Consider the following 283,138-nt stretch of genomic DNA (forward strand, 5'->3'; position numbering starts at 1 on the left):
AAGAATATGTTCTTGGCTCGTCTGTGGAATCAAGCCTGGGTCCTGCGTCTCGTCGTCTCCGGGTCTCCGTCTCGAGTTAACTCGCTACTCACATCGTGAGCCACATCGCCTGCTATAGAACCAGAGTTACGTTCAGTGTTACCCGCTAGGGAAGATGTTAATACAAGTGCTGCCTCCCAGTCCAGAGTATGTGCCTCTGTGTTGAACACTACACTTGTACAAGTTTGCGTCGTGACTAAAATCGATAGCTAACATTGATGGTCCTTGCCAATAAACATCTTGCAGTTCACCAGGGCTCGCTCAAGCGAGCCTGACTCTGCTGATGATCAGCAGTCAACGATGAGACACTGTCAAAACTATTCCAGACGATTTGCTTGTTTTGAACCAACGTTGGCATGTATAAAACAATATAACTATTTTTGTTTCATGTGGAAGGGCAGATATGTGAAAGAGGCGTGTTTGTTGTCTGCTTAAGTTATTTGTAGTGTGTGTGCTGTAATCAAATAAACGATGTTGTTCGTCACTGTACAGTTAGGGCTTAATTTCTCATCTTGGAATAGTGGTGGTGTACCGTAACGTTGCACCCAGGCCAATGCTCTCTCCGCTTACAACCCCACACTGACGGCCGTGGTGAATGGAGGTGACGGCTCAGATAACACCCCCAGCCCCCCCACCCCCCGAGACCCGCCTGGGCGTGCGGAGGGGGTGGTGCCGGTCACCAGCCAGTGGAGCGGCAAGAGTCGAGCAAATCGACTCAAGCCACGCACGCCGCGGAACACAAATCTACAGCCGATAACGCGACGGGATACGCAAATTAGATTTATTTGTATACTCAGGTGGGATTTACAGACAGGTGTGCGCTTGGATATATATATTCATAGATAGCAGCCCCATTGCCCCCCAAAACAAGACAATTACGCTCAAGGAGAAAGTATAACAATATGACATCTTCCTTTCGTTCCGATTCAGCCCATTACAGACGCAAATATGACCCGTGTAGCCTTAACAGACTCTTGAGGCAAGTGCTGTTAGTGAGCACCTATGAAGGCCGGCGCGGCACACGAGGGTGGGTGGCCAGCACCACGCACGGCCGCCTTTGTCTCCCTCGTGGCGATGTTTACACACCGCACCAGGTGCTCATGTGAGGCTGAGCTGACCTCGGGAAGGAGGAGGGGTTAGGACCGGTTCAGATAATCGTCGCTGGTGTTGGTCGTGAGCTGGAACCGGATTCTCGTGGCCGGGTTCCTTGTGGAGCGTGCTAACCACCGTACGACCGCTCCCCAAATGACACAAGAGACACCTCTCCAGAGGCACATTGTACACAGTGCACGATCGCGAGCAGCTGGGATCAGTGCAGCGGGCGCCTTCGATTGTGAGACGAGAGCACGTGACACAAACGTACGGCCGACTGCACTAGCAACTAGTATAGCCCGTGGCGGCGCACTACGAGAAGTCGAGGACGCAATGAATGGGTAAAGAGAACGTCACGGGCAGCGAGTAGACCAAGAATGTGACATGAGTGTGGAAAGGATGGGAAAGGAACTGAGAAACGAAAGAAAAGTGTCAGGAGCGCAACGACGATTTATTAAGAGGCTGCACGTGGGCCTCGACGCTGCTGCACCGGAGGAGCGGCGTCTGTTTTCAGAGGGGGCGGGGTAGAGGAGTTCAGAGGGGGCGTGGCCACACACAAGCCACGTGGTTTACAGGAGTTGAGCTGATTCAGATGCCGTGGCTATAGTGTGCAGTACCCAATAAGCCGCCAGCGTTAACGATACAATAAAAATAATAGGGCTATGATTTTTTACAGACGTCACGCTTTTGTGGAGTTATGTTTTTTGGCGGTGGGTTTAAGCGGGGAATTTAAACGATCCATTTCAGCCATAATTGTAATTTCAATACACGGTTTACACGTGACAAGGTGCTGCGAGCTGAAATTGGTGGTGAAGGACGAACGTAAGTGAAGCCTTATTCTTAAGTCGGGGCTTTCAAACAAAACCTCCGGGCTTGCAATCTAAATATCTTGTTAACGAGACTCTTTGGCTGGTTAGAAGGGTTTTATAAACATTTGCTGCTTCGGTACAGCAGCAAGTACCTTGAACACAAATATATATTTCGGTAAACCCAAGAAAGCTAGTGCTGTTCCTTCTGGACGATTACTGGTCACGTGGTGATAATATAATCATACAACGGCTGACTCAACCCATCGTCTATAGTAATGAGACTCTGCAGGATATAAACCGAGTACCAGGAGCTTTCACATGGAATTAACCGTCTCAGCCATGGGAATGTGGAATTTCCATCACTGGTTCAAGGCCGCCAATAAATATGAGAGGCCGCCGATGCTCGTTTGAGTGGGGAGATCCACAGAACTCAGCCCGCCCCCCTTTGGAGTTATTTATTTACATTTTGACCCCGCGGCTTTCTGAGTGTGGCCCCCTTCTGCCAGAGCCATCACGCGGCCATCCCACGGCGACTTTACACAGCATCGGGCGGCTCGCTCTGCTCGACAAACCCAAAAGGTGAAGAGGGAACTTCCCCTCGGCCGAGATTCCGCGATGACGTTCGCGCTCGGCGCTCCGCACCCTGCCACGGTCACGTGTCCGCATCAACCCAAAGTGTGCACGTCTCTCACTCGGAGGTGGAGGTCGCTCGTCGCACGACGGGGGCACCCTGGATCGAGACGTTTCAAGGAAGATGACAAATCATCGGTTCTCGATTGACGGAGGCAAGCACTCGTTTGTTACGCGCAGACAATAAGTATCGAACCCTAATACAGTATTCGTGTTTTTATCCATTGGATCACGTAAATAGAAATTCGTAGTTAAACCCGCCACCACCCGACAGTCAATTCGTAAGGTTTGTCACGTAAACAAAACTTGCCAAATCGTTACGAGTTCAGCACACCGCTTGTGTGTTGCACCGCGGTTTTACTGAAGTAGAAACGCATTGGCACACGTTGTGTTTACGTGACAAACCTTACGAACTGGCTGTGTCTGGTGGTGGCGAGTTGAACGACACGTTTTTATTTACGCGATCTAAAACCCCCCAAAAAACTCGACTATGGATAATATTGGTCGCGAAAGCATACTACTACTGCGTGTCCATTGTTTTTTTGTATCAATGAGGAAAAGTGCTGAGACAGTGGTTAGCCCTCTGAACTTGTGACCCAAGCGTTGATGTTCAGCTGCGGCGAACATGAGTGGCGAGCCATGTCTGAACCGGAACCCACCCACCCGCCTTCCCCCAACCCTGCAGTGAGTAAGCAGCGTGGTGAAGTGTGGTCAAACAATCCCGATGGCCGGCGCGGCCCCGCGGAGACCTTCATCAGCAGTGGCGTTGACAAAAGGATGTTACATTTCATTTTAAAAAGTAAAACATTTCCCCACCCGAGAAAGGTGCCATCTCTCAACTGCAGTCAGCCGATGCCTTTTTCTCTCTCTCTCTCTCTCTATGCTCTGAAGTAGGTCCATTGCCTCAAACGTCAGCCTGCTCGATATATCTTCTTCATTATACGACAGTGTTAATGACAAATTGTGGCGTTTGCCCCACAAATGCAAAGGCAGTCCTTACCATTTATTGTCCGCTATTTTTTACTTGAGACAGCTGGACAGAGAGCGCAGTGGCGTATAACCACCCCGAGCACCTGGACTACACGCCTTGCACTTAACTTAACACAGCCTAATATCCTAGTACGATGCCATACAGGGTGTCATTATTATTATTATACACCATATAACACTAATACGGCATACGGTGTTGGTGTGTGGGGGGGGGGTGTGAGAACGGTTGAGATGAATATTCACAAAAGCATCACTGGAATGTCAAATATAGTCCGGCAAATCCGACCTTGAATTCACCGATGAACCAACATACGTTACAAAAATGGGCTCGTAATAACAATACCAATCACTTGTTTATCCCGGGATATTTGAGGTGCTTTCAGCCAATCCACGAGCGATGATACGTGCGGGAGGGATACCGCAGCACCCAAAAGAAACGCACGCGTGCGAGGGGGCAACGCTCTATCCCGTCGAGATGAGTCTACATTCTGCTGGGCTGCCTTCTCCTGGCGAGCCAGGGGTAAGGCACTTTCCTCGATGCACGCGGGGGAGCGAGTCTCACAACATCCGCTTGCGACCCACCAAGCCCCTCGCTGCTGTCCCCAGTGCCGGATTTCCAGGCCGCCACGTGCATCGCAGCCACCACCTAACTCGTGAATCGGGGCTTCCACGTGGGGAGCTTCGCAACCAGCCTCGCGGTTCCCTGGCGCAACGTGCATCGCGGACATCGATCCCAGTCGGTTTTTTTTTAATCGCCAATCCGCTGAGATGCATGAATTCAAATTCAATGTCACTTACTCTGCCCGACTGGACCCCAAAAGATAGGGAGATGTATTATTATTATTATTATTTTTTACTGTCACCGAGTCGCCAACTGGCCATCTTCAATATGAACGTCTCCTGGGCTGGCTACTGCAGGAACCTCACACGAGGCTTGTGAACAATGCAATAGAATGGGAACCGCCAGGAGGGATCCCAAGGAAGGGGGCTAACTTGGGGGGTGGGGGACTTTGCTTGGAGAGACCCTAGGGGGGTATGCGGCGGAGGCTGTGTGTGTGTGCTCCCACACTTGGCGACTGACCCTCAAGCTGACCGCGCGTTCATCGTGCACTGGAATCTGAGTCACGCGGGAGGAGCTCCCGCCGTGATCCCCACGACCGCTCGCGACCACCGCAATGTCCGAATCCTCGGCTCCCCCTCACCACCCAGCTGTTGTTACGTCACCATGTCTGCTGTCAGTCACGTGCATAGCAGCAGCAGCAGGGTGTGAGTTTCCACACGGACTGTAAAATAATCTTTTTTTTCCAAACGATGCAGGAACACAAATGATAAGCAATTTTTTTTTTAAATCAACAAATCATTGGGGGGGGGGGGGGGGCATCGATGGCGGCGTTGGCGCCGGGCGCTCTCCCGGGGCAGCTTCCCCCGGAGCGAGCGTCGGGCGCGTGGCGAGATTTGGCGTCAGCCCCCCCCCCCCCACCACGACCGCGGGGGGGGGGGGGGTCCGCGTGAACTGCGCTACCGTGGTCAGCACGGAGCACAGGGAGCGGGAGTTGAAATCATCTTTGCTATAAAATGTTATTATTTCTGTATTAAATTAAATGAGTCATAATCAAGAACGAGAGAGAAATCGCAAGGCCCCAGGCAAGCAGGGCACGTGGTCGACTCGGGAGCCCAAAGGATCCCCGGGCTCGCCGGTCACATCCGTCTCTCGTGGGCCCTCTCGTTGAGAGATTTTTTTTTTCAACAAATTCCAACCCGCTCGGGTCCGCGGATGTCGTCGGTCTCCCACGCGCCCTGCCCTTTGAGGCGTGGGGATCTCTCCCCGAGTGCGGCACGCTCCAAGAGCTGCAGCGGGACGGGACTGGCTCGGTTTGGATGCAAAATCTGGTGGGCGAATGGTTTTGTTGTGCTTGGCCAAGCCCTCGTCAGTCAGAGCCACCCGCCACCTACGACGGTGAGTATCCCAGGAGAAGTAAACAAACCAAACGAAACACAATAAAGTGAGCAGGCTGCTTGGCAACGTGCGGTAGAATTTAACGAAAATAAAAAATCACGGAAACCCCCTTCCCCCTCCTCCTCATCATGGCCAGCTCAACTCCGGCGTGAAATCCAATCGTGCCAAGCGGCCGCACATTCGCTGAGAGGGCCGCGCGCATTGCTGTTTGTGCGCCTGGCGGGTGTAGCGAGGGGGACATCCCGGGCCACGCGGAGTGGCAGCACGCACAACGGCAGCGTTCATCACCTCGCAAACCTGCGAGTTGCACACACGCAGAGTGAACGGGTCACTTGGCCGTGGTCAGCCATGCAGGTCAGTGTCCGGGAGGAGCCTTTGTCGACACGGAGCCTGCTCCTGTGAGAACAGGAGTCCACTACTATCGCGTGCCGTCCTCTATACATCAGTTGTACACGCTGCAAACAAAGGTCGCGGTTTCACAATGGTTATAGGTAGCATCCTGCCATTATAACACGATTACAATATAAAGAACAGACCTTTTATGGCAAATGCAATTAAAGTAATGCTTGTTTAAATTATGGCATTTGTTATATATTTGAGCGGAACGCTGAGATTGCACCACGCGGGCGGGCGGATTGCGTCACCCACCCAGAATGAGTAAACTGGCCTCTAGAACCCGAAGCTCACAAGCAACGGAATACAGCATCCACGTTCAGCATTGCCACTCCGCGGCTCTCGGCCGTCATAATAATAACAACACAACACTTGACGGAACAAAAAAACTCAACGACAATTAAGACATCGAAAGTGAAGGAATGGCAGGCGATTCACTGCGCGGACGACAAGACCGGCCGAGGGAACGGCCCCCCGGGGCCGCGTCTGGAGCGACGCGCGCGTGGGCGCGGCGTTTCCAGATCGCGATCAAGGAAATAAAAGTGACGCTCGGCAAGCGGCGGACAAGGCGCCGGCTCTGCGTGTAAACGTCGGCGCGTTCCTCACACCCGGGGTAGCGCACGTGGCACGAGGTCGGTACACCAGCCGCCCTGCGGACGAGAACCGAGAGGATTGCCTTCCTCGTCGAGGCGTTTGTGACAATCGGGGTTGTTTCTGTGCAAGGTCGTGGTCGAAAACGCCGACGCTTCGGACTAAAAGAGATACCCCCTTCGCCTCCGGTCGAACGACTCGAGAATCATGCGATGATTTTTATTGGGGCATGTTAAAAAATACATTTTGCGAGGCTAAAAACTAAATAAATAACTGGATTTGCGAATGCGCGCGGAAACCGATGGCCGTCGCCCTGTTCAGGCGTTGTGCAAAAATTGGCAAAAAAACCCCATGTGTCACGTTTCATTAATTCAACACTCGGGTAAGTCGTGTTTTGTTCAAACCAAACGGGTCGCTTGCATTACTCATCAGCAGCGCCAGGCAGAAATAAAAACGACTAATCGTCTTGCCAAAGCGGCGCGGTAGACCTATCCGGTGTTCTCAGCGGGTTCAGGTTTTTTGGCAAAAATGTATCGGTCTCCAACACGGCCATTGCACAGAGCCCTTCCAGTCCCAGCGCCGCACTTTGCGCGTGCGCCAAGTTGACAATGGGAGAGCGACGCGCGCATCCGCGGCTTGGTCCGTTCGTCCATGCGGGAGTCGGGCGCGCCGCGGAGGCGTCGCCGCCCGCAGCCCGGCCGGGCTCCTCCCGCACACGAACGGAGCCGGTCAAAGCAGCACATTCAAGCACCAAGGCAAGAAAATACGATTCGTCTACAAACTACTTCGAGCAGCCGGTGGGCACAAACAGACCCCGAGGGAAGATTTCCCGTACTCGATAATGCCTTGGGAGGAGCAGCAGCGGCGGCTAGCGGATTAGCGCGCCGCACCCGTCGTTCTCAGCCGTGGCCGACAGCGGTGCCGAGTGACATCCGGAACCGCTCAAGGGCCCCACGCCCTTCACCGACCCGCATCAACCAGCGTGGCGACGGTCACGGCCCCCCGTTACCCACACGGTGTGGGGGGAGATGCCGTCATCCAGCACAGCTGCCAAAAAATTACCGATATAATGCCTTAGGAGGAAAGTCGGGAAAGGCTCGTTCAAGTTCCATGATGCGACCTCGGGCTCTGCGGCCTAGCCTGTCCCGCCACGATCATGCGTTCAGATTCAAAAGTCATCTCCCACCAACGCAGACAAGAACACCCGAGTGACGCAGAAGCGATGGCGAGAACCGATGCCCCATCAGCCAAACACAACAACAATGGCACAAAGTTTTACGAGCCCGCGGCCAATAGCGATCGAGCGTTTGAGGTCACGGCATCGCTTTAAAGCGATATTTAACCTCACGACATGTTGCTGTAAAGGGCAGACCGGTCTTCGACTAAACGCCGTCGTTGTTCGTTTACAGCGGCCGTGCGACGCGCCAGAGCCTCTCGCGCGTGTTCCGTCACCCTCACGCAGTACCAAAGGAACACGATGGCCAGCGCCAGCTGCGCACACGCAAATATGGGAGTGTTGCAACAATCCGGTCTGATCAGCAATTCTCCTTTGTGACCTCCGCAGCTTAATAACAAAATAGGAAAAACGTTAAAAGCAATAATAATTACAATCATGATCCAAAGTGACACCACCCTTACCCCCGAACAAGGCATCAGGCTGAGAGAGACTGCACCCGATCACGTGCACTGTACGAGCATTTCGCGCTCGCGAACCCGCAGCGCCTACACACGACCATTGGCGAAGACGAGGTCACAACGGGCACTGCGCATCGTCCTTCCCCCGCACCTCAGGTTAACACGGTCGGCTAGCCACGTACGGCGGTGCGAAAACAAGTTCAACGTACGTAGGTACGCGCGTTGCATGCAGCTCTCTCGACAGCGACGAGCGGTGCGCGCCCAACCTGAATCACGGCGATCATGCCCTGTACCCGTCAAACGCTTTGCACAAAAACGCAACGAAATTTACAAACGCCCCCGCCCCTCACTCCCTTCTGCAAAACAAAATCACATTTCCGCCCGGATTACCCGCGGCCGCAGCACGGCACCGCCTTTGCCCACAAAAACGGGCGAAAAGAATGTCCGGGAGCATGGCCACTCGATGCAAACCAACAACGGCGATGCTCCGACCCATCCCCTCCCGTCGGTTCAAGTTTACGCCTTCAAAGTGGAATCATTTACAAACAGCCAGAGCAATATACACATATTTATATTTTATTTTACATCTCTGTAAATGTCTCCTCATATATATTTTGTTTATCCCAGCTTGCGACCGTCACAACAACAAGAAAATAATACCCTAACGAGGCCTTTGAGGTGAGGGGTGTGCTTACACGTAGGCTCAAGCTATAGGTTGTACGAGATGTCCCCCCCGAAGCTCGTCTCACACACACGTTTGCGGTTTTCACACACGATTGCCGTACTTGCGTTTGTTCGTCAAACGCCCTTAAAACCCTCGTTTCGTCGTCGCGTACACGCCATATTTATATTTTACAAGCGATAAAACATCACGAGGAGGCTGGTAAAGTGACGGGGGCGCGAACCCTGCTCATCGACTCTCTCGGGCTCTCCCTCCCGCGCGGAACCCATCAATATCCCCCTCGAGGAGGGATGAAGCATCCGTCACTGGCGGCGGCGGAAAGTCCGCTTGCACAAAAAAACCAACAACAAAAACTACTTCGAAACAGAGGAAAAACAAACCGCGTAGCTGCGTTCGGGGAATTTTTTTGTTGTTGTTCCCGCTGTTCTCCAGTTATTATATCCAGCCTATGAAGAGTGCGCGCACAGTCAAGACGGGAAGACGCCTTACACGCAGCGCATGCCGTGCTTTTACCGGGGCCGCAGCCGGGCGCACGCGTAGGCGCTGCGGTTGGCCGAGGCTCGGTAGGACGCTTCGGGGCACAAGAGGGGTGCCTGCCCTCCCCGCCAACCACGCTTCAGATCGGCCGGCACCCGGCGGTAACACCGACCCAGTGTCGGCCGAGCCCGTCCCCTGTAGTGCAGGGGGCCCTGACCCTGCACAGTGCCCCTTCGTGCTTTACTCCGGCACGAGTGGCCGCGTTGTGGGTGTGATGCGTGGGTGGGATGGGGTTATAGTTGGGCAGGCGGGCGGGCGGGCTGGCGGGCGAGCGTGGCGGTGGTCACCAGCCGCCCGAGTGCTGCAGCAGCACGCGCGTCTTGATGGTGCCGTCGGCGCCACAGGAGAAGACGTGGCGGCCCGGCCCCGTCTCGATCTGCATCACGCCGGCGCCCAGGTGCCGGAAGATGGACTGGCGGGCGTGCTCGTTGGCGTAGGTGCTGATCAGCGTGGGCGCCGGCAGGGACCACACCTGGCACCGTGGGCGGAGATTTTCAGAGTTTAGAGAAATTGGCTGCGATAAATTTACACGTGATAAGCCCACTTCGTTGAGCTATCATTTGCGAAAGCCAGGTCGTTTCTGAAAAAGAGCGATATAGCTCAGCGGGCCTTACCTGGCAAAAAATATAAATAGTTAATAGTTTAGTTTATAGTTTATCCATGAGCACTATAAAAAAACAAAGCGCCCTCCCATTTGTCGTCATAGACTGCAGGGTGTGGGGGTTAGGAGTCAGCATGAAGGTCAGGATTAGAGGTTGGCGTAAAGGTTATGGTTTGGGGTCAGCGTAAAGGTCATGGTTTGGGTTAGGGGTCAGCGTGAAGGTCAGGGTTGGGTTGGGGGTCGGCGTGAAGGTCAGGGTTGGGTTAGGGGTCGGCGTGAAGGTCAATGCTCGCCCTGGCCACGGGACTTCGGCCGACGGGCCCCTCACCTTGATGTTGCCCTCGGCGGAGCCGGTGAGGAAGAAGCCCTCGCCGGGGTGCACCGCGATGGCCTTCACGGCCGACTCGTGGGCCTGCACCGTGTGGCGGGCCACGCGCTGCCGCAGGTCCAGCAGCGTCACGTGGCCCTTGCGGCCGCCCACGATGAGCGTCTGGCTGCGGGGCGCGTAGCCCAGCACCGTGGCGCCCGCCTCCAGGCACTGGAAGCCTGCGCCGGCGGCGAGGGAAGTAACATCAGCGACCACCGACCCCCCCCCACCCCCCATACCCCCCCCACCCCCCCTACCCCCACACTGCGCCGATCACTACGTCGCTGCTCCGATACCCGGCCAAGTATCTGGCCGGGCCCTCCTGTTGTTATTATTATTATTCAGGTTAACGTAAAGATTTCCAGTTAGTGCAAGGTGGCCCTCATCTCATGCTTATAAGCCCTCAGCTAGTGGTGGAAATTCCTCGTTCCCATGGCGAGGACGAGTCTATTTACTGCTGCCGACTGTCCGATTACTTCACAAGTGGAAGATCAGAGATCAATGTGACCGGGGGGAGACGGAGCAACGCTTCGCAGGAGACCTCTTTACGAAATCACCGGCCGAAGCCTTTATCCAGAAAACACATGCAACGTTGGCATGTGGGTAGAACCGTTGGGTCAATGTTGCCTCAACGTTACCCCAAAGTTCCACGTTTACTGGGTACGTGGCTCACATCTCCTCGATGTAGCGCTTCACGCAGACTCTCGCGGCAGGGCAGCAGGAGAGACCGTGCGAGTGAGCGGGCACACACACACAACAAAGACCCCCCGTATAGCCTTAACAGACTGTAGGGGCAAGTGCTGTTAGCGAGCACCTATGAAGGCCGGAACGGTACACGAGGGGGTGGGTGGCCAGCACCACGCCCGACCGCCTTTGTCTCCCCAGTGGCGATGTTTACACACCGCACCAGGTACTCATTTAAGGCTGAGTCGACCTAGGGGAGGCCCAGGACCGGTTCAGATAATCGTCACTGGTGTTAGCCGTGAGCGGGAATCGAACCCGGGTCGCCAGGTTCATAGCGCAGCGCGCTAACCGCTACACTACCGCTCCCCACACACACACACACAGACACACACACACTAGGTATCGCGGGAGTGTGACGAGGCGTACCGTGCACCAGGCTGCTCCTGTGCGGCACCAGGGTGTCCCACAGGCGAACGTTCCTACGCAGGAAAAACGCACAACGCAGTTATATCCATTTGCTACCATGGTGACCGCGTAGAATCAACGTCACTACACAGGTCTGATAAACAAATTCACGGACTAATGACCGAACGAAAGTACAAACGATCCCGGTCGTAACGGTTAGCGATGGTCGCTCACCGGCCGTCGGACGACTGTCCGGCGGTTGCCACGACGCTGGAGGAGCCCAGAAAAGTGAAGTCAAAGGTGTCGCGGCTGTGGCATTTGAGGGTCTGTCGCACACGCACAGGTCACCCGCACATCACTCGGAAAACCACGGGGGCAACGCCGCCCCGCCGATTGGCAGGCTCTATGCCCGCTTGCAGGTCGGTGCTGCGTACAGCTTGTGCCGTCTGTGCAGAGATGGTTGCCACTGAAGGTGCCCCCCCTCCCCCGGGGCTATAGCCAGCCGCAGGGCATTGGAACGGTGTTGATATTTGACGCAAGGTGCTTTTGAGTAGCCGCGGCATTGAAACAAGTGCCAGGTATTTATGAACACGCAAAGACAAAGATCTCGTGTAGCCTTAACAAACTGTAAGAGCAAGTGCTGTTAGCGAGCACCTATAAAGGCCGGCACAGCACATGAGGGGGAGGGTGTCGAGCACCACGCCCAGCCGCCTTTGTCTCCTTACTGGCGATGGTTACTACACACCGCACCGGATACTCATCTGAAGCCGAGTCAACCTCGGGGAAGCCCAGGAACTGTTCGTTTAATCGTCACTGCTTTGGCCGTGAGCGGGAATCGACCTCGGGTTATCAGGTTCGTAGCACAACGCGCTAACTGCTACACAGCAACAGTACACCACCGTATTTGTTGTTGTTGTTTTTGTTGTGGGGCACGCACCAGGTAGGGCTTGGGGTTCTTGTTGGTGAGGTCGAGCTGCCACAGACTGAGGAAGCCATCACCATCCGTCACCCCAAACTTCTGCTCACGCACGCTCGCACATACACGCACGCGCACACGCGCACACACGCACGCACACACGCGCACACACAAGCACGGGAGCATCGTTAGGCCGAGCGGCGGCTTGAGGCGAGAATTGGAGGGGACTGCGATCTCGCAGCGAGTGTCACAGCGGGCGAGTTCGAAGATCAGCGGGAGGTGGAGGGAGGAGGACCGTGGAGGGAGAGAGGGAGGCAGGAAAGCCACAGCAATGGACGCGGTGGCAACGGGCAGGCCAGTAATGGTTCCATCAATTACAATCCCCTCCTCCAGCCCACGATCCAGGCATCGAATCGCGCGTGCGCGAACAAACCAAGTGAGATTTACCCGGTTGCTCTGGGCGCAGAAACGCAAGCGGGTGACGCGGGGCGCGGGCGGAGGCCTCATGACCTGAAGCTGCTCCGCGTGACCCCACTCGAACACGCGCACGCTGCCGTCCTGCCCGCCCGTCACATCTGCAAAGACACGCAGCCGGCCGTGAGGATCACACAGCACGTCGGGGCGAGCGTCGTCAGCGAGCGGCCCATTGAGGCCGGCGCGGCACACGGGAGCATTGTTACAACAAGCGGCGGCGCGGGGGGCAACAACAAACACGACCGATTCTGTTCAACGAGTCGGCAGCGCAACAACAATACGAGTGTACATGTGGAAACTAATTTCAATCGCATCTCAAGACGCTTTGTAAAATTAAAGAACACTAAAACTACATTCAAGGTGAAGGGGGTTGGGTGAGAGGCACTCAAGGCAGGGGAAAGTGGGGAGAGGGCAATGCCGAGGCATAGCCTGGAACGACACGAGCCCGGCACCATCAACAACGAGCGCCGGGGACAACCGGGCAGCCAGGGCAGCAATGCGCGGGTGGCCGCTCGGTTAACCCGTGGGCACGCGGCTTTGCGCAGTGCAGTGCGGTGCAGTGCGTGGTGGCGCCCACTCACAGTACGGCAATATCGGGTGGCTCGCCATCCTCCGCACGTTGCTCAGGTTCCGCCGCAGGAGCTGTCGGAAGGGAGAAGGGGGGCAGCGACGACAACAACGACAGTGAGGAGGCGGCGACGTCACGGCACCCACACATCACCAAGACGGCCCGAGCGCGCGTTACCCTTGCCCCACACACCACAACTCACCGGCCGCAGACTCAAGGGGCGCATACGCAGTGGACTGCACGACCCTCGTCCCCCACCTCTTAGGTAGTGCAATGAGATTTATCGAGGTGGGTGATGCCGTCGAGGACCAGAATGCAGCTCACACCGTACAGCGTCCCCTCGTCTGACCTCTAGAATTCAGATCGTACCGTAGACGGCTGCCTTGCCTCTATTATCCACGTCGTAACATAGTGGTAGAATGTCTGGCTTGTCTAGAGTAGGACCGTACCATGGTGGGCCCTCTGCCCGTTTGTCCGCCGACTGAGCTGGTGGTGCCCGTGCTGCTCGGCGTGTAGGGGCTGCTCGTGTGGAAGCTGCCGATGCTGGGGCTGCGGAAAGCGTCGTCCTTCGTGTAGACCACCAGGAAGTCTTCGTTACTGCGGGGTCACCGTGACAACAACGCTGATGTCAATGAGTTTATCCCGCGGAGGTGGCGCCGGGTGGGGCTCAGAGGTCAGAGCGCCGACCCTGGGTTCAAAAGTGCAATTGTAGCCGCCCGTGATTAAACCAGGGTTCGAGTGCACCGAGTTGATGACTTTAGGCCGTAAATTCAAACACGGCATCAAATTAGGCCTACGCTTAATGTGGATCAGTCAGAATCTTCAGACTGGAGGAATCTAATGAACTATGAAGCACTTGTTCCATAAGATACATTCCTGCTTTTATATTATTTTTCATTACCAAATTTAAGTGTTATTTCATCGCAATCCACTTTTTTTATGCAGCAGATGCGCAAAAGAATGTGTATGTCCCTAGTGTGTCGATAAAAAAAGGTCACTTTAAGCGATCTCAGAAGCAGTTTGGCATTATCTCCTGCGGAACTCTTCGAGCAGTGGATTTACGGGAACAAAGCCCAGCAGGTCTTACCGACGTGTCAGTGAAGCCGAGTGCCATTAACTTTACCACGGTCATAGCTACAACTCATTTGGAGCGTTCTGGTCGAGGTTGGCACCGTTCGGGCAATGCCGACGGGCGTTGGACAGGCGTTCGCGGGTCAACACGACAGGCGGTATCGTCACACGCGCCACTCGATTGGTTGGGGGGTGGCTGGGTCAAAGGTCACCTGCTGCCCTCCGACTCGGACTCCTCCTCCACCCAAGCCTGGCAGCTCGACGACAAGATGGACGACAGGTCCAGCTCCAGCACCTCGTGGGCCGAGGCTGCGGCCAGGCAAGACGGATTCGCCTGCCCGAGCACGATCAGACAGCGTTAGACACACGTTGACGCGTGGGCAATCCGCTGGGTCGCTTCGCAACAAACACCACTTGGGGGGGGGGGGGGGGAGCGTTAACCTACGTGCAATCGGCCAGATGAGTGCGGGCCAGGGTGCCATTGGTTTGATAAAGATAATCCCGGCTTCAACTTCACGTGGCCTCTTCAGCAAAGCGTTGTTTACGTTTTAAGGCCCACATGGTAGAAACAAGGGCATGTAGCAGCGACGCATTGATTCGCATCTAATTCTGATTCTCACGATATGTTTCATAATTGATCATCTATAATTTATGCAAATTATGCGCTAATGTTATATTTATGCTCACGGAGGGCACAACGTTCAACGCCAAGTCATGAAAGAATCAAACGGCTTCTTGTTTTGAATTGAGGGTGGAGACTGCACGATTATTTATGTTTAAACTTTATTTGTACAACACGGTCAAGAGCTTGCGGCAGCTTGGGGAGGCCTTCATCCAGCAGTGGATTGACGTTGGCCAATGATGACGAAAGTAGGATACTGAATAATTTACAGCTGACACGACCACACAATCACGGAACGTGATGTTGGAGGCCATATGTATTCCGAGAGACACGAAGGGTGGGGTCAGGCTCGGGGTACCCGGTTGATGGCGAAGGCGGTGATGATGTCAGTCTCCTTGTGCACGATCCGCGCTCGCGTGATGGGGGAGCCGGCGCTCAGCTCCGTCTGAAATCACGGAGACGACCACGGCGGCGTGAGACTCGCCACGCAACTGCACGTACGACGAGCTCCGCCAACCCCAAAGGTTGAGAACGAAACCACGCGGCTCTCGTCATTGTTGTACTGCACTACGCCCACACGCCTGTGCTCCCCGCATTAACAAACCTGCGTTTGCCAGCGAGTCGAATTACAGTCAAACAACCCCCGCGACCCGCACGGGGTGGGGAGCGGCCCTCGTCCTCCAGCAGTGGATTGGCACAAGGCTGTACACGTGCATTTACAAACCAGCCCAGTCGCAATACCGACGCACTCAAACCACTCCGCTGCACTCTCAATAACAGTCTCACGAAACCGCACGGCTCTCAGTGCTGGGTTTGGGAAACCGTACGAGCAGAACATCGAGATCACTGTGGCATCGTGGCAGTGCTGCCATCGGACAACTCACCCTGTTGCTTCCGTGGTCTTCGGTCACGTAGTTGAGGTTCCCGGATGAGGAGGACTCCTCCTCCTGTCGAGGGGAGCGGTGTTCCGGGGAAGAACGAGTCAGGGAATTGCTTGTCACGCGAATTCACCCCTACCACGATGGCTCACGATGTCGTGGCGGTGAGTTAATCTACAACTTTGGTGGTTCCCTCTCTGCGGCGGCTATTACATTTGGAGAATAAGGCGTTAAGAATATCAACCCGGGCGTCTCAACTCAAAGAACAACTGCCCAAACACGACTCGCCAACCCTTGGCCTGCTACCCACGGTACAGGTGGTGTTGGGTATGCCCTGCTGCTGGTAGTGACCTGTTGTTGATTCAGACCTCCGGTTACTGCTGTTGCTGATGGTGTTGTTGGTGGTGGAGTTTTTGATGGTGTTGATGGGCGTCAGTGGTGGTGTTCACGTTAGTGTTTGTGTTGGTGCTGTTGGTGTCCGTGCTGTTGCTGGTGGATTTCTTGCTGTGGGTGGTAGCGGGGAGGTAGTGTAGTGGTTGTACACAGCTGCTGCTGGTGGCAGTGGTGGTGGTGTCGGTGGTGGAAGTATTATTGTACGGGTTAGTGGGGATGCAGTACAGCGGGAGTGCTGCTGCTGCTAGCGGTGATGCTGGTGCCATTGTTGGTATAGGAGGTTGTGGGGAAGCGGTGCAATAGTTGTACAAACCTGCTGCTGCTGCTGGTGGCGGTGGTGCGCGCGAGTGAAGATGTGCCTGATGAAGGTCTCCTGCATTGACTCGTGCCGCACCAGGAATTGCCACAAGCGTTTGGCTGCCAGTGCCGAGCGGCGATGCGAACTGCGGGCACACAAAGACAAAGACCCCCCCTCCTTATAGCCTTCACAGACTATTGGGGCAAGTGCTGTTAGCGAGCACCTATGAAGGCTGGCACGACACATGCGTGGATGGTGTGGCCAGCACAACACCTGGCCGCCTTTGTCTCCCCAGTGCTGACGTTCACACAATGCACAAGGTACACATTTGAGGCCGAGTCAACCTAGAGAAGCCCCAGGACCGATTCAGATAATCGTCAGTTATTGGTCGAGGGAATCCAACTCGGGTCAGCGGGTTCATAGCGCAGCACGCTAACCACTGCGCCGCCGCTCCCCACCCAAACTACACACACACCAAACTACACACACACATACACACGACCATCACCACCACCACATGCAGAATAATCTCTCCCACGCTCCCGCCTGTGAGGACTCATGGCACTCGCAGCCCTCACGGCCCACCTGAAGGGCGTGTTGCCTGGCTCCAGCATGGCCTTGTAGCGCAGGATGGCCGGTCCGGCAGGCCCGTCGCCCGTGTGAGCCCCCAGCGTGGGGATGTAGTCGTCGGGAGGGCCCGGCGTGGCCTCGAGGCGCGCGCACAGCGCCTGCTCCCACTGGCTCAGCGTGCACAGCGCCATGTGGCACAGCGGGGAGCACGACGGCAGGTCTGCGGGACGGCACGGGGAGGGGGTCAAGGGTCGAGGGGCGGCACCGATGAAAGAGTGGGGACGGTGGGTTTACTTGACAACCGTAAGTTGATAACGACTCAAGCTGGGATGATTGGTCAATAGTGATAAAAATAAAATCGGCAAAGATTAAAATTAATACTTTTTGCAATCGGTTGCTCAAACACCTTTAAAAATGCGACAGGGTCGGTTCAGCTAATCGTCACCATTATTGGTCAAGGGAATCGAACTCGGGTCGGCGGGTTCGTAGCGCAGCACGCCAACCGCTGCACTACCGCATCACCACCAACACTACAAGCACCCGCACCACACCACCAGCACGGACAGGCAATGAGCCGCTCACCTGACATCTCGAGTCCGGCCATGGGGAAGAAGCCGCGCATGTTTGTGATGGCCAGCCGCACCACCACCAGCCTCATGAGGCACCAGCTGTGGCACACGGCAGCAGCCAAGTCAAGGGAGACGATTTGCAAAAAATCCGGCACGCGCACGGATTACGATACGCGTTCTGACACGCGTTTGTCTTTGGAAGCTTTGAACCAGCGGTACGAAATTTGACGGCTAACTTTGGTCGAGGGAATCCAACTCGGGTCGGCGGGTTTGCTCCGGTTTTGTGTGTCCCAAGTTTTTGGGTCGTGGTTTTACCTGTGTATCTGATTTTGTCCAGGGTGAGTCCCGAAAAGCAACACAACTTTACGCGACAGTTTCGTTCAGATTGGGTTATCACACAGGACCTTACCCCTGCTAGGGAAGGCCAGATGGACAGAACAAATGCACGAACGTATTCAACTTAAGTTGTAAAATGTTAAAAGACAGACATGTGTGGTGCAAAACAAAAGAAAAACATCTCTCGTGTAGCCTTAACAGACTGTAAGAGCAAGTGCTGTTAGCGAGTAGCACCTGTGACGGCCGGCACGGCACACGAGAGGGTGGGTGGGTGGCCGGCACCACACACAAACAAAGCGAGACGCATGACACATAACCTGTGCGCTAGCTAGGGGGGGTAACGATTCCCGACCTCTGCGATTCCACAAATTCGTCGCGATTCAGCGTCGCCATTCCATAAAAAAATTGGTGGCGAAAGTAGCGGCCACTAGTGGCTGCAGTGGTCACGTAAACCCATAACACGCGCAATCCTTTTCATGCTTTGCGAGTTTCACCACATGGTGAACCATGTTTCACAGGTCTTGCAATAGAACATTAAAGCACTGCTGCTCATCTCCTGTTTACAACGAGGGTCGGTCCATGAAGTGTTACTTAACCACCTCCTCCCTCTGGTCTTTGTACCCGATTGGCTCACAAATGATGACATCACATTTTATCCCTCTATTTAAGGCCCGAAATAGGATTTCTCCACAATTCTGTCGCCTGATGATGCTACTTGTAATTACCGGTTAAACGTCGTACTCGAATTGTAAATGTTGTGGGTTCATTCTCCGACACACCGGTGTGCTGTACCAGGAACGAACTACATGTTGTGTTTACGTGACAAACATTACTAATTGGCTGTGTCAGGCAGTGGGCGGGTTTAACGACACATCTATATTTACGCGATAGAACCAAAACATCCTTATTACGGTACTGGTTTCATTGACTCCAGAGGAATTATGGCCTCAGCCAACCCCCAACGAGAAATGTAAATGATTGAGACCATTTGACTCAACCCGTGAATCTATGATGGAAATTCCACATTCCTATGGCGCAGGTGGCGGTGGGGGGAGCAAGGGGGGGGGGCGAGTCTATCTATACGACAACCGCTGTTGACACCTCCACACTGCGGTACTCCACGGTGATGCCCCCAACACACCGACAGTAATGTTGTTGACGTCGCACTCGCACGGGCGCCAGGGTTGTTATTCCACGTTTCTTCGCTCGTGCAAATGGCCCTCATGCCACCGGTGCTGCCGGTACCTGTAGGAGTTGGGGTCCGAGTGCTCGCGCTCGCGGGAGCGGCGCCGCGACGCCCTCTCGTCGTCCTTGTCGAGGATCGGGTCGTAGTCGGCCTCCTCGTCTCCCTCGTCCTCCTCCTCTTCCTCCTCCTCGCTCTCCTCGCTCTCGTCAGAGTCGTAGCCCAAGCCGTCGTCGGACGCCACAAATGGCTGGACGCCCACCGAGAGGCGAGGGACGGGAGACGGGTCATGTGACGCAGGCACGGCAACACCCTACCCCCCCCTTGTACACTCTTTAGCATCGTAGTAGGAATAATAACTACAACTTGTAACGTCGCCGCCGCTCTCGCAGAGAGATGACGACTTAGAGAAAGAACCACAGACGAGCAGGAATAGAGCAGCCAGGCAGAGAGCCGCCTGGCACATGCCCGAGCACCTTCTGTTCATCATAACTGCTGTTAGCGAGCAGCTATGAAGGCCGGCACGGCACACGAGGGAGTTGGTGCCCAGCACCACAACTGGTTGCCTTTGTCTCCCCAGTGGCGATGTTTACACACTGCACCAGGTACCCATTCGAGGCTGTGACAACCGAAGGAAGGCCCAGGACCGTTTCAGATAATCGTCACCGGTGTTGGGCGTGAGCAGGGAATGGAACTCGGGTCGCCGGGTTCGTAGCGCGGCTCGCCAACCGCTACACCACCGCTCGCCACGGACACATGCTCTCGTGCGAACACACACACAGATTAATTCCTCCACAGCCTCACCTTGGCCATGTAGTAGTCCCAGATGCTGAGCTCGGGTGGCACAAACACCTCACGGAAGTTGGCGCACGGCGTGAGCGGCGACTGCGCCCACGAGCCGCCCAGCTCCACGCTACCGCCGGCGCCGCCGCTGCCGCCGCCACTGCTGCCGGACACGGTGCTTACGACCGCGCGCTGCGTGGGTGCGGCCGTGCTTGGCGGCGACGGCGACGTCACCAGGATGCGCATGTTGAGCCGGTGCCGGTGCTTGCTGGCCTCGTCTGCCCGGACCCGGCCACCTGCACGAGCAGTAGCCGTCACACATCGATCAGGACCGGCTGACTACGTACAGTGCAAAAGAAGTTCGGCATACACACATTCACACGTGACCTTTGTGTAAAATCAATGATTATTATTAAGACTTCTGATAAGCCATCTTCTATGTCGAAAGAGGATAAATGTCCGCTCATGTAATCAGTCTCCAAAATCGTTTTCGCGTTCACGTGTTGTCTCTGTCCGTCTGGCCATCGGTAACGGTGGGGGTGGGGAGGTGGGCACAGTAACTCTTGTAAAGATGATGACACAATTTGCATGAAACTTTAGAATGAAGTTGTGTTGCTATTAGGGACTCACCCTAGACAAAGGTGGCCACACCGACTGGACGAACTCACATCCGCATGTGTTTTACTGCCACCTCCTTCCTGGGGGAGCCACGTTGGGGCCTACACGTTTGGGCGCTTTGCAAATTTGTGCGATCCACCAACCCTTTCCCATACGTCCGCCTTGCCTACATTACTTGGCACAGATCGCAAACAACCAACTACGCTCTCAATCCCACGGTACGGTGGATTGCGCCACAAGCGTAGGAACGAACCGATTTTACTCGAATAGCCGACACATTTTAGAACAATCTGTTTGCTCGCTCTCCTCCCCCCACATCCACCCCACGACGCTGCCGGCTCCCTCCGCTCAAACGTCACCCACCAGAGGACGACGTCTCCGACTGCTGCTGCGCACGGTTGCGCGTGCTGCCCTGCTGCGTCTTCACCGCCTCCGCCGTTGAATTCCCTTTGGAGGACGACGACGACGGCGCCTGCTGCTGCGGCGGCGCCAGCGTCTGCGCCGGTGAGGGCGTGGCGCACTGGGGCACGCGGGCGGCGCCGCCGAACAGCGACGCCCACGAGCGTGCATCCAGCGGGCGCGCCGACAGGCGGTAGAGGCGGCCGGCGGCGTTGGTGGCGAGGGCGCGCGCCAGCATCCCCAGGAAGACGGCGAGCAGCGCCTCGCACAGCAGCATGCGCAGCGGCGGCTGCTCCTCGTCGCGGCACGCGTGCAGCTGGGACAGCAGCTGCGTCACGCCTGCCGACAGGAAGAGGAGGGGGAAGATGAGGAGGGGAGGAGGGCGGGAGAGGGGGTGGAGCAGTTGGAGGAGGGACACCACCTGTTGTATTAACTAGGCGAAGCCCACTGAGCTATGAGCTATCTTTCAGAGGCGACCTGGCCACACGTGATCACGCTGGCTGACATCATCATGCGTGGCGATTTATAGTAGCAGCCAAATAATCTGCACGTGTGTTTTTTAATGAAACGAATTTAGGACTTTTTTAAAAGTCTACAGTTCATTGAGGATTTGAGGTGATCCCACAGGAACAATAAATATATACTGATAATAATAATAACATATTTACTTAAAGAATAAACAATTGAAATGTTCAAATAAATTAATTAACCCGATGTGCCCTGACTTGTTGGACCACCCAGCATACATGCACTTTGTGCCATGCGGCACTGCCACGTCACCCTCCACCCCCCCCCCCTCCGTGCGTGCGTGCGCGTGTGTGTGCCCGCGCCGCGAGGTACCCGGCCACTGGGAGGGCAGGGAGGTGGACTGCAGGTTGCTGGTGCTCTCATGGCGCTGGCGCAGGCGCTCGCGGAGCAGGCAGCTCTTGTAGGAGAGCCCCGTGAAGGGGCAGCTCGCAACCTCGCTGCTAATCTCCGCGCACGCACACACGCACACACACGGACACACACGCACACATGCGGACACGCGCACACACATGCGCGCACGCACCGGCATGCACACACACACGCACACACACAAACACAGAGACGACGTCCGCCCATTGTGTGACCTCTTTCGACGAGACGCACTGTGTTTTCGCAGCCAATGTCATGATTCATGATCGATTTTTTTTTTTTTAGGCCGGGCCTTGTAACGATCTGATCTGTCAATATAACACGTAGTCGGCTTTCTGACTTCCTGGATCTCGTCCCGACGACGCCTGACGTCGTCTCAATCAAAAAGTCGTTGATCTAACCGACCTAAGTTTTGGTCGCGGGGATTGTTCTTCACTGGTGAGTGGATGCACTGCTCCGCCCGCTGCACGAGTTGCAACGATGACCGACGCACTGAGGTTTAAATGAAGGGCAGCGCTTACCTGAAGCTGTGGCTGTCGCAGAGGGACTGGTAAACGCACGCGGAGAGCGACGCGGCCAGCACATAGATCATGTGAACCTGTCGGGCAGGGGATGAGACGAAGGGATAGATTTACACATCACAACAGACCTAATTTAATGCCGAGTCTACCTAGAAGAGGTCCAGGACAGGATCTGGTAGCCTCGTCACTGACAAACCACGAAGAAATCTCGAATCCAGGCTGCGGGAATCGTAGTGCCGTGAGCGGAGTGTTTGTTTAAACTCCGCCCTGAAGTTGTCTTCAGCGAGAGACGTGACAACGCTCCCCCGTGCATTCGCCCTGCGACATTACAACCGGTTCCGTGGGTGGCCAGGCTAAGAAGCGCGCAACTCTCTCATGATCAAGAGCAAGGTGGCCCCACTACATTCAAGCCATATGGGCCGGTCGATGCTCGTTTGGCCCAGCACGTCGACTAATGTGGGCCGCAGTATTGCTCGCCGGGGTCGGCTCGCTTCCCAGCGGTCACGGGAACCGTGGTATAAGGCTATGGCCACGCACCAAGCTGGCATCGCCACCAACACCGTCGCCATCACTACCACCACTGTCCCACCCCCCACCACCCCCACCACCCACACCCCAGCTTGCCTGCGGGTTGTCCTTGGGTGGCTCGGGGGGCGCCGGCATGTCGCTGACGGTGCGCAGGATGTCGTGCGCAAGATTGGCGACATGCAGCACCGGGTTGGAAATGACAGTCTTGAGAGTGGCGAGCGACGCCGAGATGAGTGGCAGCACGGTCGGTAGCGGCAGCCGCGAGTGCAGCTGCTTCAGCACCGCCTCCTGGTCGCAACGTAAAGACAACACGTGGTTGCCCTGGTCACTGCACTGCTGGATGAAGGCCTCCCTAGTCGACCTAGGAGGCGGCCCAGAACCGGTTTAAATATTCACCACTTTTATTGGTCGCGAGCGAGAATCGAACTCAGGTGGCCGGGTTCGTAGCGCAGTGCAAACGCTAACCACGGCGCCACCTCTCCACGCACACGTGTTCACACACGCACGTACACACACGTACACACACGTGTTCACACACACACGCACGCACACACACATACACGCACGTACGGGCCACGCGCTTCACCTGCTGCGACTCCTGTATGAGGAAGAGCAGCTCGACGCGCACGGAGGCCAGGCCGCCGCCCTGTGCGCCGTGCAGGCTGCAGTAACCCAGGAACATGTGCAGCAGCGGCAGGTTGGCGCACAGCCACTGGCGCCGGCGCGCCGCGTGCAGCTGCCTGGCACGTAGGCTGTGCTGCTCGCGCCAAGCCTCCGTGTCGTCCGGCGTCACCCCGCCGCTCCCACCACCGCCAATAAAGGGACAAGCGTCCGTGGCGCCGGACAACTTTGATCCGGCGTCCTCGGCAACCGTATCCAGCGAGCCGGCGGCGGTGCCGTGCAGGTCGCCGGGGTAACCGCACACCTCCTGCAGCGTGGCTACCTCGCGCTCCAGCCAGTGGCACAGCTGCACGTGCAGCTTGCCTCTGTCCACCTGGGGGCACAGGCAAGTCGGTGTGTACAGGTGAGTTGTGAGCTCGGCTACGTTGCATGCTAGGACGAGTTGCGTGCTCGGGCGAGTTGCACGTTTGGGTGAGCGAACGAGTCAGGCAGGAGACCGCGGACGGCACTCGACGCGGCCCCGGGGGCTGCCCGCACCTCATATCCTGTCGCCAGCGTGCGCAGCTCGTCCACGAGCAGCTTGAGGCACGCGCGGAACTTCATCTGCTCCGCCATCACGTCCACGTAGCCGTCCGTGCCGGACGGCGCAGGCGGCAGAGACTCTGGCCTGCCAAGAGAAAGAGAGAGCAGTTGCTCAGTGGCGGGTTTGCCTATCAAGTATGGTTATTGTGTCAGTGTTGTAGCCAAAAATAAATGCCACGTATTGATTTTTGGGTGAGGCCATGTAATGCAGCCTCTGCCAAATATCGCTTCTGAGCCATGATGTTGGCTGCTAAAGCCTACTACGTGTTTGGTTAGTGCTCAGGAAGTCTGCAATTCAAGCGTCGCACAACACACTCCTGCAGGAGTGAGGGTGACTGCAGCATTTAAACCTGGGTCAGCTGAAAAACCTGGGCGTGGGCCCTCAACGAAATGGTTTTGCACCCCACCACGAGTTATCTGCTCATATCCGTGATGAGTAATTTCATGAAAGAGTGCTGGAACAACCCTAGCCCGCTGGGTTGGAGGTTAGGGAACGTAACCTGACAGCCAAGCGGAGCACTCTCTCCCAACGGCAACAAACGAACGAGCGAGCGAGCCCGCTGGGAGCGTCCCTAACAAAACGCTGACATCACCTCTTCTCCACGTCGCCCTCCACGACGTCGGCGGTGCCCTTCTTGAACGCTCTCGTCTTCTTCATGGTGATCCCCTGGTCTTCGTCGTCGTCGTCTTCCTCGTCCTCCTCCTCCTCCTCGTCCTCCTCGCTGTCCCAGCTCAGCTCCAGGGGCTCGTCCGCCACCGTCATGGCCGAGCTGGCCCAGTCGGCGCTCTCCGCCGTGTGGTGCCCACTCGACGGGTGGGCGCCCGCCGTGCCCCACGCGCTGCCGCCACCGTGCTGGGGGGGGGGGGGGGAGGGGTCGCAGGTCAAACTTAAGGGGCCTACGGCATTGAGGCATCTCGTTGATTGTCTACGAGCGATCAAGGTCAAGATACGATCGTGGCCAACGCCGCTCAAGGCCACCACACGTCGCCAACGCTTTGTGCCCTCTGCCAGATCCCGCAGCTGCTGCACAGCAGACGTGCAAATGCCGTCGCCGAGAACGACGTGGCAAGGAGGTGAGTCGTCACTAGTGGGCTACCCGCTAGTGACCCTAGCCACTCGCCAGTCACCAATCACCCGACTCTCACCGGTTAGACAACACAGGAGGAAACCAGTCGCAGGAAGTAAGTTGGGATGGTGGAGCGGATAAGCGATATCTCGAATTCCACACCTCTCACAATAATATAGGTCTATGGGATAATAATACTCTTTCATCACAACGAACAACGGCCATCCCACGCAGTGTCAGTCCTGCGGCTCGTCTGACCAAACTTCACCGTGCTGGTCAGCAGAGCGGGAGTAGAGGCGAGCAGTCCTACCCCATTTCTACCAACCTATGGACCCTCCCCTCCATCTATCAGTCCAACTCTTGAACTATCTAGCCTTTAATCTCAAAACATACATACATAGCGACCTATCTAGCTATGCATCATTGATCGACCTGCCTGGCCACCCTACCCATGAATCTCCAACCCTAACCCCCGAGTGCAAGGGGAGTGGGGGAAGGGGCGGCGTTGGGGCGCGCTCACCACGTGTCCATTTTCCAATGGCAATCTCCCGCCACCCCTGGCGCTGGCGACGGTCACCACCTCCTTCTCGGCATGCGGCATCCGCCGGAGCACGTCAAGCGCCAGCAGCGGGCAGCCCGACTTGAGGTGGGTGCTCGCCGTCGCGAAGAACAGCCGGCGCTCGCGCAGGCTGATGGTATCGGCGGGCCGCTGGCCGGCGCCGCCGTGGGAGAGCATGTGGTGGCGCACGATGAGCGGGTGGCTGCGCAGGAAGTTGTAGAAGTTGAAGACACCCGGGCTGCACAGGCCTGGCGAGGCGCTGCCGCCGCCGCTACCGCCGCTACCACCATCATCGTCTGTGCAGAGAAATCGAACCATGGAGTTTAATTTGACATGGGTTCAGTCATTGACCCAATCCCAATCCTCTAAATCGCGTGAGCCCACATACCATGTACAGGAAATAATGGTGATTTTGGGGGAAATTTTTTTTAATGAAAATATAAACAAAACATTTTATTGGTCTCCCGAAATATTATAAGCAGTGCGTGGGTTTTCTAGAGAAAACATCGCTCCTCCCACACAACAAACATCCTCCAAACAGGAAACCGGCCAAACGCTCATCAAGTGGGACACTCTCCAAGACAAGTCTTGAGATTCATTAAGAGCGTAGAGCTGGCAAAACTTCGCACCGCTATCTTAGTCGACTCATTTACCGGTGTCGCAAGCAGAATCCGGCTGCTCCAGCAGCGCGTCCAGGGCTCCAGAGTAGTCGCTTTTTACCCAGCATGCAATGCTGCGTAGAAAGGGATCGCGGTCCTTGCGCAGCTCGCAGGCCCTCGTCAGCTCAGCGAGCTCCGGCGTCGCGGCGGCATCGGCCCCCGACACCTCGTTTCGGCCCAAAACGCGGCACCCCAGGATGGACCGGTAGGTGGCTGGTGCGTCCGTGTTGGCCTCCTGCAGTCGCGCGACTACCAACGCCAGCTGGATGTCGTTCAGCTTCTCCAGGCACACCTGCGTGGGATTTAGGGAGAGGGTTAGGCGGCCGACTTAGGCAGGTGAAGAAATGTGCGAGTGCGTTCTCCGCTGTGCCAGTCCACGCCGAGCTGAGGATTCCGATTTGCTATGGCAGTGGTTCCCGGGTCTGTGCTCTGCAAGGCCGTGGGAAGTGGCCTGCGGAACTCGTTGCACGTTTTATTTATTTGACAATACACCAGATATGTCACTGCACGATGGTCCACGAAAATGTACTAATAACAATGAATCATTTCGACTTGGCACGGTGTTCGCTCACTCTCAACAAGGGATAGAATGACTCGGACGTGCGACAAATCACAAGCACGCTTTCTATTAACTCACTTTGTCTGTTGTTGTTGTTGTTGTCATATCCTCAAATCTTGTAACTCAATTTTAACTCACTTCCCAATATGAAATCGACTGCAAACTTGATATACTGATGACAAAACTATATTCTATCATTAAAAAAAAAAAATTTCAATCATCTTTTTTACATGTTATGTTTCGCCTTGGGTCTAATTGTCCACACTCAATTCACGTTGGCTGTAAATCACCATGGTCCCTTACGTTATGGCAAGCCTCGGGACCACTTCCTGGAGTCGTAGACTTCTGCCATTACTCGTACGGTACATTTCATTAAAGCGTGTTTTTTAAAAAGTTTTTTAAAATATTACTTATTATTGTACCAGTTAAGGCCCACTCAGCACTATAGCTCCTTTTCTAAAACGACCTGGACAAATGATAATCAGTGAAGTAGCTGATGATGTGGACATTTATAGCAGCCAAATACTCTAAACTCGTGGTGATTATAAATGCGGAGGGAAAAACTGGGGGACCCGGAGAAAAATCTACGCGATCATAGGGAGATCATGCAAACTACAAATATACACACGTCAGGGTCGGGATTAAACCCACGACCTCCTGTATACCAGGCGAGGTGGCTAACATCTCGCCACCGTGACGCCCATATATAAATATAGATGCCGTGGCATCTATATTTATATTTTCAAGGTATCGTGGATTTGTAATCATGTTTTGCGGTAAAATTTTACTTGGGATTTGAGTTAAGACACCGTCACACAACAGCCTGCTACCCACCAAAAAGGATGACACAATGTGATGTTTAAACTTCTGCTGTTAAAAACTGCCAGACATCCCTACAGTCGGTGGGTGAAGCGAACATTAACTATCGAGGTGTCAAGATCTCCCTAGAGGCGGGAGATCTTGACACCTCGGCGTCTCCCGCCAGTCGCTGGCCACACGTTCCCACTGCCCGGCGGCGGAGCCGAAGGGGCGGCCGTGTGCGGTGCACCACGTGCCTCGATGGCGTCCCTCAGCGCCCCGGCCAGGAGGAAGAAGGCGGCCGCCTGCTCGAAGCGCCGCTTGCCGAGCAGCGCGAAGGCGTTCTTGAGCGCGGCGCTGCGCCACCGCTCCTCCGTGAAGTTGTTGCTGAAGAACTGGGTCATTTTCGAGTCGCCCTTCGACCTGCGACACGCCGAGCCGGAGCACGCGCAGCCCCACGGAAGCACCAAGAGACAACGGCAGGCCGACGGTCAGTGCTTGTGGTCACCAGGGGACAGGCGGACGGTCAGAGGAGACGTGCGGATGCGGGGGTGGGGGGTCCCTCACCTGAACAGACCCCACAGGACCCCCTTTTTGCCCATCGCCAGGTAGTAGAGGGCGGCATCCAGGGGATCGTTGTTGCGTTGAAACGCCACCTTCGCCAGCTGCCCAAGGGAGGATAAACCACGTTATCGATCGTCGCGCTATCATTCGCCACTGAGCCAGCCCAGGAGAGGCCCACCAACCCAGAAAATAACTTTGGGGTTTGTAGGAGGTTGTGGGAGAGGGAACAAAACGCACGGCCTGCTTGGCCTGATTGCCCTGATCCTCCCAGTGGCGGCGGGGTGCAGCGTAGCAAGTGAGGCAGGAATTAACGCTCAGTCAACCCGGGGGAGTCCCACGTCAAGCACAGCCAGCATGTGTGATGACATGTGCTCATCAGCAAGGAGTCCCCCACCGTTCCAGGACACGTTCCGTTTAGAGACATTACTGCCCATCTCCATGTGTAATCATCATCAGAGTGATGATGATTGTAGCAACAAAAGTTGACGCTCCTCTCCTTCACCAACCCGCACTGACTACGGTAAAATAATGCCCACGACTCACAGGGCCTCTTCCAGCAGTGGATGGACAATTTAGGCCATCCCCCGTATAGCCTTAACAGACTTTTGCTGTTAGCGAGCACCTATGAAGGCCGTAACGGCACACGAGGGGGTGGGTGGCCAGCACCACATTGTCTCCCTAGTGGCAATGTTTGTACACTGCACCAGGTACTAATATAAGGCCGAGTCGACCTAGAGGAGGCCCAATACCGGTTCAGATAATCACTGGTATTGACCGTGAGCGGAAATCGAACTCGGGTTGCCGGTTTAGTAGCGCATCGCGCTAAACACTGCGCCACCGCTCCCCTGACACGCACCCTCACACACACGCGGGTGCCAAACCTTCTCCATGCAGAGGCGCAGGGCGGCACGTCCCCTGAGCCACCAGCCCACGCCCATGGCGCGCAGCTCTGCCCACGTGGGGCCGTCTGCCCTCTGCATCGTGGGCAGCAGGCCCAGCAGGTCCTCCTGCGACGTGGAGTGGAACGCCCACGCAAAGTGGCACGTCGACAGGCCTGCGGGAGGATGGCGACGACAGAGGGCGCCGGCGCTGTCTGTTAACAGCTCGTCCTTGTAGAGCGTTGCGGGTGCATGGTCAGGAGGTGGGAGGAGTGGGGGGGGTTTGCATCGGGGGGTGGGGGGAATTGTGTTGCCGGAGTTTTGGTCGGGACCAATTCGATTTCATTCATGCGTGCGATGGCAGTGCGGTTCAGGAGCTAAATGTCAATGTCGAGGTCTGCTGCTGGCCATGACGAGAGGGGCTTTAGGAGAGAGTTCGTGTAGTTTTACTATTCCTCCTACGTTGAAAGAGCGCAGACGAGAGCAATTTGCTATACGGTCCATAGTCTGGGTTGTATGGCCGCAATCGCACCGCTGTGGCTTTGTCTTGAATTTTCTATTGATGACGTTCTAATGGGGTTGATGGGTTGCACGAGTGTCTCCGAGGAGGAATGTCAAAGCCAGAAGTTGTGCAATGTTTGGCGGTAATTACATTGATTGAGTTGCTGTTGTTTGATGTTTACCATATGTGGAGTTTCCATTGGTGTGGAATGAATTGTTGAGGGAATGGTGTTGGTGGGCAATGAATCTACGAGGTTGGCGCTGGATAATTTTTTTTGCAGGAGAGGTTTTCGTCGGGGAGGTTGCGTGTCGCAGAGGGTTGAGGAGTCTGTTGGGTTGATCGGGTTGTGACCTTGGTGGGATTAGCGTTGTTAAAATTTGTGTTGTCTGCATGAGTGTGCATTGTGTTGGTGGGGCTTATGTTGATAAAGTCTGCATTGCTGGGGATTGTGTTGGTGGAGATTGTGTTGGTGGAGATTGTGTTGGTGGGATTCGGGTTGGTGTGGTTGGGGTTTGGGTTGGTGGGGTCGGTGTTCTCACCCTGGTGCTGAAGCTGAGCTCGGTGCAGGGGCGGCAGGGAGGAGAGCAGGAAGGAGTGCAGCCTCACGGCGAGCAGGAAGCGCAGGCCGCACGCGTCCACGCTCTCTGCGCGGCCCACAGAGAAATGCCGCACGATCGGCATTTCAGCGAGCGATGCAATTCAGGGCACGTAAAGTGACGTTGGCCGTGGTCGTGAATTAGCACGGCGAGTGGGAACCGAACTCGGGTGTGTACTGGTTTGCACGCGAACCACTACACGACCGCTCCCCACATACACACACGGCAAGCACCGACGCCGCTCACCCATGCTGCCCTGGCTGGCGGTGGTAGCCACTGTGTCGGCGAGCGCCATCAGGTGCATCTGCTCGAGGCGCGACAGGCCCGGCAGGCTGGCCTGCACCAGGTGTCCCGCCAGCACCTGCGCCTGCTCGGGCCCGAAGTAGGTGGCGCCGAAGCGCGACAGGTCCACTACGCGGTTGGCGCCCGCCAGCTCGTCGCCCTCCGTCTCCCCGTCCACCGTCGCGTCCAGGTCGTCAGCGGTGGTGAGCGACGGGACCTCGAAGAGGTCGCCGTACTGGTCGGTGTCGGCCGAGCCACCCACGCGCCTCCCTTCCTTCTCCGGCACCTAGGGGTGAAGAAATTCAGAGCAAAAACAATTTAAATGAGTAATGACGACAAAACACAACGGTGCGGCAGCCGCGGGGGTTGACGCCCAACGGAACATCCCGCTGCAGAGATGGAAGGACGAAATCGGCTCGGGTGAAGGTTGCAAGGTGAAGCGTCAACCTCGCGAGAGGCGGCGAAGGCTTCGGGAAGCCAAACAGTGGATGGACCAATGGCTGCTGACGACGACGAAAATAATTAGGAGAGGCGAGGAAAAGCAGGCAATGTGGTACGAGGAGGTGGGAGAGCGCGCACAGGGGAGCCTGCTACAGCTCGCGGAGAGGGAGAGAGCGGAGCACGGCGGGGAACGTCACGTGCAGGGTTACCACCCACCTGCCCGGGGTTGTGCTGCGTTGGTCCCATCGAGCCGGCGCCGTCGGCCGCCAGGAGGCTGAAGAGGGGCAGCGGCGGCACGGCGTCGATCTGCGGGTAGTCTCCCGCCTCCTCCCGCCCGGCGAGCATGCCGCTACTCGTGCTGGGCACCACGAGCAAGGCGGACAGACGGACATGCGAGATTTGGCGACACGGGGGTCGAGGGTGAACGCTCAACCGTCTGAACGGATGGATTCACGAACCCATCCGGTGCGTTGCCATCTCCTGCCAAACTCACCTTGCGAAAAATCGATTTTTACGCACGTAACTGAATGCCGCACGGCACATCACGACGTTCACACGTTTACGTGCGTGCACACAAAGACAATGATTCCCTGTATAGTCGCCTTTATCTCCCCAGTGCTGATGTTTACACACCAGACCAGGTACTCTTTTCAGGGTGAGTCAACCTAAAGGAGGCCCAGGACTGGTTCAAATATTTGCCACTGTTATTAATCGAACTCGGGTCGCCGGGTGGTTCGTAGCGTAGTGCGCGAACCACTGCACTACCGCTCCACCTGCGCAAACACTTAAACACACACACACGACACACACACGACACACACACGTACATACACACCTGCCGGCGCGCGAGTGCTTGCGTTCCCGAGTGCTCAGCTCCGCGCCCGCCTCCGCCACGTAGGCCAGGTCCCCGGCAACGCAGCGCACCAGGTGAGCAAGCACCGCCCTCACCTGCAGCAGCAACAGCAGCACACAAAAAAGACAAAGATTCCCCGTATAGCCTTCACAAACTTTTTCAGGGAAAGTGCTTTTAGCGAGCACCTACGAAGGCCGCCAAGGTATACGAGTGGGTGGGTGGTCATCGCCACACCTGGCTGCTTTGTTTCACTGGTGGCGATGTTTACACATCGAACCAAGTACCAGGTTTGTCCGAGGGGAGGCCTGGGACTGGTTTGAAATTTTAGTCACCGCACACACACACACACACAAGAAACAGACAAAGACGCACACACACCCTAACGACAACGATGCCCCATATGGCCTTAAAAGGCTGTTGGGGCAAGTGCTGTTAGCGAGCAGTGGCAATGAAGGCTGGCACGGCACACGAGGGGGTTAGTGGCCAACGCCACCCCTGGCTGCCTTTGTCTCCCCAGTGGCGATGTTTACACACCGCACCAGGTACTCATGTGAGTCGACCTAGAGGAGGCCCAGGTCCCATTCCGATAATCGTCACTGGTGTTGATCGTGAGTGGGAATTGAACTCGGGTGGCCAGGTTTGCAGCGCAGCACGCCAACCACACACTCACCTGACGCACTCTGCCCAGGTCAAGCAGCCCGGACAGCTGCAGGGGGTGGTACTGCGGCAGCGTGGGAGACAGCACCTCGGCCGCCTCAAACAGCCCGCACCCCCGCACCGCCTCGGGCAGCACCAGCGCCGGGTTCTGCTCGTGCAGCAGCGGACGCAGCGCCGTCGGGCACTTGGACAGGCTCTTCCGCGACGGCAGCGGCTGCTTCTTGGCGCCGCCAAATTGCGCCGCCTGCCGGAGGTTGCCGGCGCTCACGCTGTGGCGGGGAGCGCGCGACGCGACCGACGAGGAGATCTTGTCGAACTCGCGCGTCAGCAGCAGTGCCTGCTCGTCCGCGACGGAGACGGCTGCGGAGGCGGCGGCGGCCGGGTCCTGCCACTGCGAGTAGACGTGCATCTCGCAGTCCATGCCGGCCACCAGCACGCCGTCGCGCACCCACGACAGCTCGACGGGCAGCGCCGGCGAGCCGTCGAACGCCGACACGAGCCCCACGCAGCGCAGCGGCACCCAGCGCGTCTTGGCCGGGCGGTACGACGCGGGCAGGGCGCCGTGCGACGACACCGCCGGCGCCCCGCCGCCCGCCGCGCCCCTCGACAACGGCTCCCCCGCCGTCCAGGAGAGGCGGCCGTAGATGACGACGCGGGCCCCGACGGCCACCGTGAGCATGTGGGAGCCGTCCTCCTTGGACACCCAGTCGATGTGCAGCAGGTGCTTGGCGTGGTCGTGGTGGTGGCGCAGGAGGGCGCGCTCGGTGGGGCCGTGCGGGTGCCGGTGGTGGACGGAGGCGGCGGCGCCGTCGCCGCCCGGCGGGTGGCTGTACACCATGAGGTTGCTGTCCACGGCGTGGTGCGGGTGCAGGCGGCGCCCGACGCCGCCCAGCGGCAGCGTCTCCTCGAGCAGCCACGACGACCCGCCGCTCGACTCGCACTCGAACACCGACACGTAGAGGCTCGAGTCGCGCGCGCTGCTCGCGTTGTGCTCCTCACGGCTGGCGAGGGAGGGGGAACGGAGGGAGGGCGAGGGATGGTGAGGGTGGGTTCACGAGTGTGTTGTGAGTGTGTTGCGAATGTACCTATGTATATATGTTGAACTTCTTTCGCACCGTACGTCGGCAACCGTGCTAATCGGAGTGTTTTGCAAGTGTGACGCTGGATTCATGAGCGTATTTCAATTTGTGGACGCCAACTTGGTGAGCGCGATGCGGGAGCGCACGGCGCGTCACGGCGCATCACGGAGCGCCGCTCACCGGTAGGCGACGGCCACGCAGCCCGGGTAGGAGCAGCTGACGGCGACGGGCCGGCCCGGCACGCTGATGGCGCTGGGAGCCGCCTCGTCGCACTGCAGGGGCCACTCCTCCCACGAGTAGCTGGCGTCCTGCAGGGCGGCGCACACGCACACCAGCTCCTTTCACCATCCTCGTCTCCGATTCGCGCGGATTGGCTACTTACGGTGCTAAAGACGTTCAATGTACATACGTACGTACAGACACTCACTCGCACATCCACTCAAATCACTTAATCGGGATTGTACATAATCATCGCCCCCTACTTGGCCAGCCAATGCCGCAGGACATTCTTGTAAGTGAGACTCTATCCTGGCTTTGTGCGAGTTCTCACTTAGTTACATTATTTGCCTGCTCTACCACTCAATCACTCGCCTTAATCGTACACCCGCTCATTCACTCCTAAACCCACGCATTCACTCATCTCAATCGTACACTCACTCCTTTATTTCATCCAAAAAAATGTGCTCCTACGGTGAATCCGGCGCAATTGTGACGCGCCATATTTTAAACGCGGGCACAAGGTGGCACCGAACCTGCGGTCCATTGCTGCCCGGCTGCTGCTGCTGCTGCGAGGCTTTGGCATCGGCGACGGAGCAGCGCCAGAAGCGGACGGTGCCGTCGGAGCAGGAGGTGGCGATGAGGTAGGGAGCGAGGCACACGGGGTAGATGGACGAGGAGCTCAGGTGGCCTGCAGAGGCGGCCCAACAACAAATCGCTGTTCACGAGACGAACGCAGCCAGAGAACTACAGGCGCAGCAACGAGACTTCGCTCGATTCGTGCCAGGTGGCCCTTTATCCTTTCCGTCAGACTTTTGCCAACGTCTTCGTCACCATTATCATCAGCCATAATCAATCCGCTGCTGGATGAAGGCCTCCCCAAATCATCACCGGCTCTCATGAACATCACCAACAAGAAGGGGGGGTGCGGGGTTTCAGCCATTTAATAAGAATGTGGAATAGGGCCCAAAATTTAATCCTTTCTGTGGGGAGCGAGTACGGGCGCCGCCCCCGCACCGGAACCCGGCGGCACAAACACCACGCCTGCGAACACGGCGCGTTACCTGCGGCGGGCGTGGCGTGAATGATTTCGACGCCGAGCTGCAGCGGGAGCGGCTGCGAGTGGAGGAGGCGCGAGGCGAGGGTGAGCCGGCTCGCCGTCTGCAAGTTGGCGCTGGAGGCCGTGCGGGGCAGCGTGGTGCTGCCGCCACTGCCGCCGCCGCCACTGCCAAAGGGCGGCCGGGATTCGGCGGACGACGACGTTGACGAGGAGGAGGAAGCTCCGCTGCCAGTGCCGGTGCCCGATGACTGTGGCGTGCCGGGCGAGTTCTGCCATGCCGGCATCTCGGCTGAGTGCGGCAGCGCGGTGGAAGAAGGGGGGGAGGGGGGGGAGGAGGCGAGAGTGAGTGTGGTGTGGTGGGCAGGCTGGTGGGGAGAAGTGTGGAGATACCCAGTTCTTGTGCGGCGAGTATCCGCACAGACTTGCTTGATCGACCGTGCGACCTGTGGAGGCGCGTACCGGCGAGTGCCTGCACGGAGGTCAGGTGGAGGCTCCACATCTTGAGCAGCGACTGCCCTCCCTCGGCTCTCTCGATGGACACCAGGAAGAACCTCTCGGAAAACTGCGGAGCCCGGCCGGGACCTGCATATGGCATGGCACGAACGCGAACGCACGCGTTGATTATGACGCGGGTGAGGAGGAGGAGGCGTCGCGCGGCCCCTGACAAAAGGGCGCCGTCGCGACGATGGGAGCTTCGCCCAATTGTTGTTTTTGTTTGGCGGCGAGGCGGCGTTTTTTGGCGGCTCACCGGCACCGCTCGCCGGGTTGGATCCGTCTCCCTCCTCCGTGTCCTTGGAGCGCCGACCGAGGATGAGCTCCTCCGAGAAGACGTGCAGGAACTGCGTGCTGGATGGGCACTGGACACGGCGCATGGCACAGGGAAGCGGCGGTTAATCCAAGCACTTCGGCTCGGTCACAATCACAACAACACAAATGATGTCGGTGATGCTGCTTCCGCTGCCTGTATTGGCAGGCAGCTTACGATATGGGTCGTAGATGGGTAAAGCCCTTCAAGTGTTGCTATTCGCTCCGCCGTACACAACAATAAGTGATGGGTGGCGAGGAGGGAAAGGGGGGCGGGCGAGGGGGGGGGGCGGCACCTGTTCAGTGATGACGTCCAGCTCGATGATGCAGCCGGGCCGAGCTGTCGACTGCTGGCTCACGATGCTGAACACGTCGCCCACCAGACGCTGCACGCGGCGGAGGCGGAAAACATGCAGCGCAAGCACGGCAGCAGCACAGCGAGCCAGTGAGTGGCAATCAAAGGAATAATAATAACAATAAACAATAATAAACAATATAATGTTAGTGTGGTTTTCCGAGTTGGGTCTGCGTGTTGAACACCAGGCCGTCTATAACTGGTTGTGATCAATGAGCGTTTGGCTTCGCGTTGGAGGAAACCAGAGTGTCCAGAGAGCAGCCTTGGGACGCACAGCCGAGGTGCGTGTTTACACATTCAGGGTCAATTTGTTAATTGGGCCGCATCTATCTTCATGAATAATTATTGCAGAGGTGGCTGGGTGGCTCATGGAAATGAACCAGCACGGCTGAGATTCTGGCTTCAAATCTGGGTGTCAGCCTCCCGTTTTTAAACCAGGTTCTCAAGTTTAGAGAGTCGATGGTGCCAGTCCCAATGATGCGCAGATAAAAACTAATATGGTTGATAAATTAAAAGCTCTGAGAACAAAAAATATCTGTCCAACCCGCAAACTTCTGTATCGCGGGTCACATGAGAAGGTGGCTTCAACCCTATCGAGGATAAGGTGTCACTTGAAGGAATATCAAAAGTAGTTCTACGACATCTCCTTCTGTGAGCAGTATGTCAACGTGGGGCTGCGGCACTGCCGTACGGGGGGAGCTCAGAATGATTCGACGCCAATTAGCACGATTGGAGTAAAACCGGAGAACGGACCAAAAACAAATAAAAACAACGGCAGAATGAGACGTGGGCACGCTCACCGACAGCTGCGGCTTGGAGAGCTCGTCGAGCAGCTTGCGGGCGTCGATCACGGCCTGGTACAGGCGCAGATTCCAGCCATCTGACGCCACGAAGCACGAGCTCGGGGAGTTGCAGTACGTCCCTGTGCGAGCGCAAAGCACGCACAGATAGATCCCCCGTGTAACCTTAACAGACTGCTGGGGCAAGTGCTGTTAGCGAGCACTGATGAAGGCCGGCACGGCACACGAGGGCCGGCACGGCACACCACGCACGGCCGCCTTTGTCTCCCCAGTGGTGATGTTTAAATATCACAGCAAGTGCTTATTTGAGGCCGAGTTGACCTAGGGGAGACCCATGACCGGTTCAGATAATCGTCACTGGTGTTGGCCGCGACCAGGAATCAAACTCAGGTCGCTGGGTTCGTAGCGAAGCATGCTAACCGCTACGCCCGCATTTACACATTAACACGAGCACATTAACACTAGCACATTTACACTAGCACATTACCACAACCACATTAAAACTACGACATTGAGGCTACTACATGAATACCATTATATCAACACTGTCACATTAACATAACCACATTAAATCCAACACCACCAGATTAACACACAAACAACATGCAAGCAACACCCCTTATATTTAAATTTCCTAACTTAATTCCCGGTGTGCTCACTTAAAATAAAATATTAGGACAAAGATCCGCCCGTATAGCCTTAACAGACTGTTCTGTTTGCGAGCACACGAGTGGTGCGTGGGTAACACGATAGCCTTTGTCTCCCCAATGCTGATGGTTATACACAATAGCAGGTCATCATTTGAGGCTGAGTTGACACAATAACAAACACACACATACAGACACACACACACACACGTCAGCTGCCCCGATTGTTACGAGCCTCCCAGCCGCGTCAGCTGGAGAGCCGGCACCCTCTCTCCCGTCTCTCAAGAAGGGAGAATAATTCACACTCATGACATGCACCGAAGAGAGGCACTGCGGGTAGGTGGCGAGGAGGAGGTAAGTGGCATGGGCAGCCCCACACCGTGGCTCCAACGGGAATTGCTAAAGGTGTAAAGTCCTGCGGATGCCAACACCGACGAATATTGAACACACACGCACCGCGGCCTACACTGCCTTGCCGGCGCCGCACTCACCGAGGCAGTACCCCGGCACGGTGGTGGGCAGCCACGCCATGTGCGCAAAAGCGTCCTCGCTGGCACAGTTGATGCGCGCCAGCTCCAGCACGCCACCCGTGTGGGACAGCGGCCCCACGGGGTCCACGCGCCACAGGATGAGCTCGCTGCGCACCGCCAGCACGTCGCAGTCGCTCATCAACCGCCGCAGCTGCCGGCCGGGCGGTCCGCAGGTGCCGCCGCCGCCTTCGCCGCGCAGGCTCCTCCGCGTCATCGCCGGGCCGGCGAACGTGTCGCCCGGCGACCCGCCAGACGACCCGCCCGACGCCCCGCCTGCCTCCCTTCGCACGAAGCGACCGCTCGGTCGCTTCCGAGCGATGTCGTCCGTAGGCGACGGTCGCGGGGAAGAGCGGCCGTCGGGCGGCGCGTCATCGCGCGGGGCGTGGTGCGCCGTGGTGAGCAGCAGCGGCAGCACGGCGTGGCACGCCTGCCCCGTGAGGCGGAAGCGGTGGCCGCAGTAGCGCGACTGGTGCGAGATGCCCAGCACGGTGCGGAAGGCGGCGTCCTCGCCGAAGCAGACGGCCCACTGGTTGAGCGAGCCGTCGGCGTGCTTCGTCACCAGCTTCACCGAGGGCGGCACCAGCAGCGCGCCGAAGGGCCCGCCCATGCCGCCGCCGATGCTGCCGATGCTGCCGCAGCTGCCGAGGTTGCGGCCGAGGCTGGAGGAGATGAGGTGGCCGGAGGAGCTGCGAGGCACGGAGGAGAACGAGGAGGAGGAGGAGTAGTAGCGCGGGTGGTGAGGGCTGGTGCCGGCGGTGGGGTCTCCGGCGTGCCGGGCGCCGCTGGGACACGCGTACAGGTACATGTGCTTGCCCATGGAGTGAGCGTCGCCAGCGGGGAAGGCGACGGGGATGCGCGAGGAGAAGCAGACCTGGGGCCAGGGACAGCGATACCAATGAAATATCAGCAAGAGCACATAAACACCGCCACACCGAGACCCAATAACAATACCCGCCATTCGCCACAGAGTGACGGTGACGTCAACACACGCGCATTAACACATTAACACCACCACGCTGATACTCTACCACATTAACACACCCGCATGAACACATTAACACGACCACAATCACAACCACATTAAAACTACGACATTGAGACTACAACACCAGATTGAGAACCACGACATCAACATAATTATAGCACCACCAGATTCACACCAACAAATCAACAGCACCGCTCGGTATGTCTAGGTATGTTTACCAGACTCTGTCAAAGAAAAAAAATCAAGAGTATCCTATAATCAAAGAAAATGTATCGTGCAATGTTTTTGGGCAAGGACACATTGCAAAGCACAGTGAGTTGGTTTGTGCCCGATCAAGGAAGGGTACGATTACGATTCCTTTACGTGCACGGGTGACAAAGCGGCACTCACCGAGGCAACAGAATTTGTTTAAGGATTATATAAACTCCATGCAAACGTTACATTCATGGTGAACAGAGCAGACACAGGGCAAACGAGAAACCATTCAAAGAAAACCTTACAAAATACATCGATTTCTGCCTCAAATCAAGACCCCCCACCACACAACTTGACAATTCATGGAATGACAGCAGGATGAGGAGGTAGGCGACTCATTACGTGCCAATAAGAACGCAAACAGGAGGAGCATTTTGTGTAATTGCTGGAAACAGAAATGACTGTTCACTTAAGAAAAGTAGTTGGGCAGGATACACCGCTGGAGGGGATGACGGCCGGCGGTGGAATCGAATTGTTGAAAATGGCAACCCAAGGATGGAAGACAGCCGAGAGGTTGAGACGGAGCGGTGAAATCAGCTTTTGCTGGGCAGCGCGAGACGGACCGTCGCACTGCGCGACCGCGTAAAGCCACGGCGGTGGCTCGCCAAAGCCTTCGCCCGCCAGCGGACTGATCGCGGCTGACGACGACGCCGACGACGACCGGTGACCGTATAGGCGATGCGCGGCCGCGGTGTCGGCGTGTACGCTGGCGGCAACCTCACCTGCACCTGCTTGAAGACGCCGGGCTGGCTCTCGTCGAGCCAGTCGACGTGCCACACGAGGAAGGACCCGTCCAGCGCGTGCACGCTGTACAGCATGTCGGGCGCGCTCTGCCAGTCCCTCACCAGCCAGTCAAGTCCATTCTCCACCTGCCACGCCGCCCCGGCCGCGCCCGCGTGCTTGGGCCTCCCGGTGCCGCCCGGCGGCCCCGAGCCGTCTGCCGGGGTGGAAGCCGCCACCGCCGCGGTGGCGGTGAGGGTGGTGTTGGTGGTGGTACTGATGCCTGGGGGCCGGCGCGGCGCCGTGCCGGTAGGGGTGTCGCTCTCCTTCTCAGAGCCGTCGTCCAGCGAGCAGATGCCGTCCTCGGATTCTGCGCGGTCATACAAAGGTGGCGGAGGGGTGGCTTGGTAGTTAGCACGCTGCGCTGCAAACCCAGCGACTCGTGATCGGTGAGAGACAATGGCTACCGTCAGCGTTGAGTGATATCTAAACCTGTCTTGAGCCACCCCACCACTCCCAAACCCATCGCTGTCGTCATCAAGAACAGGCGCAATTCCTGAATGCAGCCGGTCCCACATATCATAAACGACTCCTACTCTCCTCCGACTGTCATTCCGTCACAAGGTAAATTCCAATGGCCATCATCACCCCAAACTTATCTTAATAGTCTACGACAACGTCACCAATTTTTGCATCCGTCGTTCGATACGCACCGCGGGACGAGCTGTGGTTGTCGCTGTTGCCGTCCGGGGCGTCGCGGCCGCCGACCTCTCCGCCGGCCTCCTCCTGCGACCCCCGTGACCCCCGTGACCCAGCGTCGGCCGCCCTGCCGCTGCCGCCCCTGCTGCCCCCCGGCGGTGCCGGCGGTTGCAGCTGCTGCAGGAGGCACTCGAGCGAGAGCGTGAACTGCAGGTACTTGTTGTTCAGCCAGTGCACGACGAACGGGGGCCCGTCGCCGTCCACTCCCGGGCAGCCCATTGCCGGCATCAGCGGGATGTCTGCGTCGGCACAAGAGGTTCGGGAGGTTAAACACGGAGAACGAGCGGCGTTGGGCGTGCTCACGGCGCCGCGATGCAGAGCACGGGCAATTGTTACTACCGCCGGCTCCACCGCCTTCCTGCTGCCTGCCAACTAGTCTGTGGTTCCTCAGCGACTGTGAGATGCAATTTACAGGACTACACTATATGTACAGGGACTCCTCTACTTACAAACATTCGACTTACGATCTTTGAGAGGTACGAACAAATCTGTCCGAATGTCCAGTTGCTTGTTCGGACCAAGAGTCGTAAGTTTAACCGCCGCGCAATAGATGGTGGTGGTGGCATCTACATCTTCAGAACATGGAGAACCAGTGGCATCTAAAGGAGATTATACAATCTTGATTTGAAGTTTTCGTGACTACAGGAATCCATACTCTTTGGTTCTTTCGGTAAAGTCATGTGACTTTACCGAAAGGACCAAAGAGTCGAGATTATACAACTTTTAAAGCCATTCACCGTGTTTAGTGTACACGCCGTCCATGTTTGCAATCGACAGGAATAAAGTTGCCCTCACGGATAAATCGACTTACGAACAGACCTCTGGAACCTAACTCGTTCGTAAGTAGAGGAGTCTTGTATATAAAACGAAACATTATTAATAGCCCTTCGCCGTGAGTCACCCACCTGTTTTGGGGTTGATGCTGGCGGCGATGTGGAAGTGGGCGAGGATGCGCGGTTGCCGTGGTAACGCGGGCGACCCTGGCAGGGCCTCGGCCAGGACTGACCCGAGGCCGTCTCTCTGCAGCGTGCGCTTCCTGCGCTTCAGCATCTTGAGCTGCTGGAACGACTGCGCCCGAACGTGCACACACGCGTCACACGAGCATGCACTCATCCACAAAGCACGCACCTCCACCATTCACAGCTCACCCACCCTTACGCAGCCAATCGCATTCCTTATTTAGATTCGTGGTCAACAGCCCAATTTCAATTTGTGCCATCTGGGTTGTAATAATTTTGCCCACGATCGTCCTGTTTGTGTAGTTTTGTTTGCTCCATCATGCGCCACCCACCCCGAGCACGTGATGCATGCGCTCCCGCTGGGCCTTCCCGCGCGGCCCCGCGGCGGCAGCCAGCCGCACGGACGGCGGCGGCTCCCCACGGGCGCCGTGCCCGCTCACGGCGGGGCACTCCTGCAGGCAGTCCTCGGGCAGCACCGTCTCCAGCCACACGCGGCAGATGCCGTCGCGACACGACGTGAGCAGCGTGTTGCAGGCGGCGCCCCTGCGCGCGCGACGCACACAACATATGGGACGGTTGTAATTACCGGCGAGACCTCGTACTTGAATTGTAAATGTGGTGGGTTAAGTCTCCAACACACGGGTGTGCTGAACTAATAACTAATTGGCATGTTTTGTTTACGTGACGAACCTTACTAATTGGCTGTGTCAGGTGATGGCGGGTTTAACAACACATTTATATTTTCGCGATAAAGCCCCCCAAAAAAACCTCTATTATAGATGGAACGTAGGTTGCAAAAGAGCCGGTACAAACGATCTGCGTTTGTTTTTAGGTTCGGCCACGTGGTAGTTTTATACCAAAAATGTCGTCGTTAATGGTGACGGAATAATTACTAGAATTCTTGCACCAAGCTTGGCCTTGCCCAAAAACAAATATGGACAAAACATAAAGGATACTTAGTGTAGGTTTTTCAAGTTGTTGGGGCCAGTGCAGCTGGTGGATAAGGCGAGTCACGCGCGTTACCGCTGAGCCACGAGGCCGTATTGTTTACCTTAGGGGCAAGACAAAATTGAGGGATGAAAAAAATATTTTATTTGAATCACTGGAGCATCGGGAATTTTCTGAAATACTCGGAATTACGTCAGGGGCTGCAAGGGATCCACAACGGCAGCAGAGCCGGTTCACGCCGTTCCCAACGGCACCTGGAGACCACAAGGCGTTACTCGCGCGCGCACCTGGGGAGGTACGTGCTGGTCTTCCTCCAGGAGAGGCTGGTGACGGCACGCGGGTGCGCCAGGTACGCAAACGAGAACGCCGGCCGTTCCGTCGGCATCACCGCGGGGTCCGTACAGCTGCCACCGCCGGAGACGCCCACCACCCGGCACGCGTGCCACCCATCCGTGCGGTACCACACCTTCACCAGGCAGTCATTCTGGTGACGTGGCACACGTACCAAAATACACACGGAGACCACATGCGTTAAGATGGCAGGACACGCTCTCGGTGAAAACGAAACAAAAAAATACAGCCCGGCGGTGGTGCGTTCACCGCTTCAGAGATTTGCAGTTCGAGCCCGGCGGCTGTCTTGGTTATCGCTGTGGTGTAAATAAACCATAAAACACGACACGCCGCCCGCTTCCAATTGGACATTAGAGATTCCCCAATGTCAATCGAAATGAGGGGCTATTGTGTGCCAGCATTACGGTTTCAATATGGCAAATTCGAAACATTAACCACAAATATTATTAATTCAAGGTGCCACATAGCAATTAGGATTCAGAAAGACAAGGATCCCCCCCTTAACAGACTGTTGGGGCAAGTGCTGCTCACCACAACACACACGCACAAGCAGCCTCGCTCTTCAGCCCAGTTGTAGAATTTATCAGCCCCGAGAAATGGACAAATTTGGGACAAGACAATTTTTACAAAAAAACATTTTCTAGCAGAATTTCTGTAGCTCACCTTGCCCGTGGTAGCGAAAAAATATCCATCCGGAGAGAATTTGATTTGCGTGACAGGAAGCGCGGTCCTGCCAGAGAGAGAGAGACAGAGAGAATCAGAGCAATGAGTGCATGAGGAAGCCGTGGCTTACCGGGGCGGAGTCAAACACCCAGGGGACGTGGGATCAGAGGATAGGAGATCAAGGAGGCAGCATCAGTGGGAAGGAGTAGCAATCCAGTGAGATTCAGTGATTAAAGCTTTACGTGTGTGTGTGGTGCACGGCTTTCAGTATATGTTTGACACTCTCCCTTGAATATGGGTAACTACAAACTCTTGGCCGTAGGTTTGACGCGCTCCCTTGAGCACACGTTTATCACACTTCACCGAGAGCGTGGTTTTGCCGCGCTGCTGCGGGTATGCACTTAGCACCCTTAAACAAGCGCGGCTTTTTTTACGCGCTCCCCTGAAGAATGTGCTGGGCGAAACCGTGCTCCCCCAAACCTGCACGTCCAGACGGCCGCCCAGACGCAGCCCGTGAGCGCCGACTCGCTCGTGGGGCTGTCCACTGCGACCTCCGACCCCGGGGAGCACGACCACAGCTGCAGAGAGCTGGAGGCGGTGAGCAGAGAATCGGCTGTGCAAGCACACACACAAAGACAGAGATTCCCCCCCCCGTATAGCCGTTAACAGACTGTTGGGGCAAGGGCTGTTAGCGAGTTGCACCTATGAAAGCCGGCACGGCACACGCAAGGGTGGGCAGCTATCACCATGACAAGCAACCTTTGTCTCCCCCGTGCTAATGTTTACACACCCTCACCAAGTACTCATTTAAGGTGGAGTTGACCGAGCGGAGGCCGAGGACCGGTTCAAATATTTGCTACTTTTATTTGACGTGAGCGGGAATCCAACTTGGGTCACGGGGGTTTGTAGCCACCACTCCCCTTACACGTGATACACATACATACACTGACACGCGCGCACACACACCACTACCCAGACACAATGTGTTACAAGCTCCTCCTCGCTCACGCACCTGAGCATGCACCAGTTCACCAAAGAATATTTCGCCCCCTTCGCAAGTTTATTAATTGTCACTATTGGAGCTCACGTTTGAAATTACAGTTGATTATTTTAATCTTGTTTGCACCGTCCCATTCTAACAGTCTCATACGCACCGTCCTGTCTGAATTGTCCATCCCGTTTAGTACCGCACGAAAGCGCAAGTTGTTTCCATCGTACCAAGGCATCTTCCCGTGTACTGTTTGTGTCTGGTCTGTTCCGTCTTGTTTGTGCCGTCTCGTCTGTTGTCTGCCTTGCGTGTCCGGAGTTAACCTGTCCCCAACGTCGTCAATACCGCCTGTATAGTTTGCTGTACCGTCTCCCTAATTCGTTGCCCAGTTCGTTACGAACAAAAGCCCCATGGTTTCACATTTTTCACAAACTCTTCACCAATCGAGCATAATCAATGACCGCAAGCACAGGCGTAACTTGGCTCCATGCCATCCCCACCATCCCTTAGCATGCGTGGCCACCGCGCCACCCGCCAAACCACATGATTGCTCTCTCACCCTGAGGGTCCCATGCCAGATCCAGGACCGCGGATGGGACCTTGAGCTGCCCTGTCTTGTGCCACTGCAAGCCGAGCTGGGTGGGCACACGCACACACGGAGCACGTTTTTATTACCAACATTTTTACCTGGGGAATGAAGGATAATCCCTTGAGAAGGAATAATATTTGGATTTGCCGAGACCAGCGGTCTGGGAGAGAGCGTTCCTTGCTAAAGCAGCTGTATGTTTGAGCAAGAGTGTGCCTGTATGGGTTTCTACTCTAGGGGAGGATGGTTACATTGTTGACTTCGATGTAATGCATCACATAAACAACAAAATGGATGAACCATTCACAGTCACCAAAGTCTGCAAAATGCACGCTCATTCACTTTAGTGCCCAGATATAACATTGGCCAAATCACCTGGCATACCGCAGAACTCGTCACATGTCATAAGCTAAGCGTAGTGGAGCCTGTATAGTGCTTGAATAAGTACCCACCATGCATGTTGTAGGCTGTTATGGGGCTGCGTTGTGAACATAGGGAGGTTGGCATGCGTTGCTGAGAAGCTCATAATTACTGGCGAACAGTGGACGTGTCGTTAATTTTCAAATTACGAGTCGGCTCTTCGCATATGTGAACAGCGCATCACGTACGGGGTTGCTTGCTTTGTTGATGAGCGGGAAAGGCTCAAAGATGGAAACGGTGTCTCCGTAAGATGCTGCAATCTGGAAGGCAAGCGCACACAACACACAAATGGAGAAGATCTCATGATACGGAATCTGGACGTCACACATTGTATGTAACGTCAGCACGGCTCAGTTTGGGTAGTGGAAAAGCAACCCGTGCTTCCTAAGCTGCTTCACGTTGGCTCGGCATGGCTCCAGCACGGCTCAGATGTGCGAGTGGAAAAGAGGCATAAAAGTGCCTAGCTGGCAGTCCTGCATCAAGACAGAGATCCGATGCCACCACACGTAGCAAAAGCTTTCTACCCTCCACACGGTCCCGCAGTGTGGACACACAGCGACCTCCAATATCTGCCTCACAGTCTCCCACTCGGTCGCCCAACCCACGGAGACCACTCCAACGCCTGTCTCTGCAATGAGCCCTTGCCCACCCTGCACACAATTCAACGACAATTCCTCAATGCTCTCATTTTGCTCTGCTCCCCTTTATGCATTCCCCACTCCATCCACCAAGGCCTTCTGTCAAAACTCTCAAACTTTGCTAGAAGCAAGGCCGTTCCGAGCTTGCTTCTACTCTGCCACTCCCATTGTCTGGAATTCCTCTCCTGTGGCCGTAGGCACTGCCGAGAACCATGCCCCGTTCCAGGCTCCAAACCTCCCTCTTCTCTTCTGCCAATGACCCTCTCGCACAGTCAAGTGCCTTAACTCACACGTCCAGTATAACGTCACTCCGATGTCTGTCTTAGCAATCGGCTGCCCCCCATCTGCAGTGCGATTCAGAATCTCCTCCTCCTCCTCTCGACACCAAGGACAGGGACCATGGTCACTGCCGGGAGTCGTTTCTCCGTGGCAATCCCTGCCATGTGGAATGTGGTTATCATCGTCCCTGTTGCCCAGCGTTCAATTCACACCGACTTTCAAGAGACACTTAGGGGGGCACTATCTCTCTCTTCAAGGCCCCCCACCTCTCCCGCCCGGCTTTTGAGTGACACTCAGCTTGGTTCCGCACCTCAGTCACCGTAAATCATGATGTCTGCAAAATATCACGCGCGTTTCAAGTTGCACTATTATTATTATTACTATCCTGCGCACGCATCGCCACTCGGCGCACGACAAGGGTTACCGCTGCGCTGTTCCCGCAGGGCGAGGCTCACCTTGCCGAGGCGCGCGGAGCAGCTGAGGCAGCCGACCTGGATGTTCCCATGCTTGGAGCCCGGGATGATCTGCACGCGCTCAAAGTTGCTGCCGAGGATCACTATGTCACAGCCAGACGCGTAGGCCTGAAACGCGACCGCGGGAGCGACAAAACGCAATTAATAAACAATTAATATTAGTTTCTTTCTGGTAAGATCGTGTAGTTGCAAACGAGCGACTTTTTTTTTTACCCGTCACACACCAACGGAAGGGGTGCAAGAGTCTAGGACGTTGATGTATGCAAACGGAGAGAGGAATGGGAAAGGGAAGATAATGCATGGGGATGAAGAGGGAAAGTATGGAGAAGAACAGAGGAACGGGAGCACAATGGTCAGAAGACATGAGGAGAGGGAGAGGCTGCATGAGGGCCTCAACGCTGCTGCTGCTGCATGAGGAGCGGTGTCTGTTTTCACAGTGGGTGGCAACGGGGAGAGGGAAGGGGTTCAAAGAGGGGTGGCCACGCTGAAGTCACGTGATTTGCAGGAGACTTGAGCTGGTCTAGACGGAGAGAATTCAGTTAGTCCTAGAATCCTCCACCACCCGACATGGACAAACGAATCAAGTTGTCCCGTGGACAAATGTGCCGAGTGATTGTGATACAAATTTGCTGTTTGCGCCGTTCTTTTAGTGGGCAAAGCCATCACCGCCAAGGAAAGCACCCCAGTGTTTCTCTGACACAATACGTGGTCGTTTTACAGCAGCAGCAAGGGGACGAGATTGCTGTGTGATCCCTATTGAGTCATTTTAAATGATCAACAAGATAAATATTGAATCCGTAACAGAAGAGATATTTACGTACAAGCCGTTTAATCTATGCACAAGATAATATCTATTTGTTTTGCGAGTTGTAACTCTTTTTTGGATTAAAGAATAATCCAATTATATTTTAAATATGGTATAAAGGTATCGGGAGAGCTTAGCTCCTATTAATGCCTGATGATGCCAAATGTAATCTCCCAGCGAAATGTCAGACAAAACAGTCAAAATTATGCTTGGGTTTCTCAACATCACTTCCCTCTCTGGTTTGCTGATGAACCAAATCGATCAGCACGTTTGCCCATGGCGTGACAACTCGATTTGATTGGCTCTGTTGGGTGGTGGAGGGTTATCATCAACACATTTACATGATCTTGACTTAAAGCTTTCGTGACTGCAGAAATGCATATTCTTTGGGTCTTTGGTATGTTGGGTCAATCCTACATGATCTACCCCAAATTAAACTAAGTAGGAATCGACGTACGATCCGTAGCATCAGTAAGCTAGTGCCATGAGAGGTTACTTAAGCACGCCAACAGCAGAGAAGTAACTAGGACCGTCAGTTTAAACAGGAGAACCCTTATTGCTTTCAATTAACCGGGCACTCTGGGTAAAAACCGTAACTGTGCCCGTTTACCACTGTAAGACGATCGTGTGGCGCAATGCGTGACCAAAAACAGAAACAAGACCAAAATAAGAGGCAAGCGGAGCTCTCCAAACAGGATCGCGCCGGGCGGCAGGCAAGAACCGGCAGGGACCGGCGGCGGGTCTCTTCGGCCGGTCGTTTGTTCCGACGGTCGGCGACAACGTGCCGCCCCCCCACCTACTGATTGAATGTGGCGGGCTCAGGATAGTCGTCACCATACAGTACACAGCGGGGACGATGATCTGATTATGTAAATTAATCGACTAAACATAATAACTGTATACGTATTTTTGGGGTCGATTACTGTGGCCCTTTAAAGAACGGTGGCCGCCTCCGCATCCTGCCTGTGACGCAGCTGAAGATCTTTTTTTTTTCCATGAAATACTCACCGAGTCTCACCTCTCTTTCAGCAGTCCCACATTAGTATTTGGGTCAATCCCATTGATCACAGTTTTGATTTCCAGCTTATTAAAGTTTTAGTTCATTTACTAAATTATTTCATGAGACCTCCTTTGCCAGTACCAAAATATAAGAATAGGTTTTTCCCCTTTTTTCTGGCAACAAAACTGAAACCTTTTTTCAAGGAATCATGTCTGCATTAACCACAATATTTGTGGTCAGAATGCAAACAAAAAACACACTCTGATAATATATGCATTGTCCTTGAAACTGATTGGTCCACACCAGAGACGGCTTTCTTTTGAGCCTCGTCTCAAATGGTGCTAGACCACAAGTATTGTGGTTAATGCAGACATGATTCCTTGAAAAAAGGTTTCAGTTTTGTTGCCAGAAAAAAGGGGAAAAACCTATTCTTAGTAAATTATTCTTAAAATGTATTTATAATATAATTTTTATGCCGAGTGCCTGTTGCTGCTGTGTCCTGTACGGCGCTTTAAGATCCTTGATGAAAAGCCACTATATACATGTAATTATTATCATAACACTCAAACGTGCCGCAAGGAGAGATTATACAATCCACATAACACAATCAATCCGGTAGGTGGCCAAATTGACAGCACCCATTGCTGTACCGCCATCTCACCCTCAATGCCATAAAACACCTGCTATGGACCAACCGGGATCCGATGAGATTGGGCAAGTCCAGATGATTTGGTCATTGACAAATCACAATGAATGATGTTTCGACCACTGTACATGTACACAGTGTTGGCAAAGGTACTCTTGGTCTCAACGGGCTCTAATATATAATTACAATAAAGTTGACAAAAGGTCGTGGTGCATAGGGATCTATTGATTAGTCATTCCCCCCCCCCCGCTCCCCCAATGTGGGCATTGTCTCATAAGACATTGTAATCATTAATAACGCTCGCAGAGCAGCGCACGACAAGGTATATAACAGCTCCGTGGAAAGCGATATCACAAAACTACTTCCGAGAAACCGTTCTAGTGACCCCTTCTCAATCCACTGCTGGATGAAGGCGCTTCCAACACTGTGTCGGCGATGGGGGGTTCGCTAGAACATCGTTCGCCATACTGGTCAATGCGGGTTGCTTATTGGGACCTCGGGACCAGTTCAGACACCACTTGCCACGGACGTTAGCTACAGCTGGGAACTGAATTCAGGTCGCAAGCTTTAGAGCACAATGTACTGGCCACTGCTCGCCACATTCCCATGTGGCCTGCTTAAAAGATGTTCGTCACACTGCAGTAAAACCGGTTTATGATTGAGGCATGTCTTATTATTAACAGTGATTGGGTATTTTACGATTATGCAGCCGGGTAGAGTATGACTCACTTCAGGAAGGTCATAAATTCCTGGGTGGGCATGGACCTGGCCCGTCACCTTGAAGGTGGGGTGATACATTCAGCATCACTTTTGAAGAAGTCAACAGTGGTTGAACTACCACTTATTTGGGCTCAACCAAAGGAATGTGGAATATCAAAAACTGATTAAGACCCCCAAAAAGAAATGTCCACTACCCAATGCATATCGGAATACGTAGAATTACTGACTTAGGGCACTATGGGTTTATCACAATGCAGTTTAATTAGCTAATACTGCTTGAGCCAAACTAAGGCACCCTCCAAGATACAAAAAACATATTAAGTATTGGATATGGCAGTACAGCTGTGCACAGCAACCCCCCATTCAGAGTGTGTGGGGGGGGGGAGGCCTTCATCCAGCAATGGATTGGTGGCGCACGTGGCCCACGTGGCCCAGCGTAATCTACAACTGTGGAGGCCATGGTTGGTGGAACTCTCGAATGTTGCGAAATCCCCTTCCCTTCGTTGTCAAGGAGGGGCTGTACCCTGGCTCGCCAGGAAAAGGCCATGTAGCAAAACGTGGACTCCACCTATTCCATCTGTACGGAACAGTGTTGTCCCTGAACACACGTGGGTTTTTTGTCCAGGTGCTCCGCTTTCTCCCACATGAAAACGCGAATGAATTGTCCAATGACACCTTAATACATAGAGGACCGCAGAGCTTGGGGTCTAATTTGGCACCGACCCAACGTCTGTGGTTCCTCCTCAGGCCCTTCAGCCGTTCCCTGTCTTTGGGTTCCTCCTCAGGCCCTTCAGCCGTTCCCTGTCTTTGGGAGTGAGCAAATACCGTATATTGGCGAGTTACAAGTTAAAATTATTACTCACAATCTATGGGACGGCAACCATTCAAAAGTTGACGCACACAACTTTTTCACATCTTTGCAATCTCGCACACACATGTGCTACCGTTCCCCACTGTGTACATGTCATGTATAAATGCTCCCTCCCCATGTAACGTGCTGGGTACCATCGTACCAGCCGTGCTATGCAGCCCCTGTAAACCCTCCCTTCCCATATAATGCACTGGCTACCGTCGCATCAGCCTTTTTGGCCGGATCGCCATTGACAAAGAGCTTCTCGGCTCAATGGACTCTACCCAAAATAGACTACACTGACTGAAATGAATCGTTGCATGTCTCGTGCCTAAGGTGGTACCACCAACAGTTGGGTTCAAATCTGTCTGGGGTGGGAGATGGGGTGGGAGTGGACTGCACTTGCCTTCACCTTGCATCATCTACTGGAGAGCAAGTCTATGTTTGTATCCGCTTCGTGCTTGCGTGGAGCAGCGGAGAGAGACATCGATTAAATCAAGAGTTGAATCAAGGCCTACGCCGCATAGCCGGTGACCGGCGTCATGGCAAACACGCACACCGGCAAGTAAGCGTATTCACGCGAGACAGCATTGTGCATAGTGCAGTGCGCCAATACGTGTACCACTAAATCATAATCAATCATAGCTCATGCATTATACAGTAGAAATATCGTGAGTGTACGAATCGGATTTAATCAATCGCAGCATTGCCCAGCTGGACCCGGAATAGCAACTCTAACTATTCAGCCGCACATGTTTTGTTCATCGAGTTGGCCAATTATCCCGATGCAGGATCACAAAGCTTGAGCAGTTATTGGCGCTGGTCCTGGCTGCCTTCCCACTTAAACCGTGGTTTGCCATGCTAATGGGAGGTGTAATTTGAGTTAACAAAGCTTCTGATTTTTTTAACGTATTTTTTTTACACAGCTGCTGGGCAAAGGCCCAAAGGCCCAACACGTCAAGTGTCCAGCAACAAACAGAACTTTGACCTTCTGCCTACTCGTAGATACCTTTCACTTCGGCCAGTATGAGATAGCAAATCCACTCAGGCCCACGCCATTTTTTTTTCTTCCTTGCAGCTGATAGAGGATGTTTACGGTCAGGGTGGGTGGTTTCTGATGAAAGGTGCCCTCTGTAAACCGGTCAGATGTGGCCACAGGTCGCAGTCAGAACACTTGCACTGCTGGGGCAAGCGGCAGGCGGACCCACAAGGGCACACACCCCTCACCTGGCCAAACTCGACACAGCCAGGAGCACCCCCGGCCTAGGCCCCACCCCAAACCCCCCCCCCCTCCCACCCACTGAAGCGACAAGCACTACAAATATTAATTTTTGTCTTATTCCAGAATGTGATCACGATTGTGCGCTCGGCGGCGTGACGTCGTGAGACAGGGTGAAGAACCTGTTCGGAAATCTCACGAAGCAGGACAATCCTTCGTGTTGGAGAACGGTGCATGGGAAGAGGATTTGACAGAACTACTTCCGAGGTGCCTCCAATGGACCTCTGATCTACACAGTTTAGGGGGCGTCACTTTCCCACCCGCGCCGCTGCAGAATCACGTTCGTCGCCTGAAATATCAAGATTTATTTTTAAATCTCAGTACTGGAATTTAGTCTAATTATGTGCGGGACCCAATTTAACACGATACGTTTTTTTTATTTTCCATTGGTGATTGCGCTGAGGCCAACAACTCGCTACACTTAAGAACCCCGCTTAATCCCAGACAGCTTCCTGCATCTGAACCCCAAGAATCTCTCTCTGCAGCGCCAGCTCAGCGCTCTGACGTTTGCGCCACCCGACAAAATCTCCAACACAGCAGAATGAATCTCCGTCCCACGGCTTCGCGTACGAAGGTTACAGGCACATGCTGCGTGCTCGGGCAAATATCGAGGTGCAAGGGTCACCGACGGGGTGGCAGCAGATGCATGGCATCTACGTGGCATCGTCCTGGCATCTACCAGCATGGCTTACCATTATGGGACGTGCATGGCGTAGGGGAATTTGTAACTGGGTAAACGATAATATTTCTAGAAGTTTTCTTGACTGCAAGGATCCATACTTTTAGGTTTTTTCGGTAAAGTCACTTAGGTAAAAAATGAAATAAAATAAATTAAAATGAAAACAACTAAATTAAATCACGACGTTTCGGAAGCAACACAAGCCTCCGTCTTCAGGTGGAACCGCCACAGAAAAATTGCTGTAGTGAATAAAGAGAGCTGTTTAGAGAACCGTGATTATATGGGGTAAGAGGGGGGGCAGGAGCCAAGGAGTTGGGTGGGGGGGCGGGGGATTAGCAGTGTCATAGTTAAGATAAGGGTAAGTGTAAGAGAAGTGAGGTAGCCTGGGTGGGCACCACATTGGGGTGCGGATATTAGGGAGGGTGAGTGTGGGGGCGGGGTGTGGGCTGGGAGGTGCGTATGGAGTTAAAACTAAAGCTTTATGCTACGGGGGCGAAAGTTGAGATCGTTGATAAGAAAGCTAAGTTAAGCCGATTAATGACATCCTTTGTTATGCTGCAGGGGAGTAAATGATAATAACCGTAAAAAAATCTAAATCTGGAAGGCAGCTAAATTTGCATAAGTTGGCTGAATAAACACAATTATTATTATTCTGCTTGTTTACCCAAGAAACAAGGCATCAACGAGTCTCGACTCTTCTCAGGAGGGTCCCTGCCAAGTTTTTGCAGGAGAGAGCGATCTTGCCAGGTGTAAAATCAATTTAGCAATTTGTGCGGTAATTTCCGGCATTGCAATGTTATGGCCATTATCAATTGTTTCGTGTATTGTTTTGTTTAGCTATGGGGCAGATAGTGGAGAACCCAGAGAAAACCCAAGCAGCATAGTGGATAGAACATATGACCTCCACACAGAAAGGAACCCAAGACGGGAATCGAATCAAGGGGCTTAATGCTGTGAGGCGCGAGTGTCACCATCGTGCTGCCACCCTGCCACCCAAATCAAGAAGTGGCACGCATCGCATCTGTGCTTCCGTCTTCGCGACAAAACAAAAAAGTGCTGCCAACGGACAGGGGAACAATAAGTTGACCTCCGTCTTCCCTGCTGCAAACAAAGCAGTCTCATGACTATCATGACGACGATCGTGTGACTGCTGCGATTCTCGCGATTCTCGTTCTCTCGTAGGCGGCGATTGAATCATTGTGACAATGCGATAGTCAAACTGCCACAAACCAACATCACCCGGGCCGGGCCCAGCGTCACATGACTGGGCGTTGTGTAATTGGTTCCGCTCTGACCGGTGTGGCGGAACGTGAAGACGGGCTGCGAGTGAAAGAGGACGGACGACGTGAGCTCGGCGACTGGATGAGTCGTCCCCCGGCCCACCTGCCGCATTATTAGACGCCCGAGCAAACTTACAAAATAACCGAGTGAAAATTACGGGAATGTGTTTGGCAGTGATGCGGAAACAAAGTTTGAATTTACTCACCGCACACATCGTAAACACTGCCTCTTAGCAAAACGTTTACACGTAATGTACATGTTCCATACACTGCTGGATGAGGACCTCTCCGCACCACAGGTCATGGGGGGGGGTACTAGTTGGCTATACTTCACCACGCTAGTCGGTGGGGGTTGCTGAATGCGGGGAGCACACGCGTGGAAGTAGAGATGCACAGTACGGCAATGGATACTGCTGCACTCCCCTCCACTGCAATCGAACAATGACCTCTCTTTGACTCGGAAAAAGGGGGAAATATTCATCATGAGAGATGCAAGGATGTACCATCGATTCATTTATATTCTTCCTTAAGCCCAGGGTACGTGCACCGCACGCTGTTCAACTCATCCACGTTGTACGCAAGAGGCACACGTGGGCCCTGTAGCCACGGGCGTCTGCCACATTTACGACCAATGTTAGTTACATTCATTCCTGGAATAAATCACAACCCTGAACCAGGGCGATTCATAGCATCTGTGTCAATGGTCACCCAACAACTTAAAACACTCATTGTCATCATCAGCCATGATCTATCCACTGCCGGATGATGAAGGCCTCCTCCCCCCCCACCCCTCCAAGCTGTTTCCATCTCTCACGGTCACGCGATGCAACAATCCGCCATGCGTGTGCACATGAGCCGATTTCATCGCTCTGTCTCCACGGTGGGGGTCCCTCGCTTGCCCGTCATTAGTCTCGCCTAACGGCCATCGTCCCTTCCAGTGACGAGACATTAGCCTATGAAATATGTTTCCGATGTAAGGCGGTTTTACTGATGAACTCGAGAGTTTTTATTTGAACGAACCAATTCACCAGCACGTTCATGTTGTACCTGGTAGTACAATGGAATCAATGGTATTCTAGTACAACAATATGCACGGATGATGATAATTATGATACAGACTTTTTATATTTAGCGTCATTTATACAACTGCTTCACACAATGCAACGCAATCCGCAAACACGAGGGTGCATAACCATTAAGATGTTTTCAGCCAACAGAGTGCGTATACATGTAGAAATAAACTGGAACACTTGAATAAAACCTGCGGGTGTGAGGGGACAACACTCTATCCTGTACAGAAGGGACAGATAGACATTAGTCCTACTTGCTGTGTTGCCGTCTCATGGTGAGCAAGGCAATTGCACCTCCACATCCACAGGCAGGGAGTTTCACAGAATTTGTGTGAGCCACCAACCTTTCACTTCTGCCTCCACAGTGCTGGATTACAGGCATACGCTACCAACAAAGACAAAAATCCCCCGCATAGCCTTAACAGACTGTTGGGGCAAGTGCTATTAGCGAGGACCTATGAAGACCGACACGGCATGCGAGGAGGTGGGTGACCAGCACCCCGCACAGCTGCCTTTGTCTCCCGAGTGGCGATGTTTACACAACGCACCAGATACTCATTGATGGCCGACTCGACCTCGAGGAGGCCTAGGACCGGTTCAGTTAACCGTCACCGATGTTGGCCGTGAGCGGGAATCGAACTCGGGTCGGCGAATTTGTGGCACAGCACACTAAACCGCGAGACTTTTACCACCGCATAAATATGCACATATATAGAAACACACACCAAACACGACACGGACATTTTTGTTTCCCTATTCTGAAGAAAAAAACGCATTGCGTTAAATAGCACGGACTGAGCCATGCCTAAACGCATTTCACACGCGGCTGCACGGCCGGCAGAACTTTCCACTTTGCTAAATAGAATCATTATCATCATCAGCCATGATGAATCCATGGCTGGATGAAGACCTCCCCCCAAGTCACCGCCATCCAGCAGGAAAATGTGCACGCTCACATTTAAGCCAAAAGCCCTCTCTAGCCCAGCCGATCAGGTACGCCGCCAGCCCAGGTCATCTGGCTGGCCCACGGAGCCCTTCGGGCCCAGCATAGCCCACTGGCACTGCACAAACTAAACTAAAAACGATTTTTTATTTTACCAGGGAAACGCCCACTGAGCTATATGGCTCTTTTTCAAAAGCGACCTGGCCACAAATGATAGCTCAACGAAGTGGCTTATCATCATGTGGAAATTTATTAAAACCAAATACTCTAAACGTGTGTTTCTACATGTGAACCTTATGGCGGTACCCCGGCTCTCGCATAATGTCCGTGATGCAGTAATTTTTATAGTCTGTTGATGGTCGGCAATGCGGCAATCGACTCATCTCGACGAGCTGTACACAATGCACCACCACGGTGCATACGAGTATTCAGGGTTTCAGCGCAATCGTCCTCGCTGCGTTTCGACATTGTGGAGTCGCACTGATTTCGGATTGATTGGTCACGGAGTTAAGTGCACCCCAGGGAAAATCGTGTCCCAGAAATACAATATTTAATTGCCTCTGCCATTTTGTATTATTTGGTACCCCGGGGTACCGCCATAAGGATCATGTGGAGGGAAAAACTGGAGGATCCACAAAAATCCACACGACCACAGGGAAAGACACATCCAAACTCCAAATATACAGCAAGCGTCAGTGTCGGGATCGCACCCACGACCTCCTGCATACCAGCCAAGGTAGTTAACATCTCGCCACCGCGGTGCCCAAACCACATAGCTCACCAAGCAAGGTGCTTCCCAGGCCTACCCAGTCCAGTGAGCTGACTAGCCCTGCCAGCATATCCGTCCTGACTACCAACCCCACCTATCTTTGCCAGTGACTTTCTAACACTCTACGGAGGGTATTTATTGACACTTTGCCACACCATCGTCATTCTTAGAAACTGCTTTCTGTGTTTAGTTTGCCGTCTTTCCCCTGCACCTCCGATTAGCACGGTTGGCTACATACGGTGCGAAAGAAGTTCAACATGCATACAATGCCTCACTAATCCCTGCTCTTTGCCAAGTGCCCCTTCGAGTGGACATGCCCCCCCCCTACCTATTTTTACAGCGTCTCGAGACACGACTGCATTTTTAAGACACTTCACAAATCCTAACCGGGCTGCTTCGTATTCACCACGTTGGTGAAAAAAACAAAACGTTCCCAAACTTGCTTCGGCAGCACTTTTTAAACGGTGCCATAAAAGCCGCCGCACTTTTGTTCATTGTTTAACGGAGGAGCCTCGAAGGCCACCGGCTGCATCCGCCACGAACTCAACGATGGTGGCACGAGTCGCGGGTCTCTGAAGCACCGGTTCCAAGTCCGCGGCAGGCAAAAACAGAGGATGCCGAGGGTTGGTCTTGCCAAGATGGGAGCGAGTGAGCGAGTCCATTTCATCACCGCGATTATATGTCGCTTGCGACACCGGCAGGACGATGACGCTCTCATGCTGGATGGGCTTACACCGAATGTTGCACGTGCTGGTTTCACCCCCCCAGTTTGGTTCCAATTCCACCGCTGGTGTCGTAAAATAAGACGAATAATCCATTTGGAGTTTATTTTCAAAGCAATACAACACTGCCGTGTGTTATGGAATGGCCTGTGGAAGGAGACATCATAGAATTGTGAAATCTCGTTCAAGTGACCCTTTGATCTACACTAGGAGCAGCACCTTCTCACCTGCCCTGCTCCAGAGAGAAATGTTCGTCACATGGCAGCAAAACTGATATTTCGAATTCTTAGAGCTGGCAATTCAGCTGAATTACGTGGTGCAAAGTCACATTTACGTGGTGCAAAGTCACATTTAACGTAATCTTTTTTGTGCACTTGTTTGTGATGGGGCTAAGACCATCAATTCGTGACAAGCGAGAACCTAGTTTAATGAAGGGCAGATGAAAGCTGCATTGGAACCCAGAAACTCAGCGGCTCAGCGCTCTGACCCCTGAGCCACTCAAGTGAATGCCGTGCATCAAACTCCATGTGCCGGCATTTAATGTACAAAGAGGAAGCAGGGCTGGAACTGTAAATCCTGCGATGGAGAAAGGCACTCTTTCACTTCAATATAACGTGTTAACTGATGTACAAGCGGACACTGCACACACGTTTAAGGACGGCACAATGCACACACATGTAATGATGGCACACTGCACACACATGTAATGATGGCACACTGCACACACGTGTAAGGACGGCACACTGCACACAGATGTAAGAATGGCACACTGCATACACGCGTAAGAACGGCACACTGCATACACGCGTAAGAATGGCATGAGCAGCCATTGGTGGCCAATAACCCAACCTCTTCACCACTCATTTATTGCGGTAGGTGGTGGGTGGGGGAGATGAGTTACTTTACATGCAAACGTCACTTGACGAACGCGTGACCCATAACCAGGGGTCATGCACACACGAAGACAAAGATCCCACCCCCTATAGACTATTGTGTCGAGTGCTACTAGCAAACGCTTCTGAAGGCCAACACGGCACAAGCACAGGGTTGTGTGGCCAGCACCACTGATGTTTACATGCCGCTACTCAATTAAGGCCGAGTCAACCTCAGCACCGGTTCATAAATTCGTCACCGATGTTGGTCGTGAGCAGGACAAGAATGCAGGTTGCCGGGGTTCGAGAGCACGTGGCGTTTATCACGACGCCGCCGCTGCTCCCCACGCACGCACGCTCGCATGCCCAAGCGCACACACAAACACCTGAGCGACCCCATCACACAGTTGTAACCTTTGTTTAGCCAACAATTTCAGGCAGGTTTGGGCCACTAAACAATGGGTGTCACACTGTATGCATGGCGCCGGAGAAAATTACGAGTTTGGCTGGGCCGTGTTTACGCAACACAAGGTGAGTGCGTGCACGAACGCGCGCACGCCAACGTACGCAGGCTGGCAACACAATGTCAGTGCGTGCATGCTGGCATGTGATGGCAAACGAGATGCTGGGCTGGGCGAGAGAGGCGGGTGGGACGTGGGGGGTGGCGGTGGTGCCCCAGCCATTGGCCAAACTCTCAAGAGGAATTAAAATTCACGTTGCCAAAGCAAGAGGGCCTCTCAGATGCCAGGACATGCTCTTTGCATGATGAGTTTACTGCCTCTTGCTATACCATTGTGGATAACAAAAACCGTTAATCATGCAGACCAATAAGCTACGATAAAAAAAACATCAGATTGTATGGTTAATATGATTAAAGTACTTTTAGCTTGTCATGTTTTGCTTAAATGACATTCGCAATTAATCATCAAATATGACTCCCTGGAATATGCAGTTAGGCATATAAACGAATGCCACGCAGCATTAAAATGACTACCGGATATTTCACATTTCTGCGGTCTTTTGAGAAAACGGCTCAGAGAAGAAGCCAAGCACAAGAGGTGAATGTGACAAGAGTGGGACCGCCACTGCATTGTGACAACGCACCGCTCCAGTCCACTCGACTCCGACCCTCACTGCACGAGCACCGAATTGCGAGACGAGGGAATCGTGTTTTTTACAATGTGTGCAAACTAAATGCCAACGGGCCGCTAATGCTGCACGCAGCCTAAAGGGAGCAAACAAAGTTGTGCAAACGAGAGAGAAAGAGAGACAAACGTATACTTGGGCCAATCAAAAACGAAAACAATAGAGAGATTCATTCTTCAATCTTGTTGCCAACCTGGGCTAACAATTCATCAGTTATCTGGGCAAGTAAAACGCTGCGTGTCGAATAAGCTGATACACAGGAGTACAAAGACCACCCTCCTCCCTATATAAAGACTTTAACAGACCGTTGGGAAAAGTGCTGTTGGCGAGCACCTATGGAGGTCAGCAAAGAATGCAAGGGGGTGGGTTGCAAGCACCATGCCCAGCCGCTTTTGTCTCCCCACTGCTCACGTTTACAAACTGCGCCAGGTACGCATTAAGTATGAGTTTACCTAGGTTAGAGGCCCAAGATAAAGGCCATATATTGCTCACCACTGATGCTAGCCATGGCCAAGAATCGGCCGGGCTCAAAGCACAGTGCTTCAATCACAACAATACCACACGCCCACACACACAAACTACAAATCGTACACCCATAAATTAAGGCTCCTCGCCTATTAAGACCTACCTATATAAACACACTAGCATAAGTACCCGGCGTTGCCCGGGTGAAAAATATATTTCTTAATAACCTTACATATATACACAGATGGGCTGCTACCCCTGCCCCCCCAGCCACGATCTCCTGGGCCGCTGTGCAGTAATATGTACGGCCTATAGTGTGGTGGGGTGTCGAGGCCTAGTACCGTGCAGAGCCTCCGGCCTCGCCTAAATTGCCCACCCGGCTGAGGCTGGGTACAGGGGCCGTTACCCCCCCCCCCCCGCGCTACAATAATACTGTCTAATCGCTATAATTTTATTATCTACCGACCCTATAATAGTAATTGCACACATTGTGGTGGGGGGGGAGTGAAGAGGACGTGAAACTTTGATGAATTTACCTCAGAGTCGCGTGTTAATGCGTGCGCATATTTTTAACGGGAATTAAAAATGGCGTCCACCCCGCAGCGAATGCGTCGCTACCCGTTGCCAGGGGCAACCGCCGTCCAATGAAACTGCGTATGGTCCGGCGACACACAGACAGACAGACACACACACAGACACACACACAGACAGACAGACAGACAGACGGACAGACAGACAGATTTGCGATTTTATATATATAGATTAAACGACACAAAGTGCGCACATTTTAGGGAGACCCAGGACCGGTTCAGATCATTGTCACTGGTGTTGGCCGTGAGCGTGAATCAATTTCAGGTCACCTGGTTCATTGTGCAGCACGCTAACCGATACACTACCGCTCCTTAAAAAACGCAAAGGCAGAGACCCCCGACCCCCCCTAGCCTTAACAGACTGTTGGGACATGTGCTGTTAGTGAGCTCTATGAAGGCCCAGACAACACATAAAGGGGCGGGTGGCCAGCACCACGCCCGGTCGCCTTTGCCTCCCGAGTGGCGATGTTTACACACCGCACCAGGTACTCATTTGAGGCCGAGTCGACCTAGGGGAGGCCCAGGACCGGTTCAGACATTTGTCACTGGTGTTGACCATGAGCAGGAATCGAACTCGGGTTGTTGGGCTAGTGGCGCAGCGCGCAAACCACTACACCACCACCCTCCACACAAGCTTATATACAAAAAACACAAACACGTGTACTGTACACGAGCACAATAATAAAGCGCCCTCAAACAATCGTTCTCAGACGCACACGATGCATAAAGACACACTTATCCCAAACACCGACACCTTCACTATCCATATGCCAAACACTGCCCTTGCAGCAGTTTGGCCCAAGAGTAAATGCGCCTGGGGCATCGTTTACCAACAAGTGTTCGCCAGGGAGTTGGTCATTTAATAACCGCGCTGGGTAATTCGGCACCGTGACCACATCACAAGGTGGACAAATTACCAGCCCTGCCCTGATAATCATCTACCACTGGCGCGTCGCTGCTAGTGGGCGGGGGGTTACATTTGGAATGTCGAACCTGCAGGTTCACCAAGGAGGCAGGCAAGATAACGACTGCGAAAAGACGAGAAATGTACACATGCCTCCCACAAATTCCTAGTAGCGGTAAGGCCAGGATGTCATGGTAATAATATCTATGAAACCAGGTTTGGACATGTGGCTGCACCTTGCTGGGCCTTGCTCATGTTTGTAGGTAATTGATGATACCTGTGAATGATTATCAAACAAAGTACCCCGCATTCGAAGTATGCACAATGCAGGACGAGAGTTGAAACTACAAATGGATTGGCAGCCGAAGGAAGGAACACGCCTGAGAGAACGTCTACTGTAGAGTTGGAGCGATTAAATCGGCTTGCGTGCATCTCAGCAGCGCGATATATGGTGGCATCTTGGAAGGCCTTCATCCAGCAGCAGATAGCGCATGACTGATGATGACGTTGTGGTATATGGAATGGATTTATGTCATTTCTCGCAGCCACTCGAGGTGCTACCACTCACCAGAATAATTTAAAAATATATGGTTGGATAACATCGTAGTATATCCCTTCAAACGCTACAAATTCAGCAAAACTTCAACCTTGAACGAGCAGAAACAACCCTACTGCTCTCAAACTAACTTTGACGATTGCTACGTCAATAAAATGGTCTCGCTCCGGCTTTACGAACGGGCTTCTGAGCAACGACACGCGTAACCCCTGCGCACTTGCACAGGGCATACATTTCGACCGCTTAGTTTTTTTTTATCGGTTGGTGCCAAAAAAACGCCTGGAGTTTTGATCGAACATTTCAGCTCAGCGGCTGAAAAATGCGGAGCAACGAAAGGCGACCTCGATCGCAGCGATCGTTTCCCATGATGTTCAACCACAACATGAAACGGGAACATCTTGATCTCGGCACCACACCAGATCGGACCCGTCCTTGACAAGGACACGCTACTGACACCAGTCAAAGGGAGCTCATTTTCCCTGCTCAAATGAGACAAGTGCTGCTCATCTCCTGTTTAGAGCCTTGAGCCAGTGGTGGATAATCCACATTGCTATGGCAGGGGCATGTCTAGGCATAGGACAGAACACTGTTGACTTTCCCCCCAAAGTGGTACTTCATCTACAAGCCACGTCCAGTGCGATGCTGACATCCAGCGGCACACGTGGTAACAGAGGTGAGAATACATTCTTCAAACTGTTATTGTGTTTTCCGATTAGTCTGACCAATAACTGGTGATAATTTTAAGTCTGATTTGTAACACGTGCGAGCGAGTCGCTCACACAAGTCAGAGGAGCAGCGACACACATTCGAAAAATCGATTATATATATAAAATCCGAAACTGCCACTCGAAACAAAAGGGATGTGCATCATTGTCACTGTACATTATCACGACAGCTTGGAGGACATAGCCTGCCGCACACTTGGTGGTTAACGCTGCACGCCACAACCGCTGCAGGGCTTTCGTGTATTTACACTCAGAACCCGACCAGCCCAGCTCACCAGGCGCCGGCTTGTAAAACAAGGACGTGCAAATAAAAGTCCACACATTCAGTCTTCGAGCACCATTCTCCACATTCTGTAACCAAGTCACCTGGAACGCACCGGATCTCAGAAGCTAATCAGGCATTGAGCATGGATTACGCTTGGATGGCCAACAACTATGCAAGCAGGTGTCAGTCTGTAGGGTTGTGCCAAGTTGTGGGAAGCCAAGAGTGCTGCAGATAAATCCATTGCTGTACTTTGCGTCTAGACTTCCATGTCTATGCCCCTCACCTTCATTCACCATCTCGCACTGACTAAATGACCCCTACGACCTGCAGTGTGGTGACGCCTTCCATCCAGCAGATTGACCGTTTTTTTACATCATCCACACTCAAAGGTGCCTCATGTAAACTAAGCTAACTGGCCACCCACCACACCTTACCCCCAGTAACTGAAACCCGACTGGAGGAAGAACATTAATTTATGGGGTGCTATGAATGCTGTAGCCATATCTGACATCACCTTGTCCATAATTACAACAAGTGCCTGTGGCGAAGGGGGTGTGGGTTGCGGTGGTGGTGGTGTTGGAAAGCAACAGCCCTGGGTATCGGAGCACAAATATTCCATCACAGCTCACGTTTCTCCTTGTCCGATATGGCTCAAGTGCCTGAAAAGTTAGCCGTGAGAGTGAAGTCTACCCGATCGCAGCTCTTAAAATGAAGATGCCATGCCGGCTCCGCCAGCTCCGTGGTGGTGAGAAATCGCCACGCATTCCTGTCGGGCGCATTGATTAAAATGCTCTCGCTGGAAAGAATGCAGGTCATCTCATCGGCCCTCAGTATCTAAGACGAGGGGTTGACCCGAGAAAATGCTATCAGGGGCAACCGCCATGCATAACAGGCATTATAGGCTACTATAAACATTTTATTATATATTTTTCCTGCTAAAGGCAGTGTCATTCATGAATTTGTAAAAAATGTTGTGTTATGTGTGCTTCTGCACCACTGCCAACGCAACAGCAGCAGCATTACCAAACAATATGCTGGCTTGATATGGTCACTAATAAGAGAGACCCCGATATGGGGTGACTGGGTGGCTCAGAAGTCAAGAGCACTGAGATCATGGGTTTTAAAACAAGAAATTACAAAAAAAATCCAAATTGTAGGGATGGCATCTCAAATCAGATGACCATGCCAACGTTTTGTCGAGATGTTTCAACAAAACGGCATCTCAATGCACGTGTCTCATAAGTCAACCCATACGGTTTACCCATATTCTTGTACAAGGAAATTGAGTTTTCTGGTTCATAAGGCGTACAGCTTTTCAATACGGACAAATTAAAATGTGTTTGTGTTTCTCCCTTGTGATGGGAATTTGTAGGATGAACGTTGAGATTTAGAACGGCACGGGGTGACCAATAAGGTCTGAATTGGTCTGTAATAAGGTAGGGCACTGATAAGGGGTTGACAGGTATGAGTTAAAGTATGTTACTGTTGGGGGGTTCTCTACAGAATGTGTTTGCCACTCACTGTCTGCCACGTCATTAGTTATAACTTCCTATATTTTCCGCAAGGTCCTCCCCGCGGGTCATTATTGTACAGCTTAAGGATGAATGTTTCTTAACTGGCGTCAACAAATAAAATCAATCAACTTGACAGCAGCACGTGCAGATGATGCCAAGGCAGAATGCATTAGCGTGTCAGTGTCAGTTTTTAGAGCTGCAGAATGAGTCGTCACGTTCCCCACAAGCATCGCAAGTGCGATATCAATCCTAACCTTGACGCACAACCTAAACTTTAACCAGTGCGTTTCGTTTAGGTATTGCTTATCTTTTGTATTTATCTTATAGCGTCATTCATGCACGTTGCATCTCATACAACATTGAGGAGCCAGCCAAGCTGGAAGGCTGCAGCGAGGCGCTGCCAACAATTTTCCCAAACTCTGCAGTCCTCTATAGATTAAGATGCTTTCAGCCAAGTAATGAGCGGTCACACACACGTGGGAGAAAACCGGAGCACTCTGCGAAAACCCACGCTCGCGAGAGGACAACACTCTATCCCACACAGAAGGGAGAGCAGCAGGTGAGGCATGAGGCCACAACGTCGCTGTTGCACAGCCTTCTCCTCGCGGGAATGGAAGTTTCACAACTTTTGTGTGATCCACCAACCCCCGCCCGGTAACGTGCGTTTAAGTTAAAGTTCGTTAAAGCCGATTTAAAATGACGCCAACCCAAGCAACTAATCAGGTCTCAAACATTGCAGACAACCCAACGTATACTGTGTTCCGGATTGTGTGATATCAAAATGAGAGCTTTGTTCATGGGAAGAAAAGACTTGAAAATCATGGTCAGGCGCTCTATAATAGTTTTTAAAAAATTATCATTCATACATTATTCCCCCCAATATTCAAATATGCTCAAAATGTCCCCCCCAATATATTGGTATTAAAAAATATTTTGCTATGCTATGTAAATAAAAACAACAATTTGCTCAACCTTGGCCACAATATCTGGACTTTTCTTCATATAAATCAATGCATAGATTTCTGTTTATATGATTGTGGTTATGGTTGTACTTTATTAATCCCTAATCTCTGCCATTACATACAATGAAAGAAGAAATGGTAAAACAAAGTAAAAACAGGGCAATGCAATACACTATTCGACATTGTAAAAAATAAATAAAAAGTCCATCCCATGTGCGAGTGATTTTTTAAAATATCTTTTAGTCATGAAATTGGTTTTCAAATTTAGATATTTTTCTGGGTTGGGACCCCCAGACACCCTGGAAGATTTGGTCCCCCCAATGTTGACTCCATGGCTACGGGCCTTGCATTCGAGTATCCCATTCTTACGGTGACCCTAACAAAAGGCCATGACACCTAATGCAGGACGAACTATGTTTAACACATAGCAGGCTTTCGCGACCAATATTATCCATAATAGTGTTGTTTTTGCGTTAGATCGCGTCAATGTAAATGTCGTTAAGAACCGCCACCACCCGACACATCCACAAATCTGGCTGTCGCCTGATGAAGCCGGTTGTAATTACAGGCGAAACGTCGTACTCAGATTGTAAATGTTGTGGATTTGCTCTCCCACACACCGACGTGTGCTGTGCTCGTAACAAATTGGCACGTTCTGTTTACGTGACAAACCTTACTAATTGGCTGTGTCGGGTGGTGGCGGGTTTAACGACACGTTGATATTTACGCGATCTAACCCCCAAAAAACCTCCATCAAGGCCTAACTATATTGTGATCCTAACTGCCAACACAGCCCCTTAAAACATTTGTGATTTAACAAAGCGGCGACGTGGTTTTAATGTGGAGTAGCTCATCGTGTTGTGGTATACACGGTAGAGAGACACAGTAAACGTTGCTTTGGCAGTCCATGTTCTCTGTTACCGTGTGGCACACCGGTTCCCGTCGCCCAAACCACTTCGACTCCAGCAAAGTGATATCGTACAATGTAGCCAGAGTAATGCGACACCAGATCGTGGTGTGGTTAGTGTGATAATCGGAGGTGCTCGTCAATGTTATTAAACACCGGCTCCCCCACTGGCCTAGTAACCACTCGGATTTTGACTACAGCAAAGGCCCCGCGATATAGTCAATGTATTCTGAGTAAAGCTGTGGCAGCGAGTGACGCAGATAGTCAAGGTAAGTTAATGAAGTTACACTCGTCAACGTTACGTTTCCCTCCCGCCTAACCACCGCGACTTTGACTACAACACGACAGTCAAGCACGGCGACATGACCAATGGACCCGTGGCAATGCCGTGCCAGTGAGTGTTGTAGCCGAGCCAAGGCAGCTACACGAGTTAGTGTAGTTACGCTAGTTAGTGTAGTTAGTGGAGTGTTATTTGTGCGTGTGATGTACCCCAGGTTCCCAATGGGCCAAGGTGCCTCAGGCCTCACCGTGAACGCAGCGCCGTCCAGGAGCCCCACGGAGAAGGTGTTCTCCCCGGGGTTCACGGCGCCCGTGAGCACCTGGTGCAGCTTCATGGCGGACGCCGACGATGTCCGGGCAGAACGCCGCTAACCCACCGCTAACCACCGCCGCCACTTAGACTCGCACCATCACCACCACCACCATCGCCAGCGTCACCACCGTACGGGGGTGTGGGGGGGGCGCCACCGCGCAAAGTCTCGCGAGATCTCGTTTGCCGACCTCCGCATTCATCTGAGCGCGCGCGGGTCCGGCCGCGTCTCGCGAGATTTGGGACGGATTTTCACCCTCCCCCCTCCTCAGCGCTTTCGGAGCGTGCGTCGACGACTGGAAATGCATCGCGCGTTGAGTGCCGCCCCGCCCCGCCCACTGTATCGCGATGTCGCTTGCCGAATGCGCATGCACCCCTATGAACTCGCCAATAAAAACGTGGCCGTAAGTGGGGGAACACGATATACAACAGGCGACGTTTCGGGCAATGGCCCTTCATAGCACATCAACACATTCATGGCCCCTTTTTAAAAGCAGAAACATTCTGCGTATGGCCCTTGTTCATAGCCATTCATTTGACTGTGAAGAAGGGTCATTGTCCGAAACGTCGCTTATTACACAGTGTTACTATTGACAAATGTGTTGTGTTTTTTTGCATTATTAATTGTACATCACCAAATGGTGTGTTCAGTAAGATCTCCCATCGGGCGCGTTTCCGTCCACTCTGGAATGGAGTCCCCCCCCCGTGACACCAATAACACCGACACGAAGTGACGGTGACGTCATGAGCGCCGCCTGTGCCAGGCTAGGTGCACTTTGTCGAAGGCTCTCGCTGCTTTCAGGAGGTCACGGGACAAGACCCCCGAGGTTGACTGAATGATTTGACCGGCAGATGCATCACCCCCCGTACTGCAGCCTTAACAGACTGTTGGGGCAAAGTGCTGTTTGCGAGTAGCTCCCGGCCGCCTTTGTCTCCCAATACCAACACGTGGCCATTCGCCACAAAGTGACGGTGAGGTCACCAGCGGCGCCTGTGCCAGGCTAGGTGCACTTTGAGGCAGACCCAGCAGGTGCCATGGGTTGGCCGACTGAGATGGCTGAACCCCCTAAATGTGCCAATTTTATTCGCCCGGCGATCCGCTCGTTGTTGTGAGCGTCGCTCCTCTACCCTCCGTTGTTGCTGGAGGGCGACTGCCTCCAACTGCACAATAGCCTCACTGTGCACCTAGCCTGGCACTACCCTAGTAGCGTCCTTCACGAGCCTCCTCCACAGAGGCCGATCTTGACACCGGCAAGTCCACTCAGCTCCACGTCCTCCCGTACCGCATCAGCTCCATCTCTTCTCCAGCCCGTGCCCGTTTAGCCCCCTCGATGCGGCCAAACAGAAGCTGCTTGTGGCACGCGGTGGCTGCTGGACCCAACCAACGGAGAACATCTTAGAGTAGTACCCATATACACACGAAAACATAGACAACACACGGTAGGCACATTTGGTCAAGATTTTAATTGTTACGCCCAATAACACAAGAAATGTCACTGTGCCCCATGGACCGTGATGTCTCCATTGTTCGTCAGCAGGGTCCGTGCCGGGTTGGAGCCGCAAGGCGGCGGTGTTGCCGCTGCGAGGCGCGATCCCAAGTGAGTGAAGGACACCATTGGACGTCTTGGGAAGGGGGTTGGGGTTGGCCAGCAACAACCACGCCCGGCCGCCTTTGTCTCCCCAGTGGCGCGGCTTTTTTTACGACACCGCACCGGGGCTACTCATGTTGAGGCTCTTGCAGGGACCGGGACCGGTTCAGACGGTGTTGGCCGCGGGCACTGCCGGTCGCCGGGTTCGTAGCGCAGCGCGCTAACCGCTGCACCACCGCTCCCCCCACACGCGAACCACGTGTCTCTTGGCTATGCCACCACCACCACCCGGCCCTGCCGCCTGTGCCCCCCCCCCACACACGCCACGTCTGGCGCCCCCCCCCCCCTGCCGTCAGCCCCCCCCCTGCCGCCCTGCCGGCAGCCCCCCCCCCCTGCCGGCAGCCCCCTGCCTGCCCCCCCCCTGCCGGCAGCCCCCCCCCCCTGCCGGCAGCCCCCTGCCTGCCCCCCCCCTGCCGGCAGCCCCCCCCCCCTGCCGGCAGCCCCCTGCCTGCCCCCCCCCCTGCCGGCAGCCCCCCCCCCCTGCCGGCAGCTCCCCCCCCCCCTGCCGGCAGCTCCCCCCCCCCCTGCCGGCAGCTCCCCCCCCCCTGCCGGCAGCCCCCTGCCCCCCCCCCCTGCCGGCAGCCCCCCCCCCTGCCTTGTGCTGCCGCCCGCCCGCCCGGTCGCCCGGGGAACGGCGGTAAACAAACCCCGCGCCTCGCCCGGGAGCCGCCTGCGTCGTGGGCGAACGGAGCAGCTGGCGCCTGCGTGGCGAGGTAAGTCTCCCTCCTCATCCTCCTCTTCATCCTCTTCATCCTCCTCATCGTCGCCACCTTAGAACGCAAGGCGGGTCTCGCTGTAGACATGACGAGAGGTAAACAGAGAGAGAGAAAGCGCTGGGGCTGCCGCGCTTTTTCACCCTTCCCAAGATGAGTTCACTTTTTTAGAGTCGAGTTCGTGCCTCGGCCTCCTGCTGCTGCTGCTGCGAAGATTCGTGTCAACTCGCCCAAATGTTTCATTCTCGTCCGTCGTGGCGCCTTCAGCGGTGCTGTTTGTTACTGGTCACAATGCGTTTTGGTTCGTGCAGCGGTCTGAGACCGTGATTTAATAATTATTATTATTTAACTAAACTATTTTTTTATTTAAAGCTTTCGTGACTGCAGTGATTCATATTCTTGGTTCTTTCGGTAAAGTCACGACGAAGGGAAATAATATATAAACTATGTTTCATTTGACCGGGTAGGGCCCACTGAGCTGTACAGCTCTTTCTCAGAAGCGACCTGGCCACAAATGATAGCTCAGCGAAGTGGCTTATCATCACGTGGAAATGTCTAGCAGCCAACTACTCTAAACGCGTGGTGTTCATTCTAAATGTGGAGAGAAAACGGAGGACCCGGACAAAAATCCACGCGACCATGGGGGGAGAGAGAGAGAGACACGCAAACTCCAAATATACAGCAGCAGGCGTCAGGATCGGCATTGAACCCACGACCTCCTGCGTAGCAGGCGAGGTAGTGGACATCTCCTGGCCACCGTGGCGCCCCTGATACAACTGTAAGTTCCCGAAGGTGGAACTTGTGTTGGCTCATGGCGTTGTCGAGGCAACGTGACTGCTGTATGTACAGCACTGGCCATCAACCCACTGCTGGATAAATACCGCTACCCATACACCTTTCGGTTGACTGGGGTTGTTCAACCCCACGCCTCAGTGCAGCAGTTGAAGGGTTTGTTAGAGGTCACGCATTGTTCCACAGAGAAAGAAAAAGTAAATATTTAAAATCACAGACTCACAGTTTTGGAATGTGTAATGCGTTACCGATCACTTGTAAATGTTCTACCCCTTTCCTCCCACAGAGTCCACTCTTGAATTGTGAAACCTGCCCAGTGACATTTCACAAGGAGCTTCGTAATTAAAATGTTAATATACTCCTGAGGCTTCTAATATCTTACCAAGTGAGGTTTATGATGCCTTAATAAGTGATGCTTCTGATATCCGACTAAATGAGGCTTCTCATATCTTACTAAGAGAGGCCTCTGATATCTTGCAATGTATGGGTCCTGTGGAGGAGCTTAGGATTGTACTGGCGTATTTAGATATTGCATAATTTAGGGGATTCAGCGTCACGTTCCGCCAATCTCGGTGTTCGTTCTCGAGGGTCCGGTGTCGGATGTCGCCATGCAGCGCGCGTCCCCACGCGAGCGTCTGTGCATCTGTCATCTATAATATCTCTCTCTCTAAAACCAGCTCAAGCCTCCGGTAAATCACGTTACTTCTGTGGCTATATAGGGGTTCTTTGTCTCTGTACAGGTCTTTCCGAGCAAAATGACGGAATTCAGCCACAGATTCCCCGTCATCCCCGTTGCCGACAGGTTAGTGATGAGCACCCCACTGCAAAGAGAGACCCGGCCACCTCCACCCAGCCACCTCCACCCAGCCACCTCCACCCGGCCACCTCCACCCGGCCACCTCCACCCAACCACCTCCACCCGGCCACCTCCACCCGGCCACCTCCACCCAGCTATCTCCACCCGGCCACCTCCACCCGGCCACCTCCACCCGGCCACCTCCACCCGGCCACCTCCACCCGGCCACCTCCACCCGGCCACCTCCACCCGGCCACCTCCACCCGGCCACCTCCACCCGGCCACCTCCACCTGGCCACCTCCACCCAGCCACCTCCACCCAGCCACCTCCACCCAACCACCTCCACCCAACCACCTCCACCCAACCACCTCCACCCAACCACCTCCACCCGGCCACCTCCACCCAACCACCTCCACCCGGCCACCTCCACCCAACCACCTCCACCCAACCACCTCCACCCAGCCACCTCCACCCAGCCACCTCCACCCGGCCACCTCCACCCAGCCACCTCCACCTGGCCACCTCCACCCAGCCACCTCCACCCGGCCACCTCCACCCGGCCACCTCCACCCAACCACCTCCACCCAGCTATCTCCAAACGGCCACATCTACCTGGCCCCTTCCACCCGGCCACCTCCACCCAGTCACCTCCACCGGCCCAACTCCACTCGCCAACCTCCATCCACCTGGCTACCTCCACCCAACCACCTCCACCCAACCATCTCCACCCGGCCACCTCCACCCAGCTATCTCCAATCGGCCACATCTACCTGGCCCCTTCCACCCGGCCACCTCCACCCAGTCACCTCCACCGGCCCAACTCCACTCGCCAACCTCCATCCACCTGGCTACCTCGCCAACCCAACGTCTTAACGGTGCTGGCTTGGCACTCTGACACTTGAGCCGACCTCCCTAACGCTTGTACACCATGTGACCATTTAATTCCTTTGGCTGTGTAGGGCAGCGGAGTGTCCCAGAACAGTAATTTGTCCAGATCATTACGTGTCCACACCCAAAGATCAACTACGAACTCTGACCCCCCTGCCCTCCCCCCACACCACCTCCGCTCCCCTGCCTCCTCATCGCCCGTTTCCCCCCCGTGACCCCTCCGCAGGTCACGGCCGTCGTCCGGCCAGCAGGGGCCGTCGAGACGCGAGCAGCGTTCTCCACAGCCGCCCCACTCCTCGTCGCGCCTGCCCGCCCTGCCGATGGCGCTGGTGGCGCCGGTGGGGCGCGTCGAGGTGCTGGAGGGGCGCGTGGCGCAGCAGGAGAAGACGCTGGGCGCGCTGCTGGAGCAGGCGCTGCGCATCCGGGACGAGGTGGCGCTGAGCCTGCGCACCGGGGGGCCCTGGGCCCCGGGGCAGGCGGCGGCGGCGTCGTCGGGCGCCGGCTGGGAGCGGGAGAGGGATGCGCGGCGCATGCTGGAAGAGCACATCCGCAGCATCGCGCTCATCGTCCACCGGCTGGGACGTGAAGTCGAGGCGCGTCCTGGCGCGACGGCGCGCACGCACGCCTCATCATCATCGTCGTCGTCATCGTTAGCCGCAGCAGCAGCAGTCACCGTTGAATGACGGCCTCCCCGAGGCGTCGCTATCTCCCACGGTCACGCATGCACGCGTAGGCCTCTTTATCTGTCCGCGTGCACGCAGAAGCACGGGCAACCACGTGTGCATGAATAGCAGCAGCAGCAGCAGCTGCCATTCACAACTAAGTGGCAGTGGCATGACCACAGCACTTGTGCCAGCCGAGGGGCACTTAATAGCCATCACGTGAAGTGTGGAAGATTCGCTGGCAGGAGGAGGTCACAGGACAGATGCCATGGGTTGACTGATTGAGACGATTGGCAGGTGCATCACCTGGGGTCTCCAATGTACCACCTCGCTGTATTCTAGGCACGTTTCTGATGACTGCGTTGAGTTTGTATGACTATTATCATTGTCACGATGAATGCTGTCCGGGTGCGGAGCAATGCATTTAATTTCGGCTAAGATGATGAATTAGAATTGTGATTGGATGTAAAAATCCGATTATGTTTTTGCGCACAAGCACTTTTATACATTTCGCGAACTGCTCTTTTTAGAAATTAATTTGATCGATTGATTGACACGAGTGGCGGTAGGAGAAACTTACCCAATTGTGGGTGGTGGTCAGGCGGGGGGGGGGGGGGGGCGGCGAAATAATGGAGCTTTTCACAGGGCCCCCCAAAAAAAAAGCAACTTCTCCATTGCCACCGAATGGCATCGCTAACCCCACCAAGCGAGCCACGGCCGTAACCCAGCACCGTCCACTCCCCACTCTCTGCCGCAGGTGCTGGAGGCGGAGGTGCGCATGCGCGACTCGACGGCGCTGGGCACGAGCAGCGCCGTGAAGACGCTCGAGATGCACCACGTGACCGGCGTGGGCGACCTGCGTGGCCGGGTCGCCAGGTGCGGCAACGATGACTTGACGGGCGCGATAAATAATGACCGAATCGATGGGGACGACAACGTTGTTGACGACGTTGTTGACGACGACGGCGATGCCGGCGGTGTCTGCTCTGCTGCAGGTGCGACGCGAGCATCGCGCGCCTCGCGGGGGAATCGCGCACGCTGCAGGACTCGCTGGGGGGCATCACGCGCGAACTCACGGCCGCGCGTGCCGCGCTCGACCTCAAGCTGCACGAGGTGGAGGCGCAGGTGAGCTCCGCCCTCGCCCCCCTAACCCAGCCCCGACCGGGATGACTCCGTACGCTTACCCGTAGCGCGGGAGGAGGGATGACTCCGTGCTCACTTGCTGTGCGGCGCCGGCCAGGTGGGGCAGGTGCTGGCGCGGCTGGAGAAGGAGAGCGCGGAGCACGAGGCCCGGCTCAGGCTCCTGCAGGGAGAGTGCGGACACCAGGTGGAGATGCTCGACTCCAGGTGAGAAGGAACAGACCCACGGACAGACTGACGGACGAACAGGCAGACTGATGGGTCGATGGATGAACAGGCAGACTGATGGATGAATAGGCAGACTGATGGACTGACAAACAGTCAGACTAATAGACTGATGGACCGATTGACGAACAGGCAGACTGATGGATGAACAGGCAGACTGATGGACCAATGGGCCAATTGACCGTCGGACTGACAGATGAAGAATAAATGGGCAAATGGACAAACAAACAGATAGGTAGACAACAAACATACAAATTGTCAAACGGATGGATGGACAGATGTAAACATTGACGAATGGGAGAACGTAGAGACAGAGAGAGACAAATAGGTGAACAGGCAAACCAACAATCCCAGAGGCGCTGCTGGTTTGGCGGTGGCAGAGTGACCCCGCGGCGTGGCGGCGTGGCGTGCGTGCGTCAGGGTGAAGGCCGGGATGGAGGACCTGCGAGCGGCGCTGAACGTGGCGGAGCACGACGGGGAGCACGAGCGGCAGCGCGTGGAGCACGACGTCGCCCGGCAGCTGCAGCAGCTGGCGGGCGCCGTCCGCGAGCGGCCGGTGAGGGGCAGCTGCCCGCGCTGAGCGCTCACCGCACCTTCGCTACAAAGATCCCCCGTAAAGCCTTAACAGACTGTTGGGGCAAATGCCGTTAGCGAGCGCCTATGAAGGCCGGCACTGTGGCACACGAGGGGGTGGGTGGCCAGCACCACGCCCGGTCGCCTTTGTCTCCCCAGTGGCGATGTTTTTACACACCGTGCCAGGTAATCATTTGAGGCTGAGTCGACCTAGGGGAGGCCCAGGACCGGTTCAGATATATAATCGTCACTGGTGTTGGCCGTGAGCGGGAATCCAACTCGGGTCGCTGGGTTCATAGCGCAGCGTAGCGCTAACCGTTCTGCTCCCGCTCCCCAGGAGTACCGCCAAGCACAGATATACCATCACCCCATTCGCCATCACCCACACCCACCATCACCCTCCATCACACACATAAACACACCATCACCGGTATTGTACCTCCCTGCGTTACACTGCACAGTACTGATAATAGTTCCGACGACAGCCGAGGGCAGGGGCCGGCAACCCGCGGCTCCGGAGCCGCGTGCGGCTCTTTAAGGACCGCTTCGTGACGTCATTTGTCAAGGGCCGCCACCGTCTCGTATTCGCACGCAACTGCTGCTCTTGAAATATTCGAAAAAAAATATTTCGGTTGCCCGACAACCTGGCCTAGGGCGCGTAAAAAGAGATGCTTCGGATTTGCTCTGGAAACTCTCGCACCGTCTCCGACACTCATCCCACCACCGCCCTCCGCGCGCCGCAGGAGCAGGTGGAGCGCCGGCTGCAGCTGCAGCTCCAGCAGGTGGTGTCCCGGCTGGAGCGGCTGGAGGAGTGGCGCGCGGGCGCGGAGCGCGAGTCGGCGCAAGCCGCGCAGAGCGCCGAGCGGCTGGCGGCGCGCGTCACGCGCCACGACAAGCGCCGGCACGACGAGGTCGCCGCCCTGCGTGCAGAGTACCAGGCCGGTGCGTGCGCACGCCGCACACACGGACGGACGCGCGGGCGGACGCGCAGGCGGGCAGTTGGGCGGTCGTTCGCGCCCAACGCCGGGTAATAACCATGTTGGTCGCCAGCAACGGCGGCCGGGCGTGGTGCTGGCCACCCGCCCCCTCGCGTGCCGTTCCGGCCTGTTAAGGCTACACCGGGGGTCCTTTTCCCTTTGTGCGCGTATGTTGTGGTGCAGGTTTCTCCGCGGTGCACGACAGCTTGAGTTCCCTGCGCGCCGTGCACGACGCTCGCTCGCGGCTCGAGCACGAGTCCGTGGCGCGGGAGGTGCGGCGCATCCGCCGCATGGTGGACGAGTGACCGACGCGGGGGGTGGGTCGGTCGCTGGGGATCGCACCGGGGATTTCCTGGGATCATCGGAGGTGCTGGCGGTCACCAGGGATCGTGCCGGGATCACAGAAGATCACTGAGACCATGCCAAGGATCGTGCTGGACGATCACCAGGGAGCACCGGGGATTACCTGGGAATGCCGGGGATCATAGAGGATCACTGAGAATCATGGTGGAGATTGCGCCAGAGATCACCGGCGATCACCAGAGATCACCGGCGATCACCAGAGATCACCGGCGATCACCGGATATCACCGGATCATGCTGGGGATCATCGGGGATCACCAGAGATCATCAGGGTACAACGGGGATCGCGTTGACAGTGGCGGTAATCAGCGAACAAAAATCAAATGAAGCAAAATCTAACTGTATCAAGCAGCGAAAGGGGCCTCGGATTGCTGAGTGATCAGGGCTGAACCAAATCAACCCTGCCGGTGTCTCCCTCCTCGCATCTCCTTTGCTCTCCCGTCGTCTCACCACATCTCTGTCCAAAATCTCTCTTCCCTCATCTTTATTTTTCCTCACATTCCCATCATCTCTATCTACACCTCTCTCGTCTCACGACAGCCCCGTCTCCGATCAGGATGGCTCCTGATCTATTTACACCTCCATCTTGCGTCTGGTGGCATCTGTCTCTCGTCTACATCTCTTCTAGCATCTCACTCGGATCATTCTATCCGTGTCCTTTCACGACATTCGCGGGGTTTCCTCGCACACACACAGGTCCGCCGAAGCGACTTCGCGGCAAACCTCGTGACTTTCGCCGCAGACAAAACGTTGCCGGCCACGAATAATCTCGTATCCGCATACTCCGTGTCAGGTAAAGGTGCAGCCCTGCAATTGCTTGCTCATGCCACTGCTGGCGCAAGTGCCTCCACCAGAGAGGGCAGCTGTAGCTCGCTGCCCCCTGGAGGGCAGTTGGCCTGCTCTTCCCACGCAGGCCACATGCAATCCGACGATCAGCACGGTTGGCCACGTGCAATTCGAAATAATGTTAACAGAAGACGGTCCCCGGGTTACGGAAGGGTTAGGTTCCCGAGAACGATCCGTAACCCGCATTTTACATATCTCGGAAACTGAACAATTTTCTCCAAAAATCAAGAAAAATGCCATTTACCTTAATCCTCGTGACGCTCGAGTGAGGCGTAAGGGCGCCCGCCTCGTGTAAGGCTGCCCTGCCTTGCGCCTGGCTCCACGGTATTCATCCGCAACCTCACCGCGCTGCACTATTCAAGTTTACGTAGCTCACGCAAACATTTCCGCACATTGACATTTTTTTTACATGATTTATAGGATGTCCGTAAGTTGGCTCTTCTGCAACCCGGGGATTGTCTGTACGCACAACCGCTGCTCGGCAAATTGTCCGGCGCTGTTGTTGCCGGCGCGAGGTCTCTCCCACGACTCGGTGAAGTTCACTTTTACAGCTCTCTGCCGACAGGAGCTACCGACGCCTGCCGAGTGTCGACAAGCGCCCGTTCCTGGGCCGCACGTCCATTTCCGACGACGACGATGTTTAGTTTTACATTTAGTGTCGGGGTTCCACCGCTCAGGCGGATCGCATCTCTCACAATCACCGAGGAACCAGAGACACGAGAGCCGGAAGGTAGCAGGCGGGCGGCGAGCCGGCGCTACCAACAATCGCCCAAGCTCTGCGGGCCTCTATACATTAAGATGTTTTCAGATTCGTCTGCACATTGCTGCCCCCGCCTTCTCCTTGCGAGCTCAGGGTATGGGGCTCACCCTCGACACCCCCACACTTGTGCGGTGATCCACCTCCCCGTGTCTCCTGGCCACAGCGCTTGCCCGTGGCACTGCGAGGTTTAACACGAGCTATGAGATACCCCCCCCCCTCTCCCACCGTGTCCACACTGATCGGCTGCACAGTTGCGCGGAGATTAGTAAAGATGCACCGGAGATTCATGTAAATATTAAGCAGATGATGTTGTTGGCAGTGGCCTCGTCTCTCCATGTCAGGTCCCAGCAATGCCTTCCCCAATCGTTACGTTTGCATACATTTTACATTTCAGAGTGCGCCTTACAATTCGGCGATGAATGCGTTCGTGCGCGAGTTTGTATCGCGGTGAATTTTCACTTTAAAATGTTTTGCTTGTGCCCGTGATGCGATGAAGATGTTTTTTTGTACAAAAACGTGATCAATCACGGCCACGTATCTGTGTTTACGTTGTGCACCCAAGATGAACTGTTACACTTGTGACTATAATCGAGTCGTGGCCTAAAACGCGATCCACCGGTGTTGGCCGTGAGCGGGAATCGAACTCGGGTCGCCGGTTTAGCGCTAACCACTGCACAGCGTAGCGCTAACCACTGCACCGCCACTCCCCCCCCCCCACACACACACTGACTGCGGTGTTGTAATAAAGGCGGAGAGGCGGCTTAGAGTGAGCAGCTCTGAGTTTATTCCATCGCGACAGCGGGTGCGGTAAGGCAATCGGTGGGCTTCACTCCCGAGGCACAACGCGGTTCAGAGGGCGTCGCGGGCAACGCTGCTCTGCGCCAGCCACACCAACCTGCCCCGGCGGGCAGCACGGGCAGCAAGGGGCAGCAAGGGGCAGCATGCACAGCAAGGGGCAGCAAGGGTCATTGCCGGACCCGTGCTTTAATGCAATACAAGACATTGTGCATTTTTATATTTCATTATTATTGTATTATATTATTACCTTCACGCTTTTTTTTTAACCCAGCAAAGGCCTGAGTATCAAGAATCCTTTTCAGTTGTCGCGGGAGGGGAGCTGCGTTGCTGCTGCTGCAGCGTGATCTCAGTTGAGTCATTGGCAGGTAATTGTTCAACATCGGGATATTTTTGCCCAATAGTTACATTGTGCGTGGGTTGTTTTTTATCCGTGGGAGAGAACCCGGAGGGAATCCACGCGGGTCACGGGGAGAACAGAAAGTCACCCAAGATGGGAATCGAACCCAGGTGCTTTCTGCCGCGAGGTGCGAGAGTGTAACAACTGCGCTACCTCCACCACCTGCAGAATAGCCGAGGGCAACACAAAACCTCGAGCGAGGACTTGAGATGAATGGGCAGACAAGGGCGGAGAGGTTTGAGAGTGAGATGAGAGGTAGGAGAGTGCACCGGCACATCGTTCGCTCGTAATTTCCATGCATCCACAACCACTGATTCTTACGCAAAACGACGCGCGTGCGTCGCGGATGCCAGGATCGAGTCCGCAGGCGCACCGACGTCGCACGCCATCGCTCGCTGGTCGTTAGCGCGGTGACCCTGTTCACAGGCCAAGGGGCAGGAAGGCGAGTGGGAAAGTAGGTTGGCGGGGGGTGGGGTTGGTTGGCGATTTGGCGGGCAGGTGAGCGGGCGGTTCTCTAGCTTCCGGCGGAGAGACGCGCGTGCAGCGCCAGCGTCCTCGTGTCCCCGCACGTCTTCACGTCTTCCAGCAAGATCTGCGATCGCAACAGCAGCAGCAGCCGGGGTCAAGAGTGACCGCCATCGCCGCATGGGCGTAGGGTACGGCATCCGTAGGTGCGCACATATACGCAAGCGTGTGTCTGAGCGGTATTGTAATGGTTAGCGCACTGCACTACGAACCCGGCAAGCCAAGTTCGATTCCCGCTCACGGCCAAAACCAGTGACGATTATCTGAACTAGTCCTGGGCCTCCACTATGTCGACTCAACCTCAAATGAGTACCTGGTGCGGTGTGTCAACATCGCCACTGGCGTGACAAAGGCAGCCGGACGTGGTGCTGGCCACCCGCCCCCTCGTGTGCCTTGCCGGCATTCATAGGTGCTCGCTAAACAGCACTTTCCCCAGGAATATGTTAAGGCTATATGGGGGATCTTTGTCTTGTTTATGCCAGGTGTGGAACGGTGGCAGAGTGTTTAGTGCGCTGCATGCACCACGAACCCGGCAACTCGACTTCCATTCCTGCTCATGGCCAACACCGGTGACGAATATGTGAACCGGTCCTGGGCCCCCTCCTAGGTCGACCCAGCCTTTTAACGAATACTCCAGACCACACCACCCCTTCGTGTGCCGTTCCGCCCTTCATAGGTGCTGCTACTCGCAAACAGCACTTGCACCGCGAGTCCGGTCAAGGCCACCCTTCGTCCTTGCCCCGTGTACCTGCAGGAGGTGGTCATCGCTCTTGAGCAGCAGATGGCGCACGAGGAGGCAGCGCGCGATGGAGGCCTCGGTGCCGGCGCCGCGCGACGCTCGCTCCAGGGCCTTGCGCGTTGGCCTGGCGACGGCGTGAGGCCGCGAGAGAGAGCGAGAGAGCGAGAGAGAGACCGGGGGAGGCGCGTGCGTTTGTGAGCAGGCGTGTACCCGTGAGTGTGTGCACTTGTGTGCGTTTGTGTGGTGCAATGGTCGCGCACTGTGCTACGATTCCCTCTCAAGACCAATAATAGTGGCGAATATTTGAACTGGTCTTGAGCCTCCTCTATGTCGACTCAGCCTCAAACGAGTACCTGGTGCAGTGCGTGAACATCGCCACCCGCCCCCTCGTGCGTTGTGCCGGCCTTCATAGGTGCTAGCTAACAGCACTTGCGCCAAAAGTCTGTTCAAGCTATGCAGGGGATCTTTGTCTTTGTTGTCTCAGTGAATGGTGTGTGTGTCAGTGTGTTCGTCAGTGTGTGTGTCAGTAAATGTTTCAAGATGTGTCCCCGTGCGCGCGCCACCTTGCCCCGGGGTTCATGCAGAAGGGCAGCGCCCCCTGCAGGAGCCGCGTCACCGCCTCCCCCGGTGCCGCCTTCGCCAACGTCGCCAGTGCCTCCTGCGCCAGCGGCGCCCAGCGCTCCTCCTTCACCCCGGCCTGTGGCACCCACAGAGCCGTACACATTGACTCGCAGCACGGCAACAATCGTGTACATGCGTGTGTACGCAGCGTGCGCGTGTACGCAGCGTGCGTGTGTACGCAGCGTGTACGCAGCGTGCGTGTGTACGCAGCGTGCGCGTGTACGCAGCGTGCGTGTGTACGCAGCGTGTACGCAGCGTGCGTGTGTACGCAGCGTGCGTGTGTACGCAGCGTGTACGCAGCGTGCGTGTGTACGCAGCGTGCGCGTGTACGCAGCGTGCGTGTGTACGCGTGCGTGCGAGCCCCCTCCCCCCCCCGTACGGCGACGATGACGACGGCGAGGTGAGCGAGGCGCAGCAGGGAGGAGACCTTCCCCGAGAAGTCGCCGACGCGCGCCGCCACCTGCAGCCCGTGCCGGTAGCAAACCTCGGCGGCGAGCGCCCTCCCAGCGCGCAGGTACACGCCGGCCAGCGCCTGCGTGGCACGCACGCACCGCCAGTTATCACGGTTGGCTACGTACGGTGCGAAAGAAGTTCAACACACTTAACTCCACTAACCACACCACGAACTGGTGTAGCATTACTTTGACTACATTGTACGATGTCACGATATCACTTTGCTGGAGTCGAAGTGGTTTGGGCGATGGTAACCGGTGTGCCACACGGTAACACAGAACATGGACTGCCAAAGCAACGTTAACTGTGTCTCTCTCCCGTGTATACCACAACATGATGAGCTACTCAACATTAAAACCACGTCGCCGCTTTGTTAAATCACAAATGTTTTAAGGGGCTGTGTTGTCAGTTAGGATCACAATATAGTTAGGCCTTGATGGAGGTTTTTTTGGGGGTTATATCGCGTAAATATAAATGTGTCGTTAACCCCGCCACCACCCGACACAGCCAATTAGTAAGGTTTGTCACGTAAACAGAACGTGCCAATTTGTTACGAGCACAGCACACGTCGGTGTGTGGGAGAACAAATCCACAACATTTACAATCTGAGCACGACGTTTCGCCGGTAATTACAACCGGCTTCATCAGGCGACAGCCAGATTTGTGGCTGTGTCGGGTGGTGGCAATTCTTAACGACATTTACATTGACGCGATCTAACGCAAAAAACAACACTATTATGGATAATATTGGTCACGAAAGCCTGCGACGTGTTAAACATAGTTAGTCCTGCATTAGGGGTCATGGTCTTTTATTAGGGTCACAGTCCTGTACACACACACCCACGACGTAATATCCCGCCCTGTTTAGTCACGCAGATTAGAGGTCTCTCTTGTCGTACTTCAACGCGCTGGTCGGCGCGGAACGGATGAAGCGGGGAGCCCATCATACACCACTCACGCCCCGTCACGCGTCACACCGTCACGGGAATCCAACTCGGATGGCCGCGTCCGGAGCGCAGTGCGCCAACTCCTGTGCCACCTCTCCCCCAACTTACACAATATACTAACATCTCCCGTATCGCTTGAAACACACTGTTGGAGAAAGTGCTGTTCGCGAGCACCCGTCAAGACCAGCATGGCACACCTAGGGGGTGGGTGGCCAGTACCACGCCCGGCCACCTTTGTCTCCCTCAGCGCCGATGTTTAATGCATCAGGCATTAATATAGCGCACCGGGCACTCAATTAAGGTTGAGTCAACCTGGGGCAGGCCTCCCCCCGCCTCCCCCCACTCCCACCGCTCCCCCAGCTTCCCCCCGCCTCCCCCCGCCTCCCCCCGCCTCCCCCCGCCTCCCCCGCCTCCCCCCGCCTCCCCCCCGCCTCCCCCCGCCTCCCCCGCCTCCCCCCGCCTCCCCCCGCCTCCCCCCGCCTCCCCCCCGCCTCCCCCCGCCTCCCCCCAGCTCCCCCAGCTCCCCCCAGCTCCCCCCCGCCTCCCCCCGCCTCCCCCCGCCTCCCCCCCGCCTCCCCCCAGCCTCCCCCCAAGCTCCCCCCCCGCCTCCCCCCGCCGCTCCCTCCCCCCCGGCTCCCCCCAGCTCCCCCCGCTCCCCCGCTCCCCCGCTCCCCCCGCTCCCCCAGCTCCCCCCGCTCCCCCGCTCGTACCTGCCAGGCGTAGGGGGTGGCGGCGTCCAGCGTGGCGGAGCGGAGGTCCTCCAGCGCGCCGCCCCAACTCCGGCCGCCCGAGGTGAGCGCCTCGCAGAAGCGGACGAGGGCGGCCACGAAGCTCAGCGTCGATCGCGCCCCGTCGTCGTCGCCCAGCTGAGAGGGCGACGTCGTGGTGGTGGGGGTGGCGGGGGGGAGGGGGTGGCGGAAGAAGAGCATGTCCCACGAATTAAATGAATAAATAATGAGCACGCCACTCCGCCGCCACCACGGCGTTCGCATCCTCGCTCTCGGAGGGAGGGGGGGGGAGGAGGGACGATTCAGAGGCATAATTAATGTGCATGCGTGTGTTGTGTGCATGTTTTGTGTGCGTGTGTTGCAGGCATTGTGTGTGTGTTGTGTGCGCGTGTGTTGTGTGTATGTTGTGTGTGTTGTGTGCGTGTATGTTGTGTGCGTGTGTTTGTGGGCGTGTGTTGTGTGCGTGTGTTGTGTGCGTGCGGATGTGTGCGTTGTGTATGCATTGTGTGTGCATGTGTTGTGTGTGTTGTGTGTGTTGTGTGCGTACAGAGTCAAGGCCCTTGAAGCAGGCTCTGAGTGCGGCCTTGTTTCGGCCCTCCCAGAGTTCGGCTGAGGCCGCCTGGCAGTGAACCCAGCCGCCGAGGTCATGCAGCCCGGCCTCCACGCCACCGCCGTTCACTACACACACGCGCACCACACAGGCAAGATGCCCCCCACCCGTATAGCCCTTAACAGACTTGGGTCAAGTACAGCACACGAGGTGGTAGGTGGCCAACACCACGCCAGGCCTGAGAGGCTTCCACACGAGGAAGTGGGGGGGGGGTGCAGCAGAGGAGAAGAAACGATAGAACCTAACTCGGCAGGCGCCGACCACGTCGGGCCAACATCGGGCCAACGCTGAGCCGACTGTTGCACGCGTACACTGGGTTGTGTTTTTGCGTCTCGGCGTCTCAGCTCACCTCGCGTGGCGACGATGTCCAGCACGGCGTCGCTGAGGCCCGGGCGCGGCCGTGGGGCCGTCGCGTCCGCCCAGCGCCGCACCGCGTCGGCGTGGCTGGCCGCGAGGACGCAGGCCCAGCTCGCCGCGTCGTCTGCAGGTTCCGTCCGCACAGGGGCAACGACTCAGCGGCGGCTTCAACGAGCGCAGGCTTCCTCCGGCCGCCGCCGTTTGGCGAACGTGGCCGGTTAACGAATCCGTGGGAGACTCCCTCGCGGCTCCCCCTTCGTGGGGGGGGGGGGGGGACCCCCGCCGGCAGCGTTGCGGGCAAGTTACCGCGGGGCCGCGCCTTTACCTCTACGGGTCACCGGGACTAACCGGGGAGGTGGGGGCGCCGCTCACCTGGGTAGAGGTGCACGGCCCGCTGCGAGGCCTTGAGCCCCCGCAGGCCGGAGCCCCCCGCCAGTAGATTGACAGCGTGGTAGCGGGGCGCCCGCTGCAACACACACGCACGCACGCACACACACACACGCACGCACACACACACACGCACGCGGCACCGTCATCACGCACGCACACGCAGGATGGCGTGTCATCACACACACACACGCGGGACGTCATGACGCAAGCACACGCTTGACGGCACGTCATCACGCACACACGCACGGGGGACGACACGTCATTACCGTCGAATGGTAGCAAAGGGCGGCGTGGGATCGCGAGGGGTCACGAGGTCACGTGGTTACCTTGGCGACGGAGAAGTCCAAAATGGTTGCCACCTGGGCGGCCGTGGCTCCTCCCTGCGGAGCACGGGGAGTGAGGACGTTTGGCAAACATTAGGGTATCCACGCACACGTGTACGTATGCGTGCACCTATGTGTACGTACACACGTATGCGTACGTATGCATGTACATACACGTACGTGCGTATGTACGCATTTGGCGGTGCTGTCTCTTGGTCGGAGCGCTGCGTCACGGAGCCCGGGTCCCATGAATCGTCCCTGATCACGACTCTTCCCAAACTGCTTGACCTCACCCGCCATCCCCTCTGTCTCCTCCTCCCCTTTCCAACCTCTCCTCCTCCTCTCCATCTCCCTCCTCCGCCGCTCATTCGTTCCGATTCCGGTCCCACTCCCGAGAGCACGGCCGGTGGTGGTGGTAATGGTGGGAGTGTTGGTGATCGTGGTGGTGGTGGTAGTTGGTGGCGGGTAGTGGTGGTGCTGCTGATACAGTGGTGGTGGCGACCCCACCTTGGCTTTGTTTGGGGTGAACTGGGGCACCACCCGAGCCAGGAAACTCCCCAGAGCGACGCGTCGCCCGGGTTCCTGCGATCCGCGCGCACACAAAGACAAACATCCCCCATATAGCCTTAACAGACTGTTGGGGCAAGTCCTGTTAGCGAGCACCTATGAAGGCCGGAACGGCACACGAGGGGGTGGGTGGCCAACACCACGAGGCCCAGCCACCTTGGAGTAAAATGAGAGGTCATCGGTGGGACGAGGGAGGCAGAAGATGCGTTGCGGAGGTAGGGACAGCAGTGGGGGCGGCAGCAGGGGTGGGGATGGCGGTGGTGGCTCGGGTGGCTACCTGTGCACGGCCTTGGAGGCCTGGCGCTGCACGGCGACGCCGTCGCCCCGCAGCGCCAGCAGGGCGACCGTGAGCAGCGACACGCGGGAGGCGCGCGCCGCCCCCCCGCCCCCCGCGTGCCCCCCGCGCGACCCCGCCGCGACCCGCCGACACCCGCGGCTTGGCGAGCTCCGAGAGGGCGGCCGCCGACAGCGTGGGGTCGCCCAGCGCCAGGCCCAGGGCGCAGAGCGCCAGCAGGCCCTCCTCGCACGGCTCCTTGGACAGGGAACTGCGGGCGGCACGGTCCGGGCGGAGGGGGACAGAGTGAAAGGGGAGGAGGAGGAGGGGAGAGAGAGAGAGTGGAGAAGTAGGCGAGGGAGGAGAGAAGGGAATGTAGAAGATGGATTAACAGATTCACGCATATAGATTTAGCCAGCCAGCAAGACAGATTTGATAAATGTACAGAGACGGACGAACAGACAAGCGGACGGACAGATAAACCGACAGAGAGAGACAGACGGCTCCCGTGCTCACCAGCGGAAGAGCAGCGTCTTGGCGGCGTCGTGGCGGCCGCGCCGGAACTCCACGGCCGCGAGCGCCGTGAGCACCAGCGAGCGGTCGGCGTCGGAAGCCGCGGCGGCCAGAGCTCGCTCGTACGCTGCACGGGCGACACACCGTCACGCGTCGCACCGTCACGTGTCGCACTGTCACGCGTCGCACTGTCACGCGTCACACAGTCACGCGTCACACCGTCACGCGTCACACCGTCACGCGTCACACCGTCACGCGTCACACAGTCACGCGTCACACTGTCACGCGTCACACTGTCACGCGTCGCACTGTCACGCGTCGCATGTCATCCCGTCACTGGCTCGGAACAACGGGGCTAGCGAGTAATGACGGCTCGCTGCAGACGCAAGTCGACCAGCAGGGCCAGGCTTGGGGTAGCACTGCTCGCCGCGCTCCTCCTCACCATGGAAACGCATCGCCTCGATCACCTCTATCGCCTCTATCACCTTCATCCCTATATTTATCACCTGTATCATCACCTCTATCATCACATCTATCACCTCTATCATCACCTGTATCATCACCTCTATCATCACATCTATCACCTCTATCATCACCCTCTATCATCACCTGTATCACCTCTTTCATCACCTCTATCATCACCTCTATCATCACCTCTATCATCACCTCTTTCATCACCTCTATCATCACCTGTATCATCACATCTATCACCTCTATCGGCGCTATCGGCGTTACCGGCGATGCTCTCCTCCAGCTTGCCCAGCTTGAAGAGCGCCAGTGCGAGCCCCGCGGCGTCGTCGAAGTGCGCCGGGGACACCGCCCTGAACGTGGCGGCCGCCTCGCCGTAGCGTCCCGCGGCGCTGCGGCACGCACGCACACACACACACGCACGCACACACACACGCACGCACGCACACACACACACACACAGAGGGACCCCACGTAGACCTTCAACGGGTTGCTCGGGCAAGCGCCGAATAAGCGAGCAAGGCGCACGCGGGGGCGGCGGCGTCGCCGGCACCACGCGCCCGGCTGCCCTCGTCTCCCCGGTTGTGATGTTTACGCACCAGGAAGTCACTTGAGGCCGAGTCGACTTATGGGAGGCCCAGGACCGGTTCGGACATAACCTGACCGATGAAGCAGTTTTATCTCCGGGACCCTTATTGCACGTATATTGACATGGTAACACAGAAGGAGAAAGGGCTTTAACCTTCCTGCTTCAACCCGAGCCATTCGTGCGTTGGCATCATCTTCGTGCTGTTCGCCTTCTGGCATTCTCTGGTCGAGCACCGGTGAGACCAGGCCACGGGAAGGAGGCCAATCAGTTCCAAGGACGATGCGTACATTTTCGAAGCATGTTTGTCTGCATGCTTTACCACGAGCATGTGTGGTTGATGTTGATTTGGTGCCTTATAATATCGCTGCCTATTTGGTGTTTGAACATCTTAACTGTATTATTGCCATAAAGAGAAAATAATTTTCTTAAATCTATAATAGGCGACGTTTCTTAGTTTTTATATTGACCGTGAGCGGGAATCGAACTCGGTTCTCGCCGGGTGCGAGGGCACAGCTCGCAAACCGCCGCGCCACCGCTCCCCCCCCATCGCGCACAACATCCCACAACATTCCACAACATCCCACAACATCCCACAACATCCCACAACATCCCGCAACACCCCCCCCCGGCTGCTGCTGCGCACGAGCTCATCCCGTCACTCCGTCTCCGACGGCGGGAGGGGGGGGGGGCACGTCCTTTACGGGGCGGTTGCCGCCTTCCGGCCGGCGCTCCGTGAACTCTCCCGTCGGCCCACACCGCCCCCAGTCGCCGCTGCCAGCGCGGCCATCACCGGCATCCCTCCCACGACCGTCTCGCTCCCGTCTGGACGTCGTGACGTGACCATGGGCGCGAGTCCACGGGGGGAGGGGGGGGGGGCGGGAGCCCCCACTCACTGCAGGGCACGGCCGTAGTTTCTCAGAGCCCAGTTCAGCTTCTCCTGCTCACCCGATGACCTAATGACCTCCAGAGCCCTGCAGACAAAACAAAGACAAAGATCTCCCGTGTAGCCGTAACAGACCGTTGGGGTAGGTGCCAGTCTATCCATAGGACAACCGCTGTTGATCTTCCTCACAAATTGGTACTAATTTTATTGACCCCAGAGGTAAAGAAGATGGGTTAAGTCAACCCCCTCTGCCAAACGGGATGTTAACTCGAGACCTGCCGAATGCGGGCCGCCCACTCAATGGCAGAGCCATTGAATAAGTAAGGACTTGTCCCCTGCTTTTTATTCGACGTGTGTGCGGCGATGGCGCAGCCATCGATCGAGGGTCGAATTCGAACCGCGTTGTGTGATCGGCATCGCGCTCGCTGAAGGTGTTTGCCTTCAGGGAAGTCGTGGACTGTATACGCAACTGCGCACAATTCTGCGAGTCACTTATCACCGCTTTGCCGTTACTTATTGCCAATTATGGACTATTGTCCTATCATCTCATAGAGTCCCTGGCACGTAATAATATGCTACACAGTGGCAGTGGGATGTCGCAAAAGGCCGATTTATGACTAATAAACCCCAATGATTCAATTGGTGTGGTAGGGGGGTAGAGGCAGGGGAGGGGTGGTAGGGGGGGTAGAGGCAGGTCAGTGTGGTAGGGGGGTAGAGGCAGGTCAGTGTGGTAGGGGGGGTAGAGGCAGGTCGGGGGTGGTAGTGGGGGTAGAGGGGCGGGTACCTATGGTAGAGGGGTAGAGGCAGGTAGGGGGGTAGAGGGGCGGGTACCTGTGGTAGGGGGGGTAGAGGGGCGGGTACCTGTGGTAGGGGGGGTAGAGGTAGGTAGGGGTGGTAGGGGGGGTAGAGAGGCGGGGTACCTATGGTAGGGGGGTAGAGGCAGGTAGGGGGGTAGAGGCAGGTCGGGGTGGTAGGGGGTTAGAGGGGTGGGTACCTGTGGTAGGGGGGTAGAGGGGCGGGGTACCTGTGGTAGGGGGGGGTAGAGGGGCGGGTACCTGTGGTAGGGGGGGTAGAGGGGCGGGGGTACCTGTGGTAGGAGGGTAGAGGGGCGGGGGTACCTGTGGTAGGGGGGGTAGAGGCAGGTAGGGGGGTAGAGGCAGGTCGGGGGTGGTAGGGGGTTAGAGGGGCGGGTACCTATGGTAGGGGGGTAGAGGCAGGTAGGGGGGTAGAGGCAGGTCGGGGTGGTAGGGGGGTAGAGGGGCGGGGTACCTGTGGTACGGGGGTAGAGGGGCGGGTACCTGTGGTAGGGGGGTAGAGGGGTGGGTACCTGTGGTAGGGGGGGTAGAGGAGCGGGTACCTGTGGTAGGGGGGTAGAGGGGGCGGGGTACCTGTGGTACGGGGGTAGAGGGGCGGGGTACCTGTGGTAGGGGGGTAGAGGGGTGGGTACCTGTGGTAGGGGGGTAGAGGAGCGGGTACCTGTGGTAGGGGGGTAGAGGGGCGGGTACCTGTGGTAGGGGGGGTAGAGGGGCGGGTACCTGTGGTAGGCGTCCACCGCCTGCCTGTGCAGGTCCAGGTGCTCGCTGAGCAGCCCCAGCATGGTGAGCGCCACCGCGTCCTCCGGATGCCTCTCTGATGGGGGGGGCGGGGGGGCCATGGGGGGGTAGGGGGGCATGGGGGGTGGGGGGCATGGGGGGGGTGGGGGGGCATGGGGGGTAGGGGGGCATGGGGAGGGTGGGGGCATGGGGGGTAGGGGGGCATGGGGGGGGTGGGGGCATGGGGGGGGGGCATGGGGGGTAGGGGGGGCATGGGGGGGGTGGGGGGGAAGAGACACGGGGTTGTTCACAGTGAGAAGTCGACCCCCCTTCTCCCTTGGCTGGCCACGCCATCTGGCCTTCTACAAATGTGCAAAGTGTTGTTTTTGTCAGCTCTGGTTTGCACCTCCAAAGTTGACGCTCTCCAATCGGGGAAACGCCCAACGCGGACATGGAACCTCGCACGACAGTGCCACTCGCGCAGTCCGACCTCGTTGAACAGAAGCTCATTGTACAGAATTTCGCCAGAACGTTAACTTATAAATTAGGGGAACTAATTCGATATACTTTAGGTAAAAAAATCTCGAAATAAAAAAAACATTTTTCGGGGAATAGATAAAAAAATGCACGGCGTCGTTTGTCGGAGTGTGTACTTCACACTGCTGCTACTTCGTTGGTTTGCACGCCTTTCAACCCTTACGGTTTACCCCGTATTCTTACACGGGGGAAATGAAGTTTTCAGGTCCATACGGGGTAGAACAGCCGTTTCAATACGGACAAAAGATGTTTGTCTATTTGTGTGTGTTTCTCCCTTGTGATGGGACTTTGTAGGATGAACGTTGAGATGTATAAGAGTACGGGGTGACCAATAAGGTCTGAGTTGGTCTCTAATAAGGTAGGGCACTGATGAGGGGTTGACAGGGATGGGTTTGCGTGACACTTTTCACACTATACTGGTTTCCTGCGAATTTTTGGAGTATTATTATTTATTAATAAAATAAAATAAATTATAGCAACTCGTCCGTTCCGTACATCGAGCGAGGGCCGCACCGGGCCGCGTAATCGCAGGCGCCCCCCCCCCTCCCCCACCGCCGCCCCGTTACAGGCGGACTGACACAACCGTCGGGTTGCGTCGACACTCGGTGAGGCTGTCCAGGTTAAGCAGAGGGCACGAAGAGTTTCATTATTGTTGTTGTTGTTTCTGTCGTGTTCCCATCGCACTGCAAGCACGGGTCACGTGACGCCGCACCGCCGCCCCCCCCTGCCCCTCGCCCCCCGCCCCCCGTACCGATGTACTTGCAGGCAGCCAGGTGCGCGCTGGGCACCGCTCCCATGCGCTCCACGCTGTACGGCACGGCGGGGGCGGGGGCGGTGGCGGCGCCGCCGCGGCCGGGCTGCTGCTGGTGCAGCGTGGTGCACACCCAGTGCACGTAGCCCAGCGCTCCCTCCACCTGGCGCCACCGCACAGACAAAGGTCGCCCGCGCAGCCTTCAACAAGACTGTCGGGCAAGCGGATGGCGCCTGTGAAGGCCGGCAGGGTACACGAGGTGGCGGTCAGCGCCACGCACGCCCGGCCGCCTTTGTCTCCCCAGTGCTTTTATTTACACGTGCCGCATCAGGTACTCGTTTAAAGCTGAGTCCACCTAGGGGAGGCCCAGGCCCGGTTCAGATAATCATCACTGGTGTTGGTGGCTGTGAGCAGAAATCGAACTCGGGCCGCCTGCTTTGATGCAGCGATACCTCGACTCTCGTCCACTTGACTTTCGCCGCTTCGCTCTTTCGGTCGTTCTCAACTATCACCACATTTCAAACCCCGTCCACGCGGCTCTCCTCTTTCGTCCGATGTCATCCCAAACCTTCCACGGCGTTGGCGCCACGCGCCGTCTTTTTCGTTCAGTCTTTGAATAGAAGTCGTTCAGTGAGCATCTCTTATATTTGTGTTTAGTCATATAATATTAATACTGTTCTTATTTCTGTGATTATACTGTAAACAATTAATAATTATGTTTGTTATAACAGTATAATACTACAGTGTTCATAGTTCTTAGTACAGTATTCATACTGTGCTAATTTTTGTGATTACTGTAAAATACTTATTTTTGTGCTTTAATATATTCATAATGGGTCCTAAGTGTGTTGATAGTAAAGCTAAAAGAACCCATAAGGTTCTCAATTTTCAAGAAAAACTTGACATAATCAAACAATGAGCAAGGCTAAATAACGGCTCTGCTTTAGACATTCGTCCACGCTCTGGTCCCTAACCAGACGAAGGTGCGAGGTGTTCCTGTACACGGGGTTCTGTGTGTGCGTGTGCGTGCCGTGCTGCGCTACGGGGGTTCTGTGTGTGCATGTGCGCGCCGTGCTGCGCTACGTACGTGCATGCCCAGCTCCGTCGTGTGCCTGAAGAGGTCCATGGCCTCGTCGCTGCCGATCGTCTCGGCGATGAGGGCCTGCCGGGGAAGACGGCGGCGGTTTGTAGGGAGTGGCGCGAGTGGCGTCACAGCTTCTCCATCACGACCGGGGGCCCGCGCTCGCGACGCACGCCGCCGAAGCACGGCGCTCGCGACGCACGCGCCGATTCGCCACGATTCACGCAAACCGCGCGCTGCTGGGCCCTCCGCCCGCACCAAACCGGGCTGATCTCGCGTGGTGAAGTACGGTCAAACAACCCCACGATCGACGCGGCGTGGGGGTGGTCGTGAGATGGCAGTGGAAGGACAAAAACAAGGAGAGTCGACGGGGAGATCCTGCCGCTCGCGGGAGCCACGTCGCGGCATCGCTGCCCAACTCCCGTCAACAGCCCCGCAGAGCCAGTGGCGGAAATTCCACGTTCACGTGACGGCGGGCAAGTCTAGCTCAAGGACAACCGGCTTCGGAATACCCCACAAAGTGGTGCTATTTTTATCGACTCCGGAGATCGAGCTGATGGGACGAGCCAACCCCCAAGCAGGATTTGACCTCTCTGACCTTCGGATTGCGAGCCGCTTGCCCTCCCGCTGAGCCAGCAGTGCGCGGTGGGACTGACAAGAGCGCCGTGAATTGTTATCGCGATTCTTGTTATCATCATTGCCAGGCGTCGGCAACCAAATGAACAAAAGCCATTTCTTTATAATTCTGTGATAAACTCAGTATTTCAAGAGCCACAATGCCATGTGAATACGAGACGGCTTCGGAGCCGCAGGCTGCCGCCGACCCCCCCGACCATGACGCACTACTGACCGCGCCCAAAGACGCCCCGCAGTGGTGCGCGGTGCAAGCTTCGAGAGGAGGACTGCTCAGCACGGAAAACCAAACTCGGACCACGAGCGGCTGCAACAGCCTCCACGTTAAAATATTGTTGTTGTTGTTTAGGTTGCAGCAGGGGCGGCGGAGGGGGGCGGCGACGTTGGCACGGCTCATTACCCCCCCCCCCACACCCCCACCCCGCGCTCCGCTCACCTGGCCGATCCAGGACGCGACGTAGGACGGCTCCAGAGACTGCGCCACCTTGAACGCCTCGTGGGCCAGCTGCGGGGGGGGGGGGGACACAGCAACGGGGAAACTCACACACAAGTAGAGTGAGATGAGAAGGAGAGGTAGGAGAGTGCGTGGAGGGGAGTAGAGTGAGATGAGAGGGAGAGGTAGGAGAGTGCGTGGAGGGGAGTAGAGTGAAATGAGAGGGGAGAGGTAGGAGAGTGCGTGGAGGGGAGTGGAGTGAGATGAGAGGGGAGAGGTAGGAGAGTGTGTGGAGGGGAGTAAAGTGAGATGAGAGGGAGAGGTAGGAGAGTGCGTGGAGGGGAGTAGAGTGAAATGAGAGGGGAGAGGTAGGAGAGTGCGTGGAGGGGAGTAGAGTGAGATGAAAGGGGAGAGGTAGGAGAGTGCGTGGAGGGGAGTAGAGTGAGATGGGAGGGGAGAGGTAGGAGAGTGCGTGGAGGGGAGTAGAGTGAGATGGGAGGGGAGAGGTAGGAGAGTGTGTGGAGGGGAGTAGTAGTGAGCGTGGCCTCGCCGTGAACCGTACCTCCATGCTGCCTTTGCCCAGGTACAGGGCACCCAGGTGAGTCCACGCCACCACGTTCTACAAAGACAAAGATGAACCCCCCCCCCACCCCGTGTAGCCTTTAACAGACTGTTGGGTAAGTGCTGTTAGCGAGCACCTATCAAGGCCGGCACGGACCAAGAGGGAGTGGGTGGCCAGCACCACGTCAGGCCGCATTTGTCTCCCCAGCGCTGATGTTTTACACGTCGCACCATTTAAGGCCGAATCAACATAGGGGGAGCCCAGGACTGGTTCAAATATTCGCCACTAGTTGTTGGTGGCGAGCAGGAATCGACCTTGGGTCGCCGGGTTCATAGCGCAGCGTGCTAACCGCTGCGCCACCGCTCCTCACATATACACGTGCGTGCGCGGTAAAAAGTCAGGGTTCAAAGGGCAAGCGGTGGCGACGACCCGCGTCGATGTCGGCGCTCACTCGTGCCGAGGAACCCGTGGCCCTCCAGGGAAATCCAACCGAGGAGGTTATCGTCTAAAAACACGAGCACGGCCATTTGCTTTTCTGGAAGTCCGGTCGACTGTGAGCTCAAGGAAACCCCGGGCTTGGCAAGGGCCGTGCAGAACGAGACACAGGGGCACACAGAGGCTCAGGGTCTTGTGACGGAGGGCTGACAAAAACTATTGTCAGCTTGAGCCAAGGAAGCAGAGTGATTGCAACGTGTCACGATGGCTATGATGGTTTTGATGGTTTGATGGTTATGATGGTTATGATGGGTTTGAAGGTTATGAGGGATATGGATTTGATGGTTGTGGCTTTGATGGTTCCGATGGGTTTGAAGGTTATGAAGGTTATAATGGTTTTGAAGGTTATAATGGTTTTGATGGTTATAATGGTTTTGCAGGTTATAATGGTTTTGATGGTTATGATGGCCTTGGTGAAGGATATCAGTGGTCAGCTCCGGCTCAGGTTAAGGGCGAGCCGGGACTGGGAACGTGAGGGCCGAGCGACGTACGTTCTGCTCGGCCTGGATGGACTTGATGAAGGCGTGCTGGGCCAGGGCCTCGTTCCTCACACCTGCGGGCGACGTTCACAAAGGCCGAGCTGAGCACGTTCGCGCCATCGCCACCGGCTGGCCGGCTGGCCCCGCCGTCGGAGCCGGGTGCCGCCGGCTGGCCCGGCGGGTTGAGCCGCCGGCGATTAACCCCCTCGCTCGACTCGACCGACGATCGTTTTAGCCCATCGGTCGTCACCTTGCTCTCGGGCGCCCAAATCACAACAGCTAAAACCGTCCCCCGCACGAGTAATAAAAACCCGCCAGGGAGCAACGCTCGATCCGGCACGCCGAGCGGCTTCAGCACGGAACGATTTCCCAGCCTCACTGAACAACGCTGTCGAACCTCGAGGTGTCTCATTAAAACTCACTCTGGCAACACTTCAACTGACGGAATGCACCAATTAATTACGTGTGTTCTCACCTCTACGTTTTAACTGGGAGCGATGTTTGTTGCATAAGCGCAGTTTACGTGTGTGTTAGTTGATGTGCGTGTTGGTTTTTGTGTGTGCATCTGCCAGTCATCACAGTCAGTTAACCCATAACACCTGAATCTGTCCCGTGACCTCTTGTCAGCGAGCCTTCGGCACAAGCGCTGTGGTGACATCAACACCACATGGTGCCGAATGGCGGCTGTCATTGTTGAGCGTTTAGATTGAAAACTCATTTTAGATTGAAAAGTAATTTCTTTAGATCTGCTTTTCGTGTTTAGTTTGTTGCACGTACATGCGTCATTGCATGTTTGCCGCGTGCCACTTGACACCCTGGTCAGGTACCAAACGAGACGTTCCGTCCTTAAAGGGATGTTTCAGTTGACGGAGCTTTCATCCGAAAAATAAAAACCGGTGCCCCCCCCCCCCCCACCCTGCACGGACCTTCGCTGGCCGCCACCACGCCGAGCGCGCTCCAGTGCCGGTGATTGGAGCTGTCCAGCATCACCGCCTTCTTCAGGCTCTGCGGGGGGGGGGGGGGGGGGGAGCACGGACACACGGACACGCCGAGCCTCGAACCGGCCCGCTGGCGGGGCGAGTGCTGTCAGCGAGCGCCTACTAAGGGTGCAGTGGCGCTGGAGCCGGGGAGGAGTAAAGGGAGATGAGGCGGGAGAGGTAGTAGAGTGCGTGGAGGGAAGTAGAGTGAGATGAGAGGTTGGCTGAAGCGAGTACATGGAGGGCCTACAGGCGGGCGGTGAGGAATTCGAATGGATCAGGGGTCGGAATGGGAGCAGGTGGAGGGTCACATCGCAAGGACGCAACGGCGGCCCCTCCAGGCAAGAGCGACGCCGCATTCACCACAGCGGGCGGGCACCTGCAAGGCCTTGTCGAGCACCTCCATGGCCGCACCGGCGGTCTCCTGGGCGAGCTCTGTGCTGGGGCTCCGCGCCGCCTCCTGGCGGAGGTGCTGGGCCTGGCGGTAGTAGTTGACGCCCAGGTCGTGCCAAGGGCCCGAGCAGCCGGGCAGCAGGCGCAGGGCGCGGCCATAGCACCTGGACGGGGGCGGGGGGGGCGACAAGAGTCAAAGTTCAAGGTGATGAAACGGTAAGGTGGACGACAGCAGGCTGGGGCGCTTTTAGAAAACTGAACTTAGTCCTGAAAAAACACTCATCACGTTTGTCAATAATGCTGTTGCGGCCCTTCTGCAGACCACGCTGTTCTGCACAGCACGCTATTGCCCGAAACGATAGATTTCCTTTAAGACCGCAGATGCGTTAGTGACAAACGCGTTGAGACTTTCCGATTCTCAATCAGATCTCAGAAGCTCAGCGGGGGACCTGGTGATGCTGCTGCTGCTGCGGAGAGTTCTGCCGTGAGCTGCGTGCGGATGCCAGGCTCACACGGGCGCTCACACGGGTGCTGACACGCACGCTCACACACACGCTCATACGGGCACTCACACCCGTGCTCACACGCACGCTCACACGCACACTCACACGGGCGCTCACACCCGTGCTCACACGGGTGCTCACACTCACACGCGCGCTCACACGGCTCGCGTGCTGGCACCGGGGGTGGCACAGCCCACGGTGCGGCACAGAGCAGGAGGAGCGGGGCTCACGCGGCGGTGCGGTACCTGGCTCCCAGCTCCAGCGCCGCCCGCTTGCCGACGGTGGCGGTCGTGCCGGCCGGGAGGCCCCCGTCGCCGGGGCCCAGGAGGATCGCGGGGACTCCCAGGGACACGCTCGAGGGGTGCAGGTGGTGCAGCGCCGTGCACGCGTCTCCCACGAGCTTCCACAGGCACGAGAAGTCGGGGCGCAGCACCACGGCGCTGCACGCGAGCGGAGAGGGTGGGGGGGGTGGTGGGAGAGGAAGATGGGAGAGGGGGAAGGGGGGGGGGAGTGTTTGGGCGGGGGACAAAGAGGGTGGTGATGATGCGTCAGGTGACGATGCGTGATGATGATGATGCGTGTGATGACTCCGATGTTGCTGCTGATGTATGAACACTCATTGATGGAGTTGGATAAACATCCCAACTTAGGGCCAAAGAGCTTGGGCCATTGTTCTACGCCAGTTCTGGCGGCCTTCCCACGCCTCGAGTCGACAACTGCGTGCGTTATAGAGTCTCGAGATGGACTGCGCGATCGTAATGAGGCTGAAGACATTGTGAACGACGATGGCGATGATGGCGGTGCCGGTGGTGGTTGGGGTGGGGGGGGGGGTCACCTGGCGAGGGCGGCGAGGGCCTCCTGAGCGTGCGACACCGCGCGGCCGTCCAGGTGATCGGCGAGCGAGGCGCGTGCCAACGCCACGTGGCTCTCGGCCAGACCTGGCCGCGGCAGGGTCGCCAATTATGTATTACCCGGCACATTCGTCACGAGAGCAAATCGTCACGAGAACTCGGGTTAACAGGCTCGCAGCGCGGCGCGTTTAGACCACCGTTCAACCGGTGCCCACAATACACAAGCAAAGGCAAATATTCCCCATATAGCCTTTAACAGACCGCTGGGGCAAGTGCTGTTAGCAAGCACCTATGAAGGTGGCACAGCACACGAGGGAAGGTGGGTGGCCAGCACCACGCCCGGCCGCCTTTGTCTTCTGAATGACAATGTTTACACACCGCACCAGGGACCCATTTGAGGCTGACACGACTTAGAGGAGGCCGTGAGCAGATTCGAACTCGGGTCTCCGGTTTCGTACCGCAGCATGCTGACAGTTGCACTCTCGCCCCCCACACGCGCGCACACACACACGCACACACACACACACACCCTTCAGGGCCGGCACGTGCGTGGGGTCGTCGCACAGCAGCTGCTGGTAGAGCCGGGCGGCCTCGGCGTGCGAGCCCAGAGACTGCACGCAACGGTCACATGACACCACAACGCATCACAATGCATTATGGCCACAACGTGTCACAACGAGCACCTCGAGTTCCCCGGCTACGCACGGCACGCCCGACCCCGCGCTCCCACCTGTCTGATGGCGGCCGTCTGGTAGCGGCTGTAGGTGGACTGCGGGCCCGGCGCCAGCTCGGCGGAGCGTGCGAAGGCCTTGCCGGCGGCGGTGTAGGCGCCGCGTGCCAGGTAGGCCTCGCCCAGACACTCCCAGCTGACGGCGTCGCGCGGCTCCGCCCGCAGCGCCGACTGCAGGCTGCGCGGGGAGAGCACGGCGCGACGTAGTGCGGCGCAACGCCACGTAGGACAGTCAGGGCACGTCAGGGTACGTTGTGGCGGAGAAGCATGCTGCGTGGCGCCGCACAGTGCCACGCGTCACGACACCGTGACAGACGGCGTAGCGCGACGCGGCGATGGTACGGCACGCACATCACATGCACGTTCCCGTGAACCGCCACAACCGTGACGGGCGACGGGGCATCACGAAGCGGTGAGGGAGGCCTCGGCAGCAAGTGGCAGCCAGAGAGCCAGACGAGTCTCATTTCTCCACTCCGTGACATTGACAATCGACACCCCGTTGTTACCTTTGAACTGCCTGTTGTGCCACTGCTACGGACGCTCGTAGTTCTGTGACCCGCTGAAGCAAATGTCACAGAACTACTTCCGAGAACCATTAAATGTGACCTCTTATTCGCATGCAGCAAACTAATCATTAGTGTGCACGAATAATATAAATAGCAAAATAAATAGGCAGACAATACCGTCACCTTAAAGTATCCGTCGCTACACAAAAATAATAATTAAATATTATTATTTTACACAACCCATCAGGGTCACGCACACCCATCAGGGTCACGGCCTTCTGGGAGTGCATGATTTCAGCAGTGCTGATTCAAGACGAGCAAAGCCGTGGCGGGAGCGGCGGGGGCGGGGGGGTGGCGGGAGGGGGTAGGGCTGTGGGGGGGGGCGGTGGTGCGGGGTGGGCGGACCGTACCAGGTGATGGCGCGGGGGTGGTCGCGCCGCCTCAGGTGGTAGAGTCCGAGCCGCAGCCAGGCACCACTGCGCCGAGCCGGCCACCGCTTGCTCCGTGACGGCCGTGAGGATCTGCAGAGCCGCGTCCTGAGAAGGGGGAAAGAGCAGCGGCGGCGGAGGAGTCAACGGCTCCACGCTTACCCACGCACGTAAGCTCACACGCAAGCTCGCACGCACGCACGCTCGCCAGCCACCAGGCCCGGCGCGGCTCGACTTCCCAGACGCGGCTGAGAATCCGGTGCATTCTGGGCGATTTGGTCAAGCGGCGGGAGCTGCTGTGACAATGACCGATTTAATATTGCGTTAGTGGGCCGGTTTATTTTGTTCACGTGATGTTGTTGTGGTGCTGTCGTGGTTCCTCTGAAGTGGCCGATCGACGCTGCTAAATGATCATCGAGGTTTTAATTTGCATCTATTGTGAAGGCAGAAATGTTACGAACACACGCACGTGTGGGAGAGCACGCACGTCCCCCTGGCAATCCAATTCTGGGTAAGAGCCTCACGACGCCTCGCGGGTCGTGGAGCCGGGGTGATTGGACTGTACGGTCACCACGTTGATCAATACGGGTTGTTCAGGCCAGAGAGAAAAAGCATGGGAGCATAGGAGAGTATAACAATTAATGTTGTTTACGCACACACACACGAATGCTCAAACACACATATACTTAAGTGTGTACACACTCATTCACACACACATACTCACTCGCGCACGTACACACATGCACCCACGTACGGTACACGCACACACAAACGCACGCACTCCGCACACGCACGCACTCGCACATGCACGCACCTCGTCACCCAGCGTGACGCTGCAGTCCACGGCGCCGGCCCCGGCCTGCGGCTCCGCGGGGCTCAGCTCGATGCGCGCGGCGGAAGCAGCCGCGGGGCGCGGCCCAGGTCCCCCGCCACGTCGCGGTAGAAGAGGCCCAGGTGCAGGAACGCGTCGCCCAGGAACGGGTCGCACCGCGCCGCCTGTCGCCACCGCAACCGCACGTCGTCACGACGACCGCCCGCCGTCCAACGGAATGGTAACCACGCAATCTCCACGACGTCCGTCCAACGTCGGGGACAGCCGCACACATCTCCAGGACAGCCGTCGCCACGACAAACATCCATCGTGAAGATAACCACTCATCTCCACGACAACCACCCATCAACACGACAACCACCCATCAACACGATAACCACCGATCTCCACGATAACCACCCATCTCCACGACAACCACCCATCAACACGAGGTAGGTATGTACAGTACGTTGAACTTCTTTCGCACCGTACGTGGCCAACCGTGCTCATCGGAGATGCGAGGGAAGGACAACAAACTACACACAAAAATCTGTTAAATCTAGAAAAACAACCGCAAATAAGTTAATAAACAAGTCGGGGGAAGGGGGTGAGGAGCGGGGAGGAAGAGAGCAGCGGGAATGAATAGCGGGGGGGGAGGAGCGGTCGGTCACCTTGAGGAAGTGGGCGCACGCCTTGCTCTTGTCTGTGCGGCCCTCCCCGCCGCCCTCCCACAGCACCAGCCCGAGCTGCAGCTGCAGCCGCCCGTTCTCCGGCTCCATCGCGAGCGCCGCCCCCCGAGCTGCCCCCCCACACACAAACACAAAGACGCCCCAAACCCGCCGTGGAGCCTTTAACAGACTGCTGGGGCGAGTGCCGTTAGCGAGCTGCACCTACCAAGTGCCGGCCGGGCGCACGAGGGGGCGGGTGACCAACACCACGCCCGACCGCCTTTGTCTCCCCAGTAGACACCGCACAGCATGGGCTCTCACCGGCTCTCGGCGAGCGCCAGGTCGCCCTCCTCCAGGGCGAGGCGGCCGTGCAGCGCCAGCACGGCGACGGAGTCCGCGTTCGACGCCTGCAGCTCCTCGACAACCTGGAGCCGCGCACACACAAAGACAAATGTCCCCCGTCTAGGGCAAGTGCTGTAAGCGAGCACCTACGAAGGTTGGCACGGCACACGAGGGGGCAGGTGGCCAGCGCCTTTGTCTCCCCGGTAGCGGTGTTTAAACACCGCACAAGGTACTCATTTGAGGCCGAGTCGACATCGGACGGGCCCAGGACCGGTTGAGATAATCGCCGTGGCTGGAGATTAAACCCCATTCGCCGGGTCCGGAGCGCAACGCGATAACCACCGGGCCACCGCCCCCCACGAGCACACGCACACACAGGGTGCCCATCCATTAAGGTTCGACTAAACTTCCGACACGAACGTTCGCGCGAGTGAGTACGTGTGTGGAGTTGGCGCTGTCGTCCTCGTCCTCGTCACGCGGGGGTGGAGGGGGGGGTGGGAAAGCGCCGCCGCTGTGTTTCACAGCCACAGACAGTCTCCCAGCAGGGGGCAACGCCGCCGCCGCGTGTGGTCTCGCCTGCGGGACACCCGCCAGTCACCCACCTGCGGGACGAGGGTGCCTCGCACCGCCTGACCGCTAGCCTCCGCACCTCCGATGAGCACGGCTGGCTACGTACGGTGCGAAAGAAGTTCAACGTACGTGCACGAGTAGTCACCCACCTGCCGCGCCTCCGGGAGCCGCTTGCCCTTCAGGAGGGCGTCCGCCAGCCCCACCCTGAGGTCCACGTCCGCAGCAGCCTCGACCAGAAGCTGTGGCACGAAGGGATGGTCACACAAACAAACAACGACACAACAACACAACCACACATCAACACAACCACACAACCCCACATCTACACAACAACACAACCACACATCAACACAACCACACAACAACACAACCACACATCAACACAACCACACATCTATACAACCACACAACCACACATCAACACAACAACACAACCACACATCGGCCCAACACACATCGATCGTGCATCGGACTGCAGGATTACGCATCCTCCTGCAGCATCGTGCATCGTACTGCAGCATCGTGCATCGTACTGCAGCATCGTGCATTGTACTGCGGCATCGTGCATCGGATTGCAGCATCCAAGGTCAGGTGGGGTGCTCACACGGCCGGATATCTCGCGCCGGTTGGCCGTATAGGTGTTGTGAATTCAGAACCTTGCGGGGGAGCGCCCCGCAAGAGCTCGTGTCCGGCTCCGCTGCGAGGGGCGAGCGCCCCGGGGCAGGTTTCTCCTCTTTCAAACCGAGCCGTACGTATTGGCCACGAGCCACGGATATGGCCACCACCGGCCCACGTAACAAACACCTCGACGCAGCCCTCGGCAACGCCGTGGCCCTTCGTCGGAGCAAACACCCTCTCCATCTCTCCTCCCTGGCTCCTCCCCCCCCTCTCATCTTATATAATCTCTTGTCACAAGCAACTCTTTTGCCCACAGCAGCAAGTTTCTTGCTGCTGTGGTGTTCCCACCTGATGACGGATGCTTGTGTTGCTTCCGAAACGTCGTGATTTTTTATTTTATTTATTTTATATTTTATTTTATACCTACGTGACTTTACCGAAAAAACCAGACAAAGTATGGATCATTGCAGTCACGAAAACTTCCGATCTAGATTCAAACACAGCTAGGTTTCCGGTGTGCGACGCTCGGTAACGCCCCGCAATCCCGGTGACCCTCGGCGGGTCTCCCCGAGGTCGACTCGGAGCAAAATGCACGCGGGCGTCCGTGCACCTCCGCGAAGATGGCCGCCGCCTCCCCCGGGCGGCTCGCCGTCAGCGCCTCCGCCCGGACCCGGAGCAGCGCCCTCCGCTGCGCTCCGCTCGCGACCAAACCCGCCTCCTGCTTCGTCAGCAGCTGCAGCGCTGCGGATGACAATCATTGCCATTGTCATTATCGTTGTTGCGTTTGTTTGCGCAGGAGGGTCCTGCCAATCTGTCGCTGTAGCGGGGCGACGTTGCTGTTGCTGCTCCTCCTGCGTGTGATCCCAACCATTTTCAGGTGGTTTATTTCAGCATTTTGATATTTTGGCCGATACCGGTCACATTGGGCGGTACGCATGTGTACACACACAGCCCTTCTGCCAACAAACTGCCGGATGATAAGCGCCTCCTCACAACGTGTGAGTGGGATGGTATTTGACCATACTTCACCACGCTGGGCATCGCGGGGTTGGCGAAGGCAAGGGGAGAGCACAGCGTGGGAGCGCAGGAGACCCCGAAAGGATGTTGCTGCATTGGGATGTTTGTCCAAACATTCAAAACGAACGAGTTTCACGTGGTAGGTAACAACCGGAGTGCCCCGAGAAAACCCACACGGCACGAGGGGACAGAGGTCACGGAGCGCCGACGCTCGGCCCCATCACAGCGGGCTAGGGACAGAGGTCACGAGGTCACTGGAGTGGGCGGGGTGGGAGGGAGGTTGGGGCTACGGACAGAGGTCACGAGGGCACTGGGGTGGGGGGGTGGGTGGGAGGTGCGTGGGAGACCGGAGAGGAGGTGGAGGAGGCAGCTTCTGGCCTTTCAATGGCACGACTCCGTTCAGCCGAAGTTCAAAGGCGGCCGAGTCACGTGCGTGAGCGGCGAGCGAGCGCGAGGGTCTGTCGGATGCGCCGCGTGTCGCTCGCCGCGATGTCCGGCCCACGTCACGGCAAACCGGCGTCAGGATCCGGCAACACTGGCACTGGCAGCAGCGCCAGCAGCAGCGCTATACAAACGCTCGTTGATGTGCCGAGTCGACTACTTTTTTTTATTTTTATTTTACCAGGTAAGGCCCACTGAGCTGTACAGCTCTTTTTAAGAAGCGACCTGGCCACAAATGATAGCTAAACGCAGTGGCTTATTATCACGTGGAAATGTATAGCAGCCAACTACTCTGAACGCGTGATGTTGATTCTAAATGTGAACCCAGAGAAAAACTCACGGGACCACGGAGAAAAAGACACGCAAACTACAAATATACAGCAGTAGGCGTCAGGGTCGGGATCGAACCCACTCCCTCCTGCATACCAGGCGAGGTAGTTAACATCTGCTAGCCACCGTGAACACAACTGACACGATAGCTACGCGACGATCCAAGACAACAGCACAATCACCGCGAGGAATCCGACAACAACGGTCATTCGGCGTACAGCGGCGAGTCCACGTGCACCGCTCCGACAGAGCGGGGAGGTGGGGGTGGGGTGACAGAGCGAGCGAGCGGGTGGCGGGTGGCGGTGGCCGATCGGCGAGGCGGCGAGCATCCTCACCGTGCTCCGTGGCGGCGGCGGCGCCGTGGCGGTCGTGGGTGCGCAGGAGCACGTCCGACAGGTGGCGCCACGCCGGCAGGAAGCCCGGCTCCTCGGCGCTCACTGACGGCACAAGCGGCGGCGGCGGTAACGTGAACACCGTCAATAGGCTGGCGACTCCTGACCAGATCTACGAGGTGCGAGCACGTTACACCGCACGTGGCATCTTGGCGCTGGCTGCCGGTGGAATTTCCGAGTCGATAAAAAAACGAATTAGGTTCCTTAACCCTACGAGGCGACTTTGAGGGGTCTGGCGCCCGTCTAGCTCGGCAAACTGCTCTCACGCCTCCACTCCTCCTCGTCCTCCTCCTCCTCCTCGCGATGTCCACTCCCTGGACTGCAGGCTCCTCTCAACGAGTCGAGCGCTGGGTGACGGCGCTTCCTGCTGCCACAGCACGAAGACTGCGCAGGGACGCTGCTACCCCCGCCTACACCACGGATCGGGATTCCGCGAGCGGCAATTTTAAATCTGCCTTGGTCGGATTTACGTGGACACAACAGTCTACTTGAAGCTCCACAGGGAGTGATGCAATTATTGTGTGTGTGTGTGAGGCTGTGTGTGTGTGTGGGGCTGTGTGTGTGTGTGAGGTGTGTGTGTGTGTATGAGGCTGTGTGTGTGTGAGGCTGTGTGTGTGTGTGGGGCTGTGTGTGTGTGTGAGGTGTGTGTGTGTGTGTATGAGGCTGTGTGTGTGTGAGGCTGTGTGTGTGTGGGGCTGTGTGTGTGTGTGAGGTGTGTGTGTGTGTGTGTGGGGCTGTGTGTGTGTGTGGGGCTGTGTGTGTGTGTGAGGTGTGTGTGTGTGTGTGTGTGTATGAGGCTGTGTGTGTGTGAGGCTGTGTGTGTGTGGGGCTGTGTGTGTGTGTGGGGCTGTGTGTGTGTGTGGGGCTGTGTGTGTGTGTGGGGCTGTGTGTGTGTGTGAGGTGTGTGTGTGTGTGTGTATGAGGCTGTGTGTGTGTGGGGCTGTGTGTGTGTGTGGGGCTGTGTGTGTGTGAGCGGTTGATGGGCTGTGGGGGTGCAGTGGCATAATGGTGAGTGCTGCGCTACGAACCCAGCGACCCGAGTTCGATAATCGCTCATGACCAATAACGGTGACAAATATTTAAAATGGTCCCGGGCCTCTCTGAGGTCGACTCAGCCTTAAATGAGTACCTGATTGTGGCGTGTAAACATCAGCATTGGGGAGACAAAGGCGGCCAGGCGTGGTTCTGGCCACTCGCATCCTCGAGTGCCGTGTCAGCCTTAATAGGTGCTATTCGCTAACAGCACTTTCCTCAACAGGCTGCACGGGGGATCTTTGTCTTTGTGAGTGCGTGCGTACGCACGTTCGTGTACTGCATTGTCCAGCGCACTGCTACAAAACTGGCCATCTGAAATTCAATTGCGGGGCCACGGCTATCATCAGTGGCACACAAAGTGTGTAACCCCCACAGTGTGCGTGCGTGGGTGCGTGCGTGGGTGCGTGCGTGGGTGCGTGCCTGTGCGTGGCTGTGCATGGGTGCTGTGCGTGTGTGGGTGGCTGTGCGTGGGTGGCTGTGCGTGGGTGCTGTGCGTGTGTGGGTGGCTGTGCGTGGGTGGCTGTGCGTGGGTGGCTGTGCGTGGCTGTGCGGCGGTGGCGTCGCCCCTCACCTTTGCGCAGCGCCTCCCGGGCGTCCCCGAGTCGACGCTCGCGCAGCTCCCCGAGCGCCAGCCCGACGCGCGCGGCGGCGCTCCGCGGCTCCACGGCTCGCAGGCGCTCGTAGCAGCGCACGGCCGCTTCACTCGCGTCACCTGCGGCACGCACACACACACACGCACACACGCACGCACACGCCAGTTTTCACCCGTCACGCAAACTCAAGTCGTGAAATCGTCGCGCGTAGAGCGTCGACGTCGTGCGTCATTCACGTTTCTGCAATGGCGGTGGTGATGCGGTGGCGGTGCGGCGGCGCGGTTACCGGCGCCGACGTAGACGGTGGCGACGCGCTCCAGCAGGGCCCGGCCGGCGCCGTCCCTCGTGAGGGCCGCGGCGCAGGTGGCGCGCAGACGCTCCTCGGCGCCGGCACGCTGCACCGCACGAAGACCACGCACAAAGACAAAGATCCCCCGTATAGCCTCCAACAAGCCCGTCGGGCCAAGTGCCGGCACGGCACCCGAGGGGCCGGGTGGACGGCACGACACCAAGTCGCACCTCGTCTGCCCCAATGCAGCATCACGGCGCTATTTGGCCGGCGCGCTCAACGCTTGGCACTCTGCGCCCCAAGTAAAGAAGCCACTTCGCGATCACGGTTCCGATCATGTTTAACACGTCTGAAGTGGACGTTCAAAATCGCGGAACGTTTGAGGGGTTACAAACGCACTGCGGGATTGAGTGTGCAGCTCGTCCCACTGGAGCGAGAGAGCGATGGGGTTTGGTGGAGTGTCTCGACGCGCGGTTAGGAGCTCCGAGGGTCATCGCGGCCCTCGGAGCCACAACCCGTCGAACGGCACGGTCGCGTTCCAGGAGGCGTCGTTATCATCGTCGTCATTGTCATCATCATCGTCGTCGTCGTAATTGTCGTCGTCGTCGTCATCATCATCGTCATCGTAATCATCATCGTCATCATCGTCGTGATCCTTGTCATCATAATCGTCGTCATCATCATCGTCGTCATCATCGTCATTATCGTCGTCATCATCATCGTCATCATCATCGTCATCATCGTCGTCATCCTCGTCATCATCGTCATCATCGTCATCATCATCGTCATCGTCATCACTGTCACCTTGGATAGGAAAGTGATGTAGTTCACCAGGAGCTTCTCCTCTTCCAGCCCAGCAACGTCCTCCGAACCCAACTCCAACAGCCGCTCATATGCACACTCCAGCTGCACACAATGACAAAGATCCCCCGTATAGCCTTGACAGACTTTTGGGTCAAGTGCTGTTCGCGAACACCTATTATAGCCGGCACGGCACACAAGAAGGTGGGTGACCAGCACCGCGCCCGGCCCCCGGTACCGCGCGGTGCGGCGTGGCCACCAACGGCGCCGTCACCGGCAATGGCACCGACCGACAACCCGATCCTCACCCCGCCGTCGGCGGCCGGGCCGGCGGCGTCGGCGCGTGCCAACGCGGACGTCGCGCGGCCCCACAGCGCACGCAGCTCCGCCCCGTCGGCCCCGTCCTGCCGGCGCTTCCACTCGTAGAGACGTGCCCAAGCTCGCACGGCCTGCACGCACGCACAGGTGAAGAACCCCACCCCCCCCGTAGCCGTTAGCGGGCTGTTGGGGCAATTGCCGTGAGCCAGCGCCTCTATGAAGGCCGGCACGGCAGAGTCGACGGAAAAATGTGGAATCGGAGGAGTACGGAGTCGAGCTGAAAGACAACTCCAGTAAGGTTGTGTCCACGCCTCAAAACCAGCTGCAGGCTCCCGTACATCACGTCACTTCTGTGTGGCCACCCTCACTCTGAACCCCTCCACCTGTCGCCACCCCGTGAAAAACCGACGCTCCGCCGTGCAGCAGCGACGAGGCTCTCGCGCAGCCTCCTCCCTCTCCTCCCTCTCCTGAGCCCTCTGCTCCCGTTTCTCCGCTGCTTCTCTATCTTTTCCCTCTCTACCCGTTCCGCTCTCTCTCTGCACGTCAACATCCTCGACGGCTCCCCCCGCTTCGCGTGGTTGAGGCACGGGTCCAACGTTGGAAGCGATTTACAAATTCGTTGAGTTATCAAGGAGCGGATCGTGCAAGCACCAATCTGCTCTGCTATCATGACGTTCCCCAGTGTGCTTGTCAGGAGAAGCAAAGCACATGGATCATCTCCTGAGATGCCCTGCAGCACCGCAATGCACTCCTCAAGATTTGGCAACGCCAACACCAGAAGCAGTGGCCAGTGCAGAATATTGGGCAAACACCAATAAAAGGTTGGACGGGAGACACGGCGGCGACGAGGAAGAAGATCGTGTTCCCTGTCGCTGGCTTCCCATCTCCAGGCTCATCGTGCACGAAATGCGGTGGGGTTCCCGTCTCCTGCGGGACCACAAGGCCTCTTGGTTGCCGTCCGCTTGCGTTCCAATCAACTCAACGGGTCCGTCAACAACGCTGCGTTCGTGGCCGTAAAAAGGAAAACCGTGGACAGACGACGTTTTGGATGACGGCCCTCCCTCGCAACGGGCAAATGAAAAAGGGCCCCTGGCCCAAAACGTCGCCTCTCATGTATTTGTAATTTTATCGCGGACGCACCGATGTTGTTAACGTTGCGCGCGTTAGGCACGCGTGCATCGCCGCTATCGCAGAGTCGCCAAACGATCAGCCTTGCGTCACCGGCCGTCGGGCCGCGAGTTGAAATATGAAACAGCTGCTCAATCCCCACTCCTTCACATAGGCTACAATGCGATACCCCGGTCACGCGAGCCACGCGGCATGCCGTATCGGACTCGGGTTTTTGTAAAAAAATGCTAACGCGCATGCACGTGTGCAACCGCGCCGTCGTCGCGTGCCCGGCCTCACGCACGGCGCTCCATTAGCGGCACGGTGGCGTCACCTCGTCCACTCGCTGCTGAGCCTCCTGCGTCTCCGCCAGCTTCTTGCAGATGTCGCACCACTTCACGCGGTCGCTGCTGCAACGGCACCAACCAACACGTAGCACCGTCACCCACCCCCACACAGCACCGTCACCCACCCCCACGTAGCACTGTCACCCACCCCCACACAGCACCGTCACCCACCCCCACTCAGCACCGTCACCCACCCCCACACAGCACCGTCACCCACCCCCACTCAGCACCGTCACCCACCCCCACACAGCACCGTCACCCACCCCCACGTAGCACCGTCACCCACCCCCACACAGCACCGTCACCCACCCCCACGTAGCACCGTCACCCACCCCCACTCAGCACCATCACCCACCCCCACACAGCACCGTCACCCACCCCCACAAAGCACCGTCACCCACCCCCACTCAGCACCGTCACCCACCCCCACACAGCACCGTCACCCACCCCCACACAGCACCGTCACCCACCCCCACGTAGCACCGTCACCCACCCCCACACAGCACCGTCACCCACCCCCACGTAGCACCGTCACCCACCCCCACGTAGCACCGTCACCCACCCCCACACAGCACCGTCACCCACCCCCACACAGCACCGTCACCCACCCCCACGTAGCACCGTCACTCACCCCCACTCAGCACCGTCACCCACCCCCACACAGCACCGTCACCCACCCCCACGTAGCACCGTCACCCACCCCCACGCAGCACCGTCACCCACCCCCACGTAGCACCGTCACCCACCCCCACACAGCACCGTCACCCACCCCCACGTAGCACCGTCACTCACCCCCACACAGCACCGTCACCCACCCCCACACAGCACCGTCACTCACCCCCACTCAGCACCGTCACCCACCCCCACACAGCACCGTCACCCACCCCCACACAGCACCGTCACTCACCCCCACACAGCACCGTCACTCACCCCCATGTAGCACCGTCACTCACCCCCACACAGCACCGTCACCCACCCCCACTCAGCACCGTCACCCACCCCCACACAGCACCGTCACTTACTCCCACATAGCATCGCTTCACCCTCACCTCTCGAAGATGCCCAGCAGCTTCTCGTAGACGTCCGGGAGGGCCTGCTTGAAGTGTGGCTGCTCCAACTTCTCACACAGACTCGCCAGTCCCTGGACACGGCAGCAGCAGCAACAACGCACGCGAGTCGGGGGAAAGCTCTCACCCGCACACACGCACGCACTTACGCATGCACACGCATGCACACGCAGGCGCACGCAGGCGCACGCAGGCGCACGCTCGCACACACCTGCCATGCGAGTGGCTGCACTGGGTCGATGTGCGCGGCCCTGCGGAACGAGTCCTCGGCCTTCTCAGGCTGGTCCAGCTCCCCGGCCGCCACGCCGATGAACACCCACGCCGTGTAGTTCTCCTTGTCGGCCTGCAACACCGCCTTGAGCGCCACACCACACCACCACCACCGCCGTCGTTACCATTGTTATTGGCGCCACCATTACCGTCGCAACACCCATCGCCGCACCGCCACCATTACCATCATTACCATCGCCATCATTACCATTCTCGCTGCCATTTACGCGCCACCACCACCACCACCGTCACCATTACCATTGTCACCCGCCATCATTATTATAACCATCGTCACCATCACCACCGCTACCACCGTCACCACCAACACGATTACCCTTACCATCGCCATCACGGCCATCGTCACCGCCATCATTCCCATCATCATGACCACAACAGACACGATCATCGGCATCCTCATAATCCTTATCACAATCACCAACCTTCATCAATCCTCATCAATCTCTCCTGCCTCCGTGCCATGAGCACCGCCACGTTAGGCTGGCTTTGTTATGGATGGACCCGTTCTCGTCATGGAAATGTACAATTTCCACCACTGGCTCAGGATCACCGACAGAGATCGACGCTCGCTAAGAGCACGAAGGCTGGTCAAGTTGAAGCTCGGGTTAGACTGCGGGTGAGGGGTGTTAGTGTAAGGCCTTCGCTTGACGTGTTGACCGGGAGAATTGCTGTTACTCACTTCAGCATGTGGAGCATGCTGATTTAGGGTGTTGATTCAGGGCCGTGTTTGTGAAGAGGAACTGTATGTATGTGGGAACTTGTCCCGATTCATGCTCACCATGCTTTATTTTAAAAATTCGCACGGCAATCCAATCCAACTCGTGTGCTTCTGTTACGCACAAGACAAAGATAGGATTTCGAATTTTTTTGGGGTAAGTGCTGTTAGCGTGTAGCGCCTATGAAGGCTGGCATGACAAAAGAGGCGGTGGGTGGCAAGCACCAAACCCGGCCGCCTTTGTCTTCCCAGTGGTGATGTTTACATATCGCACCAGGTACTCATTTGAGGCTGAGTTGATGGAGGGGAGGCCATGGACCGGTTCAGAAAATCGTCACTGGTGTTGGTGGCCGTGAGCGGGAATGGAACTCGGGTCGCCGGGTTCATAGCAGAGCATGTTAATCGCAGCGCCACCACTCCCCACGAGCACACACACACAAACGCATGTGCCGCGGTGAAAGGAACCCTAACCTTGTGATGTGCGCACCTTCGCGCACCGCACGTCAAAATGACTCAAGTTCGTTTGAATCGGACAAATCGCCGAGTTCAATCGCTCGCACACCGAGCGGAAAACAGACAGCGAAATGGCAGGAGAGTACACATTTTTTTTTAAACCCGGCGGAAAGACTCTGACCGCACGAGGGGCAAAACCTCAACTCGAACGCACGACGCTTGCCGAAAATAAACCGGCGTCGGACTGCAGCTGCGTTCATTGATTGAAACGCTCGTAAACACCCATCCGGCTTAATTTGGTCGCCAGCAAAATTCCATGAGCGTCGCGGAGTCAAGAGGCTACGAGTCACGCCGTCGTTATTTGTATACATCCTATGGAGGCGGGCGGGTGAGCGGGCGGGTGAGCGGGGCGGGCGGGCGACTGAGGGTTTTGTTTGATGTGCGGAACTTCAAGTGTGGCGGTGGTCGCCCTTTTGCGACAGCTCGACTGCCGGGTGTTGCATCCCCGCGCTTCAAACGCCCGGCATGGGGCCGTGACATCACGGCCGCGACGTGGGCGCGAGGGCGCTCGCGACGCGACATGCGACGCGCGCGCCGTTTGATGGCAAACGCGCGCGCGTGCACACACGCGCACACACGCGCTCACGATCTGGCTGTGCCATATCACGCAAAATAAAAACAAAACACGTAAACCTTTGGGCGATGTGTTTTTTGGGTTGTCATTTTGCCACTATGTCCATCAACCCTGGCCAGAATTTGAACTCACAATGTGAACTCACGACCCCGATTAGATGGCGTTTCGGAGATGAGCCACCCGTTTTGCAAATACAGGAAAAAAAGTTATTAGATCTTTTTGTTGTCTTTTCCACCAATTTTTTCCCAATTTGTCCTATCGGTGTAGTGTCATGAGATCTGTTTGGGGTTTCATGCAGAGCAGTACGGCCCACGGAAGCGGACATCACAGAGCTACCACTTAGATCCCTTCAAGTGGCCTCCGGTCCACACCATAGCGGCCACACAGAAGTCACGTGATTTACAGGAGGCTCGAGTTGATTAAGAATATGTAATTGAAACGGCGGACGTTAGATTTTGCGTTGTGTCCCCCGTGAGTGAGCGCCGAACCTTGCAGTGCTTGAGCACCTCCTTGAAGTCCTTGCCATTGATGGCCTCACGCGCCGCCTTCAGGGCCACCTTCACCTCCTTGCTCGCCATCTCGCGGCCTCTTCACCCCTCACCGTAACAACAACAACAACAAAGTCACATGACCCCTCACCGTAAGAACAAGTCACGCGACTTACACTCGTATTGCATCCATGTCGTAACGAAATATCTCAGAGGGCAGGTTTTTTTATTCTCGTTTTTTTTCTAAAGAGGGACCCTTCTTCCCAATGGCAGCTGTCCCTGTGCGGTACAAGGTGAACACCAGTGCCCGGTCTGCCAGTAGGAGGGGACAATGTTTACTTGAGGTTTATTTGGGTTTATTTTGGCAAAGATGAAACCCAGTGGAAAATAAATGCTCATTTTATATAGGGACCTGGTGACAGAAATCTGGTTACAGCAACACAAACACATGAACACAACTGTGTTCATCGTCACGTTTCGAATGGCAAGGTCGCACATCAACAACGTGACTTTGCTGAAAGAACCAGAAAGTATGGATTCCTGCAGTCACGAAAGCTTCAAATCAAGATTTAACAACATGGTACTTGCACAGAAAAATATCAGGCTAACAACGCATCACATACCAAAAAAAACCATTTATAACTTAAAAGTCTGCAAAGCAAAGCATTCAATTGTAAGTACACGCTTGGAAGGAGATTTGAGGTGCAAACGTGATTTCAAGCAGCACAAGGATGGTGAGGTTGTGATCCCAAAACATCCTCGCTCCGTTGTTCCCGAGATTATAGACCGCCACACGGAGGGAATTTAAACTGAGTTTGGTTCACGGGGAGGGGGGACTGTGAGCAGGAACAGGGGAGAGGGCAAATTTAGTAACTTACCTAGTGGAGCAAACTTAATAATTTTTGCGGGGGAAACATTTCACATTGGGCAGACGTGGGGGGGGGGGGCTCCACGATTTGATTGCGGCTTGATTCAAAAATGTTCCCCCACCAACTTTCAATTCGAAGAGGAATCAAGTCTGCATTAGCGTGTGCTTAGTGCAGGTTTGATTCCTTGCAAAAGGTATCTCTTTGGTGTTTGAACATCTTGACACCTGTTTTATTGCCATAAAGGGTAAAACCGATTCTTATTTTTTTGCAATGACAGGAGAGTCTACATGCGCTGAGTGCACTAGTGGCCACGGGAGGTAATGACAGGGGAGTCAGTCGCGAGTGCGAAGGGACTGGTGGCTGCGGGAATGATCGGGAAGGGAGCCGTGGTGAGGCGACGGACGAGGACGGTGGAGTCTGCGAGCGTCCAGAGTCGGCGAGAATGCTCGAGAAGGGGGGCGTGGCCTCGTGTCGGTATAAAAGGGGGAGATGCGCGGGAGACTCGGGGCTGTTGCGGCGGGGGTCTCCGCCTGTGTCAAGTGAACGTGTCTTCAATAAAGTGCCATCTCAAGAGAAGTGTGGCAAGTCGTCTTCACACTATTATCCTGGCAAAAAGGTCCCATTTTGTACCCGGCTCATCTCGTGGGCCAAAGCGTCCCTTCAAATCCCTCGCTGCCAGGGCCCCGATAGCGCTCGGATAGTGCACGATCACCGCCGTGCACAACAAGGTGTTATAGGCTGCTGCTGCTGCACGCCTGCGTGGTGGGCAGCAGAGGGCAGCGCAGTAACGTCCAGCCTTGTGGAGTAGTACAGTACTTCTATGCCCCCCCCCCCCTCGTTTTCCACCAACCCACGAGTGACCATCGTGGTGAGGTTTGGTCAAATCCTGCTCAGGAAGGGGCCATCATCATCCAGCAGTGGAGTGGCAAATACGGCTCTCGGCCTAGACTATATTTGTCAATGCGCTCATAACTTAATTATGTATTTGTTTAAGTCGTTTCGTTTAATAAAGACCCGGTTTCACACTTAAATGAGCAACGCAAGATACATTGTAAGAGTGTAAGTGCATTGGCACTAGCTCAGTGGTGCTCATCTGCGCTAACAAATGCAAACTCAGGCCGCTCTCCAGACCGCGGGGACACATTGCCAAGTGTGCAAGGCGGCTTTGTAAAGCCTACACTGCTTAAGCATGGGCACGTCAGCTGCACGCACTGACAATGCTGCGGCAGTGTAGGGGGCTCTGTCAATCCACTGCTGGATGAGGGCCTCCCCACGCCGCGTCAGGCACGAGGCTTGTCTGGCCATACTTCACCGCGCTGGTCAGCGCTGTGTACCACGGACACCATACTGTGCTACTGTATATACACTACTGTATATACAGTATATATACAGTCTCTGTCATCAATCATCGCGTGACGCTGCGTCGCGTGGGTGTCGAGGCAGTGGCGAGCGCACTGCGCAACACATCTCGTGGCCTGCAATCAATTCCCCGCCACGGCTAACATCAGTGGCGAGAGGAACTGAATCTGAACGGGTCGTGGGGCCTCCACCCCCCCCCCCCACCACCACCCGGCCATGCATTCACCAAGCAGCACTGACCAGCGAGGTGAAGTATGGCCAAACAACCCCACGAAGCACTCACACAGCAGCGGGGGACTGACCCGATGTGCCGTGAATGACAGTGCTGCTGCTGCCGTCCGATACATTCACCCCGTCCGTCTGCTCAATTACGCGCGACAGCTGCGGCAACACGAGCACGACGATGATGATGATGATAGTAATGATGACAATGATCCGTATTGTGGTTTTGTTTCATTATTCACGCCCGTCCGCGAGCCGGTGGCCAATGTCCACGTCTGTACCTCGAGACTCGCGAGCGTGGGCCACGCGTGGCCGCCTCTCCCCTCGACACTTCCGGCAGCCGTCACGTGACGCCGGCTCCAGTTGCCGGATGCGGCGCGCGCCGCGCTGAGGGGGCGGGGCAGGCAGGGCCTTGGGGGGGCGGGGTTTGATTTGGGGGAGGGGCTTGGGTTGGGGGAGGGGCTTGGGTTGGGGGGGGGGCTCGGGGGCGGGGCTTGGGTTGGGATGTTTTGGGGTGCAGGGGTTGATGGGGGTGGTTCATGAATGGAGCACGTGGCCTGACCCACACTCGGGGCTCGGTTGAAGCCGTGAATGGCGCCTGCCACGTGGGCTGCTGCCGCTGCTTTGGCAGCGAGTTCACAAACACAGGCGCGCGCGGCCTCTCCCCCCCACCCCGATCTCTTGTGACCGGCCTGCTCACTTGAAGACACGCGTGGTGACCCCGTGTTACATTACAACTCTGATAATTCGTGCTGCTTGTTGCTGACACTGCTTGACGTTTTGCGTTCTGTGGCCAGCAAACGTGTAAACAAAACTCAACAACACCAACAACACCGGGCTCGTGAGAGATGGCGCCTAGGGGACAGACTTCGTCCAGCGGTGGATTAACGCTACATCGTGAGTTCATTTCGGGTTAGATCGCCGTGTCGCTGCAATCTCGATGTGTCACTCAAACCCTCCAACACCGGCAGTGCCAATCTCATCAAGTTGTCACGTGATCTACGGACGATATCCCGATCGATTTGGTTCATCAGCAATACTCGAGAGGAGAGGGATGTCCAAAAGCCAAAGCATCGTTTTGACGATTTTCGTCCGACGTTTCGCAGGCGCGTTACATCCGGCATCATCAGGCGTGACACCGGTCCAGCCCTCGAGCTGAGGCCTTCATCGTGGCCGACGAAGAGTTTGTGAGTTGATCACGTGCTCTTCACGAGTGGTGTTGTAACGTCACGTTGACTGCACTGTGTGTGCTGTCATCACACATGCATGGTATGGACATGTTTTGAAAATAAACGAAACCCACACAGACGTGCAACAAACATCGACATCTCATTTTAATCTACAATCACATCTTGTTCCACAGCAAACAAAAAAAACAGTCTACACATGCACCCGATAATTTAGTGACTGGAAACTGCACAATGATTCATAAGTACCGGTGATGCCGATTCATCTTTGGTACTCATTAATCTACGAGACCCATGGATCTATGGTCCCGATGAATCTATGGTACCCATGGATCTATTGTACCGATTAATCTATGGTATCGATGAATATATGCTCCCAATTAATCTATGGTACCGATACATCTATGGTATCGACAAATCTATGGTACCCATGGATTTATGTGATCGATTAATCTATGGCATCGATTAATCTATGGTACCTATGAATCTATGGTACCCATGGATCTATGTGATCGATTAATCTATGGCATCGATTAATCTATGGTACCTATGAATCTATTGTACCGATACATTTATGGAACCCATGAATCTATGAGTCTATGAGTCTATGGTACAAATGAATGGCCTCCCATGAGCAGTGGCAAAGCCTCGGGTGTATTCACAATGCCTGAAGATGCCTCCAAGGTGCGAGGTGAAACGTCGCCACGGCTGTCCCGACGGAGCAGCCGCACTGAAGAGCATTTCTCACTCAAACGTGTCACCTGCGAGGCCGTCCCAGCGGTGTCCAGTGACACAAAGACAAAGATCCCCCCCCCCTTCCCATATATAAGCCTGTGGGTGCTGTTAGCGAGCACCTATGAATGCCGGCACGGCACACGAGGGGGTGGGTGGCCAGCACCACGTCCCCGTCGCCTTTGCCTCCCGAGTGGCGATGTTTACACATCGCACCAGGGTACTCATTTGAGGCTGAGTCGACCTAGTTGAGTACCCAGGAGCGGCTCAGATAACCGTCAATGGTGTTGGCCGTGAGCGGGAATCACGAACAAGCCACGTAGACACAAAACGCCGGAAAGCCGTACACGTTACGCAGCATGCATGAGTCACAGCAGCAGGGAGTCGACGGCACGGGGGGCTGTGAGAAGGAAGTAAAAGGAGACGTGGCCTCTGAAACAAACACCACTGGGTCACCCGCGGCGCGGGGCCAAGGGGGCCCATGTGGAGTAGCCAAGGGGCCCATGTGGAGTAGCCAAGGGGCCCATGTGGAGTGGCTATAAGGACCAATGCGGAGTGGCCAAGGGGACACGTGTGGAGTGGTCAAGGGGGCCCATGTGTAGAAAGGCCATTTGCCCGCAACGTCGCCTATCGAATACTTCCCCACACACCGAACCCGCATAGGACGAGGGAAGCCTGCACCATCGCAGCGTTCCACAGGCCACTGCGGCATACTGGCAGCACGAATGCGATCAATCTGTAAAGCCACCGGGGCATGGCCAGGTGCACTTTGAGGCCACGTGAAGTGTCGAAGGCTCGCTGGCAGGAGGTCCCGGGACAGACGCAGGTGCCATGGGTTGCCAACTTGCTTGTTAATATGCCCGGCGCTCAGCTCGTTGTTGGAGAGCGACTGCCTCCAACTCCCCAGAGTAGCGTCATTCAGGAGCCTCCTCCACAGAGGCTGGTCTTGACACTGCCAGTACCAGTCATCGACAAGTCCACTCAGCTCCACATCCTCCTGTACCGCATCAGTATTTCCTTCCTCCAGCCCGTGCTGCGCTCGTTTAACCCCCTCTATCTGACCAAACAGAAGCTGTTTTAGCATGCGGTGGCTGGGCATGCAGTGGCTCGGCATGCGGTGGCTGGGCATGCGGTGGCTGGGCATGCGGTGGCTGGGCATGCGCGCAAAGTGGCCCGGCCACACGTGCCCGAGTGCGAGCGAAGCTCAGAAGCTGCTCTCGCACACCGAGTAGTCGCTCGCGGATCGCCCCTCGCTGTGGCCCAGCGAGAAGGACGTGCCGTACCACGCCGCGCTCTCCAGCTCGGACGACGAGCTGGACGGCTCCCCGCGGCGCCCTCGGCTCCACCGGCCCGCCGGCGCTCCGCGCTCCGCCTCCGAGTAGGCGGCGCCGCCGCCCCAGCCCCAGAGCGCGGGCCCCAGCGTCCAACCGGCGGCGGCGGCGCCGGGCTGCCGGCTCGCGCAGCGCAGGCGGTCCCGTTGCCGGTCCCGGCGCAGCCCGGCGCGCCCGTCCGCGTGCCCCTGCTGCCGGCTCTGGCGGCGACCGTCGGCGAGCGCCGCGCTGCCGCCGCCGAGGCCGGCGGCTCCGCCGCGACGGCCGCGGCCCCTGGCGTGGAGGCACGCGAAGCACAGGCTGGTCTCCAGGTAGCGCACGTAGCGGTTGTCGGAGCTGAAGAAGAGGTAGACGAAGGGGTCGACGGCGCAGTTGGAGGCCACGAAGATGCCGAGCACGGCCGTGACCTGCTCGTCCGCGCGCGACGCGCTGCCGAACGCGAACTTCATCTCGAGCACGAAGTAGGGCAGCCCGCACACGATGAACAGCAGGATGATGACGAGCGTCATCTTCAGCGTCTTCACCTTGGCGCGGGGGAGCGCGCTGTTGGCCGGCTTCACGCGCAGCGGCCCCGCCGCCGCCGCCGGGCCCTTGGCCGCGCGGCCGCCGTTGCTGGGCCTCCGGCGCGAGTCGGCCGGGGTGCCGGGCACGGCGCGCGCCGGCGAGGCGTAGCGCTCCTTGCTCCAGACGGTGTAGAGGATGCGCGTGTAGGCGACGCAGAGCACGCAGAAGGGCACGATGAACACGGCCGTGGCGCCGTAGATGATGTACGCCTGGAAGTGCCAGCGGGGCAGCTCGGAGAAAGTGCTGACGCAGCGGCCGGACGCGGCCGGCGAAGGCGACGGCGGCGGCGACGACGACGGCGACGACAACGAGAGCGAGAACTGCGCGGGGTCCGGGTGGACGGCGCGGAACACGAGAGCCTGCGGCGCGGAGAGGAGCAGCGCGCACAGCCACGCCGACAGGCAGAGGCGGCGCGCCGGCAGCGGAGGCTCCAGCGGGTAGAGGATGACGCGGTGGCGCTCCAGCGCGATCACCACGATCATGTTGGACGAGGCCATGAGACCGAAGATCTGGGCCACCTGTTGCGGGGTGGAGGGCAGAGACGGTGAGGGGGGCAGCGAGGGGGGCGGCGGGAGCGGCGACAGCAGCAATGACACGGGACTCACCGCACTCGCCACACACACAACACCATACTAACCACACCGCAAAGGCAAAGTTCCTCCGTATAGCACCACGCCCGGCCGCCTTTGTCTCCCTAGTGGCGAAGTTTTTTTACACACCGCACCAGGTACTCATTTTGAGGCTGTGTCGACCTAGGGGGGTACCCAGGAGCGGCTCAGATAACCGTCAATGGTGTTGGCCGTGAGCGGGAATCGAACTCGGGTCACCGCCGGGTTCATAGCGCAGTTCGCAAACCGCTGCGCCGCCGCTCCACACTATCAACACCCAACCTGCCACCGTTCGCCACTCAGTGGCGGTGACGTCACCACGACTCTTGCGCCAGGCTAGATGCACATCGAGATCACGTGAAATGTCGAAGACTCGCTGCCGGCCGGAAGTCACGGGACAGACCCGGGAGCCACGGCTTGACTGACCGAGGTGACCGGCACCACCACCACCGACCCACCCCGCCGCCGCTCGTGCTGCACGCACCTTGAGCACGCGGCACGACGCGTCGCCTCCGAGCCACGCGTCCTCCAGCGCCTCCCAGACCATCTGCGAGAGCAGCGTGAGCAGGGCCACGCAGAGGTCGGCGGCTGCCAGGTTGCTGAAGAGGACGTCCACGCGGCGGGCCCTGCGGCGGCCGCGCGCCGCGCCGCACGCGATCTTGGCGAGGACGCACGCGTTGCCCAGCACGGAGAGCGTGAAGATCGTGGCCAGCGTGGCGATGCGGCTGCTGCGGTCGTAGGTCACCGCCTGCACGCAACGGGGCAGGTTGGGGGGCGGGGGGGCGAGGGGAGGGGTGTGGGGGGTGCAAAGCGGAGTGAAGAATTGAAGGATTTTTTGCAAAGTCATCGTAATCGTGATTGTCAAGCTTGGAGCGCCTGCTCGGCTGACACGTGTGTGTGTTTGTTGAAATTATTTCGCACCGTGCGGAGCCAACCGTGCTCATCGGAGGTGGACATCTGTGAAAAGCTACTGGGCATCTGTGAAAAAAAGAGCTTTGTACTGCTACGGATGGCTCCAGCATAAATCAATATTTTGATTCGGATAACAATGAAGGACGTTGCACCATCATGATGATGATGCAATGTCCTTCATTGATTATGTCGCTCGCTCGAGAAGAGAGAGGATCTAAGCTTCGACTGTTGGAGGAATCCGATGAGCCATGAAGCTCGTTTTCACGCTTGTCCAGTCGGGGTGGGTGAGTAAGTTACGAAAAGAACAACAAACAATACGAAACAACCACAGGAGTGCAAAGTAGATACAAATGCAAAGCGAGGCATTGAACATGAGCAACACAAATACATATGAAGTTTATAAGTAGAAATTGCACAAGTACTGTACAGACAATTTTACCGATTTTTCTCGAACACAAAATGCAAACTTGGGCAAGGCAGCAAAACACTGAGCGATGTCGTTCTCTTTTTTTTCCCAGAAGCGATCTGGCCACAAATGAAAGCTCACTCTAAACGCGTGGTGACATTGATTCTAAATGTGGAGGGGAAAAACCGGAGGACCCAGAGAAAAATCCACGCGACCACGGGGGAGCGAGGAAGAGAGAGAGAGACACGCAGACTCCAAATACACAGCAGCAGGCGTCAGGGTCGGCCTCCTGCATACCCAGGCGAGGTCGGTAACGTCTCCTAGCCACCGTGGCGCCTCACCTGGGCGGTGTCCGTGCGCGCCACGTCAAATCCGTCGCCGCTGCCGTTCCGCTCCCACAGCTGGGACGAGTTGAGCTCCATGTCCGATTCAGCGGCGGGACGCGACCCGCCCGCCGCTCTGCAAGGAAGAGAGAAGAGGGCATCACTTCCACCGCCCCTGTCTGTGTGCAGCCCGGCGCAACGGTCGCTCCAAATCCCACTGCGATGCAGAAGGGCCAATTTCTCTATTATATATACACTGTGTAGACACAGGGTGCTTCAGAAAAATGTTAACACTTTTACGGGACCATCGTTTTTAATGGCAAAAAGAACAATAGACTGTAACGTGATCACAAATGTAGTGTTCATGGATTCAAAAGGTATTAGTCATCACCAGTCGGGCAAATCGGTCAAGCTGATTATTTTCGATCGTTCAATATCTAATGTCCGTTTGAATTCTATCGTTGAATCTCAAAACTCTATTTCATTTCAATAACTATAACCTACGTATATAAAAACATTACCTGTTTTGCTACATGAAAACATAAAAGCCACTCTTCTTAAAATGTGCTGTTGTACACGAAATGCGTGTCATTACTAAATGTGCACCCGTAACACATACATCTGAGTACATAGCCATGTGTACATGCGTGTCAACCGGGTTCGATTCCCACTCACGGTCAACACCAGTAACGATTACCTGAACCAGCTCTGGGCTTCCCCTAAAGGTCAACACGGCCTCAAATGAGTACCTGGTGCGGTGTCTAAACATCGCCACAAGGGAGACAAATGCGGCCGGGCGTGGTGTTGGCCACCCAAAACCTCGTGTGCCGTGCCGGCCTTGACAGGTGCTCGCTAACAGCGCCGGTCCCTACAGACGGTTAAGGCTACACGGGTGGGCTTTGTGATCTTTACATGCCTGTGTGTATACGCGCGCGCGTGTGTGTGTGTATCTATACCTGTGCTGTTGCTGCCGTTAGCTCTGTCCCTTCATGCCGGGTCAGCACGGACGATTGTCCACAGCTCCGATCCGTGCCCCGCTGTACCGCGACCCCTTCGCGCTCACGCGTCCGTGTGGCACAGCCTCGAACCCGCCTCGGCTTTTAAGTGCGGAACAAACACACGGACACACACACACGGGGTCCACCCATCACAGGCACCGTCCACCACCACCATCAAAGGAGCGGGCGGCTGCTGGCGTCACCGCACGACAAGAAAGACGGCGGACACGATGATCGTCTCGGGCTGGCGAGCGGTGGGGGGGGGGCACGGAATGACGAGACGCGCGCACCTGCCACGACCGCTGTAGTTTGGTTGTTATTGTTGTTGTTGAGTGTGTGCCGGGTGGCATGGACGGTCAGTGTGCGGGGTGAAGGTTCGGGTCCTGTTGCCGGGCGGTCGTGATGTTGGGACCTCGCTGTGTGACCGCGGTGCGTGTGGTGCGCTGCGGAGACCCGAACATCATCTAAAGCAGCACACAGGCGGTGGAACCTACGGGCCGAATAGGACTTCCAAACACTGCATTCTTTCGGTGGGCCACGGTGAACACGGCTTGGCGTTGTCCAAGAATCAAAATGCGAAAACGAACGCGCGCTGATCGAGTTCAGAGACCTAGAAGGGCTGCGAGCCACGTGAGACGTCGCGGGCCGTACATGGGGGGGGGGGACTTCGAATTGGCGACAAAAAATTACGAAATGTGTGCGGTGGACATCTGCGGACTAGCTGCCCACGTGGGTCGCGATGACGACGAATCGACAACCCGTGGCGCTGTCGACGCGAGGCTGTGGCCAGCGTGACGGTCGATGACGGAGCTGGGCCTCGAACCGACGACCTCTCGGAACTCGAGGGGGTCGATCCGTGCCGGCCGTCGGGGAATCCAGCAGAGCGAACGACCATCGCGACAACAACAAGGCACGCACGCGACACCCATTTCACCTTGAGGCTCTTCATTTTATTAACCAAAACATCTACAAACAACTAACGCTCGTGTAATTAGGCGATGCACACGCGATACCCGCCCGTGTGACGCTGGGCATGTGGACACAATCACACCTTCCGAACCCTTAAGCCGAGATACACGCTGGCGCGATGGTGTCCGCTCAACTCCAGCCCTCGTGGACTTGCACGTGGCTGCCGGGTAACGCCGCGCCGTGCAGCGTGGTCCTCAAGGGCTCCAGTCTTTCAGCCGGATCGGATTGGCAGACGCCCATCTTCTATTGAAACCCGCCGAGACAAACACACAAAGGGGATGCCCTCCTCCTCTTCCCCCTGACAGCCTGAGCAGGCTGTTCGTGTTGGCGTCGTTAGCGAACACCACGCCCGGCCGGCCGCCTCACCCCCCCTCCCCCCAGCGCTGGGGTCCTACACACTGCGCCAGGCGCTCATCGAAGGCCGTTGTCGGTCTCGGAGGAAAGCCAGAACACGTGTGTCACATATCCATCAGCTGTTGGACACGAGCGGGAATCGAACTCGGGTCGCCGGTTTAGCAGCACAGTTGTGGCGCCACCAGCACTGCGCCGCCGCCAGTGGACTGGCCTCGCAAAGCTTGCCGGAGATTTCCTCTCCGAGCTCCGCACGGAGCCACGCAGAGAGGAGCCACCGGCCCCCCGCTTCCGAGCTCACAAACAAATACGCTGCCTATGACCCTGTGTGGGAGCGATGGGGGGGGGGGGGGTGCGTCTCTCGACAGCTCTTCAACTCGTTCGCGCTGCGGCTCGCGTCTCGCCACTGCTGCTCGCAGAGGTCAAAAGGGGCCGCGAACGAGAAACATCTTTTGTTTAAAGGTTTTATTGGGCCAAAGTGCGGCCACGGTCACGAGAAGAACGACCGGCTCTTCCGCAGGCCGCGAGAGGTCGTTCGCGGCCACTGAGCAGCGTGCCAGAGGCTGCTCTCTGGTTCGCAGAGGCGACGTTTCGCGGACTAAAACCCCTCGGACCATTTAATAGAAATTAAGAGAAAACTCGAGGCCACGAAAGCGCGATCCGAGAGAAGGTCGGCGGCCAAGCCAAGCCAGGCGGTCGCCGGCAAAGGTCCATACTTCCCCGGATATGGCCTCTACTTTTCACATTGAACAGGAAGAAATGGGGGTGAATCGACGCCACCCTTTAATTTACAAGCAAACAGGGGACGACGATGACGCCGCGCGTCTCCCCCTTCTGGGTAAGGACGCATCACACATCTTGCTTTAGGGATATTAAATAAAAAACTCGCTTGTGCGTCGAATTGCCTTGAGAAATAAGCGAGGAATCGCCTTCAAGGGAGACAAACTAAATTTGTTTCCCGTTAGAAGCGAGTAGCGAGGCGCAGGGACACGACGGTTCGCGCTGCGGCCTCGTTCGCATTCAACAGCGGGCGGCGAACTCGGCGGCCTCGACCGCACAGACACACGTCGTCACAGTGACGTCACGTCACCACAGTGGCGTCACAGTGGCGTCACGTCACAGTGGCGATCCTCGGGGCACGGTAAATGGAGGGGCCCCTAGGAGGGGGAGATGCGGGGGGAGATGCGGGGGGGACATGCAGGGGGGAGATGCGGGGGGAGATGCGGGGGGGACATGCAGGGGGGAGATGCGGGGGGGAGAGGGCAACAACATCCACGGCACGACACTCCACCAGTGGGAGACTGAGAGCGGTCCTGAGAGGTCAGGTGTTGACTGCAACTGGAAGGGAGCGATGGCGAAGTGCGGTCGACCACTTCGGCAGAGATGAACTCTTCCACCACTTCAAGTCGACTGCCTCCCCAATCACTCATAGTGCCTCTGAATCGTTGTTCATGGGGGAGGGGGGCGGTGGAAAGGTTCGGGGGGGGAAATCACAGCTGTTCATTAGTGGGACACAAGTCCCTCTTAGGCCCCCAGTAGAATCACCACTGGTCCAATATGCCGCCCGCTCTGGATGCAACATTTCGCTCCGATGGTTGCGGCGCTGCATCGAAGCATCAGGGGCGTTCCATTCGCAAGACAGCGGGTTGTAGTTAGACATCGGTCAATTGCTCGCACGCTCGCTCGGAACGCGACCCCACACCAGCCCTTTGGTCTTACAGCCGTGGCGCAAGTCACCCGCGAAGTCTAGAAAACAAGGCCAGGAGGTGGTGACGTCTCTCCCGGCGCAAAACAAAATTATCTCCCCCCCTGCCACCCGGAAGTCGCGTGGCGACAGGCAGAGAACCACCAAACCCCACCAAGTTCTCGCAGCCTGGTGGCTCTCAGCCAACAATGACGCATTGGGCGTTTTTTTCCTCTGAGGGACGAGTTGGACGCAGCGCAGCTTTGGGGCAACGCTGCGACGTGGCCAAGGCCCGGGCGGCCGCAGCGGCGCTGCCGTGGCTCTGCGTGCCGCGGAGTTCCAAGCGCACGGAACGACACCTGCCGAGACGCGGCCTTCAGCTGAGACGTCAAAACAGCGGCCCCGGCGATCAGGCTGGAATCGTCCGCGACCCCCTCCGGGGCCTCGCTGGTACGCAGAGGTCGTCTCGTGTCGAGCCCCGGCCGCTCGCAAAACTTTTAGTTTCCGTGCCATTCGCCGGAGAGGAATAACGCGCGGGAGCTCAACGAGCAATTACAAAAACATTTGCCCTTCGGGCACTGGACAACAATACGGATCGCGCGGTCGGGGATACGTACGCGGCCAAGTCGCCCCGGACGGAAACTGATCACAAATTAAAACGTGGCTACCACCGCACGAACGCACGCACGCTTCGAAGACGGCCCTTAGTCTTCCTCCGGAGGAACCACGGGCGGGCCGTGTTCCTGCGGGCCATCGAGCGCTCCTTTCTCGCCCGCTTCCTCGCTTGGCGGAATTCCCGCGGTCGCCCAGCTTGGTGCGCATTCTGGATCCCAGTCGATGTTGTCGATCGTCTTTGGATCCATAAGAGGGGCTTTTTTTGGGGTTAGATCGCGTAAATATAAACGTGTCGTTAAACTCGCCACCACCCGACACAGCCAATTAGTAAGGTTTGTCACGAAAACAGAACATGCCAATTCGTTGCTAGCTCAGCACACCGGTGTGTTGGAGAATGAACCCACAACATGTATTCAACGTTCTTTGAATCCCAGCAAGATCGACAAGATGTTTCGTATCGTACCCTCCCAGACCCCCACCCAGCTGGGCCCACCCCCCCAGCTGAAACCTAACGCCGCTCGTCCATTATTCAATGTCGTTGTCACGGATCCAGCGGCAGCCATGCGGCCAAATGCCACACGATCACAGCGGTGTGATGATTCAACGTTCCAGTTGGGGGGGGGGGGGTTAAAAAACAAAAAACCAGGAGGATTTCGCAAGCTTCGAGCATTCCTCTCTGGGACGCGTGGGGTCGTACCAGGGTGCACTCCAGTGGCCTCCCGACATCACGACGGAATGGAGCTAAACGTTCCGCCACTCCCGACTGATGGTCCTCTCTCCTTTACACATGGAGATCAGGCTTGCAGATAAATGGTGGCACCTTCAAGTCCTGTTATGAAAGTGCTAATCCGTTTGCCCTGGTTAAGCATGGTTCCTCTTCTGCTCCTATTCTGCCTCCAGCCCAGGAGCGGAGCCACAGGGGGGGCTGGGGGGGCTCAGCCCCCCCTGAAATTTTGGGAAAGTCGATCATCGGGATAACCGGATATCCAGCTGCTGCAAAATGCTGGCTGCTTGAGCGGCAGCCTTTCAAACTTATCGAACTTATTAGCCACATCAGCGGCTCCGACCTATTAATAAATTGACATCTGGCTAGCGCGAGGTCGTCCTCGTCACCTTCCTCCTGGTCATGTGCCGCGAACCATCGAAGATCATTACCGCATCGACTTGTTTAATGCTGTGGACTCTACATTAGCTGAACTCAACCATGGTTTTTCTCCCGATGTCTGTGAACTGCTCAGTAAGATCCCTTACCTCGACCCAGTTGACAACTTCCAATCGTACCAGTTAAATCAAGAGCAGATCATTGAGTTGGTGGCTATGTACAAGGCAGGTTTCGAGAGCTGGATCTGACTTCGCTTAAACAGGAACTTGTTGAGTTTGTCATGTTCACAGGTGACAAGGAGAACGCCGCCGTATTTGAACCAGTCAAATCTAATCTGAAGCAACTGAGCATCGTTTTCTGCAAGCACAAACTTGTAAGCGTATTTCCTCAGTTGTATAAGCTCATTCGACTGATCCTGACTCTCCCGATCTCTACGGCCACCACCGAGCGAAGCATTCTCCGCCATGAAAATCTTGAAGACGCGGCTGCGCACCAGCAGGGGCGACGATGTGATGGTGAAATACATCGAGAAGGCTATCGCGAAGTCCCTCGATCTCTCCGATATTGTCCTGCAGTTCATGAGCATGTCAGCTCGCCGCGCTCAATACAATAAAAATCTGTTTTATTCATTTGTGGCGCCCATTGGAAAACAAACACTGGATATCTCAGAATATTGAAGTCAAAATCTTGGCTCCGCTCCAGCCTCGTTATACTTCGTCTTTTCATGCACGGCACCTTACAGCATTTAATAAAAGGCGCCTAAGTGCAAATTATTAATATGTACTTGGAAATAATAATTTTACATGTTTACCATGTGAAGCCTCACAGAGTCTCAAAACACTTCTGCAGGAAGATGCTGATGCTGCTGCGTAGGGATTCTAATAACGAGCGTTTGGCTTCTTGTGGGAAGAAAACCGGAGAATCTGCAGACAACCCGGCACGCATTGCGGTCTCCTCTCATGCATTCCAAGCGCTACCCAGGCTCAACTGCGTCATCAACTCGGCGGTGGCTCCGTACGTGCCTTCGGAGGCGAGGGTTGCTGCGATCGCGCAATACGCTGTTAACACTCCATTGCTGCGGGCGTCGGAGGTGCCAGGGGAATGCAGGACAGCAAATGTCTCCGTCTGTTTCCATCTGTACGGTGACGGTTGTTGAACCACCCCCCTGCCCCGGTTTTCTCCCGCATGTACACACATCTCATCGTTAATTGGCTGAAAAAAAAATCTTAAAATGAGAACCCAACGTAGCAGCCTCCTGGAAAAGAGTCGTTGGACCCGGCATGGCTTTCCTGGATAATCTAATGTCATCTGTATTTATTACTAATCTTCGCCTCATCTATATTTATAGAACGCCTTCACTCGAGGCGCTTGACATGGTTTTCAAAAACGGCGACGGAATAGGAGGATTTCAATGGCAGGGGCGTGCAAGGTGCAAGGGTTGAGGAATGAGTAGCAGCGATAGAGGGGCGGCTTAGGGATCATGAAAGGCCAGGGGAGGAACGGGCAGGAGTGGAGGGGCGAGGGGAGGGAAGGGAATGGGAAATAGAGAAGAGGTGAGGCTTTAAGAGAGGAATGGAAGGAAGTTGAGGGGGACTGCTTCATGTACAGGGGAAGTGTTGAGTCTATGGTGCAGTGTTGAGTCTATAGGCAGTGTTAAATCTGTGGGTAGTGTTGAGTCTATGGGGGGGGGGTGCTGCTCAATGTACCAGGGGGAGTTGATGCGAGTGGGAAGGGTACACGGGATTGGGCACGGGGAGAAGGAGGGACAGAGAGACGGAGAGAGGATTGGGAACGAAGAGGGGACATGGAAAAAGATGAGAGGCGAGATGAGGTGGGGCACGGCCATAGAGAGATTTTCAGTAAGAACATTTGTTAACACGCACTCTTATGAGTTCAGTCCATCATGAATGCGCATCGATCACACTTCGATCACATACTGATCACACATTGAAGTCGCCTCTGAAACAACAGCAGCAACACCGTTTTGAGTCTCTTGCAGAACTGGCTCAGACTCGGGGATGGATCCCGAGCGTGAGCTGCAGCGTGTTTCAGCGTCGCTGGGCCGGAGACACTGCGCCGGCCGCATCGCGCGGTGGGGTACAGCAGCAGGTCGCCGCGAGCCGCGGATTGTAGTCGGAGTGGATGTGGGTCCGTTGAAGCTGATACGCACTGATCGGCGAGAGAGGATGGAGCAAATTGGAGACTCTTAAAAACGAGTAGGCATAATTTATACGCAATCCTGTATTTCATAGGTAGCCAGTGCAGCTCATCGTGTATCAAACTCATGATCGGATCATATTTGTGTTTCCTAACTACTGATAGTCCCCGAGTTACAATGGTCCGACTTACGATATTTCGATCTTACGATAGCGATACGACAAAATTGTAAAATATTTCAAATTTCGCACGGCAGGCAAACGCAGCAGCGTACGAGGTACGATACTGTACGTTGGGACGCTGCCGGGATGTATGCATCTCCCGCCTTTTATAGCAGGTAGGATTGTTTCCTGAAAAAACTTTCTATTAAATTGCAGTTCATATAGGTAGGCAAGAGGTTGGAGATACGAGAGGAAAGGTCAGGGATACAAGAGGGAAAGGAGATGATTTGGGTGTCATCAGCAAATAATTTGGCGAGGAAAGCAGAAAGAGGAGATAATAGATTCAAGGGGCGAAATACACGGAAGGAATAGTGAGAAGGTGAGACTTGAGCCAAGAGAGGGGTGGGGGGTACCAGAGATGCCGAGGTCGGAGGAATAAAAATAATTATAACAATTCTTACGCAACATGATAATTGGTGTTTTACCCTTTTACGCAACATCTTTAATCCAGCGAAGGATACATTTATCCTTCCCGGGGAAGACAACTGCAGTCCCAGGGATAAAAAAAAAACGAGAGCCAAGGATATCTTTCATCCCCACATCGCTTAGCACCCTGCGTACCGGCCATCGCGGCCCAAAGCACTGCGAAGCCACGACCATCAAATCAGCGAGGTGGGGGGAAATGGGGGAGCAAACACGTCAGCGGCAAATAATTCGCCGGGGTCACTCGCAACGTCGAACAAACGTCGACAAACATCGTTGATGCCAAGCACCGCGATTTAACAAAAAAACACGTGCTTCAGCCTCTTTGTGTATGCGGCAGCCAGGTACGTCAACAACTTTCACGTTGGCAGGAAAAAAAAAATCCTATAATCCTCGATTATAATTTTAATTTTTTGCTTGTCGTATCAGTCACTTAACAACATCGGCTCGATCCCTTTGACAAACGTCGACTCTTTGCTGCCGCCGGGCCACCACCGGCTATTTATCCGGTCGCTCGTCGACGAACGGCGCGCGCCCGGCACCGCTAGAGCATGCGCCCCCTCTCGGCCGCGCCCAGCTCGGAAGAGAGCCTCCACTCGGGCGAGGCGGGGCTGGAGCAGGCCGGAGCGGACCCCTCCGCCGCCCCCTCCGCTCCGCCATGCGGCCCGGCCGTCGCTGCGTCCAGGCCGTCGGCGACCGCGTCGAGGCGCGCACGCAGGCCCTCGCGGACGCAGCGCAGGAGGTCCCGGGCCTCGTGCACCAGGCGGGCCGCGTCGGCCGGCTGGCCCTGGCTGCAGTCGTAGAGCGCGCCCTTGAGCAGCACGTCCTGCTGGCTCGCGAAGCGCTGCAGATCGCGGGCCACGCGCCGCAGCTCGTCGCGAGCGTTGGGCTGTGGGGGACCGCGCCAAACGGTCAGCCGAGGGTTACGACGGTCGATGCCGCGCCATGCCGCGGCTCCCTTCCCTTCTGTGAAATTCAAAGCCGATGCCTGACCTGCAAGGTATGGTCCCCCCTTGCAATATTCCGACACTTGCAACATTTCCGCTTTCTCCTGTACTCTCGATTTCTAATCACTTTATCGTTGTACTTTATTCAATTTATTGCCTTTTTGGTCACTCCGGCAAATGAGATGCGCCCTGCTCTCTGGAGTTCTTACCCTGTTAAAAACAAAATAACCTTGAAACCGAGTTCTGCTCTTCCCTTTGGCGCCCGACTCGGCCGCGAACCAAACCCCGCGAGGCACGCGACGGCGCGTCCGTCCCTCCGCGACGTACCGCATGCTGAGCGGCGCCGGGCGGGCGTGCGCGAGCCTCTGCCGGCGCGGACCCTCGCGCCACGGGCCACACCTCCTGCGTGTGCCGCGCCAGCACGCGCAGGGCCTCCGCAGCGCGCAGCCCGCCGGGGCCGGCCCTGCCGCAGGCGTCCGCTTCCTCGCGAGCGCCGACCCCGCCGCCGCCGCCGACCCCCCCGACGTCGAGGTCGTCGTCGCCGCCGTCGTCGTCCGCCGGCTCCAGGCCGTCGTAGGCGTCGTGCAGGTCGCGGTGCGGGTGCAGGTCGAAGGCGCGGCAGCGCGACGGGGCGTCGGCGGCCGGGCCGCACGAGCGGCCGTCCCACGGGCGCGGAGGAGAGCGGCGCGGCGCCGGGAGGTGCTGCCGCAGGTCGAGGCACACGGGCTGCGGAGAAGGCGCGACGAGAGCGACGCCCGTCAATACGTCACCGTCGCATCGTCCACGCGGCGTTCGACCACCGCCAACGGGTCGAAGCGCCAACCCCTATCCTCAATTGCGTGTAAATGTTTGAAAAAGTCTGTGGTTTTGCGCCATTTAATTTAGTTGCGGTATGCCAGATATACTTCCCAAATGTTGCGGCTAGGACAGGTCTCACATCCGCCCTACGGCGTCACAAGGACATTGGGCCGCACGGCCTCGTCGGCCACTTCAAAGCAACTCAACCTCGACTCCGATCGGTACGGACGGGGGGAGGGGGGCGGCAACGCGCAGGGGGCGGTGGGCGACGTACGGAGGCGGAACGGGGCCCATCCCACATGGCGGCGGGCGACGAGGAGGCGGCTGTGCGGTTTCCTCCCGACGAGGTGGAGAGCGTGGACGAGGTGAGCATGTCGGCCAGCGTCGAACGTGCCGTCAACAGCGGCAAGGGTTTGGTCTCATAGGTCCCGAACTCTGCAGCAGTAAGCGCAGCAGCGGTAGCAGCCAGAGCAGCCACAGCGGTAGGCAGGAGGAGGAGAGGGACCATTAACGACGATCAATGGCTGTGACGCAGCGTCCGTTGATTTACACCGAGCCTGGATACGATCGCTTCTCAAGAGACATTACGGAGCGATGCTGCATTGTCCGTGTCGAGTTTGCAGACATACTTACCCCAACAAACACAAAGACCCCCCCATATATCCTTAATAGACTGTAGGGGTCAGTGGTGTTAGCCAGAAGCACCTATAAAGGCCGGAACAGCACACAAGGGGGTGGAAGGGTGGCCAGCACCACGCCCGGCCTCCTTTGTCTCCCCAGTTGCAATGTTTACACACTCCACCAGGTACTCGTTTTAGGCTGAGTCAACCTTGAGGAGGGCTGAGAACCAATTCAGATAATCGTCACTGGTGTCGACCACGAGTGGGAATCGAACTCGGGTCATAGTCGGGTTCTTAGCGCAGCGGGCTAACCACAACACAACCGCTCCCCACTCACTCACCCAAACACTCATTCGCTCACCAACCACCTTCACTTGTACATTTGAGACCGGAAGAAGTCATGTTCTCTATGGTCTCGTGTTTGTAGTTAATTCTCACTCAGAAGAGCGATTGAGTTTTCCACCGATGCATCCTGCAGTGTATGTATGTATGACTTCTTTCGCACCGTACGTAGCCAACCGTGCTCATCGGAGTCGGGTCGCAGGAAGGGGGCGTTGTAGCCACGCGATGTCACTCAATTGCGGAATACGCGAGTAATAAAAAAATTGGCAAATTTGCACCGTGACGATCTGCAGCAGCACGGGCCCCGAACGGGCAGAGTTGAAATCCGAGTGCCAGCGGCGGAGGATGCCGCACGGGGGGTGAGGGTGCGGTACCTGTGATCTCCTCTCCCAGGGCCTGTCCAGCGAGGGGCCGGTGGGGGCTCCTGCTCGAAGGCCGCGTTAGCGGACGCACCTTGGCCGCTTGGGGGGTCCGACCCCGGCGAGAAGCTGCAGGGCAGGAGATGAGGTGTAAGGGGGGGCCCAAAGTACGAATGCATTAAAGACCAAGAGCGGTTGCCTAACGAAGCCGGAACTTTGCCACGCGCCTCTGGGCAGGAGACTCGTTAAGGACGCTGCTGGGCAGGTGCGAGCTGCCGCCCTCAAACAATGTAGGGCGGCGGAGCGATGCGAGCAGAGCGCCGGGCGGCTTGGTGAGGGTGCGCAGGTGGCGCGTCTGCCAGTCGTCTCACAGCACCTGGGTGTGTCCCGTGACCCTCTGCCAGCGAGCCTTCAATGCCACTTCACGTAAGAGGCTCAAAGTGGACCTCGCCTGTACATGAAGCAGTTCCCCCCTCCTTAACCTCCTTCCTCTCTTCAAGACCCACCTCTTCTCTATCGCCATTCCCTTCCTCTTCCCTCCACTCCTTCCCATCCCTCCCCGACCCTTTCGAGACCCCTAGGTACCCTCTCTCGGTGTCACCCATTCCTAAGCCCATGCACGCCCCTGCCATCGATCTCATTCTACTTGGTTACCTTTGCATTGAACTATGTTAAGCGCCTTGAACTCAGGCGCTCTGCAAATATAAAAGGAGATGAGACAAGCACCGTGGTGACGTCACCGTTGCTTAGTGGCGAATGGGGGGCTTTGTGCTGCGTGAGTGTGGAGCAGTGGTGCAATGGTTAGCGCACTGCGCTACGAACCCGGCTAACCCGAGTCCCGCTCACGACCAATAAGTGAAGATCATCTGAACCGGTCCCGGGCCTCCCCTAGGTCGACTCGGCCTCAAATGAGTACCTGGTACAGTGCGTAAAAACGTCGCCACTGGTGAGGCAAAGGCGGCGGGGCATGGTGCTGGCCACCCACGCCGCCGTGTGCCAATGTGCCGACCTTCATAGGTGCTACTCACCAACAGCCCTAGCCCCGACATTCTGTTAAGGTTACACGGGGAAACCTTTGTGGTGTGTGTGCGGCACTCACAGTCGCGGGACATGCCGACGGAGAGGCACTTCTGGAAGCGGCAGAACTGGCAGCGGTTGCGGTTGCTCTTCTGGATGACGCAGTTCATCTGACACGTCTCGTACTGCACCTGCGTGCTCACCGTGCGCCGGAAAAACCCCTGCCGGGCGGAGAGAGAGGGTGCGGGGGGGCACAAGGGGAGTGGGGCAACGTGACATTTTCACCCACACTGGGATGGCGACTGCGTGTTCAGGTCCGTGCCTGTGTCAAAGCACCCGCCTCATCCACAAGAAGGCAATAAGTAATCTGATTGCAGAAGTTTAAAGGACACGCCACGTATACTATTAGAACGGCGCCATTGCAAATTAAAACAAAGATGAATCTTTCGCCGATGGCAGACCGGGCGGCAGAGGCACGGTGAGAACCTGGAATGAGATCCCCTTAAAATGACGTGCACGTGTTAGCCAGAACCCTTCATAGACATTGCCTCCCTGCATCCCTGCCTCCCTCCCTCCCTGCCTCCTTGCCTCCCTCCCTCCCTGCCTCCCTCCCTCCCTGCCTCCCTCCCTGCCTCCCTGCATACCTTGCATCCCTCGCAGGCGTACACTCCGTAGTGGATACCCGACGCCAGGTCTCCGCACACCTCACACAGCAGCAGCGTGCCGGCACCCGCGCCGCGGTGCCCACCGCTGCCACCGCCGCTGCTGCCTCCGCCGCCACCTCCGCCGCCGCCTCCGCCGCCCAGCGAGGGGGAGAAGTGACGGGAAGACGGACTCGGGCCGGAGGGCATGCACAGCCCCGGCGAGCTCGACGGCGATCCATGCCACTTCTGCAGCTCTGCACAAGCGGAGCAACAACAACTCACGTCATCCCACAAGTAAATCCATCGGTGGACCGTACCATCCTCCAAAAGCCTACGCTTCCCGCATTCACGCAAACCCACGCTGCCCTTGCGGGGAAGTTTGGTGAAATAGCCCTGACGACCCGGACGGGAGACCCTCATCCAGCAGTGAATTGACGAAAAGTCTATAGGTGGACAGTTATTCACAGTTCTTCGTCGCACCACTGCTAAATTAGGGCCACCCCCCACGCGGTGTCGTCCATGGGGCTTATTTGATCATACTTCACCACACCGGCCAATGAGCTGGTGAAGTCAGGGGGGGGAAGGGGGGCGTGGGTCAGGACCATTCGAGAAATAACTCGCCACGGACACGAGCCGTTTCCCGGTAAATTACGCGCAGTGCGCTTGGACCGGTATTCCCTTCCAACGCGAGAGTGTTTTTTACTCTCGTGCCAAAAATCTCATGAATAATGAAATGGCCAAGCACAGCAATGCAGGGCCCTCTTCGACCCAAGAGTGCACGGACAGGCAGACCCCCCCATCACCGCCCTCTTCCCCCCCCCACACCCAGCAAACTCACCCAAACCCCCCCGCCCCCACAATATCGACACGGGACTCCGCGATGTTTTGATTGCATTCATTTAGCTCCACTGATTATGTCCGAATTCGACGGCGTTCATCTCGCCTGGATGATGGTAACTGGTTGCGTTGAAGGTAGCGCTAAGACGCGAAACAGGTGGGAACGCAGCGGGAAGGCTACCTACCATCTCCCACCAAATATATAACTACTGTATGGACCGTATAAGTAAACCGCTGTAGTCTGTGCTCCTTCAACGGAGGAATAACAAAAAAAAAAACTACGCAAAATCAGAAAAATAAAAATAAATTTTACCCTTTCTGGCAACACCAGAAAGGGTAAAACCTATTCTTAATTTTCATACTTTGATACTGGCAAACAAAAGGTCCCATGATACGCTAAATCTCTCTCCCGAAGACCTCTCGTCATGGCGAGCGGACCCCGACATTGGCATCCAGCCCTTGGATATATTTCCACAGGCAAGAAGATAGAGATACATAGAGACACATTAAAGACAAGCCACAGCGCGATTGCGGCCAAGAAACCCAAACTATGGCCCACGTAAGTAAAAACCACTATGGTCTGCGCTCCTCCAACGCAGGAGGAACAGCAAAACGACACGAATTCTCTCTCCCGAAGCCCTCTCGTCGTGCCCGGCAGCAGACCTCAACAATGGCCCAACACCGAGCTCCTGAGCGTACAGCTGCCATCGTGCGCAAGAATCGAACTGCGTTTATTTGTTTTGTTGCAAAGGTTTAAAAACATTATTTAAGCGTTCCAAACTCAAACGTGTGCCATGAAGAAGGACCGTTGCCCGAAACGTTGCCTTAACTTTTCTTTTACGGCGACACAGGATTGTTGACGACCGTGTCGGGTTCTCTGCACAGAGGCTCGGCGAGGCCTTCTCGGGGGATAAACTGGCGACAAGTTTTCGCCAATTATTTTTCCTCATTCGGCAAATCGCGCCAGAGAGAGAGAGGCACAGCGGCGGCGGTGGCCATCATCGCCGGACGGCGGTGCCAGGGGCACAGCGGCGGTGGCGCCGACAGCAATGACGCTGCACTTTTAATCGGAAGCAACCTTCACTGGAGGCTGCACCCTTGACACTCGAGGACGCGCGAACACAAGGACGGATACCTTCCCGAGGGCATGCCGACATATTAGCCGTCGCAGAACTATCAACGGCTGCCTGCACTCGATGGTGAATGTGCAGGATCTGCAGTGAAATGTAATCTTAGAGTAATAACTCTGCAGAACACATAACGGTGTGAACTGCACGGCCAAAATATCTAATTCAGCTCAAGCTTCCCGTGTGGCTTCGAGTGGCTTCTGCGTGGCCACCCCCACTCTTGAACCCTCGTCCAGAGAAGGGGGACGTCGTGTACCGGCACCGTGGGCCACATTTGCCCAATAAAAAAAAAAATGCTCGCAACGACTTGATTGGGAAATGCCTAAGCAATCGATAGCACGCCACTGCGAACACTTATCAGGACCCTCCTGAAAAAGACTCTTTCCTGGGTAAAAACAAGCTCACACAACAACAAAATAAAAAATTACGCAATAACATGAATGGTTGCGTACTCGCGCACCTGACTTAATGAGGTAGTCGACGAGGCCGGACCAGCTCGTGCTGGCCTGCGCCTGTGAAGCAGCGGCGCCGGCCCCGTCACCGGGACCCGGCGTGCCGCGGCCGCCGTCCCCGGCAGGGCCCTCGCCAGTCCCAGGCGACGTCGACGCTCCGTCGAGCGCGGCCAAGCTATCGTCGTCGCCGCCGCCGCGAGACTCCTCGATCAGCGGCGCCTCCGTCCATTCATCCTCGGGCTCTGGGTGTGGAGGTGGGGGGGGTAGTGGTTAGCGCGCTGCGCCACGAAAGCCGGCGACCAGAGATCGATTCCTGCTCAGGGCCACCAACACCCAGTAAATACTCTAAATTCATATTTATGAACGTGGAGTAAAAAAATACGGAGGACACGGAGAAAAATCAACGCGATCAGGGGGAGATAAGGGACACGCAAACTCCAAATATGCAGCAGGCGTCAGGGTCGGGATCGAACCCACAAACTCCTGCATACCAGGCGAGGGAGTCTCGCCATTGTGGCACCCAATACATTTACAAACAGCAGCCCACCAAGACAGGAATAAGCCTCACTTAGCGCCGAGACTAGCGGCTGGCAGTGGAACGTTTGGTCAATTCCCGATCGATAATTTCTGTGGTTGTAACTGGAGTGGAAAACCACGAGGTGCCTTAAGGAGGTAGTGCAGCAAGTGGAAAAGCCGTGGCATTCGTTGCAGTGTTTTACATGGCAACCTCTCGTGAAAGTGGGTTTACTCCAGGCTCTTTGGGTTTTATTTCAGGACGTGTTCAAACAAAGAGATTGGCTAAGCATCTCAAAGTAGGGCCCCTTCTAAAAAGAAAAGGCTTGATAACGGCTTATCAATAATAAAATCATACTAATATTATGCGACTGCTGTAATTTAATGCCGCAATATCGTGGAAGGTGGCAACAGTGGCGGCTTGGCGAGGCCTTATGATTATAAAAAGCAGCAGCCATGATTATGGCTACTGCAGCTACTGCTTTAATATTACCCAGCAGTCTGGTCTGGTCGCCAAAGCTGCCAAGCGATGATGAAAAGTGACTCAAGGTCTGGGCCCATTACTTTGGCTGCACAAGTCTTGAAGAAAAGAAAATCCACTCACGCCCACACCCACACGCGCAAAGGCACGGCGGCGTAAACCGACGTGGCATTCATCTTCCACGCACGCACACCCCCAAAACCAAACACAAAGAGCAGAAAAAAAACCCAACTCCAATAAAACCACAAAGCAGAGCGAGCTGCACACTAATCCACCCATACTGAGCAGCACCAGAGAGAAGTGGGGGGGGGGGGGAAAACGCCACTTAAAACAGGAATCAGCGACAGCGGCACAGTAATCCCGCATGGCCCAAGGGCAGCGTGACCTTAACCACTGTCCCGGGTCGCGCAGCCCCAGGAGGTGGCCGGATCAGTCTCGGAAAACATTCCTTCCGTGACCTCCAACTTTTTTAAATTATTTTTTTCACATTTTAAAACACTGCGCCGATTTTCTTTCAAAGCCACTCGCACGGCCTTCCGAAGACGGTTTTCGATTATTTCTTTTTTTGTTCGAAGCCATGACGGGAGGGGCTAAGGCACGACCACCCGGGCCACTGTTGAGCTGCACACAAAACGTCGAATCGTAGCGATTTTTTTGTTCTTGTTTGTAAACGTGGCTTCAAAAATAGACATTCGCGCTTCCCCCATCCTTGCACCGTACCACTCGTGGGCACAGATTAGTAAAGCGGTGACTTACGATCGTCTATAATTACTATTTAATCTGGCTTGGAAGCGCTGGGGTTCTACGTGTACAGTTCCTTTTGTCAATCCACTGCTGGATGAGGGGGCCTCCACATGCCGAGCGGGTTGTGGTGATCGTTTGACCATACTACACCGCGCAAGCCAGTGCGGGCTTGGCGAAAGTGGAGAGCATCGATGTTTGAGGACACGATAATGACTTTTGCCGCACTGCTCTATGGGTGACCACCAAGCATACCAGGTGTTATAGGCTGCGGGAGGAGGGGGGTGCTTTGGTTATGGCCGTAATATGTCACATTTATTCAGGAAAGCCTCAATTATCATCATTATTATGCTTGTTTACCCAGGAAAGCCTCCCTCTCAGTCACGTGACTACTTTCCCTGCCAAGTGTTTGCAGGAGTGGGCCGATGATTCCCACGTAGATTCTGGTTGAGTAATTCACGGTGCATTTTTCTATTTTTGGCAAATTTGGACGGACCGCAACTCAGGCATACGGTGACCTTACTCTCGCGAATAACATCACGGGTTCTTTACCGCAGTATTGATCAGGGATTCGAACCGTGCACTGGATTCGAACCGTGGTACAGCGGCTGCGCATTCACCGCTTGTTCCAGACATAAGGGGAGAATGCGTGCGCTACTGCTAGGCTACATCACTGTCCTCACCGAGGCGCAAGATAATTTTTCAGTCGGAGTACTGCATTGGGGTGCTTGGCCAATTACATTGCGTGTGTTGGTTTGGCGTGTGTCACAATCGGAAGGTTGCGAGATCAATTCCTGAGCTGGCACAGCTCAGGAAATCATCTCTGTGGAGTCAATTATATGGTTACCACTTTTACAGATACCATCAGCAGTATCTATGGATAGACTGACCCCAGGCATAGGAATGTGGAATTTCTCCTTCTGGCTCAGGACCACCAGGATAGCACTGCCACTTATTCACTTGAAGAGATATTAGCCTGATGATACGAGCCCTAGCCAACCAGCCACTCCCAATAGGCCTACCTTGAGCCAAGAAGCCAACCAGCCACTATTATCAGCCCTCTCACCGAACCCAACAAACGGGACCACAGTACGAGCATTACCCCAAACACGAACCAACAACAACCACTTCGACTTGTCCTCTCAATGACCTCAACTAAGCAAGAGTAGCAACTTTACCCCTGACCCTAAACCTGCCGCTGGTAAAAGCCCTCTCCCCGCTGACCCGCACCGTACCCTGAAACCCAAACTTTACTCTTTACCCTCCTCTACCCACAGCAACACCTCACCAGGGCCCGTGCAGGTTTTGTTCGCCTGTAGCCGCGTGCCACTCTGCGCGGTGGGCGGGGGGCGGCCCTCTCACCGGTCTTGATCCTCTCGTCGCGGTCCCTGTCAGGGCTCCCCCGCTCGCCGGGGCTGCCTCCCCGATCCTCGGCCGCGCGTTCCCCGTCGCTGTCCATGGCGCGTTGGGGGGGGGGAAGGGGTCGCTCGTCCGCTGCTGCCGGCGGTGGACGACGCGATCGGAGGTGACGAGCGGCGCAGGGCAATGTGCTCGCGCGTGTGGAGGAGAGGATCGCGCGACGTTGAGTTTTAGAGATGACTGGGTGGGTGCGCGGGGCGTGCAGAGGATTCTCCGGGAGCAAACGGCGATCTACAAAACAACGATAACCTCAATAGCAATGCAGACCTCAAACATCTGTGTGCGCGGTCACCTTGTGTTTGTGTCGGCCCGCTACTGGAGGAGGAGGATCTCCCCACGCCCTCCGGGTCGTGTCGGGGGGTGGGGGTGTTACGTGACCATACTTCACCACGCTGGTTAAGTGCAGGTTGCGCAGACGTGAGTGTTGAATTTAAAGAGGAGGACAAAAACAAATGTAAGTCCACCTTTGTACGTGGCTGCACTGCCCACCACTGCTCACCACATAGCCCGGGCAGCCAACAACAACTGTAATGCACGGAGATCCACCCATCCAAGCACGATCCAAGCTGAACTCTACACCGACCCAAAAACCAGAACTTAATTTCAATGGATAACTCAACAATGGCAACCTCCACTCCTCACCTCGAATCCAACTCCAAACATTAACTCCGATCCCAAATCCAGTCTTCAAGCACCGCCTCAAAACCTCGACTGGAACCACACTTTGCTCCACATAACGGCCCTGAACTCGCCTCCAATATACAGTAACCCAGCCTCAATCACAACTCACGGCACCGACGAAGTCTCAACCCTAACCCCGACCTCAATCCGAGTCCGGATTCCCAACCTAACACCAACGTCGCACCTAAACCCTGACCCTAATCCCGACTAATCCCGAACACAACTCGAAACCAACAATAAACGTCGCTCCCAGCCTCAACCTTCGTCCAAGATCCAAAACGTTACCCGAACCATAACCCTCAACGCAAACCCTGACCCCTAACATCAACACAACCCCCGAACCCACACCCAGATCCTTACTAACATCAACCCTCACCCAGAGCCTTCCTGACATCAACCAAACCACTCACCAGAATCTAACCCACACTAACATCAACCCTCACCCAGAGCCTTCCTGACATCAACCAAACCACTCACCAGAATGTAACCCACACTGACATCAACCCTCACCCAGAGCCTTACTGACATCAACCAAACTACTCACCAAAATCTAACCCACACTAACATCAACCCTCACCCAGAGCCTTACTAACATCAACCAAACTACTTACCAGAATGTAACCCACACTGACATCAACCCTCACCCAGAGCCTTACTAACATCAACCAAACTACTCACCAGAATCTAACCCACACTGACATCAACCCACACCCAGATCCTTACTAACATCAACCAAACCACTCACCCGAATCTAACCCACACTGACATCCACCTCACCCAGAGCCTTACTAACATCAACCAAACCACTCACCAGAATCTAACCCACACTGACATCAACCCACACCCAGATCCTTACTAACATCAACCAAACTACTCACCAGAATCTCACCATATCGCCCGAACTCCCACCGCCAAACCATAACGCTTACACGAAGCACAAGTCAGCACGCCTGGACCCCAGGGGGCCCACAATCACGATCCCGACACCTGACAACCCCAACCCACCACCCAAACCCTGGTCCCGACACGACCCTAACCCCAAACCACACCGCTGACACGGGACACGCCATGACCCCCCACAGCGCCGACTCCAATAACCAAAGCCCCCCCCCCCCCCCCGTCTCGTGTAGCCTCTAGCAGACTGTGGGGGGCCAGTGGTGTTAGCGAGTGGCACCTATGAGGGCCGGCACTGTGGCACACGAGGGGGTGGGTGGCCAGCACCACGCACGACCGCCTTGGTCTCCCGCGAGTCGCGATGTCTACAACACACAGCTGCACCGGGTTACGACCGAGGGGAGGAGGCCCAGGCACAGATCGTCGTCGCAGTTCGTAGCGCAAACAGCGACACCACCGCTCCCCACTCGCACAAGTCGGCTGCAGTCACCACCACCACCTCAAACACAATACTACACCACCACAACACTACACCACCACCACCTCACACACAACCCTACACCACTTCACACACAACACTACACCACCACCACCACACACAACACTACACCACCTCACACACAACCCTAGACCACCACTTCACACACAACACTACACCACCTCACACAACCCTACACCACCACCACCTCACACACAACTCTACACCACCACCACCACTTCACACACAACACTACACCACCTCACTCACAACCCTATACCACCACCACCACACACAACACTACACCACCACGACGCGTCCGAGTGTAACGCGAGCGGCAACGATGGTTGTAGAGACTATTACCCGGAGGATTTGGTCGTCTTCGCGAGAGATGGATGAGAGGGTGGTGGTGGTTGTTGTGGTGTTGGTTGTGGTTGTTGTTGTGGTTGTGGTGTGGCCTCGCTTCGCGGGGGAGACGCCGCGGCCCACCACCACCACTCGCCGGGTCCGCGCGGATAGAGACGCGCGCGCCGATTGGTCCAGCGCCACCCTCCCACTCCCCCCCGCCTCTCTTTCTCTGTCCGTCTCGGCCAATAGCAGCAGCGCTTACTGCAGCACACGAGCAGCGCGTGGTGGTGGTGGTGGCGGAGGTCGCGGGGGGCACCCCCACCCCTTCCCCCCCACCCCTTCCCCCCCACCCCCACCCCTTCCCCCCCACCCCCACCCCTTCCCCCCCACCCCCACCCCTTCCCCCCCACCCCCACCCCTTCCCCCCCACCCCTTCCCCCCCACCCCTTCCCCCCCACCCCTTCCCCCCCACCCCTTCCCCCCCACCCCTTCCCCCCCACCCCTTCCCCCCCACCACCTCCAACCCTCGCAACAGCCACGGATCGCACTCTGTAACACAATTCTTGTTCCTGGGCACTAAGTGTTATTTCGTAGTCGTTTATGCCTAATTCGGCTGTATTAGCTAATTCGGCTGTGACGGTCCCACCTGATGACGGAGACTTGTGTTGCCTCCGAAACGTCGTGATTTTTGTTTTTATTTTATTTTCATTAATATTGATGCTTTACCTACGTGACTTTACTGAAAAAACCTAAGAATATGATGCCTTGCAGTCACGAAAGCTTCAAATCTAGAATTATCTCTACCTTCTCTCGCCTTTTATTGTTACCTTACTTCAAAGAGAATTCGGCGCTGATCCGCTGGCCTTCCCGGCCAATCAGATCGCTCGGATTTCCCGCCAAGGACCGTTGCTTTCAGCGACGTCTGCGTCGAGGTTTGCCGCGAAGCTCCCGACCAACCAGAGGGCCTGCCCTGTTTTCCCGTCGTTCGTGGCTCCGCCCCCTACCTGCCGACCCGTGTGTGTGGTGCGTGTGTGGTGTGTGTGTGGTGCGTGTCCTAACCGCGGTGGCTGGGCAGCCCCGTCGTGACCATGTACAGTGAGGGAAAAAAGTATTTGATCCCCTGCTGATTTTGTACGTTTGCCCACTGACAAAGAAATGATCAGTCTATAATTTTAATGGTAGGTTTATTTGAACAGTGAGAGACAGAATAACAACAAAAATCCAGAAAAACGCATGTCAAAAATGTTATAAATTGATTTGCATTTTATTGAGGGAAATAAGTATTTTACCCCCTCTCAATCAGAAAGATTTCTGGCTCCCAAGTGTCTTTTATACAGGTAACGAGCTGAGATTAGGAGCACACTCTTAAAGGGAGTGCTCCTAATCTCAGCTTGTTACCTGTATAAAAACACCTGTTCACAGAAGCAATCAATCAGATTCCAAACTCTCCACCATGGCCAAGACCAAAGAGCTCTCCAAGGATGTCAGGGACAAGATTGTAGACCTACACAATGCTGGAATGGGCTACAAAACCATCGCCAAGCAGCTTGGTGAGAAGGTGACAACAGTTGGTGCGATTATTCGCAAATGGAAAAAACACAAAAGAACTGTCAATCTCCCTCGGCCTGGGGCTCCATGCAAGATCTCACCTCGCGGAGTTGCAATGATCATGAGAACGGTGAGGAATCAGCCCAGAACTACACGGGAGGATCTTGTCAATGATCTCAAGGCAGCTGGGACCATCGTCACCAAGAAAACAGTTGGTAACACACTACGCCGTGAAGGACTGAAATCCTGCAGCGCCCGCAAGGTCCCCCTGCTCAAGAAAGCACATATACATGCCCGTCAGAAGTTTGCCAATGAACATCTGAATGATTCAGAGAACAACTGGGTGAAAGTGTTGTGGTCAGATGAGACCAAAATGGAGCTCTTTGGCATCAACTCAACTCGCCGTGTTTGGAGGAGGAGGAATGCTGCCTATGACCCAAAGAACACCATCCCCACCATCAAACATGGAGGTGAAAACATTATGCTTTGGGGGTGTTTTCTGCTAAGGGGACAGGACAACTTCACCGCATCAAAGGGACGATGGACGGGGCCATGTACCGTCAAATCTTGGGTGAGAACCTCCTTCCCTCAACCAGGGCATTGAAAATGGGTCGTGGATGGGTATTCCAGCATGACAATGACCCAAAACACACGGCCAAGGCAACAAAGAAGTGGCTCAAGAAGAAGCACATTAAGGTCCTGGAGTGGCCTAGCCAGTCTCCAGACCTTAATCCCATAGAAAATCTGTGGAGGGAGCTGAAGGTTCGAGTTGACAAACGTCAGCCTCGAAACCTTAATGACTTGGAGAAGATCTGCAAAGAGGAGTGGGACAAAATCCCTCCTGAGATGTGTGCAAACCTGGTGGGCAACTACAAGAAACGTCTGACCTCTGTGATTGCCAACAAGGGTTTTGCCACCAAGTCATGTTTTGCAGAGGGGTAAAATACTTATTTCCCTCATTAACATGCAAATCAATTTATAACATTTTTGACATGCGTTTTTCTGGATTTTGTTATTGTTATTCTGTCTCTCACTGTTGAAATAAACCTACCATTAAAATTATAGACTAATCATTTCTTTGTCAGTGGGCAAACGTACAAAATCAGCAGTCCTGTGACCAGGACTAGGGCCCATGGCGTAAACGGAAGCTACCCGGCTCTAAGATCGGCAGTTCACGAGCGTTGCTTCAAGCCAAGCCCGACTCTGCTGATGAAACACCAAGTGTCAAAATCGGTGGTCCAGTGTTTGCTTATCTTGAATCGATGCTGCTGAAATTATGAACTCCCAGAAGGCCGCACGGCTGATGGCGTGTGCGAGAAAGGCTTTTAGTTTTTTACGTGGACTCACGGATTGTACGTGAAGCAGACGCAGCGTCTGCTTATACCGCTGGGCTTAGCACAGCGTCTTGGTGGTGGTGCCAGCCCGGTCACCGAATGACCAGCGCAATCTTTTTTTAAAAACCTATCGCAGTAAATTCTCCTTTTAAAGCTTTCGTGACTGCAGGAATTCATCTTCTTGGTGACTTTACCGAAAGAACCAAGAAGAGTAAGTTCTCCGTTTACGTTGCTCCACTACAACGTCGCCAACGAATTAGGGAACGCAATTCTATTCGCAATGCATTGGACTCGCTGCGTTTAAAATGTGAAAGAAAATAACGCGGTGTGTTTGGGTGGCGTGCGGTGACGGACAATGCTACAGCGCCCCCAAGCGGGCATTTCGGACTCAGCGGTGACAACATCGCCACACTGGAACACTGCTCCCCCTTCTCTGAATGTCAACTCCCGCTGCCATCTCCCAGTGATGAGAGAAACTCCTCTACTTACGAACTTTCAGAGACACGAGTCGGAAGTTCAACCGCCGCGCAATAGTTGGCGGTGGTGGCATCTACATCTGCAGAACGTGAGGAATCAGTGGCATCTGCATCTACATGAGATTATACAACTTTTAAAGCCATTCCCCGCGTTTAGTGTACATGCCGAACAACATGTTTGTAGTCGATAGAAGTTGAGTTGGACTTACGAACAAATCGACTTACGAACAGACCTCTAGAACCTAACTCGTTCGTAAGTAGAGGAGTCGCTGTACTCTGTAAAAAGTTTTATCATTTATTTAAACTTCTCATATTACATCTTTTTGGGTATTATTTGTTCTATTTTTTTGGTATTTATTTAATATTTTTTGTCAGCAAAATTTTAACAACTAAAAAAATCATCTTGGTTCTTTCGGTACACAGTGGCCCCGCAGGTTACCGAATAGAGTGTCTAGCACTTCTACAACTCTATGTAACTCTATGGGTCTCTATGCAACTCTATGTATCTCTATTTAACTCGATGGTTCCCTCTGTAACTCTATGGATCTCTATGGGGTCCCGCTGTTACTCTTATGTAGCTACAATGTCCCGTAACCGCCGCCATCGGCGACGGTCCTGGGCTGGTGGCCGACCTTGCCACAGAGCTGCATGGCTCAGCGGGGCTTCGCCAGCTGAGATAACAAAGCCCACGTGCGAGAAACGTTGTCGGGGTTTCTTGTCGTGAATTGCGCTTGGGGCACCGCCACTGCCAATGCTGCAGCAGCACAAGTGCCGGATTATCCCAGCAGCACAAGTAGCTACACGTGTAGCTACGGGCCCAGCACTTTCAGGGGCCCCACGCTAAATGCTTTCAAGCTATCAATTCCAGTTCAGTGATTCTGCACTTGCTCTATTACTTTAGTAGTATACCGCCTTCGACTTTTATGAACGACTGGGTGTTTAAGGTTAGCCATTTGTTGTATTATCTCGCCATATAGCAAATGAAAAATACAATTACGTACTACGCGAGTTAACAAAAATTAGTGTTTTAATATTTACGTGTTTTTTTAATTTATGGCCCATTTATAACATATGCTACAGGCCCTGCACTAGCTTAATCCGGCACTGACCAGCATCACGAAAATAACGTCTGTGTCTCAATGGTGTACTATGTAACAGAGTTGTTGAGCACAGGCGCAAAACGGGCCAAAAACGTCACACGAAAGTTCTAGCTGGAGAAAGAATGCAATGCAACTGGCATCAGCCTTTCTTGTGTGCAGTTTGTGTGTTGTCTCCCCCTGCTCCACACGGGGTTCCTCGGCCTTCTCCGATTTACTACCATGGCCACACCAATCAGTGTAACATATGTTCAGGTGGGTTGGGGTAAATTATTGCGCGAGTTGTTGGGTTGTGTTGTTGTTGTTACTGTTGCGTTGAGGCTCACGGATTTTCTGGTTCACATTGGTTTTTTTTGTTGTTGTTGGTTGTTGCAGCCGGGACGGCTGCGTGCTGTACGGGGGGGGGGGGTGATGTGGTGGTCATGTTGACACACACACGCGCGCCAGAACCAGGGTACTTACCGGTACGGGGAGGTTGTGTACTCTTGGCCGAGACCCGCTGGGGGGAGGGGGCTGTGGGCAGCGTCTGCGATCCCACAGAACCCCGCCCCTCGGTGGGGAGCGGTAGAAACCAGTCCGGACCGGTCGGGCCAACGGTGACCAGGACCCCTCCGAGGGGAGGGGGCTGGGGGATGCGTGCGATCCCACAGAGCCCCGCCCCTCAGTGGGAAACGGTATATAAAGCGGGTTCTTGAGAGCGCTGGGCAGTTCGCCTCAAGCCGAAGTCAGAAGCCCGCCTGAAAACAAGATCCTGGACCCCAAGCCACCGACGTCCTTTTAAGGGCCGGGGCTCAGTGCGGTGCCAGTGGTCGGAGGTTAGGACCCTGAGGTTCCCTTGGCCTGATGTCCTTGTGAGGGCCAGGTCGGGACAGGCCAGTGGTCAGGGACCCACCGGACCAGCGGTGGGTCAGCCTCCCATAGGTCTAGCCAGCCGGAGGGCTAGAGAAGTCAGAGTGACTAGGTACAATAGCCCAGAGGCTGTACCTCCCAGGTTGTGGGTGAAAGGGGCCACTACCCCTTTGTGTTAGGGATTGTGTACCTTGTTATATTATAAATAAACCGTGTTGGCTCTACGACGACTCCGTCTCCATACAAGAACATTACACATGGAAGGAGATGAGAGAGGCGAGATGAGGTGGGGCAAGGCCATGGAGATATAAAGTAAGAACATTTATCTCGCACTCTTATGAGTTCAGTCCATCACGAATGCGCATCGATCACACTTCCATCACATACTGATCACACATTGATCACACATTGAAGTCGCCTCTGAAACAACAGCAGCAACACCGTTTTGAGTCTCTTGCAGAACTGGCTCAGACTCGGGGATGGATCCCGAGCGTGAGCTGCAGCGTGTTTCAGCGTCGCTGGGCCGGAGACACTGCGCCGGCCGCATCGCGCGGTGGGGTACAGCAGCAGGTCGCCGCGAGCCGCGGATTGTAGTCGGAGTGGATTATGGTCCGTTGAAGCTGATATGCACTGATCGGCGAGAGAGGATGGAGCAAATTGGAGACTCTTAAAAACGAGTAGGCATAATTTATACGCAATCCTGTATTTCATAGGTAGCCAGTGCAGCTCATCGTGTATCAAACTCATGATCGGATCATATTTGTGTTTCCTAACTACAGATAGTCCCCGAGTTACAATGGTCCGACTTATGATATTTCGATCTTACGATAGCGATACGACAAAATTGGAAAATATTTAAAATTTCGCGCGGCAGGCAAACGCAGCAGCGTACGAGGTACGATACTGTACGTTGGGGCCCTGCCGGGATGTACGCATCTCCCGCCTTTTATAGCAGATAGGATTGTTTCCTGAAAAAACTTTCTATTAAATTGCAGTTCATATAGGTAGGATAAGAATTGACCTTTTTTTACTTTACATTTTACTGTGCAATACAGTATTGTAATGAATAAATACATACAGTATATAGTTTATACAGTACGGTACTGTAAATTGCTCTGTTTTGCTAAATTATCAACATTCTTTTGGACTCCATCTCGACTTACGATATGTTTGACTTATGATGGGTTCGTCGTAACGCATCTCCATCGTAAGTAGAGGACTACCTGTATCAGGTATTTAAAACGACAGCGGTGAGATGCCGAGGTCGGAGGAATAAAAATAATTATAACAATTCTTACGCAACATGATAATTGGTGTTTTACCCTTTTACGCAACATCTTTTATCCAGCGAAGGATACATTTATCCTTCCCGGGGAAGACAACTGCAGTCCCAGGAATATAAAAAAACAACGAGAGCCAAGGATATCTTTCATCCCCACATCGCTTAGCACCCTGCGTACCGGCCATCGCGGCCCAAAGCACTGCGAAGCCACGACCATCAAATCAGCGAGGTGGGGGGGGGCGGGGGGGAATGGGGGAGCAAACACGGCAGCGGCAGGGAACTCGCCGGGGTCACTCGCTTGCCAACGTCGAACAAACGTCGACAAACATCGTTGATGCCAAGCGCCGCGATTTAACCAAAAAAAACACTTGCTTCAGCCTCTTCAGGATGCGGCAGCCAGGTATGTCAACAACTTTCACGTTGGCAGGAAAAATAAATCCTATAATCCTCGATTATAATTTATATTTTTTGCTTGTCGTGCCTTTCACTTAACAACATCGGCTCGATCCATTTGACAAACGTCGACTCTTTGCTGCCGCCGGGCCACCACCGGCTATTTATCCGGTCGCTCGTCGACGAACGGCGCGCGCCCGGCACCGCTAGAGCATGCGCCCCCTCTCGGCCGCGCCCAGCTCGGAAGAGAGCCTCCACTCGGGCGAGGCGGGGCTGGAGCAGGCCGGCGCGGACCCCTCCGCCGCCCCCTCCGCTCCGCCACGCGGCCCGGCCGTCGCTGCGTCCAGGCCGTCGGCGACCGCGTCGAGGCGCGCACGCAGGCCCTCGCGGACGCAGCGCAGGAGGTCCCGGGCCTCGTGCACCAGGCGGGCCGCGTCGGCCGGCTGGCCCTGGCTGCAGTCGTAGAGCGCGCCCTTGAGCAGCACGTCCTGCTGGCTCGCGAAGCGCTGCAGATCGCGGGCCGCGCGCCGCAGCTCGTCGTGAGCGTTGGGCTGTGGGGGACCGCGCCAAACGGTCAGCCGAGGGTTACGACGGTCGATGCCGCGCCATGCCGCGGCTCCCTTCCCTTCTGTGAAATTCAAAGCCGATGCCTGACCTGCAAGGTATGGTCCTCCTTTGCAATATTCCGACACTTGCAACATTTCCGCTTTCTCCTGTACTCTCGATTTCTAATCACTTTATCGTTGTACTGCTCTCTGGAGTTCTTACCCTGTTAAAAACAAAATAACCTTGAAACCGAGTTCTGCTCTTCCATTTGGCGCCCGACTCGGCTGCGAACCAAACCCCGCGAGGCACGCGACGGCGCGTCCGTCCCTCCGCGACGTACCGCATGCTGAGCGGCGCCGGGCGGGCGTGCGCGAGCCTCTGCCGGCGCGGACCCTCGCGCCACGGGCCACACCTCCTGCGTGTGCCGCGCCAGCACGCGCAGGGCCTCCGCGGCGCGCAGCCCGCCGGGGCCGGCCCTGCCGCAGGCGTCCGCTTCCTCGCGAGCGCCGACCCCGCCGCCGCCGCCGACCCCCCCGACGTCGAGGTCGTCGTCGCCGCCGTCGTCGTTCGCCGGCTCCAGGCCGTCGTAGGGGTTGTGCAGGTCGCGGTGCGGGTGCAGGTCGAAGGCCGGGCCGCACGAGCGGCCGTCCCACGGGCGTGGAGGAGAGCGGCGCGGCGCCGGGAGGTGCTGCCGCAGGTCGAGGCACACGGGCTGCGGAGAAGGCGCGACGAGAGCGACGCCCGTCAACCCGTCACCCTCGCATCGTCCACGCGGCGTTCGACCATAACTAATTTAGTTATGGTATGCCGGATATACTTCCCAAACGTTGCGGCTAGGACAGGTCTCATATCCGCTCTGCGGCGTCCCAAGGACATTGGGCCGCACGGCCTCGGCGGCCACAGCAATGCAACTCAACCTCGACTCCGATCGGTACGGACGGGGGGAGGGGGGCGGCAACGCGCAGGGGGCGGTGGGCGACGTACGGAGGCGGAACGGGGCCCATCCCACATGGCGGCGGGCGACGAGGAGGCGGCTGTGCGGTTTCCTCCCGACGAGGTGGAGAGCGTGGACGAGGTGAGCATGTCGGCCAGCGTCGAACGTGCCGTCAACAGCGGCAAGGGTTTGGTCTCATAGGTCCCGAACTCTGCAGCAGTAAGCGCAGCAGCGGCAGCAGCCACAGCGGTAGGCAGGAGGAGGAGAGGGACCATTAACAGCGATCAATGGCTGTGACGCAGCGTCCGTTGATTTACACCGAGCCTGGATACGATCGCTTCTCAAGAGACATTACGGAGCGATGCTGCATTGTCCGTGTCGAGTTTGTGCCTTCGGCATCCTGGTGTCTCCAGCCTCTCACTGGCTCACATATTCACATATCCAGCCAATCCCAAAGAATCTGCATTTCAAATTTCCATTGATTAGCACGTCTGGGTTAATCCAAATAAAACAAAACCAGGTACTCGTGTTAGGCTGAATCGACCTTGAGGAGGGCTGAGAACCAATTCAGATAATCGTCACTGGTGTCGACCACGAGTGGGAATCGAACTCGGGTCATAGTCGGGTTCTTAGCGCAGCGGGCTAACCACAACACAACCGCTCCCCACTCACTCACCAAAAACTCATTCGCTCACCAACCACCTTCACTTGTATATTTGAGACCGGAAGAAGTCATGTGCTCTATGGTTTCGTGTTTGTAGTTAAGTCTCACTCAGAAGAGCGATTAAGTTTTCCACCGATGCATCCTGCAGTGTATGTATGACTTCTTTCGCACCGTACGTAGCCAACCGTGCTCATCGGAGTCGGGTCGCAGGAAGGGGGCGTTGTAGCCACGCGATGTCACTCAATTGCGGAAAATAAAAAAAATTGGCAAATTTGCACCATGACGCCGGCACACAAGGTCCACCCCCACACCACCCACCCTCCTTCGAACCGAAGTCACGGGACCTACAGCAGCACGGGCCCCGAGCGGGCAGAGTTGAAATCCGAGTGCCAGCGGCGGAGGATGCCGCACGGGGGGTGAGGGTGCGGTACCTGTGATCTCCTCTCCCAGGGCCTGTCCAGCGAGGGGCCGGTGGGGGCTCCTGCTCGAAGGCCGCGTTAGCGGACGCACCTTGGCCGCTTGGGGGGCCCGACCCCGGCGAGAAGCTGCGGGGCGGGGGGCGGGAGATGAGGTGTAAGGGGGGGCCCAAAGTACGAATGCATTAAAGACCAAGAGCGGTTGCCTAACGAAGCCGGAACTTTGCCACGCGCCTCTGGGCAGGAGACTCGTTAAGGACGCTGCTGGGCAGGTGCGAGCTGCCGCCCTCAAACAATGTAGGGCAGCGGAGCGATGCGAGCAGAGCGCCGGGCGGCTAAAACACACCAAGGCGGCTTGGTGAGGGTGCGCAGGTGGCGCGTCTGCCAGTCGTCTCACAGCACCTGGGTGTGTCCCGTGACCCTCTGCCAGTGAGCCTTCAATGCCACTTCACGTAAGAGGCTCAAAGTGGACCTCGCCTGTACATGAAGCAGTTCCCCCCTCCTTAACCTCCTTCCTCTCTTCAAGACCCACCTCTTCTCTATCGCCATTCCCTTCCTCTTCCCTCCACTCCTTCCCGTCCCTCCCCGACCCTTTTGAGACCCCTAGGTACCCTCACTTGGTGTCACCCATTCCTAAGCCCATGCACGCCCCTGCCATCGATCTCATTCTACTTGGTTACCTTTGCATTGAACTATGTTAAGAACTCCCCCCCCCTCTCCTCCCCCCTTCAACTTGCTTATAAGGGATTACTTCTTGAATCATTGCCTCACTTGATGCAGCTAATCTGGCTGTGACGGTCCCACCTGATGACGGAGACTTGTGTTGCCTCCGAAACGTCGTGATTTTTGTTTTTATTTTATTTTCATTAATTTTGATGTTTTACCTATGTGACTTTACCGAAAAAACCTAAGAATATGATTCCTTGCAGTCACGAAAGCTTCAAATCTAGAAATATGTTAAGCGCCTTGAGCTCAGGCGCTCTGCAAATATAAAATGAGATCAGACAAGCACCGTGGTGACGTCACCGTTGCTTAGTGGCGAATGGGGGGCTTGGTGCTGCGTGAGTGTGGAGCAGTGGCGCAATGGTTAGCGCACTGCGCTACGAACCCGGCGGACCTGAGTTCGATTCCCGCTCACGACCATTAACAGTGACGATTATCTGAACCGGTCCAAGGCCTCCCCTATTTCGACTGGTGCAATGCGTAAAAACATAGCCACTGGTGAGACAAAGACGGCGGGGCGTGGTGCTGGCCACCCACGCCGCCGCGTGCCAACATGCCGGCCTTCATAGGTGCCCTTGCCCCGAAATTCTGTTAAGGTTACACGCGGAAACCTTTGTGGTGTGCGTGCGGCACTCACGGTCGCGGGACATGCCGACGGAGAGGCACTTTTGGAAGCGGCAGAACTGGCAGCGGTTGCGGTTGGTCTTCTGGATGACGCAGTTCATCTGACACGTCTCGTACTGCACCTGCGTGCTCACCGTGCGCCGGAAAAACCCCTGCCGGGCGGAGAGAGAGGGTGCGGGGGGGCACAAGGGGATGGCGACTGCGTGTTCAGGTCCGTGCCTGTGTCAAAGCACACGCCTCATCCACAAGAAGGCAATAAGTGATCTGAGTGCGGAAGTTTAAATGGACAGCCCACGTATACTATTAGAACGGCGCCAGTGCAAATTACAACAAAGATGAATCTTTCGCCGACGGCAGACCGGGCGGCAGAGGCACGGTGAGAACCTGGAATGAGATCCCCTTAAAATGACGTGCACGTGTTAGCCAGAACCCTTCATAGACATTGCCTCCCTGCATCCCTGCATCCCTCCCTCCCTGCCTCCCTGCATCCCTCCCTGAATCCCTCCCCCTCCCTCCCTCCCTGCATACCTTGCATCCCTCGCAGGCGTACACTCCGTAGTGGATGCCAGACGCCAGGTCTCCGCACACCTCACACAGCAGCAGCGTGCCGGTACCCGCGCCGCGATGCCCACCGCCGCCGCCGCCGCCGCCGCCGCCGCCGCCTCCGCCGCCCAGCGAGGGGGAGAAGTGACGGGAAGACGGACTCGGGCCGGAGGGCATGCACAGCCCCGGCGAGCTCGACGGCGATCCATGCCACTTCTGCAGCTCTGCACGGGCGGAGCAACAACAACTCATGTCATCCCACAAGTAAATCCATCGGTGGACCGTACCATCCTCCAAAAGCCTACGCTTCCCGCATTCACGCAAACCCACGCTGCCCGGTGCGGGGAAGTATGGTGAAATAGCCCTGACGACCCAGACGGGAGACCCTCATCCAGCAGTGGATTGACGAAACGTCTGTAGGTGGACAGTTATTCACAGTTCTTCGTCGCACCACTGCTGAATTAGGGCCACCCCCCACGCGGTGTCGTCCATGGGGCTTATTTGATCATACTTCACCACACCGGCCAATGAGTTGGTGAAGTCAGGGGGGGGAAGGGGGGCGTGGGTCAGGACCACTCGAGAAATAACTCGCCACGGACACGAGCCGTTTCCCGGTAAATTACGCGCAGTGCGCTTGGAGCGGTATTCCCTTCCAACGCGAGTGGTTTTTACTCTGGTGCCAAAAATCTCATGAATAATTCAATGGCCAAGCACGAGGGCATGCCGACATATTAGCCGTCGCAGAACTATCCACGGCTGCCTGCACTCGATGGTGAATGTGCAGGATCTGCAGTGGAATGTAATCTTAAAGTAATAACTCTGCAGAATACATAACGGTGCGAACTGCACTGCCAAAATATCTAAATCAGCTCAAGCTTCCCACGTGGCTTCGCGTGGCTTCTGCGTGGCCACCTCCACTCCTGAACCCTCTCCCCCCGTCCACGCCGCCCGCTGTAAAAGCCGACGCCGCTCCTCCATGCAGCAGCAGCAGCAGCGTCGAGGTCCTCACGCAGCCTCCTCCTCCCTCTCCTCATCTCTCCTGGCCCCCGTGCTCTCGTTTCTCCGCTCCTTTTCCATCCCTTGTTTCCCTATTCTTTCGCTTGTCCCTCTCCCGCTCCTTTCTCTTTCTTCACACACTGTATCATTGACTCTACGCCCCTTCTTTGTGTTTGTGCCAGGGCTAAAACCTTCCTAATAATTGGCAGCATCTGAAAATTTGAGAGTTAAGGACTCTGCGTGATCTATCATGGTTTGAACGTATATACGCTACAGTGGCATGGACAGGGGCAATTTACAAGGGACTGAAAATGTCGAGAGGGTGTCCATGTGTTGTAGGTGGCTCACCGGTAGAGTGAGCGGCTTGCAATTGTAAGATTATGGCCGGGGGTTGACTTGGCCCATCATCCCTCCAGGGTCAATAAAATAGATACCACCACTTTGTGGGGGAAGTCAACAATGGTTGCCTTGTGAAGTTACCCCACCCCCACCATAGGAATGTGGAATTCCCACCACTGGTTGAGTGCTGTAAACAGGCGATGAGCACCAATGCGCCAATGCTCGTGCGAGCACAGGAATTCACTTTTGACTACAGAAGTTATGCATCTGTACAATTAAAAATGGTACACCTCCGAGGTATGTAATACTGTGTAAAAATTGTAAACACTCTTGCAGCCGCTTGTGGACTTTTCCCGCACACCTGTCGCCTCTCGCTGCCTCCCACTCTGCAGGAGGCAAGTTACTCGGTTCGCTAATGACACGGGTCACAATTTTAAGAGTTCAGCACGAGACTTAAGCAACGGAACCGGAAGAAGGACTCTGCCCTACGGGTGAAACCAACGGAGGTCATCATTTTTAGAGTCATAAAAGCAAAAAAGCATTTTCTTGGATATGTAGACTCCACCGTGCGCGTGCGATATTGAAGATATCATTCGGAAATAGTAGATTCTTGCATGCATGATTTGATGGACGCGTAGTGAGCGGAAAGTATTTATATCAATCAATTAATCACTGCACGTTGCAGAAGTGAATGGTTTCACTCCAGCAGGCCGTCTTGGTTAGTCCTGCGGGTTTATTAAACTCTCGCCGCGGACGTTTGAGATCCCGTTCCCTCGTCCAGAGAAGGGGGACGTGGTGTACCGGCACCGAGGGCCACATTTGCCCAATTAAAAAAAATGCTCGCAACGACTTGATTAGGAAATGCATAAGAAATCGATAGCACGCGACTGCGAACATTTATCAGGACGCTCCTGAAAAAGACTCCTTCCTGGTTAAACACAACCTCACACAACAACAACAAAAATAAAAATAAACAACAATACGAATCGTTGCGCACGCGCACCTGACTTAATGAGGTAGTCGACGAGGCCGGACCAGCTGGTGCTGGCCTGCGCCTGTGAAGCAGCGGCGCCGGCCCCGTCACCGGGACCCGGCGTGCCGCGGCCGCCGTCCCCGGCGGGGCCCTCGCCAGTCCCAGGCGACGTCGACGCTCCGTCGAGCGCGGCCAAGCTATCGTCGTCGCCGCCGCCGCGAGACTCCTCGATCAGCGGCGCCTCCGTCCATTCATCCTCGGGCTCTGGGTGTGGAGGTGGGGGGGGGTAGTGGTTAGCGCGCTGCGCCACGAAAGCCAGCGACCAGAGATCGATTCCTGCGCGTGTTTGTCGTCATCAACACATCCGCAGTATTGATCAGGGATTCGAACCGTGCGCTGGTTTCGAACTGTGGTACAGTGGATGCGCATTTACCGCTTGTTCCAGACATAAGGGGAGAATGCGTGCGCTACTGCTAGGCCACATCACCGTCCTCACTGAGGCGCAAGATAATTTTTCAGTCGGAGTACTGCATTGGGATGCTTGGCCAATTACATTGCGTGTGTTGGTTTGGCGTGTGTCACAATCGGAAGGTTGCGAGATCAATTCCTGAGCTGGCACAACTCGGCAAATCATCTCTGTGGAGTCAATTATATGGTTACCACTTTTACAGATACCATCAGTAATTATCTACGGATAGACTGACCCCAGGCATAGGAATGTGGAATTTCTCCTTCTGGCTCAGGACCACCAGGATAGCACTGCCACTTATTCACTTGAAGAGACCTGATGGTACGAATCCTAGCCAACCAGCCACTCCCAATAGGCTTACCTTGGGCCAAGAAGCCAACCAGCCACTATTATCAGTCCTCTCACCGAACCCAACAAACGGGACCACAGTACGAGCATTACCCCAAACACGAACCAAAAACAACCACTTCGACTTGTCCTCTCAATGACCTCAACCAAGCACGAGTAGCAACTCTACCCCTGACCCTAAACCTGCCGCTGGTAAAAGCCCTCCCCCCACTGACCCGCACCGTACCCTGAAACCCAAACTTTACCCTTTACTCTCCTCTACCCACAGCAACACCTCACCAGGGCCCGTGCAGGTTTTGTTCGCCTGTAGCCGCGTGCCACCCTGCGCGGTGGGCGGCCCTCTCACCGGTCTTGATCCTCTCGTCGCGGTCCCTGTCAGGGCTCCCCCGCTCGCCGGGGCTGCCTCCCCGATCCTCGGCCGCGCGTTCCCCGTCGCTGTCCATGGCGCGTTGGGGGGGGGAGATCGCTCGCCCGCTGCTGCCGGCTGTGGACGACGAGATCGGAGGTGAGGAGCGGCGCAGGGCGATGTGCTCGCGCGCGTGGAGGAGAGGATCGCGCGAGGTTGAGTTTTAGAGACGACTGGGTGGGTGCGCGGGGCGTGCAGAGGACTCCCCGGGAGCAAACGGCGATCTACAAAACAACGATAACCTCAATAGCAATGCAGACCTCAAACATCTGTGTGCCCGGCCACCCTTTTTTTTGTGTCGGCACGCTACTGGAGGAGGAGGACCTCTCCACGCCCTCCGGGTCGTGTCGGGTGGTGAGGTTACGTGACCATACTTCACCACGCTGGTTAAGTGCAGGTTGCGCAGACGTGAGTGTTGAATTTAAAGAGGGCAAAAACAAATATAAGTCCACCTTTGTATGTGGCTGCACTACCCACCACTGCTCACAACATAGCCCGGGCAGCCAACAACAACTGTAATGCACGGAGATCCACCCATCCAAGCACGATCCAAGCTCAACTCTACACTGACCCAAAAACCCAAACTTAATTTCAATGGAGAACTCAACAATGGCAACCTCCACCCCTCACCTCGAATCCAACTCCAAACATTAACTCCGATCCCAAATCCAGTCTTCAAGCACCACCTCAAAACCTCGACTGGAACCACACTTTGCTCCACATAACGGCCCTGAACTCGCCTCCAATATACAGTAAGCCAGCCTCAATCACAACTCACGGCACCGACGAAGTCTCTACCCTAACCCCGACCTCAATCCGAGTACGGATTCCCACCCTAACACAAACGTCGCACCTAAACCCTGACCCTAATCCCGACTAATCCCGAACACAACTCGAAACCAACAATAAACGTCGCTCCCAGCCTCAACCTTCGTCCAAGATCCAAAACGTTACCTGAACCATAACCCTCAACGCAAACCCTGACCCCGAACATCAACTCAACCTTAATCCCCGAACCCACACCCAGATCCTTACTACCATCAACCAAACCACTCACCCGAATCTAGCCCACACTTACATTAACCCACACCCAGATCCTTACTGACATCAACCAAACTACTCAGCAGAATCTCACCCTATTGCCCGAACTCCCGACCGCCAAACCATAACGCTTACACGAAGCACAAGTCAGCACGCCTGGATCCCAGGGGGCCCACAATCACGATCCTGACACATGACAACCCCAACCCACCACCCAAACCCTGGTCCCGACACGACCCTAACCCCAAACCACACCGCTGACACGGGACACGCCATGACCCCCCACAGCGCCGACTCCAATAACCAAAGCCCCCCCCCACCCGTCTCGTGTAGCCTCTAGCAGACTGTGGGGGGCCAGTGCTGTTAGCGTGCGGCACCTATGAGGCCCGGCACTGTGGCACACGAGGGGGTGGGTGGCCAGCACCACACACGTCTCCCACTAGTCGTGATGTCTACTACACACAGCTGCACCGGGTTACCGCTTTGAGGCTGCGCAATGACACCTTGCCATATTTGCAATGTTACCCTATTTGCATTTTTATATCGTATATTATAGACATTTTATATTTTATTTTAATCAACATTTTTACATACTTTAACCCCTTAGTATTAGTTAGAATTTGTATCTTAAGTATGGTTAGACTTGTACACCACTTATTTAAGATTCCTATATGTTGAATGTATGCACCTTCCTGCCAAAGTACATTCCTTGTCTGTGCGAACTTTCATGGCGAATAAAACTCTTTCTGATTCTGACCACTTCACACACAACACTACACCACCACCACCTCACACACAACCCTACACCACCACCACTTCACACAACACTACACCATCACCTCACACACAACACTACACCACCACCACCACTTCACACACAACCCAACACCACGACAACACGTCCGAGTATAACGCGAACGGCAACGATGATTGTAGCGACTGTTACCCGAAGGATTTGGTCGTCGTCGCGTGAGATGGATGAGAGGGTGGTGGTGGCTGTTGTGGTGGTTGTTGTGGTTGTTGTTGTGGTTGTTGTGGTGGTGGTTGTTGTGGTGGTTGTTGTTGTGGTGGTTGTTGTGGTGGTTGTTGTGGTGGTGGTTGTTGTGGTGGTTGTTGTTGTGGTGGTTGTTGTTGTTGTGGTTGTTGTTGTGGTGGTTGTTGTTGTGGTTGTTGTGGTGGTTGTTGTTGTGGTGGTTGTTGTGGTTGTTGTGGTGGTGGTTGTTGTTGTGGTGGTTGTTGTTGTGGCCTCGCTTCGCGGGGGAGCCGCCGCGGCCCACCACCACCACTCGCCGGGTCCGCGCGGATAGAGACGCGCGCGCCGATTGGTCCAGCGCCACCCTCCCACTCCCCCCCGCCTCTCTTTCTCTGTCCGTCTCGGCCAATAGCAGCAGCGCTTACTGCAGCACACGAGCAGCGCGTGGTGGTGGTGGCGGAGGTCGCGAGGGGCACCCCCACCCCTTCCCCCCCACCCCTTCCCCCCCACCCCTTCCCCCCCACCCCTTCCCCCCCACCCCTTCCCCCCCACCCCTTCCCCCCCACCCCTTCCCCCCCACCACCTCCAACCCTCGCAACAGCCACGGATCTCTTCTTGTTCCTGGGCACGAAGTGTTATTTCGTAATCGTTTATGCCTAAAAGGTATATAAAATGACTATTATTCCCCACAAATTTTGCTTTTGTGACCAGGACACAAAAGCAAATAACAGTTTGAACTTAACCTATTTTCAATGAGAAAACGGGCGAATTTGTGTCTTTTCGTTCACATAAAGTCAGAAAAAAACTACATATGAATCAAAATGAACACGTATTTATACTAAAGTAATACAAAAATTACTACAAAAGATTTAGAAGTGAGTTGTTTTTCGAGATTTCCGATTATACTGTAAATAAAATTCACGAATCAACGCCCAAATGTAGTCTCCAATCATGTTCTCGTTATACTGTCCTTGGTAGCGGCGTTCAAAGTCCAGTCTATCCTAGTGGAAGCGCTCGCCTTGCTCCTCCGAGTACAATCCCATGTTCTCCTTGAATTTATCAAGAGGAGCATCAAGGATATGGACTTTGAGGGACATCATACAGCCCCTTGTGCCGTAGTTCTTAACCCAATTATCGGTCGGCTATACACGTGTTAGGAAATCGGAGCACCCGGAGAAAACCCCACTCGTGCGAGGGGGAAACGCTGTATCCCCTTCCAAATGGAACAGATGGAGTCCACATTGTTGCTTGTGAGAGTCGCAGACGTAGACTTTGGAGGTAACGCATTTTATTTAGTTCCAACATACAGGGTAACTTCCCCTTAACAGAATAACAACCTCGGGTGGTGACCACCCGGCTAACTACACTAGTTACTACACTAGTTACTACACTAGTTACTACACTAGTTACTACACTAGTTACTACACTAGTTACTACACTAGTTACCACGTAACTGTTACTACGGACCCGGGACCAACAGCATCTGCCCGGGTCCACGTGCTGGAAGACTCGTAGAACGGAGATCGCAGACGAAGGGTTTCTTTCCCGGGATGAACAACAACCCCGGCGGTCCCTCTCGGGACCCGGCCGATATTCTCTGTGGGCGTGGCCGGCTCCGCCCTTGGCCACGCCCACCTTCTAGCACCCTCGGGAAGGACCTGGGCCCCAATCACGTGACCCCCCTAGCCCCCTCTGGGGGCCCCTCTGTCCACTTAACCGGTCACGTGTCCTCCCGGGTCAACCAGAGTGCCATGGCCTCACCCGACCTTCCCCTTTGGTCGGCACCCACACACCCTGACCTGCAGGGCCGGCACTGCACCCACAGCCTGGTGACATCCAGCGATGTCACTACACTTGTCCCGCCTTCTGGCGAGCCAGGGCGTTTCGTAACATCTGCATGTGATCCACCAACCCCTCGCTGCTGCTGTTCCACAACACGGCGGTGACTTACAGCCACGTGCAACGTTGCCCGCCACCATCGATGCTGTCACGATAATACGGTTGTAGACGTTTGATGCATTTCTCGCCACACGTGCCGATTGTGCACATGCAATCACGGGTTAAGTCGACAATTTGTGCCGCACGTACTTTGTTGGAGACGCGTCGTGGCACGCATTGATAATCTGCGCCCGCTAGATTGATACTGAATAATTGGGAGATGAGTCCATTGGGAGTGGTTATCTCCCGAGTGGCCTTGCTGCACAAGTGGCACGCCTTAAGGGGGCTTACAAGACTTGTGTGAGAATAGCTTTATAGCTCATCGGATTCCTCTGGTATGAATAAAATAAAGATTCTGATTCCATGTCGGTGGGGAACGCGATAAGCTTGGGGGCGCTGGCAGTGTCCAAGGCCACTGTGTCCTATGCTGTGCTGCCCAGTTTGGTATTCTATGTTACGTTTCAATAAACCTTGACATTTTAAATGATGGAAAGCGACCGCTCGGTAAACTGTACTATTCAGGCCAGGTTAAATTTTCAAATAACAAAAAAGCAATGATTATAACCATTACCTGACATTTCCAAAATGGAACAAATTTTGAAGCCCGATTATGTAACCCAGAGATTCTTAACCTGGGGTGCGAGATGCTCTTTCTGGGGGTGCGTGACATGGCCAGATTTGTTTAAGGTACATCATCTAAACACAAATTAAACACGGGGTACGTAAATACAACTACTCTGTTTCATCAAACCCCGTGTAGTTATGAACATTATACATTTTGTTTTAAGATTGAGAACCAAAGGGGGTGCAAGGCTGCAGTAAAGGTTAAGAACCCACCGGCTGAACCGATAACATTGGCGTACGCCCTACGACTTAAATACATCCCCGTACGCTGTGGAAAACTACCAGCGACACCATTCTGGGCAACCGCCATGCACGCACCGGTCTGCTAGAGGGCAGCTGCCGATGCCATGGGTTGGGCAGCAAGAGTGGCAGTGGTGTGAAACCACCGGTGAAGAGTTTCACTGTGAAACTTGCTCTCTGCTCAAGGACAACGCGCACGGCATGGGGGAAGGAGACCCTTATCCAGCAGTGGATTGACAGGGGGGCCGCACGTGCCAAGTCCTCCACGAGAACGCTTTGGGGGTTTCCTTTTCGTACGCACCAAGAAAACAAATCAACAACTCGTGCACGCACGCACGCACGCGCGTTCACAAAACATTCCACGAGTAATTTTATTTAAGAAATTCATACATGTCCGTGTAAGTACATTGTCCAGTTTTAACGTTTACTATTCCAGGTTTTAAAGGCGAGCACGATGACCAGCTGAGGCCCAGGCTGGTGGGAATTTGACCTCCAACACAGCCCAAAAAATTGACCGTTTCGAACCTTTGTACAAAATCTTGACTCGGATTTTTCCCTCTCTCTTTCATATTCACAGAACCAAGGCACTTACTAGTGCTGTGAGCTGGCCCCATCGCTGGCCGCAGTGGCCGTAACCAGCTGGAAACTCAAAGCACCGCGATCGCGAGCGGCCCGTTTCTCCTAATGTAATTCTTTTTTGTCAAAAGAATAGCGGCTCGAGGAGTTTTGTGCTTTTGAGCCGGAACACATCGTATCGAGGTTTAAATATCGAGGTCTGGTCCGGGTGCTAAATATTTAATTTCCACTCCCGACCGCTCCGGATTGACGAGGGTGTAAACGTGTCTCGCGTGCCCGGTGATCGGGTTTGCGGTGGTGGCCTATGATGGAGAGGATATCGAGGAGGGGGGGGGGGGGCTGTCGTGGCAGGTGAATACCGTGCCCAAGCACAACGTCAGATTGCCTCCCTGGCAGCGAGCGGCACCGCGCTGCGGCAGTTGGCGTGGCTATCGAGTGTGCAGGCGGTGCAACTGCACCGGGGCACACGCGGCCACCGCAGGGGTCCCAGGCACCGGGCTACGAAAGAAGAAAATTGACAGGGGGCAGTTTAATTGGTTGCACCAGGGCCGATGCCGACCCGGCCACGCGACTGCACTTGCAGTCTACAGGGCTGTTCATTCTTGATGGCATTACCCCCATGCTTGTGGGATCGTCTCCCTCATCCTCTTTCTCTACTCCTGTCCTGTGTCAACATCCCCACGTCCCCTCCACAACCCCCCGTAGATCGGTTCACCACTCCTCACCACCCCTCTCTCGTTCTGCCCCTCGGTCACCTGCCCCTGGTCCTTCCATCACAGGGTTGCCACCTGTCTGGGTTTGACCGGGGACAGTTCTGGAATTGGCATCCGTGTCCATAATGCAGATAGCAGCAACGTACAAAAATAGCAAATTAAAATTGATGATAGAAAGGCAAAGTTGGATGTTTAATGTGAGAACAAGAGAATGAATGTAAATGTGGTTTTGACGGTTAACATCAGAGGTCCCGCAAGAAGCCAGGAAAGACAGCGAGTTCAGTTACGTAAGCAATTTGAATAATTGCATGCAACTGGGAGGATCGAATGCCAAGTCCTTGGATGAGCATCACGGACAGAGATAAATGGTGGAAAGGCCATGATCGCTGACGTCTTTGAGAAAGGTCACGGCTCACACAGAGAGAGTTCGGGCGGAAGGAATTGATTTGTAATGAGATCTGGTACCGGTATTGTGTTGAACTTTATTGCAGTTACCCTGCACAGTTGTTGATGGGCCTCGTGCCATCTGAGAAACATGTGCGGGGTTGGTCGAGTGGGAAAGGTGGCAAACCTATTCTACGCTCACCGCTTTTCGTCTCCCGATGTGGTTCCCCTCTCTTCCTACAACATGTCCCCCTTGTTATCTGAGTCCAAAGGCTGGCTGCTGCTGCTCATTAATAATCGGTTGAATTTTAAAGCGAAGAACGTGTGTATAATACTGTCCTTAGTGCGGCTGCTTTGGTGAGAGTCACGAAATTACATCTGTGGCCTCTCCATCATCGCTTGGTCATAATCCTGTAGCTCCCGGGCACAAGCGGAATTGTGAGGGTGGCACCCCTCGACACAAGGGCAGCTGGGGCAGTTCAAGGAGAAGACTGAGATCCATCACCACCACCACCGCCTTCTCAGCGCAACTCGGGATGGGCAATCATGTCTGGATTGCCAGTGACGCCCACATCCCGAGGGATGAATGAAAACAAAAACTCTGGCATTTAGACAAATTGTCGTGACTAGCGACTCTGTCTCCGTAGAGTCGATGATGCAATGCATGCGAGGAGAGAAAATTAAAGGCAAGGGGAAGAGATAATTGAAATAATGGGAAATAAGAAGAAAATGATGGAAAAGGAACAGAGACATGGGAAGAAAGGATCAGGAAAGATTATCGGAAGAGGCTACACAAGGTCCGTGTCACTACTGCACGGACGAGCGGCGTCTGTTTTCACAGTGGGCGGGGCGGGGAGGAGAGGGGGGCGTTTCAGAATGGGGGTGGCCACACAGAAGCCACGTAATTTATGGGAGGCTTGAGCTAATCTAGATAGAGATAAATAGATGAGGCTCGCAATTTTGACATTTTCACCGTACAGTCTGCATCGTTTTCCCATTAGTTCCGTCTCGTATGTACAAATCGATTTGCCCCATTAGCCTCGGGGTTGCGTTAGCATAGTGCTCGCATATAAATGGCATACATTTTAAACGATATTTTGTTTTCACCACGCACAGACGGGCGAGACTCGGAATGGAATTCGATGAGGACAGGGACTCCTCTACTTACGAGTTAGGTTCCAGAGGTCTGTTCGTAAGTCCAACTTTACTCTTGTTGATTCCAAAAATGTTGGACGGCGTGTACAATAAACACGGGGAATGTCTTTAAAAGTTGCATAATCTCTTGTAGGTGTAGATCCCACACAGTTATTCACGTTCTGAAGATGTAGATGCCACCACCGCCATCTATTCCGTGGCGGTTGAAATTACGACCCTCGGTCCAAACAGGCAACTGGACATATGGACAGGTTTGTTCAAATATCTGAAAGTTCCTAAGTCAAGTGTTCATAAGTAGAGGAGTCCCTGTAATAGACGCAACGTTATCTTCTTTATATGGCGACGGCAAGTCCAAGTGACCTTTTCATAACAATGATAATGCAATTCTGTAATGCGCACGATACATTTTGCAGATGGCGACTCTGAAGCGTGGAGCCAAGCTCGGTGTCGCTCAAAGGCCAGGCGAAAAAGGTCGGACCTTTAAGGTAGAGGCGGGGCCTGTAAGGTAGAGGCGGGGCCTGTAAGGTAGAGGCGAGGCCTTTAAGGTAGAGGCGGGGCCTGTAAGGTAGAGGCGGGGCCTATAAGGTAGAGGCGGGGCCTGTAAGGTAGAGGTGGGGCCTATAAGGTAGAGGCGGGGCCTGTAAGGTAGAGGCGGGGCCTGTAAGGTAGAGGCGGGGCCTATAAGATAGAGGCGGGGCCTATAAGATAGAGGCGGGGCCTATCAGGTAGAGGCGGGGCCTTTAAGGTAGAGGTGGGGCCTGTAAGGTAGAGGTGGGGCCTGTAAGATAGAGGCGGGGCCTGTAAGGTAGAGGCGGGGCCTATAAGATAGAGGCGGGGCCTGTAAGGTAGAGGCGGGACCTGCAAGGTAGAGGCGGGACCTGTAAGGTAGAGGCGGGGCCTGTAAGGTAGAGGCGGGGCCTTTAAGGTAGAGGCGGGGCCTGTAAGGTAGAGGCGGGGCCTGTAAGGTAGAGGCGGGGCCTGTAAGGTAGAGGTGGGGCCTGTAAGATAGAGGCGGGGCCTGTAAGGTAGAGGTGGGGCCTATAAGGTAGAGGCGGGGCCTGTAAGGTAGAGGCGGGGCCTGTAAGGTAGAGGCGGGGCCTGTAAGGTAGAGGCGGGGCCTATAAGATAGAGGCGGGGCCTATAAGATAGAGGCGGGGCCTATCAGGTAGAGGCGGGGCCTTTAAGGTAGAGGTGGGGCCTGTAAGGTAGAGGTGGGGCCTGTAAGATAGAGGCGGGGCCTGTAAGGTAGAGGCGGGGCCTATAAGATAGAGGCGGGGCCTATAAGATAGAGGCGGGGCCTATAAGGTAGAGGCGGGACCTGCAAGGTAGAGGCGGGACCTGTAAGGTAGAGGAGGGGCCTGTAAGGTAGAGGCGGGGCCTTTAAGGTAGAGGCGGGGCCTGTAAGGTAGAGGCGGGGCCTGTAAGGTAGAGGTGGGGCCTGTAAGATAGAGGCGGGGCCTGTAAGGTAGAGGTGGGGCCTATAAGGTAGAGGCGGGGCCTTTAAGCGACAGCAGGGCGATATCCCTGATATTGGTAGCCCGAGTTCGTCGGCGGTGATCGATATCGGAATCGCTGGTCGACCTCCCCCAGGTCGATTCGACCTTAAAAAGGGCGCCCCTGTCGGTGGCGTGTAAACATCGGCATTGGGAAGACGAAGGGGGGGGGGGGCGCGTGGTACGACCTCGGCCATACCGTCACCTCGCGCGTGCCGTGCAGACGTTAATAGGCGCTCGCTAGCGGCGACTGCCCCCCAACTGTGCATGCTGCAGCGTGGCCGTGTCGTGACTGCCATCATCAGCTTGCCCCTGACGCACACCTCCCTTGCCAGCGGGGCTGCCCAGAGGATGCTGGGACGGGATGCCACTCAGTGCCCCCCCACCCCTCCCTTATTCATCGGTGAACGACAAAAACAGGCCACGTTGTGAGGCCCTTCGAAATGTGCACGGCCATACTTGCCGGTGCATGTGCGCGCGCACGCACGCGTGTGTGTGTGGTGTGCTCGTGTGTTTGGCCAGACAGGCAAGGTCGCGAGAATGTGTGTGGGCAGGCGGACGGGCAGGTGGGCTTGCAGGGGGATGGGCTGGCGAGAGTGTGGCTGGTCTGGCTGACAGGCGGGCGTTCTGGCGGACGAGCGGGTGGTCTGGCTGGCAGGCTGGCTGGCGGTGGGCGGGCGCTATGGCAGCGGCTGCCTTCTCTCCACGGGCCACACGAGGCACAGCTCGCTGCCGGCCGAGATGATGGGCAGTCGGAAGTCACGGTGGTAGCGGATCAGGTGGCTCACGCTGTCGAAGCGGTGATCTTTAGTGCGGACCTGCACGCCGACGCACGCACGCAACACCCACAATCGTGAAACACCACACGATTTATACAAACAAAATCATCAGAGTCGCTGCTGCTCTGTTGGAATCCAAGGTGGCTATCGAGGTTGGAATCCACCATCTCAGTGGTTGCCAACCCAGCGCTCACAATTCTGAGCCTCCCAGGAACATGTGGCTCACCAACCATCAAGCGACGAAAGCCACCATTGAGTCCAGAAGACTTTCAGGAGATTCCTGCAACATTGGGATATTTGGCCAACACGAATTATATTGGATGTTTTTTAGCCATGGGAGGAAACCGGGGAACCACGGAGGAACCCATGCGGAACAGGGGGAGACAGAGAACGCAGAGAACTCCACAGAGAGGCACTGGAGTCGCTGCGCTGCCTCCACGCTGCTGCCCCGCCGTAGCCTCCAGGGCTGCTCCGGCAACCCGCACGCGCCGCGTCTCTCTCCGCACCGTCCCGAGTTGTCGTTCTAAAACTCAATCGGGGTTCCGCCAAGCGGCGCCGGCGCTCACCACGCCCGTCGGGTCCACGAGCAGCACGTGCCGCGCCAGGCCTCCCTGCGACCCCGTGAGCACGAACTGTCCGCGGCTGCTGGTGCTGGCGCGCACCAGGAACTCCCCGTCGCGCCGCACCAGCGTCTCGGCGTCCTTGCGGGCGATGGGGCCGTGGTACCAGGTCTCGGCGCGCAGGGCGGCGTCCACGCCGCCGCCGCTCGCCGGGACCCCCTGCGGCGGCGCCAGCGCGTCGTGGAACGGCCCTGCCGGGACAGGACGCCGCCGGGTTTTGCGTTAGTCGTCGGCGTCGAGAGAGACAGGGGCGTGCCATCAGCACCCCGTGCCTTCAGAGACACGATGAGCAACCAGCGAGCTGCCAACCGATGTCGCTGCCGCTGCTGCTGCTGCGGCGCCACTCACGCATGTCGAAGGCGTCGCGGGGGGACGCGGCGGTGGCGGCGAGCGGGCGTCGCTGGGCGGCGTCCCCCGCCGCGGCCCCGCCGCCGAGCCTCGTGTTCACGTAGCAGCGGCCTCCAGGCTCGGCCGCCGGGGGCTCGGGGATGGTCGGGCGGTCCCACGACACGAGGCCCACGCCTGCGCGCACTCACAAACACGGAGGTTCCCCCACCGCCCCCCCGTGTAGCCTCCGTTATCGTGAGAGTGACGATGAACGCGCCACCGCGGATTTTTCGCTGCCAACAGTTGCCCAACCTCTGTGGTTCTTTATGTAGCCAATAGCTCAGTGGGCTTCACTTGGTAAATAAATACATGTGTAATCGAGGTGTCAACCAATTCTTGTGCAGGAGGAAACCCTTCTCATCCCACAATGTAGCACCGACGGCGCGACGGGGGATAGAATCGTGTAAGTTTAAGCGCAAACATTTTTTTTTCACTCAACGTGGCCAAATTCCAGCCGCGTGAGATGTAAAGCGGTTTAAACCGGCACGCGGCAGGCACTCTTCACGGGGCGTGTACAGGGCCGCGGCCCTTGTCGAGATAAGTTGGCCTGTCGCTGTACAAACGCTCCCTCGTGGAGTTGGACAAACGTCCCAATGTAGGGCCAGCAAGCTTGGGCAATTATTGGTAGCGTCAGTCTGTGGTGTCCTACGCCTCCGAATCATTCTCTCTCTCTCTCTCCTTGTCTCTTTGAGAGCGAGCGCGACACTGCACACGTTACAAATTACAAAAATATTTTTATATCGGCGATGAGCCCCAGAAGGAATTCCGTGACATCGCTTTTCTAGGGATATTCCTCAGACACGGGGTGATACACTGCTCACTGCGGCTTCCGATTGCATCTCGTTCTCCCGACACCACGGTGCCGATCGCGCAACGGGGATCATAACTCAGGGGGACCCATGAGAATAAAAAAAAACGCAACAATAATTGGGATAGTAAATCTTAGCAGTGACGACTACTTGCCTTTCCTCCTGCCCGGGCTGCAGCTGACCGGAATCTCGAGCAAGGGAAGCCCCTCCGTGTGCACCACACTCAGCTGCGTCCACGCGGACCGAGGAAGAAGAAACAGGCACACGCACAGCTCCTGCGACGCTTATTGTTGTTGCGAACGCGCGGTGGGTTTTGGTGTGTGGAGTGAGGGTCTGTGTGTGTGTGGAGTGAGAGTGTGTGTGTGTGTGGAGTGAGAGAGTGTGCGTGTGTGGAGTGAGGGTCTGTGTGTGTGTGGAGTGAGAGAGTGTGCGTGTGTGGAGTGAGGGTCTGTGTGTGTGTGGAGTGAGAGAGTGTGCGTGTGTGGAGTGAGGGTCTGTGTGTGTGTGGAGTGAGAGTGTGTGCGTGTGTGGAGTGAGAGTGTGTGCGTGTGTGGAGTGTGTGCGTGTGTGGAGTGGGGGTGTCGGCGTGTGTGGAGTGAGTGTGCGTGTGTGGAGTGAGAGTGTGTGCGTGTGTGGAGTGTGTGCGTGTGTGGAGTGAGGGAGTGTGCGTGTGTGGAGTGGGGGTGTTTGTGGAGTGAGAATGTATGCGTGTGCGGAGTGGGTTGATCGGTAGTGCAGTGGTTAGCGCGCTGCGCCCGGCAACCCGAGTTCAATTCCCGCTCACGGCCAACACCAGTGATGAATATCTGGGCCTCTCCGAGGTCGACTCAGCCTCAAATGAGTACCTCGTGCTGTGTGTAAACATCGCCACTGGGGAGACAAAGGCAGTCGGGCGTGGTGCTGGCCACCCGCCCCGTCGTGTGCTGTGCCAGCACAGCACTTTCCCCAACAGTATGCTAAGGCTATACGGGGGGTCTTTGTGTGGCGTGTGTGTGTTCGCCCCTGTGCTGCATGGGTGAACTACCGGACATCTGTGAAATAGACGGCGCACGGACGGACCTGCAGGCGAGCGTCGAGCAGGCCCCCTGCCGGAGGCTCCTTGCCCAGCACGCTGTTGTAGTAGTTGCAGCGAGGGTCCCGCTCGTCCTCCGAGCCCCTGCCGCGCACAACGCAGGTGAAACCGGCGCTGCGACGTGCCGCGCAGTGGCTACACCATACCGACGATCTCTCGTGACGGTGAGGCCGCCCACCTGTCGTGGCCGGTGCGCATGGGGCCGGGGCTCTGCAGGAACTGCCGGAAGCGCAGCTCGAACGCCTGGCCGATGGTGCCGATCACCTGCTGGGCGATGCCCTCCCCGCACTCCAGCACGTGGCACGCTGAGGAGCGGGCGGCCGGACGGGTGATAAACGGGGGGCGAGGAGACCGTGTCCGCAGCAGTCAGAGGAAGACGAGGTTGGGGGGAGGGGAGGAGGAGACGCAGGGTGATGTCCAAGTGTGAGAGAAGGAGGGAGCATTAACTCGCTCCGCTCGGCCCGAAGCCTAGTCCTGTGACCAGGACTAGGGCACATGGCGTAAACAGAGGCTACTCGGCTCTAAGATCGGCAGTTCACGAGCGTTGCTTCAAGCCAAGCCTGACTCTGCTGATGAAACACCGAGTGTCAAAATCGGTGGTCCAGTGTTTGCTTATCTTGAATCAATCCTGCTGAAATTCGGAACTCCCCGAAGGCCGCACGGCTGATGGCTTGTGTGAGAAAGGCTTTTATTTTTTACGTGGACTCACGGATTGTACGTGAAGCAGACGCAGCGTCTGCTCATATCGCTGGGCTTAGCACAGCGTCTTGGTGGTGGTGCCAGTCCGGTCACCGAATGACCAGCGCAATTTTTTTTTTAAAACCTATCGCAGTAATTCTAGATTTGAAGTTTATTTTATTTTCACCTACGTGACTTTACCGAAAAAACCAAAGAGTAACTATCGCAGTAAGTTCTCCGTTTACGTTGCTCCCATTTACGTTGCTTCACGACAACGTCGCCAACGAATTAGGGAACGCAATTCGATTCGCAATGCGTTGGACTCGCTGCGTTTAAAATGTGAAAGAAAATAACGCGGTGTGTTTGGGTGGCGTGCGGTGACGGACAATGCTACAGCGCCCCCAAGCGGGCATTTCGGACTCAGCGGTGACAACATCGCCACACTGGAACACTGCTCCCCCTTCTCTGAATGCCACCTCCGCTGCTGATGATAGAGACTCCTCTACTTACGAACTTTCAGAGATACAAACAACCTGGTCCATATGTCCAATGCCCTGTTTGGACCGAGAGCCATAAGTTCAACCGCCGCGCAATAGTTGGCGGTGCTGGCATCTACATCTGCAGAACGTGAGGAACCAGTGGCATCTACATCTGCAGGAGATTATATAACGTTTAAAGCCATTCCCCGTGTTTAGTGTACATGCCGAACTACACGTTTGGCATCGATAGGGGTAAAGTTGGACTCACGAACAAATCGACTAACGAACAGATCTCTGGAACCTAACTCGTTCATAAGTAGAGGAGTCGCTGTACTCCGTAAGAAGTTATATTATTTATTTAAACTTCTCATATTACATCTTTTTGGGTAATATTTGTTCTATTTCTTTTGGTATTTATTTAATATTTAGTCAGCAAAATTTTAACAACTAAAAAAATACCCTCCCTGGAACGCATCCTAAAATTTAAACCATTAAGTCAATGGTAAAGCAGGTTTCAATTTATGTCGTTTTGCCAAAAATCTCGTTTTTCCGGGGAGCATCCCCAACGTAAATAGGACTCATCGTATCAATTCTAAATCTACCACGTTTAAGATAAAAACATCTATTCCCAAGGAGGATTTTGGGCGGCGTGGCGGTCCGACACCGAGGTGGTGCCGGGGAGACAGCGGGCGCGGGGTCCGGCTTGGACTCACCTCTCTGGTTGACCGGGTCCTTGGCCACGTACGCCACGTAGTCGGCCATGTCCTGCGGCGACAGAAAACGCGGGCGGTTGGCGCGAGATCGTTCGCACGTCAAAGGTGCCGTGACGAATTGGCACTCGCGAGCTGTGTTGCGTGCGACGCTCGTTCACTCTCAGAGTGAATGAGAGAGAGCGGGAGAGAGAGAAAAGACTGATTCAGAGATGCGGGAAATCACGAGCAAGTGTCGGGAAGGCAGCCAGAATGTTAGTGGCAACAATTGCCCAAGCTTTGTGGTCCTATATTGGTATGTTTGGCCAATTTAATTTATAATGAGTGGTCGTACACGTGGGAGAAAACCTGAATAGCCGGAGAAACCCACATGTGCGAGGGGGCAACCCTCGATCCCCGTACAGCTGGGAATTAACCCGCTTGCTGGACTACCATCGCACCCTTGCAAGCCGGGAGAGACAGCGGCCCCGACTCCCGCTGGTATCGACTTTCGCAAATGTGTGATCCGCCAACCCTCAGCTGCCTCCACGGCCAGCGGTGGCCTCTCGGCTCCTCCACAACGGGACCCGAGCACCCCGCGAGAGAGAACCATCGGCAGCCGCTGCCTTACACGAGCCTCCTCGTCCTCACCATGTCGCCTCCCGACGCGAACGAGATGGACTGCATGTGATGGGTGGCGATGATCTGCGAACAGAACGGGCAGAGGTGATGAACACTCTTGGGGAGATCGCGTCGCCTATTACAGCCCCACTGCTAACCGGGGGCACGCGAGGCCGTGTACACTGGTACACGGACTGGCGCTCGGGCTCGATCGCACCGACCACCGGCTCGGCGAAGATGACACGCCGACCGTCGTGAAGGACGACAGCAGCGGAGGGCCCTGCTGGGACGGGACGTCACTCCGGAGGAACGGCGGCAGCACCAATGGGGTGGCAGCGCAGGCGTCAAACACAGGAGGGCCGATTGAGGGTCCCACGGCCATACGTCCTGGCTTCCTCGTGCAATCCCGGCGACGGGCGATAGCAAACCGCACAACACGGCTTCCCACGGGGGTGGGGGGCGCGAGGAGGGGGGCGACGTGGGTCACGTTACGCACGAGCGCCGACGAGGGCACGCCCAGTGGCGCAAGGCGACTCGGTCTAGCAGCAGGGAGCGATGATGGTACCCCTAGGGATGGCTCTGGCTGTCGGTGTGGTTGGCAGCGAAATTCCGGCGTGGCCGAAGGGCGACGACGCTGGCGGTGAGAGGCTGGAGGTGCGGCTGGAAGTGTGGCTGGCTGGTGGTGTGCTCGTGGAAGGCTGGCGGTGTGGCTGGAAGCGTGGCTGAAGGCGAACTGCCGATATGACTGCCTGATGGTGAGCTGGCGGTGAGGCCGGAGGTGAGCTGCCGATGTCCCTGGCTGGCGGTGTGGCTGATGGTGTTGGCAGGCGACTGCGGGTGAGGCCGGAGGAGTGAGGCCGGAGGGGTGAGGCCGGTGGTGGTGAGGCTAGCGGTGTGTGGCCCGAACCTGCTTTCCGTCCACGGTGGTGAGGCTCACGTTGCCCAGGCTGATGGTGAGCGTGATGCTGCGGCCTGAGAAGCTCTGGTTGGTGGGCCCCAGGGCCTCCTCCACGGCCTTGTCCACAGGCTGCAGGGGACGCCGCACACACAAACAGTCCAAACCACACGTGGATGATTATTGTTATTGTTATGATGTCGCTTGTTTACACTACAGCCTCACTGAGTCTCAAGATCCTTTTGAAGAGGGTCCTGCCAAGTTTCCTTATTTTTGCAGTAGGGGGCGATGCTGATCATCTGAAAGCGCATCGTGCGCTTCTGTGGCCGTCTGGAACGCTCTTCCTTCCGACATTAGAAATCTACTGGAGCTAGTAGGCACTTTTAAATGTAGTTTGAAAACAAATTTCTCTAGAACTTCCACCGCACCTCCGATTAGCGCTTGTTAGCTACGTACGGTGCGAAAGAAGTTCAACGTACATGCTGGCCATGAGAGGGAAATTATGATGACGACGATGATGAGAGAGGCAGAGAGGAGCGAGTAGAAGGGAGCTTGCACGGAGGAGTGGCGGAGTCTGTTTTCGCAGCGGGCGGCAACGGAGAGAGGGGAGGGATTCAGAGTGTGGTGGGGGGGGCGGAGCCACGCAGAAGTCACGTGGCGCACGGGAGGCTTGAGCAGGTTTAGGGAGAGAGGCTTCGTGTTGCTGCACGATGCTGTACTCGGTCGGTATACTCGCCTTGCGCTTCTTGAGGCCGGGTTTGGTAGAGGGACACGCCTCGCTCACACGCGCGATCACCTCCCTGGGACACGCACACACGCACGCGCAAAGGCAAAAGATCTCTCGTGTAGCCTACACAGGCGGCTGGGGCGAGTGCTGTTTGCGAGCACCTATGAAGGCCGGTACGGCGCACGAGGGGTGCGATGTTGCCACGACCCGTTAAGATAATCGTCACTGGTGTTGGCCGTGAGCGGGAATCGAACTCGGGTCGCCGGCTTCGTAGTGCAGCGTGAGAACCGCGACACCGCCGCTCGCCACATACACAAAGATACACACAAAGGCACAGATACACAAAGATACACACGTACACACACAAGAAGTAAAAAGTGATGTTCTGCCTACATGACCATCAAGGCGTTGGTTTCTCATCTCACGTTTCCAGCCCTGAACAGGCAGCGGTGGAAATATCACGTTCCCATGACGTGGCCCAGGCCATTCACAATCTCGCCGCAGAGCAAACAACTGGGGCGATTAATACGAACGGGCGATGATGAATACGGACGGACATGGTCCTTGCAAGCTACCAGCTTCGGGGAGGTTCTGTCACGTGAGATGCACAACAGGGGCACGTGAATAATGCAAGGGATTAGGGGCATCAGCAGCAGCGGCATCAGCGGCAGCGGCATCAGCGGCATGCAAGGCATCAGCGGCATCAGCAGCAGCGGCATCAGCAGCAGCGGCATCAGCAGCAGCGGCATCAGCAGCAGCGGCATCAGCAGCAGCGGCATCAGCAGCAGCGGCATCAGCAGCAGCGGCATCAGCAGCAGCGGCATCAGCAGCAGCGGCATCAGCAGCAGCGGCATCAGCAGCAGCGGCATCAGCAGCAGCGGCATCAGCAGCAGCGGCATTAGCAGCAGCGGCATCAGCAGCAGCGTCGATCGTGTTTCCTGGATATTCGTGCGGCTTTATCACGCCCGCACCGTTCTCTGTGCATCCAGTCGTTTTAAACCTTTTCTGACCTCTCCGTTTACATGCCATGAAGTATTGGCCATTGCCCGAAACGTCGCCTATTATATATATTATATATTGTTTTCCTTCTAAGGCCACTGTGTTTTGACGAGTGTCAAGTTTTAGCAGTTAGGGTTCCGTGTGGATAATTGATTGTTTTAGCTCGCGTTAGTTTGCACGTTCCCTCCACACTCTATGGATCTCTATGTAACTCTATGGGTCTCTATGTAACTCTATGGGTCTCTATGTATCTCTTTGGGTATCTATGTAACTCTATGTGTCTCTATGTAACTCTATGTGTCTCTATGTAACTCTATGGGTCTCTATGTAATTTTGTGGGTCTCCATGTAACTCTTATGGATCTCTATGTAACTTTCTGGATCTACATGTAACTCTATGGATCTCTATGTAACTCTATGGGTCTCTATGTTACTCTATGGATCTCTCTGTAACGCTTATGTAGCTGCAATGTCCTGTAACCGCCGCCATCGGCGACGGTCCTGGGCTGGTGGCCGACCTTGCCACAGAGCTGCGTGGCTCAGCGGGGCTTCGCCAGCTGAGATAACAAAGCCCACGTGCGAGAAACGTTGTCGGGGTTTCTTGTCGTGAATTGCGCTTGGGGCACCGCCACTGCCAATGCTGTAGCAGCAGCACAAGTAGCTACACGTGTAGTAGCTACGGGCCCCGCACTTTCAAGGGCCCCACGCTAAATGCTTTCAAGCTATCAATTCCGGTTCAGTGATTCTGCACTTGCTCTATTACGATAGTACTATACCGCCTTCGACTTTTATGAACGACTGGGTGATAAAGGTTAGCGATTTGTCATATTATCTGGCTGTATAGCAAATGAAAAAATACAATTACTTTACTATGCGAGTAAAAAAAAATTGTTTTAATATTTGTTTTTATTTCTTTAGGGCCCCTTTATAACATATGCTACAGGACCCGCACTAGCTTAATCCGGCACTGAGCAGGATCACGAAAATAACGTCTGTGTCTCAATGGTGTACTATGTAACAGAGTTGTTGAGCACAGGCGCAAAACGGGCCAAAAACGTCATGCGAACAGCACCATCGAAGTTCTAGCTGGAAAAAGAATGCAATGCAACTGGCATCGGCCTTTGTTGTGTGCAGTTTGTGTGTTGTCTCCCTCTGCTCCGCATGGGTTTCCTTGGCCTTCTCCGGTTTCCTACCATGGCCACACCAATCAGCGTGACTGGTGTTAGGCCAAACGTGGTAGCGCTGAAAAATCACCACCGCGTTACTTAGTTGGGATCACACACACACAGGAGCAACGGCAGCAGAAGCATCATCGCCTCCTACTGCAGAAACAAAGAAACTTGGCAGGACCCTCTTGAAAAGGGTCTCGGGGCTCGGTAAGGTATCTAGAATTGACCAAATAATCTTATAGAAAGAGACGACGGGAGGGAATTCCAAAAGCCAGCAACAAGGCAGCAAGGTCAAAGCCGTCATAGATAAGAATCGTCTAAACGTTTCTAGAGTTGAGCGAGGTTGTTGTTGTTGTTGTCGAAAGGCGCCCGAGTCTGGAATGGAACTCGGGCCCCTCCACGCTGCCCGGCGCGAGCGTCACCGCCGCGCTGACATCGCCCTTGCCACCCACGTCCCCTCCTCCGTGGGCCGCGCGGCCGGGTGGCACGGAGCCACGGCGCCGCGGCTCGGCTTTCTCTCCGATTTCATCGACCCACCGGCTTCGCTTGCGGCCATTAACGGTCGCCGGGGGGAGGACGAGGCCGGCTAATGGACGACGAGATCGATGGAGGCTTCACGGGAGGGAGGGAGGCTGAGTGGGGTGCGGAGGAGAACAATGACGGGTGGAGGAGGGCGGAGGAGGGTGGGCTCCTCTCGCCGCCTCTCCGCGTCCACCGGTCTGCCAGTGGGGTGACTCATGTCGGCGCTCTTAAGGGGTGACCCTGCCAAGGTCACGGGGTCGCGAGGTCGTCAGGGCCACTGCCGCTGGCGGTGCCGCGCTCGGCACGCAGGGTACTGTCCGCAGCGCCCTCGCTCCCTTCCTTCTGCCCGGCGCCGTGAACGTCGCACGAACTCTGCGGTCTGCTCGTCGGGCGGCAGCGCGCCTTGCCGCAAGAAGGACATAGGTTCGATTCCCGACTCGGACTGGAGTTTGCACGTTCTCCTCCTATTCTGCAAGGGTTTCCTCTGAGTTCTTTTTTTCCCATCGCTAAACAATGTAACTGCTATTGGCCATAACATCCCAATGATTAAAATTACCTGCAAATTTCTCAATTGGGGTTATGTACAGCAGCAGCATCGCCCCTTCTACTGCAAACACTAGGTAGGACCCTCCTGAAAATGAGCCTTGAGACTCAGTGAGGCTTTCCTTGATTGTGTGCGTGGAGTTTTGTCCTCCCCCCTGTTTTACTTGGGTTTCTTCCGGGTTCTCCAGTTTCTCCTCCCATCGCTAAATATTTTTTTAAAACATCCCAATGTAGCCTTGAGACTCTGTGTGGCGTACTGCGTTGCTACTGTGCGGGAGTCAACACGCACGCCCTTCGCAGACCTCTCCTGCAGTCTCATTGACACCGTCTGGCCTCCCCCTCTGGCTGAAAGCGGCAACGTCTCGGCTCCATCCGCCTGTAAACGGATCGTCACAATAACTGCCGTACAGACAGGACTGACCACGGGACCCCTCCCGTGGTCAGTGCGGGGCCCGGGGCAACCCACAGCGAGTGGGCCTCCCTCCCCCCACTCCAATGACTTCAAACTAAACTGGAAGAATTAGATCAGACACCGTGACGTCAAAGTGCGGGGCCCCCCAAACCGCGGGGCCCGGGGCGGTCGCCCCAACTCGCCGTACTCCGAGGGGCGGCTCCACGTACAGATCCAATACGAACCAAACTGTAGCGCAGTATCAAGTTGCGTTGATATCGGGAATATTACCCATCGAAAGCCGGCTACATTGATCGCGCGGAGACTCAAAGGAGCGCTAAAGGACCCCGCCTCGGCGGCCCCGACCCTACCGGTCAAAACGCACCCCCTCCCGGGCAGAGCCGCTATGCGAGCCCCAAGGTCCCAGGGCGGCCTACGGCGCCCACCGTTGTCACCGTGGCGATCGAAGCGCTCCGCGTGGCAAGGGCGCGTGGGAAAGCGTGACAGCAACCGCACGTAGGCACGGTTCGTCTTCCCTGTTGAACGGAAAAGGAAAGAAAAGGGAGACGGCGCAGCAACGATGCGTGGTGGTCATCCCCAGAAAAACAATCTCCCTCAACTTGCTCCGAGCTAAAATGCGGGACAGGTGGCAACCCTATGGTCAGACACATCTTGGAAGAGATGGGCATACCCACTCTCGACCCCACCGCCCGTGACCCTTGTCGATCAAACCGTGGTGTAACCCATTTTCAATGCTGGCTGGGTAGACAGATGCGGTGAGGGAGGAGTGGGGAGGGGGGAGGATTTTGAATTCGAGAAAACTCGCATCCACTGTTGCAACGTCCGCCGCCGGGGGACGGAATCGAACCGGCGACCTCTGGTTCGCGAATCTGGCGCGGGAAACGAGCTGAAGGAACTTTGCACCGGTGGAGTCCTTGGAGTTTCACCTCCTACTCGCGAGCCCCCCACCCCGGCCGCCGCTCCGTCCACGCCGCGGCTGCATGGATCGCGAGGCGCTAATGTCTCTCGCGCGGGATCCCCTGGCCGGTTGCCGTGGCGGCGAGGCGCGGTTGCCGTGGAGACTCACCGGGTCAGCTGAGTGCGAGTGCTGAACGGCAACGCCCGCATGGACTGCAGCACCTCCATGCAGCCCAGATACTGCGCACAAAGACAAAGGTCCCCCGCCGCGTGGCCTTTAACGCATCGTTAGGACGAGGGGTTGTTAACGGCCACCTATGAAGGCCGGCAGGGCACGCGAGTGGGTGGCCGGCCGACATTATGCCCGGCCTCCTTAGTCTCCCCAATGATGATGTTTACACGACACTGCACTGGGTAGTCATTTGAGGCCGAGTCGACCTAGTGGAGGTACGGGACCGGTTCAGATATTCGTCACCGGTGTTGGCCGCGAGCGAGAAGCGAACTTGGGTCGCTGGGTTCGTCGCGCAGTGCGAGGCGCAGTAGTATTATCAGTCATAATAATAAAAGCAGCATGCCCCTGTAGACGGAGTTGCCCCATGGCGCAGCGGGGACTCTCACCTTGACGAGGTAGGACACTCCGGCTCCGGTGATCCGCTCCACGGGGTGAGGCCACCCGGCCGCGGCCTTGCTCGCCGCCGTCCCCGCGGCGGGCCCCGGGTCGGCCCCGTAGGGCCCGGGCCGCCCGCCCAGCGCCGTGGTCGTGGCGGCGACCGCGGCGGCCTCCGTCTCCCTGGAGGCCAGGGCGGCACGGAGGTCCATGTCTGACGGCGGAGGATCCTGGGAGTTGGCGGTGGAGATCGCGCGGTCAGTTCCTCTGCGAGGGGATCACGACTTGAGCCACGGAACTTGGCAATCGCAACATTTGTCTGTACCGTTAAATAAATGAGTAAGAAAATGTATGTGATACTGTGTTGGCAGTGGTGCACAAAGCACAACTCATAAAATGCAACACATTCTATTAAACTAAACTATTTTTGTATTCTGCCAGGTAAGGCCCAGAAGCGACCTGGTCACAAAATGATAGCCCAATTAAGTGGCTCATCATCATGTGGAAATGTAAAGCGGCCACATGACCACGGGGAGAGAGACAAGCAAACTCCAAATATACAGCAGGCGTCATGGTCGTGATTGAACCCACGACCTCCTGCATACCAGGCGAGGTAGTTAACACCTTGCCACCATGATACACCATTGTGTGTGGCCCGACATGGAACAAGCGTACAATCGGTAACGCTTCGAACAAAAAGGCCGACATTTCGAAACGTCGTCCGTGTTCGCTCCGAGTGGCCGGCGACCTGCGGCGGAGTTTCACCAACTGCAGTTTACTCAACATCGGCCTCCTGCCGTGAGCCCCTTCATGATCATCGCAACGACGCCGCGTACCCACGGTGCACCACGGGAAGTGGCAGCAGAGTCGAGGATAGAATGTCTGGGAAAGGAGAAGCGGGCAGCAGGCGGGGGGGGGGGGGGGGGTGAGTGAGATACGTGGGAGAGGGAAGGGGACGATGCCCGTTCGGAGGTGCTCGAGATGGTTGAAGAGGAGGGCACGGCTCAAGATGAGCAGCAGGAGAAGGAGTGACGGTGCAGTAAGGGGAGGAGGAGGCAGAGAAGGAATGCCCGGGGGATGAGAGAGTGATGATGATGATGATGCTGAGAGGGGAGGGAAGAGAGGGAGAGAGAAGGGGCGGCAGAGTTTGTTTTCACAGCGGGCAGCGGGGAGAGGGGAGGGGTTCAGTCACGTGACTTACGGGAGGCTTTGAGCTGATTTTGACATACGTATTACGTATCATGCTAACAACACACGTGCTGGCGGTTACACGAAAATAAATAATCCGATTACTAAAACTATTTGTCATGTAATTGCCGCACAGTCAATTACTCCTAAATGCCTTTAGCGAAGCACGAATTTAATAGATGGGAGCCGATTATTTATTTACAACTCCAACGACCGGGGCTCTTTGCGTTTTCATATTTCGTCGGTACGGAAAATATTTTAGGGGACAAAAAAAACGGAGCGACGGTTATTGCGATAATAAAGAGGGTTTGTTGGGGTTAGATCCCGTAAATATATAAATGTGTCGTTAAACCCGCCACCACCCGACACAGCCAACTAGTAAGGTTTGTCACGTCAACAGAACGTGCCAATTCGTTACTAATACAGCACAAAACCGGTTGTGTGTTGGAGAGAAAATCCACGACATTTACAATCCGAGGACGACGTTTCGCCAGTAATTACAACTAGCTTCATCAGGCGGACAGCCAGGATCGGTGTGTAAGCATCGCGATAGATACCGATGCTGACGGAAAGCGGACGGTACAATTGTCGCGGAGTTTATTATAACCGTGATTAAGATTATTATTATTCCACTCGTTTAGCCGAGAGTGCATCGTCGAGCCTCAAGACGCTTGTTCAGGAGGGGTCCTGCAGTCGGGGCCACGATGCTACTGCTGCTGTTGTTGCTGCTGCTGCAGTGTCATCCCAATTGAGATTAGTTAGATAATTTTGCTGCTATGAATGTCCAAATGATGGCTTCCACTTTGTTGAGCTTTCATTTGTGGCCAGGTCGCTTCTGAAAATTAAGTTAACACCTCAGTGGGTTTTGCCTACTCGGACGGGGATGGTTTTGTTTTATTTGTTTGTGTTTGGGTGATTTGTTTAACTTTCTTGTACTTTGCGCTACTATCGTGTTTTTGCCCTGTTTGTTGTTGTGACGTTCTTACCCGCCCCTACTGGACATTTGCAAAAAAAAGCTTTATAGCTCATCGGATTCCTCCTGCAGTATAAAATAAATATTCAGATTCCGAGTAATTTGCCGGTAATTTTTCAGCATTGGGATGTTTTTTGGGCCAACAGCGGTCACACCGTGTGTGGGGTTTTCTAGCTACGGGAGGAAACCTCCAGAGTACCCAGAGGAAACCCACGGGGAATATGGGGAGAGAACTCCACACTCTGACTCACACTGACGCTCTCACCAACACTCACACTCTCTGCAGAATCAGGAGTAGAACGTACAAACTCCACACGCAGAAAAGGGTCCGAGTCAGAGATCAAACCCAGACCCTGCTTGGTGCGAGGTCACACGCGCATCACCGCTGTGGTGCCACCACCCCACCACCCAATAATTCGTAACGGAATTGCCCACCTACCACGGCGGGGCATCTCAGAGAATCATCACCATGATCAGGAGCTTATCTGGGGGACGGTGGCCCGGAAGGCTTAGCCGAGTTAATATCTCGCCGGGGGTTGCTGAGCCGGCACCGCTCGGACCGCGAGGCTCGAAGACCGGATGACAACCGCTGCCCGCGATTAGACCCGGATCTCGAGTCGAGCGGATTTATGGTCTCGGCCCGTTCACCGATCCCCCGTCATCCAGGAACAAGGGGTCATTGCCCGAAACGTGGACTGTAATATATGTATATACTTTTTAGCATTTTAATTTCGGCTCCAATGGCCACAAAAAGCAGAGGTTCGATAGCCACGTGACCCGACCCAACACGCCCGCGGCCTAGAAGGGCGCGTGGCAAAATGCACATCGCCAGCCCGTGTGGATACGGCCCGATTGAGGTGACCTCAGAAGTAGTTCCGTGATGACAACTTCCACGGTCGTTCTCTTCCGCACGGAGGTGAAAGTTGGAAGTGGAAATTGGCTCGTCTCAACGACGTGACCTTTAATCGTGCAACTTGAATCCAATTGTCATAAATATTTATGACAAATATTTTCTCTCAAAATTTTCACGAACGCTGCCGATGTCACGCACGTCGCCGTGACTTGACTGCCGCAGACATTGGCGCACCCTCGCTCGCGACGATTTGATCCGAGGGGCAGGGGAGTTGGAATTTTTCAAATGGCGTGCTTGTCTACCCAGCTACCCAGGGAGAGCCTCACCGCGTCCCGACACTTTTCTCTCAGGAGGGTCCTGGCAAGTGTTGCGCACGGTAAAGTTTTGCGGAATTGGAGGGGGTGGCAGGCGATGATTTGTCATGCACATTTCGATTGAGTAATTCTGTGGGTTATGTTTTTGAAATTTTTGCCAATTTGGTCCAAAATTGGCACCACAAACACCACTACTACCACCACCACCGCAACCCCCAACACCACAATCACAACGAGTGGAAGCGGGGGGAGCAGTTTTGTGTTGTTAAAGTTCGTGAGGTCACATCATGGGATTTCGTCGTTCACTCGTTTTTTTGGGGTCAAACTTTTCAGAGTTCGGATCGAAAATCCCAGCGGTGTCAGAGAAGGCGTTTGGGCTTTTCGACCACGGAGGAGGAGAGTTATACTTGTGAATATTCATGAAGTCTAACCCCAACCATAACCCTAACCCCAACACGATATCCAGGTCTCACTTGAGATGGAACAAAAACCCAACGCACTCGTGGCCTTAAAAAAACATATACACAGGGTGCTTCAAAAAAATGTGAACACTTCCGAGAATTTGCAACAAGACCACGAGAAATGTGCCTCCGGCTTTGGAGACCACCTGGAGAAGATTCCAGGCACGCGTTGACAATTATTGCGAACAAGTGGAGACTCTTTGACTTTTTGAAGCTATCAACATACATTTGTTATCATGTTACAGTGTATTATCCGCAATTTTTCCATTAAAATACGATATTCCCATGTAAGTGTTAACATTTTTTTTGAAGCACCCTGTATTTAAAATCCGTGATGTTTTGGGAAATTAACCTTTTTCATGGCACATAAACAGAGGTCAATAAGAGAGACGGAGTGGACGATGGGAGTTGGAGGCTGGGCGGCCTGAGACTGAGATTTGCCCCTACCACCGATTCGACCGTCATCCCTCAGATCGTGTGCCGCTTGTGGATGAGCGCGGAGAGTGGCCGGCGCGGCCGCGTCAAGGGGGAGTGGGTGGGGTGGGTGTGGTGGAGGTGGTGGAGGTGGTGGAGGTGGTGGAGGTGGGGTGGAGGTGGTGTTACCGCGTCCGTGGGTCGCGTCGCTCCGTCATCGTTCCCCCTGGGGCCCGCGCTCGCCCCCACCTCCCCTCCCCCACCCGGCGAGGCCCCCGCCGGCGCGCCGCCGCGGCCGCCCGCCGCCGCCTCGGAGAGCGCGGCCGGACCGGGGAGCTTGACGCGCGGCAGGAGGCCGCAGAGCTGGCCCGCGGCGCCGCCGCCGCCAGCGCCGGCGGCCTCCACGCCGTCCTCGTCCGTGTCGCTGCACTGCGTCAGGTAGTCGCCGTTGTCCTTGAAGCTTTCCGAGTCTTCTTCTTCGTCGTCGTCGTCGGGGTCGTCGAACCCTTTGTCGGCGCCGCCGGCGTGGACCGCGATGGGCGGAGGCGAGCAATCCGGGAAGGAGGCCGGAGCGGCCACGATCGCGGGAGCGGCGCCGTGTCCGGGTAACGGTCCTGGGCCGGCGGAGCCGCCGCCGCCGCCGCCGTCCATCTCTGGGCAAGCGGCGAGCGGCGCGGGGCCGTCGCGGGCGGCCCCGCCGCTCGTCCGCTCGTCCGCCGAGGTCACGGAGTCGTTACGGAAGCGGCTGTACTTGGGCCGGTGGAGCATTTGGAGCCGGAGCGGTGGCAATGACCGTCGCCCGGGACGGGGCTTTGTGCTCGCAGCGACGATTGCGGGGTCCGCACGTGGCCTAAACGACGCGGCCTCCGCTCGCGCCGCGTGGGAAGCTGGACGAGCGCATCGCGGGGCCGGAGTGCCCAGAAACCCGCGGTGTTTATCTCAGCGAGACGAAGGACGGCCAAGAGATGCTTTTCGTTGGAGTTGATGAATCTTCCCGCTCGGCTCGTCGATATTTTTTCACGCGCGACGCGTGACGGACGTCGTCGCACTCGGTCCCGTAAAACCGATGGCCAGAAATTTCAGAAAATTTGAAAATCTTAATATTTTCCCACGGTCGCCTTCGTCAGAGAGAACTCGGCACGGACGGCCAAGCGTGCGGGACCGTGAAGCCGTCCGACCGCGGCCGTCACGCGCGCGTTGCCACCTCGAGGCGCCGCCACTTGAAGGGCGCAGCGTGAGCGGCGGTGACTGCGACGACGGAGTTCCTTCTCCACAAGCCACAAGGACGAGTTCCCAAGAGCGTACGGGCAGCCGAGACGTCACGATCGCCTTCGTGCTGGATGATTATTTAAACCCAGGTGGCCTCTTGCCCTGCCCAGAGAGGCTCCCAGTCGTCTTGCTCGTCTCTTTAATTGGTCACTAAGCCACTAGCAGGTCTCCGAGATCGTCAGGGTCGTTATATGGATCTCAAATCGGCACAGACACGGCCCGCGGGTGCACAGGCAGGCCTCTTTACACTTGAACGCCAGTTTGAACTCGCGGCTGAACATGCAACATCAATTCAGAGGCCGGCTCTTCTTCAACATCTCTTGGCTTCAGATAATTTTCTTTTATCCGCGCGTCGATCGATCGCGTTCACCGCCCTCCGCGGGACCTCTCAGACCCTGCGCTTAGACGGGCGGCGATGGCGACCCGCATCGGGCACGACGACGAAACCGGACCCCGATCCTCACCGCGTCTCGCTCACCGCCCGACCGAGAGGTGCCGACCCACCGAACAAAAAAAATCCCGATCCCACCGCTCCCACCCGGCAGAAGCGTCCTCCTCTCCCGCCGTCCAAACTCACGCTCGGTCTCGTCCCCTGCCGGCGTGCCCAGCCCGCCGGGCTGCCGAGCGCGCCCTGGAATCCGCGCAGGTCCCTGGGTCCAGCAGCGGCTGCGATGTCGGCGGACGCGGGGATTCTCTCTCTCCCCGCTCCGAGGGTGTGGCCGCCCCTCGCCCGACGGGGTCTTCAGCTACGATCTCTCGCTCCGCTCCCGCCGCGGGGCTCGCCCCCGGGGGGGGGGGGGGTCAGGGCTCACGCCTCGCACGGCGGCGTCCTCAAGACCGAGAGCCGCGGGGCCGGGAGGCTCCGACGGCCGAGAGCCACGGAGCGGGGGAGCTGTGGGCGCGCTGCTGCTGCCGCTGCTGCTGCCGCAATGGGTCGGCGCGGGAGCCGCAAGGCCACACCGCCCAGGAGTGCGCGGCAGATGTGCGAATGGTTTCAAACAAAATAACGACGGGGAGGAGCAGGAGGAGGAGGGAGGAAGGGGGGGGGAGTCAGAAGGGAGGCATCTGTCAGGGACACCCGAGATGCTGCTGCTGCTAACGCTGTTTCCCCTCCGGTAATGAGCCACGGGGCGACCACGCGAGCCTCGCTACGGCCAGAGGAGAGCGGACGACGACGAGTCGCGAGACGGCGTCGTCGGCGTCGTCATGCGGCGAGATCGCCACGCGCAGTGAGGGCAGCCTCAGTGGGTCACCCACGTGCACACGAGGAGGCGCTCTGCAAAGATGCGAACGTAAAGACAGAGGTCACCCGTATAGCCCTTAACGGACTGCTGGGGCAAGTGCTGGTGAGCGAGTCGCACCGATGGGTCGGTGGGGCGGATAGTACAACGCCCGGCCACCTTTGTATCCCCAGCGGTGCTGATGTGTGTTTGACCTCTCGGAGCGCGGCGGGTTCAGATATTGGCCGCTGAAATCAGGGGCGCGAGCGGGAATGGAACTCGGGTCTCGCGGGGTTCGTAGCGCAGCGCGCTAACCACTACACCGCACACACAGACACACACACAGACAAAGACACACACACAGACACACACACACAGACACACACACACAGACACACACATAGACACACGCACAGACACACGCACACACAGACACACGCACAGACACACACACACACATACACACACACAGACACACGCACACAGACACACGCACAGACACACATACACAGACACACGCACAGACACACACACACAGACACACACACAGACACACGCACACAGACACACACAAAGACACGCACAGACATAGACACACGCACAAACACACACACGACAGACACACACAAAGACACACACACACAAAGACACACATAGACACACACAAAGACACGCACAGACACACACACAGACACATACATAGACACACGCACAAACACACACACGACAAAGACACACACAGACACACACACAGGACAGACACACACAGGACAGACACACACACACGCACAGACACACACAAAGACACACGCACAGACACAGGACAGACACACACACAAAGACACACACAGACACACACACAGACACACATACACACACACGCACAGACACACAGACACACACACGACACACACACACGCTCTCTCACGCCCACTTGCCCGCCGCTGCCATCTCTGCGAGATGAGCCCCCCCCCACACCCCCCCCAGTGGCCGCCGGCCCGCGGGAAGCGCTCGTCCGTGGGGGGAAGGCCACGGGGGGGTGGGGGGGGGAAGGCCACGGAGGGAAGGCCACGGCGCCCGCCCGCCCGCTCGCCTTACGGACACGGGGGAGGCGAGAGGGAGACGAGGGGGAGAGAGGAATGGCCGTGCTGGGCGGGTGTGATTGTGAGTGGGTCTGGTGAGGAGGGTGTGGTGAGGGTGTGGTGAGGGGGTGGGTCTGGTGTGAGTCTGGTGGGGTGTGGTGAGGGTGTGGTGAGGAGGGTGTGGGTGTGGTGAGGGTGGGGGTGTGGTGGGGGTGTGGTGAGGGTGTGGTGAGGAGGGTGTGGGTGTGGTGAGGGTGAGGTGAGGGTGGGGGTCTGGTGAGGGTGAGGGTCTGGTGAGGGTGTGGTGAGGGTGGGGGTCTGGTGATGGTCTGGTGAGCGTGTGGTGAGGGTGGGGGTCTGGTGAGAGTGTGGTGAGGGTGGGGGTGTGTTGAGGGTGTGGTGAGGGTGGGGGTCTGGTGATGGTCTGGTGAGCGTGTGGTGAGGGTGGGGGTCTGGTGAGGGTGTGGTGAGGGGTGTTGAGGGTGTGGTGAGGGTGGGGGTCTGGTGATGGTCTGGTGAGCGTGTGGTGAGGGTGGGGGTCTGGTGAGGGTGTGGTGAGGGGTGGTGAGGGTGTGGTGAGGGTGGGGGTCTGGTGAGGGGTGGTGAGGGTGTGGTGAGGGTGTGGTGAGGGTGTGGGTCTGGTGAGCGTGTGGTGAGGGTGTGGGTCTGGTGAGCGTGTGGTGAGGGTGGGGGTCTGGTGAGAGTGTGGTGAGGAGGGTGTGGGTCTGGTGAGGGTGTGGTGAGGGTGGGGGTCTGGTGAGGGCGTGGTGAGGAGGGTGTGGGTGTGGTGAGGGTGGGGGTGTGGTGAGCGTGTGGTGAGGGTGGGGGTCTGGTGAGAGTGTGGTGAGGAGGGTGTGGGTCTGGTGAGGATGTGGTGAGGGTGGGGGTCTGGTGAGAGTGTGGTGAGGAGGGTGTGGGTGTGGTGAGGGTGGGGGTGTGGTGAGCGTGTGGTGAGGGTGTGGTGAGGGTGTGGTGAGGGTGTGGGTCTGGTGAGCGTGTGGTGAGGGTTTGGGTCTGGTGAGCGTGTGGTGAGGGTGGGGGTCTGGTGAGAGTGTGGTGAGGAGGGTGTGGGTCTGGTGAGGGTGTGGTGAGGGTGGGGGCCTGGTGAGGGCGTGGTGAGGGTGGGGGTCTGGTGAGAGTGTGGTGAGGAGGGTGTGGGTGTGGTGAGGGTGTGGTGAGCGTGTGGTGAGGAGGGTGTGGGTGTGGTGAGGGTGTGGTGAGGGTGGGGGTCTGGTGAGCGTGTGGTGAGGGTGGGGGTCTGGTGAGAGTGTGGTGAGGAGGGTGTGGGTCTGGTGAGCGTGTGGTGAGGGTGGGGGTCTGGTGAGCGTGTGGTGAGGGTGGGGGTCTGGTGAGAGTGTGGTGAGGAGGGTGTGGGTCTGGTGAGGGTGTGGTGAGGGTGGGGGTCTGGTGAGGGTGTGGTGAGGAGGGTGTGGGTGTGGTGAGGGTGGGGGTGTGGTGAGCGTGTGGTGAGGGTGGGGGTCTGGTGAGAGTGTGGTGAGGAGGGTGTGGGTCTGGTGAGGGTGTGGTGAGGGTGGGGGTCTGGTGAGAGTGTGGTGAGGAGGGTGTGGGTGTGGTGAGGGTGGGGGTGTGGTGAGCGTGTGGTGAGGGTGGGGGTCTGGTGAGGGTGTGGTGAGGGTGGGGGTCTGGTGAGCGTGTGGTGAGGGTGGGGGTCTGGTGAGAGTGTGGTGAGGAGGGTGTGGGTCTGGTGAGCGTGTGGTGAGGGTGGGGGTCTGGTGAGCGTGTGGTGAGGGTGGGGGCCTGGTGAGCGTGTGGTGAGGGTGGGGGTCTGGTGAGCGTGTGGTGAGGGTGGGGGTCTGGTGAGCGTGTGGTGAGGGTGGGGGTCTGGTGAGGGGTGGTGAGGGTGTGGTGCTGGCCACCCCCACCACTATCACGTCCCCTCGAAGATGCTCCCTGCCAGCCCTGCAGAGCCGAGCTCTCTAACAGCACTTGCCCCAACACCCTGACAAAGGCTATACGGGGATCTTTGTCTTTGTGGCGTTCTCGAGGCAGCAGCAGCAGCCCCCCCCCCCCCCGGGGACTCTCCACGCGAGTTGCACTCTCCCTGCTCCCCTAATGATGCCCCCCCCCCTTACCCCCACCCCCTACCCCCCCCTCTTACTCTCCCTGCCCTTCTCTGTCTCACTCCCCCTGCCGCACTCTCTGTCTGCCCCCAGCTTTTATTCGCCCTCTGTCTCGTGAGCTCTCCCTGCCTCTCTAAATTAGCTCTCCCTGCCTCTCTAATTTAGCTCTCCCTCCCTCTCTAAATTAGCTCTCCCTCCTCTCTAATTTAGCTCTCCCTGTCTCTCTAAATTAGCTCTCCCTCCTCTCTAAATTAGCTCTCCCTCCCTCTCTAAATTAGCTCTCCCTCCTCTCTAATTTAGCTCTCCCTCCCTCTCTAAATTAGCTCTCCCTCCTCTCTAAATTAGCTCTCCCTGCCTCTCCAATTTAGCTCTCCCTCCCTCTCTAATTTAGCTCTCCCTGTCTCTCTAAATTAGCTCTCCCTGTCTCTCTAAATTAGCTCTCCCTCCTCTCTAATTTAGCTCTCCCTCCCTCTCTAAATTAGCTCTCCCTCCTCTCTAATTTAGCTCTCCCTCCTCTCTAAATTAGCTCTCCCTGCCTCTCTAATTTAGCTCTCCCTCCTCTCTAATTTAGCTCTCCCTGTCTCTCTAAATTAGCTCTCCCTGCCTCTATAATTTAGCTCTCCCTCCCTCTCTAAATTAGCTCTCCCTGTCTCTCTAAATTATCTCTCCCTCCCTCTCTAAATTAGCTCTCCCTCCCTCTCTAAATTAGCTCTCCCTCCTCTCTAATTTAGCTCTCCCTGCCTCTCTAATTTAGCTCTCCCTCCCTCTCTAATTTAGCTCTCCCTGTCTCTCTAATTTAGCTCTCCCTCCCTCTCTAATTTAGCTCTCCCTCCCTCTCTAAATTAGCTCTCCCTGTTTCTCTAATTTAGCTCTCCCTCCCTCTCTAATTTAGCTCTCCCTCCCTCTCTAATTTAGCTCTCCCTGCCTCTCTAATTTAGCTCTCCCTCCCTCTCTAAATTAGCTCTCCCTGCCTCTCTAATTTAGCTCTCCCTCCCTCTCTAAATTAGCTCTCCCTCCTCTCTAATTTAGCTCTCCCTGCCTCTCTAATTTAGCTCTCCCTCTCTAATTTAGCTCTCCCTGTCTCTCTAAATTAGCTCTCCCTGTCTCTCTAATTTAGCTCTCCCTCCCTCTCTAATTTAGCTCTCCCTCCCTCTCTAATTTAGCTCTCCCTGCCTCTCTAATTTAGCTCTCCCTCCCTCTCTAAATTAGCTCTCCCTGCCTCTCTAATTTAGCTCTCCCTCCCTCTCTAAATTAGCTCTCCCTGCCTCTCTAATTTAGCTCTCCCTCCCTCTCTAAATTAGCTCTCCCTCCTCTCTAATTTAGCTCTCCCTCCCTCTCTAAATTAGCTCTCCCTGCCTCTCTAATTTAGCTCTCCCTCCCTCTCTAAATTAGCTCTCCCTCCTCTCTAAATTAGCTCTCCCTCCCTCTCTAAATTAGCTCTCCCTGCCTCTCTAATTTAGCTCTCCCTCCCTCTTTAATTTAGCTCTCCCTGTCTCTCTAAATTAGCTCTCCCTCCCTCTCTAATTTAGCTCTCCCTCCCTCTCTAAATTAGCTCTCCCTGTCTCTCTAATTTAGCTCTCCCTCCCTCTCTAATTTAGCTCTCCCTCCCTCTCTAATTTAGCTCTCCCTGCCTCTCTAATTTAGCTCTCCCTCCCTCTCTAATTTAGCTCTCCCTCCCTCTCTAATTTAGCTCTCCCTCCCTCTCTAAATTAGCTCTCCCTGTCTCTCTAATTTAGCTCTCCCTCCCTCTCTAAATTAGCTCTCCCTGTCTCTATAAATTAGCTCTCCCTGTCTCTCTAATTTAGCTCTCCCTCCCTCTCTAATTTAGCTCTCCCTGGCTCTCTAATTTAGCTCTCCCTGTCTTTCTAATTTAGCTCTCCCTGTCTCTCTAAATTAGCTCTCCCTCCCTCTCTAATTTAGCTCTCCCTCCTCTCTAATTTAGCTCTCCCTCCCTCTCTAAATTAGCTCTCCCTGTCTCTATAAATTAGCTCTCCCTCCCTCTCTAATTTAGCTCTCCCTGCCTCTCTAATTTAGCTCTCCCTGCCTCTCTAATTTAGCTCTCCCTCCCTCTCTAAATTAGCTCTCCCTGTCTCTATAAATTAGCTCTCCCTCCCTCTCTAAATTAGCTCTCCCTGTCTCTCTAATTTAGCTCTCCCTGTCTCTCTAATTTAGCTCTCCCTGCCTCTCTAATTTAGCTCTCCCTGTCTCTCTAAATTAGCTCTCCCTGTCTCTCTAAATTAGCTCTCCCTGTCTCTCTAAATTAGCTCTCCCTGTCTCTCTAATTTAGCTCTCCCTCCCTCTCTAAATTAGCTCTCCCTGTCTCTCTAAATTAGCTCTCCCTGTCTCTCTAAATTAGCTCTCCCTGTCTCTCTAAATTAGCTCTCCCTGCCTCTCTAAATTAGCTCTCCCTGTCTCTCTAAATTAGCTCTCCCTGTCTCTCTAAATTAGCTCTCCCTGTCTCTCTAAATTAGCTCTCCCTGCCTCTCTAAATTAGCTCTCCCTGTCTCTCTAAATTAGCTCTCCCTGCCTCTCTAAATTAGCTCTCCCTGTCTCTCTAAATTAGCTCTCTCTGCCTCTCAAAATTACCTCTCCCTCTCTAATTTAGCTCTCCCTGCCTCTCTAAATTACCTCTCCCTCTCTAAATTAGCTCTCCATCCCTCTCTAAATTAGCTCTCCCTCCTCTCTAATTTAGCTCTCCCTCTCTAATTTAGCTCTCCCTCCCTCTCTAAATTAGCTCTCCCTCCCTCTCTAAATTACCTCTCCCTCTCTAAATTAGCTCTCCCTCCCTCTCTAATTTAGCTCTTGTTGTTGCCTCTCTCTCTCTCCGTACTCTCCCAACTTGTCAGCAATCTCTCTCTCCCCACGCCTCTCCCTGCACCCTCGCTGCCGTGTTTCCTTTTCATCTTCTCCGTCTCTCTCCGACTCTCCACTCTGCCTTTGATCGCTCCTCACCGCCCTCTCTGTTATTTCGCTCTCCCCCTCTCAGCCGGTGTCTCTTTGGCTCTCTCCAGCATCTGTGTCCCCTTATCGCCGTCTCTCGCTCTCTCCATCTCTCTCTCTCCCCGTGTGTTCGTCGGTTCCAATCTGCCACCACAACCTCAGTGTCTCTCTCTCTCGTCTGATGAAGTATTATCTCGCAGTATCTCCTCTCCCCGTCTCTCCCCGTCTCTCTCGACTTCACAGCCACCGCGTCTCCTCCTCCACGGCTCCTGCAACTCGCGATCACAGCTGTAGCTAAAAGAGCTTCACGGCTCAGCGGATTCCTCCGGGCCAATGTCACAGATTTCTGAGTTGTGGCTTCGCCCCCTCTGTGTGCGGCATCGTCTTGGCAGCAAGCCCCGCCCGCTCTGCTGATGAGACCCCGTGGGTCGAAACCCACCGCTCCAGAGACTGCCGCTTATGAGTCAATGCCGCTGCCGCTGCTGCTACGATGCAATTCGCAAGAGAAGCGTGCGGCTGATTGGGATGTGTACAATACAAAGAAACAAAATGTTTGATTATTTTTTTATTTATCCGGAGAAGGAATACATTGGCCTGCTTATCTTATTTCTATTCTATACTTGTGAGGCTGTAGAATGAACGAATGTAATACTGTATATGTGTGTGTATAAAATAAATAAATATATCGTCGTTTGTTATTTACGAGCATCGATCGATCCACGGCCAGGCTGGAGGGGGGTGGGTGGGGGCTGTGTGACGTCATCGCGCACGAGCCCGGCTCAACGCTGTGGGGATGCGGGCGACGTCATCACGCACACGTGCGCGGTGACGATTTTAAATAATAATGACGATTGATTTATTGATTATTCGACGTTTTTCAAAACCCGGCACCCACTCCCAACCGAAGCCGCTGGATAATCGATTATCGACTGTACATACAGTATAGTGTACTGTTATACAGTAAACGTGGACCACCTGCACACACCGCACTGTATGTACTGTATACAATGTGTCGGGCATACAGTGTATACAGTATACGCCGTTCTGTAAATACAGTACTGTAGTAGTAGTACTGTATTTACAACGTAGCACAGACAGTACTGTATACAGTACTACAGTACATATACATAGACGTGCACATACAGCACTGTACAAAGTACACGATTCCAGACAGGGATGAGGGCGAGACCGTGAGCACGGCTTTAGCTGTCATCAGGGACACACATTTGTAATGATTGTAATTGTCATCAGGGCCGCCCCCACGGTGTGACAGGAGCAGCCTGAGATGTTAACGCCCTCGCCTGGTACACAGGAGGTCGGGGGTTCGATCCCGACCCTGACGCCTGCTGCTGTATATTTGGAGTTTGTATATTGTGTCTCTTTCTTCCCGTGGTCGCGTGGATTTTTCTCCGGGTCCTCCGGTTTTCCCCTCCACATTTGGAATCAACATCATCACCCGTTCAGAGTGTTTGGGCTGCTGCTATACATTGCCAAACGACGTTACGACAAAGATCCCGCCACGTGGTTGAGCTCTCGTTTGTGATGCCCAGGTCGCTTGTCAAAAGCAGCTACTACGTAGCTCAGCGGGGGCCTTACCTGGTAAAATAAAAAAAAGTTTGTAGTTTTATTTTTGTAAAAAATAGTTATATCATCCACTCTCTCCACTGCCCCTCGATTCACGACGATGCTTTGAAAAAAAGGGAAGAGCTAATGCCCGAAATGTCGCATATTATATATTTTTATTTTAAAATGTTCTACATGCAAAGACAAAGATCCCCCGTGTAGCCTGTCACAGACTGTAGGGGCAAGTGCTGTTAGCGAGTAGCACCTATGAAGGCCGAAACTGGCACATGAGGGGGGGTGGGTGGCCAGCAACCACGCCCGTCCGCCTTTGTCTCCCCCAGGTGGCGATGTTTACACACCGAACCCAGGTTACTCATTTGAGGCCGAGTCGACCTAGGGGAGGATGGCCAGACACAGGTTCAGATAATCGTCACTGGGTGTTGGTGGTTGTGAGCGAGGATCGAACTCGGCCGCCGGGTTCGTAGCGCACCACCGCTGCCCTTACAAAGACAAAGACCCCCCGTGTAGCCTTAGCAGATTACAAGTGTAATGAGTCACTTCAGAGACACTAACAGTAGGAGGTATTCACGTTTATTCGACACGTTCCACAGTATAGGGGATAACTATATACGGGTCAGGTCAGCCGGCACTCTGCCTGACCCAACACCGATGAGGAGGTGAAGACGGGGACGAAGACGACGGCTCCATTCCCAAACCGCAGACAGCCCCGACCCAGTCTCAGGGCCTCCCTTTTATCCTCCCCAGCGTGGCCTGGCTCCGCCGTCGGCCACGCCCCCTTCTGGAACCTACCAGAAGGTTCTGGGCTCTGTCGCACGTGTCCCCTCTGTCACCTGTACCCGACATCCGTGCCTATCACGTGCCCGACTGGCAGACCGGCTGCTGTATCCTCAAATGCCCTTCACTGCCAGTCATCACCTGCCCTGCTGGTAGACCGGGCGACTCCAACCACGATCTCGCTCTCGACCAGTCAGTCACCAGCGCTACGCGCCGTAGTCATCCATTCTATGTCACTGCACAAGCACCGCAGATATTTTTCCAGGGGGGCGGCCCCGGGGGTGACCGGAGCAGTGGCGTGGGGAGACAGAGAGGGGCGCGGGGGACAGCGGTGGTGACGCTCAGAGACAGTCACGGGGCGTTGGCCAATTTGAGGAAATTCCGCTCATGGATCGTGTGGCTGCTATTTCTGGCGTTGCGATAAGAAAAAAGTGATCGGGTGGTGGAGAGAGGGGAAGAACAACTAAAAGCACACAGCTCGGCTCTTCCCCCTTTGATGGCTCCACGTGGCGCGTGAACGCGAATGCTGGAAGGAAGCCACAGCCGCCCCGAGGGTACACGCCCCGGGCCCCGCACTCTGGTGGTGCTGGTGACGGTGTCAGATGTAATACTCCCGCTTTAGTTTGAAGGCGTTGGGGGCCCCCCACATTGCATCCCCCCCCCCGGGGCCGACTCTGTCTGCGAGGGCCACCGTCTGTCCCACGACGCGGCTCCAGCAGCAGCTGCGCAGGTTCGCGGTTGGAGCCCGGCGGCCCGCCCTGGTTAACGCCGCTGCGGGTCAGGGTTATCGTCCGCCCCCCGTTCGAATCGCTCGCGGCGGTGGCGACGGCGGCGTCGTCATTTGGGAAGTGATCAGCAGAAGCCGTTTGGTGGCACACTCAGCCCCGACCTAACACGCTGTCACGCGCACCCCAGCCACTCCACGTAACCCGCCCGCAATTCCGCACTGAACCCGACCCACTATCATCCCTTTCCCAACACTATCCCCTAACCTCATCTCTCACCCTATGCCAAACACAATCCCCTATTCACATCTCTCACCCTATGCCAAACACTATCCCCTATTCATATCTCTCACCCTATCCCCTAACCTCATCTCTCACCCTATCCCAACACTATCCCCTAACCTCATCTCTCACCCTATGCCAAACACTATCCCCTATTCATATCTCACCCTATGCCAAACACTATCCCCTATCCCTATCTCTCAACCTATGCCAAACACTATCCCCTAACCTCATCTCTCACCCTATCCCAAAACTATCTCCTATCCCTAACGCCATCTGTGCGGGGCTGAGACCCGCGTCTCCGAATATCCGCTCACCGGGAGAGACCGGAGTTGGGAGTGATGAACGTCACGTCTCTGCGCACCGTGGAACTCCGACTGGAGAGTGTCTCTCCACCGCTCCACGTCCTCACCTCTGAACGTATCCGGTCACTGCTTGGAGGAAACTCCAGCGGAGGTGCTGGATGTGGAGCTCCGTCACTCAACGTGGAGCTCCGTCACTCCCCGTGGAGCTCCGTCACTCCCCGTGGAACTCCGTCACTCCCCGTGGGGTCCCGTCACTCACCGTGGAGCTCCGTCACTCCTCGTGGAGCTCCGTCACTCAACGTGGAGCTCCGTCACTCCTCGTGGAGCTCCGTCACTCCCCGTGGAGCTCCGTCACTCCCCGTGGTGTCCACTCGCACGGAGCACGGGACCGAAGTAACCCCACGAGTTGTGGCTCTGTCTCTCTCTCCGCCACGGAACTTGCGACTTCCCCAAACCCAGACCCAGTGAGTGCGGTTGGCGAGACCAAAAAACGACTTCGGCGAAGGGCGCATGAACATTGACACGTGGGGGAGGGGTGGGGTCACGCGAGCCCCCCTCTCGTGGAGCAAGGAATTGCCGCGCCGAGCGATCGAATATCCAAGTGGCTGTTGTTACACATCGGGATGGGGGGGGGGTATAGGTTAACGTTAACCCGTTGTTGTTGTTAAATGCCTTTGGAACATGCCACAAGAGTTACTCGTGCGAGATGTAACGCTTATGAGTTGGACTTTGAAATGCACGAGTCCGACTGACGTCAGGCAGTCTTCACCAGTCGCTTCGCTGCACGTGGCCTGCACGACGTGGAGACAACAGCGAGGGGTCGGTGCATCACACGCAGATGTTGTGAGCGAAAATGCATAAAAAATGCGGACTAATCGCCATCTGTTCCATCTTCATGGGATGGAGCGTCGCCTCCTGGGACGCGTGTGGTTTTCACCGGGTGCTCTGGTTCCCTCCCCACGTGCACGAGCCACTCATTACTCGGGCGATAAACACCTTGATACACGTAGGACCGCGCACCTTGGGCAAGGTTCCTCCCCCTGGCGCCTCCCCCATCTCTGCCTCTCTCTTCGAGCGCGAGGAGTGATCACTGTGCGGTGGCGTTACGAGACACGTGTGCGTTGAACTTTTTTCGCGCCGTACGTAGCCAACCGTGCTAATCGGAGGTGGAACGTCAGTGCCATCGTGATGGCTGCGTTCACTTCATTCACTCCGCACCGACACTCAAGAGACGCGGGGGACGTTGGAAGGGTGGACTGCAAGGCGACTGTGGCGAGGGTGTCTGCTGCATTCGCTCGTTCGCTCACTCATCCCTGGCCGACCTACAGTTCCCAGTCACCATCACCAACAACAGCCGACATCCATCACGAAGTGGCGGTGACCTCACCGCGCCGCCTGTGCCAGGCCAGGTGCACCCTGAGGCTATCACGTGAAGTGTCGAAGGCTCGCTGCCGGCAGGAGGTCACGAGACAGACCCAGCAGGCACCATGGGGGTTGGACTAAGATGGCAGGCAGATGATGCACCGCCTGTGGTCCGCACCGCGCCACCTCGCTGCGTTTTAGCCGCCCGGCGCTCCGCTCGTTGTTGTGAGGGCGACTGCGCCTTCAACTGCCCAGACGCAGAGTCCTTCACGAACCTCCCGCCGGTGACGAGCGGCACGAGCGGCACGAGGTCGAGAACAGCACAAAGAGCCTTGGCGCCGGGGCGTGCAGTTCGTGCAGAGCTTTCCGCAACTCCGTCCCGGGAGTTTCAGCTCTGCACGAACTGACCAACATCCATCGCACGATCCGCAGCTCCCCGCTGTGACCCCCCGGCCGCCCACGGGATGATTTCCGGCTCCTAGAGAGAACAAAACCCCCGGATAGCCGGACACTGCGTTAAGACACTGCGTGAGAATCGCAACCAGATGGTATAAAATAATAAATAATAATCCCACGCTGCCTCCAGGGGGTCCCGACCGCTCTCGCCCACCCCCATAGACTCCCAGAGGACGCATCAGCAGTTCCCGCTTCCTGTATAAACTGTGGGTGGACGTCAACTCCGAACTCGTAGTGAGCGCCATTCCACGCCGCCTGGCAGCTCGGTCTGTGGTTCCTTGCCGGCGGTCGTAGAGATGCCACTCCGTGTCAGCCCACGTGGTTTAGAACCCCGTATTCTTGTGCAGGGAAATTGAGTTTTTAGGTCCACACGGCGTACAGCCGTTTCGATACGGGCAAAAACCCCCATAATGTGTCCGTGTTTCTCCCTTGTGACGACACTTTGTAGGATGAACGTTGAGATTCATAAGGGGCACGGGGTGACCAATAATGTTCGAATTGGTCTGTGTTAAGGTAGGCACTGATAAGTGGTTGACATATACGTAATTCGCATGGATGCCGTGTATAGAACGATCCTTGGTTTTCACGTTACGCCACAGGCGAGGTCAGGACGTTTTAACCCAAAGAGCATGACAGAGTATTCCACAGCAGTGGTTTCTCAACCCTTGTTTGGCTATAGCCCCCCCCCCCGCGTTGAATTTCGTTTAAACAGAGTACCGCATTGCCCGACCTAACATGGTCCCGAGAACGAGACGTGAATAATGAACGCCAATATTTGAACCAATTGCCCGTTTTGTGAGCTAGAGCCTCACCAGCAAATACCACTAACGGGACGCTCTGCGTGCGTGACGTCATTTGCTCGCTGGTTACTCTTGGAAACCACTTTGTTAAAAGATCAATGAGTTTTGTAAAGATCCTTTGGATCGTTCTAGGGTGGCGTATGAATTGACATTTTCCCGTACTTATTTTCCATTTGCAGATCCATACGTGATTATTCACCAATGACTCTCGCGTATGATATAATTTCACACGTTTATAAATCACCTCGTGTACCCGCCCCCCCCCCCGGAATGAGAACCACCGCCCAAGAGGGGAATCCGCGGTGAGCGACGGCTGGGCGCACGACTCGTTTTTACGACTGTTTCACGACGACTCGGTTTCACGACGACTGTTTCACGACGGCACTTCCATCACACGGGAACAGCAGGCCAGCTTAGACAGCTGGACATGCCCCCCCAGTTTGTCAAAAATCGAGCAACCGTCGCCTCCTACTGAAAGAAAAGTAGTCATGCGACTCGGCGAGGCTTTCCTGGAACAAAAAAGCGGAACCGTAACAATAGCCGCGACTCTCATCGCATCCGTCAAAAACAAAAGCAGATGCGACATGAATCCACGCATTAATCCACGCGGTGCGCTTATTAGCAGCGTGGCGATGCGACAAAGCACGGTGGTTTTCGTGTCAAATGAACCATGCTGCAAACCGGCGAAGATTTATGTACATATTTGGCATTGTTTATTCCAACAACAAACAGCATTTATTCATTTGATACATGTCGTGTACAAAAAGAAAAACGTCGTCAGTTTTAAACTACAACTTTCGGCCGATTCTGCCGCCCGTTCGTCACGGCTCTTAAGTATTAAACGACGGTAACATCATCATCATCATCGAAGAAGAAAACTGTGAAGCCGGTGGTGACGGCAGGAACGTGACACGGGAAATAACGCGAGCATTGGGAGCAACGGGCGAATTACAGATGGCACCGGCGAGACGCGGCGTCGCACTTTTGGAGTAAGGAGACAGCAATGAGGGTGCGCGGTGGTGGTGGTGGCAACGGTTACATTTTTTTTTGTTTGCTTTTGCAATTTTTGAAAGTTTTTTTTGTTTCTATAGTTAAGTGCACGTAGTGGAAAACTGTATCTCGAGAGGCGCGGGCGACAAGGAAGAGGCGACGCGACCGCAACGGCGGTGGGTGGTTGAACTTTGGGGTGCGACGAGGGAGGACATCGCGGAACGGGGAGCAGAGCAGACGCCGGCGTGGACGGGAATCCAGAAAGACACCCAACGCCACCGCACCCCCGGCACGGGACACCGGGTCCGGTATCTCGGGATGCGTACGGATGAACGTTTCCTTTGAGACAACGCACCAGAGATCAAGCACGCGCTTGCTGGGAAGCCAACGATCGTCAATGTTTTTTTTGTTAGCCATTTTTCGGCTTCTTTTGCCTTCCCTGTGCACGACAGCAAAACGCTGCGCTCACGACTCCTCAGAACTCCCACAGGGTGGAGGGGGAACAAGTCAGCACGCGCATGTCCCGGGGGCTGCAGGCTCGCCAGACAATCTGCCCCCCCCCCCCCCAGTTGCTCCAACACAAGAGAGAGCGTGCGGAACTATTACCATGCAGCCTTGTGCTTATCGACATTTATTAGAGAACATCGGAATTAAGAAATCGCAGCCTAAATGACGACCGCACCAGCATTTAGAAACCCTGTTTTTGTTGTGATGTCTTCATTAGTGAGAGTGTGTGTGAGTGTGCCCGGCACACGGGATCCCGGAGACTCGCTCGTTCGGCTCGGCTCAACCCGGTGGTGGCTTTAGCACCTTGCCACGCGGGTCACGAGTTGCCGGCCGGCCGCCCTGGACGTGCTGCGCGGAATCACCGGCCCCCGCCCCGAGAAAAGAAAGACCCAAAAGAATAAAAATCTCTCTTTTAAAACTCGCCACGCCGCCCTGACTCGACGGCCCGTGGCTGTTGCGCAACGAACACGCGACCAGATTTCATGGCCAGCAGTCATGCCAAGCGGGTTTCCCCCAACCGGCGTCGTGCAAACCACTAGGGATTTAAACTCCGATTCCCCTTCACAAAAAGCACCGCGTGTTCGACTGCCCATGGCACGACTATTTAGAACGCTCAACAAAAAGCAAGTTAATAGTTTTCATGGCATTTCACAGCACGATTGGTTGGCTGCGGTCCGCGTGTCCAGAAAAGGTTGGCGAACCGCCGGGTAAAACCGCCCGAGCGGTTCGTCAGATTGAGCAGCCAGTGGCAGTTGGGTCGGCTGTTGAGCCACTCACTCGCCAGGCGTGTAGCCGGTGACGCTTGGGGCCGCTCGCTCACGCCGCGGAGCGCCGGCGAGGCAGCTCCGCGACCATGCGCCCTGCGTGCCCAGCGATCCGTACGGCGATCCGTCCGGCATTCTGTCGGTCCGTTCGGTGATCATCTGTCCGTCTGTATGGTAATCCGTCCGGTGATCCGTCTGGTAATCTGTATGTCCCTCCGGTGATCCATCCGTTCGTCCGTGCGATGGTGGCTGTTGCTTGCGTGTGTTTTCCACACGTAATTTTGCATAGTGTTAGCTGATCACTAATTTATTTATTCAAACCCCACCCCCACTTACCTAACCGGTGATGACCCCTACTAATTATCCCATTAACCCCATCTACCCCTCCCCTACACCCACCCCTTCTCCTCACCTCCCCCACACCTGGTACCCACCCCATCATATCTCATTAATGCATCGATTATAATTATTCCTCGCTCTTCAGAACGTCGTCAAAGTCGCCGCCACCGTTCGCAAATAAAAACACGCAGTCGGGTGGGGGGGAGGGGTGCAAGTGCCAACCCAAACAAAATCCGCAGCAATTAACTCAATGAACCACGAGCCAGCGGGAGGCAGGAGGTGACACGCAACACGTGTGCACGCTCTTAGTCCATCCTCCGCGGCAGAATTTACGATTCCGCAGGAATCAGAGAGACAGAGAGAGAGTGCGGCTGCCGGATTGGGCCACACCATTGGATTGGACGAAAGTGGCGGGGGGGGGGGGGTACGGTCAAGTAGCCCGGAAGTCGGCTTGCGATTGGACGAGTGTGACGCCAGGGCACACGGGGGGGGGGGGGAAACCCGCCGGGCTCGGCCGCCGACGATCGGCCGAATGAAGGAAAAAAACGAGCGGAGAAAACGATTGCGGAGCAGAGACGTCGACGGGAATAATAATAAACATGATACAAAAATTTTACGAAGTATACACATATTTATAAATCGACGTAAAAAAAAAACCATCAGAGAGAGAGAGTCGAGTATGTTTGAGCTATAAATTACACGTTGCAGGCTGTGATTGGCAGGAGGAGACCTCGGTCGTTGCGCTGTCGAGTATGCGAATGGGGGGGGGGATGGAGAAAAAAATATACGTATAAACGACGACGCGTTAAAACCGAGGTGGAGTAAAATAAATTAGAGCGAAGGCGATGGATGGGCTGGGTCTGCCGAGGCTGAGCTGGTTGTGCAGGAGGACACCACCGGAGGCTACCTGACCTGCCCGCCCATGGACAGATAATGATTCTGCTTCTGCTGCAGCATCTCCGTGATGGCCAGCAGCTTCTTCAACGCGTGCTGCACTCGCACACACAAAGGTGGAGGTCACCCACCACCCCCCCGCTTAGCCGCCGAGACAGCGCGGGGCGAAGCGCCGTTGGCGAGCGTCTACGTGGTCACGGTGACGGGGCCCAGCGGCAGAGCGTTTCGTGGTTCGCATGCGGCGGGTGGCCCTGGTTAACAATGCGGTCTGCATCAACCGTAAGATACTAACCACGCGCCATCTGCACTTTCGATTAGCATGGTAGGTTAAAAGAGGTGCACAAAAGAGGTTCAACATAATGTACATACGTCTGCTTCGCTCGCAGTGGACGTTCAAGATTCCTTGACGTCATTCGAAGAGTCAATTAATATTACACAAAGCAGCATCGCCCCCGACTGCCTATGCACAACACAGTGGGGAGCACAGGTGGTGCATCTGCCAGTCATCTCAGTCAGAATGAGAATATTTATTTATACCGGAGGGATCCGATGAGTTATAAAGCGCCTTTACACAGATGTCCAGTATTTTCCCACATGTCCAGTCAACCTATGGCACCCGTGAACTCCTACCAGTGAGCCTTCCACGCTTCGTATGAACTCAAAGTGAACCTAGCCTGGCACAAGCGCCATGGTGAGGCCACCTGTCTACGTGTGCGTGCGTCTCACCTGCTGCACTCCGCGCTCGTTGCTCAGCGTACGCAACTCGTCCAGGTGGCACACGCAGACATTGTGCAGCGCCGCGAGGTCGCGCGACACGTCCGTCTTGAAGTGCTCCGGGGAATCGCACAACTCCTGCACATTCTGCATACCGCAGCACCAGCGGCAACAATGGCATCGGCCTCAATGACTGCATCATCGTCATCATCAGCAGCAGCAGCACCAACAGCATGATTGGCAACAATAGCAACATCAGCTAACAGCAGCATCACCAACGTCGGTATTAACGTCAACAGCAGCGCCAACACCGCCAATCGGAGCACCATCAACAGCGCTACTGAGGGCCGCTCACTGCGTTAGAGAGCTACACTCTAAACGAATCATCGTCGTCATCGTCATGATCGTCGTCAGTGCCGTTATAATTGTTATTATTATCATCGTCGTTGTCATCATCGACATCCCCGTCATCATCATCGTCGTCGCTACAGGAGCACAATCACGATGGTTACCGCGAGTTTGTCCAGGAAGGTGACCATCCGTTGGCGGTTGTGCTTGATGAACGGGTTAACGCCCTCCATGTACGCCTCCTGCACGCAAAGACAAAGATCCCCCGTGTGGCTTTGAACAGACTGTCGGGGCAAGTGCCGTCAGCGGGCACCTATGAACGCCGGCACGGGGCATGAGGGAGTGGGTGGCAGCACCACGCCCGATGATGTTTGCACACCCCCACCAGGTACTCATTTGAGGGCGAGCCGACCAAGGGGAAGAGGGCCCAGGACCGTTTCAAATATTCGCCGTCACTTATTGGCCATGAGTGGGAATGGAATTCGGGTCGTTTGATTCGTTGCGCAGTGCAACGCTAACCACTGCACCGCCACTCCCCGACACAGGCTGTAGGAGGCAAGTGCGGTTAGGCAAGGCCCTATTAAGGCCGGCCTATGACCACATCAGCCAAATTGCACTGGATCACATCAGATTTCGGATGTTAAGCAGGGTTGGGCCTGGATAGTGCTTGGATTGGCGACCACCATGCACAAAAGACACAAGTGTTATCGGTTACCGTGGGCAGCAGTGCAGCAAAATCCATTGTTGCCCTGTAACCCTCCCACATCCGACCTTCACCAACCGGTGGTGACCAGCGTGATGAAGGTCAAACACACCCAATCACCCGCACGGCAGTGGAGCGACATTACGGGCCGTGCGTTAAGGCCGGCACGGCACACGCGTGCAGGAGGTGGGGCTGCCAGGACAAAGCACGCGCTCGGCTGCGGTGATCTCCCCGGAGTTAGCACTGCCCACGCCGCGCGACGGCGCGTGTGTGGCCAGCGTCGTCGGCAAGCGCCTGTTAAGGAGCTGTACCTTGGCTCCAAACTCGACGAGGTTGGCGAGGTTCTGAAGGGACTTGGCGGCGAGGAGGAGAGTGCGGACGGCTGTAGGAGATGGGGGGTCTGCAAACAAAGACAAAGATGCCCCGCGTAGCCTTAACAGAATGCTGGGGCAGGCGCTGTTGGTCGGTACCTCCTATGAAGCCAGGCACGGCACACAAAGGGGTGGGTGGCCAGGACTACGGCCGGCTGCCTTTTGTCTCCCAAGTGGCGATGTTATATATATCGCACCAGGTACTCGTTTGAGGCTGAGTCAGCCTAGGGGAGACCCAGGACTGGTTCAGATATTCGTCACTGATGTTGACCATGAGTGGACATCCATCTTAGGTCGCCAGGTTTGTAGTGCAGCGCGCTAATCACGACGCTACCGTTCTCCACGTGTTTACACACGCGTTTAAAGCTCCCTTCCCCCCCCAGTCATCCGTGCTGGCAACTCCCTGTCCCTGTTCCAGTCCTGACTGGATACCTTCCTCGTGTCCTCCATCACCGACTTCCTCTCCCTCTCTCGGTACTGCACCGTGAGATTAGCTTGCATTTAGACACATAGCAGAAGTGAATAACACTCGACTGGTATGCGTATAGTCAAGTGCTTTGCGCTGACTTTGTGCTTACTTTTTTAATGTCTGTTAGTGGTGAGTGTCTGTGAGTGGCGAGTATTTGGTGAGTGTGCGTGAGTTGTGTCTGTTAGTGACGGAGGTCAGCTGAGAGGTGAGTATCTGGTGAGTGTGGGGTCTGTAAGTGATCAGGCTCAGCGGAGTGGCGAGTGTTTCGCGAGGACCAGCGTCAGGTCTCACTGTCACACGACCCCCGTCTGTAAGACGGTCTGCCCACGAGTGGCACCGTCATTGTGGAGCAGCGGTCCGTACCGGAGATGATGCCGAAAGCTTTGGGTGTGAGGATCGCCGGGCAGATGAGTCTCAGGAACACAAATCCGCTGTGCACACACACACAAAGACAAAGTTCCCTGTCTAGCATTAATAGACTGTTGGGGCAAGTGAAGTTAGCGAGCACCTACAACTGCGGCTGTAATAACCATAACACCACACGCAGTCTGCTTCAAAGTGGACCTCAAAGATCCCGTGACGTCATTCGGAAGAGCAGGCCGATGCACGCCGGCGTCAGACTCCAAATATGCCAAAACCCGAAAATGACACTGCTAGTCACTCAAGTGGGATCACAGATGGCAATCGTCGGCCCCCTTCTGGTCGAATACTGTCCCAGGTCACCCTTGCAAATGGTTAAATCAAATAAACTTACAACTCTAAGGGTCACAGCATGACGCACAAGAGGGTGGGTGTGGCCTGGAAAATGCCTGGATGTGTTCGTCTCCCCAGGGCTGATGTTTACACAACGAATGAGGTATTCGTTTCAGGCCGAGTCGACCTAGGGAAGGCACAGGACCGATTCAAATCTCCACCACCGATGTTATCCATGGCCGGGAATTTAAATCAGGGTGTCAGATCCCTAGTGCGGTTGCGCTAACCACTATGCCGCTACACACACATACACTTTACAATGATTGTAGTTGCCTTGAACAGTCGGCCCATTGGTCGTGTAGCTACCGAGAGTGCAGGCCGTGCAACTGCACCGGAGCCCATTGGGCCAGAGGGCCCATGCGCTGGACTAGCAATAGGGAGAAAAGTGGACAGGGCTCGTGTTAAACATGCTCTGCCACTGTGACCCAGCGGTAACAATTGCGCCTCCGAACAAAGAGGCCTTGGGTTTGATTCCCGACTCGGGAGCCTTCCTGTGTGAAGTTTGGATGTTCTCTCCAGTTTCCTCCCAAAGATAAACATAACCACACAGCGTCACTGAAAAACTGGACCAAAACGAGTGCAAGAAAAAAAATCACCTGCAAATTACTCAATTGGGATCACACAGCAGCAGCAACAGCAGCATCGTGCCCCCGACTGCAAAAACTTGGCAGTACCCTCCTGAAAAAGAGTCTTGAGACTCATCGAGGCCTTTCGTGGGTAAACGAGCAAAACATAAGTGAGACATCACGCTCGCCGCTCGAGCGGCTGACCTACTGGCACCCAAGGTCACGGGGCCGTTGCCATCCCAGGCCCCCTCCACATACCTGACGACGCGCGTGCGCATGGTTTCGTTCGCCGGCCACTTCTCCTGCACGGACTTCTGCAGGCAGCCGAAGAGGAACCTTAGCGTCCTGGGAGACGGGGGAGGGGGGGGATGGCAGATGGGGAAAAGAGAGGGCATCGACGTTTAAACAGGAGAGCGGATGGCGATTGGGCTCGGTGCCTTAGGGGCCGAATACGCGGCACCGATACCGGACCGGCACAGAAGACGCGCAGACTTATAACCTCTGGGCTCTAGCCACCCGTGGTGAAACCAGGCTCTCAGCTGGAGCGAATTGACGCTCTCGGGCCTGGCCACCAATGCTTGCCAACAAGGACAGTCAATTGATTTTGATAACGTTGAAGTGTTGTGTAAAACTAATTATTACTGGCAAAGACTAATTAGAGAATCCATTGAAATTGAGGGAAATACAGCTGCAGGCTTAGTGCGGCCTGGAAGCATATTATTAAATAATACATATTACAACTCCTCATAGGGGAACACATACTAATTAACTGATTACTAACTTAGTATATAATTACAATAACCATCTCACCCCCTCCACCCCCTTCTGATCTCTGGACCTGCTTGGGTATAATAATTGGGTTACGTTATTGAATAACACACATTAAAAATAATTACTAATTTACAACTGATTACTAATCATAATGATACATATTACAACTAATTACTAATCTACAACTCATTACTCATCATAACTATTGACTGCTTACTAATCTATGATATAATTACAATACCCCCCCCTCAAATCACTGCACCTGAATGGGTTAAAAGATGACGTCACCCTGCTGCTCTATTTAAGACCGGGAGCAAGTGAGGGCTTCACTATTCTGGCAACATTGCCCGATGATGCTGGAAGTAATTACCAGCGAAACGTCGTACTCAAAAATTGTAAATGTTGTGGATTAACTCTTCAACACACCGGTGGGCTAAAGTAATTAACTATTTGTCTTTTGTCAACGTTACACTTTTTTATTGATTGGCCGTGTCGGGTGGTGGAGGGTTACGACACGTTAATAAAATTAACGCGATCCAACCCAAAAATGTTTATTATTAATAATATTGGTCGCGGAAGCCTACGTGTTAAACTAAATAATAATTGGCTTCTCACTCAATTCAGGTTTATTCCAGCTGAGAATTCTGTTTGTATCTCTGCGGTGCCGGTGAAGAAGGATGTGCTCGCTCGTGGGTACGTGGATGCCGAACATCAATGCAGAAACCATCGGGGTTCGCAAGCGCAGTGAATTCATGGTTTACGCTCAGACTGGCACGAGGCGAGCATTCTCTGCAGGGCATGTAAGCAGTGTGAACTTAGTTTAAGCAACTAGAATTTTGGCAGCCTACGACCGCCTTATTCTAGCTCCCGCGGAGGGCTCCTCGGAGCTTTGCGCCTCGCCCCCACCGATGCGCAGATACCAATGACTATTGTATGTAGGGTGTGTTCATTTTTTTGGGCGGGGAGGGGTCGACAATTTTTGTAAACCTGTTGGATCAACTTTTTACCCCCACATCTGGGGAGGAGGGGTCCACTTCCCATAACTTTTAGATTCAGGCCTTCCGAAAGGTTCTCAAAATTTAGTTGATGGACAAGCGTAATGCCGGGCTTTTATAACAGAAAGAGACCAAAATGAGGGTTGGTAAAGCTCACCTAAGACAATTGCTGCTGAAAAACACGGTGTAAGGAGTCCCCGAAGGCCGATGGAGCAAAATCACACGGCCACAGATTTTGACCCCTACAGGGTTTGGCAGTCTAGACATGGCAGTGTGCATCAAACAATGCGGTACGGTGATGTCACGTGACATTGAATGGCAGGGTGGCAGCGCGTTGGTAGCACTCATGGCCTCACAGCAAGGAGGGCTTGGGTTCGATTCCCGACTGGAGCGCCCCACTGTGCAGAGTTTGTATGTTCTCCCCCTGTTCTGCATGGGGGGTTTCGTCCGGGTTCTCCGGTTTCCTTCCATAGCTAAAAGAAAACATAAAATATAACTGGAATTGGGCAAAAAATATCCCAATGCTGAGAAGGTACCTGCAATTTACTGAAATTGAATCACACAAGGCCAAATCGACACCTTACTGCAAAAACCAGACAGGACCCTTCTGAAAAAGTATTGAGACTCGGTGAGGTTTTCCTGGGTAAACGAGCGGAATAATAACAGTAACATTAATACCGTGATGTAGAATGTGCACGTACGATTAGTCTTAAAGGCGAAACTGGTCCTGTTACATATTTGCCTATCCATTGAATACCCACAATTCCCCACGGCAATGCCATTTAAATTAGTTCTCAACCTCAGGAGTCGTCTTGCCGTTCTTTCTGACATGCGAACGCGTACACAGGAACACAGTACAACACGAACACAAGTACGCACGCACGCACACACGTGCACGCCAACGGGGGCCGCGTTGGGATGAATCGGCACTCACATGGGGAAGTCGTCCGTGGACAAGAAGATTTTCTCGATAAGCTCGGAGAGGAGGGCGAGTAGGTGGCCCAGGTTCGCATTCACGTCCTCTCCCTTCTCCAGTTTGCTCGGGTTCAGCTGCAGAGGGCGGAGGGGATGGTGGCGGCGTGAGAAGCGCCGATGCGTGCGTTCTCTACCAGCACTTGCCCCAACAGTCAAAGCCTATTTGGCGGATCTTTGTCATTGTGTTATGAAACCGCTGAGACACGCTAGGAAGAACACCCGCCAACACCGAGACACACTCAGGGCCGTATTCCTGGTCACACCTCGGCTCTGGCTCGGTCTCTCACGCTCACATCTCGGGTCTTGCAACTGCTTCCAAAACAAGAATGAGCGGCTTGGCTCAGGTTTGGCAAAAGTAAATCCTGAGCATGGGCTGGGACCATGCTCGGAGCTGGCTCAAGTTAAGTGTGGCATTGAGCCGGCTCGCTTGAGCCAGAGCCAAGCCTGAGTCGAGCCGTGACTATTAAATACAACAGCCGCCATTCGCCGCTGTTGTATTTGTGGCGGTTGACGTCGCCACAGCGCTCGTGCTAGGTTTGCTGCGCTTTTGAGGCCACATGAAGTGTCGATGGGCTCACGGACAGGAGGCGACGGTACAGAACCGGGGCGTTACACGAGTTGACTGCCGGAGATGACGACCGTCCAATACGGGCGCCTCGTATGAGCGGCGAGAAAATAGCACCACTCATGGCTCGCTCGTACAGCGCTGCCCCTCGCACGCAGAACACCGCAAACTCGCCGCGTCACAAAAAGACCCCCGTATAGCCTTAACAGACTATTAGGGCAAGTGCTGTTAGCGAGCACCTATGAAGGCCGGCACACGAGGGAATGGATGGTCAGCACCACGCCCGGCCGCCTTTGTGTCCCTAATGGTGATGTTTACACACCACACACATGCAAGCGAGCGAGTGGTGAGACACACACGCACAAACACGCACACGTGCACGATTGATGCCCCGCACACGCTGGCGGCACAATCGCCGCGGCGCACCTCGCAGGACTGGCGGCTCTCGAGCACACGCAGCACGGTGTCGCGCAGCGCGTGCTGGATGAAGGGCCAGGCCGTGCTCTTCATGTACTGCTCCATGAGCGTGCTGGCCAGCGTGGTGGCGCGGAACAGCGTCGCCGCCTCCTCTGCGCGGGGGAGGATGGGGGGGGGGAAGAGGGGCGACGAGGGTGAACGGGCGGCGCAAAGCGCAAGCCGTGAAACGAGGCGAATTTCGTTTCGCAGACAGCGACGTCTCCTTGCCATGTCCGTATCGCCACTTAAAAAGCGCAAGTGTGCTTCACGCAATGCATCGGACCCACGACCTCCTGGGAGTGCAACATTTCAGCGGCGTTGATTCGGTGCAAGCAAAACTCTGGACCGGTTTCGACGCACACAGTCTCGTCAGCAAAAGTTAAGCTTGCTTGAATCAATGCTGGTGAACTGCCAGATGTCATAAGAAGGACCCTCTCTCTCTACAAGATACGGGTCCTGTTGAAGCAAGCAGATATTGCTCGAAGCTTTTGTGACTGCAGGAATTCATATTCTTTGGGTCTTTCGGTAAAGTAAAACAACGTCGTAGTTTTTTTTTTGTTATTTTCTTTTAACCTATTTACCTGACTTTACCGAAAGACCCAAAGAACAAGCAGATCTTGTCTTAAATAACAGCTCGTATTTTTTAATTAATATCATTTCACACTGGGTAATCCCGTGAGATGGAACATCTCGTTTGCACGGGTGTCCAGGAGTCTTGAGGGTAAGAATGCAAAGCATGATGGGAGGAACCATCCCATGGGGTCACAGTCGTGCCTTGCGCTGTGCTGACCTCAACTCCTGCTAGTATATGGATTCTCATTTATTGCCAGCTTGCATCCAAGTTTCTGTCCAATGAGTTTCTCATCGTTTACACAAATTTAACATTTGGGGGGGAACTACAAGTCGATAATGCTCGTAAATTAGAAACAATATCAATAAAAACTGCGTTGCTCTTCCAACGTCAGCTTAATCTGATTTGCTGCTGAAATGAGCATTGAGGCATTGGTGCTCATCTTCTATTTACAGCCATGCAGAGTCAGTGGTGGGAATTCCACATTTCCACGACGGAGGTGAGTTTACGCATTGGGCGACCACTGTTGCCTTCTCAATTTATCAACCCCAGGAGGTACAATTGGACCGAGTCATCTAATTTGTTAAAAACCCAGCTTTCCCAAAAGCAAACAACCAGAGCGATAAATACGCGCCACCCAATCCACGCACGTGCAGAATTATTGTGGCTACCGTTTCCCACAAGAGCGGAGCGTGGAACGTGCGTGCGCGTGTGACCGGCTGGCGGGCAATTGAAGAGGCATGTGGCGGGCGCTTGCCTTCCATGCTGATCTCGCGGTCGTTGAAGGTGCGCAGCAGCGCCACCTCCTGCCGCTCGTGCCGGAAGACGCGCAGGAGCGTGCTGGCGAGCAGCGAGCGGTCCTGGCCGCACACGTGCGACAGCGCCTGCACCACGTGGTACTCGCGTGGCTGCTGCAGAAGCTGCACGCGACGCCAGCGGCGACAAAGACAACAGGACGGCGCTCGGTTAATCGACCGCGACGCAGCCGCCCCTCGGTCCCCGTCTACGCTTGCGACTCGGAAGATGGCGCCCTCTCACCCGCGGACTGTTGGGGAAAGTGCCGTTAGCGAGCACCTATGAAGGCCGGCAAGGCGCACGAGGGATGGGTAGCAAGCGCCACGACCGGCCGCCATTGTCTCCCCAGTATTGATGTTTTACACACCGCACCAGGTGCTCATTTTAAGGTTGAGTCGACATAGGGGAGGTCATGGACTGGTTAAAATATTTACCATGGATGTTGGTCGTGCGCTGATATAATTATCCCTCCCCTCTGTTTGTAGGCCACACACATGCACACGCACGCACGCATGATGATGTCCGCTACTGCTGCCGTCAAGTGGCAACAACCAGAAAATCGAAATGTTGTGTGCATAGGGAATATCATCAAATAACCAGCATGACCACCGTCATCATCATCACTGCCATCAGCAGCATCATCGGCAGCAGCGTCGGCAACATTAGCAGCAGGACGACGTCGATGTTGGCAAGCCACGTGAGGAGGGGGGCCCTTCCTCACCTCGCGGAAGTCGGCATACTCGTCCTCGGGCATGATGACCTCGAGCGAGTAGCGCGCCTTGACGCGCAGCGAGCCGGGCTCGACACCGCGCAGCGGCACATGCGACGTCAACTGGAACCACTCGTCCGTCAGGTGACCGTTCTGCAGCCGCTTCAGCGGGCAGCACATGAACACTGCGGAGACGGTGGGGCGAGGAGGAGACACGGGGAGATGAGGAGGAGGAGGAGGAAACGACGAGGCAGATACACGGGGACGACGGGGAGAAGGGGACACGGGGGGAGATGAAGAGGAGATGGAAGGGCGGGAGAGACACGGGAGAGAAGTGGATGAGCAGCGAGCGGAATAGAGACACGGGGGAGACGACGAGGAGTAGAGAGAGGCATGGCGATAACGGGGAGATGAGGGGGCGATGAAATGGAGACGCAGGGAGGACGAGAATGGGAAGTTGGAGAGGGTTATAGAGCGATGTGGGGGGGAAAAAAGAGAGAGAGCAGTGACGTGGGAGAATGCAGACGGGGAGATGAGATGTTGGAAAGATGGGGAGCAAGGAGAGATCAGAGCGAACCATTTGTCCTGCGCTCGCAATCCAGCTGGTACTCCCTGCAACAATTTACTGACAAAGCAAACGCCATCTTCATCCACACAACAAGCCCTGGCTGGCCTTGCTTCCTCCTCTGAAGTACACACTGCCCAATGTCAGCTGACTGCACAGCTTCCTGTGACAAGGCAGTGGCGAACGCCGTTGGCCAGGTCTTTCCCATCCGTGTGTGAACACCACCGATCCTCAAGTCGTACTCGCAGTGAAATGTGGGAATCACAGCGGTGGAAATAATGGTGGTGGTGAAAATAATGGTAGTGGTGGTGATGGTTAAAGTGGTGATGGAGGTGGTGACGGTGATGCTGGTGGCAGCAGTGGTGATTGGCAGTGGATATGGAAGTGGTGGCACTGGTGGCAGTAATGGCGGTGGTGTTGATGGTAGTTGCAGCAATAGCTAAGGAGGTTGAAGTGGTGATGGGAGAAGAGATGATGTTAATCAGGTGTTGTTTGTGGCGATGGTGGCGACGGTGGCAATAGGGATGACATTGACGATAGGAAGTAGTGTGGCATTGGTGGTAATGGTAGCACCGGTGGCGATGGTGGTGGTGATGTATTGGTTACAATGTTCAACTTTCACTCACAGATGTCAGGATCCTTGTACTTCTTGGTCCGGTTGCTGAGGATGATCTCAAACACATCAATGTCCGGGGGAAGGTCACTGGGTGGGTAGAAGGGAGCACAGGGGGTGCAGAGGCATGGACGATAATTCCACAGTGGGGGCCATTCTGCATTGGCTTCCGGTTGCTGAACGAACACATTACAAGGTCGTGCTCTTGACACACAAGATGCTTGCCACAAATGAACCGCAATACCTTGCCGATCTCGTCAAGGGGCATCAACCATCACACGAACTCCTGTCAACTTCGCAGCGGCTTTAGTTAACCATCGAACAAAGATGGTCACCGCATCGCGCGCTGTCAGATGCCATTTTGCGGCTATCTGGAACGCTCTTCCTTCCGATATTAAGCCACTGCAGCCATGCATTTTTAAATAATCTAGATTGAAAACTAATTTCTTTAGAACTGCTTTTTGTGTTTAGTTTGTTGTCCTTTCTCCGTGCCTCCAATTAGCACAGTTGGCTACATACGGTGCGAAAGAAGTTCAACATACACACATGATCAAACCCGGCCGCCCGCACCCTCAGGCAACACCGCCTCGCTTCCCACAACACAGCACGTCCGAGATGCTCACGCGCACTGTGTACAGCAGCCAATCTACTGCTGGATGACGGCCTCCCCTCGCCCGCCATCTGGGTCGTGGGGGTTATATGACCATGCTTCACCGTGATGGTCAGTGTGGGTTGAAGGGGGGGGGGGGGAGCATCAAGTACAGGACAACATTGGATTTTGCTGCACTACCCTGTGCTGCCCTCAACATAGCCACAACCACAGCAGTCTATAGCAGCCTGTTGGGTATGGTGGTCACCCATCCGAGCACAATCAACATGGCCTTTTGGAAACTTACAATCGTAATGCCGAATCACCTTGCAGGCAAGTGAGCGAGCAAGCAATTGACTGACAGGGTGACCGAGTCAGCCAGTGGGTGACTGAGTGAGTCTGTGCGCGAGTGGCTCGGCGAGCGACTGAGCAAGTCAGCGAGCGTTTGACTGAGCAAAGGGACTGAGTGAGTCAGCGAGTGACTGAGCAAGGTATTGAGCGAGTCAGTGAGTGACCAAGCAAGGTACTAAGCGAGTCAGTGAGTGATTGAGAAAGAGACTCAGAAAGTCAACGAGCGAGTGACTGAGCGAGAGAGTAGGCGGGTGACATGGCAGAGCTCGCCGGCAAGCGTGCCCGTGCGCACTCACTCAAAGACAAACTCTTCGGCCCACACAGGATTCTGTCCCTCCTTGGCGGGCGTGCGTGCCACCTGCACGTTGTTGAGCAGGATGGTGCAGTACGGGTGCGTCAGGTGCTTCGCCGGGAGCTTGTGCGCCTCCTCCACGTACAGCGTGAGGCTGCGCACCTGCGAGGGCATGGCGGCGGCGGCAGAGGCGCCACATCGGGGTCACATTCAAGTTGATTTTGTTAAACCGGGTGGTAACTTGAAGAGACCAGGATAAAGAGTCTCATTAGCAAGGTTGGACTGAGCTGGGTCACAGCAAGTGTTGTCAGCAAGTACCTTTGGAGGCCAGCACGGCACACGAGGCGGTGGGTGGCCAGCCCCACGCCCGGCCGTCTTTGTCTCCCTCAGTGGCGATGTTTACACACCGCACCAGGTACTCATTTGAGGCCGAGTTGACCTAGGGGAGGCCCATGACCAGTTCAGATAATCGTCACCTGTGTTGGCCGTGAGCGGGAATCGAACTCGGGTCGCCGGGTTCGTAGTGCGGCATTGCTAACCGCTACAGTGCCGCTCCCCACAGCAAAAAGATTACACACACACACACACGCAAAAAAACACTCTCTCTGCAACCAGTTCCGTGACCCTAACGGGAATTGCTAATTGTTAAGATTAACTCGGTGAAAAGTGGACGGCCGTACGGCCGCAGAGAAGACGTAAAAACAAAATACAGCAACGAAGCGAGCAAACACAATCCCATTACAGAGGAAATAAAAAAAACTGCGCAAACAACGAATATTCAGGAAAATTAGTTTCTCGAAACAAGTCAGAGTGATCTCCTGTTCCAATGAGCATCGTGACATTGGTGCTCATCTCTCTTTTACAGCCCTGCAGAGCCAGTGGAAGAAGTTCCACATCCTGATGGTAGGCGGGGGCGAGCCTAATCCATTGGACAACCACTTGATTTCGTCACAACGTGGTACCTATTTTATTGACGCGGGAGAAATGATTGGCCGAGTCAACCCCCAACCAAACACGATATGAACTGGAGACCTTCCGAAAGCGAGGCGTTTGCTCTACCGACACCAAGTCAGTCATAACAATAAATAAGATCTTTTTCTCGCCGTGCTACGATCGCGTGTAGTGCTGCAAGTACCTGGCGCAGGTGCTTGTTGGTGGAGCCCTGCGTAAGACGGCGGAACTTGGCGCAGGACTGCTGGATGGCCTTCATCCACTCCTGAGGACACACACACAGACAGAGATGCCCCCGTGTAGCCGACGTAGGGCCTTTAGGAGAGCATCTGTGAAGGCCGGCATGGAGCACGAGGTGACTGTGTGACCGGCGCCACGCTCGGCAGCCTTTGTCTTCCCAGCGGCGATGTTTACACACCGCACCAATTTCTCGTTTACGGCCAGGTCGACTAAGGGCAGGCCCCGGAATGGTTCAGATATTCATCACTGCTATTGGCCGCGAGCGGGAAGTGAGCGCGGATGGCCAGCTTCGTAGCTCAGCGCGCCAACCACTGTACTACCACTTCCTCTGGGGTTATACAGACAATCCTCGGTTCATGCACTTCTATAGTACGGCGTTATGGAATAACGCACGCTTTGCATTGAGACATTTTATTGACACATGCGAGGCAATTTTCTGAATGCCATCCGCAATGCGACGTACGCCACCCTAGCCTGGCACCGCAACCCAATGGCGTTGTCAGCAGCCAGTGCGGTACGATGACGAGCGTGCTGCACCGTGCAGCATCTCGCCGCATGAAGACCGGCAATCTTCCCTTTGTCTCGTCTCCATCCATCCCCTCTTTATTTACATTTTTATTTTATAGGAAGTATATTAGAGTTTACATGATTTAATTTTTTATTTACAGTATTATATTGTGTAGACATGTATTGTGTTGATATAGGCTCGGATAATATAGGCGATTATGTCTGCGAGTGAAATTACCGAACCCCCTCCTTCGCCATTATTTCTAATGTTAAAATTGCTTTTCACGTACACGACTTTGAGGTATGCTTTGATCCGTAATTGACATTAGCATCGTGCTGCGAAATCCTACATGGTCGAGTCAAACACGTGTCTTCGTCACGTGCACGACCGCGTTTACGAACCCGCGCGTGGCCCCTCCGCTCCGCCCGCTCACCTGCGCCGACTCCTGGGTCTCGGCGGCAAAGTAGAAGATGTCGTTCTCCTCGCTGAAGTCCTGCACCACGATCTGGAAGCAGTGGGGCCTGCGTGGGAAAGTGTGGACGCGATCAGCAAGAAACCAGACAGCCAGCACCCACCAGCCTGCCAGTCCACCACCCAACCCGCCCACCAGCCTGCCCACCAACCTGCCTGCCTGACCACCAGCCAGCCAGCCGGTCAACCAGTCTAGTCACCAACCTGCCTGCCAGCCCACCAGCCTGCCAGCCAGCCCGTCCACCAGTCCAGTCACCCGCAAGACCCCCCACCAGCCTGCCAGTCCATCAGCTTGCCCACCACCCAACCCGCCCACCAGCCTGCAGCCTGCAGCCTGTACACCAACCTGCCAGCCCACGGGCCCGTCTACGAGTCTGCCAGCCCATCAGATCGCCTACCAGGCTGTCCGACCACCAGCCCACCCCTACCAGCCCATCAACCAGCCTGCCAGCCCACCAGCCAGCCACAAGCTCGCCCACCCGCCAAGCCCACTAGCCCGCAGCTCACCGTCCAAAGAAGCTCTCGTGCACGGCGTAGATGGAGCAGATGCTGAGGTCGATGAGGCCCTTGGGTTTGGTGGCACGCTTCTCGCTCTCGAAGAAGAAGAGCTGTGCGTCGTTCCCGCCCAGCACGAAGTAGAGGCTCTTCCAGCGCTTGCTCTTGCCTGTGGGAGGCAGCGTGGCACACACCGGGTTTGGTGGCCGTCAGCCCGGCTCAGCGCGCCGGCCACGATGGTGGGGCAGGCTAGCTGCCGCAACCGAGATCCTGGGTTCAATTCTGGCGTTTCAGCCGGCCGTGGTTGAACCAGGTTCTCAAGCGGAGACAGTCGAAGGCCTCAGTCCGGTCATCGTTGATCACGCAAAAAGATCCAAGGCAGAGAGCCCTTCTGGTCATATCCCCTCATGGGCCGAGGAATACAATGAGCGTGTGCTGGCGTTACATCATTCAGGCGTTACATCATTCAGACGTTACATCATAATGTCTGCATGTGACAACTAATCCGTACCTCTCATCTCCAGATCACTCATCTCTGCCTCTTGGTTATCTTCCCCTTGATCCAGTGACTTAATTGGGAAACGCATAGCAATCACCACCCCCCCTCCCCCATCGTCTGAATTTAGCAATTTTCAGTGTCAATTTTCAGCATTGCGATGTTTTGGCCAATACCAGTTACATTCTGTGTGTTTAGCTATGGGAGGTAAACCGGGGAACCTGGAGGAAATCCATGAAGAAAAAGTAGAATATAAAAACGGCACTCACACACTCTACAGAACAAGGGGAGAACATACAAACTCCACTCTCACTCACACTGCGTACAGAACAGGAGATTATAAAACGCCACTCGCACTCTCTACAGAACAGCGGGAGAAGATAAACTCCACTCTCACTCACACTCTCTACAGAACAGGGGGAGAACATACAAACTCCACTCACACTCTCTACAGAACAGGGGGAGAACATACAAACTCCACTCTCACTCACACTCTCTACAGATCAGCGGGAGAAGATACAAACTCTGCACAGAAAGGCACCCGAGTAGGGAATCGCACCCACGGCCTTCTTGCTGCCAGACACGAGCACGACACCCGGAGGATGCCGTCACTGCGGTCGGAAAGCAAAACTCGGGTCGTCGGTGAAAGTGGCGACGCCGCCGCCGCCGCTCACCTTTCTTGAGGAGGTAGCCCTTCTTCACCACGTTCTTGAGCAGCATCGTGTCTCTCTGCCGCTCGCGGATCGTGCGGTAGATGTCCTTGCCATCGACCATGTTGCAGTACAACTTGTTGTCCTGTCGGCGCAAATGCAACCTCGTCATCGTCGTTACCATCACCGTCGTGGGCGGCATTCCTCTCCGAGGTGGGTGAGACGAGCTCCGTCTGATGAAGCTGTACCACTTTGTGGGAATTTCAATCGCGGTTATCCTCTGGACAGACCGGTTCCTGACATAGGAACGTGGAATTTCCACCAGTGGATCAGAGTTGTCAATATAGATTTGCACTACTCGATGCTCATTTGAGGAGGGCTTCTTCTGAAGTCACTGGCATCACAAACGCTGTCGAAAGGTTAAAATTGTTTCCGAGGTCATTCACATTTGTGTTGCCGACTTGCACGCCCCAAGAGGGATGTCCACCGCGGAGATGGAGCGCAGGTACGAGCCGGATGCTACAATCGATCTATCTTACGCGCAGCAGGAGCGATATGGGATTCCGTGTGGCCGTGAGAGATGGCGACTGCTTGGGGAGGACTTAATCCAGCAGTGGATTGCTCATGGCTGACGATGATGATGATGAAAATGCAAGCAAAATGCCTGGCAAAGCAACCGGTAAGTTGGACATTGGAGGGATATGGAGGATTGTAGTGGATGTGCAAGAGATGGCCCTGGACAGGATTGAGTGGAGAGAGAGAGAGAAAGGAGCAGGACGGCTGTCTACAGACGAGAGGAAAAAACGCCAGGCGGGAAGAGACACCCGCGACCGACAGATGCCACGTGTTGTTGGCGTCGCCGCCTCTCACCTGGACGGGCACGGGCTCCTTGAGGTTGTGTCCCTCCACAATCTGCTCCTGCTTGTAGTGATTGATTATCTCGTCGATGCTACAAAGGAACGGCACGCGCTCGTCTCAGATTATGCATGTCGCATGTATGCTTGAACTTCTTTAGCACCGTACGTAGGCAACCGTGCTAATCAGAGGTGTGGGGGAAAGACAACAAAGACATGGAGAGACATGCACAAGCCATGGGTGGGGGAGGGGCGGGGGTTCGCCGCACGCCACAGCTGCTTGTACGGACGCAGGCGAGTTCCATTTCATCGACATTTCTCGCGACTTCGCGAAATCCGTGCATTTTTCTGGCATAGCGTCAACGGTGGGAAGGTGAATTCCTCCATAACCCAACGTTTTCCTTGTCTGCAGCGTGGCTTGTAGCACTTACGTGCGCAAAAATCCCCTGCATAGATAGCCTGCACAGATCGGTGGGGTAAGTGTTGTTAGGGAGCACCTATGAAAGCCAGCACGGTACACGAGGCGGTGGGTGGTCAGTATCACACTGGGCTGCCTTCGTCTCCCAAGTGGAAATGATTATACATGATGCCAGATACTCATTTCAGGTTGAGTCGACTGAGGGGAGGCCCAGGACCAGTTCAGATAATCGTCTCAGTTGTTGGCAGAGAGCGGGAATCGAACTTGGATCACCCAAGTTCATAGCGCAGCCCCATTAAACCACGAAAATATTCCTCCCCATACAAAAAGACAAAGATCCTCCGAATTGCCTGTACAGACTGTTGGGGCAAGTGCTGTTAGCGAGCACTATACACACACACACAGGCTCAGACACCTGTTGTAGTAGCGGCCGCCCATGCTGAACTGCGTGCTGGTGGACCGCTGGATCTTGAAGCGCTGGATGTTGTCGGGCGTGCGGAAGTAGAGCGAGTAGTCACCCGGCGTGCTGTCCGACGGGCGTACCAGGAAGCTGCACACTTTGCCCACTTCAGGAAAACAAAAAACAAAATCAACATTCGTATGGCCGGGGTGAGTATATCCAAAGCACAACGATTGCCATCGACTTCCCCACTTGGTGACACTCATTGACTCATTGTATCGACTCCCTAGGGGGAAGGATGGTGGGCCAAGCCAACAGTCCCAGCCAGGATTTTGACCTCGAGACCTTCCGATTGCGAGCCGCTTGCTCTCCCGCCGAGCCTGCCTGACCAGGCCACTGGTGGTGCCCGCAAGGCGATGGGGGGGGATTTTTTTCCACAAAGCACCACATCTATTTACTGCACGGTGGTCCGCAAAAACCCGTCTTGAGGATTGATGGAGGCGTACGGACCCAGAAACTTTTGGAATTGCCGCTTCGACGACGCACGCACGTGTGCGAGCTCACGTGTACGAGAGTTTTCTTGCGTACGTGCCATCTGTACACGCCTGAAAGCTACGGCAAAACACAGGCTCCCTCGATGGGCTGCTTTGCCAGCTTCTTGTGTTCTCGGTGTCGCGACGCGCCTTAACAAGGTGGGGGGGGGGGGGGCGAGCGTGTGCCGAGTTCTCACCGGACATGAGGAGGGTGTACGCTTCCTGCTTCGTGATCTTGCCATGGAACCACCTGCAAAGCAAGAGACGGAGTTTCAGTTCCGTTAAACCATTTCGGGATGGTGAAACCTTGGCTAGCCAGACTCCAGATATAACTCACACATAGTCACACCAGGTCGGCCAGGTCGGTCTCATTCTACTCCCCTCCTAATGTTCTCTGCTCCAGCAACCCAGGCTGTCCGTGGAAAGTCGCAGTCAACCTTCTATAAGTGGGCAGGTTGCTCATTCTCCTCTGCTGCCCCCATTGCTGTAGAATTCCCTTCCCCCGTCCATCCGAGTTGTTGATTCCCTGCCCCTGTTCAAGTCCAGGTTCAAGATCTCCCTCGACCTGCGACTGCCTGATGCGGTCACGAGTACATGCCGCTGTGTACGAAGCTACACCTGTGGCGAGTTCTGTCCCCGTGACTGCTCAAGCCAAAGTGAATTCCCGTTCACCTGGGCATTGACGCATTGTTCCTCATCTACAGTTTACCAATGGTCCCTGCAGAGACAGTGGTGGAGATTCTGCATTTCAATGGAAAGGTGGGGGCATGTGTATCCATCGGACAACAGCTGTCAGATCTTCCCCACATAACGGTACCTATGTTATCAACCCCAGGGGGGGGGAAGGGATGATGGGCCAACTCAGGATTTGAACTTGTGACCTTCCGACTGCTGCGAGCCTCCTCGCTCTACCGCTGAGCTACCTGGCAGCGCTGGCAGACACAAAACGGTGGTCACGGTGTGGGGAGAGACGAGGCGACACTCACGGCTTTCCTTCATGAGGATCCTCCTTGCTGGCCTGAAGAGAAGAGAGGTCACCGTTAGCGGTCCGCACCGTGTCATCACACAGCAGCGCCGTTACAAATGCCCTCTCACGGGGCGCTAACCGACCACAACCAGCTCCGCGGTCGTTCGTGGCAGTGGCCCTACAGCACGGCTAACCAAGGCGCGATCTTCGTCATGCGGATGTCGAGGATAATTATCTTTAGTTAAACTATTATCACTGTTGTTGGTATTCTTTATCAGCCACTGCTTCGCTGCCCATGCTCGCTTTGAACGTGTAAGGTATAGGTAAAAAAATTGTATAGGTGTCATTACAGGTTTTCTCTGCATGCGTGTGTGGTGGGTGCTTGTGTGTATTATGGCAGTGGATGTGTGTAATATGCGTACATATATGTGGGTGTATGTGTGTGTTCCATGCGGTGGGGAGCGGTAGTCTAGCGATTAGCGCGCTGTGCTACGAACTCGGCGACTCGAGTTCGATTCCCGCTCACGGCCAACACCGATGACGATTATCTGAACCTGTCCCGCGCCTCCCCTAAGTTCACTCAGCCTCAAACGAGGGAGACAAAGGCGGTCGGGTGCGGTGCTGGCCACCCACCCCCTCGAGTACCATGCCAGCCTTCATAGGTGCTCGCTAAAAGCACTTGCTCCAACAGCCTATTGGAAGGCTAAATGGGGGATATTTGTATGCGTGTGTGATGTATATGTTGTCCTTCCCCCGCACGGTTGGCTACGTATGGTACAAAAGAAGTTCAACATACAGAAGTTCAACATACAAGCATGTATGCATGTTGAACATGCGTGTCATTCCGTGTTTGCTTTACGTGTCAATCGACATCCTGGTCTTCCTTGCAAATCCATTCGTTAATACCGAATGAATCAATGAATGCTCCTCTTCAATTTTTATTCCACACCGTTCATTTGTGTCTACACTACCGAGCGGCATTTTAGTTTGGCACACGCCAACTGACCGGCAGGCGAGCGCGAAGACACACCTTCACCCGCGGCGGTGTGCGGGCCAGGGGGGGAGAGGTCGAATAAAGAATGGGTGCTCACCACTTCCTCCACCAGGTCCTCCACGATGACTCCGTGCTCGCTGGTGCGCAGGTTCGTCACCCAGAGCCAGCCGTCCTCCAGGGTGTTGTGCACGATGAACACGTCGCCCTTCACAAAGCTAAAGGTTGGCGCGCACAAGCGGACGCAAGCGGTCGCAAGCAGCGACCGGCAGACATAGGCACGGAAAGACAGGCGAGGTGCACGCAGAGGCAGGCACAGGCAGACGGCAGGCACACAGACACACGCACCCAACACGTATGAACACAGACAGGAAAGTACAGGGAAGTACACAGGTACAAAGACAGGTACGCGCACACACAGGGAGACATAAACACGCAGACAGGCATGCACACACATACATACACGTGCAAACACGCGGGAACACACACAGAGACAGGAACATGCAGGCCAGCACAGGGAGGTACACAGGCAGGGATGCGCACAAAGACACACATACAGACATGCAGACAGGCTCACCCAGGCATGTACAGACAGGCAGGCAGGCATGCACGCACGCAGGCACAAACACATACAGCCAGACACAGGCAAGATATATGCAAACAAGCAAACGCACACGCAGACAGGGACACAGGCATTAATTAATATGCACGCAAGTGCGAGCACACACCAAAATGCACGCACACACAGATCAGCACGCATGTGAATACTGCACAAGTGTAAGAGCGGCATCTTCAATTGTTCAATAACTTAGCGATCCGCTTCATTTAGTCTACGAGCTGGACGAATATCAAACGTGTTTGATACAAGACAATGCGCGCCTCCTTCGCATATCTGTCCCTCCACACACAGAAAATATACAAGTGTAATTTTTAAACATCCCATTGGCCACATGGCCTTCCTTCTGTGAGCCTGTCATTTCAGCAGCAAACTGCAAACTGGTTGCGACACTCAGTGTCTCAGAAGCACCTTGCTGGAACCAATGCTGGTGAACTGCAAGATGTTTATAGGAACATCTGGTGTTAAGATACGAGTCCTAGTTCCATGCAAAACTTGACAGACACACAATCATCGTCAGTGTCGTTGTGTCTGTTGCTCAGTTCGGTAAAACGATCTCCTTCATCGTCATCGCTATCATCACCATTACTGGTAATCGTCTTTGCCCGCTCTTCAGCACCTGGGGCGGTGACATGGCCCAGCGGTAGAGCGTCCACCGCTTGCTGCAGAAGCTCGCGGCTCAAATCCGGTAGGCCACCCTGGTTATTACTGCGGTGTGTATAGTTAACCGTAAAATTCTACACGTTGTCTGCGTCACTCAGAGTAGACGTTAAAGATTCCGTGACGTCATTCCAAGAAGAGCAGGCCATGTAGTGCCAACGCCAGGATCCAAATTTGGAAAGATTACATCGCAAAATTACTCAACTGGGACTTAAAGCTTTCGTGACTGCAGGAATTCATATTCTTTGGGTCTTTCGGTAAAGCCACGTAGATATAAAAATATCACGACGTTTCGATCGCAACACAAGCAATCATCATCAGGTGAAAAATATAGTGGGAAAGCTGCCTCAGCCTCAGCAGCTCTCCCGCTATATTTTTTCACCTGATGACGATTGCTTGTGTTGCGATCGAAACGTCGTGATATTGTTATTATTTGTATTATTTTTCTTTCTACGTGGCTTTACTGAAAGACCCAAAGAATATGAATACTCAATTGGGATTACACACGTAGAAATATCGCCTATCCACTGTGAAACTACTGGAGACTGAAATATAGCAGCGCCTTCTTTCGTAATAGCGCTGCGCGAGATAAGAAATCTCACCGCTGCACATTTACGACACTGTGGTAATAATAATACGAGCAGACAGACACGGTATTTACAAACCTGTATAGGGAACAACCCCTATAAGAACAAGACACACAGCTGGAAGAGGACGGGGAGGCAAGCGGGCAGGAAAGAATGGGCACAACAGAGGAGGGCAGGAAGGCGAGCTGGAATGGCTGGCAGAATGGCGGGCATGCAGGAGGAGGGGCAGGCAGAAAAGGACAGAAGGGCAGGCAAGAGGCTTACCTGAAGCAGAGCAGAAAAACGTAAGAGAGTGCCAGGTACACGAGGGTCTGGAAGACAGGGCTGTAAGGCAGGGGAGGGGGCGCAGGGAGAGCGGGGGAGAGAGGCGAAGAACGGAAGGGGTGGGGAGGCGAGAGGTAGAGAGGCAAGGAGAGAGCGAGACACACGCACGCACAGCGGGCAGGGAGGGCAAACCGGCGAGGAGGCTAGAGAGCGGCAGATGGCAAACACGCGTCCAAGGGTCTCGGCGCGGGTAACACGACGGCGACGGTAACACGACGGCGTCGGCGTGCGCAACTCATCATCAACGGCACACGCGCGCCAGCTCATCTGGCCACCCCCCGTCGCTGCGGGAGGTAATGCTCGTCACAGCAGAGGGGCCAAGTCTCGCGGAGGAGATGAGGCGGTGCAGACAGGACGGGCGAGGCCGCTCCACTGCTTGTAAGCGGCGGAGGTGGCGCGCGCCGCTACGTGCCAGTGCACCGGTGGTGCCGTTGCCGAGCGGTGTGTCCGCTCGACGCCGGGCAGGCGAGGGGTTGGGAGAGAGGGAGTCGGGGCGGGCACGGCGACAGGGCTTCACTACCTGAGCTCGTCCGTCTCCGGCACCTTGGTGTAGGGCAGGATGGCGCGCACGCGTCTCCGATCCTCGACCGGCTGCACGCACAAACACACACAGACATAAATGCGTACAGCCCATTGCAATTACACATACGCACAGGGGAACAAGCTCACGAGAACACGAATATCCACACACAGCGGTGTGTGTGGTAGGGTTGTATGGTAGTGGTGTGTGTGTGGTAGCAGTGTGTGTGTGTGGTAGCAGTGTGTGCGTGTGGTAGGGGTGTGTGTGTGGCACGTCTTGTGTGTGTGGTAGGGTTGTATGATAGTGGTGTGTCTGTGTGTGGTAGCAGTGTTTGCGTGTGGTAGGGGTGTGTGCGTGGCACGGCGTGCATGTAGCACGGTGCGAGTATGTCAGTTCGGGGGAGTTGGGGACTGCGGGAGGAACCTCAGGAGGGGGCACGGGGTAGAGGAGCTGCTCCCCCTTGAGCAGGCAGGACACGTGGCTGTAGTAGCCGATGAGGTCAGACAGAGAGGAGAACCTCCGCCCGCCGATGTAGTAGTCACCGCACATTGCAATGATCCTGCGTGGGGGCAGCACGGGGACAAAGGGTGGGGGGCGCAGGCACAACGACCGCACGGTTCACACTGGGCAGCAGGGTGGGTGGCAGCACGATGGTGGCGATGCTCGTGCCCCGCAGTCAGAAGGGCCTGGTGCAACTGCATTTTATTCTGTCCAAAAGGGCCCATGCAAAAACACGCTACGCTGCTGTGACCCAGGCTGGGTGGGGCAGGGTAGTGAAATGGCAACACTTGCACTTCACAGCAAAAAGGCCCTGGGTTCGATTCCCGACTCAGGAGTTTGTATGTTTTCCCACACCCCCCCCACCCCCCTCCCGTTCCGCATGGGTTTCCCTCCTAATTTCCATGTGGTTTTGTGGTTAGGACTACTGGCTTACACTTAGGAGGTCGTGGCATATCTCCCGGTGTGGGCACATTCTTTTTGGTGGTCACACGGCCTTGGAGTTGCACATTGGCCGCTTGTTGCAGTTGTACGGATCGAGTCACAGTGGCCGCCCTGGTCAATACTGCGGCTGTATCGACCGTATAAACACGTGCTGTCTTCTTCAGTGGACATGAAAGATCGCATTACGTCCTTCGCAAGAGTAGGCCAACATTAGTCAAATTACACCACAAAGTACTCAATATACAGAGCAATCATCATCCTGACCCCCCCCCCACCACTGTGAAAACTTGGCAGGACCCTCCTGAAAGAGTCAAGAGTGAGGCTTTCCTGGGTAAACAAACGTTGTAAGAATAATTTGGGGGTAATATTTTAATTCGAACCACGACACCAGCGCAGGATGGGCCTACTCGTTTTGAACGACACAATGGGGAACTTTAACGTCTGCTTTGCAGTGGATGGGGTGTACTTGCAATGGTTAAGACACCCAAAGTGACCACCAGGGCGGCCCGCCAGCATTCACATTCTAACCGCGAGCATCTGCAACCAAGCAGCAAATGCGCCCCCCGCCCCCCCTTGCTGGGCCGCGTCAGCACGGGCAAACAAATTGGGTCAGCGTGACAAAAGTACCACAACCCTGCTTACTCTCAGAGGACCGAGGAAATGACGATTATTAAAGTGATCATCCCACAAGCGAGTGTGCTTCGTACACCATCACAAAGCATATGTATTCTAGGTTGAGCTGACCTAAGGGAGAGACTCGATGCCAGCCACGGATACCGAGCACCACTGATAACGAAACGGGCAGGCACGGAGGCTGGCGTTGTGGGATTAGGGGGCAGAGATAACATCACTCAGCTACTGTTGTACAAAGGCAAATATCCACATTATAGCCTTAACAGACTGTTGGGGCAAGTGCTGTTAGCGAGCACCTATGAAAGCAGGAACGGCACACGAGGGGGTTGGTGAGAAATACCACGCCCGGCTGCCTTTGTCTCCCCAGTTGCAATCTTTACACAATGCACCAGGTACTCATTTGAGGCTGAGTCGACCTAGGGGAGGCCCGGGACCGGTTCAGATAATCGTCACTGGTGTTGGCCGTGAGCGGGAATCGAACCTGGGTCGCCAGCTTAATAGCGCAGCGCGCTAACCGCTACACTACCGCTCCCCACACAATCGCACACACACACGTGCTCACACAAACAATCACACAAACGTGCTCACGCTCACATACACACCTGAAGTGGTTGACTCCGGTCTTGCCGAGGAAGGAGAGCACAAAGGATCCGGGCTGGCGGTCGCTCTCGCGCACGAGGTAACTGCCCGGGCGACTCGCCTGCTGCAGCCGCTCCTCGGCGATGGAGCGGTCCAGCTTGCCATGGTACCACCTGCACACACGGCACCACCACCACCATGAACGTCACCGCAAACAACAACAGGGGCTTTCCTCTACAGCGATCACTGGCAGCACCATCATAATGTTGCAATGACACCCATCAACGTTGTTACCGCCGCTGAACTGTCTCCACCAGCATCACCAATGACCATCATCTTTGTATCACCACCATCGTCAGCATCAACGCTGTCACAAATGTCAACAACAACCTTGTCAGCAGCACCATCAAGACCAAAACATGGCATTACCATCATCATATTACCACCACTGCCACCACCATCATCATCAATACATCACAATGAAACCAATACCAGACACGTGAAAATGTATTTGTCTTGATAACACAATTGATTCTATTTGTGTTCCCATCAAATAAATATTGGTCGCGGAGTTCAAGACGACAGAGCAAAAAAAAGAAAATAGACATTCAAATCAGCAAGAACTTTATTTTGTTTATGGGCAGCAAGGTGGTGCAGTGGAGACACTCGTCCCGACAGTAAAAGAGGCATGAATTTCATTCCCGACCTCGGACACATCTTTGTTATGTTCCCCCCCTCTGTTCTGCACGGGTTTCCTCCCGGTTCTCTGGTTTTCGCCCATAGCTAAAGACACACACACCCGCAATGGAACCGGTACTTGGCCAAAACATCCCAATGCTGAAACATTACCTGAAAATTGCTCAACTGGGATCGCACAGAAGCAGCAGCGACATCGCGCCCCCTCCTGCGAAAACTTGACGGGACTCTGCTGAAGAAGGGTCTTGAGACTTAGGGAGGCTTTTTTGGGTAAACAGGCAAAATAATAAAATAAAAATGAGGGCGCTGTGTGCAGGAAGGCCTTCCGCAGGCCAAAATACGTCTTCAGGAGGGTCCTACACAAGGAAATTCGGGGACTTCCTTATTGAGGGTTTTGTGTGGGAGGAAACGGAGTACCCTGAGAAAACCCACACACACGATAACACTCTCAAGTCTGCAAGGAAAGGTCAGCAACCTACTTTCTCTACTACCACCTCCGTTCCACCATGCATCACATGAAAATGAGTGGGATCCGCCAAGCCTACTGACAAAGTACCGGATGGACAGGCTCATACCACTAGCACACCTCTCATTCATAAAAGCTTGTGAATTATTCAACGTGTTCATGAATGAATGGGCTGAGCAACACGAGGCAGAATCACTGACTGCACCTCACTTAAAATAATTAATTATAACCTACAAACTAATTTCATCCGTGATATCCTATGAACGAACCATCAGATGAGAAGGGACTGTCGTAATTTCAGCACAGCAGCAGTGTACTCCGTCTGTATTTTTGCTTGAGGCCAGAACAGCGTAGCCCAGCAGCCCGGCTGCCCACTCGCCCGCTCCCAGGTTTTCCTTGGCCGCGGTTAACGCGGTGGCCGGAAGGCGACCGCATCCTGTGTACGGTCACCGCTTCCCCATGGCAGCTCACGCTCCGGCCGAGGCGAATGTTCACACACGACTCGGCCGACACTCCCGCTGCCGCCGCGCTTCTCGAGACCCGTCGTACAGTACTGGCCCCCGTGTGCGGGAAATCAGCAACGCGGTGCCAAGACTGGTTACCTCCGTCGTGGAAATGTGGAATTTCCATCACAGGCTCAGGGCTGCCAAAGTCTAGAGTACAACTAATCGATCAATCGATCAATACAAGAGTCTCCTAGGCTTATCTAGGCGTCACTCAGGCCTCTCCTATTTGTGCGCTTATTGAGAATGGCCATTGCCCAAACTGTTGCTTGTTTTGCTTTTTTCTTTTAAGGCCACAAGGTGACATTGGCAAATGTTTTTTGTGCTATTTGTGCTTGTTCACCGCTGCCAACACAGCAGTATCACCAAATAATCAATCAATCAATTCATTTCTAGATGGTGTTATTCAAAAATGCATCAAAGGGCATGAACATAAAATATAAACAGAGCAGCCCCATGCGTAATCATGACTAGAGATGTTTTGAATTAGCTTTCTGATGGTGTGTGTGTCTTTGCATGAGTGGGGAGCGACAGAGCAGCAGATGGCGCCCTGTGCTACGAACCCTGCGACCCGAGTTTGTTTCTCGCTGACAGCCCACACCAGTGACAATTATCCTAAGCCTCCTCTTAGTGGACTCACCCCCTTGTGTGCCATGCCAGCCTTCATAGGTGCTCGCTAATAATAATTATTTACACTTGGAAAGTAAATTTAATTCGTAGATCCCAATGCATAACCGTGTATGGAAAGCAGGAAATAAACAGAAGCAGGGTAAACGGCCAGAGATAGAGAGTAAAGGACAAGTTGAAGAGGTGAGCTTTCAAATCAGACTTACACATCTAACGACTCTAATTGTCTTATTAGCAAAGGCGAAGCGTTCCATAGGCTGGAAGCTGCAGTGCCAAGAGCCCGATCACCCAAGCAACAGAGCCTTGGGTTCCGAGTCCTTAGCAGAAGGCAAGATCTCAGGGACCTCTCGTTGGCGAGTCAACACGGATCAGTTCAAGCAGATATTGCAGAGCTAACCCACCGAGCACCTTGTAGGTCAGCAGCAGCAGTATCTTATAGTCCACTCGGTACTTGACTGGTAGCCAATGCAGAGACAAGTGAGCAGGTGTGTATGATGTGCTGCTCGCGAAACGGTGTGCGCATAGGGACTCTGGCAGCTGTGTTCTGAACGAGCTGGAGCCTAACCCAGCACTTCACTCGGAATCCCAAACAGTCGTAATGCGTTGCAGTCATCAAGTCGGGCGAACACAAAAGCATGGACTGGTCTCTCTCAGTCATCAAGTGATAGGAATCGACGCAGCCGGGCCATATTTATAAGTGGATTAATGGACAGGGACTGGTCAAACTGACCACCAAGATATCTGATCTCCTGCAATGGGCAGACATCGTGACAATCCATTGACAAACCTGGCGAACCAATTGTAGTGAGCTATAGAGGGAGGGGAGCCGATGAATATGGCCTCAGTTTTGTCGGCATTTAGTAAAAGAACATTTTTCCTGCAGCAAAGTAAAAAGCCTAACTGAATGCAAATTTGCATGTCATCAGCACAAAGTGATAAGATAAGCGGAAATGTTGTAACAAAGTGCCCAAAGGTGCCATGTCAGCATTGAACAGGGAATGACGAGGTACATATCCTTGCTGAGTACCGCAATTAATCGGTCTGATTAGAGATTTAAATCCACGGAGTTTGCTTGGACAGTTTGTATGTGTGTGATGGGAGGATTGGAAGATGGTGTGAATATGGGTGTGTATCTTGCCGGGGAAGGTACTGGATAGGATTATTCAACATTCCCTTGCTAGACATGCTGAGCGGCTTGCAGAGCTCCAATGTGGTATTAGACCAAGGCAGTCCTGCACAGGTACCATTTTCTCTGTTTATCTGCTCCAGCAGAGGCGAAGGGAATTCCAACATGACCTACACATCTCTGCATTATTGACCTGATCAAGGCCGAGGACACCATCAATAGGCCAGGGCTCTGGGTTATTCTTTGTGCATTCAGAATCCCTAACCCTTTGCTCAAAATAATTAAGGGCCTTCATGATAGTGTGCAGGCCTCGATAAAGCTGCATGACCGAGAGTCAGAATAATTTTATGTTCACCTTGGGGTGTGACAGGGATGTCCTCTGGCCCCTACACTATTTAACATCTTCTTTGACTATGTAGTTCGAGAAGCTTTCCATGGCTTTACTGGTTATTTTTATTTTGATGTTTTACTTACGTGACTTAACCGAAAAAACCTAAGAATATTTACTGGTGGAATTTCCATCTGATACAGCTGCGTAACGCTGCGTGGAAGCAACCCGGTCTGTGACTCCACACGAAGCTTTGCGTGTTCTCGGCCACAGTCACGCCCTCCCTTCTCTATGCTTGCAAAACGTGTATCCCTTTAAAAGGAACATCTGCTGCGGTTTGAAACATTCAGGCTGGCCTGCCTACGATCCATTCTGGGTTTAACCAGACTAGATTGTGTGAGGAGCTCACAAACCCTTGAAAGATCTGGCCACAATTCCATGGGTGAGTTCCTCCCGCAGACTAGGCTGCGTAGGCAGGGTCATGTAGCCCGCATGCCCAGCTATTGCATGCCACAGCAGTTTCTGTTTGACCGGATAGGGGGGCTAAACGGGTGCGGCACAGGCTAGAAAAGAGATGGGCTGATACGGTACAAAAGGATGTGGAGCCAAATAGACTTGCCGATGACTGGTACCGGCAGCATCAAGATCGGCCTCTGTCGAGGAGGTGAGTGAAATAAACTTCTGGGCAGTTGGAGGCAGTCACCACCCAGGAACGGAGGGCGATAGAGTAAAGCTCAGAACAACCAGCGGAGCGCGCCAGGTGTGCTAACCTGCAGCAAGTTGGCACAGTGGGGACCATAGGCGGCGCATCTGCCACTCATCTCAGTCCGTTAACGCACGCGGAGGCAAGCAGGCCAGGAAACCCACCCAAGAGCTGCACCCAGACACGTGGGTGTCTGAAGGCTCCATCAGAAACGAAGCTGCACAGCCTGTTAAAATAACCCACGTAATCGCCTCCCACTAAAATGCATCCATCTCCACGCACCCCCCCCAAATCCACAGCTCCCGGTGCCTCCCACCCCCTCAGATCACGAAGATCACATTACGCCCAGAGATCACAGATCAACATGGCATTGGCCATACCACAGCCTGCGAGATGGCTCGGAACGTGGGGTTCATGAACCCTTCTGTGCAGACCTCCAAGTACTAGTTCCACAAATGTGCATGGTTTCTCCGGATACTCGCACACGACATAAAAAAACAATATTAATTTACATACATACAGTATATATCTTAACCCTAACGTGCGTGTCGAGAATCTTAATTCAATGATTATTTTCCAATCCCAGACTCCGTCTGGATGATAATACAAATTATCTCTGCTGCGTTTCACTGCTACACCATCATATGGCTCATCAGTGAACACAGCAGAATAATTTTAAAAAGATAGCAATCATAGTGCCTTACATTCATCCAGGAAAGGCTCTTGGAGTCTCAAGACTATTTTACAAGAAAGACCTGAATTTTGCATGTTCGACTCATTCCTGCTAAAGATGTGCCATACCGTATACACGTTTAATAATCTCTTTGTTCTTTGTTGTTAACATTTACTTCTTAATCGAGTGGCAAACTTCTCCTTCGAAATGGAATTTTCTGGGTCCGGTTTTGTTTACACGTCGCATTTTATTTCCTGTTTCACTGTACACTTGCTCCCAACAAGGGCTCTGCATTCAAAGACTCTTCGAGCCCCAGCAGGCATACCCCAACCTGAACGCAATGCGTTCGTCAACAATACTACGCCCTTGAAATGGGAAAAAAATATTTTTGTAACTGGCGACGTTTCAGGCAACAGCCCTCATGAAGCATAGTGCATGATAAAATGTTGAGCTTATTTTATTTGTACTTGTGCACCGCTGCAACCCTAACCTAGAATAAAATCCATCTACCCAGCAATCTACCTCTGATTAGCAATCACTTGGTCCGTCTCCTTTATTTAACCAGGAGATCAAATAAACCCATCGAGACTCATGAAACAACGTTGCTTCTTTTTGCAAGGGCGACCTGCGTTTAATTGTGAACTCTAAAACAGTCACCGTTGGCAAAGTATTCATCGCCATTGAGCAGCTGGGAACTATCTGACCGTCCGCGGGCGCACCACGCCACTCCACCATCCGGCCACGCACGCGGGCCGTCGTCCAGGTCTCTCGCTCCCCCCACAGACGCACGCGGCAGGCGACCCAATTCCTACCTGCAGCAGTGATGTACTCTGAATGGCGGCTCGTGAGAGTTCAGCGTCAGGTCCGACATGCTCAATGTGCGAGTGCGGCAGTGGCATGGCTCGCAAGGGCACCGGCGCGGAACCCCCAACGGTGACTCGTCGGCTCGGTCAAACGCTCCCTTGCTCGCTCGCTCGCACGCGGGAGCGTGGGGCCCAACCTCACGTGCTCGTCCCCGTACCGCCCACGCCACCAGGAAAAAATAATAACTTTCCGCTCACGTGCACCGGTGCTCGCCGACGCCACCGCAGCGGTGGCGGGCACAGTTCCGGGGACGCCGAATCTCGATGGCACGGGGGTCCAAACGGCCACGCGGCCCGCGCGAAGATCCGAGTCTAACCGTCGCTCCGCCGCAGGGGTTTGGTGGCCGCCCCGCTCGATTTTTCAGCGGAGTCTCGCGACGGCCGCGACGCGGTGAAGGAATGCGCAGCTGGCGATGCCGCGCATTCGTTAAGTGGGGAATGGGCATGGAATTATTCGGGCCCCCTCCCCACTGAATGATTAGACAACATTTTTCACGCAGGGAAAGAAAACGCGTGGCACAGCATTCACCTACTGAGCGTTAGTCCCTAAACTGTGGCATGAGAGTATTAGCCCATAAACTAGGAATGAGAACATTAGTTCATTTCTCTTTAATGACGGTACTTGCTTTTAAGGTGACACGAAAACACACAACCTGTAGGCCACGAAAAGGCTACCCGTCTGCCACACATTGGCATTTAGCTCCCGAACATATTGCCGTATGCAACCATAGAATAGAGCTTCAGTCCATAAAGTGGAGTGAGATCATTTGTTGCTAAGCTGTGGAGTGAGTAGCCAAGAACTGTAAGCAAGGTTCCCCTATGTCGCTGTTTTTCCAGTAAGATTGAAAACATATATTTATGATCTAGCATTCTGATATTTTACGACTTGCTTTTCAATACGTATTATTTCTCACATGTTGCCGCTTCCTGCGGAGTTTTCACACATGCCGCTTGTTCACATTTTCTCCGATTTATCTCTTTGCAAATCTTTGCAATTACCTTTTTGGGAGGAATTTTGAGATGTTCCTTTCGTGAAGGCGTGACAAGATAACTATTTATTGATCTGCGTGAGGAGGGGAGGGAGGGGCATGATTTCATCCACGAATCGATGATTTGCCTCATTTGTCCCGAAGTGTCCACAATGCATTGGCTGCACTGCCTATCATTCTCGAGACGCAATTACATATAGACGATATATATATCAGACCTGCTTCGAAACGCTTGCACCACCTTCCCGTCACATGCTACGTTCCTTCCAATCACTGGCCTAAAGAAAACCACACATTGTATAACATTTGCATTAAAAACCAAGAGAAACAATTGTTATGTGCATATTCTGATTCAGAAAGAAGCGTGATATTTTTCATTACGCTTGTTCACCCATGAAAATCTCACACCGTCTCAAATAGTTTTCATGAGGGTCCTGCCACGTTTTTGGCTGAGTAATTTGCAGTTACTGTACATGTAATAATTTGACATTGGAATGTTTGGCCAACACCAATTACAATGTATGTGTTTATTTAGCTACGGGATGAACTGAAAACCAGAAAGAACACACGCAGAACAAGGGGAGAACATAAACTCTAATCAGCAAGGTGCCCGAGTCTGGAATTGAACCCAGGAATTTCTTGCTCTGAGGCCACATCTGTGTTACCACTGCACCGCCCTGCTACCCCATATTAATCCTGCCACCCCTATAATAACCTTGATGCCCCTATAATAACCCTGCTGAACAGGGTGATTTGTTTATCAGTGACTTCTTTGCCTGCACACCCGAGTTACATTTCACCAGCGGTGGACAACCTACGGACCGTGACTTCATTTCAAACGGCCTGAAAGCCACATGAAACCGACCACCTTGAAACTGGCTGCAATGATAAGTACCCATCACTACAATCACCTTAGCCGCACTAATCGGGTACTGGAGGGAAATTTGTTTGATCTCGCAGCAACGAAGTCAAAGTGATTTCCCGCTCCACCGAGCATCATCACAACGGTGCTCATCTCCTCTTTACAAGCCTGCTGAGCCAGTTGCTGATATTCCACATTCCTATGGTGAGGTGAGTCTTATCAATAAGACATTGAGTATGTATTGGACAACCACCTAACAATCCTATGTTCCTAATGTCAGATGTCACTACAAGCAGCCCATGTAGTAAAAGATGTGATTTGAATTTCCGATTCGATCTGCAGTAAGGAAACTGTTTCCCACCGCCGCGTAAGGTTTCTCCAACTCCTCCTATTCATCGCGTTCGTCAGTGACACTGCGCGCTTTTAAGGAAAAGTATATGACGAGGCGACGTTTCGGAAAACGGCTGTTCTTCAAAGCGCATAAAATCACATCGCACTCCCCACTATTGTGGGGCGCGGCGATCTTAGACGCGCGGTGCGTGGGATACACGCACAGCGGTTACGCCCCCGGCTAGGATGGCCGGAAAGGAATCGCTTTCCTACGCCCACGCACGCGTGAGTGCGAGAGAGAGAAACGTAGAAGCGATACATTTCGCTCGAGGTTCTGCAACCGCCTCGTGGCACCTGCTCTTCGCAATGCAACCAAAAAAAACATCGTTGTGAATGCTGCAGCGTTGAGAAGAAACCTTCCGTTTTTAAAATGAAAGTAAAAAAAAAATTAACGTGCGATGCTGCTGCTGTGGTGGCGGTGTTGGCAGCGATGCACAAGCACAAACAACAATAATGAAGAACACTGCCCTGCAGGATAAACCATTCAGCAATGTTGCCAGCAATGGCCCTACTGCAAGGTAGAGAAGGGTCATCTATTGTCAAAAAAATGTTCCTTCTAGGGCAGCGTTATGGACGAATGCGCCGAGTTTGTTATTTCTCTTGTTTGTTGCAATATTCTTTCGCTTTAAACCGAAACAGAAGCCGGTCTTTGATTTGTTTTGCTCAGCAAGTACTCGATGGTGTGATGCAACTGATCTGGCAAAACAACGTAAAAGTGTGCATTGCACTGTTTTGGCCAGTGCAGCTGATGCAGTACAAAACAATTCAACACATTCATAAATCACACTGTGGACTTAAACGAAAAAAAAAATACGTCCGAAACATCGCCTATGGCCATTCGCATGGCACACCGATGTGCAATGCAGAAGGCCCACTGCCCGAAACGTCGCCTATTTTTTTCCTTTTAAGGCCACACACAGTGCTAGTGATGCAGAATGTGTCCAGTTGCTTTCGTTAGTTGTGCCTTGTGCACAAATTGACGTAGCACAAGGTGGCACTGACGGGCATGCACATTTTCTCCTGCATGCCGCGAAAGCTACTCTCTCTCCCTTCAGTATACAGAGAAGAAAAACCCCAAGCATTGCTGCAGAGAGCGAGAGAGACTACTGGGTCTTGATTGGGGTGGGCGGTGATTTTCTACAGCTACGATGGAAAAAGTGTTGCGCGTAGCAAGTGTCACGCGACAACGGTAGGGTTTCTGGCGACCACCGTCTGGGCTCACGCGCTTCCTTAAAGGGGGCGACTCGTGGTTAATTTACTCGTCACAAGCCAGGAACGATCGAGGGGATTGGGGGGTGGCAGAGTTCAGGGGTCGTCTGTAATCGAGTGGATGGCGGTAACGACGGCGAGCATGCGTCCTGTCAGAAGGGCGAGCGGGCAAGGGGGTAGAGACTCAACCTCGACCCCGCCGTGCAGCTTTGGCAATTTAATTCAACGCCGCGTGACCGAGATAATAAAATGACTGACGGTCACAAAAAGGAACAAAAAAACGCATATAACTTCCATTATCGTAAGTGGCTGCTAGGGTTTGAGAAAATGTTTGACAATCGAGTCTTTAACCCACGCACTCAAGGCTCCACCGCAGCAATAATACAACTTCTGTATCAATAATTAGGCTGCGGCCAGCCGCACAATCGTAGCCCTGAATAACGTGTACACGTAATTTTCAAAGCCAAAGCTATTTCCTGCTGGAATGAGCAGAGGCAGCAGTCATCATCTTTCCATTTACAGCCCTCAGCCAGTGATGGGCATTCCACGTTCATATGGCAGGGGCTGTACTATCCATAGGACAACCACTATTGAATTTCCCACAAAGTTGTAATCATTTTATTCATCCTGGAGGGATGTGAAGGGCTGAGTCAACCCCCCCCACCAACCAGGATGTGAACTCGCGACCTTCCGATTGCGAGCCGCTCGCTCTGCCGCCGAGCCACCTGGCTGCTTGCACGGCGATTACGAGTGCACGTGTTATGAATGTGCTCGGAATTAATTGGTGACCACCATTCACCAAGAGGTGTTCGAGTCTGCTGTGGGAATAAATGGCGGGCAGCAGAGGACCAGTGCAGCAAAATCCATTGTTCTACCGTACTTCTATGCTGCCACGTCCACGCTCCCCACCGCCACCTTCCCGCACACCGCCCAGTAGGAGGTAGCATTAACAAATAATCCCTGCGACCCGTGCAGCATGGGGATGGCTTTCATCCGGCGGCGGACTGCTGTGTGGTGGGGTAGCAGACGGCAGTTCGACATAATCCATCGTTGTACTCCGCCTCTGCGATCCCTGCCGTGACCATCCCTGGTACTGCCCAGCGTGAGGAAGTACGGTCAAAACAACCCCCTACCCCCCCCGTGACCCAAAAGGGGTTTGGTTGAGTGGCTGTGCCTGCACGTGTGCCGCGGTCGTCCTGCCGTTGAGCGCGCGCGGGATTTTGTGCGTTCTCCGTTGCATAACTGTCGGCGTGAGCTACAGCAAACGGGCAAGTGCAACAGGTTCGGCCACAAAACCCCGGGACGAGTATGCGGAGGGGGGAGGTGGAAGGGGCAACAATTTCTTCTTTCCCCCCCCCCTCTCGGCATGGCCGCAAGCAGCTGCCACATTGTTTCCATTCCAGGAAGCAGGGACTCCTTGATTAACTGCAGACAGTCAGTTTCCTCCGGGCGGGCTCCACCGCGGACCTGCCTACCCCAACACACGCAGGGCCGGTATTTTTACGGAAGGTCGAGTATTAAAAAAATTTAACCTATCAGCACGTCCCCTTCCGGGAAGTGCACTTTCTTTCACCCTCTGGCAGCAGCAACCCTGGGTTTGTTTTTCCTTAATCGCCCCCCCCCCCCCCCAATATGAGAGGAGGTGGACAATGTTATCGCCCCGTGTGGGCGGCAGACAAAACCTGGGGGCGGTGACGTTCCATAGCGGGTAGGGCGATCGCCACTCGTTGCTGAGGTCCACAGTTCGAAACCGGCAGGCCGGCCCAGGTTATTAGCGCGGTGGTGCACCAACCGTAAAACACTATGACGTGCAGGGCTACGATCTGCCTCACAGTGGACGTTAAAGATTCGGTGACGTTATTCAAAGAACGGCAGGCCATTGTGTGCCAGCGTCACGGCCAAAATTTGCCATGTTTGAAAAATTATACCGCAAATTACTCAATTGGGATTACATGCACAGAGCAAGATATCCCCCTCCTGTGAAACTACTGCAGACCTGTCTCTGAAGCATAGTGCATATTTACGTGACAGCCCTGCACTGTACGAATGATTGAGCGAATACCAAATGTACTAATTATTATTAATGCAGTGATGGGTTCAACAGACATGCAGTCACTACTCATGGGCAGAAAATGACATCGCCCACTGAATAACAAATCAAATAATCGTCATGAAGCTATTTCAATGCCGATGCAATGCTATGTACCACTCTGCAACTGATATGAATCTTTGCAAACCTGCAATGCATCGTAATGTATTCAAAATTGCACTTAATGGAAGTGTTGAGATGCAAAATTGAATGCATCTTTATGTAAATAAATATTCAAAGCCATTTTCTCATTGCACCCGCACCCACCCTCAACCCTCTGCTTGGGGAGCACCAATTAGGCTGCAATTAATTATCAGCACCAGCGGTGGACGCAAGTCAACGAGCGAAAATCGACTGGGTCTTTGCGCAGAGAAACGAACCGACACCTCTGCGCCTTTGTGTGACAGTGGCACACTGCAGATTTAGCTGCGCTGTAGCAAGGCAATTATTGCATTACGCACACGCACACTGCTGCTACTCCCAGCTCTTGCCGCCCACCAAACTCGGCTTTAATTTCACGTATATATTTCCTTTATATTACTAATACGTTATTTCTCAGTCTGTAAACTATTGTGTCTTCTTCGTTTTGCTTCAGAACAGAGGTGGTAGACGGAGATTAGAAGATTTGGAGAACAGCATTGGGTGGAGGTGGCATGTGATCATAAAGAGTGGGAGACATTGGGGGGGGAGGCTGTTGCCAAAGCAATGGGATGTTCATCTTCGAGAGTTTGCCATTAAAGGCCGATGTCAAAGCCACTCAACCACTGGATCATCGTCACTTCATCCCGTTCGCTCGGCCTTCTTCATCCACCGTCTAGCCGTCACGAGGGACAGTCCTCAACAATGTGGGCAGCTGTCTGCTGGGCAGCTCCAGTCGCATGTAGGCACACAAACCAATGCGGTGCGCTTCTGCCGCTGTCTGGAACGCTCTTCCTTCCGATGTTAGGAAACCACTGGAGCTATGCACTTTTAAATATTTTTTGAAAACTCATTTCTTTAACACTACTTTTTGTGTTTAGCTTGTTGCCCGTCCCCCGCACCTCCGATTAGCGTGGTTGTCCACATACGGTACGAAATAATTTCCATGTACATGCATGCATCAGCATGCCAAGACGCCCACTGCCACACACCCAGTTAAGTCGGTCCCAGGCGATCTGGCGATCTGGTGCCCATGTCCACGTGTGAGCCAGTGGGATGTGAGACGAAAGAAACCGGTGTCTATGTCTACGCTGCCCTCATTATATATCGTACTGTACCACTCTACTCCGTTCGCTATTGTTTACTTTGTGTGGCGCTATTGTAACCATCATCATCATATTTCTCGTGGAAATGAAATGTGTATCACTTTGCAGATGGCGACAGTGGTCGTGCTGCGGAGAGAAAAGGCAAATACCACACAGCACATGCACGGCTCTCTTTGTCAATCCCCTGCTGGGAGAAGGCCTCCCCACGCCATGAAGGCCGTGGGGTTTATTTGACCATACCTCACCGCCGTGATCGGGAGCGGAGACGTGTATAGTACAAAAATGTAATTTGCTGCACTGCCCTCTGTGGCCCATGACATAGCCCCACTCCCTAGAAGCACCGACTGTGCACGGGGTTTGCACATCCAAGCACCATCCAGGCTCAAACCTGCTTAGCTCCCATGATCTGATGAGTGATGTCATCATAAAGCTCCCCCCCCCCTCTACTATAGCAATATGGAATTCCGCACATTGCCTGACTTTATAATTTTCCATGTAGACTGAAACACGCTACTCGTCAGTAAAACATATTTTACGTTACTCCTTGTCATTTTGGTGACCCAGGTCCCGCGTGCATATCAGACTCTATTCTCGTGCGAGTTCTCATCTGCTTCAACTAAATAGAGCCGAAACACTGCAGTGACTGCATCTTGCAAACTAAAGGTGCCATCGCCGTTTACACCTGGCCGCGTAGCCCACCGACAAAGACATAGCTCCCCCGTATAGCCTGTAACAGACTGTTGGGGCAAGTGCTATGAAGTCTGGCACAGCACACGAGGTGGTGGGTCGCCAGCACCACGCCCGGTCGCCTTTGTCTCCCCAGTGGCGACATTAATACATCACGCCAGGTACTCATTTGAGGCTGAGCCGACCTAGGTTAGGCCCTGGACCGGTGCAGATGATTGTCACTGGCGTTGGCCGAGAGCGGAAATCGAACCCGGGTCGCCGGGTACATGGCGCAACACGTTAACCGCTGCACGACCGTCCAATGAAACAAGCAACACAAATCATTTGAGAAGACCAACAAACGCACCGGGGTCATGGCGTTTCCTCACAACGCTCCTTTTCCAGCCGCATTTGATTTACCAAAGCAAGGCCTGCAAACGGTTTGCCTGCTAGAATGATACGAATGCAAGTTTTGTTTGATTCGTGTACACGTGCGGCCCTTGTTGTGTTGATCCACTGCTGGACAAGGGCCTCCCCGCGCCGTGCGGGTCATTGGGGGGGGGCTACGTGACCACACTCCACCACTGTGGTCTTTGCGGATTGATGAAGAGGCGCAGCCCAAGACGATGGGAGCATAGACCTACAGTACAAAACAACTGATTTGGCTGCACTGCCCTCTGCTGCACAACCACGTAGCCTAACCTAAGTTTGCAGGTCTTATGCTGCATATGGCTATGTTAGTCATGCCTCCATTTAACTGTTATTTAATGCTTAATGTATTACATATTTTATATTAGAACGTTGTGTGTGCGCATTGTTTTACTTGTGTTCAACGCTCTAAGGGGCTATCCATTTAGTACGTACGCAAAAATCTGTCACAAATTGACCCCTCACCCTCCCTATAGGCACGCGGACTTTTAACCCCCCCCCCCACCTGCGTACGTACGCCTGACGCCCCCCCCCCCATCCCCCGAATCCTATAGAACGGCCGGTATTTAATCCACGCAGAAACGATCAAGGATGAATAATAGTAACGTGTTGGAGAAAACAGATGGTCCACCGCCGGACTATCTAACTAATTTGAAGGTCAATGTAGACACACTATTATCGAGGCTTCACCCCCCCCCCCCCCGTTTCATAAGCGTACATTGTCAGTATGCCCCCCATACGCAAGCGAACGCATGTGGGTTAACCCCCCTGGATGGCCCCTAAATGGATGGCCCTTACTTAATTTAGAACCAAACTCTTTGAGACCCAGGTTTCCCATGGAAAGAAAGTAACTTTATATTCCCCATTTGACTCTCACCTGGTTTAAAGGTCTCTGTGTTTGTTTTACTCCTCTACAGGGGTGTCTCACCATCGCCATCATCTGAACGGCCAGGATCTATTCAAACGATTAGTAATTGTCTTCATCACCATCAGCTCTGGTCGCACCACTGCCGGACAAATGCCCTCTCCCCCAAGCCGATACCAGCCGACGGTCCCGCAAAGTAATTCACGTGACTTCTTTCGCACCGTACACAGCCAAACGTGCTGATCGGCGGTAATAATCCGACCCAGTCACCTGGGCACGAGCGAATGTCATCGCTCCAATCTTTCTTCCCCCTCCCCCGGGTGGATATCCTTCCAGACGCGTTCCCCTTTCCCCGGCTGCCACTCCGTTATTGTTCTTGACCGTGGGCCATCAGCGGGTCCCTTCGAGCGACGGCGCGTCCCTCTGCCCATAGCGCGAGCCGTCAATGTGTTCTCGAATCCACGTGTTCCTCTTCCTGTCTCTCAACGTAATTCCAAGGACCTGCATCGCTCCGTGCTTTGGATTCTTTGCAGTTTTTGTTCCGTTTTTTGCGTTTGTTAATTGATGACCATGTTTCCGAACCGTAGGAGGTGAGGGCTGCTTCTCTTGTTTTAACGAAGACCAGTTTTGCTCTTCATGAAAGTTACAACAACCACAAATCACATCTCAATGTGTGCGATTAATTCGTTAAAATATTTCACCTGGGAAATCCTTGGAGATGGAACATCTCGTTTGCGAGGGGTGTCCAGAGGATGTCAATTGACACACACAGCGAATCAAAATGCGATCTCGACTTCAAACCACCTGGATTTTATTGGGGCCACCAAGCGCGCATGCGACAGGCGCTTTATGCTGTGTGTGCGTGTGTGGGGCATCGTCGAATGCAACGCCATCAATTGTTGTACTGTACTTCTATGGGCCATCGGTGGAAATTCCTCATTCGCATGGGCGGTGAGCCTGTGAGAAAATGACCACGCCACGCGTTGCTGGCGTCCTAACAAAGCGGCACTCCTCGTTTATCGACCGCGGGGAGGTGGAGGATGATTGGGCTCGGCCTAAACAACCACGCAATTGCATCGCGGCGCTAATGCGATGGAATGCACGGCGACTCGCGGGGAACGGCCTCTTAACGCCCCACTCTCGCCGCACACAGACACCGATCGCTTCGGCAACTCGTCGCTTCGCACCTCCACGGCGACGTTGTCCGCAACTAATTCGGTAGAATCGGTCAACAACAAAAAGTATTTACGTTGAGATGAGGGGGGCCCTCTCCCGTATTCAACCATTGCGGGTGGGCGGCCGCGCGAAAATCTCGCGGGCGGCCCCTGCGCGCATGCGCGGCCCCCGACCCGCCTGCGTTGACCGCCGGCGGACGCGCATGCGCGGTCGCCGCACCCGCGACTTCGGTGACGGTGGCCCGACAATGGCACGGTTGTTGGGTTGGAGGTGGTGAGTGGGGGGGGTTAGCGCTCACTGGTTCTGAGGCGGCGCCTCAAGCGGCACGTCCAGCTCCTCCTCGTCGAACTCCTGGCCGTCCTCCTCGCCGCCCGCGGCGGTCGACGACGCGGGGCCGTTGTCCTCGGCCGCGGCGCGCGAAGGCAGCGACGCGGCGAGGGCCGCCATCCCCGCCGCCAAGCGCGAGTCCCCGCCCGGGCCGCCGACTTCCGCCATCTTGGTGAGGGAGGGGGTGAGGGGAGTGGGAGGGTGAGGGGAGGGTGGGGGGAGGGGGTAGGGGGATTCCAGGCCAGGGCGGTGGAGCGCCGAGCAGTGCGGGCGCATCGATCGCTCGGCTGTTTTAAGGGAAAAGAGGCGGAGCGCCGAGTGTATCGATTGGGGGGTGGGGGGTGGATAGACCCATCCCTACTCTTTGCCCACCTCAGCTTTTATTGTTTCTGGCTGTGGTTGTCCCACCTCAAGACGGACGCGTGTGTTGCGCCCGAAACGTCGTGATTTTTTTAAATTTTATTTTCACCTTCGTGACTTTACCGAAAGAACCAAAGAGTATGGATCCTTGCAGTAACGAAAACTTAAAATCTAGAATCAAATCTAGAACTACACAACAACTTTGACACTGCCAAAAGCCTAGAGCGTGTGGACCGTGACCTGCTGTATTTGCACAGTGCCACCTCGCGTTGTGACATCGTCTTTCATCACAGCCACCGGCACCTTTTCACCGCCCTGAATGGGTCTCAAACGGCGTGGCTACAACACTAGAAGCTGATCGCAACGATTGAAGGGAAATTCTCTCACATGGAGGACGCCTTCACAGCCACCCCGAGACACATCATACCGTGGCGTTGCAGCGGTTTCTAACATTAACTTAAAATGTTATCTTCATTAGGCGATATTACGTTGAAAGAATCATACTTAAAAAAACACACAAGACAATCTTGACTTAAAGCTTTCGTGACGGCAGGAATTCATATTATTTGGGTGTTTCGGTAAAAGTCACGTAGGAAGGTTGAAAGAAAATAACAAAAAAATAACAAAAAATGACGTCGTTTCGATCGCAACACAAGCGATCGTCATCAGGAGGAGAAAAGAGAAAAGCTGCTGAGGCAGACTGTTTTTAAGGTTTCAAATGGGTGTAGCCCAAGGGTCATAAACGAAGTGGGCGGGGCTAGTAATGTTAATGTGAAAGATTAGCATGTTAATGTGAGAGATTAGCATGTTAATGTGAGAGATTTGAATGTTAATGTGAGAGATTAGCATGTTAATGTGAGAGATTAGCATGTTAATTGTAGGATCGCAGAGCCTCTGCCGCGTTGAGATTTAAACTGGTTAATAACGTCCTTCCAATGATTGCTCAGTTTGTACCCATCTTCTCGGTTGAAATTGTCTGTGGTTATAAATATGGATGGCTTCATGAACGAATCTCTGTTGATAGCCAGTGGGTTTGCAAAGTACCTTCTTCTTGGAGAAATCTAGTTTGTGAGCCTACCGGATTAAAACAATGATCAGCCACGGCCGAGGTATTGGTCCTACCGTTTTCAGATCTACCTTATGTTCACGAACACGGTCCGAGACATGTCGCTTAGTTTCCCCAATTTAACTACTGCCGCAGACACAGCTTAGTTTGTAGACGCCGGGGAATTGCATGTCAGGGATCTTGTCCTTCACAGATGGGATCAGATCACGAATTTTATGTACTGGTAAATCGAACCTGGATCTTGTGTTTGCTCATGATTTTGGAAATCTTTTTGGTGACCCCTGCCATACATAGCAGAGACACATAGCTTGACAGAGACCCACAGACTCACACAGAGACCCATAGGCTCACAAAGAGACCCACAGACTCACACCGAGACCCATAGGCTCACAAAGAGACCCACAGACTCACACAGAGACCCACAGACTCACACAGAGACCCATAGACTCACACAGAGACACATAGCCTGACAGAGACCCACAGACTCACACAGAGACCCATAGGCTCACAAAGAGACCCACAGACTCACACAGAGACCCATAGACTCACACAGAGACACATAGACTCACACAGAGACACATAGCCTGACAGAGACCCAGACTCACACAGAGACCCCATAGAGCTGCCTCGAGTTTCCCACCGTCTGCTCTTAGGTTTCCCCTCCCCCTTGACTCGTGTAAACTACTCGAACTTGTCTCTCCGACCACGTCGACAACACTCACCTGCCATGTCTATGGAATGACAGTAGAGTCTACCTATGGTGAGTGCACTAGTGGTCACGTGAGGTAATGACAGGGGAGTCCGCTGAGTACGAAAGGGACTGGTGGCTACGGGAATGATCGGGAAGGCAGCGTGGTCAGGTGACGGAAGAGGACGGTGAAGTCGACCGGTGGATTGAGCATCCAGAGTCGGCGAGAATGATCGAGAAGGGGGGCGTGGCCTCGGTCGGTATAAAAGGGGGAGATGTTAGAGAGACTTGGGGCTGTTGCATTGGGGGTCTCCGCCTGTTCAAGTTAACGTGTCTTCAATAAATAAACCGTCTCAAGAAAAGTGTCATGTCTTTACATCTGCAACACTCACCTGCCATGTTTTCTTCCCAACCTCCAAGTTTCTTAACTTATCCTCCCCCATCCTGCACGCGCGCCCCACCCAGCGCAACTGATTTTGCCGAATCCATATCTACAACTCACCTGCCCCATGTCCTCCTCCAGAACGTGTTGCTTTGCACGTCTTGACACGACATTCCTCGCATCTCCCAGTTGTAATTATCAGATGCCCTCTCCTGCACAATTGACACACGTCGAGCTGAACACCCGAGCTTTAGTTGATATGCTTTGGCATTTTTCATCCCCAGAAGCTTCAATACACAGACCTCCTCCGCCTTGGAATTGCCCAGAATGCTTTGCATATCCGTGGCCACGTCACAGTTGCTGCCAGACACTGCCACAAACCACCATCAGGACTCAAAACTTGCGATGCTCCGTCATTATTTTACGACGGTCTAATCGGACACGCACTGGGTAACCTTAAAGCAGTGTTTTTTTTACATTTACTGCTGCTTTCAAGCTATCAATTCCGGTTCAGTGATTCTACCCTTGCTCTATTACTATAGTACTATACCGCCTTCCACTTTTATGAACGACGGGGTGTTTAAGGTTAGCGATATGTCGTATCATCTGGCCATATAGCAAATGAAAAAATATAATTACTTAACTATGCAAGTTAAAAATGTGTTTTGATATTTGTAGTTTTTATTTTATTTAGGGCCCCTTTATCACATATGCTACAGGCCTCGCACTAGCTTCACCCGGCACTGCACGGGATCTGTCCTCCCATCGTCGTGCCCCGCACCTCGCGTGGCCCCGCGTGTTTAACACTCGACAGACGAACAGAATCTCTAAATGCATTGAGTTTTTTGGGGGTTTCTTATGAACAGCATCGTGGAGCGAATCGTCGCGAATTAACGGCGCAACTGAACAGCCCTCGCTCGCAGCGTCAAGTACCATGGCTGGGTGTGGTATCACGATGCGGCTCGCCTCTTGTTCGCGTAGGTCAAGGTATTTGCAGAGGCCCTGCAGGTCAGTATTTTCAGAGGCCCTCTATCAATATCATGGAACCTTTTTGCCAGTATCAAAAGTATTACAAATAATGTTTAACCCTTTCTGGCAATAAAACAGGTCTTAAGATGTTCAAACACAAAATAGATACTCTTTGCAAGGAATGAAGTCTGCATTAACCACACGTACTTGTAGTGCACATGCCAACAAACATGCTGCGATGAAAACGTATGCATGTTTAACACTGGTGAGACTTAAAAGAAAAAGCACATGTTAACAGCATGTTTGCATGTTCACCACATGTACGTGTGGTGAATGCAGACTTTATTTAATCTTTGCAAAGGGTATCTATTTAGTGTTTGAACACCTTACCACCTGTTTTAGTGCCAGAAAGGGTAAAACTAATTTTTATATTTCATGCCCTGTACCAACATTAACCGGGAGACAGGGAACGAGGATAAGGGGCATAACCCCCGCAGATTTGACGGCAGCCGGATTCGGAGGGGTGGAGAGCAAAAAAAATTAGTTTTGGCCGCCTCTTTTGTTTTTATTTTCTTGACGTCAGCTGCGTTTCAGTTCTACTCCTCTCTCCTTATCATCCCTTCCTCCTTTAAAAAACTAAATCACCATTTCCCCTTTCGGTGGGACCCTGCATGGTTTGGGGGCAGCGAGGCCGTTCCCAATCTTTCCACCCCCCTTGCTTTTCATCACCGGTTCGGCTCACGTTGACGGTGCCTTGTACTTGTGCGTCACGACGCGATGTATCGGACCCGCACATCGCCTCGATATGAATGATTTTTTAAAAAAGATTCACAACCGGAAACCATGCATCCGGCGCCCAAGTCGGTTCCTACCCGGGGGGGGCGAGTTCTGTACCGTATTGTAACATTAAGCGAAATGCACGAGCTGAAGACTTGTGCGACCGATGTGTGCTGTTGAGGGGTGGGTGGCCCGCACCACGCCCGGCCGCCTTTGTCTCCCCAGCGACGATGTCTACACATCGCAACACGTACTCATTTCAGGCTCAGTTGACCTAGGGGGAGGTCCAGGACCGTCTCGGATATAATCGTCACCGGTGGCGGCCGTGAGCGGGAATCGAACCTCGGGTCGCCGGGTTCGTAGCGCAGAGCGCTAACCGCTACACTACCGCTCCCCCCATACCACCGACACCGCCAGCAACAACAAGACGACGGAGACCAACGCTGTGACACGTGCGTGCATTTGTCAGGCGCGCACGGCGTGAGCGTGACAGCCACGCGTGGAACGAATCAAATTTATATTTTTTGTTACATACTCTTACGTTGTTGCGGCCTTTATTTAATGACGAAAATCCCACCTTTGCTTGCATTGGGCCAAAATTTCACATTTAAATTCTCGTTGCTAAATTACCGAAGTACGTAGGATGTCCTCCTGCCGCTGGGTATATTAAAAAAAACACGAAAATTCAAGCGTCGCTCATATCGATTGCAGACTCGTCAATGCTGCTGGGATCCTGGCGGGCTTACGGATTTATAAACGAGCCAACGCGCCGGGGTTGAGGAAGGGGATCGGCAACCTGCAGCTCTTAAGGACCGCTGCGTTATTTGTAAAGGACCCACCCCCGTCTCGTATTCACCACAGCGCATTGCGGGCCTCTTGAAATATTGGGTTTATTACAGGAATTCGAAAAGAGAAAAGGCGCTTCTGGTTATTTTGGTTGCAGACTCCTCCCGCGCTAGACCAATTCTAATATTGAGTGAACATCATCCATAACCGTCAACCCATACGGGTTACCCGTATCCTTGTACAGGGAACTTTAGCAAACAAAAAAGTTTATTTTTGTTTGTGTTTCTCTCTTGTGATGGGACTTTGTGGGATGAACGTTGAGATTTATAAGGGCACGGGGTGACCAATAAGGTCTGAGTTGGTCTGTAATAAGGTAGGGCACTGACAAGTGGTTGACAGGTATGAGAATCACAGCAGCACGATCCACCACTGCATCCGAGTCAAAAAGCGACAAGAGCCGTTTCCTGCTCCATTGAACACTTGGGCATCGGCGCTCACCTCCAATGGAAATTCCACATTACTATGGCAAGGTTGAGTCTCTTCAGAGGACAACCAATGTGGGTACCGGAGGTCGGGATGACGATGAATGGGCGAGTCCCCCCACCGCCAACGAGGGTTTGAACTCATGACCTTTCCGATTGCGAGCCGCTCACTCAACCACTGAGCCACCCCGGCCACATCCTGGATTTTGGTTGTGAATGTTAATACAGGGCCTTCGCGAAAACTGACCTCGCGAACAGGAGATAAGCCGCATAGCTATACAACGCCCGGCCATTCCCCATCAACATTCCCAATGATTGTGTGCGTTATATATTAAACAGATGGGCAACTGCAATGATAAAGGTCCATGTCATGAGCACGATTTTAATTCACTAACAGTTTAAACTACGAAGGTAAATTGCACTTAAATTTTGTCTTTGAGAGGGTTTAATTATTATTTTTACGTCGCCAATACACGAGCGATGGTGGTGCTTCACGGTTTGGTCCTGGCAGGCCGCCCTGGTAAATACTGCGGTGTTTTTCATCTGTAAAATACTAGGTGCCGTCTGCTTCACTCACAGTGGATGTTAAATATCCCCTCGAGTTACATCACATTAGAAGCAGCGTAGGCCTTTGCGTACCAGCGTCAGGGGGGCAAAATTTGCCTAATTATAAAAATACAGCGCAAATTTACTTAATGGGGAAAAATACAGCAAAATGTTGCCCCCTACAGGAAGAAAGTTGGCAGGACCCTCCTGAAAGAGTCTGAGACTCGGTGAGGCTTTCCCAGGGTAAACAAGCGTAACAATAATAAAATTCGTATTTGCATGTCATTCATGTGAATCAGACTATTCACGTTCCCATAACACAGTACAGCAAACCTACACCCAAGTAAACAACACAGGGTTATGGGGGGAGGGGAGACAGCATTTCATTATCCTAACGACGTATGCGCTGCCAACATTTAAAACCACGGTTTCCTAAACTCTGGTCCTCGTGACCCACCACCACGCTCTTGTTTCTTCCGCGTTCACCAATTCACTCCCCCCCCCCAACCCATTCAAGTAGGATCAGGCCATGTAGCCATCTGGCCAAATGTGTCGTTAAGGCCCCTACACGACTGGACATGGTCAAAACTGGATTAAATGGTCATGTGTACAACAATATTTAGCAAAGTGAGAATTGTTCTTAAAATTAACCGGTGAGCGAGTGAAACGATAACAACCGGTGTGTCCTGAAGCGCTTGTGCACCACGTATCAATTCAATGTTTGGCTGTGTCAGATGGCAGAGGGATCTTATCAGCACAAATGACCCGGTCATTACGTGGCCTAAACCAAATAAATCAACTTTGAATCGTAACATTGGCTACGAAAGCCACCGTGTTCAGTGAAGTTCGTTGTCACAACGACTTCAGCGAACGATGTCGCCGTGTCCGTAATGACGAACTGAACCCAGCTTTGTGCTGGGACGCCGTAATGTCTCCTTCGACAATCTCTCCCGCCATCGCGACGGGAGAGGGAGAGACGTTGATGGCGAGGACTCGCGAGAACGAGTCTCGTTGGCTCTAGCGGCCCGGAACGGAGCGCGCTGTAAACGCGAATCGGAATGCTCAAAATTAAATCGGTTGGAGCAAGGATTAAATCTCCCACTCGATATTTTCGGGATTGCCGTGAGGCTGCCTCGGAGCACGGACTATCGGCATAAGGCACTACGACTAGAGTACAACGTACGCATATCCATCATCATCATCATCCTAAATTGGAATAGTGATATATTCCATATTCTCGTCATCGTACAAAAAGGTGTTATAAGCAGCGCGAGCACAAAATAAGGCGAGATGGATGGATGTGGCGCGCAAAAATAATTCCCAGAACAGCATTCTGCTCATAACCCTCGTAAAAGCATTTGCGTTAAAGATTTCAGCACAGAGATCTGCAGCGCCAGGCGGTGCGGGAAGCGGACGGATCTTGTTCTTGTGACACCGCCGATAAGAAGCAAATTGCAAGCTCAGTATCTCCACACAGCAGCAGGGTTCCCTTGCACGAGTATGTTACAAAACCGGGACCGGACGAAGCGGCCATCGTCGCGCCCTGCTGGTGGACTGACGCCCGCTTGCAGCGCAGGTGCCGGAGCAGAGCTGCCGCTGGGGTGCCCCTTTCAGAATGTGCTGAGACGACAACATGCTATGCAAGTCGCTTATCACGTTGTTAAAGCGCTCCGATATGCAACGGCGTCAAGCAGGGCAGCACGTGCCGCGCGTCTCGGCAAGAGGCCCAAATACACGAAGGGCAGCGTCTCCTGGTTCGATGCGCGGATGCACTTCCCATATCGGACTCTCCATATATAAAAATGTCATCTTTTTTTCTTCACTACACAGCCCATTAGTCTTACACATCCCACGGCCTTCCTTCTGGGAGGGATATATTCTCAGCAGTACTGCTTAAACAGAACCAAAACTCTGGGCCGGTTTTGACATCCAGTGTCTCATCAGCAGTCAGGCCGGTGCACTGCCGGATATTTATAGGCAAGGGCCCTCTTTCTGTTAAGATATGGGTCCGAATTCATAATGCAAAAAGTTATTGTTGGGGTCGTTATGGAGAACACACGTAGCTAACAGAACGATGCTCGTGGCTGTTTGGGCGATGCGCGTGCACAGCCGAGCCGATCGTTTACTCTGCCAAATCGCCTCCCCTACTCCCGAGCGGCAGCGACGGTGGCGGCAACGTGGTCGGATTCGGGGAACGTGCAACGAACGTTTTGGGAATAAAGGAGAGTGATGCACCACGATGCGGGGCGATGCGGCCACGCCGCGGCGCATCGGGACAGGAGACGCGATCGCTCGCCCGTGCATTCCCGGGGCCGTTTTCGAGCGTTTGGGAGCATGAGATCGGCGGTTGCCAAGCGGTTACGACAGTGCCAGCGAGGCGAGAGTAAACTGTTAAGCGCAAGCGGCACAGAGTGCTCTGCTAGTGTCGGCTCGACGCGCGCGGCGCAGCTTCAGTTTCATCAGAACGACGGTCGCGCCCAAAGACGCGCCCATGGAATCGCGAGTGGTAAGTAACTGGCGGCCGTTTGGTGCGTTAAGAACGAGCTGCTATTAAATATAAACACGAATTTTGTCCGAATAACAAATTCGCGGTCGCGTGATAGCCGATGATGGCCCGTGCGTAAATTAGAAAAGTCCCGTTTGGTTAAAAATCGCATTGCTAGCGAACAGCGTAAAAAAAAAATCCCGCGAGAATCTACGTCACTGCTTTTTCTCTTTTCCCGTACAAAAAAACGGGAGGGGCCGAGGGTTAGAAAGAGTCTGCAAAACGTCGAGGCCTCATTCCTTTCGCCACGTGAAAAGTACGCTCTCCACAGCTTGCGGGCCCCCCCCACCCCCAGCGTCCGAAGCGGGGGCGGCGATGGTGGAGGTCGCGGGGTCGGCGCCGTCGTCGCCGCGCGCCGTCTCAACGTCGCCGGCGCCTAGAGCAGGGCGCAGCGGAAGAAGCTGCTCTTCTTCGAGTGCGACGCGTTCGTGATCTGCACCGAGTTGTTTTCCGCCGCAGTGTTCCCCTCCTGCGGAAACAGAACGACAACAAGGAGAAGCAGAATCCGTCAGCGGCGTCAGTGAAGCCCGGGCGGCAGTGCGGTGGTGGTTACCACTCGTGCCTCGCAGCACGAGAAGGTCCGTTGTGTCTGTAAGGGCGCGCGTGTGAGAGTGTGTCTTTGTTCTGCACAGTGCGCGAATGTGCGTATGGGAGCATAAGTGTAGCGGTAAGCTCTACACTTATGCGATGAACCCGGTGACCCGAGTTTGATTCCCGCTCACGGCCAACACCGGTCACAATTCTATTAATCGATTTTGGGCCTCCCCTACGTCGACTCGGCCTCAACTGAGTAATTATTGCCACTTGCTAGACAAAGCAGGCCGGGTGTGGTGCCAGCTACCCACTCCCACGTGTGCCGTACCGGCCTTCATAGGTGCTCGCTGACAGCACTGGCTCCAAAAATCTGTTCCGGCTGTACAGAGGATCTTTGTCTTCTTTGAGTGTGCGAGTGAGTGGAGTTTGTATGTTAGCCCCCTGTTCTGCATGGGTTTCCCCCAGGTTCTTCGGTTCCCTCTCATAGCTAAATACACAACCACAATGCAACCGGTATTGGTACAAAACATCCCAATGCTGACATATCACCTGCAAATTACGCAAATGCAGCAACAACATTGTATCCTACTGGGAACATTTGCCAGGACCCTCCTGAACAACAGACTCTGCCGAGGCTTCTGTGGGTAAACACGTGTAATGATAACATGCAATAACTATAACAAACATGTAAAGTAGTAGACTAAACAACACTCACCATCTTTTTGTCCATTTTCGCTTTGATTTCTCTGGCCAGTGTAAAAAACGCCTTATGGGACAACAAAACAAGGGGATGCGGACGAGAATTAAGTAAGAGAGAGATAAACATTCCTGCAGCGTACATTCAATTACCACTCCCGAGTGACATTTATAAATCCAATTTGAAATACAACATATATAATTATACACATTCGTAACCGTGGCAGTAACACGACCACATTTCTAAGTCCCGGGTTGGTGGTTTGAACAGTGATTCGGTCACACGTTCGGCTATTCCGAGATGGTCTAGAAAAGGCTGGGAGCGTTGTACATGCAATGTGGTGGTCACGTGACACTAACACAGGGCACACGGATGGGAGTCGAGCCGCCCTGCCGTTGGTGAGCAGCACGCCATCGCGTGCTGCTATTTCGAAACAAACTTTAACTTGAAAGTGACCACTCATGGCTCAGTGGTAGCCGCTTGTTGCAGAGGTTCGAATCTGGCAGACCACCCTATTAAGTAGAAAATATTATGCGCGTGGTATTTCAAAACGAGTAGGCCACTGTGTGCCCGCGTTACGGTTAAAACTAGCCAAATTCAAAAACTTCACACCTCCTGGTGGACTAATGCCCTCTCGTAAGCCAGGTGCCTCGTCACCTTGTGTCTCGCACAGAAACGACAGCTGCCACTGGGGGGTGCCCCCTTTCGTAGTGTGTTGAGATGAAATGCAATATGAGATGTAAAGGAAGCGGGATGCAGCTCCATGGATCACACAAACTCAATTTCGTTACGTCGCCCAACTGAATGCCACAGAGACTGCGCCTGCCCCGGCACAGAGCACGCACGGCACGCGCATCGAGGTGTCTTGGCGCGTTCTGCCGTTCTGCGTACCTCCTCCACGTTGATGCTGGCCTTGGCGCTCGTCTCCATGAACTGGATGTTGTAGTCCTCCGCCAACTGCGGAGCAAAAATGTCGAGAGCGCGTGGAGCCTCCCGTTTCAACAATACCGCGACGGCCGAATTCCAACGGCCAAGCTCGCGAAGAACGTGAAGAAGATACGGGCACAGGTATCGGTCGCGGGGACATCGCAACGGAGGAACCGCATTAGAGCGCGCGGACCTAGGGCAGTAATTGAAGGCGGCCCGGGAGCAAAGTGATGCGAATAAGGAGGTGGCAGTGAGCAGGGTGTTGGTGGAGTGCCGACGAAAAAGTAACGGAATGGGCCTAACCAAAAGGGCGAGTGATCGGAGCGCGGATTCGAAGCTCCGACAGAGACGAAGGGAGACGGAACAAAAAACAAACATTTCGGAGGATTTCTAGGCGGCCAAACGAGATCCCACCGGGTTCGGGGCACGGGTGATTTGTCACCTGTGAATAGTTGTTCAGCCAACACCAGTTACATGGTGCGGGGTTTCAAGCTGCGAGAGGAAATTGGAGAAGCCAGAGGAAACCCATGCAGAACAGGGAGGGAATATACCAACTCCACACAGGAAGGCACCAGAGCTGGGAATTGAACCCAGGCATTTCTTGCTACGAGGCACAGGTGTTCCCACTGCGCTGCCACCACTCTGCTGCCCCCATAATAGCGTTGCTGAACAGGGCGATTTGATTATCACCCCTGCACAAATCAAATAACATTTCACCAGCGTTGGACAACCTTCGGCCCGTGACTTCATTTCAAGCGGCTCATAGCCACACGAGGGAGGAAACTGGAGAGTCCGGGAGGAAACCCACGCAGACCAGGGGGAGAGAGAGAGAACACACAGACGCCACAGAGAGAGAGGCACCCGAGTTGGGAATTACAGTCGCTTCCCTTGAGCTGTGGGCAGGAGAGAGGAAGAGACAGGGGAAGGGGGTTCATGTCGAGGAGACGCACGCTCACGTAGCATGGGGGGTGGGGGGTGGTGACGGGGGACCGTGGCGTGGCTGCATCGAGAACCGGGCCGGCACGTTACGGGCCCAGCGGCCTGGCGGCCCTGGGGACGCCACCGTCGCGTACCTTCTCGCCGCGGTCCTTGGTCACCTGCCGCCGATCGTTCATGTCACACTTGTTGCCCAGAACCATCTTCTGGACGTCCGCCGAGGCATGCTGGGAGAGAGAGCGAGAGAGAGCGTGTGAGTGAAAGTGAGGGAGAGAATGTGAGTGAGCGAGAGAGAGCGAGAACGAGAGACAGAAGAAGTGCAGTGAGACAGATTTTTTTTCAAACATGCCAGAAATTCCGGCGCTCGCCAAGTGAACGCGGCCGGCTCTAGCAGCAGCAGAAGCACCAGCAGAAGCAGCAACAGCAGCAGTAGTAGTAACAGCAGCATTAGTGCTAACAACAGCAGTAGTAAAAGCAGCAGTAGCAGCAATAGTCGTAGCAGCAGCAATCATAGCAGCAGTAGTAGCAGCAGCAGTAGTAGCAGCCGCAGTAATAACAGCAGCAGGAATTAGAAGCGAACCTCCTCGATGTTTCTGATCCAGTTCTTGATGTTCTCGAACGACTTCTCGCTGGTGATGTCGTACACCAGCATGATCCCCTGTCGGGACGACACGGCGCACGTGCAGGCACAGCCGGGGCGCCAAACACACGGCGGCGACGCACACGAGGAAGAACAATCAGGCACGTGCATGGATTCCATGACGCTCGCTCTCCAGCACATGTGCATCCTTGGAAGAATTTTAAAAGCGATAACGACGACGGTTGCGCTCTCACACCAGGCTCGCTGGAAGCGGCACACCGCCCCCCTGCCCCCCGTAGGCTGCGATGAAACCACGGGGCTCGTGTTGCGGCTCCGCCCCGGAGAGAGTGCGCTTCAGCCAGCAGGGCCAGGCTGCCGAGGCGGGGTCTTTTAGTGCCGGTTTGTGCGTCTCCGGGGGTTTGGGCAATGCTCTGATCAACTTGGCCGGTTTTCGGTAAGTTACAGACGAACGGACGGGGGCCGGTGCTTTGACTCTAATCGACCGGAGCTGGGAAAGCGTTGGGACCCCGGCGATGCGCAGACCAGCCGTCGTAACGAAAACCATCAGGCGGCTGCTGCTACACGGCCCAGCGGTGGGGGGGAGGCACTTGGGGCAGAGGTTCGTGGTTCCACACCAGCAGGCCGCCCTGGTTATTACTGCGGTGCGTATTTTACCCTAACGACACAAACGCGCTGTCTGCTTCACGGTGAACAATAACGATCCTGTGGCATCATTCTATAAACGAGGAGGAGGCCATCGTGTGCTGGCGATGCGGTACCGGTACAAATATAAAATATCGAAAAATTACCGTGTGAATTGCTCAATTGCCATTACACACAGCCGCAATCATTGCCCCCATACTGTGAAACGACACAGCAGCACCTTCCTGCGTGATCATCGCCCCACGCTGAGAACAATAGCACCGATATAAAGTGCTCTCAATTATTATTACGAATTAACCAGGAGATTAAATTAAAACACATTGAGACGTGAAACGTCGTCTCCATTGCAAAGGCAACCTGGGTGCTTAAGGCATGAAACAAGTAAGTAAACACACACGCGCTCACACACACACGCATACACACGTACACACGCACACACACACCATTGCTCCCCTGTAGTACGCCGTCGTGATGGTACGAAACCTCTCCTGGCCCGCGGTGTCCCTGCAAGAGATTGACCACAGTTACAAAGATCCCTCGTATAGCCTGAACAGACTGTCAGAGCAAGTGCTGTTAAGCAAGCGCCTATGAAGGCCGGCAAGGCGCACGAGGGGGTGGGTGGCCAGCACCACACCCGGAGTAGTTACACTCACCGACACACAGACACACGGTCACACACACTCATAGACACACAAATAAAAAGATCCCCCATATAGGCTGAACAGACTGTTGCGCCAAGTGATGTAACGACCACCTATAAAGGCCAGAAGGGCACATAAGAGGTAGGTGTGTAGGTGTGGCAAAAGCCACACCCAGCTGCCTTTGTTTCCCCAGTGCTCATGTTTACACAACAGACCAGGTACTCACCTCTAGAGTGAGTCTAAGAGCGAGGTGAGCAAGGTAAAGGTGTAGCCCCGCAGTTGGCTCCTCACGCCACTGCTGGCGGAAGGGCCTACAACACTGGAGCAGTGGTACTTGGCCTACTCTTCCACGTTTACCAGGTGTGCTGGAAGAGGCGTACCCACACTTTACCCCATCACACAGGAATTACTGGATGACTGCACCCGCCACCCATTTACACTGCTTAACTGTTCACCTGTAAAAAAATAGCTCTATAGCTCATCGGATTCCTCCAACACATAAAAATAAATACACGTATTCTGATTCTGCTGGGCGGACAGAGGAGGTGTGGCAGGAGTTAAGAAACTCGCCCCCAATATTTCAACTGCCGCGTTGCCGGGAGATGGAATAGAAACGGCGGCCTCTGGATCGCAAGTCCAGTGTGCTGCTGACCGCTTACTCCACCGTGGCATCTCCAATCGGATTTAAAGAAATGCAATCTGGTAACTGCCATGCCTAGCAGTGAGGTACCATTGTAGATTGTTTACTTTGTCTTATTTACTCCGCAGAATGTACGGCCAGAGGGCACCCATGTGACGACCCTTTGGCCCCGAGTGCCAGGAGAATTGATGACATTTGCACACAGTGACTCACACACTATGCCCAGTGAAGATATCTTCTCTGTTTGCTGGAGGAAGACAACAGTCGCTCTGTCTACTTCTGCCAGGAGGAGTTAACCAGTTGCGAGCGATGTTGCACAGTCACTGGGCCAGACAATACTTGGCACTGTGTGTATTTATATTATTATTGTGCAGTGTGATTCATAACAATTGTGATTCATTACGTTTGTGGGGAGCGTTGGAGCAGTGGCTCCCGCGCCACGCTATGATCCCCGGCGACCCGAGTTCTATTCCCGCTCACAGCCTCAACACCGGTGACGAATATCTGAACCGGTCACGGCCTCCCCTAGGTTGACTCAGCCTTGAAATGCATCGGCCATCTTCAGGAAACTGCAGGAAGTCAGAATGACAGTGTCACCTGATCCGGCTTCTTCACTAGCTGCCCATGGATTAATTGGGCAGTGACGTGGCCCAGCGGCAGCGCCTTGTGCGACTGGTTACAGAGGTTCACGGTTCAAGTCCAGAAGGCAGCCCTGGTTAATATTGCGGACGCGTCGTCTATAAAACGCTACGGCCAAAATTTTCCCAATATGGAAATTCAGCCACAAAACACTCAATTGGGAAATGCACAGCAATATCGCCCCGACTGTTAAACGACCGCAGACCGTGTCTGCGAAACGCTGCGGCACCTTCCTTGGCGACGATCGCCCTGCGCTACGAGGACGGCAGCGCGCGTACCAAACGGTGCCAATGACGTGATTTGACGGCACTGAATGACAGCAGAAGCAGCAGCAGTAACAAGTGGGTAAGCAGACGAAGATGAGCGCAGGATCGTTACCATATCTGCAGCTTGATCTTTTTTCCGTCGAGGTCTATTGTGCGGATTTTGAAATCAATTCCTGGTGGACACAAAACAGAGCGCGCGCGCCTCGTTAGACAGCGGACAACGATCGTGTGGTGGGTAGCGCGGCGCCCTCCTGTACGCGCCGCCGCCGCGTCTCGGAGCGCGCTGCACGTGCACGATCGGCGACTTACCGCCGTATCCCATCTCACTCGCATTCAAAAGGGGGCAACAACCCCCCGCGGCAGCTGTTCCTGTGTGGCCCAAGGTGACTCCGCGCCTTGGATGCAAGCAGGAATTAGTCGGCCAGTTGGGGGCGATGATCGGTGATGTGTGTGTGATCCCCATTCAGTAATTAGCGGTCAATTTCCACAATTTAGACCCTGACGACACGGGCCCTTTAACGTCCACCGTGATGCAGACAGCCCGTCTTAGTATTATTCCTGTAACGGTTGTTAAACACCGCAGGAATAACCAGGGCGGCCGCTGGGTTTGAACCGCGAACCTCTGCGCCAAGCGGAGAACGCGTTCCCCCGCTGCGTCGCCGCCGTGCTGGGCACGGGGAAGCTGGGAGCACGGCAGACAGAGGAGCGATGGGACGCAGCCTGATGCGACCAGTCAAGTGGTCAGAGTACAAACCGCCAAGTGAGTCAGTGGGGGAACCCCACAATGCACACTCAGCACACACACACACACGGACATTCCCACTGACACACAACAAATGTAGCTTTTACGTGACTTTTGGGGCAAGTCTTGTTTGCGAGCACGTATGAAGGCCGGCACACTAGACGAGGGGGTGGGTAGCCAGCACCACACCCGGCCGCCTTTGTCTCCCCAGTGGTGATGTTTTCACATCGCACCATGTACTCAGTTGAGGCTGAATCGACCTACGGGAGGCACAGGACCGGTTCACATAATTGTCACCGGTGTTGGCCGTGAGCGGGAACCGAACTCGAGTCGTTGGGTTCGTCGTGTAGTGCGCTAACCGCTGCACTTATGCTCCCCCTGGTGACGCGCACACACACACATGCGCACACACACACACACGTGCACACACAAAGACCAAAATCCCCCCTTATAGCCTTAACAGACTGTTGGGGCAACCGCTATATGCGAGCACCTAATTCAGACCGTGATGAGGGTACCGAGGCCAACGTCGCTGGAATTACGCACTCCCAGAGGGCCGTGTGGTTGACCAAATGCGCAATAGCGACTTTTTTTTGTTACGACTGATACGTGAAGCCGGTGAATTGTCTCGCTTATTTAATTCGACGACCACGACCATGAATTCAGCTCGAGCGCAGGTGCTGGGTGAATGATTGACGTGGCGGGGTTGCGATCGGTGGACCGAGCATGGCTGGGGATAAATGCCAGATAATAGCCGGTTCAACCTTCGGATGGAACGCGTTGTCATGTCGCTCTCCCCTGCGCGTAGCTCACCGCTGAGTGACCTCACCAGCGGAGGATGCGAGGGTGGGCTCCTCGATACTGGACCTTGGACTCGCAGAGACACGCGCACACTAGCCCTGCCACCATTTGGGCGGGACGTGAAGGCGGCGCAGCGGTGACAGCTCGTGCCCCGCAGCAAGAAGGGCCTGGGTTCGACTCCCATCTCGGACGCCTCTCAGCGTGGAGTTTGTATATTCCCCTGTTCTGCGTGGGTTTCCTCAGTGTTGCCCGGTTTTCTCCCATAGATAAAACAAATAGATATACATGCATTGTAGCCGACATTGGCCAAACTACATCCCAATGCTGAGAAATCGCCTGCAAATTTCTCAATTGGGATCACATACAGCAGCAACATCGTCCCCCTACTGCAAAAACTTGGCAGGACCCTCCTGAACACGAGTCTTGAGATTATGTGAGGCTTTCCTGGGTAAACGAGTGAAAGTATAACATGAAACCATCTTCCAGACTAAAATATACAACTCTTGTACAACATCTGCTATTGTGACAGCCAGAGTGCATTATATACGAACAGCAGTGGCATTTTTTTGTGTTGGACTGTGTGCAATGTTCATTACACAAACGTACATACTGTATACGTTGCACATTTGAATCATTTGCATACGTGTCATTCCGTGTTTGCTGTGTGAGTGCGCGTGTGTGCGAGTTGTATTTGTATGCGCGCGAGCGTGCATGAGTATGTGTACGTCTCTAGGTCGACTCAGCCTCAAATTAGTACTTGGTGAGGTGTGTAAACATCGCCACTAGGGAGACAAAGGCGGTCGGGCGTGATACTGGCCACCAACCCCCTCATATACCATGCCGGCCTTCATAGGTGCTCGCTCACAGCACTTGCCCCAACAGACTGTTGAGGCTATATAGAGGATCTTTGTCGTTGTCATTGCGTACTTGCGGGGTATGTGTCACTTTTTTGATTTGGCCATGTTTGTTTGTTGTAAAACGGAGTTAGACTGATGGCCTTAATCTAAGTTGTTGTTTGACTTGCATCCCACTGGGATTTTTGCACAGTGTTGGTGTACGGTGCTTTTTCTTGGATTTTCTGCTTGCACATAGTCACATAGTCACTTTAAGATGTTTTCTTGTTCATGTTTTAGTTTTTTGTTTGTTGCGGTTGCACCCGATTCAAGAGCCGAATGGCTCACAGGGCTATACCTAATAAATGAAACTGAAAACTTGATGCCCAGGACACGCTTGCAAATGAGATGTTTCATCTCAAGTGATGACCTTGGCGATGTGTGTATATATATAGGACTCCGAACAACAACCTTTCAGACGAAACGATAATCTTCCTGACCTGACCAAGAGCTCTAATCAAACTGTTCAACGGAGCAAAGCAAAACTTTCCGGTCACTTGCCGCGGGCAAAGTGTTGAGAGGGCTCTGTGTGTACGCACAATAAATCGCAATCAAGAAAAAGACGCTCCAAAGTAATTTGCCATCATTACTGAAGAAAGCGCCATGGGTCAGAAGTGACCGGCACTGCTGTGACCCCGCACAGGGGGGGGGGGCGGGGGCGTGTACGGGGTCACATCAAAGACAAAGATCCCCCATACAGCCTGTAACAGACTGTTGGGGTAAGTGCTGTTAGCCGGCACCTATGAAGGCTACAACGGTACACGAGGGGGTGGGTGGTCAGCACCACGCGCGACCACCTTTGTCTCCCTAGTGGCGATTTTTTTACACACCGCACCAGGTACTCATTGAAGGCCGAGTCGACCTAGGGGAGGCCCATTACCGGCTCAGACAATCGTCACCGGTGTTGGCCGTGAGCGGGAATCGAACTCGGGTCGCCGGGTTGGTAGCGCAGCGTAGCGCTAACCGCTACACCACCGCTCCCCAGGGTGGTTCACAGGAGCGTTGCGACGGCTGCTTTCCCATTGCCTCGGCAAAAGGTCCTTGAGCCGGGCTAATGTCGGGCGAATAACAAAAAAAAACAAATCCGTCTCCCCACGTACAACATCCCATCGGGTGCCACGGACTTAATAAGAGCACACAATTTCTGCAGCGGTGGTTCCACGCAGCCAGCCGAACTCTGGACCGATTTCCAAAGTTAAGTGTCTCACTTGGCATTCAGCGCGACACTGAACCCATGCTGGTGGAACTGCCAAACGTTTATAGGCAAAGGAGCGCCCTCCCTGCTAAATATGATGGGTCCCAGTGCATTCGTCATGCTGTATAATACTTAACACGACGTCATCATTAGCGTTGTCGTGAAGACTAAACGTGGTTAAGGTGAGCTGTTTAACGTGGTTCGCCTGGGCCCTGAAATACGGAATTCATTAAAGGCCACCCCCGCCCACACTTAAGTATATCTTAGAACGTTAGTATGCCGGGACAAAGTCCAGCCAGGGTTCAACACGTACCTCGACCCCAGAGACAAAGATTCCCCGTATAGCCTTACCAGACTGTAGCGGCAAGTGCTGTTAGCGAGCACCTATTAAGGCCGGCACGGCACACGAGGGGGTGGGTGGCCAGCACCACGCCCGGTCGCCTTTGTCTCCCCAGTGGCGATGTTTATACATCTCACCCGGTACTCATTTGAGGCTGAGTCAACCTAGGGGAGGCCCAGGACCGGTTCAAATATTCGTCACTGGTGTTGGCCGTGAGCGGGAATCGAACTCGGGTCGCCGGGTTCGTAGCGCAGCACTAACCGCTACCGACCCCCACTCCACACACACACGTAACAGAACTTCCATCCGCACAAAAACCCCCACAAACGTATTATCTCTCATCACCAGCCGCCACTCACCGCCGGTGACGGCATTGATAGCTCCAGATTGAAGGCGACCAGGCCGGAGGTGCGTCCACCCTCAGTTTCACTTCCTCTCCCCACTCTCACCCACCCACACATCCACCACAGACACCAACAACCAGGCCAGGCCTCATCATCACGCGCCACCCCACCACGCGATTTACTCTGAACATTACCAGGCCGGGGCAGCGTTCATCCACCGCTTTAGGATCCCCCCCCTCCACCCTCACTCACACTCAGACCCACAAATTAACTTGCGTCCATTGACAACCACGGTGCCCCCCCCCCCCCCAATCTCTCGCCACCAGCTAAACAACTATGGCGGAGACGGTTTAATTCACTTACTTTGAACGTTACCAGGCCGGGACCAAGTTCGTCCAAAGTTTTGCTTAACCTCTGACTCACTCACCAACACTGCACATCCATTGGTCTCTCTCTCTCTCTCCCACACAAGCGCCTCTCGCCATCGGCCAGCCAACGGCAGTTTAAATCCACTTACTTTGAACATTACCAGGCCGGGACAAAGTTCATTCAAAGTTTCACTGAACCTCACAAAACTCGCCCACCAATAACTACAACGCCCATTTGGTCTCACACACCACAACCATCACTCGCCATGGGCCAACCAACAGCAGTTTAAACCCACTTACTTTGAACAATCCCAGGCCGGGGCCGAGTTCATCCAAACTTTAATCCACCCGCCCTGCCCCACCACCACCACCGCCACCGCCGCCATACAGCGATCGTAACCCCGAACAACCGTGGACCAAGATGCAACCTCCACGCGATTCCCTGGCCGACCGGCCGCGACCCACCGATGGTGGAGATGAACGTGGAGTTGAAGGCGTCCTCGGAGAACCTGAAGAGCACGCAGGTCTTGCCCACGCCGCTGTCCCCGATGAGGAGCAGCTTGAAGAGGCAATCGTAGCTCTTGGCCATGTTGCCTTCTCTATCGCCCGCCCACCAACAGCGCAAGCCTCCACTTCCGGGTGGCGCGTGACGTCACGGCCCGCGGGGCGTGGTCACTCGAGGGGCGTGTCAGGTCAGAGGGAGTTTTACCTCTAGATTATAACCCAGCATCAGTGTCAGCTCAGAGGGGTTTTACCTCTAGACAATCACCCAGCATCAGTGTCAGCTCAGAGGGTTTTACCTCTAGATTATAACACAGCATCAGTGTCAGCTCAGAGGGGTTTTACCTCTAGATTATAACACAGCATCAGTGTCAGCTCAGAGGGTTTTACCTCTAGATTATAACCCAGCATCAGTGTCAGTTAAGAGGGGGTTTACCTCTAGACAATAACCCAGGATCAGTGTCAGGTCAGAGGGGTTTTACCTCTAGATTATAACCCAGCATCAGCTCAGAGGGGGTTTACCTCAGTTTAACACGTCGGCTTTCGCGACCAATATTGTTCATAATAAAGGTTTTTGGGTTCGATCGCGTAAATAGAAAATTTTCGAAACCCTCCACCACCAATTAGTAAAGGATTTGTCACGTAAACAAAACGCCAAATAGTTACTACTTGAGCCCACCGGTGTGTTGGAGAGTAACTCCACATTTACAACGTGAGTAGTACGACGTTTCGCTGGTAATTACATCAACCAGTATCATCGGGCGATTTGCCAGAATAGTGAAGCAATCCACCTGCTTCCGGTCTTAAATAGAGCAGTGTCAGCTCAGAGGGGGTTTACCTCTAGATTATAACCAGGACCAGTGCCAACTCAGAGGTTGTTTTACCTCTAGATTATAACCCAGGACGAATGCCAGTTTAGAGGGTTTTTTTACCTCTAGATAATAACCCAGGACGAATGCCAATTCAGAGGTTTTTTTACCTCTAGATAATTACCAGGACCAATCCAACACCCAGAGAGGATTAAATGGAGCGCGTGGAGTGGATTGAGTACACAACACGAAGTGGATTCCATACAAAACGTGGAGTGGATTCAATACAACACACGGACTGGACTCCGAAGTGAATGTCCCCTAACGTTACCCAAATCTATTCACACAACATGGTAGTATAATAACACAGCCCAGCATGGTATTATGCTGTTATCATGTATTAACATAAGATATGATACAGTATAGGACAGATGCTACATTAGAGCGACTGTGACCCGAGACGAGAGGCCGGGTGATGCCGCGCACGCTGATGGCGTCACGTCACAACAAGCCCCGCCCCGCGGCTTTGGGGGACACCACGTGGGTGCGAGTTGAGCCGTGACCGAGAGCCAGAGCCCAGGGATAGAGTCTCAGCTCTAGAGCCAGGAGAGAGTCTCAGCTGTAGAGCCAGGACAGAGTCTCAGAGCCAGGACAGAGTCTCAGAGCCAGAGCCAGGATAGAGTCTCAGAGCCAGGACAGAGTCTCAGAGCCAGAGCCAGGATAGAGTCTCAGAGCCAGGACAGAGTCTCAGAGCCAGGACAGAGTCTCAGAGCCAGGACAGAGTCTCAGCTCCAGAGCCAGGAGAGAGTCTCAGAGCCAGGATAGAGTCTCAGCTGTAGAGCCAGGAGAGAGTCTCAGCTCTAGAGCCAGGAGAGAGTCTCAGCTGTAGAGCCAGGACAGAGTCTCAGCTGTAGAGCCAGGACAGAGTCTCAGCTGTAGAGCCAGGAGAGAGTCTCAGAGCCAGGACAGAGTCTCAGAGCCAGGACAGAGTCTCAGAGCCAGGACAGAGTCTCAGCTCCAGAGCCAGGAGAGAGTCTCAGCTGTAGAGCCAGGACAGAGTCTCAGAGCCAGGACATAGTCTCAGAGCCAGAGCCAGGATAGAGTCTCAGAGCCAGGACAGAGTCTCAGAGCCAGGACAGAGTCTCAGAGCCAGGACAGAGTCTCAGCTCCAGAGCCAGGAGAGAGTCTCAGCTGTAGAGCCAGGACAGAGTCTCAGCTGTAGAGCCAGGACAGAGTCTCAGAGCCAGGACAGAGTCTCAGAGCCAGAGCCAGGATAGAGTCTCAGAGCCAGGACAGAGTCTCAGAGCCAGGACAGAGTCTCAGAGCCAGGACAGAGTCTCAGCTCCAGAGCCAGGAGAGAGTCTCAGCTGTAGAGCCAGGACAGAGTCTCAGCTGTAGAGCCAGGACAGAGTCTCAGCTCTAGAGCCAGGACAGAGTCTCAGCTCTAGAGCCAGGACAGAGTCTCAGCTCTAGAGCCAGGAGAGAGTCTCAGCTCTAGAGCCAGGATAGAGCCTCAGAGCCAGGGCTGAAGTCTACGCTGCAGAGCCAGGATTAGAGGCCCTCATAGGTGCTACTCGCTGACAGCACTTGCCCCAACATTCTGTTCAGGCTATACGGGGGATCTTTGGCTTTGTATAACTTATTTGGCAACGTGCCTAAAACCAACGGTGCTAATCGAAGCTGCAGGGGAAGGAGACCAAAACACAAAAAACGCTTCTAGACAAATGGGTTTGTCAATCTAGATTCTAGATGATAGACGATTTAAAAGTGCATTACTCCCAGCGGCTTGCTAATATCGGTAGAACGTTCCAGACGGCCGCAGAAGTTCATCCAGACGCGACGCGAGTGACCGTCTTCGTTCGATGGCCAGCAGCCAAACTCCGCTTTTAGTATCAGCGCTGAGCGCCCGCGGGTAGTAACTGAGGCCGCCACAGTAACTCGGGGGGCTCCTGGCCCCAATGTCTCCCCTCCTCCTCCTCCTCGCCGCCCTCGTCTCCGTCGCCTCGGCGCTCCTCTCGGCCCTCTGGCTCCGGCGCCGGGGACCCGCGGCCGCCGGGGGGCCTCTCCCCCCCGGCCCGCGGGCGTGGCCCCTCGTGGGGGGGCTCCCCGCGCTGTGGTGGGAGAACCGCAAAGGTGAGGGGGGGGAGGGGAGGGGGGTGGAGGGGAGGGGGGGTTGGGGAGGGGGGTGGAGGTGAGGGGGGATGGAGGGGAGGGGGGTGGAGAGGGGTAGAGGGGGATGGAGGGGAGGGGGGGTTGGGGGGGGTGGAGGGGGGGGAGGTGAGGGGGGTGGAGGGGAGGGGGGTGGAGAGGAGGGGGGTGGGGGTGGAGGGGAGGGGGGTGGAGGGGGATGGAGGGTGGAGGTGAGGGGGGTGGAGGGGAGGGGAGGGGGGGTGGAGAGGAGGGGGGGTGGGGGTGGAGGGGAGGTGAGGGGGATGGAGGGTGGAGGTGAGGGGTGTGGAGGGGAGGGGAGGGGGGTGGAGAGGAGGGGGGTGGGGGTGGAGGGGAGGGGGGTGGAGGGGGATGGAGGGGAGGGGGGTGGAGGGGAGGGGGGTGGAGGGGGATGGAGGGGAGGGGGATGGAGGGAGGTGGAGGGGAGGGGGTGGAGTGGAGGGGAGGGGGGGAACCCACGTATCCCCCCACTTCCCTCGCCGTGACGATTATCGCGATAACCACGACTTTGTCAATTTCTGTCATCGATTTTTGGTTGGTGGCGCCTTGACTTCGGGGGTAGTTTGACGCAGTTGCCCCGTTACCAGGTCGACTTTTACCAAGTTACCGACTGTTTGACATGGTGCCCTGTTGTCCTGACAGCGGCATGTGTGCTTAGTTACCAATGGACGTGGTGGCTTCACGCAGTTACCCACCGACTGACTTGCTGCCCCGTTCCCATGGCACCAAGCTCTGCGTTACTTAGCTACCTGTGCCCCGTTGCCAGGGCAACCGCGAGGTATTGCTACGCGTAGTTACCGTTCGACGCGGTGCCCCGTTGCCAGGGCAGCCGCGAGGTATTGCTTCACGTAGTTACCGTTCGACGCGGTGCCCCGTTGCCACGGAAACCGAGAAGTATTGCTACGCGTATTTACCGTTCGACGCGGTGCCCCGTTGCCACAGCAGCCGCGAGGTATTGCTGCGCGCAGTTACCGTTCGACGCGGTCTCCCGTTGCCACGGAAACCGCGAAGTATTGCTACGCGTATTTACCGTTCAACGCGGTGCCCCGTTGCCACGGCAGCCGCGAGGTATTGCTTCTCTTAGTTACCGTTCGACGCGGTGCCCTGTTGCCACGGCAGCGGGAGGGCTGCTGCACGTTGCGCTGGAGATGCTGGCGCGTCGCCATGGCGACGTGATGAGCATCGCCACGGTCGCGGGCCGCCCGCCCGTCGTGGTGTTGAGCGGCGCCACCGCCGTGAGGGAGGCGCTGGGCCACCACCCCGAGGCCCTCGCCGGCCGCCCGGACCTGCCCCTCGTCCGCCTCGTCACCCGGCGCAAGGGTGAGAAGGGGCTCCCCCCCCCCCCCCCCCAGTGGCAGCAACAGCGCGTACGCGGTGCGTGCACAGCGCAGGCGTACACGTGGGTGTATCGATACTTGGACTCGCACAGAGACCATCGATAGAGCCACTGAGAGCCAGAGGCTCGCGGGGATGCGTCGTACACCGATTGCTTAACGGTGAATCAGGAGACACGTGCAGAATGTGATTCTCGTCAGGCCCCAATGCTGTGAACAGGTGCAGTCTCCAGCTCTTAGCAGCGTCCACTCTGTCTCTCTGGCCTCCCTATGAAGAAGGGGTATTGCCCGAAGCGTCACCTATTTATGTTTCCTTGTAAGGCCACACACACGGTGTAGTTGAGTAGTGATTGTGTGAGTAAATGCGGAATGAGTGAGTGATTTGGTGGGGAGTGACAGTGTCGTGGTGAGCACGCTGCGCGAATAACCCGAGACAAGTGATGATGATGCCAGAACCAGTCCTGGGCCTCCCCTAGGTCGGCATCGCCATCGTGGCGTAAGAATGGTGGACGATCGAGAGTAGAGGCGCAGGGGTGGCAGAGCAGATGGAGCTGAAATAGTCTAGCCTTTGTGATGGGAGTGTTGTTAGGCGAGTGGTTGTTGGTCATGTTGTGGTGGTGGTGGCCCTCCCCAAATCGCCCCACACCGCAGGCATCGTGTTCGCTCCCCTGGGGGCCACGTGGCAGCGCCACCGCCGCTTCTCTCACGCGGCGCTGCGCCGATTCGGAGCCGGACTCGCAACCGCAACTGCAACCGCGACAACCGGATCCAGATCCGAATCTTGCTCCATCCCCTCCCCCGGCCCCACCTCCCCCTGGCTGCTGGAGACACGTGTGGAGCGGGAGGTGTCGAGTCTGCTCCGCACGCTTGCGTCGCGTTCGGGGGGGGCGGTCGCCCCCTTCTCCCCGGCGCCGCTCATACATGGCGCCGTCGCCAACGTCATCTGCGGCCTCTGCTTCTCCCGCCACTACCACCACAACCACGACGGCGGCGATGGCGGCGGTGGCAAGGACGACGATGAAGGCTGTGCCGGATTCCGCTGTGCCCTGCGGTTGATGGTGCGCGGCATGGAGCTGGCGTCCAACAGCCCGGCCATGCTGATCAACGTCGTGCCGGCGCTCCGCTTTCTGCCGTGCGGTCCGTTCCGGGAGCTCTTCTCCACCGTGGACGAGGTGTCCCGCTTCCTCAAGGTCCGGAGAGCCCCGCCGAGTCTCGCGGCGGTCTTGTCAGGGGGGTCCTGCCAGTGCCGCTGCGTGGTCTAGCCTGGGGCGCCTCCAGTGGCAGCTGTCTCTGCGCATTAGTCGGCCAGTAAAGGCGGGAGGGTGGCGATGATTGCTATGCGGTCTAGCCTAGGGGCACTCACCTACACACTCGCTTACCCACATACTCACCTATTCACCCACCCACTAACCCAATAGAAGACACCTAGCAATTATAGGAAACCCTTTTTGGCCAAGGGAAGACACAAACCATGTGCTGAAACTATTCGCCTCACCCACTATAAACCCACCCACATGGCCATTGTGAACCCACCCACTGACACGGCCACTGTGAACCCACCCACATGGCCACTGTGAACCCACCCACTGACACGGCCATTGTGAACCCACCCACTGACACGGCCATTGTGAACCCACCCACTGACACGGCCATTGTGAACCCACCCACATGGCCACTGTGAACCCACCCACACGGCCATTGTGAACCCACCCACTGACACGGCCACTGTGAACCCACCCACACGGCCATTGTGAACCCACCCACTGACACGGCCACTGTGAACCCACCCACTGACACGGCCATTGTGAACCCACCCACTGACACAGCCATTGTGAACCCCCGCCTCTCCAAGGGGATAATCCGTGAGCACGAGGAGACCCTGGATCCCGCAAACCCCCGCGACTTCATCGACGCCTTCCTCGTCGAGTCCCGCGGAGGCCACGACGACAACGATGAGGAGGGAGGAGGGGAGGCCCCGGGAGGGACGCGGGGAGGGCTGGATGCCGATGACCTCTTCTACATCGTCGCCGACCTCTTCATTGCCGGGACCGACACGACGGCCAACACCCTGCTGTGGTGCCTCCTCCTCATGTGCACCTACCCGGCCGTGCAGGGTGAGCGGGCGGGCGAGCGGACGGGCGAGCGGGGTGAACGAGTGGGCGGGTGAATGAGTGGGCGGGTGAATGAGTGGGTGGTTGAATGAGTCGGGAAATGCGCAGGCGGATGAATGAATGGGTGTGTGTGAGGAGTTAGAGACGCTTCTGCTGAAACTGGAGTGTGCCACTAAGAGGTGGGGCCTTACCATCAGCCCCACCAAAACGAAGCACCTGCCTGGGTATTTTGTGAGTGGTTAGCTGAGTGAGTGGGTGGCCGAGTGAAGGGGTGGGTGAGTGAAGGGGTGGGTGAGTGAAGGGGTGGGTGAGTGAAGGGGTGGGTGAGTGAAGGGGTGGGTGAGTGAAGGGGTGGGTGAGTGAAGGGGTGGCCGAGTGAAGGGGTGGGTGAGTGAAGGGGTGGCCGAGTGAAGGGGTGGGTGAGTGAAGGGGTGGGTGAGTGAAGGGGTGGCCGAGTGAAGGGGTGGGTGAGTGAAGGGGTGGGTGAGTGAAGGGGTGGCCGAGTGAAGGGGTGGGTGAGTGAAGGGGTGGGTGAGTGAAGGGGTGGGTGAGTGAAGGGGTGGGTGAGTGTGCTGGCGAGGGAGCGTCTCCGTGTCCCCACGTCTCAGCGCGCGTTCAGGCCGAGCTGGACGCGGTGGTCGGCCGTGGGCGCCGCGTGTCTCTGAGCGATCGCCCGCGCCTCCCGCTCACCGTCGCCACCATCATGGAAGTGCAGAGGCTGAGTTCCGTGGTGCCGCTCGCCATCCCCCACTCGGCCACCCGCTCCGTGCGTACGTATACACACACAAGTGTGCAGGTGCACTTTGTATGTGTTTAGGTGTCTGCGTATTGCAAAGTGGGGAGCGGTAGTGCAGTGATTAGTGCTGCACTGTGCTGTGAACCCGGCAAAGACTGCTCACAACCAATAACTGATATTTTAACCGGTCCTGGGTCTCCCCTAAGTCAACTCAGCCTCAAATGAGTACCTTGTGCGATGTGTATAAAACATCAGCATTGGAGAGACAAAAGTGGCTGGGCGAGCGTGGTGGTGCTGGCCATGCCACCCCTACTCATGGGTGGCCTTCAAGGTGCTCGTTAACCGCACTTGCCCCAACAAGGCTGCATGGGGGATCTCTGTGCGGGGAGTGGAAGCGCAGTGGTTACCACACTGCGCTTTCCGCTCACGGCCACCAACATCAGTGACAGCACTGGGGAGACGAAGGTGGCCCGGCCGGCATAGTCGTGTTGGCCACATCACCCCCTCGCTAACGGCACTTGTCCCAACGGTACTGCGTGGGCTACACGGGGGAACTTTGTCTGTCTGTGCGCAGAGCTACGGGGGTTCACTGTACCCCAGGGCAGCGTGGTGCTGCTGAACCTGTGGGCGTGCCACGTGGACCCCCGCGTCTGGACCCGGCCACTCCTCTTCGACCCCGAGAGGTTCCTCGACCCCCACGGCCGCCTGCGCAGGAGGGACGCCTTGATGCCCTTCGGCATCGGTGGGTGCACCTAGCTTGGCACCGGGCAGTGTGGGTGACCCTCGGTATGGTGTAGCTAGCGTGGCACGTCAGTCCGAGTGAATAACTGTGTGAGGGTATATATGTGTGTGTGTGTGGAGTTTGTCTGTAACCTCTCTGTTCTGCGGAGTGTATGTGTGGAGTTTGCATGTTCTCCCGCGGTTCTGCGTGGGTTTCCTCCGTGAAAGTCCGTCACCCTGGCCGAATGACCTTCTCGTGTCTTGGTGCATTCTTCAAGCGACCTCATGGAGAGATGCGCGACGGCTGTGCCCCCCCCCCTCCCCTTCCCCGTGTCTGTGCTGCGTCTCTGCGCGTGTGCAGGTCGCCGTTCCTGTCTGGGCGAATCTCTCGCTCGCGTCGAACTCTTCCTCTTCTTCTCCGCACTCATGCAAGAGTTCACCTTCACCAGCTCCGCCCCCCACAGCCCCGACTCCACCCCACAAAGCCCTGTCCTCCAGGGCACCTTCGGGTTGACCTACGCCCCTCCACCTTTCACCCTCACCGCCGTTGCCAGGGCAGTTGGGGGAGTGGCCACGTGACCGCGGAGAACTGGACCATACTTCACGGCTAGCGGTCACCGCTTCCTTCTGCTAGATTTTTCACAGGCTGCAAGTTCCCACGGCGTCACTTCCTGCCTCTTCCTCACCTCCCCGTGACATCAGCCCCCCCCCCCACAACACCCTCACCTCCCTGTGATGCCACTTCCTCCCTCATCCTCACCTCCCACTTCCGATGACGCGGCACCATCGCGTTGTGGCGTCATCGCGTCAATTTGTAAATATCGCCAGGGAGAAAGTTCTGAGTGTGGTTCGAACCCGGACCACCTGCACTCAAAGAGCGTGGCCACGAGGACCCTGTTGCAGATCTGAACAAGTCGTCCTCTCGCTGCCTGGGCGAGCTCCGTCGCATTCATAACAAACAAAAACTCGGATCATTTGAATTGTAATGCTGCGTGCAGTTTTCGTTTGGTCTCAGAGAACGATTTAGGGATTGATTCAGAGTGAGTGATTTAGAGAGTGATTCAGAGAGAAATATTTAGAGGCAGCACGGTAAACCGCACGCAAGAGGGGAAGGCAAAGCCAAAACCGTCGCTAACAACAATTGCCCAAGTACTGTGATCCTCTATTTGGGATGTTTACATTCAATGAGTGTTTTTAGCATGCGGGAGTTAAAATGGAGCACCCAGAGAAAACCCCAAACGTGCGAGGGAGGGGGGGATTCATACCCAATCCCCCTACAGATGGAAATGAGTCCCACTTGCTGCTCTGCCATCGTCCCCTGACCCTAAGCCAGGGGGGCAGCAATGCCCGGCGATCACAGGTGGAGAGGGGGAGTTTCACGCGTGCGTACGGTCCGCCAACGCCTCACTGGTGGGTCACACAAATGTTGTGAAACTCCATTCCCGTGGGCGTAGAGGAGGTGGCCTACCTTGGCTCTCCAGAAGAAGGCAGTACAGCATGTAGACTAATCGCCATCTGTTTCCATCTGTACGGGGATAGAGTGTTGCTCCCTCACACATGTGGGTTTTCTCCCATGAGTATAAACAACCCATCATGAATTGGATGAAAACTTCTTAAAATAAAAAGAATAAAACTAAGTGTGGTTCTCCTGGATAAATAAGTACATTGCCGTGGCCTCCACCATGTGGATTACAGGGCCACCAGCCGCTCCACGATCGCCAACCTCCCACTCTCGTCGCCGGGCTCCTGTGACGTCCCTTACCGGAACGAGCCGGAGGCGGCGGTCACACGGATGCAGCAACGCCACGTCAGACCGCCGACAGCCTGTGGCCTCTCAAATATGTAATTTAAAAAAAATTTTAATTGCAACAGCAAATGCCGACAAGCTGCATGAGGATACAAATAACAATAATAATCACGTCAGATCGTGACGCTGTGCCGCCAACGCACAGTGGTTGCTCGCTCTCACAGAGAGGACGACTCGGAGGCGACAGGAGGAACCAGGTGACCAGAAAGGCAGCAACAGCCATGCAGCGAGGAGCCGGCGAATTGATGGTTAGCGCCATCAATTGCTTGGGCATGTTTTGCTGTTCTGCCTTTTGGTGAGCCACGGTGCGGCTCCTCGGGAAGGGAGTTGCAACAGATGAAGGCTCGTCCACACTTTGCCGCACCGCGTGCTTCTGGCGATCCAGAATCTGGAGGTTGATTTCAAGGGCGACTCGGCCGGCAGACAACATCGGTGTATGACGGCGCCTCCTTGATGCTCACCTGTTGGGAGTTTCACACGATTTGTACGATCCACTAACCCTCACTGCCTCCACAGTGCCGATAACACTCAACTGAACCCCTCCCCCCACCCCAATTCATCAATTAATTGCCTTCTTTCAAGCAATACAAATTTTTGTATGGGCGACTTATTAATTATATATTTTTGTGTAGCTCAAAAACGACGCGGGGTCCCTAAACTGTGGAATCGGCTCGCACAAAACGCAGGCGCCGCGTGTCTCAGGCGCCATTGACGTACTTCTCGACTGTGAGTTAAACGAAGTTGTTGATAAAACCGTTGTTTTAAAAAAGACTCGTTTTAAGCAGTACAATTCTCCCTACTATTGTGAGTCTCGCTCGTAGATGCAGAAGCAAAGGAGAGAAACTCGGTGGAGGTTTTGCAAAACGTGCTGCTTCAGCTGCTGCCATTGCCGTGTATGCCGAGTGCTGTTACTCAACACTTCCCGCCGAGCCGGGAAGGGTGAAGGAGCCGGGCCGAGTGGAGAACGGAGGCTGTGGTGGCAGTGCAGACGCCGCCCCGCCAGATGCACCCAGCTGGTAGACTAACACTGCGGTGAACCCATGGACGCAGCTGCTGGTGCTGCTGGGTGGTGAGAGATCGGGGGGTGGGAGTTGAGAAAATTCCCCCCCCCCCTCCATTGTTTAAACAACTGCCGCACCGGGAGATCGAAGTCGAACGGTGACTTCTGGGATCGAAGTTCAGTGGCGTGCTGCTGACCACTACACCCCCACCGTGGCAGCTCGCAAGCCGCCCCCCTCGTTATCTATGGGCTAATTATGGTGGGTTGTTGTTGCTGCTGCTACGGACACTTCCATACGTGCGGCAAACCCGGTTTTGTTGAGTGTGTACTTTGCTGAAATTCTTTGGCATCATAAGCAGCCAACCATGCGAATCGGAGGTGCGGTGAAGGGCAACAATGCAGCAGCCACAAAAGGCAAAACATAAAACCGGTTTCAACAACCATGAATGATACATGATCGGTGGTGGCAGCGGCTTTTAATCCATATGGCAATCTAGAGCGATATCGAAGACTCGCTGACCATAAACAATGTCGGTTTCCATCGACCAACTGGCGAGCGAGAACGAATTTGACAATTGGTGGTTAACACATTGTTGTTCGTTATTCACGCATTTATTTCTCAGAAACGTGTTGGGTCAGGCAAGGGTGGGGGGTGGGGATACCCGTTTGCGACAAAAGTCAACAAGGCTGGGTACAGTAGCTAACCAAGAGTTGATAAACCACTACTCTAGGGCATGGGTCGGGAACCCTCGGCTCCGGAGCCGCATGCATCTGATTTAAATGTATTCCAAATCAGCACCAGTCATCAAATAGGCACCTCCAGTCAGCACGGTTGGCTTCGTACGGTGCGAAAGACGTTCAACATGCAACTTGACAATTGGTCTGAAGACTACTTAATACTTGTGACTGTACTGAAAGACTCAAAGAATACTTGATACTGTTTATGCAAATGAAAATAAAAAACATTAATCGATGGCTGAATACAGAATTTAAGTTTGCAAGGCATGAGCCGGTGCTCTCGCGTAATATCCGTGATGCAGTAATTTTTAGTCTGTTGCTGGTCGGCAATGCAGGAATCGACTCATCTTTACGAGCTTGGACACGATGCACCACTACGGTGCGTACGAGCGTTCAGGGTTTCAGCGCAATCGTCCTCGGAGTAGCACCGATTTCGGATTGATTGGTACCCCAGTCGCAGAGTTAAGTACACCCCTGGAAAAAAGTAGTGTCCCAGAAATAACATCTTTAATTGCCTCGGCCATTTTGTATTATTTGGTACCCTGGGGTACCGCCATGAGGATCATTTGACGTTCATGAAAAGGCAAAAAAACGCAATAAAGGCGATCAGCTTTCAGTGTTTGCAAGAGCCCTTTGCATGTCCGTGGCTTCATTTGATTTTTCACCTGCTAGCCAGTTTCACTTCGATCAGAAGCTCATCAATGCAACACGGTTACAAACACCCCAAACATCGCCCGCTTGCCTCCCAGATAGCAAGCAGCTGCTGTTCGCCACTCATTGGCGACCGTCGCCGGCGACATACACCGGCACGTGGCTGGGCGGCAGCGTCTCGCGGCCCCTCGCGAGGTCGGCCACTCTCTCCGCCACCATGATGGTGGGCGCGTTGGTGTTGCCGCTGGGCACGCTCGGGAACACCGACGCGTCGACCACCCGCAGGCCGCTCACCCCTCGCACGCGAGCGAACTCGTCCACCACCGCGGCGGCATCGTCCTCCCGCCCGCCCATGCGGCACGTCCCGCAAGGGTGGTAGGTCGTCTCAGCTTGTGTGCGAACCCACGCGTCCACCTCCGCCGCCGTCTTCACCCCGGGTCCCGGCGCGACTTCTCCACTGCGAAAGGGTTCCAAGGCGCGCTGCGAAACGACGTCTCGGGCGACTTCCACGCAGCGCCGCATCTCCCACACGTCTCTGTCTGCGGTTCGCGTGGGCGGCATCAGCAGCAGCACCAACTTTATCAACCGATTTAGGATGAATGTTGAACTTATTTTGCACCGTACGTAGCCAACCGTACCAATTGGAGGTGCACCGGGGGGGAAGGATAACTTTAGTTATAAAAGAAATTTGTTTCTCATTTAGATTTTCAATCTAGATTTAGGGCACAATTCCTGAGGGTTCAACGCCAATGTCGGATTATCCAGCAGCAGCATGGCGGAAACACCCACATCCACTATTTTTTGCCCTTCGCAAATGGGCTGTCATGCCTCCCTCACCTGTGCTCAGGTAGTTGGGCTGGATCAGCGGTGCATCCAGGGGATTGGTGGACTTCAGCTCCACCCACCCGCGGCTTTGCGGCCGCAATGCACACACGCTGACCTGGTGACGATAACGGAGGACGCAAGTTAAGTTTTCGTCGAGTCTCAAGATGTATTTTCAATAACTATTTAACGTATTTTTTTATTTTACCAGGTAAGGCTCATTCCTATTCAGGCAAGGCTCACTGAGCTATACAGCTCTTTTTCAGAAGTGACCTGGCCACAATTGCTAGCTCAACGAAGTGGCTTATCAAGTGGAAATGTATTGCAGCCAAATACTCTAAACAAACAAAGTTGATTTTAAATGTGGAGAGAAAAACTGGAGGACCCCGAGGAAACTCCACAAAACTACGGGATGGAACCCACGACCTCCTGCATACTAGGCGAGGTAGTTAACATCTCCTAGCCACCGTGATGATGTTGAGAGAGAGACGCAAACTCCAAATATACAGCACGCATCTTCAGGGTCCGAATCGAATTCGCCAACGTGGTGCCCCTAGGATCCGACCTGCCACGTTGTGTTCGGGAAGCTCACGTTGAGGTGGCAGTGCTCAGGGGAGGCAACGCAAAGTGTTGGCTTGGGCCCTGGTGGAAAAAATAAGCCGCCGCCCACCCCCCCAGTCCAATTTGCCCCCTCATCGTAGCTATGCTGTCGAGGGGAGTATCACAGTGGCCATTTGCATCAGTTAAATTCATGATACGGGCTCCACCGTGGTAACATGGAGATTCTACAGCACCTGGAAGGCCTCCATGGTGGAGTTTTCTCGGAAGTGGTTGATGACTTCGCCCGGTATGAAGTGGAACTGGAGGTCCGGGTGTCGAACCCCCGGCTCTGAGCAAACGAAACCGCCCGTGTCGATGTGGGCGGTGACTGCTGGACCTGGACATGGGGACACAGAGACACACGGGGACGTGAGGACACGGGAGATGCAGAGACACGAGGACACTTGGGGACACGGATGCGGAGACACACAGGGGCACGGAGACACGAGAACACAGACGAGGGGACACGGCGACAGACCAAGACGGAAGGACGCAGGCACACGGGGAAAGAAGTACACAAAGGACAAATCATCATTCCCATCATCCAAGGACATGGGGACAGACTGGACATAGCGACATAATGAGATATGCACAGGTACATGGGGATGCAGGGACATGGAAATGTGAGGATAAAGGGACAGTACAGTAGCACACATATACTGTGGTGTGTGGAGCGGGGTGCAGGGATTTTTTGGCGGCCCTTTGCTGCATTGGCATTGCTGCCGCATTGGCATTGCTGCTGCACATTGGCATTGCCCCTGCATTGGTATTGCTGCTGGTTGCTTTGGCATTGCTGCCCCGCCCATGCTACTGGTACTGCTAATACACTTGGGCTACGCCCATCTCCAAACCTTTATAAACAGTTTGCCTTTAGAGGCTGACCCCTTTTCCTGATGATGATCGCTTGTGTTGCGATCGAAACGTCGTGATATTTCTATTCACTTTTTTATTTTTATTTTATTCTATCTCCGTACGGAGACGTTGAAGACGGTTTGGGATTGGATCGGGAACCGGCGGAGGGATCCGAGTGTTTCGCTGACGAGGCCTCGGGTGCGGTTGAGGTGCCTGGCGGCGGCATTTTGGATCGTCCGGAGCGTGGAGGCGAGGGATTTCGTGAGATAAGAGAAAAATCGGTCGATGTGCGGCATTTTGGGAGATGCGGGATTTGGAGAGGTCGTGGAGACACCGGTGCAGCATCTGTCGTCCTCTTTTTTCTCCCTTCGCGTGCGGCTGCTGACGTAGACTCAGAGCAGCAGCTACAATTTCGCATCCAGGTGGTCAAGCCCAGACAACAATTGGGTCAGCAGGAGCAGCCGAGAGTGTCATCACCGCGTCGTCTCCTTCGTATTCGCGGATCGGGGAATTGCGTCGTGACACGTTGTACTACGGTCTGTCATGGACGAGCGCAGTCGCACGCCGTCGTCCTATTGAACCGTGTTGCGGACAAGTGTCCACCCTCCTCACCTGTAGACGTCAGCATCCACGCCAGCGCCGTGCGGATCATGTTGTGTGGCTTCTGGGCGGTGTAAGCCGTCAGGGGCTGCGTGCACCTCTGCTTAATGTTCATACTCAGGTGGTCCTGCAGGTTGCGACCCACGCCTATACGCCCGCCGGGGTGGTGGGGGGAGGAATGAGAGGGAAATCATCATCCCATTCAATTTACAACAACAGCCCATGACCAAACTGCCCAGAAGGCACGTCAACTCATCGGCTCTCCGAAGCCAAGCAGTGCTTGAGCCTGGATAAATACTTGGATGGGCAACCACCGTACATAAAACGGGCCAACTGCATGGCTACGTAACGAAGAAAAAAACGTATCGTTGTACTGTACTTCTATACTCCCACAGCTATGCTCGCTGCTTTCACTAACCTGCACCGACCAGTGTGGTGAAACATGGTCAAATAAAATCCGCCTGGTGTGGGGGATGTCCTCACCAAGCAACGGACTGACCTCATGGCTAGGTCAAGATAATTTAGTTTAACCGGGTTAGAACCCATTGGACCTCTCGATCCTATGGGTTCTCATTCGATATTCGGAAGCCACTGGACCTGTGCACTTTAAATATATATTGAAAACTAATTTCTTTAGAACTGGTTTTTGTATTTGGTTTGTTGTCCTTCCCCCCGCACCTCCGATTAGCACCGTTGACTTCGTACGGTGCGAAAGAAGTTAAACAAACATAAATACATCTTGCAAGAGTTACCCGGGTCACCAAAACGACAAAATCAATCGCGTTAAAACAAAGTAGAACAATCGAGTGACTAGAAATCTGGACGAACACAAGAGCCTGATTATGGAATAAATCGAAAAGGGTGCGCCGACAAAAACCAAGGTGAACCCACCAGGGCTGTTTACCAGCACCGGGATCCCCACTTGCTTGAGGTGCTTCTCCGGTCCAATCCCCGACAGCAAGAGCAGCTGGGGAGAGTTGATGGCGCCACCGCAGAGGATCACCTCCCGCTCGGCAAATACCTGGCAGCAGCAACGTGGGGCGGCATGGGGCGGTGGCAGCGGCAGTCACCAAAGGAGCCTTCGTCTGGCTCGATGAGCGCGAGCCAGCCCCCCCCCGCCTGCTCCCACGACAACCCCGCGGGACCTCACCTGCTCCTTGACCCCGCCTCGTAGCACCTCGACCCCCACGGCTCGCTCGCCCCGGAAGAGGACGCGGGTGGCCACGGCGCCGTCTCGCACCTCCAGGTTGGGGCGCGACAGTGCGGGGTGCAGGTACGCACACGCCGAGCTCCAGCGTTTGCCTGGCGGTGCACAGGTGTGCACAGGTGTGCACAGGTGCGCACAGGTGCGCACAGGTGCGCGCAGGTGCGCGCATTTACAATGTTGTGGGTTTACTCTCTAACACACCGGTGTGCTGTACTAGTAACGAATTGGCACGCTTTGTTTCCAAACTTTACTAATTGGCTATGGTGGAGGGTTTAATGACACATTTATATTTACGCAATCTAACCCGAAAAAACCTCGATTATGAAACCATTTCAGATTTTGTGACACTCATCATAATATTACTTACGAATTATCGATGTGAAACGAAGGACACAGGATGGCTGAAACGTTGAGCCAAAGATAAATATGAGCAAAGTCCCATTCATACAAAGTTCACTGGACAAAATACAATTTTCGTTGGAGTGTTTGCACAACGAAGGATGGTGGCCGACAGATAAGACTGGGCACAGTTTGACAGTCAAGAGAGAGGGCCTTACAGCGTGAGGCCCCCTTACAGCGCAAGGCCCTTTCTCTTGACTTATTGGGGCAGATGCTACCGTCACCGTGATGTTATCGTCGGTGTCATCAGTAGAATAACGTGGTTGGCGTGGGTCGTGGTGCAAGGATATAGCGGCCCGGGGGTGAACAGTTGCACCTCCTGCACACTCGATATCTTCATCACTGATTATCATCGTCATCATCATGATCATAATTACGACCACCACCTTACGATCATCACTACTGCTGCAGCCGCCGCACGCACACACGCGCACACGCACCCTGATGGATGGTGAGGTCGTACCACCCGAAGCCCTCCTGCCGGAAACCATTCATGTCGTCGTTGAGCGTGTGGCCGGCCTGGCTCGCCGCCTCCAGGAAGGCGATGTGCAGCGGGCCCTTGGTGGGCACGCTCGACACGCGCAGGGGGCCGTCGCCGCCGCGGTACTCGTTGGGGCCCAGGGCGTGGCTCTGTGCTCGGCGGAAGTAGGGGAGGCAGTTTGCGTACGACCACCCGCTCGCACCGTGCTCTTGCTCCCACCTGAGGGGGGTGGACGGGGGAGAGCTCACCAGGCAGAGTGGGCCATATGTGTGCACGTTGAACTTCTTCCGCACCGCACGCAGCCAACCGTGCTAATCGGAGGTGTGGGGGGGGAAGGACAATAAACCAAACACACAAAGCAGCTCTAGAGAAACGAGTTTTCATTCTAAAATCAGCGGCGCACCGCACACCGCTGGCAGGGATCGTGATTGTTTGAAAGTGCAGCGGCACCGCTGCACTCGCACCAGAGCCACCGCCGCACCTCACCCTCTCTCGGCAGAGAGAGCCTCGTGCAAACAGAGAGTCGTGTCTACATTGAGCAGAGAGACAGAGGCGCGTGTGAATACCGTGTGGAGGAATTTCGAGCTTTACCCTCGCAGAGGCTCACGCACGCAGGGGGCTTCAGACTTCGGGAGACTTCTTTTCAAGAGGGACCCTGGCTACTTTGGGCCTTTTCTTCCACTGCTGTATACGAACGTCGAGGGCCACCACCAATGTACGCGCGGGCGTTATTAATTGCCGTGTTTAATTGTGATCGGCGTTGCGAGGCGGTGCGTGCTATTGTATGGTAATTGTGCTCAGTGTGAGAGGATCGTTTTCACACCGGATTGGCTCACAAGTGATGACATCACATTCATCCCTCTATTCAAGACCGAAACAGGAGGAGGATTACTCAAAAATTCTGGCTGTCGCCTCATGAGGCTGGTTGTAATTACCGGAAAAAAGTTGTATTCGAATTGTAAATGTTATGGTGTTACTCTCCAACACACAAACGGTGTGCTGAACTAGTAACTAATTGTCATGTTTTGTTTATTGACAAACCTTACTAATTGTCTGTGTCGGGTGGTGGCGTGTTGAATGACACATTTATAATTATGCGATCTAACAAAAAAAACCCCCTCCATTATGGATAATACTGGTCGCGAAAGCCTACGTGTTACACTGTGTGAGAGGTTGTTGAGTCGTGGTGTACGCCATCGATTGGTCACAGTGCCAAACAATGGCAGGAGTATGAAGGCGGGAGTTCCGTGCCTGCAAGGCGTAGAACTAAGCGTTCCCTTCCCTTGCTCACGTTAACTCAGAGCGTTTGCACGACGACAGTTCTGTCCGACTCCTGCTTGAGGTGACGGCGCCACCCACCCGTCATAGTCCAGGGCGTGGCCCCGGATGTAGATCATGCCGTTCAGGGACGAGGATCCGCCCCAGACGCGACCTCGGGGCCAGAGGAGCGACCTCCCGCCCAAGTGCTCCTGGGGCTCCGTGTAGTAGTGCACTGCGTACCTGGACACACGTCACACGCACGCACGCGTGGCACGAGCGGCACGAGCGGCACGAGCGGCGTCAAGCGTCGACAAGAGTTTGGCAGAAGTGCACTGAGATGTTTCAGTTATGGTACGGGTGAGCCAGTCAATAAAGTTGGGCGCGGGTGAGCAATAACCGAGGACATCTGTTTAAGAAGTTGAGTCAGGAGGCACGGTGACATTTGGCTTCCCTTTAGGATTGGAATGGGAAACACGCGACACAGTTTCAGGAGAGGCGTTGCCGATCTCGTCGTTGCTAAATTTGGTTGTGAGAATTGTTTCTCAACCTACCGGTGTGAGCCAAAGCAAATAATTGGCACGGTGTTTCATCGAACTTCATTTCACTACGAATTCGTTTTAAAGTATTTGGTCCAAGGTCAACTTTTGTGAAAACTAATGGACATTTGTGAAAAAGAGCTTTATAACTCATCGGATTCCTCCAGTATAATTAAATATTTTTGATTATGTTATCGGAAATATAACTTCATTGTTATTTATATTTGGAGTATTTCCTGTATATTTTGAGTTTGCATGTCTCTCTCCCCGTGGTGGCATTGATTTTTTTACAGGACGTCCGGTTTTCCCCTCGACATTTAGTATTTGGCTGCTATACATTTCCACGTGATAAGCCATCTTCGTTGAGCTATCATTTGTGGCCAGGTCGCTTCTGAAAAAGAGGTAAATAGTTCAGTGGGCCTTACCCGGTAAAATAAGAAAAATAGTTTAGTTTACGTTTGTGCACTGTTGAAAAATATCTTCTGCAATGCGGTTGTGTTTTTGCTCTATTACGTTTCGTTTGGTCGATTTCTATTTTCCTCATCGCTGCACTTGTTTTTAACACTGTTGACCTGTCATTTTAGTGACCCGAGGTCGCTCGTGCAAATGACACTGACCTCTCTTGCCTCTTTACGTTCTCACACCGGTTGAACAAAAAAAAAACTATCTACAGGGACTCCTCTACTTACGAACGAGTTAGGTTCCAACTTCACTCCTGTCGATTTCAAACACATTGTACGGCATGCACACTGAACACGGCGAATGGCTTTGCAAGTTGTATAATCTCTTGTAGATGCCACCGGTTCTTCACGTTCTGCAAATGGAGATACCACCACACTGCGGTTGAATTTACGACTCTTGGTCCGAACAGGCGACTGGACATACGGACAGGTTTGTTCGTATCTCTGAAAGTTCGTAAGTCGAATGTTCGGAAGTAGAGGAGATCCCTGTACTTGTAACCAATCCCCCGTCCCGCCCCAGCGAGTCTCACCAAAGGTGTTGTGGGGGGGGGGGCCTCACTTGTTATTGTGGAGGGCCTTGCCCAACCCGGCGGGCATGTGGATGTGCCAGGCGAGCCGCTTGCTGCCCAGCACCGTATCCCTGGGGCCGGCCTCCAGCAGCAGCACGCGGGACGCCGCGTCCTCGGACAGGCGCCCGGCCATCACGCAGCCCGCGCTGCCGGCCCCGACCACCACGTGGGTGTAGTGGTTCCCCCCGCCGCCCGAGCCGAGGTGACCCCCGGC

The 283,138-nt window shown here is 55.0% G+C and overlaps 11 protein-coding genes across 14 annotated transcripts in view; 2 read left to right on the forward strand and 9 right to left on the reverse strand.

Moving 5' to 3' along the window:
• Window positions 1–806: 806 nt before the first annotated feature.
• LOC144731435 (dmX-like protein 2) lies at window positions 807–67,659 on the reverse strand. Its single transcript, XM_078612472.1, has 52 exons — window positions 67,366–67,659; window positions 47,152–47,277; window positions 45,968–46,039; window positions 45,333–45,408; window positions 44,266–44,398; window positions 43,786–43,852; window positions 43,059–43,255; window positions 42,156–42,366; window positions 41,770–41,932; window positions 40,819–41,103; window positions 40,108–40,475; window positions 38,107–39,016; window positions 36,969–37,090; window positions 36,110–36,199; window positions 35,758–35,866; window positions 35,469–35,591; window positions 35,014–35,298; window positions 34,486–34,640; window positions 33,914–34,041; window positions 32,668–33,655; window positions 31,980–32,092; window positions 31,361–31,502; window positions 30,668–30,989; window positions 30,365–30,469; window positions 29,327–29,499; window positions 28,449–28,546; window positions 28,139–28,304; window positions 26,519–26,816; window positions 25,827–26,161; window positions 24,833–25,092; window positions 24,195–24,324; window positions 23,623–24,030; window positions 23,133–23,324; window positions 22,509–22,585; window positions 21,931–22,058; window positions 21,055–21,429; window positions 20,095–20,369; window positions 19,353–19,540; window positions 17,785–17,870; window positions 17,218–17,422; window positions 16,648–16,777; window positions 15,948–16,010; window positions 15,422–15,508; window positions 14,654–14,775; window positions 13,820–13,967; window positions 13,384–13,444; window positions 12,776–12,903; window positions 12,350–12,430; window positions 11,647–11,738; window positions 11,434–11,486; window positions 10,285–10,502; window positions 807–9,827 (listed from the first exon to the last, which is right to left on the reverse strand). Exons 1-52 carry the CDS (start codon window positions 67,450–67,452, stop codon window positions 9,639–9,641), a joined length of 10,143 nt encoding a protein of 3,380 aa, XP_078468598.1. The 5' UTR covers window positions 67,453–67,659; the 3' UTR covers window positions 807–9,638.
• Window positions 67,660–69,700: 2,041 nt separating this feature from the next.
• On the forward strand, window positions 69,701–78,572 carry LOC144731437 (protein FAM81A-like). The gene is made up of 9 exons (XM_078612475.1): window positions 69,701–69,789; window positions 71,322–71,383; window positions 72,493–72,859; window positions 73,686–73,804; window positions 73,924–74,053; window positions 74,169–74,275; window positions 74,714–74,849; window positions 75,610–75,808; window positions 76,027–78,572. Exons 2-9 carry the CDS (start codon window positions 71,337–71,339, stop codon window positions 76,146–76,148), a joined length of 1,227 nt encoding a protein of 408 aa, XP_078468601.1. The 5' UTR covers window positions 69,701–69,789; window positions 71,322–71,336; the 3' UTR covers window positions 76,149–78,572.
• On the reverse strand, window positions 78,573–115,034 carry LOC144731436 (superkiller complex protein 3-like). The gene is given in 47 exon segments (XM_078612473.1): window positions 78,573–79,598; window positions 80,280–80,394; window positions 80,834–80,967; window positions 81,271–81,423; window positions 83,002–83,157; window positions 83,567–83,697; window positions 83,979–84,110; window positions 84,359–84,452; window positions 84,703–84,756; window positions 85,207–85,254; window positions 85,257–85,281; window positions 85,544–85,647; window positions 85,649–85,811; window positions 86,057–86,180; window positions 86,789–86,913; window positions 88,004–88,081; window positions 89,529–89,622; window positions 90,814–90,976; window positions 91,901–91,975; window positions 92,964–93,032; window positions 93,523–93,579; window positions 94,509–94,570; window positions 95,423–95,501; window positions 95,853–96,030; window positions 96,615–96,809; window positions 97,205–97,307; window positions 97,750–97,831; window positions 97,951–98,128; window positions 98,867–98,928; window positions 98,930–98,992; window positions 99,699–99,770; window positions 99,772–99,792; window positions 99,794–99,880; window positions 100,367–100,494; window positions 100,665–100,788; window positions 101,425–101,514; window positions 102,504–102,634; window positions 104,017–104,118; window positions 105,680–105,820; window positions 105,988–106,096; window positions 106,795–106,896; window positions 107,100–107,240; window positions 108,551–108,626; window positions 109,613–109,704; window positions 109,842–109,985; window positions 112,209–112,316; window positions 114,940–115,034. Coding segments are annotated over 46 exon segments (4,824 nt in total). The 5' UTR covers window positions 112,299–112,316; window positions 114,940–115,034; the 3' UTR covers window positions 78,573–79,520.
• A 2,747-nt stretch (window positions 115,035–117,781) lies between these two features.
• On the reverse strand, window positions 117,782–124,247 carry GPR150 (G protein-coupled receptor 150). The gene is made up of 4 exons (XM_078612410.1): window positions 121,678–124,247; window positions 120,740–120,857; window positions 119,565–119,828; window positions 117,782–118,990 (listed from the first exon to the last, which is right to left on the reverse strand). Exons 2-4 carry the CDS (start codon window positions 120,818–120,820, stop codon window positions 117,782–117,784), a joined length of 1,554 nt encoding a protein of 517 aa, XP_078468536.1. The 5' UTR covers window positions 120,821–120,857; window positions 121,678–124,247.
• Window positions 124,248–127,045: 2,798 nt separating this feature from the next.
• Window positions 127,046–142,122, reverse strand: LOC144731438 (uncharacterized). The gene is made up of 9 exons (XM_078612476.1): window positions 141,955–142,122; window positions 139,482–139,769; window positions 136,393–136,626; window positions 133,969–134,222; window positions 133,407–133,545; window positions 132,323–132,436; window positions 131,261–131,421; window positions 130,516–130,914; window positions 127,046–130,130 (listed from the first exon to the last, which is right to left on the reverse strand). The coding sequence occupies exons 2-9, from the start codon at window positions 139,576–139,578 to the stop codon at window positions 129,786–129,788; spliced, it is 1,743 nt and encodes a 580-aa protein (XP_078468602.1). The 5' UTR covers window positions 139,579–139,769; window positions 141,955–142,122; the 3' UTR covers window positions 127,046–129,785.
• Window positions 142,123–147,551: 5,429 nt separating this feature from the next.
• On the reverse strand, window positions 147,552–159,259 carry LOC144731439 (uncharacterized). Its single transcript, XM_078612477.1, has 9 exons — window positions 158,887–159,259; window positions 156,840–156,977; window positions 155,707–155,940; window positions 153,354–153,592; window positions 152,839–152,977; window positions 151,494–151,607; window positions 150,449–150,609; window positions 149,805–150,176; window positions 147,552–149,469 (listed from the first exon to the last, which is right to left on the reverse strand). Exons 2-9 carry the CDS (start codon window positions 156,934–156,936, stop codon window positions 149,125–149,127), a joined length of 1,701 nt encoding a protein of 566 aa, XP_078468603.1. The 5' UTR covers window positions 156,937–156,977; window positions 158,887–159,259; the 3' UTR covers window positions 147,552–149,124.
• A 2,813-nt stretch (window positions 159,260–162,072) lies between these two features.
• Window positions 162,073–197,126, reverse strand: LOC144731440 (SHC-transforming protein 1-like). Of its 2 annotated transcripts, none has more exons than XM_078612479.1 (13): window positions 195,418–197,126; window positions 178,952–179,170; window positions 178,503–178,573; window positions 173,802–173,865; window positions 173,078–173,197; window positions 172,201–172,254; window positions 171,574–171,625; window positions 169,882–170,008; window positions 169,691–169,787; window positions 168,786–168,858; window positions 167,784–167,957; window positions 167,382–167,626; window positions 162,073–166,854 (listed from the first exon to the last, which is right to left on the reverse strand). In XM_078612479.1, exons 2-13 carry the CDS (start codon window positions 179,150–179,152, stop codon window positions 166,717–166,719), a joined length of 1,416 nt encoding a protein of 471 aa, XP_078468605.1. In that variant the 5' UTR covers window positions 179,153–179,170; window positions 195,418–197,126; the 3' UTR covers window positions 162,073–166,716. The 2 variants fall into 2 exon arrangements, with proteins under 2 accessions (XP_078468605.1, XP_078468604.1); XM_078612478.1 differs by having other exon boundaries at window positions 195,513–197,125.
• A 3,561-nt stretch (window positions 197,127–200,687) lies between these two features.
• Window positions 200,688–242,955, reverse strand: RASA1 (RAS p21 protein activator 1). 2 transcript variants are annotated; one of them, XM_078612480.1, is made up of 26 exons: window positions 242,726–242,955; window positions 226,547–226,696; window positions 224,793–224,928; window positions 224,370–224,440; window positions 221,763–221,880; window positions 220,691–220,722; window positions 219,902–219,954; window positions 219,187–219,337; window positions 218,370–218,448; window positions 217,524–217,644; window positions 216,366–216,522; window positions 215,821–215,908; window positions 214,824–214,904; window positions 213,693–213,850; window positions 212,470–212,546; window positions 211,291–211,463; window positions 210,532–210,694; window positions 209,174–209,316; window positions 208,142–208,257; window positions 207,564–207,680; window positions 205,700–205,786; window positions 204,486–204,553; window positions 203,594–203,682; window positions 202,744–202,821; window positions 202,244–202,378; window positions 200,688–201,613 (listed from the first exon to the last, which is right to left on the reverse strand). In XM_078612480.1, exons 1-26 carry the CDS (start codon window positions 242,920–242,922, stop codon window positions 201,527–201,529), a joined length of 2,925 nt encoding a protein of 974 aa, XP_078468606.1. In that variant the 5' UTR covers window positions 242,923–242,955; the 3' UTR covers window positions 200,688–201,526. The 2 variants fall into 2 exon arrangements, with proteins under 2 accessions (XP_078468606.1, XP_078468607.1); XM_078612481.1 differs by lacking the exon at window positions 207,564–207,680.
• Window positions 242,956–247,869: 4,914 nt separating this feature from the next.
• On the reverse strand, window positions 247,870–263,219 carry LOC144731445 (ras-related protein Rab-8A-like). Of its 2 annotated transcripts, none has more exons than XM_078612485.1 (8): window positions 263,027–263,219; window positions 257,991–258,051; window positions 256,136–256,196; window positions 255,030–255,107; window positions 254,587–254,676; window positions 253,478–253,543; window positions 252,605–252,655; window positions 247,870–251,824 (listed from the first exon to the last, which is right to left on the reverse strand). In XM_078612485.1, exons 1-8 carry the CDS (start codon window positions 263,148–263,150, stop codon window positions 251,732–251,734), a joined length of 624 nt encoding a protein of 207 aa, XP_078468611.1. In that variant the 5' UTR covers window positions 263,151–263,219; the 3' UTR covers window positions 247,870–251,731. The 2 variants fall into 2 exon arrangements, with proteins under 2 accessions (XP_078468611.1, XP_078468610.1); XM_078612484.1 differs by lacking the exon at window positions 263,027–263,219 and adding an exon at window positions 259,434–262,911.
• Window positions 263,220–264,318: 1,099 nt separating this feature from the next.
• On the forward strand, window positions 264,319–274,721 carry LOC144731444 (cytochrome P450 2U1-like). The gene is made up of 7 exons (XM_078612483.1): window positions 264,319–266,004; window positions 267,160–267,360; window positions 268,026–268,564; window positions 269,227–269,488; window positions 270,094–270,255; window positions 270,796–270,963; window positions 271,303–274,721. Exons 1-7 carry the CDS (start codon window positions 265,830–265,832, stop codon window positions 271,518–271,520), a joined length of 1,725 nt encoding a protein of 574 aa, XP_078468609.1. The 5' UTR covers window positions 264,319–265,829; the 3' UTR covers window positions 271,521–274,721.
• LOC144731442 (choline dehydrogenase, mitochondrial-like) overlaps window positions 274,208–283,138 on the reverse strand; it is a 12,912-nt gene continuing 3,981 nt past the window's right edge. The window contains exons 2-10 of the mRNA XM_078612482.1: window positions 282,915–283,138; window positions 281,458–281,598; window positions 280,058–280,317; window positions 279,162–279,313; window positions 278,903–279,032; window positions 278,024–278,158; window positions 276,754–276,896; window positions 275,975–276,077; window positions 274,208–275,676 (exon numbers count right to left, since the gene is read on the reverse strand). The exon at window positions 282,915–283,138 is cut by the window's right edge and continues 109 nt beyond it. Coding sequence (XP_078468608.1) covers window positions 275,261–275,676; window positions 275,975–276,077; window positions 276,754–276,896; window positions 278,024–278,158; window positions 278,903–279,032; window positions 279,162–279,313; window positions 280,058–280,317; window positions 281,458–281,598; window positions 282,915–283,138 — 1,704 coding nt within the window. The 3' untranslated portion in view covers window positions 274,208–275,260. The remainder of the gene's footprint in view (window positions 275,677–275,974; window positions 276,078–276,753; window positions 276,897–278,023; window positions 278,159–278,902; window positions 279,033–279,161; window positions 279,314–280,057; window positions 280,318–281,457; window positions 281,599–282,914) is intronic.

Source organism: Lampetra planeri, chromosome 39 (assembly GCF_965212315.1).
Source record: "Lampetra planeri chromosome 39, kcLamPlan1.2.h2, whole genome shotgun sequence".
Lineage (NCBI taxonomy): Eukaryota > Metazoa > Chordata > Hyperoartia > Petromyzontiformes > Petromyzontidae > Lampetra > Lampetra planeri.

Coding starts and splice junctions, on each gene's coding strand:
- LOC144731435 (XM_078612472.1), bottom strand. CDS start 67,452: ATGAAGCTGCACCAGGTGCTCACGGGCGCCGTGAACCCCGGGGAGAAC. Junction 42,367..43,058: donor ACCAGCACGTACCTCCCCAG/GTGCGCGCGCGA, acceptor TCGCGCGCGCAG/GGGCGCCGCCTGCAACACGC. Junction 24,031..24,194: donor CGCTGGCGACAGGATATGAG/GTGCGGGCAGCC, acceptor CTGTGCCCCCAG/GTGGACAGAGGCAAGCTGCA.
- LOC144731437 (XM_078612475.1), top strand. CDS start 71,337: ATGACGGAATTCAGCCACAGATTCCCCGTCATCCCCGTTGCCGACAG. Junction 74,850..75,609: donor GCGCCGTCCGCGAGCGGCCG/GTGAGGGGCAGC, acceptor CGCGCGCCGCAG/GAGCAGGTGGAGCGCCGGCT. Junction 75,809..76,026: donor GCGTGCAGAGTACCAGGCCG/GTGCGTGCGCAC, acceptor GTTGTGGTGCAG/GTTTCTCCGCGGTGCACGAC.
- GPR150 (XM_078612410.1), bottom strand. CDS start 120,820: ATGGAGCTCAACTCGTCCCAGCTGTGGGAGCGGAACGGCAGCGGCGAC. Junction 119,829..120,739: donor CGCGCACGGACACCGCCCAG/GTGAGGCGCCAC, acceptor CGTTGCGTGCAG/GCGGTGACCTACGACCGCAG. Junction 118,991..119,564: donor CGTCGTGCCGCGTGCTCAAG/GTGCGTGCAGCA, acceptor ACCCCGCAACAG/GTGGCCCAGATCTTCGGTCT.
- LOC144731438 (XM_078612476.1), bottom strand. CDS start 139,578: ATGGACAGCGACGGGGAACGCGCGGCCGAGGATCGGGGAGGCAGCCCC. Junction 130,915..131,260: donor ATGGGCCCCGTTCCGCCTCC/GTACGTCGCCCA, acceptor CCTTCTCCGCAG/CCCGTGTGCCTCGACCTGCG. Junction 130,131..130,515: donor CCGGCGCCGCTCAGCATGCG/GTACGTCGCGGA, acceptor GGTCCCCCACAG/CCCAACGCTCGCGACGAGCT.
- LOC144731439 (XM_078612477.1), bottom strand. CDS start 156,936: ATGGACAGCGACGGGGAACGCGCGGCCGAGGATCGGGGAGGCAGCCCC. Junction 152,978..153,353: donor ACGCCTGCGAGGGATGCAAG/GTATGCAGGGAG, acceptor TCCGCCCGGCAG/GGGTTTTTCCGGCGCACGGT. Junction 151,608..152,838: donor CGTCGGCATGTCCCGCGACC/GTGAGTGCCGCA, acceptor CCCGCCCCGCAG/CTTCTCGCCGGGGTCGGGCC.
- LOC144731440 (XM_078612479.1), bottom strand. CDS start 179,152: ATGGACCTCCGTGCCGCCCTGGCCTCCAGGGAGACGGAGGCCGCCGCG. Junction 173,198..173,801: donor CCGGCCTCAAGAAGCGCAAG/GCGAGTATACCG, acceptor CGTCCCCTGCAG/CCTGTGGACAAGGCCGTGGA. Junction 168,859..169,690: donor TGCTCGACGCTCGCCTGCAG/GTCCGTCCGTGC, acceptor GCGTGGACGCAG/CTGAGTGTGGTGCACACGGA.
- RASA1 (XM_078612480.1), bottom strand. CDS start 242,922: ATGGCGGAAGTCGGCGGCCCGGGCGGGGACTCGCGCTTGGCGGCGGGG. Junction 224,441..224,792: donor ACCCCGTGCCCCCTCCTGAG/GTTCCTCCCGCA, acceptor TTGTGCGTGCAG/CCGGTCGAGGATCGGAGACG. Junction 221,881..224,369: donor CCGGAGACGGACGAGCTCAG/GTAGTGAAGCCC, acceptor GCCAACCTTTAG/CTTTGTGAAGGGCGACGTGT.
- LOC144731445 (XM_078612484.1), bottom strand. CDS start 259,605: ATGGGAGTCGAACCCAGGCCCTTCTTGCTGCGGGGCACGAGCTGTCAC. Junction 255,108..256,135: donor CGTACTACAGGGGAGCAATG/GTGTGTGTGTGC, acceptor TCGTCCCGACAG/GGGATCATGCTGGTGTACGA. Junction 252,656..253,477: donor CCAGCATCAACGTGGAGGAG/GTACGCAGAACG, acceptor TTGTCCCATAAG/GCGTTTTTTACACTGGCCAG.
- LOC144731444 (XM_078612483.1), top strand. CDS start 265,830: ATGTCTCCCCTCCTCCTCCTCCTCGCCGCCCTCGTCTCCGTCGCCTCG. Junction 266,005..267,159: donor GTGGTGGGAGAACCGCAAAG/GTGAGGGGGGGG, acceptor TTGCCACGGCAG/CGGGAGGGCTGCTGCACGTT. Junction 267,361..268,025: donor CCTCGTCACCCGGCGCAAGG/GTGAGAAGGGGC, acceptor CCCACACCGCAG/GCATCGTGTTCGCTCCCCTG.